The sequence below is a fragment of the Arctopsyche grandis genome, chromosome 7 (genome assembly GCF_051622035.1).
Source record: "Arctopsyche grandis isolate Sample6627 chromosome 7, ASM5162203v2, whole genome shotgun sequence".
Taxonomy (NCBI): Eukaryota; Metazoa; Arthropoda; class Insecta; order Trichoptera; family Hydropsychidae; genus Arctopsyche; species Arctopsyche grandis.
This window is the reverse complement of record NC_135361.1, coordinates 2,918,558-3,198,077: the sequence shown is the minus strand read 5'-3', so window position 1 is coordinate 3,198,077 and position 279,520 is coordinate 2,918,558. Positions and strand designations below refer to the sequence as shown.

At 34.5% G+C, this 279,520-nt stretch overlaps 11 protein-coding genes and 1 long non-coding RNA gene across 18 annotated transcripts; 5 read left to right on the top strand and 7 right to left on the bottom strand.

Annotated features, from left to right (window-relative positions):
- The first annotated feature begins 6,595 nt into the window (after window positions 1–6,595).
- On the top strand, window positions 6,596–11,193 carry LOC143914235 (uncharacterized). The gene is made up of 2 exons (XM_077434368.1): window positions 6,596–8,194; window positions 10,194–11,193. The coding sequence occupies exons 1-2, from the start codon at window positions 6,899–6,901 to the stop codon at window positions 10,317–10,319; spliced, it is 1,422 nt and encodes a 473-aa protein (XP_077290494.1). The 5' UTR covers window positions 6,596–6,898; the 3' UTR covers window positions 10,320–11,193.
- Atg7 (Autophagy-related 7) lies at window positions 10,769–15,657 on the bottom strand. Its single transcript, XM_077434367.1, has 10 exons — window positions 15,394–15,657; window positions 15,128–15,323; window positions 14,499–15,058; window positions 14,272–14,416; window positions 13,251–13,409; window positions 12,425–12,613; window positions 11,916–12,080; window positions 11,730–11,845; window positions 11,384–11,663; window positions 10,769–11,312 (listed from the first exon to the last, which is right to left on the bottom strand). The coding sequence occupies exons 1-10, from the start codon at window positions 15,579–15,581 to the stop codon at window positions 11,280–11,282; spliced, it is 2,031 nt and encodes a 676-aa protein (XP_077290493.1). The 5' UTR covers window positions 15,582–15,657; the 3' UTR covers window positions 10,769–11,279.
- Window positions 15,658–16,927: 1,270 nt separating this feature from the next.
- Ythdc1 (YTH domain containing 1) lies at window positions 16,928–20,289 on the bottom strand. The gene has a single exon (XM_077434611.1). It carries the CDS (start codon window positions 20,126–20,128, stop codon window positions 18,611–18,613), a length of 1,518 nt encoding a protein of 505 aa, XP_077290737.1. The 5' UTR covers window positions 20,129–20,289; the 3' UTR covers window positions 16,928–18,610.
- Window positions 20,290–24,747: 4,458 nt separating this feature from the next.
- Window positions 24,748–26,011, top strand: LOC143914416 (uncharacterized). Its single transcript, XR_013260814.1, has 3 exons — window positions 24,748–24,878; window positions 24,989–25,035; window positions 25,155–26,011. It is a non-coding gene; the product is annotated as an uncharacterized LOC143914416 (long non-coding RNA).
- Window positions 26,012–30,873: 4,862 nt separating this feature from the next.
- On the top strand, window positions 30,874–40,574 carry Uba2 (Ubiquitin-like activating enzyme 2). The gene is made up of 12 exons (XM_077435309.1): window positions 30,874–31,238; window positions 32,882–33,036; window positions 33,129–33,276; window positions 33,350–33,489; window positions 34,504–34,618; window positions 34,697–34,871; window positions 34,945–35,021; window positions 35,102–35,273; window positions 36,966–37,133; window positions 37,216–37,469; window positions 37,542–37,674; window positions 37,746–40,574. Exons 1-12 carry the CDS (start codon window positions 31,098–31,100, stop codon window positions 37,958–37,960), a joined length of 1,893 nt encoding a protein of 630 aa, XP_077291435.1. The 5' UTR covers window positions 30,874–31,097; the 3' UTR covers window positions 37,961–40,574.
- Window positions 40,575–41,397: 823 nt separating this feature from the next.
- Window positions 41,398–42,995, bottom strand: LOC143914335 (phosducin-like protein 1). Its single transcript, XM_077434524.1, has one exon. It carries the CDS (start codon window positions 42,831–42,833, stop codon window positions 41,970–41,972), a length of 864 nt encoding a protein of 287 aa, XP_077290650.1. The 5' UTR covers window positions 42,834–42,995; the 3' UTR covers window positions 41,398–41,969.
- A 3,748-nt stretch (window positions 42,996–46,743) lies between these two features.
- LOC143914260 (tubulin polymerization-promoting protein homolog) lies at window positions 46,744–74,659 on the top strand. The gene is made up of 4 exons (XM_077434411.1): window positions 46,744–46,901; window positions 67,800–68,218; window positions 72,561–72,724; window positions 74,463–74,659. The coding sequence occupies exons 2-4, from the start codon at window positions 67,802–67,804 to the stop codon at window positions 74,479–74,481; spliced, it is 600 nt and encodes a 199-aa protein (XP_077290537.1). The 5' UTR covers window positions 46,744–46,901; window positions 67,800–67,801; the 3' UTR covers window positions 74,482–74,659.
- Window positions 74,660–74,889: 230 nt separating this feature from the next.
- Window positions 74,890–76,842, bottom strand: LOC143914400 (uncharacterized). Its single transcript, XM_077434609.1, has 4 exons — window positions 76,749–76,842; window positions 76,530–76,682; window positions 76,314–76,467; window positions 74,890–75,821 (listed from the first exon to the last, which is right to left on the bottom strand). The coding sequence occupies exons 1-4, from the start codon at window positions 76,827–76,829 to the stop codon at window positions 75,409–75,411; spliced, it is 801 nt and encodes a 266-aa protein (XP_077290735.1). The 5' UTR covers window positions 76,830–76,842; the 3' UTR covers window positions 74,890–75,408.
- A 6,275-nt stretch (window positions 76,843–83,117) lies between these two features.
- On the bottom strand, window positions 83,118–94,036 carry LOC143914259 (protein FAM135B). Its single transcript, XM_077434410.1, has 15 exons — window positions 93,881–94,036; window positions 93,345–93,553; window positions 91,747–91,996; window positions 91,229–91,369; window positions 90,919–91,153; window positions 90,613–90,701; window positions 90,259–90,465; window positions 90,104–90,177; window positions 87,105–90,007; window positions 86,726–86,885; window positions 86,458–86,643; window positions 86,076–86,241; window positions 85,793–86,004; window positions 85,464–85,711; window positions 83,118–84,187 (listed from the first exon to the last, which is right to left on the bottom strand). The coding sequence occupies exons 1-15, from the start codon at window positions 93,955–93,957 to the stop codon at window positions 84,002–84,004; spliced, it is 5,343 nt and encodes a 1,780-aa protein (XP_077290536.1). The 5' UTR covers window positions 93,958–94,036; the 3' UTR covers window positions 83,118–84,001.
- Window positions 94,037–120,521: 26,485 nt separating this feature from the next.
- Window positions 120,522–238,441, bottom strand: tfc (Brevican core protein triforce). Of its 6 annotated transcripts, none has more exons than XM_077434121.1 (5): window positions 237,949–238,441; window positions 191,941–192,150; window positions 134,606–134,715; window positions 122,341–122,449; window positions 120,522–122,253 (listed from the first exon to the last, which is right to left on the bottom strand). In XM_077434121.1, exons 1-5 carry the CDS (start codon window positions 238,046–238,048, stop codon window positions 122,003–122,005), a joined length of 780 nt encoding a protein of 259 aa, XP_077290247.1. In that variant the 5' UTR covers window positions 238,049–238,441; the 3' UTR covers window positions 120,522–122,002. The 6 variants fall into 6 exon arrangements, with proteins under 6 accessions (XP_077290247.1, XP_077290246.1, XP_077290248.1 ...); XM_077434120.1 differs by having other exon boundaries at window positions 191,914–192,150; window positions 237,949–238,435; XM_077434122.1 differs by lacking the exon at window positions 237,949–238,441 and adding an exon at window positions 197,087–199,642 and having other exon boundaries at window positions 191,914–192,150.
- Window positions 238,442–245,379: 6,938 nt separating this feature from the next.
- LOC143914397 (regulation of nuclear pre-mRNA domain-containing protein 1B) lies at window positions 245,380–251,881 on the top strand. The gene is made up of 5 exons (XM_077434606.1): window positions 245,380–245,595; window positions 247,781–248,017; window positions 248,099–248,346; window positions 249,679–249,787; window positions 249,871–251,881. The coding sequence occupies exons 1-5, from the start codon at window positions 245,445–245,447 to the stop codon at window positions 250,206–250,208; spliced, it is 1,083 nt and encodes a 360-aa protein (XP_077290732.1). The 5' UTR covers window positions 245,380–245,444; the 3' UTR covers window positions 250,209–251,881.
- Window positions 251,882–257,189: 5,308 nt separating this feature from the next.
- Usp10 (ubiquitin specific protease 10) lies at window positions 257,190–268,263 on the bottom strand. 2 transcript variants are annotated; one of them, XM_077435307.1, is made up of 11 exons: window positions 267,994–268,263; window positions 264,291–264,453; window positions 264,033–264,089; window positions 260,807–262,771; window positions 260,161–260,359; window positions 259,800–260,088; window positions 259,626–259,724; window positions 258,676–258,852; window positions 258,353–258,587; window positions 257,980–258,161; window positions 257,190–257,905 (listed from the first exon to the last, which is right to left on the bottom strand). In XM_077435307.1, exons 1-11 carry the CDS (start codon window positions 268,153–268,155, stop codon window positions 257,816–257,818), a joined length of 3,618 nt encoding a protein of 1,205 aa, XP_077291433.1. In that variant the 5' UTR covers window positions 268,156–268,263; the 3' UTR covers window positions 257,190–257,815. The 2 variants fall into 2 exon arrangements, with proteins under 2 accessions (XP_077291433.1, XP_077291434.1); XM_077435308.1 differs by lacking the exon at window positions 264,033–264,089 and having other exon boundaries at window positions 267,994–268,254.
- Window positions 268,264–279,520: the final 11,257 nt, after the last annotated feature.

Genomic DNA, 279,520 nt, shown 5'->3' with positions numbered 1-279,520 from the left:
CACGAACTACGTCCAGGCGTATGAACCCATAAAACCACGCTCGCAGCATAACTAGGGCAGCGCGAGTACCAAGAACAAAAGATGTGCACACGACACACCTCAACCCAAAACGTTTATAAAGCAACGCAGCAACCTCCACCGGCAGAGTGAGCCTCTGGAGTTCAAACAGATCACTTCTCCGAAGAAACTTCTTCGTAGAAGAAACATACAATAACCATTGTACCAATTGAACGCAAATAAACGATCCTCTTTCAAACTCAACTGAATTTCCATAGGCCGGGAAACGGTCGAAACCTTTCACTCGACCACCTGTTCTATAGAGGTGTTCTTCACCACCAGTCCGCCATGTATTATAGACAGGTTCGTCTGTGTTTTAGTAGTTAATACTGCTATATGTATGGATAAAGTATTTATTTTGATATTGTTCGAGCCAAAAACCCTCATGGCCGTTGGTTGTCCTCTTACGGCTTCGGCTTTTGTTTTCTCTCTTTTACTCTGATCATCTGTCAGTCATGCTAGATTCTCTCGTGGGTGATCCTGGCGCGGACCGCCAGATGCAGCGTCCCTCGTAAAAGCCGGCCTCGAACTAAGGCAGGCTGGCCCCGTGATCCACCCAAGCGATCACGGCGAGCACTCATTGGCATCATAGAAGCCCTCCGAGGAGTATGGCTTCTTCCATAGTCGTGCCTCACCGACTATGTCTACCGACTATACTCGACCACGTGTTCGACCCAAGCCTCGAACACGGCGAGCTCTCAGACGCTCGTGAGACTCCGACCGAGAAGTTCTTGGCGTGGCTGGTCTACCCTTCCTGACCAGCCACAGCCTACTCAATCCACAGCCTCCGCCATAAAGGGGCACAGGCGCCGAGAAACTCCCCGGCGCGCCATCTATTCATCAATAAAAACGAGATCATAACCGTTACTCTTTTTTATAATTCCCCCACCCCGCACCGTTCCAGAGCAAGCTGATCGAGACCAAGTCACCCATACATATACACACATTACAGCTGCTGCAGCTATCGTTCAGGTATAACTATGTATACAAGTGTATAAGCATTAGTTTATATAAGTATGTTATTCAGGTGGTCTCTGGATATGGTAGAGTGTTGCTGGCTCGGCATTCGGCTATGTTCAGATGTCTCTGGATATGGTAGAGTGTTGCTGGCTTGGCATTCGGCTATGTTCAGAAGGTCTCTGGATATGGCAGTGTGTCGCTGGCTCGTTCGTTGGTTGATCCTCCAGGTCAGCGTAGTGTAGTAGTGGCTGTTCAGAAGCTGGATGTCGACTGGTCTGCTGCTGTGTGTTGACTGAAGTTGTTTGGGATGGACCTCCTTTTATATTGTTTTTGGGGATCCACGTGACTTGTGTTTGGCGATTGATTCTGAGAACCGCAGGTGGTGTTTACGTGTGCGAGTTATGCGAGGAATGTGGTTTGTTGTTTAGGGTGGAAGTTTCTCGAATATGTGGCGTCGTTCCACTCGATTTAGTTTTTATCGCTCTTTGTTCCAGTGAGTCTGAATGTTTGTTCAATGAGTTACAATGTAGTCGTTATTTGTGCACTTTAATGGGTGCAGGTGTTCTTTGACTTCGTGTCGTTCTGCTTGATTTGTTGGGGTGGAAGTTTCTAGACTATGTGGCGTTGAGATGACGTCAATGGTTGAGCGTGAGAAATGTATTCTCCGTCGCACTAGATGTTTCGATTGCGGTGACGAGATTCCTACACAGGCATGCAAACTTATTTCTTCTTCTTCACGTGCCATGTCCTCCCAGAACACGTCGGCAACTAGATGTCCCATTCGCAGTGGCGGACTGGCCATACAAGTGAGTGAGGTAACTACTCTGAACACAAGTCGAGTTGGTCCCCACTCGCAGGAAGGGGTTTGGTGCATCCGCTCTAAAATCGCCAGACAAACGAACGACAGATTAACACAACGGCAGCTTTAAACGTAATTCTCGTTTTCTCGAATGATACATTGCACATCAGATGACGAGTAACCTTTCGATGGGTACAGATGCAATTATTAAAATGGTAATCATTAAAATTGAGTTGGATCTTTCTGGCGAGTTTAATCGAATCTGGAACTTATCGAATCTTGCCTTATTAAACTCGCCTGAAAGATCCAACTCAATTTTAATAATTACGTTACCTAGTTTCGTATGGTAGAAGTCGTACTATATTCCTACACCTGTATAGGGCGGGTCTAAGGATGCCAGGGGTGCTCAGTCGAAAGCCCCCTGATGTCGGTTTGTGAGATAGCTCCTGGTAAGCGTGGGCGGGGCTGGTTTCCTCACGGTGCCTTCCTTCGTCGTCGGTGGTCTGGTCTCTGCTGATGATGGCTGCTCTGCTCTGTCTCCTTCTCTTTCGTAGTGTGCGTGGGATGCGTGATGTGGAAAAAAGGCGGGAGATTATATAATAACAACAGGTTGTAAGTCTGTATGGCGACTGTATTTTATATAAATTGTGGCGGCTCGCTTATACGACATGGTCGAGTTTGGTTGCCTTCCTGCGAGTGGGGACCAACCCGGCTGGGTTCGGAGAGCCACTACTCACTCTGTCTTCAGCTGTCATATAATAAACACGTGCATTAACATGCCAGTCGTCTCATTCGTTCATCCTCCATACTGGTGACCCCCGACATCGAGCCACGCAGCCTCGATCAATTTCAACATGCCGCTCATCCCTGCCTCGCCGAGCCAGGCGGGAAAGCTACCCGCCGCGCCCCATCGCCATCAACACAGCACGCCACGCCCCGCGGGTGACAATAAACGAGCAGACACGGCTACCTACCTACCTATCGACATGAGTCCAGCCACAACGTCGATGACAGGTGCAAAAATGGGGGAGCGAATGAGACGACGATCTTGACAGCTGGATGTGGAGTCATGCGCGATCCACTACACATAGAACGGTCATCCAGCACCACAAGACATACACCACCTCAGCACCATCATCGTCATCAAGGCCCCGTCCGTCCCCACGAGCGTCGTCACGCCGAGACGGGCGGTAGCGCTACAACACCTCCACGAGCCACAACGACTCACAGTCCAGCTCGGAGTATCATCAACCACATCGATGCCCCTGCCGCCCCCGCCGCCCCACCAACCGACATCAGCCTCGGAAGAGCGGCGCCGCCGCAGCATCGCATCGGCGCGACCATCGGACCAGCCACCGTCCTGCTCGCGACGTCACCGCCCTCGAATGTACCGACCATTCAGGGCGGTACACCTACACAGCGGATGACCCACGTCAACAATTTTTTTCTCCCCACTCAATAATTTTTTTTTTCTCTTTGTGTAACAATAATTTTTTTCTTTTGTAAAATTTGTTTCTTTGTAATTTTGGTATCGCTGATGCTGGGGGGGGGAGTGATGTGGCGGCTCGCTTATACGACATGGTCGAGTTTGGTTGCCTTCCTGCGAGTGGGGACCAACCCGGCTGGGTTCGGAGAGCCACTACTCACTCTGTCTTCAGCTGTCATATAATAAACACGTGCATTCAACATGCCAGTCGTCTCATTCGTTCATCTCCCATAAAATTATACAGAGATCAAGCAGGGGCAAAGGGGGGGAGAGTAAACAAAGAAACCACGCGTGCTTTTTGAGGTTAGCCACGCGTAGCTGAGTTGTCTGCCTTCTGGACGAAGACAGACCAGGCTTCCTCTGACGCACACCGGACGGATACTGGAGCTGGTCTCCAAGTATCGTCACAACCCCACCAATCTCGAGCTGGTGGTCGATGGCAAGAAGCGAAGGGCCACGTAAACACCTATGTTTACGCGCCCACCGTTGTCGAACTACTTTCAATGTGGGCTAGCCGCTGTCGATTTCTCGGCTCGATTCTTGGGATGCAGCTGGGACAGGGAGAGACTCGACCGTGTCCCTTGGAGAGCACGTCTTCTCGCGCGCTGAGATCTATGTCCGGGGAGTGGGGGGTCGATTAGTGCTATGGTGTCAACCTAACCTTTGGCATTTTTGTCAACTGAAGGGACGGTGAGGAAGACGTAGTGTGACAATATCCTTTTTTGTGTGTAGATGTACACATTCTGCAAAGGAAAACGCTCAACCCCTAAACATGTGCAAGAAGCGACCTATCCAGCGGACATTCGGACCGATATAAACTCCTCACAGTGAACTCAACAGGACAGTTCATCCAGCTACGCAACTATGAGCAGAGCAACTAAATCATACAGCTACGCCACCAGGAACGGAACACTTAGTTCCTTCTCCTCGTTAACATTGTGCAATATAAATATCTCTAAAATATATTAAAAATAAAAAGAAGCTTCCAAGAAACACAACATGTTTTTCGTTAGGCTGGGATACGGTAAATTTTTTGTTAAATTAAAGTAATAATGAATTGCATGTTTCTAACTTCGTTTTTAATTTGTAGTAACGTTATGTTGACTAATTTTTAATACTATTCCAGCTTCTTAATTAGCTTCCCTTTTCCATTTGCTTCCTTTCCCGGTAAGGTGTTGGCCTTTCACCTTCTCGTGGTCCTCACCGAACAATACTTTTAAATCTTCTTTAAAAGTACTGACAAAGAAGAGCCTTCCGGCAAGTAGCGTTTTCGACCTTAGAGTCATTTAACTAGAGTCGAAATTAATTATATAAAAATGCATGTATTGTAAAAATTGTACAAAAAATTTTGCAAAAAAATTGTGCAAAATCGAGCGTACCGGCACCTCAAAATTTAGCACTACACCATTGAGTATACCTGTATTAATCGAGCAATAAAGATCCTCTTCCAAACAATCACAACATGTGTTTCATTAGGCCGGGATAAGGTCAACCGGTCTCCCTCACGGGCCCGAAAGTGAAACGCCCAAAAACGCAAATATCGGAAGCCAAAATCGAAATTCGAAAGATCTTAAGTCGAAAGATAAAAAAAGGGTGCATGGTAAACGGTACATACTGACTTAATTTGCGCGAGCAGGATACAACAGGAACAAGAGAAACAGGCTTTTCCTCCCGTATTCTGCGCGCCCACATTAAACAAGGCTGTATAACAAAAAAAAAGAGAGATAATTTCACCACATGCTACTCGTATATATTATATACTAGCTGTATTACCCGGCTTCGCTCAGTATTTATAATATAAACCGCTTAAACATGACCATTTATCCTTAAACAGCCCCATGAGGCTGCGCCCCCCTGGGCCCTCTTCGGGGCCCCATGCGGCTGCGTCCCTTGTGGTGCCTCTGGTAGGGCCCCATGAGACTACATCCCTTGCGCCCCCGCGGGGGTGAATCCATTGAATCGAAAAAAAATCAAATCGGCGCCTATGAATCGAAAAATAAATAAATCGAATCATTTGTTCGATGACGGCTGTGCCCCCCTGGGCCCCCTTCGGGGCCCCATGGGACTGCGCTCCTTGTGGCGCCCCTGGTGGGTCCCCATGGAACTACACCCCTTGCGCCCCTGCGGGGGTGAATCCATTGAATCGAAAAAATTCAAATCGGCGCCTATGAATCGAAAAAAAAAAATCGAATCATGTATTCGATGACGTCACCGATCTACGGACGACGAACCAAGGATACATACATACATATATACAAAGTCTCTTTCCAAATTATATATTAGACGAACCAAGGATACATACATACATACATATATACAAAGTCTCTTTCCAAATTATATATTAGACGAACCAAAGATACATACATACATATATGGGGACTGTTCTAGTTGTGAAGGTGTTCTTCACCACCAGTCCGCCATGTATTATAGACGAGTTCGTCTGTGTTTTAGTAGTTATACTGCTTTGTTTGAATAAAGTTGTTTTATTGTTTGTCTAAATATTATACAAGTGTACTAGAATATTTGGGGAAGTTTTCTTGAAGCGGCTATTGGCTGTTGACTTGGTGTCGTGATGGCCGCTGGATCTGCAATGTGTCGTTGCTCTGGATCCGGCTATGTTCAGATGTCTCTGGATATGGCAATGTGTTGCTGGCTCGGCATTCGGCTATGTTCAGAAGGTCTCTGAATGCGGCAGTGTGTTGCTGGCTCGTTGTTCGGCTATGTTCAGAAGGTCTCTGGTCTGCTGCTGTGTGTCGACGCTTGCTGCTGTGGGTCGACTGGTGTTGTTTGGAGTGAACCTCCTTTTATATTGTTTTTGGGCATCACGTGACTCGTTGCAGCTGTTGTTTATGCGTATGCGAGGAATGTGTTTTTGTCGATGGGGTAGAATTTGCTAGAACGATTGGCATCGTTCCGCTCGATGTAGTTTAATGGCTGCAGGTGTGCTTCGACCGGTTTGGTTCCACTCGACTGGTAGGGGTGTTCCGCTCGATGTTGGTTTAATGGCTGCAGGTGTGCTTCGACCGGTTTTGTTCCACTCGACTGGTAGGGGTGGAGTTTGCTAGAACGTTTTGGGAAATGTATTCTGCGTCGCAGTAAATGTCTTGATGATGGTGACGAGATTCCTACACATATATACAAAGTCTTTTTTCAAATTATATATTAAAAGATAAGAAGATATACATAGTACCGTCTACCATGCACCCTTTTGTTTTTGATCTTTCGACTTAAGATCTTTCGATTTTAGATCTTTGCCTTCCGATATTTGCGTTTTCGGGCGTTTCACATTCGCGCCCGTGAGGTAGACCCACGGTCAACATACCTTCCCTGCCTACACTACTTTAGTAACGGATTGGCGACGAATCACCCTCAAAGAAGTTTACGAATAAAAAATCGGATCGAGGTAACGAACGAGCGGATTATGGCCAAAGCCGTCGTTGTATAGCGCGTGAGTTGTCAGTCGAGTGTCAGCTGTCAGTCGAGTGCAGGGTGTCGTTGCAAAGGCGTAGAGGCGAAGAGGAGCGGGGTGCAGTGTAGTGTCAAAGTGTCGAGCTGTCGCGGGCACATAGGGCGGGCGGCAGGAGGGGGTGGGCCGCATGGAGGGGGTGCCGGTGCGCGTGTCGGAGCGCTACCGAGTGGCGCCCGTAGAGCCTCTGCCCCCGCACGTGACGCGCCAACTCTCCTCGGCCAGGCAGCTCGCCAAAGACGCGCACTACGACTTCTCCCTCGAGGCCACGGTCCTGCGCCGGCTCGACCAATGGCGGCGCGCGCGCTCCCTCGACCGCGAGCACCGCGACGACCGCATTCGCCTGGCCGACGAGGCCAAGAACCGCGCCGCCGAGGCCGCCGCCACTCTGCAGCGACTCCACCTGGCCGAGGTCACCTATCCTAGCGCCGAAGACATCAACGACGAGCCCCCCACTCTCACTCCCACCCCCAACCCCTGCTCTCCCGTACCCGTACCCGCGACCGCAGAGGAGTCCCCGGAGCAGACGGTGGCGACCACCTCCGACGGCATCCTCCAGCCGACCCCCGTCAACACTCTCCCCTCCCGCATCAACCTACTGGACGACCTCGACCCCATCGCCAAGTACCACATCAAATCGAACCGATTCCACCACTTGAACGGCATTCGCAAAAACAACGTAGATAAGATGACCTTTTCCGACTTCGAAAACGACACGTCGAGTCCGTTCGACAATCTAGAACTCAAGTCGATCAACGATCTAGAACTCCTGGCGCAGGTGTTGAACACTCAACAACCGACCAACACCAACACCAACACCGCCAACACCGAAGAAAGTCAAACCACATACCCGACCACTAACAATACGTTCTCGCCCGTCTCGACGTACGGCTACAACCAAACGAATCCCTATTCGAACGTAATCAGTGACAATTACTACAATTACTACGCGTCTAATTACGCGTACGCGCCGAATGCGGCTTCGTACCAGCCGGTGCAGCAGAACAATTACGACGACGACCGTTATAAGTTTTACAATTATCCGACGACGTACGCTCCTCAGTACCCCCAAGTTGTTAGTGAGACGTCGAGCGTTCCGTTGAACTCGGACGAAGACGGCGGTCAGACTTTGCTCAAGTCGCGGTCTAAAAGTGTGCCCGATATCGTGAAGGAGTTGGACGACGAGGTGGCCGAGGCCAGGCTGAAGGCTCGGGAACGCTCCCACAACTGCAGTCCGGCCCCGTTGCGACAGGCCAAACAGGAGGCGTCCTCGTCGCAAGTGAACAACGCTTCGGAAAAGCTGTCGGATCCGTTCGACAGTCTCGCACCCAAGCTGCAGATGGTGTGTAAGTCTATCGGGGGCATGGGGTTCCCGCTGGACCGCGTGGCGCGCGCATGCGAGGATATCGGAGACGATGATAAGAAGGTTTGCCACGTTTGTAAGATTGTGCAACTATCGAGTCATAAGTGAGGAAAAAATTCGTACATAAATTTTGAAATGAAAATTTTTATATACAATTTAATATATGTAAAATTTGACATATGTACTCAGGGCCGCCGAGGACGATCCCAAACCCTGGAAAAATAATTCCATACAAACCAAAAGAAAAATCTTATAGATATATTTTTAATATGCGAAAAATCTATCAGAGCTATTAGAAAAATACCTACATGTTAAACGCTATTTTTGATGATATAACAGGTATGATTTCACATGAACGTTAAGAATGCGCGGATCGAAAAATAATAAACATCTACCACTAAAGAAATATATGTATTTTTATGTAGAATAATATAAAATATCAATATCGATCAGTCGAACGTCCCAACACAGAGCCTAACCAAGAAAAAGTCGCAAACTTCAGCTTCCCCCCCGCCCCCTCTAAGCAGCCCTGTATATACTATCTTAAGATACTTAGTAGGAAAGGAATAAAATTACTATGTGGTTTTATGCACGACTATTTAATATGACGGCCGGGAAGGAAGTCAAGTGGTAGCCACCAACATGGTTGAATTGGTCTCAACTTACAGGATGACGACCCAAATTCAACCATGTCATAGCTCTAATAGCTTATACATGATGCATTTTGGTAGGGGTCAGATTTCTATGGACATTTTTTTCGGCTTTCGTCCGCCTGAGCAATGCCTGGCATTGTCGGCTATTTGAAATAAAAATATGGTATTGCAAGGGCGTTATTAATCCTGGGTATGATATACAAGGGGATTCTTAAATACATGTATGAATATAAAAAATTGCAAATAAAATAAATTGAATATTCAAAGAAATGAAAAATTCTAAATGTATGAAGTGTTCGAAACACAGTTGTGCAACTATGATATACAAGGGTGTTCCATAATTCTGGGTAACAATTTATAGTTGGTTGCATATGTGTAGATGTACAAGTGCTTTCATACACGAATTTCATGGGATAAAATTTAAAAAAAAATGTGTTGACCTTTTGAATGCTGATCGATGTTTTGCCAACAAGTCCATGGGAATGAAAAACGACGATAGGCGTAGTATTTTGAGCATGTACAAAGTAAACAAGAATACTATCCGCTTTCCAGATAGCATTGAAAAAAAAATGCATTGAACATGGGTCATGTAATCCTTTTTTTTTCAACGTTTATAAAGACTGGTTTGTAACCATAGCAGAATAGATACAGAGATACACAGGAATTTCTGAATTTGTAACCATAGCAGAATTTTCCGATGGAAAAAACCTAACTGATGAGTATTTTAGATTGTGGCTTGGCATTTAGATTGTGAGCATTACATTTTAACAACAATGAAAAAGATGGAACTAGTTTTGGAAAATACATTCATTAATAGACTTGTTTTGTTTATTTTATATTGTTGCAAGATATATTAGAGAGTCTAAACACACCTTTACAAAACTCGAAATTCTCGGCGGTAGATATCTAGGGTTTGTTTGGATTAGCTACAATTTTTATACCTGCTTTCTATTGGATTTATAAATAATTCTAGCTGGAAGGTTTGGCGAAACTTTCAGCATGGCAGACTTTCAACAGAAAAGACGTCAGCACTCGAGGGGTTAATAAATTAAATGGAGTAGCGTTTTTTATAACGAAAATCAACTATGCGATAATAATACGAAACTTAATAAATATATCATTTACACAGATTTGCACAATTTACTCGGATACTTAAGTATTTAGAAAGGATCATTAACGTTGAAGCAAAACGAAGCTGAAACTATGGCACTTTAATTAGTCAAATTTTTCTATTCTGGATTACTTTATTTACTTTAGAAACATTTTCCAAAGGATCTCAGTATCATGTCAAATCATAAAAAAAGAAAATTCAATTTCAAAAGTTATCTATGAAGTGTATACTTTCACCGCTCATGACTCGACTTGTATTCGAAAATTTTCTTATACCTGTTTTTGTTTATTGTTTTCAGATCATAGAATATTTGCTACTTATGGGTCAGTTGATGGATTTGGGTTTCTCCGAGAGCAAGGTTGCCAAGGCTTTGCTTCAACACAACTGCAATAGGGATAAGGCGCTCGACGAGCTGATTTCATAGCTGTATCTCATTCCGTTATATGTATTTATATGCGTTGCCTGGTAGTGTTTAATCTGCCAAAGATTTCGTTTCTTAATATTTTAATTTTTTCAACCGATCTTGCCATCACGAAAAGGCATATTATTTTATATTATGTATATGATGATGATAAATGTAAACATACTATTTAAATGTAATACTTTTTTTATTTTTTAATTGCATATGTACTATTACGTTTTAATTTTTCGTGTAAGTATTGAAAGTGATTTAAAAACTATTTATTTGATAATTAATTGTGATCAAAATAGATTGTAGATTTGCTATATTCGAATTTGTAAATAAATATTTAAATATATTGCTACGCAATAAAAATAAATTAATTTACAGAATTTGCCGTCTCATTTTCATCGGAATTCGTTACTCACTCAATTCGTCGGATTAATAAATCAAACGATTTAAAACGCAGATAACCTATTGATTAGAAACACTGTCATTAACACACATTTATTGCAAAAGAATATATACAAATATTTTGATCGAACTTATATTACATATAGAATAATTTTTAGTTAAAGGTTAAAACACGCAAAATATTTAAAATATGAAGGAAGAAAGATCGTAACATTCATTAGTTAAAAACAGCAAATAGGACTGCAACCAAACAGCCAATTGATCATAAATTTCTATGTAATTTGTCAGTTATAAACGGAAATCAGATGGCAGTTTTAGTCTAATCCATCGCATGTTTTCTAAAGTGACTGTTTTTTAGCTGTCGATGTTAGCCTAACTTCAGCCTCATTTCATACAAATTTGTACTGCGCAAATAAATTCCTAGCTTTCTAGCATTTTAAAATGCAAATATACCACTTAATATATTATATAATCATATAAATCTTAAACTATGGCATTTTATTTTGTGCAAACTTTCATCGTGTAATTCAGTCCTGGACTAGAGATTCAACTTCCGACGTAAATATTCCATCAATCCTCATCAGACTCGCTCAAAGCCCACATCTATAACAGATTTAAGACAATTTAGAATCATTTAGTTGTTCAATTCAACTAACAACCGACACTATACTCACTTCAGACTCATCGGTAGCGGCGTGAAGATTTGTCAGACCGGTGAGATCCTCCAAATACTTGGCACTGTTAAACACCTCCATTAGAAAAGCGTTACTTCCCTTTCTATAAGCTTCGATGACGATCGAAGAACACGCTATGCACTGTTTAAATTTTCCGCTCGACGGCAAAACTTGCTGGAACGACGAGAGGAATCCTCGTATGGAGTGCGGCACGGCTCCGAGTATACCCTCGACATCGTTGGACTCACCGCTCACATTATACGGAGCCGGTGCATCAATTCTACAAAGATGATGAGTTGAATACAGACTCGAAAGATATTTCAAAGACTACTAATTCTATACAGACTTTCTTTTATGTTGCGTTATTGATATGGCGACTTCCGATGCGAGTGCACCGGCTATGTTGGCCACTCCTGGTCTGGTGACTGTGCACTGTTGATCCAGAGTCCTGTCCTTTTGAGACTGAAATGGACGTACATTTAAAATCTCAATATGTATAAGATGTATGAGGTATATTTAAAAAAAAAATTACATTTCCTGGTGCCGTAACGTCGTTGCAAAAATAGCAACCGAGCTGATGGCCAGGTATGAAATGTCTTTTGATTTCGTCTGAGTTTTCGCCGCTCGGCTCATCTTCGTATATTCCGTGCCTCATGATAAGGTAGCTGTCAAAGCCCAAGGCTGCGTTGACCACAAGCTGATGAAGAATAAGAATCTATTTAGTATATATATGTAAATATGTCTTATTAGAGCGATGATAGATAAGTCTAGAGGCTGTCAAGACAATTTGTCTCCAATGTTAGGTCTAATCCTAGTTGAAAATATAGTATAAATCGGATTCAAACTATCAACAGCTCTAAGATTGGTTACTGCATTGTTCAATGATCAGGTTTAGTAAATGTCTTGGGTTTATTGGAATCCAGATGCAAATTAATATCAGCCATAGGAATACGGAAAATCCTATTATGATTTGAACTCTGAACCTCGTAGTTACGAAACAGACAGTCTACCTAATTAAAAGATTTTCAGAACATGAATTACCTTTTTATAATGTGCAGCGATGATGGTAGGCAACCATCGAGCTTCTCTCGAGTCAAGCAATAGAAATACTACATCATGCGAAGAAATAAGTTGCGTTAGCGTCTCAATGTCCTTTTCAGTCTGTTCTTTTAGCGATTTGCCAACGGGATGTCCCGGCATTGGAATGTGCATCGTTACACCTTTTGAATTCTAAAATGTACAGAACAGAGTTCAGTGAGTAACATGGATTGTAAATTAAATCAATAAAATGTGTAGGAATATAACAACGTTTGCATCGAGGTCGATAATTTATTTCCCATAGAACAAAAGTCGCAAAAGTAAGCTCTATACGAGCATACAAAGTCCACCTGGCGATGTCGGCGTTAAGGCATTCGTTCACACAAGGATAGACACAATTGAATTTGCTCCACATAAACAAAATCGAGCCCATAGGAACCCCCGAAAGTATAATCTCATCATACGGCTACGCACTGAACAATCTCGAGCCCGTAGGAATCCTCGATAGCATGATCTCACCAGCCAAGCTACGCATTGCACAACCGACCCGGATATAAACCAGTCCCAGACGCCAGCGATTCTCTGGACTTCAGCCAGTCAACTCCTCCAAAGTCAAGCAACTACCTCCTTCGCCGTACATACAATGATACTGAACGTACTGATACTGAGACACAGTCGTAACATAAACCTTCCCTGCCTACAAAGGGATGCTTAACATTCTCATAAAGAGAATTCAGTTTATATTCCAACTTACGGGAGAAAAGTTTAATTTTTACCGTTACATTTATAAACATTCTAAATTAAAAAAATATTATAATTTTATACTAACTACTCCGGGGAAAATCTTTTTTAAATTTGCAGCAGCAGCTAAAGCCTTCAACTTTCCCCCGTTGAGGCAGTCTTCGTGTGTGAAAAGACTCTGACGAACTGGATTCGAAAACGAAACTTTGCCATTGTCGATAAATGTTATATCCCTGACACCCCATGCCTATAAAAATAGAATAAACATAGTTTTAACGAAATTGTTTAATTTATCTTACAAATTAACGTACGTAGTTTTGTATAAAAGATCCAAATCACATTATAAACATATAAAAAAAAAAAAATTATGCATTGAAATTTAAAGAACATATGTAAATTTTATTTATACTGTAGGAATATAGCACAGCTTGTAGAATCCTGAATCGAGGTCGATGATCTCATCTACATATTTCTTAATTAATCACAAGCCCCATGATAGCATTATGGCGTTCCTGTACGAGCATCTTCGCCTGAAATATCTTCGCTCATACAAAGGCAAAGACACAATCTGACTCGCTCTATAAAACCATCGCGAGTCCGCAGGAATCCTTGAAAAGGTGATCTCAGCACACAGCTACGCATTGCACAATGAACCAGGATATAAACTAGCGCAAGAGCCTCTAGAGTTCAGCCAGCTCACTCCTTCGAAGTCGAACAACTGCCTCCTTCACCATACATACAATACTTGTATACTGAACATAAATAAATATCCTCTTAAAAAAAACTCATCCGAGTATCCATAGGCCTGGAAACGGTCGAAATACACCTGCCTACAATACACTGCAAAATATAAATGCACTGTGCGCATGTGCATATGTATTGCGCAGTATACTCGCTCATATGAGCCAAAAGTTCATAAAACAAGCATTTTTTGTAATAATCTACAAAACTTAAACTGGGTAGGTCATCATATCCCAGGTGTCTTTCTAATCAATAAAAAAAAATCACATATTTTTCTGCCTTATGAAGTTACAATTATCAAAATATGTATCAAGTAGCTTGGATCTTTAATGTAAAACTATATTTAAATATAATAAAAAAAAGAGTACCAATAAATTCCTAGCAACCGAACATCCCAGAGTTCCAGCACCAAGAAGTAAGCATTTAGTATCTTTTATGCAATCCAGATCTATGTCGGGCAACAGTCGCCACTTCATCAGCTTCAAATTCAGATCTACGGACGATCCTGCCAACCTATTTTAATATTTATTTCAATAAAACATACTCAAAAACTGATAAAAATATCTAGCGTTAGCGTTTCAAAACTGATACTAACAACATGGGATCCATCGACGAAGCCATATTTGCGAACCTCGGTCCAAAGTTACCCTTGTCGTTACGCTCCCAACCTACCCAATTTTCGCCCCAATCACCAGTCAGATCCTTGGGTACGTTTATTTTGAACACCAAACTCTTGCTGAAGTCGTTGTTCCGTTTGAACCGAAGCGACACCACCTTCAAACTTTTACCGCAGAACCACTTGAAGTGGTACAGCAGCAGCGTGACGAAATTTCTCAACATCCAACCGGGATACTCGTTATCGCTAGGATCGATAAATCCGAAGCAGTATTGCTCAGAATTGGACTTCATGTGATTTTGAAAGTCTTCGTTGACGACGTTCGCCAGAGGAATTGCCTTCGCTTCGGCATCGCTGATGTTTACGATGAAGAATGACTTTTGATTGACGTCAAACGCCGCATGGCTATCTATCAATGATGATATCTGTGACGCGCTGAACACATTCTCAAGCGATGCTGCTTCCTCAGCGAGATAAACGAACGGATGGCTCGGGGCCGGAAATGCAAACCAATAAAAATATTGATACTTTTTCAAATCCTAAAACAATAAATTAAATAATTGTTATTGGAATTTTTGCTTCATATTGATTTTAATACGGCTACGTACTGCATACGATAAGACTAAGAATCTCGATAGTAATGACGGATTCTGAAAGCAATTTCCGTTCTGAATATCCTTCCAGAGTAGAGTGCCTTCAATCTTCAAAAGCTCGACCTTATCACAGTTTTTGAACTCTTCAACAGTATTCTTATTCAATAATACGCCGTGAGATAAACAATGAAATATTTGCACATCGGGAACGCTTAAATATTAACAAAAATAATTTAAATGTCTGTAGTCTTCATATCAAGGGGATTTCATTTGTCGCTTACGAGTTGAACGAAGTTGAATTGACCTCGAACAAATTGCCTACGTCACTTTGGTAACAATAAGTGCCCCAAATTGTCTTCCTCCTGTCTTCGAGTCCATCTACATCCAGCTTGATTTGAGTCAATTTATGCCAAAATCCAGGATCGACAAATGAAGATAGCGTACTATACTGCAAAATGTTCTCTTCCATTGTGAAGTACGTTTACCGGCTGTCGCTGAGAAGTGTCAATTCAGCTGTCACATGAGAACTGTCAAACATTTAATCTAACAAACTAAAGAACGGCCATACACCATTCGGATGGTTTTTACTTTTAAACGAAAACTCTTTTTAAAAACCATTCCTCCGTCTTATTTGTCCCCTTTAACTACGAGTAAATCAATAATCATTCTAAAACAAATGTTTTCAGCCCGCAAATCTACAGTTTCAGGATGCAAAACAATTTTCAGCCGAGATTGATCGGAATTCCCCAATACGATTCGATGATTACTGGTCACAAAGTCACTAAAATCTCTATAGCGGAACATCTGGCAGCCAAAAAGTCCATCATACTAACGAGAACTTGAGTGCCAAATATTGTGCATTCGCGATTTTCATGGAAAAAATTGTCTGTGACCACCGCAATGTGACGAATAGTCCAATTGCCGCCCAATACACATTAGTTATTCAGGGCTCGGAACCTTGGATCGTAGGGCTTCTACACAAAAACAACCAATCAATACCGAGTAGGTGTGTAATTTGGTCGTTTTCAATATATAACTGCATATGCATGCATGTGTAATTTTACGCGTGGTCATAACATCTTTTATTTTCTTTATTTATTTATTAATGTAAATCTCATTTCATATATGTATTTGGTTGATTCAGGTCCCTCAGACTGTATTTGTTGGGGGGTGGTGGCTTCATGTTGAGGGCTTTATTGGTCGACTTCACTGACCATTAAAGTTAAGGTGACCGTTCGTACTGATTTTACCAGGACAGTATTGGTTTTTTGGGTATCTGTCCTGGTAAGTCATGAAACAAAACCAGTACACTTTTTTATGTAATATAATTATTTTATCTAATAGATGAATAAATATACAAATTCTTCGACGAAAATGATGTCTCCTACAAACATATTGGCAAATTAGACATATGTTGTTTCCATTTATGAGGAACTGGTGCATCAGGCAAAGGATTTTTTAGCAATGCATAGTCCAGTGATAAAACGATCACTTTTTTTAAACCAGTCTTGTGTATAAATTTATAAGAGCATTCAAGAAAATTAATTAATTTTTTCATAAATGTACGTCCATGATTATTTAATCTTCGTTTTAAATAATTAAAGTACTTTGAAAAAAATGCCCTGGTTTTGAATTGGGAAAAATTGGTCACCTTTCATCAAAAGACCATTTCACGATACCCCGAAGAGATCCTAGATGGATTTTGGAAGGACTTTGTATGTACATACAAGGAATTGAAGTGCTCCTATGCAAAAGCGCTAATACCAGCGTTTTCGTATTTAAAAAATATGTTGAGTCGAAATTTATTTTCCATTGTAATATATTCTAACTGGCATTTTAGATCATTCATATTCGAATACAATTAAACTAGTAAATTATATTTCTACAAGCGAAAATACACTTTCAACAATGTGCGCCAGTTAAAGTACAACAGTTGAGTTTTAACAGCTTTGATGCTTTTTCGAATGCTTTAGAATTCAATAATACGTTAATATTTGCTAGATATATACGAATAAAGGTAATGAGTACCGTATTACGATAATCTAAGAATACGTTCAAAACATAAATGTGACTTTGCAACTCAATTTACTTTTTGAGTGTAGTTTTCACGAAAACCTAATCTTACCTGGTACCAACTTATATAGTTAGTCCACTGTAGGAAAACGTTTAAGAAAAACGTACATTCTATCCCTTTCACCACCTATCGAATAGCATTTTGTATAGACAATAGAACATTGTACGTACGAAATCCTATTGGTCGAGATGGTGTGAAAGCGACAGCATATACATTTTACCTTAGTGTCATCCTATAGCAGATGGATTTTAGTTGAATTGTATTTTTATTAGGATTGTAAATCTCCATATGAATCAACTTAGGTGAGTTAGACGGAATATATTACAACTAGTCAAAATAGACTATGATACTAATTATAGCAGTAGTTGGTACCAAGGAATATATTCCAACTATTCAAAATATATTATAGCTAGAAGATACACTTCAACTGTTACATATACATATATATATATATATATATTGTATCAAATTAAAATTTTGTCGAATTCAGCATTTTTTGCCATACAAATAATTGCTATGGTTAACAATTGGCAAATACTGTTACGATACCGAGATGTAATTGGAGATTATAAATATCAAATATATTATATGTAAACACTTTACAGTGAAAAACTGCAAAATATTTCAACATCGATTCGTATATATTTGTTGATATTTCAATAGAACATCTACTTATAAGTACATTTTATGCAACAACAAGAACAAAGAAGTGCATTTCACTTGCTTATTACGACAACAGTTGATATACAATTATATAATCAATTACAATATATAAACAAAAGATTTAATACATGTATGTTTTATATAGAGCACAGGTTAAGGGATTCGTTCAACAAAGAAATAATAACAAAAATCTAGGAATAATTTGTAAAGGTGTATCAAAAAAATGAAAGTAAAAGATAAAAATAAAAATCAACACCTCCGATGTAAGCATCGTAAGATGATCATCTTTATCAAATCACTCAAAAAATATTATCACAATGCAAATTTTCAATAGATACATTAAAAACTCTGCAAAGTATGTTCGCTACTTATAATACTGCACAATCACATTATTAGAATATATTTTCGTATACTGAAGTTTTTTCTTTCTTTTTGTAAACAGGTACACACATAGTACAACAATATAATAATATAAAAATATATGTACATAAAAATAGTACTTCACACTTTTATTCAAATGCATAGAGATCAATGTTTAAATAACGTTCCGAGACAAAAAACAATACAGTTCGAAATGAAACAAAACCAACCATTCGGAGATCACCGACAATATGTAGATATAGAAAAAGTCCAAAATGTCTGTAACACTTTATTGATTACAAATTACACGTAATGGATAGTTCAATATGTCGCACAGTTCATATTGTGTGATTAAAAAATTAAACTTAAAGAGTAGTCGCACGTAAAATGAAACCGCACACTCATCGTCGATCCCGGTAGCTGCGATGGTGAGCCCGATCTCGGTTCGGCGACCGAGCCCTCGACCGCTCCGAAGTCCTCCACAGGAACTCGTCGACGGATCGATCGTACGACCGCTTATCTATATACCCGCTCGGATACTCTGGAAGCGCCGGCCCCTCGTAATACCTCGGCGGAGGCGGCGGCAGCGGGTCGTAAGGCGACACCAACGAACTGGAGAATCCCGGAGGAGGAGCGTACGGCATCGGCGGCAACTGATGCTGCATCGTCCTGATATAGTCAGCCACGTAAGCCTCGGCGGCCGCGGCTCCCCCGTAGGAATGCTCCCTGGAGTGAAACCAAGAGGGGAGACGTTCCCGGGAGTACGGCGACGAGCCTCTGTGTTTGTACGACTCCCGTCCGCTGCCGATGCGAGACCGGCTCGAAGAATACATCTTGCGACGACCCCGAGTGTACGAATTGCCCCTCGGTCTGAACGTCTGTCCTCTCATCGCTATCGGAGTTCTAAACGTGCGGTGGCCGCCTAGGTTTCTCAGAGCCATCTTGCGGGACGACTCCTTTGACTTGCGCAAGATCGGAGTCATCTCTATAGCGTCGTCCTCTGGGAAGAGTCGGCACAGTTCCTCGGCGACTTTGGGCTCTATCTCTTGCCCGTCTCGGCCGATTTTGACCGGCTTGCCGTCGTTCCAAGGATTGTACAAGTGTAGTGTGCCGCTGAAGGGTAGCTCTTTGCGGCAGATCCAGTCCACTTTGAATATGCCTCCGAGAGCTTTCGCAGTTAGGCCGGGAGGCAGCACCCAAGATATGGCCGGGACGTCTCGGCGAGACTCGCCGTGGAGGCGGGCGAACCCGGCGAATCGGCCGCTCTCTTTGACGGAGAAGATCAGGATGACGTTGCGAGCCTCCCTGAACGCCTGGTTCAAGTTGGACTCGTTCTGCGGGAGAGTGGACCACACGCCTTTGGCTTTGGAGAGGATGACGTTCTCGGCGTTGTTGGACTTGATGACGAAGAAGCGGGTGTCCCTGAACAAGTAGTTGAGCTTGGTGGCGTAGTCGTACGTCTTGGAGACTCCCGAGGTGAGGGCGGGCGGGGGTGGCGGGGCGGGGGGCGAAGGCTGCCGGCGTTGTCTGCGGCGGCCGCGCGACGAGCCGTCCGAGTCGTCGGCGCTGATGGAGGGCGCTCCGGTGGAGGCCTGCGACTCGCTCGACGACTGCGACTGCGACTGCGACTCCTCGCCGTCGTCCGCCTCCTCCATGTCGACGTCGTCGTCGTCGTCGTTGTCGTTGTTCAGGTGCGAGTTGGAGTTGGGGTTGCCGTTGGCCGCGGACGCGTTGGAAGCGTTCGAAGTGTTGGAGAGCGAAGTGGAGGTGGAGTTGGAGTTGGAGTTGGAGGTGGAGGTGGAAGTGTGGGCATTGTTGGCGTTGTCGGCGAGCTGCTGCAGCTCTGCGATCTCGGCGTCGGCCTCTCCCACGCCGAGGTTCAGTCCATCTCCCGGCGGCTCCATCTTCACATCAGACATCACATGCACGAGACGAAGCGAGGAAACGGAACTGGACTGAACTGAAGTGAAGTGATGTGAAGTGATGTGAAGTGAACAGAAGAGAACAACACAACACAGCAGCGAGCGGCTGTCGCTGTCCGCTGGGCCGAGCGCACTGCTGCCAACCCTCGCACGGTCTACGCCTTACCCCACAGGTGCGACAGCATTGATTATATTTTCAATGTCAACGTCATTTTATCGTTAATCAGCACTAGATTCTGGAAGTGATTCAAATTTATGTACCTTATTTTTCCCCATTTCCCATTTAGCCAGCAGGATGGATCGATGGTTGTGTTGATACTATGGAGGACGAACGAATGAGACGACTGGCATGTTAATGCACGTGTTTATTATATGACAGCTAAAGCCAGAGTGAGTAGTGGCTCTCCGAACCCAGCCGAGTTGGTTTCCACTCGCAGGAAGGCAACCAAACTCGACCATGTCGTATAAGCGAGCCGCCACAATACTAAGAACTGAGAGGCGCCGGTTTCGATCCCGTGAGCTGACCTCGATTCAAAAGAATGGTAAACGGACTGTCCGAGCCAAAAACCCTCACGGCCGTTGGTTGTCCTCTTACGGCTTCGGCTTTTGTTTTCTCTCTTTTACTCTGATCATCTGTCAGTCGTGCTAGATTCTCCCGTGGGTCCGGCGCCCGGTGATCCCGGCGCGGACCGCCAGATGAAGCGTCCCTCGTAAAAGCCGGCCTCGAACTAAGCCCCGAACTCTGGCCCCGTGATCCGCCCAAGCGATCACGGCGAGCGCTCATTGGCATCATAGAAGCCCTCCGAGGAGTATGGCTTCTTCCATAGTCGTGCCTCACCGACTATGCTCGACCACGTGTTCGACCCAAGCCTCGAACACGGCGAGCTCTCAGACGCTCGTGAGACTCCGAACGAGAAGGTCTTGGCGTGGCTGGTCTACCCTTCCTGACCAGCCACAGCCTACTCGATCCACAGCCTCTGCCATAAAGGGGCACAGGCGCCGAGAAACTCCCCGGCGCGCCATCTACTCATCAATAAAAACGAGATCATAACCGTTACTCTTTTGTATAATTCCCCCACCCCGCACCGTTCCAGAGAAAGCTGATCGAGACGACGACACACACACACAGCCATTGGTCACCCATACATATACACACATTACAGCTGCTGAAGCTATCATTCACGGACTACTAGTCATATGTAAACCAGTCACAGGACAACCGGTCGCTCTAGATTGGTCACACGTGATCACTCGTCACACTAAAACTGGTCACGAGAAAACTGGTTGACCGATTTTAGGGTGTGACCAGTTTTCTCGTGAACAGTTTTAGTTTGACGGGTGATCACGTGTGACCGATTTAGAGCGACCGGTTGTCCTGTGACCGGTTCACATTTGACTAGTAATCACCGAACCGAAAAGAATTTATTCCGAGTATTTTACTTTATTATTTACATACCTCCTTTACGTTTCACATGGCTTTCGTGCTAGTGGTCATTTTTATCTCTTATCAGATCGTTTTCATACTTTGCCATATTGCTCATTTGGTCAATGATCAATGTAAGTGTTCCGACCAAGTCTTCATGGTCAGCTTTCGTGGCGTTACGACCAAAGGAGCCGTTTTGGAGGGAGATCGGCGCCGAGCGCGTGTCCCCGCCTCCTATTCGTTTTCCGCGTCGGTCGAGTGAACATCTCTGTTCGCTACCGAGTTGGTTCCCACCACCGAGTCCCGATCAGCTCAGCCTTAATCGGCAGACGATACTGGAAGTACAGCTTCAGTATACGTCCGGTGAGAAGTGAGGAATTCCTGGTCTCTCTTCGTCGAAGTCAGATCACGTAGCCACGTGGTTGAGTGAGGTTATCATAACCTCTTGAACACGTGCGCGCTAATTTCAAGTCGGACTCCCCCCCCTTTTTGCCCCCTGCTTGATCTCTGTGTATATATATATATATATATATATATATATATATATATATATATATATATATATATATAAAATACAGTCACCATACAAACAGAATTACAACCTGTTTTCATTATTATACAATTTCCCGCCTTTGTCCCGTATCACCCTCACTTACGCACACTGTACGAGAGAGAGAGATATACATCGAGCCGAGCCGACAGCAGCAGAGACCAGACCGCAGACGACGACCTGTAGATCCCTTGGAGGAAACCAGCCCCGCCCACGCTTACCACGAGCTTCTACGAAATCGACTTCCGGGTCCCTCGAGTTGAGGAGCCTTGGAGTCTGTACAGTAAGTAAATGGAGCCTCCGCCATTACGATGGTGCAAATATATCGTGTAAGACGCGTTTGTAATTTGCCCGCCGACATTCTATTTGACGGTTACGGTTGACTTTAAACATAGATGGCGATAGTAAAAAAAAATTATTGGTGTTTTTATTCAAAATAATAATTTTATATATAAATTATTTCATTATACATCAATTAATCTAGCACACTCGACTAACAGAATGCTCCAAAGTGACGAGTATGCTAAACAGATTAAGAATGGAAAAAAGTACATGAAAATACAAGTAAAAATACATAAATGGAAGAAAAGAAATAGAGAAAATTAAATAAACATGATATAGGGCGGATTAAAGGTTTGGACCGTTTCCCGGCCTATGGAAATTCAGTTGTATTTTGAAGAGGATTTTTATTATTCTATGTACAGCGTATACAGGTGTATTTCTATGTACAGCGAAGTAGGTATTGGATTCGCTGGAACGAACCAGGTCGAGTTCCTGAAGCTCACTGGCATCTGGGGACGATGCGTTGAATTATAAAGGTGTTGCTTAAGCAACGAGTATGAAGTATGAATGAATAATACAATTATATTTTTGAATTAATGAAACCAAATGATGTTGAAAAGATCCGAGATTCCGAATTCCGAAATCGTCGTAGTTGCCACTTGCAAACCGCGTATTTCGAACAAGCGATAATGGCTACATAATAGGTTATTTACGTAAAGCATCCAACTCAAACACAAACCGGACATTTACAGTACTACATGAAAACGTTTAGATTCATTCAAGTGTTGCATGTATCAATGACATTGGCTCATTGCGAGTATCTAAAAATGTGTCTATTTGGAAATCTGATTGATATACATTTTTTTTTCAATTTTCCCAAAATTGCCATCGTCCAAAGTTCCCGCTGGCACATCTCTAATCTGAACTAAATTTCGGTTCAGTGATTACTAGTCAAATGTGAACCGGTCACAGGACAACTGGTCGCTCTAAACCCGTCACATGATCACACTAAAACTGGTCATTGGAAAACTGGTCACACCCTAAAACTGATCACGAGAAAACTGGTCACACACGAAAATTGGTCACGAAAAAACTGGTCACACCCAAAAATTAAAAATTGGTCGAATTTTTGGGTGTGACCAGTTTTAGTGTGACGGGTGATCACGTGTGACCGATCTAGAGCGACCGGTTGTCCTGTGACTGGTTCACATATGACTAGTAGTCCGTTTACCTAAATTTCTGAACCTCTGAACCTCCAAATGACGTCCATGAATCAAATATATGAGCGCCAATTGACGATAATTTTCGCCAGACTTGTATAGAATTTTAAAAGAGCATTCGAGAAAATGAATTTATTTTTTATAATTGTGCGTGTATGATTATACAATGTTCCTTTTTAATAATTGAAATTGTAACGAACGGTTTTACGCGCGTTTATCTGATCTCGCGGTGGGAGGTCCAGAGGGCGGATACTTCGTTCTCGTTTGTAGGAATCAAACAATAAAACTTTATAAAACTAGCACAACAGTGTTTCGTTAGGCTGGGATACGGTCAACACATCGCTACCCCGCCTACATTGGTGACCCCGACGTGATTTTCGCAACCTTCTGATCATTCAACAGCGCTGTCAACACACATGTACCCCGCCTACACGTTCTTCCAGGAATAGCGTTATAGGGCAACGTGGACTAACCTGGGCTAGGTTTGTATATAGTCGGGGAGGTTCCTGACTGCAAACTCGTCTCGTTGAAGCACCGCTGGTCGGGTCACAGCAGCGGGGGGGGGGGGGGGAGGCAGGAGACAAACTCCGTCCTGCCTCGTGTGGACACAAGATGGCGATCTCTGGGCGTCTCTGAAAACGCTCGGCGGAGATGCTGGATAGGGAGGTCCTTCCCGGATGACGGTTGACGGTAGAGAGACTCGCTCTCGGTGCGCTCGAGAGGAGCATGATGTTGGCGCGGTAAAGTCACTGGTGCCACCCTAAATATTACTACCGCTACCAACTGATGGGACACTCGGGAGAACGTCGCGTTACAAAATATATAGAAAAAAATGTCCTGGTTTTGAATTTGAAAAGAAATGGTAATATATTCAATAGTACCGTCATAATATATTCAATAGTACCGTCGTAATATATTCAATAGTACTCAAGTAAATATTCAATGTTTAGCATCTATTCTACGTGTTCAATGGCCAACCACGGTAAATGTTTCTCCTCTTAAAATTAATTACTGAAAGTGTGAATGTTTGAATGAATTTGCCGTAAAGAGGCGTTTAACGCTATTGACTGCCCAGTGTAAATGCTTTTATTTTGTTAAGAAATTAAAAACATTTACATAACTCTAAAAGTACATGGCCGTTAACAACATTTGATTTAGGCGTTGATCAGTACGAGGCTTTGCCTTCATTGGTCACCGTTATGTTTTCGAAGTAACACTCTTTAAAAAACACTCTTTTAAAAGTCGTACTTTTATCGTCGCTTTAGTATTCTGGTAAGTCAGTCTAAGCTCTATTTCTAACCTATGTACATATATTGATTGCTTCATTATCAAATCGGCATCTAATTCACAAAAAATCGCATAACACGTTTTTTATTTTGTAGGTTAGGAGAGATGACATGCTGCCAGATCGAGTGGTTGGATATCAGAGGTAGATAAATCTTAGCATATGATTTCATATGGCAGATTGAGAGTGACGTTAATATGAATTGAATTTATATTCTGAAAATATTTATTTGTATTACAGCTAAATTTTGTTTGATTTTGCAGATTATGGCAAGAACGGTTACATGATATAACTTACATCACTATATAGCAGAGAAGAAACTATGGAAGATACTGAAATTTCATCAATTCAAATCTTAGATAAACCACACCAATGTTAAACCTGCTGAACACCGTATTAATGATAAATTCATAAAGTTTGTACATGTGTAGAAACTATATGTAAATGATTTTAAACAAATATCACATTTGTACGGTTTTTCCCCAGTGCTAGTCTTCTTATGTTCCACAAAGGAATATTTACGAGCAAATGAAATTTAAACATATTTCGAATCGTTGTAATTTTTAGGTAAAATCATGGCGGTGCGAAATATGTTTAAACTCGTTTACTTTTGAGTTGCTCCGTTGTGGAACATACGAAAACTCACACTGGGTAAAAACCGCACAGATGTGACATTTGTTTAAAATCATTTGCATTTTTTCCAACACTGTTTATCACACCTATTCAGACGAGCCACGCTTATGTAAAATCAGACTCAAGTTTTTTATTCTTAAATCTATCACTGTGATTTGACATACTGAGGAAAAACCATACTTAATGTTAAAAACCATTTATGTATTTGTAAATTTACCTTAAAAGCTTTTTTTAAAGAAAATTATATTTAAATACCATTAAATTTAAAACAGATTTTCTTATACCAAGGAAAGCATGAAAAATTAAACATTGATCTTAATTTTTTTAAAAGGTGTCAGAAACGTTTCAGTGTATTACATTACAAAAAAAGCACTGCTTGCAAATATAGAAAGACATTGTAACTTAATATTAATTAAATTTTTATATCCAGTGTACGGTTACATTTTCTGTTATTTTCAATAAAGTTGTATTTGAATTATCAATTTTTTTTCATTATTTACTTTATTCCTCCTGCTATATTTAATTTGGAAAATATTGAGTTCAAACATGAGTCACATGACAGTATACTATCATGTGACTCATATATGAATACTTAAAGTATTCGTATACTATCGATAGGACTTAATAGTATTCAAAGTACATGTTATTAGAAATGGAGGGAAGGTCAACATATTCGCGGAATGAAGGTGTAAGGGGGGAGGAAATGAAAAAATATAATGTAATTTTTCAACGTAGTCTCCTTTAATCTCCACACACACCGTTTTAATAACATTTCTAAACCATGAAAACAAAGTTGATAATTTTTTTTCCACGAAGGTCTTTTTTTAAATTTGGAAATAAAAAATAATCACTCGGGGCTAGACCTGGACTGTATGTTGGATGATTTATTTCTTAGAACCCGCATGATGTTATAGCAGCCACTGTTTTGTGAGCCTTGTGAACTAGAGCATTGTCATGCCAAAGGAGGACACTATTTGTCGATTTTCTTGAATGGCATATTTTAATCGATATAACACATTAATGTAATAGTCTGATGTTATATTCTCACCCTTTTCTTTAAAATCTATTAAAAGGTTTCCTTCGGGATCCCAAAAAACTGTAGCCATGATCTTCCTAGCTGATGTTGCCACTTTATATTTTTAGGAGGTAAGGTGCCCTTTTTATGCCATCGCATAGATTCTTGTTTTGATTCAGGATCCTATTAGTGGACCTAAGTTTCATCTCAGTCACAACAAGGTTAAGAATCACTGTCGACACGAAAGTTATCCGTGGCCGAAATACTTCATCCAGTTTACCCATAAAGGCGATTCGACTCGCTCTGGATACGCAATCACGAGTACATACACCAAGGAGTCAACTAACTACGCGTTAACCATAGAATACAAAGGAAGACCTCGACCCCGTCGAAATCTTCCAGAACGTGATCTCACCAGCCCAGCTACGCGTTGCTCAAGCAACACCTTTATAAACCAGTGCATCGTCCCCAGATGCCAGTGAGCTTCAGGAACTCGACCTAGCTCATTCCAGTGAATCCTCTACCTACTTTGCTGTACATACAAATACACCTGTATTAATCGAGTAATAAAGATCCTCTTCAAAATTCAACTGAATTTCCATAGGCCGGGAAACGGTCCAAAAACTTTCAACCGCACTATAGATCTTTCAACCTTTCGATGCCGCGATGGAGGCCCACTTTTGACATACCGATTTTGACATCTCGAATTTTCACAATATAATATCAAAAAACGAGAATCCAAATTTCTCGATCACAACCTCTAGCCATAACCCATGCGATGATATTTTATCGGGCACAACTCTGGTAATTTAAAAATGACTAAGATTAAAACGAATATTCGTGTTAAACTTCGCAGTCTTTTGTAATTTGAATAAACAACATTGGAATCAAAAATGAAAGTTTTAATTTATTTTATTTATTTATTTAATAGTTTTGGACCATTGTGGCATTACAGGAAGAACCTATTGCGCCACAATGACCTACATTTGAAAAAGATATAAAAACATGATATAAAAACAAGTAAACTGTAAATAAAGGAAAAAAGCAAAAGCAGAAAACATGGTAAAATAAAATAATAAAAAAAAGTAACAAAAGGAAAATAATACATCATTCAGAGAGAAAAAAAAAATAACAAAAGTGTAAAAATTAAAAATAAAATCCATAAATCCCATTATTTGTTTACACTGAACAAAATTAAAATAGTATATAAAAATGTACAAAGGAGAAAGAAAAAGTAAAACAAAATATGAATAAAAAATAAAATCACAGCGAGGCCCAAATGGAAGAGAGTAGATTAAGATTCCACTCATTCATCACATTCAAATTAAGAAAGTAATGATGAGCGCAGGTTACCAGATAAATATGTTATGATAATATCTGATAATCTACGCTCCCCAAGGTGGAAAATATCACATTCAGGGACAGCAGCAACGATTTCATTGAGAAGTCGAATAGCTCTTGGAATAGGAGCCATTCGAAAAAGAACTGTGCGAGCAGCAGGTACAACCATCAAATGATGATGTCTACCACGCACATAATTATTAGGGACATAAAGTCCCAACTGTTCCAGCAACAACGGGCATGACGTATTACCACGCAATAGCTGGAGAACGAAACGAATTAACGAGAAGTTTCTCCGAAGTTCAAGGGAATTATACCCAAGCATGCCCAAAAGGAAAGGAGTAGGATAGAGATATGGGTAGTACCCATACTCTTTCTTATAAAGAAAACGAAGAAATGCTTTTTGCACTTGTAGGAATCTCGTCATCGTCATCGAAACATTCGAGAATATTCCGCAACAACAAACTACATCGAGCGGAACGAAACCCAGACGACATACACCTGCAGTCATTATATTATGGAGGATGAACGAATGAGACGACTGGCATGTTAATGCACGTGTTTATTATATGACAGCTGAAGACAGAGTGAGTAGTAGCTCTCCGAACCCAGCCGAGTTGGTTCCCACTCGCAGGAAGGCAACCAAACTCGACCATGTCGTATAAGCGAGCCGCCACATCACTCCCCCCCCAGCATCAGCGATACCAAAATTACAAAGAAACAAATTTTACAATAGAAAAAAAATTATTGAGTGGGTAGAAAAATAATGTTGACGTGGGTCATCCGCTGTGTACATAGGTGTACCGCCCTGAATGGTCGGTAGATTCGAGGGCGGTGACGTCGCGAGCAGGACGGTGGGTGGTCCGATGGTCGCGCGATGCGATGCTGCGGCGGCGCCGCTCTTCCGAGGCTGATGTCGGTTGGTGGGGCGGCGGGGGCGGCAGGGGCGGCAGGGGCATCGATGTGGTTGATGATACTCCGAGCTGGACTGTGAATCGTTGTGGCTCGTGGAGGTGTTGTAGCGCTACCGCCCGTCTCGGCGTGACGACGCTCGTGGGGACGGACGGGGCCTTGATGATGATGATGATGATGATGGTGCTGAGGTGGTGTATGTCTTGTGGTGCTGGATGACCGTTCTATGTGTAGTGGATCGCGCATGACTCCACATCCAGCTGTCAAGATCGTCGTCTCATTCGCTCCCCCATTTTTTTAAGCACCTGTCATCGACGTTGTGGCTGGACGTCGGTAGGTAGGTAGGTAGGTAGGTAGCCGTGTCTGCTCGTTTATTGTCACCCGCGGGCCGCGGCGTGCTGTGTTGATGGCGATGGGGGCGCGGCGGGTAGCTTCCCCGCCTGGCTCGGCGAGGCAGGGATGAGCGACATGTTGAAATTGATCGAGGCTGCGTGGCTCGATGTCGGGGGTCACCAGTATGGAGGATGAACGAATGAGACGACTGGCATGTTAATGCACGTGTTTATTATATGACAGCTGAAGACAGAGTGAGTAGTAGCTCTCCGAACCCAGCCGAGTTGGTTCCCACTCGCAGGAAGGCAACCAAACTCGACCATGTCGTATAAGCGAGCCGCCACAATATTAAACTCAGGCGGAACGGCGCCAAATCCAACTCAAGCGGAACGATGCCAAAATCCTTCGAGAATGATCCACCCTTCACACTCGAGCGGAACGAAACCCAGACGACACACACCTGCAGTCATTATATTAAACTCAAGCGGAACGCCCCTACCAGTCGAGTGGAACCAAAACGGTCGAAACACGCCGCCACCATTAAAATACATCGAGCGGAACGGCACCAATCGTTCCAGAAAATTCTACCCCTCGACAAAAGAACATTCCTCGCTTACGCATCAACAAACCACCACCATGGGTCAGGCGATTCCAGAAACACTATAAAAGGAGGTACAACCCAAACAACGCCAGTCGACCCACAGCAGCAAGCGTCGACACACAGCACCAGGCCAGTCGACCCACAGCAGCAAGCGTCGACATACAGCTCCTGACCAGCCACCACTACACTACGCGGACTTGGAAGATCAACCAGCCGGACGAGCCAGCAACACACTGCCGTATCCAGAGACCTTCCGAACATAGCCGAACAACGAGCCAGCAACACACTGCCGCATCCAGAGACCTTCTGAACATAGCTGAATGCCGAGCCAGTGACACTCTACCATATCCAGAGACCGCTGAACGACATACTTTTACCAACAATTAACCATACTTGTGTATACGTGTTACTACCAAATAAATACCATATTCAACATATAGCTGTATTAATACCGAACACAGACGAACCTGTCTATAATACATGGCGGACTGGTGGTGAAGAAGACCTTCACAACAAGACTAGATCCCCAGACACTTTTTCTATAATAAGAGAGTAGTTTGCTTCATGCGGATTCCACACAATTGCATTATACTCTAGCTTACTTCTAACAAGCGAGTTGAAAAGCAAGCGAGAAGACAAGGGGTTGGAGAATAATCTAGCATATCTCAAGACAAATCTAAGTCGACGAAAGGAAACGTCAGCGATTGTCTTGTGATGTGATGTGGTTGTGAAAGGTGAATTGAGGATCAAAAGTGATACCCAAGTCGACCATTGATTCCACGCGCTTCAACAATACGGATCCAATGGAATATCCGTGACAATATAGCGAATTCGCGCGTCCATAACTCATAATGGCACGTTTACTAGTATTCAGTTCAAGCCCTTAACTAGAACTGAACTCTAAAACAGCGTTAATATCAGCTTGAAGGAGAGAGGCTTGCCTCTCATCCTTAACAGCAAAGAATAGTTTAACGTCGTCTGCAAACAAGAGACATGAAGCATTGCGTAGTACTTTAGGGAGGTTATTAATGACTATTGTAAATAGTAAAGGGCCTAAGGTGGACCCCTGAGTTACACCAGATCGCGTAAAAAATGAAGGAGATATATCGCGTAATAAAATCGTATATAAAGTTGGCAGCCCGATCTTAGTGTCAGACCGTTTAAGTTGGCACGAGTGCAGTAGCGCTAGCGTGGGGTTGGTTGCGAGTAGCGGTTGCTCGACAGCCGACAGCCGACAGCCGACATTTTCTGGACGAATCTCGTTTCGATCTTTGTAGACGTGTGCGGCCTCGGAAGGGTCGAGCGATTGCAGTGGCAGCAGCAGTGGCGGTGGCAGAGGCAGACGCAGAGGCAGAGACGCGATCGCTGAAAATGTCGGCTACCGAAAGGCTGTCCTCGGCAAAGCTGGGCAGTGCGGTGAGCGCTGCTCGGGTGCTGGTCGTCGGCGCCGGTGGAATTGGCTGCGAGATCCTCAAGAACCTCGTGCTGGCCGGCTTCACCAACATTCACATCGTCAGTACCCGCCTCCGCCTCCGCCCCCGCACCCGCACCCGCACCCGCACCCGCTCCACCCCCTCACCCACACCCACTTCTCGGACACATAACCTCAACTTTCTACCCCTACGCTACCATTGACTAACCCACCTGTCATATTTGGCGCCATTTTTTATGTTCATGTTTTTTGCGCGCATATCGATCGATCAATCTCTGAGCGTGTGCTTTTTTTTTTTGAAAAGGGGGGCGTTTCTCGAATTTTAAGCAGACATACAAAATGTTTCTAAAACTTATGTCGGCTGAGTTCAAAGTTCTATTGTATGATTTTTACTCTACCAGTTATTATATATATTTTTGTACAATACATACACTAACAATAAAATTTACTTTTTTTATATCAAACATTGCAATTGTCTTCAAAATTTATTTATTTTATCTTTAATTTATACCAGGAAGATGTAACAGGTAACCCCAATGCGCATTCCTGGCCAGAGACATTGTAAATTTTAATACAAATACTATTAGTATTATACAAAGTTCATAAATACATATCAATTAATATCCACGGAGGGGTTTACTGCAAATGATTGCAAACCACCCAGCTGCATGTTCATTTCGATTGCTTGAATTTCAGCATGTACGAAAGACGAGATATTCATGGGGTTGCGCAGATGACATTTCGATGTACATTGATGATTGGCAATTCTTTAAACTGAGTTGGATCTTTCTGGCAAGTTTAAAATGGCAAAAGCCGAGACAAAAGTATGAAATGAGCATGCGCCCGCTTGGTTTGCAGCGCAGGGCCACAGAGACATCTATGATCGAATTTTTACATTTACAGCATTTTATACAATTCAGCGAAATTCGATATGGCTGAAAACTCGAAATTTGCGAGAAGATGGGTAAGGTTGCCAATTTGTTGGAACCGTCTCAATGAAAATCAGATAAATTAGTAAACTCTTGATAGGAAATGATTTTTATTTCATATCCAACAAGTGTTGTAATTTTCAAAGTTAGATCAATTCAAATTTAAATCGATTCATATATTTGATTTAAAAATTCTGGCAGTAAAATTTGATCGCTCTTATTTTCTACTGTATGTACTTCCGAATGGGTCGTAAACATCTTTTTCCTAAGGAGAAACCTTCAATTAATTCATGAGCTTCTCTAGTAGCCTTGATACTGTTGTGTAGGGGAGAGTTCAGGATCCAAATGAAAACCCAAAGTCGCTTCACAGCATTTATTTAACGATTCGGGAGGTCCACACGAAACCGCGTGTACCTCCTTATAAAGGACAAGTTGCCCAGCACAGCTTCCCCGATCCATTAATGTGTCTATTGTCTAGGCATTTAAAGATTTACCCTGGCGAGTCTTATTGTTTGCGCACACACTCGCTCAAGTCTGTGAAAACTCCAGCGTATCCTTTTTTTGAGTCCCGTTAGCCTAATCCGGGGTCTCTATTGTTCACCCACGACTGCACTTAGACGATGGATCCTCTCTCTCTCATATTCCCACGTTACAATACCGAACATTCACGCCTATTCTAAGTTTCCATTAGTCCCATAAAATAATAGTTTGTAGTCGTGATCCATTCCATTGTTGCTTTTCGAGACATTCAATATCTATGATTCTTATATGTATGTTATTATTTTAATTTTCAGATCGATCTGGATACAATCGACGTGAGCAACTTGAATCGTCAGTTCCTATTTCACAAAGAACACGTAGGCAAATCCAAAGCTGAAGTGGCTCGAGAGACAGCCCTTAAATTTAATCCAAATGTCACAATCAAAGCTTACCATGACAGTATTACCACGTATGTTACATTTCTTCATACATCGATATATCGTTTTATGGAAATATTGAATGTATCCGTTATACATTATAATTTTTTTTTTTTTTATCTAGACATGAATATGGACTTAATTTCTTCGAGACATTCGCTCTCGTAATGAACGCGTTGGATAACAGAGCCGCGAGAAATCATGTAAATCGTATGTGCTTAGCTGCTGATGTTCCGCTGATCGAGAGCGGCACTGCCGGTTATGCAGGCCAGGTATTTAATACGTCGATACATGGAACTGATTAGGTCACTGGAACTTTTTTATATTGATTGTTTGCGTTTCCAGGTTGAATTAATTAAAAAAGAGATGACGGAATGCTACGAGTGTCAGCCGAAAGCGACTCAGAAGTCTTTCCCGGGATGTACGATTCGTAACACACCGTCTGAATTTATCCATTGTATCGTCTGGGCTAAACATTTGTTCAAGTGAGTTTCGCTGAGGTGTAGTTAGATTATTTTTAAGATGTTTGATTTGACTCGTTTTGCGATATATGTAGATATTCTCAAGTTTCATCATTCAAAGCGCTTTTCAGTCAGCAGAAACATGCAATATCATTTATTTATTTATTTATTTGGAAAATTTACAGTTTATTAAGTTACATAGATTGATAGTAAAAAAAATATAATTATGTTAAGTAAACCATTAATAATTTTCACATATAGGTAAAAAAAAAGAAAAGCTCAAACATTTAAAATAAGAAACAAAAATGATAATAGAGTAAGATAGTTAAAGAAAACAAAAAAAGAAAAAAAATAGAAATAACAGTATAATAAAAATATCAAAATAATAAGAATAATAATATGATAAAAATTATGAAATAATAAAAAAAATATAATATATAACAAAAAACAAAAAGACAAAATAAATACATCAAAATAAAAATTCATAATCACAATCGTAAATTTTCATTAAAATTAATCATCGAAAAACAAATCATGTTTTATTATCGCGAATAATGTGTCAATAGAATGTATGAATGATAACATATCACATGCAAATAAATGCAACGAGTTTGGAATGCTTTTATTTAAGGCTGGATATGAAATTGGACCGAGCCATCGGTAGTTCAGTTACATTCTCGAATTCAAGCTTTGCGGTCGTTTGACGTAATTCGTAATTATATTACTGAGGAATACAAAAATTCTGAACCTCGTATCTATTATATTTCATATCGATATTCCAATTATTAGAGTCGAGTTGTAGTAAATACATATCACAGGGGAGGAAAGGTTAAGTACAGTATATAGTACTTGGCATGTTCTACTTGCATTGTGCATAAGAACTTATACTATTGCGTGGATGTGAAGAGGGGTTTCCAGATTTTAAGTGAAAGATGTAGTGAGTAGTAGCGGTAGAAGTAGTTTGTTCACATCTTTGATAGTCAGCTTTAAATGACTGCTTGATGATTTTTATATTCAAAGCGTAATTTTTGATTACAGCCAATTATTCGGCGAAGAGGATCCTGATCAAGACGTATCTCCCGATACCAAAGACCCCGAAGCCGCTGGTAACGCAGCCCAACAAGCGCTCGGTGCAAGTTCAAGCAACGTAGAGGTGATTATACCTTCGCTATGATAATATGCACTTTGTTTGTCACCAGTGTTTATTTAGTGTACGGATTTTGTCAATTAGGGCAACGTGGAGCGGACGAGCACCAGAACTTGGGCGCACTCTTGCAACTACGATCCGACTAAACTATTCAACAAACTGTTCAAGGACGACATACAATACTTATTGTCTATGGATAACTTATGGAAAACTAGGCGACCACCGACACCGTTGGATATCAACAATCTGCCAGACGCCGGTACGTATCTCCGAATTGCTCGCTTTGGAGAGTTACCGCTGGTGTGTATTAATTGTGTATTTTTTTTATGTAGTCGTAGGCAGCAGCAGTTCGACCAACAATTCTGGGCTACCGGATCAACGCATGTTGAGCATAGCAGAGTGCGCTAAAGTGAGTGTTTTGTCTATTGAATTATAATAGCTTTTGTAGAGTTTTATCTCATGATTGTCGTGCTGTCGGATTTGTTATAGGTGTTCGCTGACAGTTGTTGTGCCCTTAAAGACTCCGTCGCTATGTTGAAAACTGGCGATCATTTGGTGTGGGACAAAGATGACAAGAGTGGTATGGATTTCGTATCAGGCTGTGCCAATATACGCGCTCATATATTTGGAATAGCTCAAAAATCACGGTTCGATATAAAATGTAAGTCCATTTACCACTTGAAAACGTGACATGGGAGTCGTTGACCTTTTCAACGTTGATGCAATAATGATAGGCATGCCCCGGTAAACGGTTTAATCTCACGTTTCATTTGTAGCCACTGTATATGTAATTAAAATCCTACCTTCTACAACATGGTTGATGCGTTCCGTGTTGTGAAAAATCGGCATATGATTATTTATATTTTATTTCAACAGACAACAGATGTGGAAATGCATAAAGATAAAGAATAAATGCAAGGAAATACCGAATAGATCAACGTAATCAACAGCTCCCCGTTGAACATACGATAAACACGCTGTAGATAGGAATATTTTAGGGAATTGGTTTTGAAAGGATTAAGTGAAAAGAGTGCAACGTGTCTAGTATACCTAACCGGGATCCTGAAACCAACCTTACTCAGTAAATCGGGACAATCAAGGAAACCATTTAGGAGCTTAAAAAGAAATGAAGCATCAGTGAGTGGTTGCCTGACTGAAAGATTGTTAAAGGATAGGAGTTTTAAAATATCGGAAACAGTAGTATGGGCGTAGATAGGTAAACGGTAGCATGAGCATTTGACAAATTTTAGTTGGACTTTTTCAATACAATTAATATGGGATATATAAAAAGGCGACCAGATCGTTGAGGAAAATTCAAGGTGAGGCCTGCCAAGGGAAAAATAAAATAATTTAAGTGCATGAGGATCATTAAAGGGTTTGGTTGAGCCGAGTAGGAATCCAAGAGATTTATATGCTTTATTGTTAATGAAGGAAATATGTTCAAAGTAATCGAGTTTGTTATTAAGATTCTTAATAGAAGAGGATGTATTTATAATTGAATGGTTTAAATGGTAATGATAAGAGATAATATATTTAGTGTCATTAGCATAAAGAAGTATAGAAGAGTGTTTAAATATATTATTGCGTAGGGGTGGGTGGAGGATCCAAGTAAAAGGCCAAAGTCGTGTCACAGCATTTATTGGTGATTGAGGAGATACACACACTGGCAGTGCTCCGTCCAGAATGTCTTGATATCGCCTAAGTACCGCTTTATAATGGATAGGTCGCTCAGGACATCTTCGACGTCCGGTTACTTCCCTATTGTTTAGGCATGTACCCGGATATGTATTCCCACGACACTCAGTCCCACGCTATCGGTCACTTCTGAGAAGGGACCAATAGCGGCCAATTCGGTGGCCATTGTTTAGCCTACTTGCACTCAGTCTGGAGATAATCCTTGAAACCAATTATAACGGTCACACAGTCTCGGGGATGCTACTCGGCCTAATCCGATTGCACTTACTCGGCGGCGTACGTAACAATATATTAAATATCATTAATATAGATTAAGAAAAATATGTATGTTTGCTTATTTGTTTTTTAGTATCTGGTATTTTCTTTTTTTCAGATCCTCATATATCAGTTTTTTTCTTCCTACTTCCTCTTACCCTTCGCGCCCAACCCCCTAAAATAAATACAAATTAGATTTGATACAATAAATAAGATATAGAAATTTGATTTGTGTAATATACGGGTAATAGAAAAACATGTTTTAGCTAAGCGTGTTATAAGGAGGGGGACTGTATGTCTTATCAGTTGTTGGTTTTAGTCCAATTTAATAGTGTCTAGAATTAGATCTACATATGTAGTATTGATTATGTAAAGTTCTAATATTATATTATTACAATTATAGCAATGGCTGGAAACATCATACCGGCGATAGCAACTACGAATGCAATCGTCGCCGGAATAGTCGTAATGCATGCCTTCAACGTCCTCATGAACCAGTTGGAAAAATGTCAATCGGTATACTTGAGATTGAAGCCCAACCACAGAGGACAACTCTTCGTGCCTGATCGAGGTATCAATTCGTCTTTTTCCTTTGAGTCATTCATATTATGTTGTCGTTGGTTAATTATTATTGTTTTTTTTTTTTTTAATAGGACTTCATCCACCGAATCCCAAGTGCTATGTTTGTGCGTTTAAGCCGTCGGTGTTGCTGATCTGCGACGTCCTAAAGCTGACTATTGGAGAGTTGAATTCGGAAATCCTTATAAGACAATTGAACATGATCTCGCCGGATGCTCTGCACGATGGTAGGGGTATCGTTTTGATATCATCGGAAAAGGGCGAAACCGATGCGAACATGGGAAAAACTCTACACAATCTCGGCATCGGAGATGGAAGCGTTTTAATTGTATGTTAATTATATTTTGTAATTTGTTGTATATGATGAAAGGCAGTTAGTTATACATGTTGTAATTTTTAGGTTGATGATTTCCATCAAGAATATGAGCTACGATTGTTCATTAAACATGATCCGCATGCTAAAGAGTGCGAAATTGTGGCCGATCGTCATAGTTTTAAGCCGAAAGAAAGCACTTCCAATGGAAACGGTGCAGGTATTTATTGTTTATTTTCGTTTTTTGTTTTTTGTATTTGTGTAGAATTTTCATGCAAGGTTTCGTTTTAGCTAATAAATTGTCGGAACCAAGTTCGTCCAGTAAAATGGCTGATAATGACAGCGACGACGATATGGAAATAGTGGAAGACGATCTGGAGGAAGAAGTTGAGGAAATGCCGAAGAAACAGAAGCAGTCCGAGGTCGACTTGCCCGATCAGCCGCCTTCCAAGAAAGCTAGAATGTCGGTGTCAAACGATGATAGCGACACTCCAATAATAGATTAATTAAATGAGAATACGTTTTTTCCTTTTTTTTTATTTACAATATTTTTTTTAATGTTAAGTAAATGTAATTTACGTAAGATATGTAAGTTAAGTAAAATAATTTAATTTTTATATTCATCGCTATGTGTGTGAATCATCAGAAAAAAAATTGCACATTCATTTGTGTATATTATCATCGATCTGGTATTAATTGTTTGTTTTTTTTTTGTCGATTTTATAATGTCTGTTTAGCCCCAATGTTGACTTTCTCCATATCAAGGTTATTCTTTCAATAAGTTTTTGTTCTAAATTACCGTAGTCTAAAATGTGAGTCAATACTCGAATTATTTGAAGAAATATCTAGTGTAAGATCTGATCCGTTTTATCATCAATGTATTCATAGTTGTCCTGAAAGAAATGTGTGAATCCTGAGTGGGTGTTTTTCACGGTTTATCCATTTTTCACTATTTGTATCATACAATCGATTTAAGAGTAAAGTTTCTTGTCTTACCAAAGTTACGTATTTGTTTGTTTGCCCTTAAAACTTGTTCATGTCGTACACATATATATATGGTCGTCAAGATCTGGGATCCACGTGGTATACTCGGTTAAATTGCAACACATTCCAAATGCCGTCAATAGATAATCGCTCGTCAATATATAAATGGCAGCTCACTTTAGAATAACTTGTTTTAGAAGTTATTTTTATATAATTTCTGGAAGTGCTTTCAAGTTGTTTTGTAAAGTATTAAAATATTAACCACAAATTCAGTGAAAGACGTATTCAATGTATGCTTTTAATCTGTTTGGTCGGTGATCATCGCTTAAAATAATCCAAACTCTTATTGAGAGACGATTCATAATACAATTATGGTTTTTTTATACGTCTAATGTGTATTGTTTATACATAGCATGGTGCATATATCAATTTTGACTTGTATTGTTCACATATGCCTCTGTGTGATTGTCCAATTTGGAATATTTGCATTGTTTTGTATTACCGTTTTGTCGCCATCTGCTTTTTTACATACATACCTCCTTTACGTTTCACTTATGATTACAATTCAGGAAAAAGTTTGCCTCTCATCCGATCGTTTTCATACTTTGCCATATTGCTCATTTTGGTCATCAATATAAGTAAATGGATCCTCCGCCATTACGATGGTGAAAAAAATATCGTGTAAGACGCGTTTGATATCTGCCCGGCGAGATAGTCGTTGACGTTTATCCATCGTTTGTTTATTAGTTGTAAACATAGATGGCGGTAGTAAAATAAAATTATTGTTTTTATTCAAAATAATAATTTTATATACCAATTATAGAAGAGGTATGTTTTTTGCTCAATTTTTAAGTGAAGTCACCACCGGTTGAAACTAGCATTCTGAGGATTTATACAATTTTATCTCTACTCGATTACTATAAGAGGTTTTTTTTTTGTTTGTTTATTTCAATGGTTACGTGAGAATTACATTTTGAAGCATTCAAATCTAAATCTGGTCACCCGTTCATATGAAAGTAACATAAAGCAATCCTTCATCTGAGTTGCTATTATAGCTAAAAAGATTTTCCTTCAGACGTGTCATGTTTGAATTTAACCCTTTGCCCGCGGCAATAAATATAGCGAACAGGCCCTGTATGCGGCACCTTTTTGGCGAATGCGCCAATCGAGTTTTCGCCTTTAAATACAGATTTTAATATTTACTCAAGTAACCAGATATGTTAATTAATACATAAAGTATTATTTTAAACAATAAAATACATAATACATCTCGTAGTTTAGGCTTAATTGTCAAATAATCATTCTTCATACAATTGAGACATATCGTCGCCATTGTTCAACAGACGTGACGTCACATAAACGAGGTTTCAGTATGGTTCCACAAAAAACTAATTTTGACTGGTATATATTAATTTTAAGCAAATTGAATAGATGGCATTCAACTCTCAGTAATATATTCAACCAATTTTGAACCTTAAAACAGTTGAAATAGGCGCATATAAGGCTCAAAATCCCGTGCAAAGTTCAGAAATTCTATGGAAGACGGCCGCGCTACAGACTTGTCGCGCAAAGCTTCCATAGAAGACGGCCGCGGGCAAACGGTTAAACTTACTTATTTATGACTGAAGTTTTGTAGGTGGATTTGAAATGGTCATTTCAGTTCCTTGTCAATTTATAACGTGGTCGCTTCATTTGTGAAAGTTTCCCTTCTAATTCAATAACTCGGATTATCTTTGTTGGGTACTTTTTGTAGTATCTGTAGCGTGATTTGTAAATGTGTATTTTAATTCGCCGTCTAAGTTGCCTCGGAATGATTTAAGTATTTAGTACATGCATTAAAACACTGCCAATTGATTGCCGCATTGGAGTTAAAACATGAAATCTAAATCCACGTGATTAGTGTTAATTAGGTGTATACTGGAAGTATCAATCAGTATACTGACTATTCGATGTTTAAATGTTATATTTTTGTGTATATAAAATGTTTTATTTTTGATTAATGATGAATGGTGCCAGATCGATCATCGAAAGGGTTTTTGTCTTGTATAATTTCTAATTAAGTGTAAATTATTTTGTATTTTTCCAGAAAAATATGTATTATTTCGATCGAAATATATTTGAGAATTTCTAAATGTGTAGGTTTTTTTATTTTCATATTTTTTTTATTGTATTTATAATATTTAACTTATGTTATAATATAATATGTCCTGAAATCATTGTAAAAACATAATGCCATCAGTAAGTGTAAGTTTATTATATAATATATATATATATATATATATATATATATATATATATATATATATATATATATATATATATATATATATATATATATATATATATATATATATATATATATATATATATATATATATATATATATATATATATATATATATATATATATATATATATATATATATATATATATATATATATATATATATATATATATATATATATATATATATATATATATATATATATATATATATATATATATATATATATATATATATATATATATATATATATATATATATATATATATATATATATATATATATATATATATATATATATATATATATATATATATATATATATATATATATATATATATATATATATATATATATATATATATATATATATATATATATATATATATATATATATATATATATATATATATATATATATATATATATATATATATATATATATATATATATATATATATATATATATATATATATATATATATATATATATATATATATATATATATATATATATATATATATATATATATATATATATATATATATATATATATATATATATATATATATATATATATGTATATATATATATATATATATATATATATATATATATATATATATATATATATATATGTATATATATCATGTAAACTATTTTTTTTCTAAACTTACTTTCTAGAACATTTAAAATTAAAAGAAATACATTTATATGTGATAATGATTGATGACTTTACACAGTAAGTTAATTAAATCTACGTAAGTTCGAATAAATCGGGCAGTAATCTTTAATAACGACGAAATTTACAGACGTCGGAAAAAAATGGACGGCAACATTTCTCAAACTTTTGTACTATTCAATGAAATTGTATTCGAGGAGCCGTTTCATTTTACATCATTTGAGCGAGTAATTTTGGCATACATTCTCAAACACGTTTCAATTTATTTCTAGTATTAAATAGCTCGGATCTCAGTTTTAGAAACGTCGCCGTAGAAAAATACTAGTACATCAAAAAGACAAATAAAATCTTACACAATAATGAATCTATAAAATTACTTAAGTTGGTCTTGTTAAGTATTAAATACTCATACAATAATAAATGACACTCGCGGACGTAACAAGTCAAATGTTCTTCAATCGGAATCCCAACTTGTCGCCGAGAACTTTAAAATGACTATTAAATTATACGTTCGAACTTCGAACGCCGTAATATTGCTCAGTATGAGTTTTGGACCGTTGAAATTAATCCAAGCTAACGTCGCTATCCTCGTCTTTATTCTGCGGAGACAGTACGATTTCCGGCACGAAGCTCTTGTCAGGCAGCAGTCCGTGTTCTATCAAGTAGCTCTCCACATCCGTGGCGAAGAAATCATCGCCCAATACATCAGTGATCCTCACAAAGTTTCCGATCATTTGGCCCGCTTTATATATGAGTAGAGCTGGAACTCCGCTGGCTTTGAACTTCTTGCTGACTCCGGCCAACGAGCTGGACATGCGGCAGAACTTGACGCAAGGGTAGTCTTGCGACAGGGCGACCAGACACCCGTTCATCACCTGACAGGCTTCGACTACATACTCGTATAGATGGATTATAACAGTCACCGACTTATTCTCTTTGTCGATGGCGTCCAGAAATGCATCACTCGACTTTAATTGGATGACTTTACCGAAGCGAGGTAGTCTGCCGGCTTGAGCTAGCATTTCGCGCATTCTTTGCTTTTGAAAGTTGAGTAGAATTTCATCGTTGAGCAGTTCGTCGAGTTCGTCGTCTAGTTCTTTCTGTTTCTTGTACTGGTCTTCTTCTTGAGAGGTCATGCATGTCAGGGTGAGTTTCTTCACGAGGTCCAAACGTTCGAGCTCTTGGTCCGCTCTGGATTCTGCTTCGAGTTGTTTGAAGCGTTGCCAGTCATGTAGGACACCTTTCGGTCCGGTGTTGGTGGCCGAGCCCCCCCATTCGTTTATGCTCTGTTCTGGGGGTGGGGCTGGGGCTGCAGGCGCTTTGCTCCTCCCTTCGGATCCCGATTTGTCATCGTCGTCTTCGTCCTCACTGCTGCTGCAGTAGTAGTGGGTTTTCTCGCCGAGGATTCTATCTTCTAGAGTAGCCATCGAAATTGTCGGAAATAATGTATGAAATACGTACTCTATTCAATTATGCGATCATCAATGAAGATGTGAATGTTTTTGAAATGATTTTGTGCTAAAATCAACGACTATTCAAACGTATTCGACACATGCGTTTGTACTGAGTTTATTGGATTTATTTTGACAGTACCTAATTTTGGTCGCAGATATACTTTTTTTGCGCATAGCCTCAATTTCATAAAATTTGTTGTTTAATTTATTTTTGTAATATTTAAATATAAAATGATTAACACGAGTAATATTTGTGATTATAAATATGTATAATCAATCATTTATTATATTTAAAAATTTAATTGACACTTATTTGTCTAAATACGTATTTTACATACTACGAGCATGTTTTCATTGGTAAACGGACTACTAGTCAAATGTGAACCGGTCACAGGATAACCGATCGCTTTAGATCGGTCACACGTGATCACTCGTCACACTAAAACTGGTCACACCCTAAAACTGATCACACCCTAAAATCGGTCACGAGAAAACTGGTTGACCGATTTTACGGTGTGACCAGTTTTAGTGTGACTGGTGATCACGTGTGACCGATCTAAAGCGACTGCTTCACATTTGATTAGTAATCACCGAACCGTTTTCATTAGAATCAGTTTCCATATTATTTAAATTTAATAGCATGTCTAATAGTTGCATTTGATGTATTATAAAAAATGAAATAGTGAATAAAAATTAAAAACATCAATAAAATTAAGACAATTAAAGGAAATGTATCTAATAAAGTAAAGGAAATGTATCTACATATACATAAAGAGGTGATTGGATTATTAGTCATATTCCGGTGGTCACAAAGACAATTTTTGCCATGAAAATCGCGAATACGCAATATTTGGCACTCAAGTTCTCGTTAGTATGATAGTTATCGTCAGTGCCGGTTTTAGGGGGGGGCTGGGTCGGGTCGCGTCCGAGGGCGCCGTTCGATGCGCCAAAGGCGCTTTAAATTTTAAAATTAGAGCGCTAAAAGCCTTACAAAATTTTAGATTAGAGCGCCAAAGGTGAATTTTTTTTCTAAGGGTGTTTAGAAAAAAATTGCCCCAGAGCGCCATTGGGTGTAAGGCCGGCACTGGTTATCGTTAGTATGATGGACTTTTCGACTGCCAGATGTTCCGTTATAGAGATTTTAGTGACTTTTGGACGAGTGCTTTGTGACCAATAATCACCGAACCCATAAAGATGATGAATTACTATTGATGAAATTCAACAATAGAAAAAATTGCTCATATGAAAAATAAAAGGGGAGAATTTTGGGCGATATTGTAAAACATATGTATACGGTTTGGTGATTATTCCACAAAAAGCGATCTCTTGCACGTCACTAAAATTTCGATCACGGAACATCTGGCATCCAAAAACTCCATCAATCGAAAGCTACCCATGTGAAATATTGTACTAACGAGAACTGGAGTGCCAGATATTCTGTGATTGAGATTTTAGTGACACACGCGAGATCGCTTTTTGGGGAATAATCCGTTTACTATGTAAACATACGTACTATGTAAATATCGTATACAGTTAAATTTGAAGTGTGATTTTTATGAGAAGTTAATTTTTGCAAAAAGTTTTATGAAAGTGTCTAGAATTAATCAATATAAGCAAATAACTAATATTATTTGCGCATAATCACATTTTCAAATCTTATTTCTGTCAAAATTAATTGTTAATATAATGACCATCTACAGCTAATTTTTTGATTTCAAAAACACTTAAAATATTTCTCAAAAGTGTCAAATTTTGCTTTGCGACACTCGCAGATGTAGTAAGTACATATTTATTTAAAGAAACAATAAAGATTCGTGACTTGATATTAGTAACTATTCTATTGATAGATTTCTCAACTTTACTTGCTCATTTGAAATTAATGATGAAGAAGAATGTAAAAATTGAAATATAATACGTACGCCATTGTTAAGAATTGTGGACTTGTACCAGCTTTTGAAAAACAGCTCGGAAGTTTCACTTCTACTATGCTCGATTTAAGATATATACACACACACACACACTCGATATCTAATGAAAAGTATAAATATTTGAAAGATCATATCAGAGCGATATTAATAAAAGGTGAAAATTATTTGAATCGTGCCTACCGCAATAACTACTTTCTAGAAAAATAGAGGTAGCCAACCAAGGTTTTCGACAATAGGTGGTCAAATTGTGGAAGTATAATATCAATATTATACATTATGTAAATGCAGACAATCAGAACGTGGTAAATTCAGAATTCAGCAGGGGCTGTTTTTTTTAGCCCCCTCCACCTTACGTAGGGCTGCCAGGCGTCCCGGTATTCCGGGATTGTCCCGGTTTCACGCCTCTGATACCGGGACATTTCTGGCCAAATGTCCCGGTTTTCGATAGCTGCTTATTGAACTTTCATTGTTCAGAAATACCGACCCCTCGCAGTTATGAAATTGCAAAAAATGCACGAATTTCAATCTTACCGTAGATGCACATCCATGGTTAAAAAACCAAGAAAAGCGAGATTGAGAAAATCTATTTTTTTTAATCTTCTTTGGCAATATGTAAATAATTTCATTTAGTATTAAAATAACTAAATAAACTGAAAAAAAGAAAGGAAATACTAGTTTATAAAAGGAAGGATCTTAAATGTAATTTGATAAGTTTACGCTTTTTACAAAGGTTCTTATCATTCTTGTAATATCTGTGCCTGGGGGATACAATTCAAATGTCCCAGTATGGATATTAATAAATCTGGCAGCCCTAACCTTACGGCACAAACTGTTGATGAAGACTCGAAAAATGATAAAACGACTCCAAGATTAGGAGTGGGGGTAGACGGTTTCATCGGTAATTGGATTATTAGTCACATTGCCGTGGTCACAAAGACAATTTTTGCCATTAAAATCGCGAATACGCAATATTTGGCACTCAAGTTCTCGTTAGTATGATAGTTATCGTTAATATGATGGACTTTTTGGCTGCCAAATGTTCCGTTATAGAGATTTTATTGATTTTGTGACCAGTGCTTTGTGACCAATAATCACCGAACCGGTTTCATCGGCTCCTCCCATGAATCTCACGCATACACGCGTACTTGTCCCGTATTGCCTTCCAGCTTGGGATATTCTCCTGGTAAGAGTTTATATTTCGAGTCTTAATCAACTATTTTTTTGCCGTAAGAACCACTGAGAATAAACATACTTCGAATATGAATGACCTAAAATGCCAGTTAGAATATATTACAACGGAAAATACACTTCGACTCTTAACATATAATAGCATTTTTTTTAAATACACATATGATTCAACTAGTAAATTGGTAATTGGATTATTAGTCACATTGCGGTGGTCACAAAGACAATTTTTGCCATTAAAATCGCGAATACGCAACATTTGGCACTCAAGTTCTCGTTAGTATGATAGTTATCGTTAGTATGATGGACTTTTCGGCTGCCAGATGTTCTGTTATAGAGATTTTATTGACTTTGTGACCAGTAATCACCGTACCGGCTTCATCGGCTCTTCCCATGAATCTCACGCATACACGCGTACTTGTCCCGTATTACCTTCCAGCTTGGGATGTTCTCCTGGTAAGAGTTCATTTTTCGAGTCTTAAGGGCCACCGAGAATAAACATACTTTAAAAATAATGAGAAAAGATCATCAATCACATTGCAACATAGGGGGAAACGCTCACAAAGGACTTCCATACATTCAGCATGAATATTTATAGAATTGGGGGAAGCGACAAGAACGGTTCCTTTCTAGGGAGCATTGCATTAGTGTGAGATTGGGTGCACGCCTGTTCCCTTCGGATCGATACCGGGAACCCCCAGCGCCCCTGGCGCACTTTCCTAGCGGCTCTGGCGGGGGGCGACCCTGCAGCATCACAACACTACTTATCCAGTGCCGCGCCGACTACGGAGACGGCCACTCGTGCATAGAGATAACCAACACACTCAATCAAAAAAAATAAAAAAAACATATACAATTTGGAACTATAAACCGCTATAGTTCTACAATTTTTAAAACAAAGAACCAACGCCGTTGAATTCTACTTCAAGTGAGTATCCCAACACACCCCCTTTGTTTATACGCACAGGTTTCAGACACGTTCAGACCCTTTGCCGAAATTAATACATCATATGAACACATGTCTAGTTAGGAGCTTCCGATTGTTCCACATCTCTCAATTAGTGCCCTATATTTATAGATCCAGTCCAGTTTGAGCATATACAATATTAATATGTACATAGGTATAAATCGTGCATTTGCGTTGGTTTTATCTTGGAGAATTTTCGATGATAAAGTAAATATTGTATCTTTATTTGCGATGACATAAACCTATTATTGACACCTGTTACTTACATGTGCATAATATTTGCAGAATTTTATGTATTTATTTAAGAAAACTCAAGGGAAACACTTCAGACATTATCTATGTATGTAGGTGCTCCTGTTCATTACTTACTGATGGTGATATATAAATTTGATCAAAGACTGTATACATCTTATAAGATTGTCGTCACGAGACAATTTAACCAGTTTAACAGCTAATTACGCTTTTGTATTCTTTGTCTGTTTCTTTCACACGCGTTTTGAGTCTATTGTGCGGGTTTTCATCCCTTGTTCGGAGTATTTAGCGATTTTCCAGCCGGGAAATTCACATCGGTTTAATCTGAATATACGAACGGAAGTACATGCATACATACATATATTTCATTTCCTTTTATCAGTCCGTGTTTCGCAAAGCGTCTGTGTGAAAATTATATGAATATGTGCGTAGAAAACTGGTCTTCCGTTTTCTTTTCCGGATAATCTCTCATTGTACACTAATTACTAATGCTACTAATTTTCTCACGTCTTGTTACTGATGTTACATTATTCCACTCTCTATATTCGTATTTCGCTTCTAATTTACCGCTCCATTGCGATGTCAATCGTATGGGCAATGTAGAATAGAATAGGAATTGTCGAGTAAAGAGACATTATTGTGGTTTGATGCTAAACTTAGCCTTCTGTTATTTGTAAAGCCTCGATTCTGTTGACTATATCAACAAGGATTTGTCGGTGTTTTCTTTCAATATTATTGTTTGATTAAAATAAGTGGTTTCTTGTACTATTTTCCTTAGACAGTTCTGAATTGTGTAATACCATTAATTTTTCTCACAATTAAATCAAGTAAATTTAAATCGATTCAAGCTATGTACTATAAGGCTGTTATATTCAATTCAATTTCCAAAATTTTCACAAAAATCACGTCGCATTTTCTTACATTTCTTCTGGTACGAAAATAGCCCATACGGGATACAATCTCTCAAGCGCAGTTATTAAAATTTTATCTGATTATAAAATCTGTAGATTTTCACTTATCGCTAAGTACGCAGCTTGATTTTTTGCATTTAATTTCGGAGACGTTTGGAAACCACCAGAGTAAATAGAAGTTTCCAAATTATTGCCATTGGACCGACAGTCATGTTTGCAAATATTACGTAACTCTCTGTACGTGAAAATCATGTATAAAAACATACGACTATCGCCATTTCAATCGGCTTCCCATTGAGCATTATTTTAAGAAGATTCCCTTATAAGGATATCCACTTTTCATTGTTCAATTGTGTGCATTTAAATTGTTCATTATAGAGAATTTTAATCTTCTGTGAATATATTTTAATTCTGTCTGTCATGAAATTGACAGGAATAAATTTTAGCTAGAGAGATATTATAATACATCCATATATGTAGAGTTGGTTTAAATTATTATCTACAGTGAAAATGATTTCTAAATAAAAGCAAACATTTTATATTGAAAGTTCGCTTATGGCCAAATCTAGTTTTCCACTTAAGCTATGATGGAACGAGTTTTTTTCAAATCGAAGAAAGTCACTTAAAACTTTTATTTTCAATGCATATCGAATTGCTCTCTTATAATGCGATGTTTTAACTTGATGTCTAATAATTTAAAACGCCATCTTTTCAATCAGATGATGTGTTTTAAGCTTTAAGAAATCAACCGAATGATAATTTTATAGTTTTTGTAGTAAACAACTGTCAATTCAACGAAAGTTTTGGTCTTAATAGCGAAATTATTGACACATACTACTGATAATAAATAAATGTTTTGATTTAAAATAATTACATATCTTCTATATTATATAAAATAAGAACAGGTCATGCTTTGAATAAATTTAACATGTTTTGCATTGAAAAAAATATTCCAACCATAATCTTGCAATTAATTATCGTATTTTAATTTTAGATTTTTTTTAGCAATGTTCGTATATTTATATTTAGCAACATAATTTAGTATATCTAAGCTGTATTATGCTTAAATTACAAATTTATATACATTTTTTTTTGTTATAACAAGAAGGGGGAAAATATTAATTTAAAAATTCGCATATAATTCAATAAGTATAATAAAATAATCAAGATCGAAATGGTTCTTATCAAAATACTTACACGTACGAATTTATTAAATTGCTTTGTTAATGTCTAAATTACAAGCTCATATAATTATTTTTTGCCAAGCGAGAAGGGGAAATTTTTTATGTAAATTTTGCAAATAATCCTATTGGCATAATAAAATAGGATTAAAAGTAAATGGTCTGTAGTTTAGCATACATACACATATGAATTTAGTAAAATACATACATATGCATTTAGATTTATACCCTCGCGTGCTAGAAAGGTCTAAACTACACGAACATGTTTTAGCACGCATGTTTATTTCTATGATTGGGTCATTCTATGCGTAATAATTATTTAGCAAAAGTGACAATTTTCCTGTTACAAAATCGGACTCGTCCAAACTAATGTAGACTCACTAAAAATAAAATATCAAACTAAACTCAGTCGTGACTTGAGAGTTTTGGAATTCGTCTGAACAAACGTGTAAAAAAAACTTGATATTCTTGTACAGAATCCACTGTCGCTTTCGATACTGCAATTGGAAGCGTGTCTATGTACACATCAGGAAAATGTCATTTCACGTAAAAGGACTACGAAAGTGACATTTAATGGCCATATTAGGACTCTGAATGCACCGCACCCTTTCACCATGCAATTATTTATATGCTTACGTGCATTTCATACACATAGTGATTTATATACTGTTGTGACCCACTTGACGACTATAAAACGCGCTAGCACGACTTCATGAAATCTAATGAAAACTTACCCATATCGAATCTATCCAATATACACAACATTAATATAGATGTATATATACATATATAGCTTTTAGCATAGTGTTTATTTCAGTTCGGTTCAAAGTAGACGTCGAGAGCATGTATTTATGATGAATAGTCGAAGGTTAGAAGTGGCAATACAATGGCAAGCGTTGAAAGAAATATTGACGTAAGCTGTCATCGGTAATTATGCAAACTCAAAATGCTCGGTGTTGTAAATTTTTACTGCCGATACGTTTCGATATGAATGATAAATGATATTAGATTAGATAAATGATAAGAAATTTACTGTACCTACATATGTATGTAGGTACATTTTTCCTGTGATAACGACAAAACCTTTCATAGTAAAAGGGTATATGATAGAATGTGTGACATCATGCATATTTCCTATGATGAAATACATATATACCAGTGGCGGGCGGTGACTTTTCAAACAAGGGATGCTGTCCCTTGTTTGAAAAAAAAAACCGACCAATTTATTTTTTAAAATTTAATTTTATTCTTCGTTCCTTTTTACAAAATTCATCGATAACCGCATCATAGAATTTTTTATTGTTTTTTAAATTTGACATTATTTTCTTTTCGATTGCAATTAAAGCAAGACCAGAGAGTCTTTCTTCACTTTGACTACTTCTGGTGAACGTTTTAATTCTTTTCATAGTCGAAAATTATCGTTCAGCCGATGCGCTCGTGGAAGGTATCGTACAAATTAATTGTATTAAACTAAATACTTGTTCCAAAACGTCTATTAGATCATCTTTCACAATTAATTCCTTTACGTCATTTATAGATTTCAAATGAAAATCTTGCGTTGAGTACATGTAAATTAATTCGCTTTTTAATTTCATAAAATCAAAGTATTTTCCATAAGTTAGGTGGAGTGATTTAAATAGGAAATCTGGAAAATTATTTTCATATTCTTTAAATTTTTTGACGTTAAAAAATTCGAGAAATTTTAAATTTTCGATATCTCGAAATCGATTGGTTGTATTTACTGAAAGAGTTTCTAAAATTTCAGAATAGTGAAGTTTATACGTTGTTTTCACATCTTCTTCACATTCAGCATATTTTCTTTTTCTATTAAAATTTTTAGTTATTACTTTGTTCCACAATGAATCAAAATCGTCTTTTTTGTTATCTAAATATTTTACAAATTTTTTAATTTCACTTACGCAATACGATATGTCAAAGGTTTTTTTTTGTAAAATTTCAAATAAAAAATCTGCCGAATTAAATATTGCAGAAAATAAATGCAAATTGAAATTGAATTCAAACTCTTTTAAATAACGATGAAGGACTTCAGCATTTATGACAGCATCAGTATCCCATTCGTCTTCGTCATTAATTATTTGATTAAATATTTCCATTAATTCTGTTTGATATTCTAATATCATATTTAAAATTTTGCTATTGTAGTTCCATCGTGTAGGGGCAGCAGTGGGAAATCGTTTTTTTATTTGACAATCGAGAAGGGAAATTCTTCTTGAAGACTTACAAAAAAAAGTTGAAAATGACAACATACGGCTGAAAAAACGTTTGCATCCGGATATATGTTTAACAGATTGCGACAAAACTAAATTCAATCTGTGAGCGTAACAATGGACAAATAAAGAATTAGGACAAATATCTCGAATTTTTCGTTGCACTCCATTATGCTCCCCGGACATTACAGCCGCTCCATCGTACGTTTGTGCAATTAATTTGTCCAAACAACCAAATTCTTCCAAGGTCTCACGTATGTGCTGAAAAAGAGCATTAGCTGTTCTATTGGGACTAACATCGACAAATCCAACAAATCTCTCCTGAATTTCATTATTTTCATCTACATATCTAAAAATAGTAGATAGCTGAGCTTTGCGACTGATATCTGTAGATTCGTCCACAATTATGGAAACAAATTTTGATGCACGTATTTCAGTTTTAATCTCATCTAGCAAGACTTTTGATATTGCGGATACCAAGTCATTTTGTATATGGTTCGATAGTCCAGTAAACACCGTAGAGTTATCTAAATGAGTTTTCAATTTTATGTCTGATTCACTCAACAGATACAGCAATTCAATATAATTCCCTATATTTTCCGATTCCTGGTGCTCAAAATGTCCTCGTAAAGGTTGTTCTTGTTTTGCTAAAAAACAGATCGCGCTTATTAATTTCGACAAAATGTATCTATTTGCAGTAACTTCTTTGTTGTGCATTTCAATATTTGCTTTAAATTGAGCACTTAAAAAATTTTCTATACGAGGTCCCTTTCCAAATTTTTTAAATTGAGCAGCAGAACATATGTGAGCTTGAGAACATTCATGTCTCTTGCGCGATTTACTTAAATTGTTTAGGTCAGAAAATCCAAATTTACTCCAGACATTCACTTCTTGAGAAAATAAAATACATGGCCAACAGAATAATTTCGTTAAGTGAGCACATCCACAAATCCATGAAATTTTTTCGTATGTTTCTGTGTTAAAATACCTTTTAAATGTTTTTGTTTTAGACTGAATATTTAATATTGGTGTGGGTTTGGGGCTCTTAACAATAATCTCCTTTTCATTAAATGGGAGAGAAGCAAATCTTCTTTTCAGCACATTTTCAATTAAACAATTGCAATTATTATTGATCTCGACGACAAGTCCACTCTCATTGTTATTTTCGATATCCATATTAAAGGCAATAATGAAAACTCGTAAGTAGTGGAACAGTAAACTAAAAATAAAGTTAGACGAAACTAATTTAAATGAAAACTTAATTCAAAAGTAAAAAATAACCAACTTACAGTATAAATGATTAACTTCGTCTAAAGAAATGAATCGGCTAGCTTTTTGATAAATAACTTGGGGCGTAGCGTGCGGAAATATCGATCAACAGCGGCTTCCAAGTGAAACTCAATAGATAAGCAAACAGAGAAACCGAATCCACCGTAGAGGTTAAACAAGTGTCAACGCGTCCGCGCGAATATGACAGCCTCATAGTGCGCATGCGCAAATGGGATCGGTCCGAACTCCGAATCCATGACGCGCGCGCACTTCACTCAGCGTCTACTCGCCAGCGTCACTCGCCTGTGGCCGGCCTATGCGAATGCGGCCTATGCGAATCCTTAATAAAAATTATCAAAAGATCCTATATAATGCATCATGTAACAAAAAACACGTGATATGTGAAATATATATCATATACTACATCATAATCACGTACATCACTAAGAATACATCGAAGCGAAATTCAAATATTTATTAAAAATACTCTTGGCTTTTTAAGGTTATAGGGGATGCGCCGCATCCACCGCATCCATGGACCGCACGCCACTGATATATACGTGTTACAGATAATTTTATAAATGTGAAAATGATTTAAATGATTTAGAAAGTTTGAGTTTTTCAATTCTGATGAATGTTTGTATGTTAAATTGAGTTTCTTTTTTGGATGATTTTTAAGTTTTTTTTAACATAACATTTATTTGTAACTTTCTATTTATATTAACACTTACTCTGAATTGAACATTGAATATGATTTGTAGATTTGTAGTTTTAAATAATTTTATTTCTTTAGTGGTTGACCTACATATTAGCTATTAAAAAGGCTAATTATTATCTACATATATTAAAAATCAATTGCTCGGTGTTCGGAATCAATTGCACAAATGTCACATTGCTCGAAATACAATTTGATCAAAGAAGCAAAAACAGTTATGAAATGGGCTTTAATTTATTTACTAGAAATATATTTTTAATAATAAATGTTAAATGGGTCATAAATTAAAAATAAATAGCAAATTCACAACTCGTTATTTTATTTTTGATTTTTAAATGCTTTTTATTATTACGAAATTATGTTCACAATACATCTTATATCTATTTTAATTAAATTTTGTTAGTAATCATTGTATTATATTATTCTAATGTTAATGTACAGCATTATAGGAAAAAGAGCTTTTTATTGAAAATTGTATTTCAAGCAATTTTAAACTTCGTGAGAGTAAATAATAAAAAAATAATAACAATAGCTTTTTTATTCCAGACGATAGGGAGAATAGTGCAATCCCCTTCGTCTATATAAAAAATATATAGATAATACAAATAATAATATAATTATTTAATTTAATAGTTTTGGACCATTGTGGCATTACAGGAAGAACCTAATGCGCCACAATGGCCTACATTTGAAAAATATATAAAAACATGATATAAAAACAAGTAAACTGTAAATAAAGGAAAAAAGCAAAAGCAGAAAACATGGTAAAATAAAATTACAAAAAAAGTAACAAAAGGAAAATAATACATCATTCAGAGAGAAAAAAAAAAAAAAATAACAAAAGTGTAAAAATTAAAAATAAAATCCATAAATCCCATTCTTTGTTTATACTGATCAAAATTAAAATAGTATATAAAAATGTACAAAAGAGAAAGAAAAAATAAAATAAAATAAAACAAAATATGAATAAAAAATAAAATCACAGCGAGGCCCAAATGGAAGAGAGTAGATTAAGATTCCACTCATTCATCACATTCAAATTAAGAAAGTAATGATGAGCGCAGGTTACCAGATAAATATGTTAAGATAATATCCGACAATCTACGCTCCCCAAGGTGGAAAATATCACATTCAGGGACAGCAGCAACGATTTCATTGAGAAGTCGAATAGCTCTTGGAATAGGAGCCATTCGAAAAAGAACTGTGCGAGCAGCAGGTACAACCATTAAATGATGATGTCTACCACGCACATAATTATTAGGGACATAAAGTCCCAACTGTTCCAGCAACAACGGGCATGACGTATTACCACGCAATAGCTGGAGAACGAAACGAATTAACGAGAAGTTTCTCCGAAGTTCAAGGGAATTATACCCAAGCATGCCCAAAAGGAAAGGAGTAGGATAGAGATATGGGTAGTACCCATACTCTTTCTTATAAAGAAAACGAAGAAATGCTTTTTGCACTTTTTCTATAATAAGAGAGTAGTTTGCTTCGTGCGGATTCCACACAATTGCATTATACTCTAGCTTACTTCTAACAAGCGAGTTGAAAAGCAAGCGAGAAGACAAGGGGTTGGAGAATAATCTAGCATATCTCAAGACAAATCCAAGTCGACGAAAGGAAACATCAGCGATTGTCTTGATGTGGTTGTGAAAGGTGAATTGAGGATCAAAAGTGATACCCAAGTCGACCATTGATTCCACGCGCTTCAACAATACGGATCCAATGGAATATCCGTGACAATAGAGCGAATTCGCACGTCCATAACTCATAATAGCACATTTACTAGTATTCAGTTCAAGCCCTAAACTGGAACTGAACTCTAAAACAGCGTTAATATCAGCTTGAAGGAGAGAGGCTTGCCTCTCATCCTTAACAGCAAAGAATAGTTTAACGTCGTCAGCAAACAAGAGACATGAAGCATTGCGTAGTACTTTTGGGAGGTTATTAATGACTATTGTAAATAGTAAAGGGCCTAAGGTGGACCCCTGAGTTACACCAGATCGCGTAAAAAATGAAGGAGATTCATAAATACCATATCTAACAAATTGCTTCCTATCACTAAGATAAGAAGCAAAGAGTTTAAGAAGACGTGGAGAAAAGCCCACTTCAGCTAATCTGATCATAAGAGCGTCATTGTTGACAAGATCAAATGCTTTTCGAAAGTCAAAGTAGGCTACATCAACTTGTTGTCCACGGTCAACTTTAGACATGGTATAATATGAAAAGCAGGCAAGATTAGTGGTAGTGGAACGACATGGTGAAAAACCATGCTGCTCATCACACAACAATCTTTTGAACTGCAAAAGAATCAAACGGTGAAGGATATTATCGAAAATTTTGGGAATAGCCGAGATGATAGCAATAGGTCTGTAATTTTCAACCTCATTTTTAGAGCCACTTTTATGAATGGGAATGACTCTAGATAATTTCCATTTATCAGGATAATTACCAGAATCCAGAATAAGGTTAAAAATAAACTGAAGAGGCTCTAAGAGCGAATTACAGCATGCCTTTAATACGTCAGGGGGCACACCGTCAGGCCCAACAGACCCTTTCAGCTTCAAAATTGCTATCCTAACATCTCCAAGCGAGACCCGCGGAATGTCTATAATAACACCTTCAGTACCAATTTGGGAAGCCAAATTAGCATCAAGGGATGGTGATCTCTGATCAAATACAGAGCTAAAAAAACTAGCAAAAGCTTTAGCGATCTCAGGACCGACACAACTTTTATTATTAAATGAGAACGAATGCTCAAGGCCATGTGAAATATGCTTACTCTTAATAAATCTGAAAAAGTGGTGAGGATTACTAGCGATAGCACTCTCCATCTCTTTGAGATAGAGGGTATAACGCTCACTCACACCACGTTTCACGATCTTCCTAAGAATCCGAAATTTCTCATAGTCACGAAATGATTGGCTACGTTTCCATCTTCTATGAGACAACCATTTTGCACGAACATCAGTTATAAGTTTGGACCCAAACCACGGTGGAAAAACCCGACGATGTAGTTCTAAATTAGGATAACTGATGAACCGAGGAACATAACTGTCAAAAATATTATATAGTGTGTTATACAAAAATTCAACAGCATCACCAGTATTCATGAGGTACATTTGGCGCCAGTCCATAGAACGAACCTCATTATAAACCAATTCAGAATCAACGCGAGCAAAATTCCACCGTGATGAAGGAATCCCAACAGATGAACAAGCTGAAACAGGTCTCACAGAAGACAAAAACAGAAGCTCAATTTGTAATGCATCATGATATAGGTCCTCAGGGATGATCGCAGTTCCTTTTGGGCATAGGATCATCGTTGCTGACACATTGGATTCATTCACCAACATAATATCAAGCTTACTTGGACTAATGGGTGAACCAACCTGTACTAGGTCGCAATAGGAAATAACAAAATTAAATTTATTGCGGACATGAATATTGGCACTAGGCATATTAAAATCACCCATTATTAATAATATGTCACGTTCATTTATGAAATCACGTACATTCATCATATTTGCAAACAATAACTCATATACATCGTCTTTCGCAGCGGGCGGAATGTAAACAACACAAATAAAAACTCTCGCAAATACAAAATCAACTCTCACCCATAAGTCCTCGCCAGAAGGAGTTTCAAAGTTCTTCAACCTGACAGACCGCAACCAGACACGAGAAGCAAATAAAACACCCCCACCACGTCGTTGCTCTCTGTCCCGACGATGCACTGTCCACGAAGAATCAAAGAACTCCGAATTAAAAAATGATGGCGTTAACCATGTTTCAGTTAACGCCACCATATCATCGACAATAGAATAAATCGCCGTATTAAACGCGGCCACCTTGGTCCTGAGACCGCGTACGTTTTGGTAGTAGATTGATATTTTTCGATCTCTCAGTCTGGCGCGTGAGTCTTTTTGGAACAAGAAATGACTGATTTGAAGTCGCAAGACTTGCCAGCGGAGATAAAACGGAAGAAGAAGAAGAAGGCAATACGGTCACTGTAGAATCACGACACTGAGGAACAGATGAAATAGTCGATGATGCGACAGTAGACATAGTTGTATCACCACTCTTAGCATTTGTAGTCGAAAGAGTATTAACAGTTGGTGTCATGCTCCCAGCAGCTCCGGAACAAACATCAGCAAACGTAACGTTTGGAGATACAGCAACCGATGGATTAATTATTATAAAATAATAATAATAATTAATCAATTTAATGTCTACATATTTATGATGGCCGGTGAAGTACATACATAGCTCCATCCACTGAACATACATAGATAAGCGGAAATGAGAAGACGCGGCAAAAAGCAAAATATTTGACGATATAAATATACGACGACGTAGGGAGGCCACTCTCATCCTGAGACTGGCCTCAAAGTGAGACACATGTCCTTCAACCCCTGCAACCCCTTGTTAGTAGAGAGTAGAGAGCCCTGTAGTAGTTGTATTGTCCTAATATCCTCTTCATTGTCTCCTGCTTGTATTTCGTCCGTAGTTCACCAGTATAGAGACTAGTACAAAAAAAAAATACACGTGTGAGATTGTAATGTTAATGGGTAGGACATGTGGCTAGAAGAAATGTGGACAGCAGAAGTATTAAAATGGTACCCAAGAGAGTTAAAGTATAGATGGGTGGACGAAGAAAGGAAAATACATTGCGAAACCTTTCAATACATTTATTACAATCATAATCAAATGAAACATCAGTCATCAGGCAAATGATATAAACTGGGCTCTACATATATCACACTCAATGTGTGAGCCCATAAGTCCCTACGCAATTTCTCACTGAAATTTATTAGCCTTTGTTTTTCGCACGGCCATTTTATTACAATACTAGTAAACAAGCACGATATAGTACATGGTGGAACCACACGAGGTCACAAGGTCACAGAAGGTCGACACCAATGGTGGATGGAAGTCCCACACCCAATAATACGTGATATCGTTTATATTTTTAGTCGCCGAGGTCGGAAGTGATCACCCACTTGGGGTCTAATATGTTCTAAGGTGATTTACGCGTGCGGTTTCATTCGGCACGCACACCCTCGGTTGGCGATCGCCGCCGTGTGGATTTTCGCACGCGAGGTTTTTCCCGACTTTGTCCAAGTCGAAGAGGGTTGCTAAAACGAGTGGCTTTATTTGGGTGTCGGTGTGTGTTGGTGTATAGTATTAAGTCAGTGCTTGATTATCAGATAAGGAAATTTCGTGGAAAACTTGGATTTTTCCGTATGCGGATATAGAAAATTTTGGTTATTTTACTTGTTTTTTCTTATTTAGAGTTCAAAATCGTGTATGGATTATTAAAAATTCAATATATATTGCCAATTAAGTGGGAAATTTGTTATTTTCAGTGATATTTGAAGGTCGATCGGAAAGTGTCAAAAATCAGAATTATTTTTATTTTATTTTATTTTACATATGTTTATCAGAGTTTGCCAATTTTATCTGATTATTGTTGAAACGGTTCCTCAAAATTGGCAAAAAATCATCTTTCCTGTTGTCACAAGTCTTCTGTATTTATTGTATGTAGAATTTGTAAACATTATCTACAAATCTAAAATGCATAGATGTCTCAATGGATTAATTATTTAATTAATTGTTATTTCGTGCTCTTCAGCTTCTGGAAATACAGTGATTTATGTAATAATAAAATGCTGCATTGTTTGTAATTAATTGTCCAGGAAGGCGCATTGGAGTCTTCCTGTCAAGCCTTCCTGGCAAGCCTAACAGACAGACCCCAATGCGCCTTCCTAGACAATTAATTGCAAATATTGCAGCATTTTTATTACGTAAATCACTGTATTTCGACAGGCTGAATAACACAAAATTAACGATTAATTAATTAATGAATTAATACATAGAGAAATCTATGGATTAAGACTTGAAGATAAAAATTTTACATATTGTACATAAATCAAATTCAGATATTTGTGATATAGCAGGTAGGATTATTTTTGCCAATTTAATGGAGGAAACGTTTCAACAATGAAATCAAATAAATTGGCAAACTCTGATAAGAAACGATCGACTTGGAGTCACAAATATCCAAGTTTATGTTTTTTTCATAAATTTCATATTTTATTCTTAAGCATATGTGAAAATATGTATGTTTTTGGTAGATATTATGTATATATTTTGACTTCTAGTAAATACATTTGTTGATTGAACCATTATGAAATATTTGAGGACTCTTTTATTCTGCATTATAAAAATTGTAAGTTCTATTCAAATTTTGAGTTGTTTATTTTACATTAATTTTATAAAAATAGTTTATATTAATTACTTTAAATTTGAACATAAGCCTTTGCAAAACTTTGACTTGTTGTGATGCAAATTCGCATATTTTATATTATACTATATGTATGTACATATATATAAAAAAAAATTCAATTGCGAACAATTTATTTCGTATTGATTATATTAAATATAATATGTATGTATTTAAAAAAAAAATATAATACTAACACATTCAATGCCACACAATTCTTCAATGACGAAATACATAATATGTTATATTGAGTCTGAATATTATATACACACGTGTTCATGACCTGTAAGTGAAAAAAGGCGTGGTACTTATTATAATATATGTATGTGTAGTATAATACATAATTGATCAAAATATGCTGTACGAAAGTGTATGTGGTGTTTTCATAATGTATTGCAATATAAATAATTATGAGTTTGAGCTTTCTGATGGTAGTATATTTTCTTCGCTAAAGTTTACTAGGTCACGAAACTAAATAGAACGTTCTAGTTTCCTACTTGCTTCGAATACATTATATAGAACTGAGAAAAAGAGGGTCAAATCTCAAATCACTTGATAGTGTGAAAACTATCCAGGTTTCCAATCTGATCTGGATTTGATTGATGAAGTTTTTCTTTAAATTTATAAAATTGTGAGGATAAACGATTAAAGGATCAGAATTGCTGAATTTTTGATCCAATGCGGGTTCAATTTCTTATATCTATATATCTTCGTAGACACGTAGACAAGAAATTCTCAAAAATGAAGTCCCTTGACATGCCTTAAGATCTATCGTAGCGTCTTCAACTACGACTATTGTCATGGCGAGATAACCTACAAATTTTTAGGTGGTCGGCCATTTTAACGTACGCCATTTTGAATGTTTGTTATTTAAATTGCTAGTGACTTGGTGCACGCAATCGTGTCGCTGAACATTTAGTCTTCTTTATTGACTTGAGTATGTATTTATAAATTATTACATATTGTACAGGTGTTGCCTGATATTGATTGAAAATAAACAAAGCGCGCAAAAATTCGTTACATGTGTCGGTTGAAGGGGCTGGAATGAGAAGGAAGGATGTTCAGTTAAAAATAAAAGGCATTTAGAGCGTTTTTCACATATCGATCGTACCTTCTATGGGAAAGTTAATATATGAACAATGACCAAGCCCAAAAAAGTAAATTACGTTACTTCCATGTGTTTTAGTGAAATGTGTGACGAACGAAATTCGTTGCGTGCAAATTATTATACTACATACAATGCGCAATAATAATCGCCTTAAAAAACATTGAATATTCATTTCCACTACAATTTTATTCAATTCGACTCTAATCTTTTCGATTACGACTCAACCCACACTCTCGTGCCGACAATTCGATAGGAAAAAAATAAATTGAGTCTATTCTAATCCAGATTATACTCAGAATAGAATAATTGATCCGAACAATTGATTGATTGATTGCAAAAAATAGTTCACACCCACACGTTTAAATTTCGCACACCATTTTTCGAATGTTCTTACTATATTAACTAACATACGGAAACAATATAAAGATTGCATGATTTTTTCTAAGAATTTTCACGAGTGAAAATCAAAATTTGATACCTACATACTTATGTACATATATTTATATAATCGAATATTTTTTCAACAACGATATTCCCAAGAGTTGTTGATTTTATTTCATTGTAACATTCATGGTTAAAATGCATTTAATTTCCGATTATCAGATAAAGCGAGATATTATATTAGATAATTTGGTGAACTGTTTGCTGATAAAACGTGTAACGTTTGTATAAATAGACATACGTATTTTCAGAAATATTATATCCACAGATGATACGTAGTTTGATATTGTAGAAATATTTAGGAATCGTTTCCAAGTTGCAGCATTAAATAATGAATCAAACAAAACAATATATTCGGTATGATAACATGTTTTCTTGAAAGTATTCATCGATGAGATCATGCTTAATTTTATTACCATATTTTTTCTTCATCATATCTATACAGTAAACGTGAGTGTGACGCAATTATAGTACAAAAAAAATACTAACATCACGTTTTCTAACATTCAAACGTTTCTATGCAATGTTCAAAATGTGAATTGTTTAATTAGAAGTGACCCAGTGAAGGTTTCAAAACAGGATGTACTGGTTATATATGTAGAACGAACGATGCGAAATAATTGTTGGCTTGTTTATTTTTATTTATACGGACACAATTCCAATAAAATTATGTTATTTATCATTATATTTAAATTGAAATGTTTTGGTGTTCCAAAATACATTGAAAAAATATGTGCGATTTGGTTTTTATAATGAAAGCGGCTGAAAAAAATTAGCTATGTATCTCAAGTTACAATCAAACGTTGTTTTTAATCCAATGAATACTTTTACATAACAATTTTCTCAAACACATCGAAGAAAGTTGTTATTTTCGTATAAATATATGCGTACTTCGAGCGTACGCGATTTTTCACTGTGCCGAAATGCAAATGCAGGTTCTTTCAGTTTTTATATCGAAAGTGTGAATAGAAAGCGGAATATAAGTTTCAAAATTTGATCAGTCATTGCTGTTGATTGAATTCATCTATATATGAAATCATTTTTATAAAAAATATCGTATACAAAAATTTATAGTGTTGACATACATACACTCATACATGAGTGTGAATATTTTTGAGTAATAGTAAGGATTTTTTGAATAATATAGGAACTTTTTATTTAATTTAAAATAATTTTATGTGAAAGTTATCAATAATTTAATTGACATGTATGATAAAGCACTTCGATTGTCAAATCTATAATAAAAGTACACTATCAGTTGAAGTGGAAAATATTTTATGGTACTTATTCAAGTATGTAAGTATACGATGCATTTTAAGGTCGACACGTACTATTTAAAAAAAAAACATCAACGACGAATTGATCAAAATTTAAAAGCAACAGACCGAAAATAACTATGACCGATAGCTACATATGTATATGTGTATACTATACATATATATACATACATATAATACTATACTACCGCTATGATCTCACATTAGTAACTAACTGCTCACCCACCTGATAGAGATTTAACAATTACTCTATTGCGACTCTTCAATGATAATCATCTCACAAAAAAATAAAAATAATCATCGCATGGTAAAAAAATAATGCGGCGAATGCATGCATCTAAGTACCTAAACTAATGAGATATTTTCTTAATGACAAATTTTAATAAGAAATGTTTCATGATGTTATAAGAAAATACAACTGGAAATTTATGAAATTTTAATAGATATAAAAGTATGAAAATATTGCTGTATTATGTAAATGATAAACAAATACGAAAAATTCGTATTTAAAAATGTGAATAATAGCGTAAGTTTAAACTGATACAAATTTGAATATTTTAAATTAAAATGACTAACAGTTTATCAAACGAATTCAACCAATTTTTTGTGTGGTTTTAAAATTAAACTCATCATACTCATCCAAATCTGCTATTGTACTTTCAAAAAATTGAAAAAAACATCTATTTGAACCTTGGAACAACATTCAAATTTAAATGCCACTTTAGTAGATAAATTCTATATGTATAATACCGATATAAAATAGCCCCAAGACAAAATATTCCGCATGCTATACGATCCTTACGATACAGTTATTCTTATTGAAGTTTTGCGTGAGATTGTTTTAAAAAATATTCTTTATGATTCTTAATATTACAGTGTTATATTATTCAAATGGCTATTCTGTCTAGACACTTATCTGTCTCATAAAGCTTTTATGTTTATCTTAATATCTTGAATAGGATTGCATCCATATCATGGTATAAGTACTAGGGCTTCCAAGCTTAAACCGAAACCGAAAAATCGGCTTTTATTTTCCCCCTCAAAACTAACAATTATGAGTTTCAAATTTCTATGAAAGATCAAAAAAAAAAGTGTAAATCAAAACTTTCTTAGGGAATAGGCAGTGGTGTCACCCTAATGGTTTCCATGGGTTTCCGGAAACTCGTTCTTAAAAATCAAAACTTTCTGGAAACTCGTTATTAAATCTAAAAATCATATAATTTTTGTCAAAATTTATACAAATCTTGAAAAAATTAATGAACTTTCATGTGACTTGGACGAAAAAAAATGTATATATGTACATATGTATGTACCTACATATTTTCAAAATAATTTTATTGAAAAAAAATTGGAAACCCGTTGTTCCAAAATTGAGGTGACACACTGGGAATACGCGTATATTTCTTTGAACAACAAAAAAAAGGTACAGCACTTAGCGGTGGCTTTGGGATTTAGTAATGGACGAAGACCAGGTCATAAACCAATAAACTATTATTGAAAGTAGTTTCAATAACCTACACAAGGCCTTTCAGAATTTCGGCAAATTGGCTTTCCATAATTTGTAGTTTATGCGCGTTCAGGTATAAAAGTATAGAAAACGATATCATAAGTTGTTAATATACGCGGGGAGCTTCCGCTTCATCCATTGAGAGAAGGCAAATTTATAACTAGAACAATTATCGCAAAATTTGGAACTTCATAACAACACAAAAGTAGCCGAACACTCGATGCTTTATGGAGTTTTTTTCCGATATAAAAATTCAAAACTTAATTTTCTGAAACCGATGAAAGCCAGTCAACCGGCTTTATATTTGTAAAAAAAGCCGAAAACCGGCTTTTTCTTTCGGGCGGTTGTTTTGTCAAATTGCCAAATCAAGTCATATCTAATCGATACAGACTCATATCTAATAGTCTAATCAATACAGACCCGTAAGATCCAATCTTCAAAATATAACATTAAATTTTCCACTGCTTCCATAAGCAGGACAATTTTGATTTTTTATTTTAATGTTTTTATGAGACTTACATATATTGCCTAATTGAATTGTCACACGTTCAACAACAAAGAGTCATATAATAATTGCGCATTAGTTTGATAGCCATCTACATAACATCCCCCCCCATAAGACTATACTATTGTATTACACAAAAACCAAACCGTTATGTTAGGAGTATAGTATGTATGTAGATATTTAGTTGCGTCACCGGTTGAGTTTTATCTGTTTTTAGCGGGTGATCTCAAACTGTGGCGCGCGTGACGCTAACTGCGGAAATGCTAATTGATTGCGCCATAGTGAAAATACACGCGAAACTGCTAAAAAATTCGACAGTGGACCCAATCGTTGTGCATTTTAATTAAATGAGTTTGGTCACTGATGATGAACTTGGCCACTTTCGGCCCCACCTTGTATAGATGCAACTGTAGATTTATCATTATATATGAAAAGTGTTTTATTTGTTACGCTACAAACAGCGCTATCGATTCATAAGATATGATATCAGATCGATATCTATTGAATCTCAAGATATGATATACATTAAATCAAGATATAATATATCTTTTCTATTGAAATGCCGGTCCATTAATGTTCATGTTAAACCATTTATCATGCATAAGATCAATGGTTGGTATGTAATGCTTTCAATTGTGTGTGTTCTATCTATTTATCTATGTTCTATCCCGTATGCTGTTGGCCAGACCTTGGGTATGTGACTCCAAGGTTGATCGTTTCCTATCCAATTTATTTTATTGAAACAGTTCCAAAAAATTGGCAACCCTTTCCTAAGCCTTTGGCAATAATTCGAGTTATTCAGCATCTCGATTTTCACCGATTAGAAAATGCTGCAAATATTTGTCCATAGATGTCTCAGTGGCTGTTAACCGTTTGACCAAAGATGTACTATTTAAATAATTAATAAATAATTCTTAATCCATACAGCACACTCGTTCCGTTGGAGCAATCTGTTAGACGAGTGTGCATGATTATTGATACAATACATAAAATAAAATAATGTTGAAATTCACTTTTTTGATGGTTAATCAATATGAAATATGATGGAATTTTTCATTACGAATACTTTATTATGCCTTTTTTCTGTTATGAGATTTAGATTGTGTTTGACCTTTGATATAAATATATTTTGCGATAATTTGTGGTTCATTTCTTAAAAATAGAAATTCCTTTTAACAAAAGTTCTAATCTATGTACATCAGCGTTAGTCAGTTATTCACTCTGAAATATGTATTGACAATCAGCTTATGGAATGAGCCCAATTTGAAATTGGACCTGATTATCAAGATTCTGTCAATGAAAAATGTATTATATATGGTTCGCTCAAGAAGAACTCACACAATATATGCAATTCCAGAACTAATAAAAATAACATAGGATAACATTTAGATACTCCTTGACGTTTTTTTGTGGAATTCTATTGCGTTAGTTCTTCTTGAGCACCTTTGAAAGTTTGGATGTCTCGAGAGTGCGGCACTCTTGGGTGCATTTATCCGATCACCAATAGGGCGAAATCACACAGAAAAGAACGCGGTACATGGTTTTTTAGATACTTTTAAACATGCGAAAAAAATGCGGCACGCCTAGTATATATTCAAGGCACACCATACCAAAACTACCCCCTGGAGTGTTTTCGGTGATATTTTGTCCTTGTATTGATATATGCTTGACAGTGATTGATAACAATATATACTTTAAACCCTTTAATGATCCTTATGTACTAAAATTACTTTATTTTTCCTTTGTAAGGTCTCACCTTGAATTTGCCTCAATTATCTGGTCACCTTTTTATTTATCCCATATTAATTGTATTGAGAAAGTTCAACTTAAATTTATTAAATCCTTACGCTACCTTTTTCCTACCTATACCCATTCTACTGTTTCCGACATTTTAAAAATCCTTTCTTTTAACAATCTTTCTGTCAGGCGTCGACATTCTGATGCTATATTCTTCTTTAAGCTCATAAATGGTTTCCTTGATTGTTCTGATTTACTGAATAAGGTTAATTTCAGAATCCCAGTTCGATACCCTAGACGCGTTACACTCTTTTCACTTGATCCTTTCAATACTAATTCCCAAAAATATTTTTATCTGCAGCGCGTTTATCGTATGTTTAACGGAGAGCTGAATGAGGTTGATCTGTTTGGTATTTCCCTACATCAATTCAGGTCTAACATCAAGAGAATCTTGACCGATTGATTCATTTTTTCTTCTATTCTATTTTTCCAATATTTCCATTATTTTTATACTTTAGTTTAGTTATGTAATGTGCTATTTAATCATATTATAGCTTTCATTCCTTTCCATTTCATTTGTTTATTTTGTATTTACCTTTTTCATTTGTTTTTTATATTTGTAAATTTCAATTTCTTCTTATATTCTATCTTATAACCTTTTCCAAATATTTTAATACTATAGTTTAATTATGCAATGTACTACATATTTTGTCATGCCTTTATTCTTTACTTTTTAATTTGTTTTCCTTATATTTATCTTTTTCATTTTTGTAAAAATCTATTATTGGACTCGGGTGTTACATATATTATTTATTTACTTTTTGTGTTTTTTATACCTATCTCTGTACATCCTGTCTGTTGATTTTTCAATTAATAAAATAAAAAATAAATAAATAAATAAATAAATAACAGCAAATCCCGTATTTGAAGAAATGTAGGAGAAACAATAAGATCCTTTCTTGACCGCGTTCAAGACCGAGTGCCGTTCCGTCCATCTCTGTGTTTCCGCCCTTATATACATATATGTATGTACCTAGTCGTTTCCATTTTTTCTACTAAAATTTAGTTTGGATGCTACTTCTTAATCAATTCTTAATCAAAATTCAATTATTTGTGTCACATTGAATTTTTTTAGTATTTTTAATTGAACATTTCTAAGTCATGTCATCAAACTGAGTATGTTATTAGTTAATGCTCACGAGCGGGCTATAAATTAATCACTAACTTTAGAATTTAATTTTTCTGTGATTTTATCAACAAGTCTTTCCATTTATAAAGGTCTATCCCCATTCCTCTAAAAAGGTACGCAGAAGTCACGATCCTAGCCTGCGCATATTTTCCACAGAGTGGGGGTAGGCCTCCACAAATGGAAAGGCTTCTACTAAGACTTATTTTATCCATTATATGGTTTTCACACGGAGCGTTTAATTTTATTCCAGACATGACGGACACAGAAGCCGCACCAGTCAAAGAGCTGTCAGAGCTGAAGATCGAAGCCAGCAACGGGGATGTCAAATCAGCATCCAATGGAGAAGCGTGTCCATCACCCACGCCGGCCGGGGGTTGCACCTTCAAAGAGACCTTCAAAACCTTCAGCAGGTTCGGTGAAGGCAAATCCGATGGCAAATTGATCACACTGTCACAGAGTGACAAGTGGATGAAGCAGGCTAAGGTCATTGATAAGAAGATCACCACGACGGACACAGGTATCTACTTCAAGAAGTTAAAGTCGCTCAAGGTTGGCATCGAGGACTATAAGAAGTTCCTCGACGACCTGGCCAAGAACAAGAAGATCGACGTCGAGGAGATCAAGACCAAGATGTCAAATTGCGGACCACCGGGACACACAGGAACTGGGGTAATTATAATTGGAAGTTCTTTAAAAAAATATTATTTTCTTTCCTTGCCTTATTGTTTTAGATAGTTTTGCGAATATGTTTTTTGCTAATTGACATTGGACTTTTTCGACATTGAAAAATGTCGATAGCTTCCGCTATCGTGTTGGTAAGGAGATAGCCACGGCATAGTGCACTGGTAGAGGTATTGCAACCAGTAGAGGTCGTGGGTTCAAATCTCGGCCAAATGCGCTGTTGCAAAATCTTGTGGTTATTAAAAAACACAGACCGACCATCTCCTGCTAGAATTTTCTGGTTTTTCTAGCTTAATTATTATGACGGATCCAATATATCGGTATTCTCCTCCTCAATTTCTCGTAAATTCGATTTATTAGCATTTCGAATTTGTTGAATATTTGCATTTCTCACAAATTTTTTGTGTATCAGATGTCTTTATTATATTCTATCCTGCTATGTTTAAAAAATTGTTAATACTTGATCCGTCGGCCTGTCGGCTCTAAATGAGGCAAGGACCGAAACCGCCCAATATTTATACCCAGCGGCTACTCTCATTGGTCGATGGGTCGGGAGACCTTATTGGCTGTTATCAGTGGCGGCTCGTCTATATGGGCTGCGGGGCTACAGAACTCCCAGTATAGTACAAATGCATGCTATTTTCCATCCATATGGGCTGCAGCGCTCCCAGTATAGTATATATATGCATGCTATTTTTCCATATGGCCTGCAGCCCTCCCAGTATAGTATATATGCATGCACTTTTTGTCTGCATTTGATAACCGGTATGGTTGACAAGCTACTACAGCCCCCTCTATGAATTGGTATATAACAGCCACTGACTGTTATATACGTCTGACTGTTATATACGTCGAGGGCTTTTTGGTGCGAACGCGAAATCAGGTGCACAGCTATAGTGGTTCGGTGATAACTGGTCACAAATTACTCGTCACAAAGTCACTAAAATCTCTATAACGGAACATCTGACAGCTGAAAAGTTCATCATACTAACGATAACTATCATAGTAACGAGAACTTGAGTGCCAAATATTGAGTATTCGCGATTTTCATGGCAAAAATTGTCTTTGTGACCACCCCAATGTGACGAATAGTCCAATTACCAGCTATAGTAAGCCAGTATTCAAAGAGCACCAATCATCAAATATAGTATTTGCGGGCAAAAAATAATCTAACCAAATGTATCGCCTTGGGCTAATCCCTGGCACATATGCAATAAAAATATACGTGAAGTATACTAGTAAGACATTAGTCCCATATTTGTACGTACTCGGGCACTCAGACCAATTCGGCCCGGTCGACCCCTACGGAAATTTCACAACGTGAAATCCTCGATGCTATCTGACGCGTCCATATCAATTGATTTGTTTTTTAAACTATTAAATGCCACTCATTGCAACAAAATCCAATTTCCACGCAATCAGCGATGACTTCATACTGGACACAGTCGATATCGCAATAACGATTGCGCAATAGATACGTGCATATATATTATATTTGAATAGGCAGTTAAACAGTCAGGCACACACGGTAATATTTGATTCGATGATGACTCCGGGGCGTATCATACGCTTGATATGACAATTAAAAATCAAATCTGCGACTGATTGTGTTTTATAAATCACATATGATAATGGCGGTCTCATCGTTTGTATGCGAAATTGGTGTGCCGGTAATAGATTCACGCGGAGAACGTAATTGCGATAAGTGGCATTGTCGTTAACATGCTGTATGCCGCACGCGATTTATATTTGTTTTATTTATTATTGTCTGTCACCTGTTGGAGGACGTTCTTGAAACCTGAATTTTTGTGCTATAAATTGAACGGAAGATCCAAATCTTGCTAATTAATTGTAGTTGTTTGTTATTTACGACTACTGTTTGTTTAGCGCTCGTTTCGGTGCTTAAATGCCTATATCTCTTATTTTGTGTATACATACATATAATATATATGCATGGATTTTGTTTTAAAATCCAGAAGAGGGCATATGTAAATGATTAAGTTGGCACGGCTGGGTCTAGTGAATGTTTAATTTGGTATGCTGCATAATCAGCAGCATAGATCATGGGGCCTTCGACACAGTCAATATTACTTACAATATCATCCGTATTTAGGTCCCATATTGATGAAATTGCAACTAATATTGACTGTGTCGAAGGCCCTAATAGTTAGCATGTAATGCTTTAAATTGTGTGATCACGGGTTCTAACCCGTATGCTGCTGGCCAGATCTTGGATATTTGACTCCATGGTTGATCATTTCCTATCACAGTTTGCCAATTGATCTGCTTTCATTGAAACGGTTACAACAAATTGGCAACCCTGTTCTAATCCTTTCGCAAAAATTCAAGCTATTCACCATCTCGATTTTCACTGATTAAAAATGCTGCATAAATTTGTCCATAGATATCGCTGTGACAGGTGGCTGTAAATCGTTTGACCATAGATGTCGCGTTTAATAAAATGTGTGTACCGGTACCTTAATCTGTGTGCATGGTTGATTAAATAAATAAATAAAATACAATGAAACACCACAATCAAACAAACTAATAATACGGAAAACTGATTATTTCGCACATTGCGATAACGTACACGTCAATCGTTGCCACGAAAATCGCGAATACGGAATATCTGGTACTCGAGTTCTCGTTAGTATGATAGTTTGCGTCAGTAGCTCTCTATGGATGGAATTTTCGGGTGCCAGATAATCCGTGATCGGGATTTTAGTGACATGTGCGAAATCACTTTTTGCGGAATAATCACCGAACTAATAATACATGTCTATACTTCCGCCTTCATAGTTTTATTATATACATATGTACATATTCCTATATACCAGGAAGGCCTAGTAGGTAAAACTCAATGCGCCCTTCCTGGCCAATTACAAACAATGCAGCATTTTTAGTCGCTGAATTACAAGACAATGAAAACTCGAAATTAACGAGACATCTATGAATTTTAACTTGTACATGAATCATACTCAGATAGTGGTGACATAGTAGGTAGGAAGGTTTTTATCCAATTTAATTCAGGAACCTTTTCAATAATGAAATCAGAAAAATTGACAAACTCTGATAGGGAACGATCGACCTGGAATCACAAAAATCTGACCAGCAGCATTCTAAGTCCGCTGTAAAGGTCAAGGAATTTGGCCCTTAAAGCCCTCAACTTGAGGCCACCACCCCCCCAACGAATATAATCTAAGAGACCCTTTCGTCGGAGAACGAGACGGTTGTTCATGAATATCGCACAAGAACAACCGCACATCACTGTTCTAATAAAAAAACCACACTGTACATAACCAAGTACAAAATAAACAACAACGCATGAACACATAAAGGTCTGTTCATACCTAGTCAGCACGTACCGACTTCAGCAGGTATCCGACCGTACGAAAAGTATTCTTTGGTACATTTTGTATGGGTATATTCATACCAACCGTCACGTTTACGCCACGGCAGGCTTACAGCAGTACCCGACATTTCCTGTTCATACCTTACAGCAACATCCGTCAACGTATCGTATCCGTTTTTTTGGCCATCGCGGAAATATACACGCGAATTACGTGCCATGAGTCTGCCGTTTTGCTATTTTGGACCAATTATCGATAGTGACAGTTGACAGCTGTTCAATTTTTCGACATGGTTTTGGCGCAAATATTTAAAAAGTATTTAAATTTTTTTTTAATTTTTTACGGAAATATTTTAAAAAAAATTGTCCATCATCCACAAGCTTCTTATACAGTGTCCAAAACTCTCCTTCGGTTTTTCTATTTTTTAACATGGGATGCACATCAAAACGCCTCCGTGCTTTTTTATTGCTTCTTCTTCCAACAACAGCACGATTATCCATAATTTTTCGTTCGATAAACGTCAAAATATTTTTGCTGACTTGTATTCTGACGCGTAGCTACGAATGCACGTGTATGCATTCATATTGTAAATACTCGACAATACGACGTAAGCAATATTGCGCCGTATCGTCATGGCCTCTAATGTATAAGTAAGCCGATTTTGCCTTGCACTCGGCCAAATTGCTGTAAACGTGACGTGACCGCGATGTGTAGGTAGATATCAATAGAAATGTAATAAAATGACATATTTGAAACGGAGTCGTGCAGTACTGAAGCCGTGCAGTGCTGTTAAGTATGAACAGACCTTAAAGCGCGCATGCGTTAGGAAATAATACCTAAAATGTGCCGTGCGAATGCACGCACACCTCAAGTAAACATTACAGATATACTGTCGATGCTAGGCAAAAGCCCAGCCACCGAGCCATGCTGCTGGCTAAATGAAACATTTCTGAAGTAATTTTATTATTATTTTTCGGCAGGTCGTCAAATCTCCAGCAGCCGTCGAGCGACTAACGGACACTTCCAAATACACTGGATCTCACAAGCAGCGATTCGACGAAACCGGAAAGGGCAAGGGCATAGCCGGTCGAAAGGATCTTGCAGACACGTCAGGATACGTCACGGGATACCAACATAAGAACACGTACGACAAAACGCATTAATTATCCCGCACACTATAATCATCCTTCCACCACTCTTCTCATACTCATAACATACATATGTGTTCAGCGTGCTTAAATTGGTTGACTTCCAAACCCTAGTGCTTAATTCGACAATTACTTTGTATAAAGGTCTGACCGCACTATGCGACAACTGAAAGATCCGACACTTCCCAACAGTACGCGACAAAATATTGTTTGTATGAAATTGTATGAGACATAGCGCACTGCGCGACAGTCGCATGACGTAGAACGACACCGTGCGTCAAAGTTGACTTTCCGACCAACTTTGACGCAAGGTGTCGTTCGCGACGTGACGCAAGTGTCGTTGAGTGGGGGTTGCCTTGCAACAATTACTCTCCTTCTTCATATCGTGACTTTGAAATAGCATGTAGCCATAATCTTTTGGTTTTTCTCGACTGTTTTTCTTCCTCGCATATCAAAGATACTATAATAGCGTCCGTTTTGTCCATATTCCTCAGAGGTACCGAACGAATGACATAATTTACTGCGTAGTGTCGCATCGTTGTCGTTCAAGTGCGGTTTAACTAATATTGTCGCACACTGTTGTGAAGTGTCGGATCGTTCGTTTGACGCATGGTGCGGTCAGATCTTAATTTCTTCCAATGTGACCAATGCTTGAAATGCTTTTTCTGTAAACTAACATCTTTAGCTTGTGCACTGCAGAGCGAGATGCACTTATTTTCATATTGCCAAGGTCGTCAACCTATTAAGTGCCCGCCAAACGAACGTACAATTTTTATTTAATTTATACGTGCCTATTCATTATTAGTACAATAAAAACCCTCCCAGTACAAGTTTCGTCAACATTTTAAGTGTGAGAAAGATATATTTATATTATTATTTTTTTTTGTATTTTTAAAAGTGATAATAAAATAAGTGTCTTTACATAATTAAATTCGGCTTCCTATATATATATATATATATATATATATATATATATATATATTTAATAAAAAATAATAATATATTTATTTTTTTGCCATATTATAATCATATTACATATATTAAGTTTAATTTTTATTATTTGTATAGATTCAAAAATCAGAACATATAACATATTCATAAACTCCTTACTTTTTTTATTTTTGTAATTTTAAGATTTAAAAAATTGTAAATAGCATTAATAATTTATATAAAATTAATTGAAAACTTCTTCCATTCGACAATTTATTTTGTATTTTAATTCGGAAAAAATATATAGACCACTCAATTTAACATATAAGAAATCGTATCGATATTAATATGCATATATTTTATATTTATGTATACACACATTTTTAAATATTAATATAGGCGTTTTTATTATGTTTTTGTGTCGTTCAAAGCAACCTGAACCGATTGTGTTGACGTGACCGAGAATCGCTCTCCCATTGGTTGACGCTTTAGCGACTGAATCAAACGACCAATGAAAGAGCGGCGTTCGAAACACGAGCACCAATCGCGCATGCCTTGGTCTGTACGATCTGAACGAGCCCAATAAATGTTGCTTGCCTTCAGTTTTCACGTTTAGATATGAATATCTTCAGCATGTCGAATTATTTCCTACAACCCCAACGCTTTCTATCGAATTCTGGCTTTTGTAATTAACTCTACATTATATAAATAAAATGCAACAATTTATTTTATACCTTGATATATTATACATATTATAATGTAAGACTGTTTAATATTTTAAAATTGTTTTGTTTTTGTTCGCAGTATAACAGAAAAATTGTAATTTTACAAGCAGTAACGTTATAGTCAGTAGATTTTTCGTCATTACATACTATTATTATTATTAAATTAAATGTGACTTTACTTTTACATATACGTATATATTATATATTGTATGTATTTAAATATACATGAATATGATTGAATTTTTTAAATTATATATTAAATGTTACATCATCACAATCAATGTGTTTTATTTCGTTTTAATAATATCTACAAGTATGCGCACTACATATGTACATGTATCCATGTATTATGAAATCGACTACAACGTATTATATATAATATTATATAATCATAATATGATTAAATATGTATATATAACTAGTTGTTTACCCGGCTTCGCTCAGTATTTGTAATATAAACAGCGTAAACATGGCGAATCTAATAGTAAATATTCATTTGTTTTTTTTATTAAATTTATTTGAATCGAAAGAAAAAAATCGACTCGTCGTCATTGAAATAATTTTGACTTGTTCACGAAATTCCCAACCAAAGATACATACATATATACTTACATTCAAAGTCTTTTTCGAAATTATATATTAGATATACCTCAATTTTATCAAATTTCTATATATGTATGTTCATAAGTTTCATGGAATTTCAAAAACTTCGTCTTTCTTCAAATTCAGATTCCAGGAAACATAAAACTATTAAATTACATTACATTATTATATCTAAAGTATTGTATTTTTCTCTTTAAATTTAGCTTGGAATTGATAATTTTGAGATAATATTTTATTAGAATCTTCATTTACGTGAATATTTTCATTCAATATTGTTTTTTTTTTTTAATTTAATCTACGTCTTCAAGAGTGTCCCTTTCATAGTCATGTAATTTTTCTTGATTTTCATCAATTTCATTGTTTTCAAAAATTTCTAGGATTTCCAATAGTTTTTCTTGACTTTCCACTTTTATCTGTCGTAGTTACACATCATTTTCCCGACTTACTGTCTCATTTTTTTCATCCTCCTTTTCAATGCCTTGAATTTCTATTCCATTAATTCCACTTGCTATATCGATTGCTTCTCGTTCTTCCAAACTTTTTAATCCAATTTGCTGTGAATTTGTTTCAACTGGATTTTTCTGACTCTCCACTACAATCTGTTGAGATACAACTTCATTTTCTTCTGATTCCTTCTGAATTTCTTTACCTTCCACAAAAATCTCACCGATTTCTACCCCACCAACACTACTTTCCACTTGACTTTTTTGAACCAAACTTTCCTCATTCACATTAGCTCCCAGGATATCCTCTAAAAGCGGAACAAACTTAGTAGCCGCTGTAATATTATCCGACAAAGTCGGAGTAAAGTCAAACGGAGCAGGCCAACATTTTTCTAAAACAAATAAATCAGAATTAATGCAAAAATTAAATACCAAAATCAAGTTCAATTTGACCGAAAAGGAAAAAAAACACGTAGGCGACAAAGTCAAGTGCTCGTTAAACAACGAATAGGTAAATCACCACAAGTGTCACTTGATTATGACACATCATACTCTATGTATATAACACAATCACTGATTTAATAACGTCAAAAAATAGCCTTGAACAAACTAATTAATAATTCAGAAACAGGAGAACCTAGTTAAAAAAGAAAACTAATTACGCCAAGCAAACAACGAGCCCTTTTGCCGTAACGCGGTGGCTCTCAATTTTTTTCGATTCAAGTAACCCGTGATTTTTCACTTCCAAAAATTGTACCCCTCATATAAAAAAAACGTTTGTTATCTATTAACGTTATAAGTTTCTGATCATCTATTGATTCATTAGAGGAGTAGGCATATAGGAACCGTTTTCACGTAATGTTTGGCAAAATAGATTTACTCACCGAAAGAGTACGAATAGTCAGGCAGCGTATGATACGCACCGAAGTACCGATTTAGGTCCATTACGAAGGCCGAAGATATTATCGATCTGATCGTGGAACATTCCGGAAGAGCCTGCGTCTTCATATCGTTCGACAAATCTTCAGACAGTGCGCCCTAAAAGCTCAAACAAATGTATTATTCGAAAATTTCACACACATTAAACCGTAAAATTTTACCTTGTCATAAACCATCGACGTGAACGTGTGCAATTTTTCCACACAATACGATAACATTTGACGTATTTCTTCGGTTGAATTCTTATCGGCAAAGTCGACGAATCGCTCCGAAGGCGGGTCGATGTAAAATGTACGCCAATTTGAAAAGAAACGCTGCAAAAGTCGGTTTTTAATTTAAATTTAAATCAAATTTAAAGCGATTCGTTAAAAATATGTTACCTCTTTCACATTGTGATAGACCGCTAAAAGTTTCAAACTCCCAAATTTTCGCAAGTCGACTATCGATTCTATGTGTCTCATTATCGTATCTTCCGAGCCCTGTTTAGATATAAATAAAAGTATTTAATGATAACCATTGGAGATTATTACGACTAAAATCAATATGCCAAGAAATGCCTCTAGGATTGACAGCCACTGTACGATAAAACAGTCTCAAAATAATTCCATCAAAAATGACTTAATCGCTCAAATATCCGGCCTGGCAATAAAAGCTTTTATTAGATAGGTATATTACTAGTGTTGAAAAATCATCAATTTTCAGTAAAAATGTATTATCTTTCATTTTATCATTTTTGAGATGGTTTACAATCGTCACCACGGCAAATAAACCTGTTTGTAGATGTGTCAGATTGAAAGTCATACCTATAGGAAAACTGCATCATATATTGTATAATTTATCGTGCTGTCTGAGTATATGTAAAATGAAAATCAAATATACATACATGTATAGGTATGATCTAATCAGATGGGACACGTGGTAGGGGCAATATGTAGCGTACCAACTTAAGCTTATGTACACTCGAGTCAACCATGCCAACTTAATCATTTAAACATACATGCACTCTTCTGTACAATTTACCATATGACTTTCGTTTGGTAAGAGGTCTAACGACTCAATATGCCTTTTACATACTTCCTTTACGTTTCACTTACGATTACAATTCAGGAAAAAGTTTGCCTCTTATTCGTTCGTTTTCATACTTTGCCATATTGCTCATTTTGGTCATCAATATAAGTAAATGGATCCTCCGCCATTACGATGGTGCAAAAATATCGTGTAAGACGCGTTTGAAATCTGCCCGGCGAGATAGTCGTTGACGTTTATCCATCGTTTGTTTATTAGTTTTAAACATAGATAGCGGTAGTAAAATAAAATTATTGGTATTTTTATTCAAAATAATAATTCTCTAAAAGGCAACGAGAAACCGACAGAGAAAACACCCTTATTTAGAGACTGCATATATAAAATATTTTATTATAGTGAAATGGTAACATTTGTTGCAGTGAAAAAAATCGATCATGATATTATTTTTAGCTAGTGTTGTACCCGATGAAATATCATCGCATGGGTGTTGGTATTTTAAGTTATTAAATAAAACAAAATTAAAAGAAATGTGTCAGTCCTGTTTTCGATCAGCATTCGGTCGAATTTTTTCAAATACCTACATATATTTAAATATATTTATATTTAACTAGCTGAACCCGGCATGCGTTGCAATGCTAGAATAAGGCATGCAATTCCCATTCTCGTTTTAAGTGATGGTTGGAGCTCAACAACGTCTCTTCAACGCCGTGTCGTCATAAACCAACTGGTAACGTGGTTATGGTGCTTCAAACTTTCGCGTCGGTAAAATCGTAATCACGAATATTATTATTAACACACCTTTAGCGGGCGAATTTTATTTTGCGGCGACTAGCGATAGTGGGCAAAATCACAAGGCTGCGCGAATAAATACAATAGATTATAAAAATCGCTCAAAATTCAACCTCATATAAAAAAAATCATATGAAACGTAGAAAAAAGGTCATATGAAACGTAGTACTACGTCACCCGCTTAAGGTGTGTTAAGAGGTTTTTTCCCGTTTTTTTTCACAGTAAGCTTCCCGGACATGCATACAATAAATCCTGAAAGTTCCATTGTAATCGGTTGAGTGGTTTTGGAGCCTATACGAGACAGATAAACAGACAGACAAAAAGACATTCAATTTTATATACATATATAGATTGTTTCATATGAAAAAAAAAACCATAAAAACTATCTAACTACCTACATATTAACAATATAAAACACCAATAGAAAAATTAATTAAATAGTTCATTAATTAAATAAATTTTCAATGGATGGCGCTAAATGCTCAGAGACTAATTTGCCTAGAGGAAACATTGGTAGCAAACGGTATATATAGAAGTTTTTTTCTTTTGTTATTATATTGTATACGTTTTGGCAGTGGTTTAACTGCATATGTATGTCGAATCGAAACGACTATTATATTATGGCGAGCGTTATCGCAGATACATATATACACACACACTCAGACACACAGAATAGCGATATTATATATACATATGTATGATTGGACATTTCATATCTATATATTTTCTAACCTCAATAACAACAGCAAAGTAATTTTGATAGACGATTACAAATCCATACAAATACACGTCACAATATCCAGAATTGATCTTTTTGATCAACTCTTGATAGAAGGCACCCAAAGATTCGTCTTCAACCGGTTCGAAAGTGTGCTCTCCAACATATAAGACGCGCAGCACGAAAGATTTCTAAAAAACAACGAAAAAGCTGAAAATCACCCGACCATCTGAATATAACTTCATAAATAATCAATCGTATGCAAATTTACCGCATTTATAGTGTCCAAGTGTCTCTCTATAACGTCCAGAACGGTTTGACGAGAGCTGTCCATGATTATGGAGCATGTATTGGATTTCCTCCCCCAGTTGTTTATTATCCATGGTTACTATTTTATGTGTGTATGTATTCGAATGTGTGAAAATTCGTTCCTCGTGCTAAATTCGGGAGGGTGTGTTCCGGTGACTCACTTTTGTGGGAATTCCTTTCTTCTCACCCCCCAATCCCTGGGGGGTGATGTCACTGGTGACGTCACTTCATCTTCTGTGCACACAACTTCGTATGATATAACTCCGTGACTCATTTCTAAGGAACGGATATTAAAATGCTTGGTTCTCTATGACGTGATATTATGAGGGTTGAAATATTCATCTCTATCATGTATGTATCTGGCTGAAGTGCCCAGCATTGCTCGGGTGAATGAAAGTGGAAAAAAAGTCTACAGTCAGTTACAGTAAGTAGCTACCGTGAGATATAATGGTTTTGAATACATATTTAGTTTGTATTATGTACAAACATTCGCCTTTATAAATAGGCTGTGGCTATTTGCAGGTACTATATCTGGGACTGGCGCAAAGCCTTCTGCGCATGCGCGTGAATAATCCGATTATAATTTCTTACGTTTAATGTATGCTATAAATATCGTTCATTATAAATGAGGCAAATAAATTTCGCACGTTATTATAATAGATTTATATCATTTAGCTAGTTCGCGGCTTGTACTTGTATGCAGGTATTATACGTTGTATGTGATAATAATTTTCTAACAATTAATAATATTAACTAATTTGGATTATATTTTTTACTCTACGTCACTTTACGAGTTCGAACTAAATTTTTAGAAGTTTAAAACAAAATTTTAACAGTAAACACGCTGACAGTTACAGTTCACGCGCATGCGCAGAAGGCTTTGCGCCTGTCGCAGATATAGTACCTGCAAATAGCCAATAATTTGCATATATAGTACCTGCAAATAGCCACAACCTTATAAATATACATAAGTAGAAGAAGAAGACTTGTTAAATTGCCTGGCGTTGAAAAAATTGTAGCCTATAGTCTAAGTAAGAATACCATATGTACAGTATAATAAATTTACGATGCGGTGCAAACGATCGACAAGCGCCAGACAAACTGAACCACAGATTAACTGTACGTGTACCTTATTCGTGCGCATTGCTCGCACTTACACTAAGCGAAATCTACCCGAAGTCCCGACATACCTACCCTGTATACGTTCTGTGCTTCTGATACTTTAGTTCCGAATTTTGCCTTATTAAACTCGCCAGAAAGATCCAACTCAATTATAATAATTGCATCTGTGCACATCGAAAGGTCACTCGTCATCTGACGTGCAATCTATCATTCGTGAAGTTGAGAATTGGGTTTAAAGCAGCCATCCAGTTAATCTGTGGTTCAGTCTGTCTGGCGCTTGTCGATCGTTTGCACCAAACCCCAAATTTATTATGAGATTTAATTTTAATAACCTCTGCAGTAAATATTCAAAAAGTTTTATGATAAAACCGCACAAAATGCTAAACTTGTATGTATCTATGTAGTAAAAAGTACACTTTGCAATTTTGTGCGCATTTTTCTAATTTTTTCAATCAAAATATGGAAGAGATGCATTCTATTTATTTTTGAAGAGTTTGTGTCGACCGGAAATGTGGAGGAACAGAGAGGAATTGGTATTTTTATTAAAGATAAAAGTTTTTGATAGTTTAGGCATATTTATTTTATAATTTGAATGTACAAAAGAAAAAAAAATCTAATATTTTTTCTCTAAATTGAAAATGAATATATATACAATAATAATTATATCACTAATAATAATAATAATAATAATAATTACATACACAATGCACAATCATTCTTATTCACAATTTTTTATTTACCTTTTTTTAATGAGCAATTTGTGAGGTATATTTCATTCAATACACACGTAAACATACATGTAAACATTCGATACAATATTATATTATATAATATATAATAATAATAATATACACATTTTTATTTAAGTTAATAATCAAAGATTCAATAATTTTTTGGACAGAGTTTAAGTTCATACAGCTCCAGTATTCCCACGGAAAATTGCTATAATAATAATATTATATAATATTGTTTAAATATATTTATCAGTCACATAAAATAATAATAAATATATATATATATATATATATATATATATATATATATATATATATATATATATATATATATATATATATATATACATATATTTTTTACTAAAGAACATTCAGATACTAAGTTTTATAAGACATAATTCAGTCTAACGTTCAATATACCTCTCTCAGACAATGCTAATTATATACGACTAAAGTTTTTTTTAAATTTTCAATTATTTACTATATAAGATAAGCGTTCCATATATAGATAAATAGATTTTTGTACAATTTATATAATATGAAATCAGCAATAACATCTATTTGTCATCTATTTGTATGTATATGTAAAGAAAACTCCTTTCAAATACTTTTATAAAACGGACAAATAAATGTCAATTCTATATTATCATTATAAAAATTGTACAAATGCCGATAAATCACATCTACATTCTTTAAAAAAAATCATACAATTATTGTATAAAACGACAATATGTAGTTACCATTCAAGAGAGAACTTCATTCAATTTTGACTTACTTATGATGTTTATGTTTTTTTTTTAACAATTTAACTATAATTACAATAATATTCAAACTAAGTTAAAGCCGAGATTGTGCAATCTCCCCTCTCGGTTTGAATATTATAACATTCAAATAATAGTACACATGTATGTATGTTTTTAAAACATTTCACAGCGATTATCTGAATACAGACATGTACGATTTAAATTATACGGCTAATCGCAGTCGTTGAAAGACAATCTCAAATACCGTAGTGCTAAATTTAACTTTATATTAATGTAATATATTATGTTTTTCTACTCAAACGTAGGCCAGTGTTTTCATAATGATTTTTTTTATTTATGGACATACTTTCATTGATTTTATATTATGGCCGTCTTCGCTATATATATGTATATTAAATAATTAACAAAAACATTTTATTTTCTTTTATAATAAAAACAATAAGATATAATAATTTCAAATATTTGTATAAAATATTATTGCATATTATAACAACGTAATATAAAAAATTATAGTACATATGTAGAACAAAGTGCGTTTATTTTTTTATACAAATTTCATAATAAAAAAAAAGCTTCACTACGTTACACTATAAGCTCTGAATTATCAATGTATTACAACATTGGATTCTAATTTAATAATTTGAACAAATAATACGGTGTTTTTATCATTATATTTAACTAGAAAAGGTTAAAATATAATTCAAAACGTGGGAAACTGACATAAAACTAAATATAAGTAGATTGTATGAAAAATGAAATATAATTTTTTAACATTTTAAGTTTTTTTTATATATATATGTATAATATAAACAATTGGTGCATATCAATAATCACATTTTGTAATTACAATAAACGAAAACGTTGAGAAAATGCTAGTTACATTGTAAATGCTTAGTCATATGTATCTACAGATCGGTGTAAATTTTTTTAATAATAAAAAGACAATAATTATGTAAGTACTGTAAGTCTGAAACGATTACAATTTATTATTGCTAATACAAAATAATACATAATAAACATTTGACTAGTAAAATATTGTATGCACATACAACTATATGTATGTACTCGATGCAAATATAGTCTAATGAAAGATCCACACACGACTTTTTACCCTTTCGACAATAATAACCTACAGTTTGGTTTTATTCATTTATTTATTTATTCATTAGTCGATTTATTACTCGGTACAACATAAGAACAGCACCGTTTCTTATATTTAATAAATTCTTAATAAACTTTATACACATATGAATATTGACTTTTTGTATTTTTTTTTTGTTTGTTTTTAAACCAATTGATAGTATAATAATAATAGTTATAATAGTAATCACGACTCGTGAACACATACAACGCATTTACTTCAGATAGGATTAGGTTAAGATATTTGTGACATTCATATGCCGAATCAAGTTCTCAATCTCAAGAACAAGATACTCGTACGACCACAATGTGGAAGTTTTGGCAGTGATCAAAAAATCATTTTAAAGGGTGTAATGATTTTGTATAGTCGCTAAGAATTTAAGCTGAAAGCTCGTTTTTATTTGTGTGGGATATTTTAAAAAACAATTTTACATTTATGTAGTATATTTTAACAGAAACAAAAAGTTTCAGTCAGTTGGATAGACTTTAGGTCCCGAAGAGTGAATAAAAGTCTCGAACGACTGAATTGAATAACGAGTGATCTATCAAATAGTTTGGATACATTTGAATCAAGCCACAGAATGACAGTTAAGGCAGACTTGCATTTAGACTTATTGCCAATTACATACATATTCTTATCAAATGATCTTTGATATGATACTCGCGTGTAAATGTATCACAATCAACCGTATTGAAGATGAACTGTCATTCCACGACGATGGCCTCAAATCAATTAATATACAAACATGTCGACTACAAAAGTAAATTGCAATCAAATCTCACTATTATTTGCACTTATAGACAACACTTAATATAATTTTGATTTTAACAAATCAACAATTGGGAGATTAATATTTAATATGATTTTTTCAATATAACAATAAATGTTTAAGTACCAAAAACTATATGTATATATTTCTTTACAACGTTGTTACAAAGAAAACAATAAATTGACATTTCCATACACTTTCACTATCAAACATACAAATGTTCAAATTTATAAATTCCACAGCTAGCCGAAAGAAAAGTGGCTATCGAAAATATTTCAACGCAGACACCAACAGAAACTTTTCAATGAAGAGGTCCGAGTCCAGAGCAGCTATGTGGGCTGCTCGGCCGATCAAAGCGTTGGCCGTATGAGGCAGAGCATGTTGAGCATCGTAGCGAGCCACAGTTACAGTTCCTCTGACGACGAGGGGTGAAACCATATTAGAAACCTACAAGAATAATAAAATCATATCAAATATCTAAGGGCAAAAGTACAAAGGACATTTTCAAAGTAAGAATTGTATTGTCATAAACTGATAAAACTTTATTATAACTTAAAATCCTTGCATTTACAATAGTCCTAATTGAACATTGAACATTCCCTAATAGTCTATGGGGTCTTTTATGAGTCATAGAAAGCCGTAAGTGTCTTATGCCTTATTAATCGTTGATAGTTCGGTAGACGGCATCAAAAGTCTTTTAAAAATCTTTTATCTTTGTGAAGAGATGAACTAGATCCAGATTTATATGGAGGATGATCCAATATCTTCCTTTCAAAACCTTTGCCGTCAAATTTTCGAATGTTCTGCGACATTTTGAGCAGGATTGACGATAGATGTAGTGCATGAAATGCACCAGTGGCGACTCGTGAGAATTCCCAGTGAATAAATCGGGCTGTAGTAGCTCGTTGACCATTCCGGTGACCAAATGCAAACATAAATAGCATGTATACGTATTATACTAGGAGGGCTGCAGCCCCGCAGCCCATATGGATGACAAAAATACTATGCATATATTTACTATACTCGAAGGATTGCAGCCCCGAAGACCATATATTTTTTTTACATATATAACAGGAAGGCCTTACAGGTAAACCCCAATGCACCTTCCTGGCCAATTACAATGCAGCATTTTTATATAAGTCACTGAATTACGAGACACTGAAAAACTCGCAAATCAATGAGACATCTATCAAATTGTACACAAACTTATTTATTACACATTAATCAATCACAAATTATAGGTGACATATTGTATAGGAAGGATTTTAGCCAATTTTTTCCGGGAACCGTTTCAACAATGAAATCAGAGAAAATTGGCAAACTCTGATAGGAAACGATCAACCTGGAGTCACAAATCCAGGTCTGACCAACAGCGTACTTTGAAAAATTCATTTTCACTCGAGGCCCGGCCCTGGGATCGAAGCCGGCGCCTCTCAACGCTAAGCAGAAGCTTAACAACCGAGCTATGCTGCTGGCATATGGAGAGGAGCCGCCACTGAAATGCACCACCATAATCGTGGTACTGAAAAAAATCTGAGCCATTGAAGAGCTAGAAGTTAATTGACTGCTTTACTGACAAATTCTTAATCAGGTTGTATTCTGAAGTATCAACTTATGCAAACGATTCTTAATTAAAAATGACTACATTACACATTCCTATTACAATTTTGTGTTGTGATATTTAATATTTTGTATGATATATATATGTATATGTAAGACGTACCATTTCACGGTAAGCTATGCCTAAATTACTGTGATCTCTAATGGCTGCTTTACAAAGTTCTAGACGTGCCGAATGCATCGGCACGTATCGATCCTGTCCGCTGCCACACAGCAGCACGTGTCGAAAGTGATGCAGTGTGGATCTTTGCGCCAGACGATATAAAAAACTTTGACGAGGATCTGGAGCGTCTCGCAGCGACAGTTGAAGAAGTGACCCGGAGCGTTTCCATTTTTGCATGAACCACATCCCTACAAAAAACAAATGTACATTGTATATTGAGAGTGTTAAATCATGCACATGTCGTATTTTGATACGGGAAGATGTGTTACCGGCGTTGACAAGACCGCTCGAGTTGTACAACGTGCCGAGATGAGGTCCGCTGAGCGAAAGGAAGGTGTGAAGCATAGGAAGAAGCGGACGTAATTGAGGACGGGATAGAGCCGATCTTATAATGATGGTTCCTAAAGAATGTCCGACGAAGCTTATTCGAGCTGGCTCGGTTCTCAATGATTCTATGTGGTGTAAAATTTCTTGGACAAGTCTGAAATGAGGGTGTATACATTAAAAAATATGGTTTGATGAATATTTTGATAGATTGGTTATGAGTGTTACCTATCAGTCATTGTGTCGAAATCGGAGAAAGTATCCCCTTGATTCCTTTCTGACATTAAAAAATCTAAATGTGCTCCCGGAAGTCCGAGCTCCAAATAAGTTTTGACCAGTCTGAGATCGGCCGAGTTGCCATCCAATCCATGAACACATACTATCAAATGAAGACCTGAAATAATACATCAATATGTTTTTTTCAATGAAATATTAACGGATTGAAAATCTGGAATGAAGAAATTTTAAACTATTTTCAAGACGGATGAGAATTATATTTTTAGAAATTTATTACCCATGTCTATTTTTAAGATTGTAAATAAATTTTCAGCAAATTTAGGTACAGATATATTAAATCCTACATATATATAATAAATTTATGTTTTATTACCTTCAGGATTAAACATTCTGTATTCATCGCTGATATGAAAATAAGGCATAGAAGACTCACACGGCGGAAAATCAGAATATAAATTTCCCGAATACTTTACACTTCTACGGAACTCTTCGCGGCATTTAATAAACAATTGCTCAGATTCGGCAAGTCCGACTAAGTTCGACAAACTATTTTCTCTATCTGCAAATAAATTCAATATGTGCATGAGAAAATATACATATGTACATAGTATATTAAAATATGGCTGAATTTAAAACAATACCATTATCTTTATTGTGCTTCGCAAGCTCGCCGGTACTCTGCGACTTTGTCATGCCGTTGGAGCTGATGGAACCTGTTCGTCTTTGTCTACGTTCACGTGCCCCTTCGTAGACGTGATACAGTGGATTATCCAATTGTAATGGCATCACATTTGGTGGATCCTAAAATATAACATTGGCATAAATAAGGCATACAAGAGAATGCTTATATGTCTAGTACTGTCAATTTAAGGCATTAGGCGTTTTCATTATTGATATCTGGTGTTCTTCAATGGATTCATGCTAATATACATATGTAAATGAGGTACCAGTGTGGCTTTCACACACGCTAGATATCATTTATAAAACCACCAAATGATGCTCGTGAAGATTTAGCTTTACCTTAAATTCATCAGGTGGCGGAGGTATATCTCTAAATTGCTGTGGAGGAGGAAGTCTCAGATCCTCATATGGCGAATTCATGATCAAGTGTGACAGGTCAACTTCAGATTTGCACTTTGTATTCTTGGCACTCCTTTGAGGAGTCGAAACTCCACTGCTCGTCATCTGATTGCGCCTCGACTGCTTACCTTTGCATATTCTATCTATTGTCAAACTTCTTATTTCAGCTGCTAACAACTTGTCGGTGTATTCTATTCGTTCTTTAAGATTGACTTTTTCTCCAGGCGGTGGATTCTTAGCCGATGTCTGGTTGCGCGTTGGCACTTTTGGAGGTAGCTCTTTGCGGATGTACGGGTGAAGTCCGTCTGCCGGAACGCTTCCTTCTTTGACCATTCCATTGATATAGCACGGATTTTGTTTGGAATTCAATGATTCTACAGTGTTAAAAGAGTTGTGTCTGGTTGTCAGTTGGGACTTGTGAGGAACTGTGCGAAACTGATTGTTCGTTTTGTTGTTTTCACCGTGAGCACTCGGCGACTTGGCGACTGAAAAATTATTCCCATTGGTCAAGAAATTACCGATTGAAATGTTATTGCAAAATATGCACGATTCATAAGCAGGTTCTTGGTTGCAGTCACAACAGCATTCATAATTGTCTTTCATATTACTTCTGGCAACCTTAACGGCTAACTTTAACAGCCTTTCTCTCAACTGTTCACCATTTAGAACTGTTCGTTTAACTTCAGCTGGATTTTTATCTTGGGTCGACTTAGATTGAAGTGTGTTAGTATGAAGTCCATCTGTGTTAGGCTTAGACGACTTGCGAGCCGAGCTCGACGATGAAGATTTCCTCATTTGGGCCACATCAGGACTTGACGGATCCGAGCTGCGTCTACTTGAAACCCATCCACTCTGTTCGCTCAGACTAGAGGTTGAACCACTATCTCTTTTGGCTTCCAAATCCTCTTCGTTTTTGAACGTATCAGGCGGAAGAATTTTAAAATCTTCATCAGTTATATCGAGCAGAGGTGAGTCAAAAGCAGGCGGTGGAGCAAGATTAGGCAAAGATTCAGAAAAAAGATTACTGTTCATATTAGCTTCATCTAAAACGGAAGCAGCACTTCTACAATGTCTCAGCCCTTCTTGACTGTGATCCAACTTATACGGAACACTAGCCGATGACTCTAAACGCTTGGATGCCTGCGGCAAGCTCTCGTTGCTTGAACTCGTACTGGCTTCAGATATTTGTTGGCTCATTTTTTCAGAAGCTCGATGTCTCGTCGTGCTTGAAGAGCGTTTTTCAGTCTTGGGAGTAGAAGCTTTAGATTCTTTCGACCGACTTGAGTGATGGCTGCTCAACGAGTCTTTACTGGAATTGACACGGGTCAGGTCTTTTGCGCTGTGATGCAATTTCGTTTGGTCTTTAGACTTGTTCTTTTTATGCTTAGACGTGGATTGTGCCGATTGAGTTGCTGGTGGAGATTTACCAGTGTAATTGTTAGTCATCACAGGTGGCTTTTCAATATGTTTGATTAGACCGCTTATATCAATGTCGTTCGGTATGGAATACTTAGTACCATTCTGACACAGTATAGTACAATCATTGTAACTGTGATTGTATGGTATGTTAGATTGAATGAAATCGATGGATCTCATCTGCTGATGATTATGATGATCGACATCGGTATACGGTCGTTGGTGGAAAGCGTGTGTCGAATTGGACCGATGAATATTTTTATTCGCAAACATTACATGATCTATCGGCTGTTGGTTTTTATTATTAACTGGTGGGTAAGAATTCCTAGGAGGCAACATAGGACGTGGTAAAGTCATGTTGTAGCCACGTTGAAATTCTAATGGGTTATGAATGAAGTTGTCAATGTGCTTTGGAAGCACTTCATTATTGTAAGCATAGTAAAATGGATGTGTATTTATTATACAATTTCCAATTAAATCGTTCGGTTTAATTTCTATGGGTTTCATATTGTTTATATCTACGTTACTGCTACGATTGTTCATGTCGGAACCGCACGGGTTTTTATACTTTTCTCGAAATTCGTTTATATTTCGACGATATTCTTCTCCCTTTGTGCTGTAATTTGGAGTTACAGTTTGGCTGCGGGATCTACCATGCATTTCATTCCTGAAGGTGGGAACAAAGTCATTATTTCTTGGATTGTGCAAAGAGGAACTTGTTAAGTTCCTTGGCAGTGTGGTCGGTTTTTGTGGTATGTAAGAATTTGGACACTGATTTGGTCCAGCTAGTCGACTCGCTTGAACTTGGGGAGTGTATTGTTGTCCTAGTGCCATCGATAGTGGTGAAACTTTCAACTGATCCAAAGATTTGCTATGCCGAGCTGGAAGAGTACTGACGGCTCGAACTTCATTCCTATTCATATTTGAAAATCCATTAGTTTTCGGTTTGGGTATTTGCTTTTGACTCAATCTGTTCAAATCGTCGAACAAAGTTGATGCAGAATATCTAGGAACATTTTTTGCACCGTCTTGACCATTTTCTATGACGAACGAGTCAGCCTTCTTTGGTATAGGATTTGGCATTTGAATTTCATTGATTTGGTTGTTGTGGACTATAAATCTACTAAAACCGGTGAGTTTCGCCGGCTCTTCTTTGAGCTTCTTGACTGCAGTCTCTTTCACGGTTTGCTTTATTACAGTCGGCCGTTTTGGTGATCCATTCAACGACTTCTGTGTTGCTAGACTTAATTTTGCCTGTACGACGTTTTGATGTTGACTATTGATTTGAGGATCTATGACATCTGTTATGGGTTTTGGTAAGGATAAGGATACTTTTGATGCTTCAGATGATGGTCGGCGAGAATCGAGCAGAGGGACCACTCCACATGAACAATCATCAGATACCGATTCAGTGCATAACAATGGTTCTGAAATAGTAAATACATACGTGTACATTATAAACAATGAAATTTATAAAATACAGTATTTGTTTGTGTATTAAAAAAATAAAACTATTATATTACCACTTCCAGATTTAGCTGAACTAGAACTTAATACTCCAGATCTTCTCCTCGCAAATTCAGCGGCATCTTGATATCTTAAAAAATTATTAAAAAGATGTTACTATATACTGTTTACTCATACCAACATCTTATGCGACAAAAATAAATAGTTCTACCTATCCTCAAATATAATAGGCATTATGTGTGGATCACCATCTAAAGCTATACAATGCACAGGCAACGGTGGCAAAAGTGCAAGATAACGCGACCTTCTAGTCAGCTCGCTTATAGACTGATATGATTGATAATTGGCATCATAGCATCCGGCTAACGAGTGACGAGGATTGTCCAGGACGAAAAAGCATTCTGAGAATCGCTTAATCCTAAAACGTAAAATATATATAAAACAATACAAATTCAATAATAGTTTGTCAGCTGGAATTTAAGCTCTTAGTATACATAGTACGTTAATAAATAATAAAAGAGTTTAAGCTCCCTATGAAATAACTCTATAATTATATAAAACAAACCGAAGAGCGTGATGAATCACCGCTAGTGCATGATGAGCATGAGGTCTACCAGATACAGCTCTAAGTAAACTTGCCCACTGAAGTGTAACCTAAAACAATATAAATATTGTAAATATTAAAGGCAATTAGCACATGGATGTACATACATAATTCTACAAAAAGGAGCCAATATTTTTATAACTGCAATGTAAAGATATGAGAATACAAATTACTTGTGCGAGTAAGCTTATATTTACGGAACTATGTAAGTAAATAAGTAGCAAACATCCCGTTCAATTTTTCGTATGTAAATAAAATGGTATTTACTTCAGCACATAGTCTAGCTATATCTTGAGCGGCACTGCAAGCAAACTCTTCTTCGCTATCACCGCATTTGGCCAGATCACTAAGCTCGTTCATCCGCTGGGCTACTTCGCCAATGAGAGTGTTCGAATTGCTATTATTCGAAAGGGTCGTTCCTGTCGAACCGCACAATGTGAGGGCATTCTGTAAACCTTCCAACGATCCCAACAAGAATCCACATACTTCAGCGTGCACTTGTCTGAAACATTGCCAAGTCGATTCTGATGACTTCACGTATTAACGATATCAGAGATTGAATCGATTGAATGTTTACCGAGCGTGAGCTATCCTAGTGGATGTACTACCTCCGCCGCATTTGGCCGAGGATCCTCCGAAGAGGACATTCTCTAATGCACCACCAGAGTTACCACCGCTTCGGACAAGTTTTCCCCATTGCTTGCTCGATCTGGGTGTGCTGCAACAGTTGAATTTTACAGAACTGTATTTGGATTTAAATAATTTTTATTAAAGTTGAGGTTATGTCGTAACGGAGAGATCGGTTAAAGTGGAAATCAGTATATGAGAATTTGATCATCCCTATTAAATATAGCATAGCTTCTACGTGTTAATAATAACTTTTTTTTCATTTATTCAATAACTTTCCCATATTAAGCACTAGTTTTCCATTAAAACTGATCGTCCGTTTCATCGTCGCACATATACTCACCAACTTTGCACATAATGCAATATACTTTTCCTGATGCAATACAGATAAAGAATACATGGACACATGTTAAATTGTATGTAAATTTATATTTTCATTGACAATATTGAATGGTTGTCGGCGCTTACTTCATGTATGGCTGATGCAGTGCGACCAGAGCGGCATGAATGGTGATGGACACCGTGGCCAGGTGAAAGTAGTCGAAAAGGACAGGCAGGTGATAATGCAGTCCTTGCGAAGGTTGGAAGTTCAATCGGAGAACTCGGCATGATACGGGTGCTAGAGTGTTGTTGGTCGGAGTACCTTCGCCACACCAAAGTTCTACACCCAAACTCCATTCGGCTCGTTCTAGGCTATCTTTCAAATTCTTGCTGTCCACTAAATTGCATAGAATAATAATTAATTACATAATAGTTTATTTTACTTATGTACATATGTATATCTCAATTGAGTTGATTAACACTTTTCAGTAACTTCTCTTATTTAAAATCAATTATTTTATTTAACATGATTAAAATATTAAGATGTTTTCCTTGGCTATTTCAAGTACAACTTGTGCATAATAGCTTACTTAGCAACAACTATTAAAAGATGAGTATTTGTTTTTCTATTATGGAAATCTACTGTTTTCAATATAGAACCGGCAAATTTGGTATACCATCATATGGTACTTAGACCATAGATTGTTTTTGAAGGGGTGAGAGTCCTTGGAAGGGTGTAAAGCCCAGAATTTGTCAGTTATTTTACACATCATACACAGAGTTGCCAGATTTACAAAATTACAGATCGGGACATTCATTATTTCGAACGATCAAAAAAAAAGAAGTTTAAGAATTTATGAAGAAATTAAGAAAAAATATTTTTAATTAAATTATAATGTATGTAAATAAGTATATACATATGTATATATGTATGTAGAAGAGAACATATAAAAATAGTCACTTAATAATTCACAGCTATTAAAATATAATGGATACAATTACAGAAATTATATTTGGTTTAAATGCAAAAAATTATGCAATCATAATAGTTTTTTTCCTAGATTTTAACTTGTTTCAAAATATGTTTGCCAGATTTGCTTGATAAAATTTTTCTTAAGTCATTACAATTGCATTAATTCAGCTTCTACGGTTTCTAAGAATAGTTTGTTTCTCTCCTTTCTCCAGGTTGCACTCATTAGACTAAATATTCCTTCGCAAATTGAAATGGAATGTAGAATTGAAAGGATGTGGGCTACAATTTTATACACATCATTGCAAGTGGAATGATCTTTAAATAACATTGCCCATTTCTAAATATATTTTATTCTCATTTGCTTCAGTAAAAATTTGTTTGAAAAACAGACATCTTCATATAGAAGGTCAACATTGCAAATGATATCAAATAATTTTGTTGATTCTTCAATTGAATAAAATTTGATTTTCATGTTTGGTTTGAAGACTTTAGTGTATTTAAATTTGTTACTTTTGAAGTGAAACATTTTCTATTTATGTACATTTTTGTAAATCAGGATTTTCAGAGCAATGCGGAACTCAGGATTTGTCTGTTGAACTCGGGACAGTCCCGCTCAAATAGGGACGTCTGGTAACCCTGATAATACATGATTATTTATTTAATATGACACCATATGGATGATTTTATTTTGTGATCTACACATAAACATATATAATATACATAAGAGGAACGTTATGAAATGTGCCAGTTTGTCTAAATTTGATGTTCTTACCCAAAAGGTGGGCTCTAAATTGTATAATATCGCGTAGAGTAACTTCCTCATTTCTGTACAGTATTTGGAAGGGCCTGGAAGCGCCGAGACCACCGACGAGAGTGGCTGTGTTGGTTCCGGAGCCTCTGGAGCCAGGTCCGCCCACCATCGCCTCAATTTGTACCGGGACTTTTGGGGAAACACGAAGCCCCACCCGCACCTGATACAACCTGCAATAATTCACCAGTATATAATATATTTTTATTTTGTTATTACATTACAGCTTATAACCCATAGTCCGAGTAGGATCATGTAACCGTTTTAATGCGACTATAACTCAAATGGAATTACAACTAATGAAAAAGCATGACAAACAAAATATTCCCTTTAGGAATTGTATATGGATATGTACAAATGTTTGTATATTAGTTGAAATTTATAGTCGGCCTTGTTGTATGATCCATTACTACGAGTTGCATTATCTTTTTGTTACAAGTTATAAAAGGGTGAAAATTTTAAATGTTGTTTGTGTGTGAATGATTATTGTTGAATCTTACCCTCTTTGGAATAGATCGACATTGTAGAATTTGTAGAGTTCAACAGAAAACTCGAATGTCGCTTGCAAATCACTCATATTGCATAGTTGCCAGGTAAACTAGGAAGAGACCGCCTCGGACGGCGCTCCTCTTCGCTCTAACATCCTGAAAATAATCACCAGTATTAGGAAAAATCATCATCTTGTTCGCCTCCGTCTGTCGGACGTTCAAGCATCATTAGCGTCCATTTATCAAGTATTTGTGTCACACGTCCAATACTCTCTCTACGGTTAAACTGATTTGCATGTTAAAACGTAGCTTCAAAATACAAGCATTGATACAAATCATTTGAAAGAGGGACATATCGATGGGTAAACATGAAAATTTTAAAGGAAAACAATTAAAATTTTGATTTTATGTATTCAAGCGAATACAGAATAAATGGCTGAATTATATTTGTTTTATTTCCCACTTAGACGAATACGTACATTAAATGATTTATTTACATAGGTCAGAATTTATCGAAATGTTTGATTTGGAACGATGCAAAGTTCGCCGAGGGGTATTTTCATTGTTTAACAATAATTGGAATCGTACCAAATCGCCCATTTGCAACGTTTCATCTTCCATTTGGTATTTTTAAGTTCATATACAATTAAATGTCGATTCTTATTATTTGATTTTTATATAAAAAAAAGTAAATTTGTAGAAAAATTTACATATACCCCTTTTGCGTGTTGTATTAATTGCTGTTTTTGATAAGATACGGTAAGTGGCTCTCAAATTACTATCTATAGACCATTAATGGCCTCTCTCTGATGATGTATCATAATTTATTTTTGTTTTTACTCTATCTATATGTGAAGTATTGATAGATGAAGCTTTGTGACCGTGAAAAAAATTCTACCTCGAGTTTTCGACTGGTTTGTACTCAGTGTCTATCACTGATCATATATTTATGCATGGCTTGATTCTATTAGAATGAAACTTTGGATTGATTATTGAATTGCCGATTGTTGGGTTGTTTTATTTTATAATTTTGGACCATTGTGGCATTACAGAAAGAAACCAATGCGCCACAATGGCCTAAATAAGAAAACAAGAAAAATGAAATTAAAAAATATGATATAAAAATAAACATAAGAAAAATAATATATAAATAAACCTTGCAATGAACACAAGGAAAAATATATGTAGTAAAAAAAGTAAAATAACAATACATAATAAGGAATGTATTGCATCTACAGCCAGCACCAATATATGTACGTATAAGCAGTGGCGTCTCGTGGATAATATATCTGGGGGTGCTGGGGTTGAATAAAAATGTTTATTTAGATTACGTTTTTCTATGAACATCAAAATTATTAAAATTAAACATTAAATGTATTTTTATTCCATTATAAAATTGATTCTTCTGTCTTTTTTCTTTGAAAAAAGGTCAATCACCTTTTCGTTAAATTTTTCATTATTCATAATCATTTTGTTTTCAATTGACAACATAGTCAATCTTTCTTGAACCATTGTGTTTCTTATAATTATTTATAGTTAGTTAGTTTTGGACCATTGTGTCATTACAGGAAGAACCTAATGCGCCACAATGGACTTTATATGTCTTTATTCTTTTTATTAACAAAAAACACAGCTTGCAGAAATACATTTTAACAACGTTAATAAATCATTAAAGCTATCCAATTCAAAAAAGGTGTATCACCTTTTCGTTAATTTTTCATTGTTCATGATCATTTTTTTACTTCGTCTTATGTACGTAGTTTTCAATTGACAGCATATACAAAGCCGTCAATCTTTCCTGAACAATCAATCCGAGCCGTCAATCGTTTCTTATGTATATATATGTCTGTATTCTTTTTATTGACAAAAAACACCGTTCGGGCTCAGCGGTAGTCATTGGAGTTGTAAACAGAATTTGAATTAGTTTTCTTATTTCCTCAAGAACTTTGCATAAATTGTTTGCAGAAATAAATTTTAACTATGTTCATAAATCATTAGTTCTTTCCTTGAGTAAAACACTTTTAATTAATTCTGAAGCTTTTCTTTATCTAGAGTTGGATATGATTCAATGGTTAGTAGTAGATCTTCCATTGGCATTTTCTATCTGTACTTTGAAAGCAGAAGGAATAAGAAAAAGTGACAGGTGCCGGGCGTGCGCATACGACGCAACACGAAATACTGTCGGGAGTGGCAGTACGAGACCAAGCTTCTGGCTGCGAGCGCCCTCCCCGCGCCCCTCCTTCGCCCACTCGAGCATATTCCATCGAAAACCGTACTGCCCAAAATCATAAACGATGCCTCACTTTCTAATATTAGTACCGCGGTGTATGATCATTATTGGATGTATCGGTGTGCGGGCGAGCTTAATACACGCTTAAATTGTATTGATATTTTCATATAATATACATAAATTTATGTATATTATGATATTACATTTTTCTCAATTTGCTTGGCGGTGCTGCAGTTCCGCAGTGCGTATGGGCGAGCCGCGACTGCTTATATATTAACTAAATATATTTAAGCCAAGTCACAGGCTTAATATATATACATATGTAGTGTAGCAAACGACTATGCTCGACTTTAGACGTGCAGGATGGATTAGAACGGCACCGTGCCTGCGCCGGTTACTAGGTGCTGTGTTGTATGGGTGGGTATGCAATGTTTTAGACGGGCCGGATGACTCCACCGGTTAGGGTTCATCCGGCCCGTCTGAAACATTGCATACCCATCCATACAACACAACGCTTAGTACCCGGCGCAGGCACGGTGCCGGTCTAATCCACCCTGCTCGTGTAAAGCCGGGCTATAGCTATTCCCCGACTTAAAAAAGTTCTGATATTCTTTGGTGGGATAGATGAGAAGGACGAAGCTTATAGAAAATACTCGACCACATATATAACCTTTGAATGCTGATCAACGCCGATCGGCGTTTTGCCAACAAGTCACCGATAGGAGTATATAAAAAATAAACAAGAATACTACACGCTAAGCCTTTCCAGGTAGCATTGAAAAAAATGCATTGAACATGGGTTGTGTAATCCGTGTCAATGTGTATAAAGACTGGTTTACACCGGAATTTCTGAATTTATAACCATAGTAGAATTTCTCGATGGGAATCCCTAACTGTTGAGTATTTTAGATTGTGGCTTTGCATTTAAATTGTGAGCATTACATTTTAACAACAATGAAGAATATGGAACTAGTTTTGGAAAAATACATTCATTAATGACTTTTTTTGTTTATTTTATATTGTTGCAAGATATATTAGAGAGTCGAAACACACCTTTACAAAACTCGAAATCTTCGGCGGTGGTGATCTAAGTTTTGTTTGGATTAGCTTCAATTTTTATAACTGTTTTCTATTGGATTTTTAAATACATAATTCTAGTTGAAAATGTTGGCGAAATTTTCAGCGTGGCGGGCTTTCAACAGAAAAGACGTCAGCACTCAAAGGATTAATGAAAAATTGTGATAATGTGGTTTAATTGTACACTATGAAATATGTATCTAGGTCGGTTATGATCGCGTTACGACCTAGCGATAAAATAACATGACAGTTGGTGCATCGTCGTATTGCCAATGGCGGAACATTCAATCGTCCGGCCGTACGTTTGATCGATGTAACGGTCGGGGGCGTTCGGACAGGGGGGCGCAGGCCCTCCCACCGGTCTGGGGCTACTTTTTACGCCGACCCCTGACATTTCAAGGGGGAGGGGAATGGTGTGGGGGGGCTTAGCGAACGCACATACTAATTTACGTGTCGGATCCCTTTGATACGCCGCATAATCGATAGCCCATGCAGAAGATGCTGACGTCACGCATGTCGAATGCAACTCTTTTTTAGAGAAGATTACATTAGAAGAGGAAGAAGAAGAAGAAGATGATGACCCGAAATGGTTATTGCCGTACTTCAAAGATCCAATCGTGAGATTGTGATTTTTTGGGAAAGTGCCGCAATAACCCTTGAATGGGCGTGTATTATTCATCCACATCTACATATGAATAATGTAAGATTTGTCAGATTGGAGGTTTATCGTCGACCCGAAGTCGTTTCGGGGCTTGCGTGACGTCATTCGAATGCATATTTCCGCATCCCCTAAATCAGAGATGGGGAATGTGTGGCACGCGTGCTTAAATGCAAACAGGCACGCGATCGTGGAAGAAAGAATACGCATACATGTTCTGAAATGGTGGCTTTTCAACTTCTTGCCTCCAAGAAAGCACATACATATAATATGTACTCGGAGATTTATTGCAGGCGTCAAAACTCCGACAAAACAAGCATAAAAGTGGCAAATGATTTAGTCTCCAGTTCCGTTAGGGGTTCGGTTCTCAGATTACAGACAGGACTAACTGAGACTAATCAAGTTGAGTAATGCCAAGGATGGATATACATATATAAGGCTTTTTGAGTTATTGTTGTACTGACGTCTTGAAAAGAACGCGCCGCGGGTGAAAATCTGGTATATGAGCGAAAGTCACATGCATATAAAGGCGCGGACACAAGAGGAAAAACAAAAACACTATCGCAATCCAGGTCAAAACTAGCTCCCCGCAGTGTTTTCGATGATATTTTATCCTTGTATTGACATAGGTTTGACAGTTGGAACAATCACGGTGATTTCCATATTTGAAGAAATGTAGAAAAAAGATCTATGAATGACATGAAGACACGCCCATTCACAGCTGGAGTCTACCTAGGTATGTCGTGTCGTACGATTCAGTGTATCTGCTTAAGGGCGAAATCACACAGCATGGGAATGTTGTACGTGGTTTTTTTAGATAGTTTTAAACATATAGAAAAACTGTGACATACGTGGTACCATAACTGGTACAAACGAAACATTTGAGCTGTTTCTTTGAAATGTGTAGTAGTGTTTATCCTTTCTCGACAGTGATGTATACCAAGATACACCGTTATCGATCACTGTCAAGCAAGGATCAAATTTTACCGAAAATGGTCCATAGGGTCGTTTTGGTATATATCACTGTCAAGAAAGGATAAACACTACTACACATTTCAACGAATCAGCTCAAATGTTTCGTTTAAACCAGGTATGGTACCACATATGCCACAGTTTTTCTATATGTTTAAAACTATCTAAAAAAAACCACGTCCCACATCCCACGCTGTGTGATTTCGCCCTAAGAAATGATAAGTTACGTGAGCGTCATCATATATGGATATGAATCGGTAAATTGTACATTAAAGTTCGTTAATAAATACTTATTTCGAGATCTTGAAAGAAGCCACTACGTTTGGGAATTGAATGATATAATATAGATAGATAAGAATTTTATAACTCATGATTTCAACTACAGTCAACAAAACTTGCAGTTTTATTTAAATATTAGCTCACAAATTAAACTAAATTATGGGAACACTTTTTTTTTTTAATTTCACTCCGGAATCATAGGAAAATGAGGTGGACAAGGGAAGGCCTCAAGTATAATGAGTGGAAGAAACTAGAAAAATGTAAGAGGGGAGATGGATGAGTTGGTTGCGCAAATGTGTTCGGCATTGGGACTATGTTTTTGGCACAAAAAATGGTTCACTATTGTCAATTACTATTGCTTTTTAGAGGACTATTGTTATTTGACGAGTGATGTGCGGTTGTTCTTATGCGATATTCATGAACAACCGTCTCGTTCTCCGACAAAAGGGTCTCTAAGACTGTATTCGTTGGGGGGGGGGGGGGGGGGTGACTTCATGTTGAGGGCTTTAAGGTTCGAATTCCTTGACTTTTAAAGCGGGCTTAGTATTTGACGAGCAGCCAGCCAACGTCGAAGACTAGTGATGACGATTTTAGCGCCCACAGATTTTGAAGCCCGGGACTGTCGCTCCCTTCGCACAGTTTTGTGTATACCATCATACATATAGTTAGCTCTGGGGACTCGCATTCGACTCCTAATTCGCACTTATTCATGCTACTAACATATTTCATCCTCACATTTACTTGTTTTTCTTTGGATTTATCTGACTAATTAGTGACAAACTGACTGCTAAATAGAATACCAGGACAAGTGACGTAGACAACAAATTTCAACGAGAAACAAATCGTGTTGATCGATCTCCCAGTAGAAAGCTTTTTTTGTGTACTAACATATGTATATCGAGTACTGATATTAAGTACACAAACATAGCTGTCTATCGGGTTTAATTTATTTATTTATAAGTATGTTAAATAAATAAATATTAAAAGTTTTCGATCCATCTGATAATGATGTAAGAAAAATAGTGGAGCCAAATTGTCGACAGGTGCGGAAATTCAAATCTACATATGTCAGGCACATTTATATTGCTTTACAATATGTAAATATAATATGTAAGAAATTCTTCGGAATAAATATATATATTTATTTTATTTACGTGCGCTACATTTTTGGTTTGTTTTATTTTATTTTACGTAGTATAAAATATGAATTGTAATAAAATTGATATTTTCCGCAAATAAAAGGAAAAAGCATCAAAAATGACGCAATTTAAGCACTCGAGTTTAAATATCCGGCCCACGACGACGGAAAAAGGGGGTGCAAAAAAAGGGAAAAATAACAAAATAAAATACAACATCACCCGGTGAAAAACACGGATCGGATAAACGGAAATTAAAAGGAAATGTCTTAATCCTACCGGTATTTACCGGTTTCGCTTTTAAGACCGTCGTTTATCGCGCTTTAAGTTGCAAATTTATGATATTTTTTTATTATTATTATTTTATTTTGTAATTTAAATCGGAAAAGTCGTGTCAACAAACCGGCCATTTGGATCGCTTGTTATTTTTTGTATTTTTCGGCAAATACGTCTCGAACGTTTTTCCGTGACTAATCAGCGTCGTTAAACATGACGAATGAATTTGAAGCATTTACACTCTTTTCCACGATGACGGATATCTTTAAATACTGTTAAATATCTGTTTTTTTTGTCCATTAATTGATGACGTTTTCGTTGCATCAGAATTCAAAAGTGTGCGCAACTCCATGTCATGAATTAAAAGTTCAAAACGAATCGTCGAGCGAAATCTGTTACGATTTCTTATCTAATCGCTGAAACTAATTGACAAGACTCGCTCGAAAAAAATGTGACGTGGCCAATGTTGAAGATTTGCGCGAGAAAACCGTGCCAAAATGTAACTTAAATCTCATGTATACAAAATTTTTTTATTATTTTCGAAAACACGGTCGAGAGTTGGCAAAATGTGTAATCGAACTATTAAAAGTGTGATACAAGAAAAAATTTGTAAACATACATAAGTGTTTTGGGTTGCCTATTCAAGGATCCATTGAATAATACAATATCTGAAAGGTTAAGAATTATCTTTCTTGTTTTAACACGCAGACAGTTTATTTTACGTACGCAATTGAATAATTTAGTCGAAATGTTGAATTATTTTTTAGATCTATGTATTTACCGCTAAATAACCTTTTAATGGACAAATATACAAATGAAAATGCTACACAAAGCGACGAAATTCCAGTGGGGATTTTATTCACACATGTTACATATATAGTTTGTATGTTAGCGCCAATTAACAATTTTAATATCCAGAAATATTTGGATATTAAATGGAAACGTTTTTTCAAACAATACCAACTAGAATAGTGAAAACTTCGGTTTCTGGGGCCCGAAGTAGTGTCGGTTCAACACATGGTAACTTTACATTCATGACTAGAAATTGGATGTTCATTGGGTCTCTTTCATTCAACACTGTTGGAACGTGTATTACTATTTTCCATTGCCTTAATAATCATCTGATGTCTAGTCATGACCAGAGATAGGCGCGGAAGCGTGCTTTTTCCAGGAAACAGGGCGTTTTGGGTCTATTTTCCAGGAAAAAGAGCAAAATACAAAGCTAGAGAGCAAAAAAAAGGTTCACCATAAAAATCAACAATGCACGGCAATAAATGAACAATGAACGGCGCAAAGTCGCGCCGGCCTATAGTCATGACTAGACTGCGGATAGAGACAGTGCTTTTTCCCGGAATCGGGGCGGTTTGGCTCTATTTACAAAGCTGGAGTACAAAAAAAGGGTTGGGCGAACCTTTTACAACAATTGAACAATAGCATTTACAACAATTGAACAATAAACGGCGCGCTATGGATCCGGCCACTAGTCATGACTAGACTACGGATACAGACCGTGCTTTTTTAAAGAAATCGCGGCGGTTTGGCTCTATTTACAAAGCTAGAGTGCAAAAAAAGGTTCGACGAACCTTTAACAAAGCATTTACAATAATTGAACAATGGACGGCGCGCTGTGGGTCCGGTGTTTAGTCATGACAAGTCTTGGGCGTTGGATGGCTGTTCGTTAAATAGCAATAGACCGCTATAAAGCAAGAGAGCAAAAAGAATAGTTGACAATAGTAATTGAAAATAGTGAATCATATTTTGTGCCAGAAGCATCGTCCCAACGCCGATCTTTGGTCATGACCCGAGACCGGCGGACAAGATGCTCGACGGCTAAAAAAACTATTGTCAGCCATTTTTTTGTTCTCCTGCTTTCTCAGACAGAGAGGTCTATTGTTATTTTATGGCGGCAAGTCTACCGCTGATCTCTGGTCATTATTAGTATTCGTCGATCGACGCATTCTTTTGGTACAAAAAAGCGTCGCTCCTGTTAATTTCTTAGAAAAACTATGTTTTTTTACTCTTTTGATATGAACATGAATCAAAAGGTTTATTGTTATTTGAAAAAGCAACTACGATCAGAGGTAGGCGTTTGGTCCATGCTTTTCGCACAAAAATGGTTCACTATTGTCAACCATGCTTTTTTGCTCTCTTGCTTTGAACAATCATGGAGCTATTGTTATTTGAAAAGCACCCAGCCAACGCCGAAGACTAGTCATGATTAGAGCCTGGATAACCAAGGTGCAAAGCGTTTTTTGTTCAAATGTTGTAAATGCATTGTTAAAGGTTTGCCGAACCTTTTTTACAAAGCATTTACAACAATTGAAAAATAAGCGGCACCTTGGCTATCCGTACTCTAGTCATGATTATCATTGGTATATCCATTTATTTTTTAAATAACTTTAATTTTATAAACTACTAGTGGTTTTATCCGGCTTCGCTCGGTATTTGTAACATAAACATCTTAATAAACATGGCTAATCAAATAGTAAACATTCATTTGTTTTTTTTTTATTAAATTTATTTGAATCGAAAAAAAATATATATTCAACCAATCGAATCGTCGTCATAGAAAATTTTACTTGTTTTCGACGTTCCCAACCAAAAATACTTACATACAAAGTGTATACAAAGTCTCTTTCGAAATTACATATTAGATATGATCATTTCTTGAAAAATATAAAGTAATTGCCCAGTTCAGCATTTGAAGTAACCATTTTTTCATCCATGACCTAATTACCATCCGATCCTCAGTCATGAGCCAATTTTCTGTTTTTTTTTCACTATTTGTTTGAAAGTTTGGATTGTAGTGAAAAATTACCGAGAATTTGATCATATTTTGGCCAATTCTCGATTCTAAACATCGACACATATATACGACATAAGAATTCGTGTCAAACACTAGATTTTCTATTTTATTTAAGAAAGCGACCTAAAAAAAAAAATACAAAATCCTTGAACCACTTTCGACGGTCGACTCTCTCGAAGCGTCCTTAAAGACTTCACTCTTCCAAGTGTTGCAAATGCACTATTATGAATTTTGCATGAAGATAGACACACAAACTGACACCAAAGTCCTTCATGCGAAAAGTCGCATCACATTACAACCGTTCTGAATAACGACACTGGCGCTAATTCACACACAGATTAACTTTCAATCAGTGAATGGTCTACGATTTGTCGGATAAGATCTACGCACAATTCGTTTAGGGAACGTTTGATTATTCAAAAACGTCACTTATGCCATTAGGGCGAGCCCTTACTGTTAAATATCGTTCCGATCATGCGATACGATCGTTACGAAACTGGATATAGGCGAATTGTTTGGTACAACATGGCTGTTGGATTTAATAACATGTAATCTGATAATCTCGAGTGTGATGTTGTTCTCACATAGTCGCGAGCCACATCCAAACACATCGATAACCGATCCGTTAACATTAATAATGATAGGATGGCAGCTTTCGGATGATGTATACATTTTGGGAATTTGTTTAAGCTTTTTAAAAACTTGCTACTGTTTCAACATATCGTAGTTGTAATAAAACGGCGAACAACATATTCTTCTGTATGTTTGCTTGAAACGTGTCAATTTTTAGTAAAAATATAATTTGCTAGACTGCTTCTGGTTAATCTACATATATTAATATTTTGATGTCAATCGTGTATTCAATATTAAAATTGAAAATTATGCGATTGATAATTTTATCAAATCGGCTCGGAAAATCTAATGCTGAGAAACAATATTTAAATATTCACAGAATTTTTTTTTTCAATTGTTTTTTTGATGTTTGAAAGTTCACATTCATTGTAAATATGGCTTTTAAAATAGGTTTTTTATTTTTATTCGAAGAAAGATTCCTTTAAGACAAAATATAATGTGAAAAAGATGAAGTTATAGGCGTTTAAACAATTAAAATCTTTCAAAACGATTGGGGGGCGGAAAGTCAAACAAAAAAGGCTACTGCCTATTGACAATGGGTTGGTTGTCACCGTTTCCACAATTTTCGAGTTTAAAACATGTTTACGGCGGTTAAATTTAACTATCAACTTAGTGGAAACAATTGAAATCTCTATCGGGGGCCAGACCTTGCAAAATGGCAAAGTTTCAAAGCGATCGGAAGTATTTAAGAAGTTTTTCCATACTATTGGGTAAAGTGAAACTAATAAAAACCTTTTAAAAAATAGTGTCAGACCAAAAGGCGAAGTAAAACTAAAAAGATCCTCGTAAAAAAGAAAATTTTGAGGGGTATAAAATGGCAGAGTTTATCAAAATCTTTTCTCATTTTGTTATTCCCCGATACTCATTTTGAATGGGGTCGTATTTTATAGTTTTGGAGAGATTTTTATTTGGTACTAAATTTGTTTTAAATTTTATTTTTATTTTTATTTTATTTAAATAGGCACACATACAGAATAAAATATAAAAAGAAAGTTGTATAATGAGACAAAAAATAATAATAAACATAAATAAAAATATAATATTCCATTTACAGTGAGCACCACATGGTGATATAAAAAAGTAAAATTACAAAAACATCAAGATTTAAAAAAAAAGAAAAGAAACAGATAAACTAAAAAAGAAAAAGAAAGACTATAAGGGTGAAGAAGCAAATCAACCACATATTATTTTCTTCACCTTTGTCCTAAAAATACTAAAAGAGTCACTTAAGAGGTCAGGACAATCATCTAAGCTATCGTAAATACGGCATATACGAACGATTGCACTATTGAAAGAGGTGTTGCTTTGACAAATAGGTGGATAAAAAAGATTTGTGCATCTGGTGAATCGGGCATTAACGTAAATAAATTAAATAAATCGAATTACGAAAAAACAATTCATGTTGTAGTACAAGCAGTGGTGTCATCCCAATTTTGGAACAACGGGTTTCCAATTTTTTTTCGTCCAAGGCACTATTATATGAAATATTCAAGATTTGACAAAATATTCAAGATTTGACAAAATCTTGAATATTTCTGACAAAATTATATGAAATTTAGATTAAATAACGGGTTTCCGGAAACTTATGATTTTTAATAACGAGTTTCCGGAAACCCAATTGCACAGCACTTAGTATAGACATGAAGAGGATTTTTTTAGCACAATATATCAAGTTATTACAATTCGTTTAATATTCATATCAACTTTTTAGATCTGTAGATATTTTCCGTAGAGCAAAAAGTGGCGGCATTGATTTTATTTAATAAATTTAATATCTATCAAAACCAACGGGAACAGTATGAACGGCGCTTTTGTACAGGAACTTTCGATCAACAGAAAATTTCACAGTAAAACATTGAAATTAATCATGCGTAATGTCAGTCGGTAATAAACGAGCGTGAGATTAGCACGTCCGGATAAATCAGGATTAATCGGACACATTTCAATTTACATTGAAATTTAAATCGGTCCCTCGACGCTCGTAATAAAACAACCGAGTTTGCCGAATACGCACACGTTCCACTACTACTCTTCAAATCCCATTCCCGACTGACACATTTGATAACGAAACACATATACTCGAGTGAAATTATATTTAACGCGATTGTTCCGTTTATTTATAAAATGTATGCCAGTGTCGTAAGTGTGTGCACGAGAGTGGCGCTACAGAAATAAACCCGAAACTGCACACACACACACACGCGTCACATTAATTAATTTGAAAAATTAATTCAAACTCGTATTATATATTTCGCACTCATTTGTTTTACGTGGGTAGATGGTAGCACACGCGGTTTCGATGTCGCGTTGGTAACACTGACGGATTTGACGTTTCACGCGCGCTCGTTTTTTGGTCGTAAGACGATTTGGATCGCACCATTGACACTTTTGTTTTTGTGTGTTTTTGAGGGATGCCGGGGGAGTTGGGGGTCGCGGGTGGGGGGAGGGGTGGGTCTGACCTGGGGGCGCTTGGGGCGTGTGCGGGTGCGAGTGCAGTTGGCGGGTCTGAGGGGCGCGTGTGGCGTCGCGGCCGACGTCGGCGGCGCCATTGATCGTGGCCGCCGGCTCGCCGGCCACCATGTTGCCAGGGCGCCCGCCGCGCATGCGCTCGCCTCTCGACAGGGGTACGTTACCCCTAAATATTCCTTGTCTTTTTTTTTGTCCTCCTGTAAAAACGGCAGACCTACATAGTCAACCCCCCCCCAATTTAGATTACAGACGGGACTAAATTCGAATTTCTCATTTAACAACTTTTATCGAAGTACGATTTGACTCTAAAATCAGGGCTGTGGAGTCGAAGTCTTAAAAAATGGTGACACGACAACTCGTTCACAGATTACGAATCTGTTCACCGGTAACAGACGGTCTGTGAAAGAGATGGCTGCATACGTAATGGCATAGTAAACGAGATCTTGGTGAACAGACGGGGTGAGAAAGAGATGGCCGTATACGTAATGCCTGGAGCGCATCCTCGGTTTACAGAAAATCTGTCAACGAGTTGTCAGGTAACCTTAAAAAATCAACCGATTCAGACTCCTTTTTATTACTAACTATTGGTTTTACCCGGCTTCGCTCGGAATTTATAATATAAACCGTTTAAACATGACTAATCTAATATTAAGCCCGCTTTCAAGGTCAAGGAATTTGACCCTTAAAGCCCTCAACATGAGGCCACCACCCCCCCCCCCCCAACTAATACATGACATCTAATAGTGTAATATTTGAATAGTTTAATTGGGTATACGTGACGAGCCAGAATGTTAAATTACAGAAAACACAAATATCGGAAGGCAAAGATCAAAAATCGAAAGATCTTAAGTCGAAAGATAAAAAAGGGTGCATGGCAAACGGTACATACTCACTTAATTTGCGCGAGCAGGGTACAACAGGAACAAGAGGAACAGGCTTTTCCTCCCGTATTAATGTGCGCGTGCAGAATACGGGAGGAAAAGCCTGTTCCTCTTGTTCCTGTTGTACCCTGCTCGCGTAAATTAAGTGAGTATGTACCGTTTACCATGCACCCTTTTTTTTTTGATCTTTCGACTTAAGATCTTTCGATTTTCGATCTTTGCCTTCCGATATTTGCGTTTTCTGTAATTTAACATTCTGGCTCGTCACGGAGACCGGTATTTCATATACTACCGTAAACAGACTAAAAATCGCGAAAAAATTTCGATCTTTCGACTTTCGATGCAGTGATGGCCACCGGACCCCAATGCGCCTTCCTAGACAATTATTCACAAAAATTGCAGCATTTTTTTATTACATAAATCACTGTATTTCGAGAGGCTGAAGAACACGAAATTAACAATTAATTAATTAATCAATCCATTGAGACTTGTTCATATTTTTTTAACATAATGTCTAAAAATCAAATTCAGATATTTGTGATAGCAGATAGGATGATTTTTGCCAATTTGAGGAACTGTTTCAATGAAAATCAGATAAATTGGCAAACTCCGATAAGAAACGATCCACTCCGAGTCTCAAATATCCAAATCCAACCAGCAGTATTAAAGATTAGCACGGGATCGAACCCGGAACCTCTCGGTGCTAAACATAAACGCAACCACCGAGCCATACAGCTGGCTATATATACAAAAGTATATTGTGAGGTAATTTATGGGCGCGCTCACTTATTGATAATAAAATTTTGAGTGTAAGCATTACACGCTCGCCGATCCAACCCGTTCACCCGTTCGAAATGATGAATGAACGCGTGTGCTCCCATTCTTAAGCGCATCTGACACTGTTCAAGTTGGATTTTGAGTCGAAATATAAAATAAAGCCGGAGTCGGAGCCGGTAAATTTTGATACGACGCCACAGCCCTGTTTTAAACGTTAACGAAAAGTATATACACGCTAATTATGTACTTCTGAACGCTCTTTCTATTTTGTGGCTGTTTTCTATGGTCGCCATTCGAAATGTGCATCTTGCTTTCACACGCAATCACGCAGCTTTCAAACATGCGAATAGCTCTTGGAATAGGAGCCGTCCGATAAAGAACTGTGCGGGCGGGAGGTACAACCATCAAATTATGATGTTTCCACGCACATACATATTTAATAAGGTCTCAACTGTTCCAGCAACGTCGGGCATGACGTATCACCTCGTAAATTGTTTATTCATACATTGTTGTTCTAGTTAGTATCTATATTTTATCTTTCCTGGATTCGCTAGATAGATAGAGATAGACAGATAATACTCACTTATTATTTTATTAAATCTTAAATTCATATAATACATTTTATTGCTATTGTAATTATTCTTTTGTTTTTGAAATTTTCTTCAACGCCACCATATTGGACAGTTCGTTGTTGTTCAGTTTCGAGTTCAGTTCATCGAGTTTGATAACAAGCTTGGGGTGAGTGATTTTTTAATTCAAATTAGCACCAAGGCCACTAGTTTCTTATTTATGACGTATCACATATTTTACATATCTTTCAATTCACGGAGGCATATTTTCACATAAGTTTCTGATAGAGAAGGTATACGATTGTCTGGTTAAATACGTAAAAACTTATATTATTACTAGCTTCATAACTGTGTGACTGAGTAATTTAAAAAATAAATTTTCAATGTATATTTGTTTCATATAAATTCATAAATAATTACAAATATGACAATTAAATTAAAATTCTAACTGGAAATGTTGAATTTGTGAACAAGGGATGTTACTGCAATAACATTCAATTACTATTGCCTATTGAATTAACAAACAGCCTTTCTTCACATTATTTCTTTGATTGAAACATAAAATTTCATCATAATGCATTTGGCTGCTTTTTGTAGAAAATTCTGTAGTCCTTCAAAAGTTTTTATAACATCCATATTTCTTACAAGATTTTTTTATCATGGGATTTACATATGATGTAACATAAGCGTATACATTCCTCTTTTTTTTTTTGATACTTTTTTGCATCTAAATATATATATATGTAAAAAAAAAAAAAATACGAACTTGCTTGCATGGTATTATATTAACATAACGTGTACCTAGATTTTGAACCTTAAATCTTATTTTATCCTCATTTCAACCTTCATATTTACATCTGTTGCACTTAGAGTACGGATAGCCAAGGTACCGCTCATTGTTTAATTGTTGTAAATGATTTGTAAAAAAGGTTCGGCAAACCTTTGACAATGCATTTACAACATTTGAACAATGAACGGCACCTTGGTTATCCGGGCTTTAGTTGCACTATAAGGGCGAAAATACACTGAATAGTACGGAACGTCACGCCCTTGACTCCACGCTGTGACAGTGGGTGTTCCCCAAATCGAATTCGGGTGTAGTTGCACGTGCAGAGTACATATTTTTCTCCAAAATTTCTTCAAACGTGGAATTCATTGTTATCGAGCATTGTCAAGCAAGGATAAATACAAGGATAAAATATCACCGAAAACACTCCAGGGGGTGATTTTTGAGACTGTGTATATGTATGGGCTAAGAGTGTTGCGTTTTAGCGTTCCTGAAGCACGTTCACACTTAGCAAAAACGTACCTTTGACATATCTAACTTAGCTAACTTGATTAACCCTTTGAGTGCTGACGTTTTTCCTGTCGAAAGCTCGCCACGCTGAAAATTTCGCCAACATTTCCAATTAGAATTATTTAGAAATCCAATAGAAAGCAGGTATAAAATTTGTAGGTAATCCAAAGTCGGGGAATAGCTATAGCCCGGCTTTACACGAGCAGGGTGGATTAGACCGGCGCCGTTCTTGCGCCGGGTACTAGGCGCTGTGTTGTATGGATGGGTATGCAATGTTTCAGACGTATATAACGCCGATGCGGTGCAAACGATCGAAAAGCGCCAGACAGACTGAACCACAGATTAACGACACATGTACCTTATGCGTGCGCACTGCTCGCACTTACACTAAGCGAAATATACCCGAAGTCCCGACATGCCTACACTGATACTTCTGATAGTTCCGAATTTTTCCTTATTAAATTATTAAAAACTCGCCAGAAAGATCCAACTCAATTTTAATAATTACCATTTTAATAATTGCATCTGTGCACATCGAAAGGTTACTCGTCATCTGATGTGCAATTTTTCATTCGTGAAGTCGAGAATTGCGTTTAAAGCAGCCATCCAGTTAATCTGTGGTTCAATCTGTCTGGCGCTTTTCGATCGTTTGCACCAAACCCATATAACGCCTATTCAGACAAAATTCTTGTTTATTTTTTATATACAATTTATATACAAAAGACAACGCCTATCGTCGGATTTCAGGCTCATGGACCTGTTGGCAAAACGCCGATCGGCGTTGTTCAGCATTCAAAGGATTCACAGATAATTTATTTGACTAAGGCTCAACCCCACTCCATGGGAAAGATGCGCAGTGAAGAATTATGTATTGCCTGTTGCTTCTGCGCACCTTTTTTGAAGAGTAGGGGCGGGTCTATAGTACCCAATAATAGTTTAAACGCTTATAACACTCCAATTGTTTATTCATATTTTTTATATATATATATATATATATATATATATATATATATATATATATATATATATACGTACAGAAATAAATTTTCCCCCTGAAAACATTACTCCACACGCTTTCCATAAACACGGCTTCCCATCGATGATAAACGGAGAACAAATGAAGCACGGGATTAAGTTCAGATGGGAGTGTTGAGCGAATGGCGTCTATAAATCACCGGCTAAATACCGAAGTGACGTTTAACGTAACCGAAACACTTGCACTTCGTCCGGTTCCAAAGTCAGAACGTCATATGTGCGTGATGCACGACGATAAACCGAAATAGACCAGCTCCCGGGAATGTGACAGGACTAATAATATAAACCCATACTTATGTGATGTTTTTTTTTTGTCTTCGCTGAAATTATTAATCGATGAGAAACGGTTGACGACCCACGACGCGTCGCGCGTACTACTCCGCGCAGGGGTCATCAATTATTTTTCTTTCTTTGATGATTTGGGCACATTTTCGTTACTTTGCTCTCTCGACACAAACGCTTCCGAAATAGAACGGGAGACGAGAGAGAGAGAGAGAGGGAGAGGAGGGAAAAATGATAATAAACCGGTGAATCGTAAACATTTACATTTGAGATTTAATCGAATCGCATTATTTTCGTACTCTCCTTTAACCAGTGAACGTCGATTCAATTTACATGTTTTATTAATTTTTTTTTTGTGCTTGTATAATAGATTCCGTGGCTCGTTAATATAAGGGATGATGTTAAATTTTACATACACAGATTCTGTTATATTTGGGGTCGTTATTATAAATAAATAATGTTAGTTGAATGGGATAGCACGTTGTATGAAATAAGTACATATGTACTTATGAAATCACCTGTACACGTGTTGCTATCCAGAATTATGATCCCCTTTGTATGTGCATATGTACATATGTATAACTGTCTGGAGACTATAATTGTTTCTCTCAAAAGTCTCATGTAATGCGTGTTTATAAAATACGCTAACTGAATTTCCCGAGCGGATGAAATTCGAAAAAAAATAGCAATAGTTTGAACTTTTTCAGAAGATTTAGTAATTTATGATCTCAGTAGTAGTACTGTAATACAAAATCTTATATATAAAACCGAAACGGTTTCTGATTTGTCGGTGGTTAAATAATATATTTTATTTCGATTCAAATAGATTTAATAAAAAAACAAATGAAGATGTTTTTCATGGTTCGCATGAAAAATGATGCATGGTTTTGCATTCCCATTTCAAGTTATTTTTATTATATCCGTGCTAAAACGGAAGACATCGTCAAAAGTGGAACCGAGCAAAGCCGGGTAGCACCACTAGTTACATATAGATACATATGTAAGTTACTTTGAGACCGAGAAAATGCACATAAGAGTGCTACGTGCTACTGCACTCTCGAGACATCCAAACTTTCAGATGTGCTCAAGAAGAACTCACCCAATAGAATTATGGGTCAGCAATTTGCTGGTTCTAAATCGAAAAACGTAGATTTGCATAGCGAACAAAAAAATAAACTTTCATCTTATCATGTATCATAAATTTTATACTTTGTGACCTTTGACAACAGTGACGTAGGGGCGACCTACATTGTATGTATTGTCAATACGGGCAATACAAGTTACAGTACAATTTGATATAGTATACAAAATTTGCTGGTTTTACATTGAAAACTGTAAATTTGGACAATGGATAAACAGACAGATAAACGTTAATTTTTATGCAATATTTTTCGATTTGATTTATATTTAACTCCAACACGCTTCCAGTCGTTTCTGTTTTGTGCAACTCTCATCCATCTTAATCCACACATTTTCCTAATTTCGTGCACCCATCTGCCCTGCGGTCTTCTTTTACCTTTTTGCATTCTCTCGGGTACCATATCAGCATTTCTTTTGTCTATCATTCTTCTAGCCACATGGTCTGCCCATTGCCATTTAAATCTTTTCACTCTATCCACTATATCCACAACCCTTGTCATACTTCTCACCCACGTATTCCGTTTCCTGTCCTTTCTCGTTATGCCAAGCATACAACGCTCCATACTTCTTTGAGTACATTGGACTTTGTGCTGAAACTTGGCGATCAATGTCCAAGTTTCACATCCATACGTCATAACTTGCAAAGCACATTAATCGAAGATCTTTTTCTTCAAGCCAAGTGGCATTTTTGAATTAAAAACTGCATTAGTTCGTCCAAATGCACTTCACCCTAATTTCAACATATGAGCCGAACACTTTTGTATCCATATATGTATGTAAGTACTATAAAACCTTTCTGTATATTATACTTTATTAGTATTAAAATTAGTCACGGTGGCTAAATTAGTGTGAATCAAAATTTGGAATCGAATATATATGTATGTATATGATTTAATTTTATATAAAAATAATTTCGAAAAGGTTTCTAATTAAACAAATATTATCTTTAGTTTTAAGTGGAATAATTCTCCCTTTGTTTGGAGGGTTTTTGGGTGAGCGCCGTCTTCTCTAATCCCTGTCTTACTCGACCAATAAGCGCTCACGCATTTTACTATTGAATGCCAGCTCAACGTCGAGGAAATGGAGAGAATGTTTTGAATCGTAATATCCCAGTTATCAAAAATATATTAAATGTGAATAAAAAATAAATCAATTAAATTATTACACGCTGGGAAAGGATATTCGTTGGAAAGCGTATGGAACATTGGTCTTTGATAATAATTATCGGATACGAATATTGAGTACGTTTCATCTCCGATTTCCTGTAAAATTATCCACGCGTATACAATCGACCTAATTGTCTGTTTAGGTGTGATTCCGCAAATTTGAAATTTATCATTTTCGTTACGAAAATATGAGACCTACTTTTTATAGATTAGATTACAATACTATAATAGTTTTGGATATAATATTTCTGATAAATGTACATTATCAATGAATGACTAATATATTAAAAAAATGTTATTTCTTGTTTTTTAACCCTATTATACGGTTGGTAAATATATGTACGATATATAATATTTTCTTGTGTAGTTTTGCATCTCAGTGATACTCTGGAGAAAAATTGTCATTTTTATATGGAAAAATTGTAATAATTGAAATAAAAAATTTTCCAGATAAAAAGGTTATACAATGCCGAAAAATACAATAGTTTTAAAATCATTTCTTAATAGAAAATCGAAAATGTACACTTGCATTTACAGATCGCTCCAAAGGGACGAGTGTACTAATACAGATACGATACAATAATACAAGCATTTTTATATAATGCAAATTTATACAAACATCCACAGTGACATCTATGGAGAAATTTTTGCAGAATTTTATGATGGGAAATTGGCGAACCTCAAGACGCTGAATAACTTGAGATTTGCAAGAGAGATTGGAAAGGCAATGCCAATTAACAGGAACCGTTTCAATGAAGATCAGAAGAATTGGCAAACTCTAAAAGGAAACGATCGACCTAGAGTCACAAGTTAAGGTCTGGCCAACAGTTAAAAGTGGGAATCGAACCGTGACCACTCCGCTCGAAAGCATAATAGTGGTAACCACTATTCCACACTGCTGGTTATGTATGTATATCTTCATACGAATTTCATTGGTAAATCTTCTTTTATTAAATACTAGTTGTTTTACTCGGCTTCGCTCAGTATTTGTAATACATATAAACAGCTTAAACATGGCGAATCTAAAAGTAATTATTCATTTTTTTTTTTTACTAAATTTATTTGAATCCAAAAAAAATATATATCGAATCGAAACCATGTCGAATCGTTGTCATAGAAATTTTGATTTGTTTTCGATTTTACCAACCAACATTACATACTCACATACATAGTTACAAAGTCTCTTTCGAAATTATATATTAGATGTTTAGTTTATTTGATCGAATACATTTCTTAGTACATTTTGCTTCGAAACATCTGCATGATCTTTAAGAGGCGAGTGAAAAAAAATGTCATAGCCTAGATATGGGTTAATATAATTAATTAATTAATATAATTAAGGGATAATATAGGGTTGAGTGTCAAAATAATATCATAAGGGGTTAGAAAATAAATACACCGAAAAACATATGTACGTATGTATGTATTTTCCCTCCGCCAAGTTTTCCCATGTGAATGTTGCAAATGTTTCTATGCACACATTACGCACAAACAAGTAGGTACTATACCCATAATATTTTATATACATATACACGGGAGATCGCGCAAGTGTACAAAAGAAAAGCCTCCATTTCCACTCTCTCTCTCCGTTTTGATCCTGCCCTAAGTACACACATATACACTCTCGACGTCCCATTCTCCAAAGGGACAAACTTTGCCATAATCAAAGTACCGATTTATATATCCGAGTGTATACAATGTGGACTTAGACATGTTTTATACCGATGTACGTACATACATATATACATATCGCGTCTTTAGAGCACAAAGGTGCTATCAAATGAACAATTTTTGGCTAAGGAACATCTCATAGTAGCCTAACTTACACTCTACATAGATATATTTTGGACAGCCTGTAATTGAAGGACTCGCATACAAAAACGCCTGATTAGTACTGGGCAAGTGTGTTTGTTTGCTATGTGATTCCAGAATTTTTAATACCCATATGTACGTAGATATGACAGCTATCTTACGGTATATTAGCTTAAACTGTAGATGGGTTTTGAAAGGGATCGAAGGCCTCCAATACTATATTATTATGATATTCGGTCCCCCCCGATTTATATATTTAAAACGTCGCTGTGTACAATACAATTTTGTAGAGTTATTATCTCTGTGCTTTAAAGACGCTCTATATATGTATTTGTAGGCATTATGGATAAAATTCGGCGATAGTTCGACAGGTAACGGCTCGTTTAACATTTTCCAACCCATGCTAGAAAATGTCAAACGGCAATGCTAAAAACTTCACCTTGATTTTTATTTGATAAGAAAATGTATTACAAAGGTACTAGTGTATGTAGTGTACATAGATATGTTTAATTTTACTATGTATGATCTCGGTTATAGTACAAATGTTAGGATGAAATGTTCTGGTAGCAAATATTGTCATACTAACTAGTGTGACAATATTATATACTAGTGTTTTTACCCGGCTTCGCTCGGTATTTGTAATATAAACCGCTTAAACATGGCCAATCTAATGGTAAAAATTTTATTAAATTTATTTGAATAGTTTTATTCTATTTAAATTTGTTTGAATATTCATTTGTTTTTCTACGAACCAGCAATAGTTACATACAAAGTCTCTTTCGAAATTTTACATATATTAGACTAGTGTTATGCCCGTAGATTTCAACGGGTGGTTTCGGAAAGGAATGCACAATATACACGAATTAAAATAAAGTTATGTACATATGTTATATAATATATAAATATAATGTAAGGTCATTTATAGGCACGCGCACGTATTAATAGAAAAAAATTGAGTGCGCGCATTACCCCCTGCTCGCCGATCCAACTCGTTCACCCGTTCGAAATGATGAATGAATGTGTGTACGTTTTCGCACAGCGCATCTGACGCTGACGTCACCCGTTCCAGGTCAGGTGCTCAATATCAGGAGCACATGTCAGACGCTCCACATCTCTCCCACTTCTCCACTACCCCGCTTCCCCGCGTCTCCTCGACACGATTGGTCGTCACCCCAGATCGCTATAACGGATGCTGAAATTGCACCCATTGGTCAGAATGTATCGTCGTTCCTGTAATTGTTGAAACGTTTTAGTCCTCGTGGACCACTTCACGCTGATTGGTCGTGCGCCTCGTTCGCGTGTATTTATTTTATTAAATACTAGTGTTTTTACCCGGCTTCGATCAGTATTTGTAATAATAGTAAACATTAATTTGTTTTTTTATTAAATTTATTTGAATAGAAAAAAAAATGTAATGATATCATATCGTCGGCATGGAAACTTTGATTGGTTCAATGACGTCACGGATTCTATGAACCAAACAAACATACAAAGTCTCTTTCGAAATTATATATTAGATCACTAGGCACAACATATGTATACTCCTGGCATTCTAAAAGTTGTTTTTTTTTAAATCTCTATACTGGTCGACGCGTCCGCCACATACCCACATACATACATCGCGTACATTTGCATATATATATATATATATATATATATATATATATATATGTATATATATTATTACTAGTGGTGCTACCCGGCTTCGCTCGGTTCCACTTTTGTAGATATCTTCCGTTTTAGCACGAATATAATAAAAGTAACTTGTAATGAAAATGCAGTCTAATAGTGAGAATACTGTCGAATCATGAAAAAATCTTCATTTGTTTTGTTTATTAAATTTATTTGAATCGAAAAAAAAAAAAATTATTTTACGACCGGCCAATTACAAACTTCTTTGTCCAATCCAGTCAATCAGAAACAACTTTGACGACAGCCAATCAGAAACGAATTACAGACCCAACAATAAAGTGTCTTATTAATTGTGTTATATTATTATTGAAATTTCATATTTCATATTGAGCTTATTGGATATCATATGTATATGTAAGCTTGATAACATTTTTCACATTCGTATGCCTTATATGACGACATACCCAAGCGCTTAGCATGCGTCGCATATAAGATTCGATGTGATACATCAATATTGGAAACGTTTCGACACATTATTCATTCGACGAACGAAATATATATATATATATATATGTCTGTTATACATAAATTTCCAAAGAAATATATGTACATATGTACATATATATATATATATATATATATATATATATATATATATATATATATATATATATATATATATATATATATATATTAGAAAACGTTTGAAGGGAGTTTTCCACGCCTTATTTTTTCCTCGCGCCGGAAAATCTCTGGGAGAAGTTCGAATTGAAGGAAACCCATTTTCCGGCATCTTTGCATTTTTCATTCGGCGTTTTTGGACCCCTACTTAGCGAGTCATAACCGCCAAATTTTTTCGCGCACTTTTCCCCCCTTTTTTCCCATCTAGCCTCCGACGATTTGAGCAAGGGCTGAAAATCCGATAGGAGCTTTCGCACATTCGTTTAGCGGGCTTAGCTTTCCGGAAAAGGTTAGTGGGACGATTATTTCGATAGCCGGGTCCACTGGGCTGAAAATAAACACGTGGAATTTCAGCACGCGCACGCTACAAACGCTGAAAAAAATAAATTCAGAAATGCGCCAGGTGATTAGCGATAGCTGAAAATATAATTGCAGATGTTGTCAGTCGATTTTGAGAATGTCTGGAAAATATTTCAAGATTCGGCCGAAGTGCACTCGATGCACTTTTCGGTGCCAGGTCTATCAGTTGTTGTTGGTTGTGATGTTGGATCTTCGATTGGATTTTCCTCTTAAGTTCTGTTCAGTCTGATGGTGGACCAAGTTTGTAGTGATTAAAAATTGTTGATTTTTTTTTTGGCAACATTCATGGTCAAGTTCTTTGTCATATTTATATGTGCGAGCCTTTGGAGCTTTGTGAAAATAGATCACAGTGTGACTCAAATAGAAATGATCTCATTGTTTTGGTTTAGTTTTATAAGGACTCGAGTGTTTTAAAAGCGGGGGTTTAAAATTTTTTAATGAAAGTTTACATTCAAAACATAGCAATAGCAAGTAGCTTGAGCTCCTGTGACGTTTCCATCTATAATACTAGAAACATTTATTTATAAGTCAACATTTATGAAATATTTAAAAATGATTTAACCAGCAGAATAGACTAGTGGTTAGCATATAAATCTCATATAAACCTGCTGGCTAGACCTTGGATTTATGACTCCAAGTCGATCGTTTCCTATCAGAGTTTGCCAATTTATCTAATTTTCATTGAAACGGTTCCAAAAAATTGGCAAAATTACCCACTTCCTCGCAAAATCTCGAGTTTTCAGCGATCTCAAATTTCGCTGAATTGTAAAATGTTGCAAATTTACAAATTTGACAATAAATATCTCTATGGATGTTAATTGATACGTATTTACTGAATTTTTTAAATGCTGTAAATTTGACCATAGATGTCTCTATGGATATTAATTCATAATATTAATAATATTTGTATCAAATGTACAATGTTTCCGGACAGGATGGCAGCAATGAGGCTACTCGTTTGGCTTTCCTGGTTAAAATTAAAGATAAAATAAAATAAATAAATTACATTTATTAAGTGTGATTGATTTCAGTCATAGTTTTGGGCCTATTAGGAGTCAGCTAGTTTTCAGAATAGTATTCGTAGTCAAAATTAGAGCCGTAGTCAGTATCGACGCCTTAGTGTAAGTCGAATTTACAAATGTAATACTACTACTATCTCGTCATAACTTAAATCTTAGATGGGCTTTGAAAGGGTTGGAGTCCAGGATTGAAGGACTCTCATACAAAAACGTTGTATGAGAGTTGAATTAGCATCGGCAGTCTAAATTGTGACCATATTTGAAGTTATAACTGTAATCAGAATAAGATTTTTACTTTGGAGTATTTTTGGTAGATTAGGAATAGGAGTCAGAGTATGAAAGATTTCAAAGCCATGTACATATTATATTTTATTGTGATATACTGGAAAAGTGATTGAAAAAAAGAGGAAGAAGTAATATGAAATAAATTGGAACTTATTATAATAAATATTTTTGTAATATTAACTTAAAATACTGACATCGAATGGTGATTTCATTAATGTTTATTTTGGTAATTTTTGTTTTCATATAGGAAATTTGACTTTTAAGTGACTTAAATTTTGCATTAAACTATTGAGAAAGAATTGCTAACTTTTATAATACATGTCGTTTCTGTAAATTATATTAAAAAGAAAACTTGGTTCGCTTTTTCGCTCAAGTCCATAGGTCAAAGGTTAGCTTAACTTCAGACTTCAACAATGTTTGACTAACGCTATGTCTACGTAAATAATTTAAATGCAATTTGATGTCTGGTTTGTTGTTGTGGGGTAAACGGTAGACACACCGGAAAATGCATTTTTCATTCGCAATGAAATTTTCACGTTAACCTTTTCAAATGCGACGACATACCATCGAATATCTTTTTTCATCGTATGGAATAAATAAATAAAAAAGCTGTCAGATTATTTACAAAAAATATTTTATTCTAAACGATAAAATTGATTTATTACATATAAAACATCAGTACACGAAATAATAATAATAATAATAATATACAATAAAATTATTTCTCTAAAAAGTATACATTTTATTTTTTGTAGGGTAAATAATGCCAACGAAGACAAGTCTTAAATTATTTTTCAGGTCTTTTTTTGGACGGATCACTTTTTATATGTTTCGAAAATTATAATATAAATTCTAATAAATATGTGTATAAAAATATTAATACTATTTAAGCAATTCATAAACGACTCAAATTCGAGTCATCCGTTAATGATTCGTTTGTATTATTTGTATGTATATGTAGCAGTACTGAAAGTGTTATTATTATTATTATAATTAATTTTTTTTCAAAAAATACTCATTACAACTACTTAAAGTGATAATTTTGGTGTTTTCATTACAATAAAAAAATCAATATTATGAAAAACACAATGAACATATTCTACTATGCTCATCTCAGACAGCTTAATTCGACGTTGTTGGTCGAACATTTAAAAATTAAACACTGATACGTGTGGTTTTAGTTTTTTTTAATTGTATGTTTTTATTATTATTGAACCACCGCACCGCACCGCCGCTGCGTTATATAATATATATTTTATAATAATTTATTCCTAGTAAATTATTACAAAATATATTACGCAACGGTCGGTGAAATTTTTTCGACGCGTATATATGAATATAAAAATATAATTAAATTACACAAAAACATGTAATCGTTTATATACATTCATATGTACATACATACATTTAGGCTCTGTGACATATTTAAGTCTAAGTTGTTTTTGAAAGGCACTACAGTCGGATAGAATAGTGCCATGTTTACACCGGCTATACAAACACGATGGAGGCTATGTATATTTTCGATGTAAACAGCACGTTAGATCGATCCATTGAGACTTGGGTAATTTGAAAATATCGTCCTTCGAGGCGGATCTGAATCTATTACGACTTTTTTTATTTTATTAGACAAATATGTAATTTAGTCGGTGTTCGTCAAAGTCAACTATTTAAGCGTATAAGCCTTATGTGTATACGTTGTAGGCTTTGACGGAAAGTGATCTAAATGCTAACACGATATATGTATGTACGGTCCTTTGAGACGGATTCAAAGCATTTGAAATTTGCGGGACCATTTGTAAGGTCTGCTTTATCGGGGGCTTTTTTGTTTGATAACTTGAAAATTATTACGATTTTGACTTAAAAGCTGGTTTTCAAGTCTTTTAGCTTTCATATACTATTTTTGAAGTGGAAACTTTTTCGCGCGCGAATCATTGAAAGAACGTTAAGGAAAATGCTATGATGTTTTTCTAAAAAAATTTTGTTTCCATTGAAATGGATAGAATTTGCATATTTGTACACTTTGATCAATTCCATCTCTGAAACCTTCTTGTTTCCTTCATTTACATACGTTCCTACAAATTAGTAGTTTCACTTTTGCACTATGAGCACTTTTTTATTCAAGAAATGTTGACATGCAACATATTATTAACCTGGAATGCTACACTTAAACTGAAATAACGATCTACTTTTTTATTTTTGTCTTACTTTTGATAGAAAAATATACTAAACGAACACTATTCTGGTTGGATTTAAATCTATAACCGGCAAAAGCCTATTTAAAAGGCTTGTACTTTGAACCATCTTATGGTCCTTCTTGACTTTTATCCTTCACTGATATTATACATATGTTGTATACCCCAAAGGCAACCGTGACGAACAGTGAAATATGATCCTTCAACGCCTGAAGTCTAAATTTTGACCTAGTCTCAATCAGGATCAGCTTATCTATTTTTTGCTCCAAATAGTGATGAAATCGTGCACACATTTGCCAATAACAAAAGTGGCATATTATCAAAAAATATGTATTTCATCACTATTTGGAACGAAGCAGGTATACTTCTACTTAAAGATAGCTATGTTAAACTATATATAGGTATATATACACATTGGCAACGCTTTTGAAAGTCATTTTCACACTGAACCACTAATAAAATAGCACTTTTCAATCGTTCCTCACTTCGCATACGAAGAACGTTTCGAACGAGCAAGGAGAGTCGTTCCACTTGAGTCCTTTGCCGTCCCTGTTCCACAACTCCAAACAGTTCTCCTCCTCTCCGTTTTCGTACCGGAAGTTATTGGGTTCACCGGCGTTCCAGTTCGTGAACGTTATTGGCCTTCCAGAGGACATCCAGAAGAAGTTGCCCTCCTCGGCTAAATCAGTACCCGACGTCCAAAAGTGCTCATTGCCGTAGCCTTAAAGTAAAAAAAAATAAATAAAATAAGTGAAAAAAAAGAGATGCATTGTTGAAATATTGAAGCAGGACTCGGTAGGTCACTCACCGGAGTCTCGCACGTATTTTTCCAACTTGTCGTTTTCCTCTTGGGAGGATATGGAGGCCAGGTGCATACCGTGGAAACGGCAGTACTGTGCCGCTTTGAACCAGTTGGCCTGAAAAAAGAAAAAAATATGCATACAGTTGTAGACAAAGGAGCTATAGAGTTTTTTCCGCAACAATGTCGGAGTAGGACAATGTGCATCAATATTTGGATTGGGTGCAGCGCTGCATAGTGCAAGGTGCAGCGCTTTCGAAATGTTCGTTTGCATATGTGTATAGTTAGTAAAAATTTAAAAAAAGTGGTTGTCAAGGAATGGGTAGTAATTTTGTTGGTTGGTTGAATGTTTTATGGTGCCAAGTTTGATGTCAACTTGGATCTAATCTAGCCTAAAATATAGTATTGATTTTTTCAACTGTAGAAAGTCACCAGTTTTAATTATAATATAACGATAATTGCTAAATAAGGAACACCAACACGCCTTCCTAGCCAATTAGAAACATTGATTAGTACAAAAATCGCTGAAGCTAAAGAACACGAAACTATTAATTAATTAATCCATAGAGACATCTATGGATTTAGACTTGTACATAAATTTTATATATTGTACATAAATCAAATCCAGATATTGGTGACATACATTTTGCCAATTTGATGGAGGAAGCGTATTAACAATGAAATCAGATAAATTGCCAAATTCTTATAGGAAACGATCTACTTGGAAACGAACGATCACAAATATCCAAGTCTGGCCAGCAGCATTAAAGATTAGCATGGGATCGAACCCAGCAACCTTTCGGTGCTTAGCATAAACGCAAACCACCGAGCCATACTGCTAACTGAATATGCATGCATATATAATTGTAAATAGGCTTTTGAGCTTTTTTTTATTTTATGTTGTATACACTAGCATTAGGCAATAGACAATACATAAATACTAACAAGAGAAATAATTGGTTAAATTGATTACAGTCATTAAGTCAGTAGGTACTTAGAATAGACCTTAGATGTATTGTGATTGTGAACATAATCTATGAAAAACAAAAAGCATTAAAAAATCTAAACCAAAACATATTTCCAGTCCTTTCGGAGAGATATAATTGTATATATATAATTATAATTAGATATTTTGAAAGAGTGAAGAACACAACTAGGATCACTTAATCGATTTCATTGTGCTGTGAATAAAAACCATATTGCTATTAAAAGACAAATTGCTACAGATTTATGAATTAAAAAAAATATTCTGATAAGGGGTATGAATGAATTACATGTGGCTGCCAAAGAGGTCCATAGTTACACACGGTCCATAATTGCATATGACTGTTTTAAAAACATTTTATGTATTGATATATATGTATATGTATTTTGCACAAAATTGTCAGGCCTATTTTGTATTGGGCTATTTAGAGTCACTCAATATGTATTGGGGAACATTCTAATTAAGACTGTGTGCAAAATTGAAATTGTCGGCACTTATAAAAGCGATCCAATACCAAATGAAAAATATTTTCAACACATCTTGTCTAATTGCACACTGTACAGATATGATGTTCTTTCGTCATTTCGGCAAAGATTTGACCCTGATCGATCAGGTTATTGCGAATATGTCGTGCAACGCATTCGACCGTTACGATTTTTATAGTTGCATTTATCTGTATATTTAACCATTCGAGTGCTTATGTTTTTATTATATTTTTATTATAAATTGGCGTTCCGAATCTTCAAAAACGGACACGTCCTTGCGAAATTGTACGTTCTTCAGTTGCGAAACTTTGGTAACAATATGTGTGTGTGTTACGGTTCTCACGGTTCAATATACTTTCGCACGTATTTTCCGACCCGTAACGAGATCATGGACCATGATGAACAATTAAAAAAAAATAATAGCAGTTTATTGTCTGCATTTTGCATTTTAAAAAGATCCATGTTTGTATTTTGAGTATACCTTTGTTTAATATGATTATGTAAAGGAACTGATTGTAAACGATATGCAATTCAGACTTGAAGCATATTAATCTATGAAGATTTTTGGTTGCTTAATTAGGCATTAGGTTTCAAATTTGGTTAATTGATCTATGATCTAAAAATATGACTGTAAGGGTGCACATGCATAATATAAGTGATTTGTCTGTCGTAGAGATTAGTATCATAACTAGTGATTTAATTATGTCAAATCTGTTTTTATTGTTTGAATCAAGGATCTCCAATATTTTAAGGACAAGGTGTACATATGTATCTTTAGCTTCAAAATATATACATATGTATAGTAAGCCGATGTAAATCATTACTTTATAATTTTTTTTTTTTAAATATAAATGAAACTAATAAAATGTACGCATTTAGTGTAATGAATTTGAGAAATATCAATACTTTCCTTAATTTGACCTACATATGAGAAAAAGACAAATATAGAAACACTATGATTCGGATTATATCGTCGGTATAATGGTAGAAAGCTTTAGGTCAAAATTTCAGTGAGTTTTTTCGAAAATCAAGAAGTTTGAAGCTGTTTATTTTGTGACCTAAATCAGTATTAATGTTTTGACTTTTATAAATTCTATAACAAATTTAAGGCTTTTAATTTTTTACTTAACATTTTCTGCTAGTATAACGACGATATTTATATTGAGGTGAGGTGAGTCACATATGTACATTATTATTAAGTTAAAAAATAATTGCATACATTTAAAAAATGATTATTAAGTTCAAAAATAAATGCAATATTGTAGTCGGATTTGTTCGAATTTTTTAACGACCACAGCTTAGGACAAAAAGGCTAGCCTTGACATTTACCATAGTTTTTGTAGAAATTATCGCAATTTCCTTGCCGGTCGTAGTTTCAGGAACTTTGGGGTAAATTATATTTCAAATTTAAAAAATACTAGCAGATTATATTAAAGCATTTGATTTGAAATACGTAATAAGTAGTTTGTTGCTACGATAAGCATCGTGATATTCACTGTGAAAATTGGCCAACTGTTTGGTCCACATATGTATGTACATACGAATATGTAAAATTAATTCAACTTAGTTCACCAATTGATAGGCGATCATATGGTAATCGTTTTAATAATTAATGTCGCAATGCATTGGCATTTTACTAAGTAAAAAAAAAAATTTTATAGTTAAAATTCAAATTGATTAAAAATCAGCTGATAAAATATAACTGTATCAATTTATCAGCGAATTTTCCGGCCTGCCAATTAAATCGCATCATTACGAAATGAAACGTTAAATTTTAAGTCGTTAATTAAGTACTCAAACATCATACAATACGCATATATGTATGTAGGATAGAACACATTCGAGATGGAAAGATAATCTGTGGAAATCCAATAAATAAAAAGATCATTAATTACCATTGTTTAATGGATGGCACGCCTCGAACCATATATATATATATATATATATACGAAGTCTATAAATTCGGTGTCATAAAATCACACACACAGTCATAATAATTTATTACGAACGAATCGATACGAGCACATTTCACTTTTTTAAAAGGCAGATGATTTTTATCGACCGGTCACGTTTATTGGTCAACATATGTATGTACGTATATATATTATAGTTCATATAATAAATGGGTCGATCGATTTTACAGCATCCGGAAAAATGTGCAATCTTAACACTCTCCAATCGGAAAAATTAATTTCAAAATTTTGGACTGGAAGCGGTTATTCCGAGAGAAAAAAAACAAATTCGGCAATAGGATCTGTCACATTTTAATCGCATGATTAATTCGCCCACCAGGTGAAAATATTTCAAGTATTTCGCCTGGTCAATGTCATTTCGCAATTATGTTTATTAATTTGTGCGTTGGACATTCGCTGATATGTCAGGCTTCGATGCAGGTGCGCCCAACCAGCGCGATATTAAATATTAAATTGATATCGTGTTGTTAAATATTAAAAGTGTTTCGAGGTGAATTGATACGTACAATTTGTATTAAGCAGTTATTATTTATGAAGGGGTTATTGTATCCAAAAATATATAATCTGTTTCGGAATTGATGGAAAGGGGTCGGAATGTGCGGAATTATTTATGTTTGTTGAATTTTGGATGTATTTAGTTGGACTGATTGGACAAATGTATTTGAAAACTGCAATTGTAATATAAACTAGTAACGAACAAAAAAAGGTTTATTAATGAAATAAAATTTAAATAAATACTTGAATTTCTTATATGAAATAAAATATGATTTTTTTTCCCGAAACGTATTAACATCGCCAATGGCGAAAAACTGCTAATTGACCGATTTTGCATCCCCCTTCGACCCCTTTTTTTCTTTTCAACTTGGGTCACTACCTGAACCCTAACTAGCATATTAAATCTTAAATTTTTCTTCATTTTTGCATTCAGTAGCCTGTTTTAATATTAACCTTAGTGGTTCATCCATTGTGTCACAGCTCTGTAGTGATGGAAGAACCGTTTCAACAATGAAATTAGATAAATTGGCAAACTCTGATAGAAAACGATCGAATTGGAGTCACAAATATCACAAATTGACCAGCAGCACTACATATTATAATCGGAATAAATTATTTTCAATTGAGGTCAACCCACCGGATCGAACCCGGCAAAATCTTGGTGGTTAGCATAAATGCAATCACAATGTATTTATCCAACACCACTTAGTTTGGTTTTTAGCGTATAATGGTAACAAAAAAGGGGTCACAGGTTTGAGCCCTGTACTAGCGGTGTCACTGGCTAGATCTTGAATATACATATGTATGTGATTCCAGGTTGATCGTTTCCTATCAAAGTTTGCTAATTTATCTGATTTCATTATTGAAACGGTTCTTCAAAAAATTGAAACGGTTCGTCAACAAAATCTATAGTACATATATAACCAGCAGCGTGGACTAGTAGCTGTTTGCCAGACCTGCTACCAGTCCACGCTTCCTGCTACTGCTACTCCAGGTCGATCGTTTCTTTTTTTGCCAATTTTACCAATAAATTTACAATTCCTTTCCAATCTCTCTTGTAAATCTCAAATTATTCAGCGTCTTTAGGTTCGCCAATTTCTATAATGAAATGCGAATTCATACAAATATTCTCCACGGATGTTATTGTGGATGATATTTGTATGAATTCGCATTGTATAAAAACGCCTGTATTAATTGGATTATTGTATTGTATCTGTATTAGTATACTCGTCGCTTTGAGCGATCTATAAACGAGAATGTACATGTTCAATTGAAATAAAATAAAATAAAATATACAAATATGGCCGTAGGTGTCTCTTTGGAGAAACCTGTAATGACACCATGGTAAATATAAAAAAAAATGCATGCAGTGGATAGGAGAATATACATCTGTGTATATAGAAAGCCTCACCAAATTATAATACCTTATTCATGATTGGTGTATCGGATTAAGTAAATAATTTTGACGGGTTGAAAGTATTAAGGAAAATTTTGACGATCTATCAGACATTCAAATTAAAGTTGCGACATGACTACATGGTTCATAAAATTGGTAATATAATCCGTCACGAATGACACGATGAATTTAAATTCATCAATCGAATAATACGGATTTACATTTATGTATATATAGAGAGAGGTTGAATGAAAAAAAAATTGAGGAAATCTCCCACAGACAAAAATAAAAAGTAAAAACACAACCTTGATCGATCAGTCGAAATGAAATTTCCAATTGATTATTGACGGTGGTACATTGATTAAATGGTTTGCGACACCTGTTTCGAGCGGAGCCGCTCAAATGTTATTCAGGTTATGATGAAACATATCACTATATCGCAACTGAGATTTCCATCTTAAGATTAAGCGTTCCTCATATTCGCACAATGGCTTGTTTTTCAATTGACGTTTCTACCGCATACTATAGATTTTTCCATTAGAGTTCGAAATATATTAAAAAAAAATTAAGCTCTGTTTATTGAAGAATTAGTGATTCCGTTGGGTAAAAAGGCACATTCCTATGATTTACATATATCTCTGATGACACTATATATGTATAGTGTAATTAACATTAGCTCAGATTCCATTAAGCGTACTTTAATTTGTTATTATTTTAAATATTTATTAAAATTCTCGACTGCATTTAAAGTGAGTTGATACAATATTCATTTAATTATATATGTATATTGATCTCATTGAGTTTCATTAAAATATGTCACTCAAGGTTGAATATACATATATATGTATAATATTATTCACCACAATCAACTTGATTCTATAAACGTAGATTGATTTTAATATAATTCTTGTCAATGAAGGTTAATTTTATAATATTATCGAATAAAAAAAGCATTCGAACTCAATATACACATCTATGTATATTACTGGTTATATGTACATATTAAAAAAAAGAACACTATATATAAGAATATATATTTTCACCAATTCAAGCAGTCAAAATGTATCAAACAATGAATTTACAACGTTTAAATCAATAAATTTAACCCTGACAACCCAATCTTAAATGAATAGGGCCAACCCTTACTTAACCTAACCTATCCTAACCCTTAAATAATACCAACCCTAACAATCTAATATTAAATGAATAAAATCAACCCTGAAAATGTAACTGGTTATGATTTCACTGAAAATATATTTTCACTGACACATACATAAATATGAACAATGTAGTATATTGATTACATAAAGTTTAATTCTATTTAAATTCTATTGATAACTGGCTTACCTCGATAAAATAAACGAATATGATTTTTTTATGAATATGATAGTCGAAATATGATTTTTCGTGGTGTAATTTTATTTCATTCTCATATAAAGACAATTTAATATATGTATTATCCCTATTAATTCAATTCAGATTCGTGTAAATACGAGTAAATAATAGTACTTGTTTTTAGCTCGCAATTTTACCGATTTAAAATTCAGCACACTTCCAATTAACCCCTTTAAACGAAAACAAAAAAAACAGTGTGGCCAAGAACACTATTCCAATAAACATTTTTCAATAGAAAATACTCAATATAAAATAGTATTAACAGTGGGAAAAAATCCCAAGTGAAAATACGTACTTTTGACTGTTTGTCATTTGAACTGGACGACTATTTAGAGAGATTTGAAAGCTGAAAATTACTACAAATGAAAGATAAAATACACGACTATAGATTCCAATATTCATTTTGAGCAGGAAACTGAAAGATTTTGAGACATCTACCGAACAACACCAAGATATAGAAAAATAGCGCGATTTATAAACACATCTATGTATGTATATCTCCGAATCTCAAGCCAATCAACATTTTTTATTACCAGATTCGTGTTCACTAGGCATAGATCTATAAGAAAAGTCATATCTCGTCTTTGAACTAAAAAAAAGTCATTTGTCGAACAGTGTTACATTAAATTTGGACACTAATTTGACAATAATAGTTTGTCATACATTGAATCCCTTTTTCTGATATACTCGAATTAATCAACATATATTGTATTCAAAGCTTAATGCGATCGATACTTTTGATGGAACTAAAATCTTTGAGCCATAAAAGTGCATACAAATTGCTTCAGAAATTTTTCATTCGAATCTTTACAGTGGCGTCCGCCTACATAGTTAAATAGTATATGTATATAGTTTAATATATTACAAATGGTATTCCAGGGAAAGACACATGAGCATGAAAGCTCCTAATGAGCGTTCAAACGATTCAGTCTGCCTATGCAGCAAGTATGCACCGAATGCATGTCCGCATTCGTGACACGGCTCATTAGTTGAGAAACGGTGGAATCGGCACGATCTGGATTATCCGCCACTCAACCTTGCCTTTTGCATTTTGAAATATGCATCCGCGAAATGCAATCGAAAAATTTTGGTTCCGCAACACCGGAAATGCACTCGACCGGAAAAGTCGCTCGCCCAATATTGAAGGTCAACGTCACGAGCCGTCAATGGATCGTTGCAAATATCGACGATTTTCACGCGTAATTACACACCATTATTGCATCGTGAACGATTAAAAATTAATTAATTAGAAAATGTAGTGTAAAGGTCACGCGTCTTTATGGCTTCCACATGACTTAATTTGCACGGTAAAGTTTACCAGACTTTATTTTGTTTGAAATTTGTACCAGATTTTATTTTGTGTTTACATTTTTACATGCCAGCAGCATAGCTCGGTCGTTAAGAGGGCTGGACAGCAGCGCCTTGTCCATACAAACGTACTATACTTCTCCCTTCCTCAATTATGGTACTAGAGAAATTATTTTTTAATATGCTATGGATATCCACCATAGGCATGTTTCTACCTTTTTATTTTTTTGATTATTACTTTTATAGGAGCTAGGAGCCACCAAACATTAACAAATCGCCTCGTTTTTACACCCACGAAAAGAGTCCAGCGTGCTAATTTAACGGTTGATTTTTAAAAAAATACGAAGACACAAACATAGAAATTATCTTTTTGATACCGATGATGAAATTTTTTTTTAAATTGGCCCAGTTTCGGAGGAGAAAACTGGAGAATACGAAACCTCGATTTTGTCGATTTAAAATAGGTTTTATCTGGTCGACGCGCAACTGTCGCATTCACTAAATATATACATTCTCTCAATATATGTATATATTGAAGAAAGGAACGGCAACAAAATTAAGGTTTCGGGAATTTAGCCCTCTTAAGCTTCTGCCTAACACCGATAGGCGCCGGGTTCGATCCCATGAGCTGACCTCGATTGAAAAGAAATTCTCTGAGTATATCTGGAGTGCTGCTGGTCAGACCTGGATATTTGTGACTCCAGGTCGATCGTTTCCTACCAGAGTTTGCTAATTTTTTCTGATTTCGTTGTTGAAACGTTAATTTGCGAGTTTTCAGTGTCTCGTAATTCAGCGACTTGTATAATAAAAATGGTGTATTGTTTGTAATTAGCCAGGAAGACGCATTGGAGCTTACCAGTAAGGCCTATCCTGGTATAAAATGTAATAATAACAAAAAAATAAAATAAAAATACATACATAGGTATATACCAAGAAGGCAATTACTAATTAATTACAATTAATAATTAATTACAAACAATGCAGCATTTTTATTGCATAAATCACTGTATTTCGAGAGGCTAAATAACCCGAATTTATTTAACAATTAATTAATTTATTAATGAATTAATCTATTGATACATCTATGGATTTAGAATTTATAATAATAAAATGATAAAACTCACTGTTAAACAAATGTTTTAACTATAATATCCGATCTGTTGTATAATTTATTTTTACATACATAGATATATATACCAAGAAGGCCTAGCAGGTAAAACGCCAACACACTTTCCTAGCCAATTACAAACATTGCTTAGTACATAAATCGCTGAAGCTACGTAAAGAACACAAAACTGAATTGTACACAAATCAAATTCAGATATTGACGACATAGTGGGTAGGATGGTTTTTGCCAATTTGATGGAGGAAACGTTTCAACAATGAAATCAGATAAGTTAGCAAACTTTGAGTTACAAATAACCAAGTTTAACCAGCAGTATTAAATATTAGCCCGGGATCGAACCCAATAATCAAGTGCTAAACATAAACGCACTGAGCCATACTGCTGGCTAATACTGATCTAATATATGTATATGTATGTATATATTAGATCGGTGTAATTGGGCTGAAATAAACCCGATAGCTAAGGCATCGTTCAGTGGATTTTTCGCCTATAACTTTATAGGCACATCCAACATAGTATTTAAATCTGAAGAAATATTTATCTACATATGTATTCATATATTATGTGTTGATTATATAAATAACTAGCTGCGGCATTGCTTAGTAAAGTCGGGCACTTCCGGGTTTCGCCTGGCGTTTCTCGGGCGGATGAAAGTTGTTAAAAAATACCTTCAAAAACGATTGGTAGTTTTATATTAAAAATTGTGCAAACAAACACATGCTCGGCGTTGAAAGCTACAAAGAAGATAGACAAAGGCTTTTATAAGGGTTAAAATTAAATCTAAATCCAGTTTATGGACAAACATTCACCTTGATTATAATAATGTAACCAGATTGACTGGATAAATTTCATAAAATTAAATGACCAGTATTGTATTGTATATACAAATAGTTTCCGACCACTTTGACTAGTCATAGTCCATAGTCACTTTGACAGTCCATAAAGTGACTTGGTATAGGAAGCCGTCCCATCAAATGTTTGGCAAAATTAATCAATCGGTGCAGAAAGTTTTGATCTTTCAAAGTATCTGTATCATTTCTGAAACTTCTTTTACCCACGACAGAGTGAATATTTCTTAATAAAAAATAAAACAATATCCTTATTCAATATGTTCAATTAAAAAAAAAGAATGCGCCACAGGCGGAAAGTTTTTTTTTATGTTTGAGAAAGCTTGGTGTTGAATATGAGCTTAATGGGCCACTGTTCGAAGAAGAGTATCTTCAAAAGTCGTCATATGTAAATATGTATATATACATATATATTTCATTTTTAATTCGCTAATAAGTGAAATATGCGATCAGATTTACGCAAAGGTCGCTCGGTGAATCATTCTGTATATAGGTGTGACAATAGTCGCGTAATTCGATTATTATTTATATGGAAGTGGACTGGTTCTATTCGAATGTTGGGAAATACACAGTGACAATGTCTGAAAGGAGGAAAAAAAAAATTGGAATATAATAACAAACGTGTGTGGGATGCAGAACTCGTTCATGTCTGTGAAAAAATTCAAAAAAGGAATTACGAGTCGCGTTAAATTATGGTGCAATGTCACATTGCGTTCGTACGATTGTGTAATCGTTTTTTTTTTATTTGCAGGTATTGTGTCGAAGAATTTTCGGCATTGCAAGGGTTAAATGTTCAATTCATTCGGAAGGTCAGATATGAGTATGTAAAATACGTTGCTCAATGATTTCGTATGATTGTACATATGTACTCGTTGGGTATTCAATTGGGATTAAGTTATGTTGTGGTTTTTAATAATAAATTGTATGATTACGAATGTATGTAATTTAATAAAGTTTATGTGCGTGTCCGTCATTTTTGACGGGTGTACGTAAGTCTTTATCGTTTTTATTGAATTTGACGCGTGCTTTTGATTATATACACATGTATCTACTCGGTTTGTTTATACGCTTGATTTATATTATGCATGCAAACAGTGAAATTGAATGTTAAATTAAAATGTTATTCCGTCAATTTTAACGGACTACTAATTATGTAAAAATTCGGTCAGTAATATTATTACCGCACGGTCATTGCGCAATTCGAGCGCGACTAATACGAAACAATATGCAAATTTTACATCTGATATGTAACTTTTTCACACAGACGGCAAGGTCGTTAAACGTTTCGGTGCCAGTAGTAATTATCGTGGATCGCTATTAAATAATAATATAATATAATTAACAGTTTTTCCCAAGCGATTATTAAAAATTAAAAGTCACGGTCGTGTATTAATGCTGCGTGAAATTTCTGTAACGCTTCATTGTTTCAATTTCACAAATTCATCTACATACATATTTACATACATACATACATACATGCATATACGACTATAATATATGTATTGAGGTAAAAATTTTTTTAGGTTTGTTTGTTTTAAAAATCTACAGTTTTCAATTAAACTCATGGTATTAGTATTACAAATCTAGAATATAAATTTCATATAACCCTAACATATGTACATATACCGTAGTGTTGAAAGGGCTCGGAGTCCTAAATCGATGGGCTCTCATACAAAAACGACCGGGCAATACTGGGCAAGTATTTTCGTTCGTTGATAATAATAAAAAGCATTTAAAAATCAAATAAAAAAAAATCAAGTATTTTCGTTCGGAATGCAATACCACAGTTATCGGTATGTAGAACAGTCTTATTTGATCTTATGGTTTCATTACTTATGTATATAGTAGACGGGTTTTGGAAGGACTCAGAGCCCGGTATATACATACAAGTATAAATACAAGCATAAAATATCATTGAAAACACTCAGGGGGGTGATTTTTGGGACTGTGTACCATGTACATATATATGTAAACTAGGTGTGCTGCGTATTTTTCGCATGTTAAAATGTATCTAAAAAAACACGTACCACGTACCACTCAGTGTGTTTTCGCCCTTAGATTCAATTTTTGTATGGCACACTAAAAATACTTGAATAGTCTAATACGGGTTGAATGCGATATTAATGAATTAGAATTGAGACATTACGTCGACATAACTTTTTTTTTATTCATTTTTTTAAGGCCCGAAATGAGATACTTGAGTATTAGTATTAATTATTAAGAAATAATAAATTATGTATAGAATAAATAACCACACGCTCACCTTGAAGAAAATACCAAGATAATAGCGCTTTTCTCCGAGTTTCAGAAGAGGCATTGTCCATCTGTTGATACCCAAAGTGGTAGCCGCTTCGTCTTCACAATGAGGACAATCTGCAAAAATTAAAAATAAAAAAATCAATCAAACCAACTGTCCCAATTTGGTTTCGGATGATTTATTACCGTGCAAAAGGCCATGGAATGTATTTGGTTAAAATTCGCACTTGGGATGATAATATGCATCATAATATGAGATGCTTGCATGGCGTGCGGATTAATTAATAATATGTATGTTTTTTTTTTTTTTTTTAGTGAGTAATAAATATTTTTGCGACCTTCTAAATTGTCCAATGTGACACTTCCGTGACGGAAAATTCGCACGCGGTCGAGAACGGGTTAGAAAAAATGCAATTCTTTTTACTGTCGACGCAAAAACGACCAATAAAAGACAATTAAATGTGCGTTTTAATAACTTAAATTTGAGTTTCTCGCTTGTAAGGTGAAAGTACTCGCGGGTAAAAGTACATTTATAGTTTGCGTTTGATTTTATTTGTTTATTTTTTGATACAAAAATAATCAATTTATTTATTTATCCATTTATATTGGATATTGTCGGTTTTTTGATGTTTTTATTGCAGTTGTTTATACGCCAATAAAGTAGGTAGTAAAAATGTATATTTATAATTTTTTTAAATTTATTTCTCAACGAACTCATGAGTCAAAAATTGGCTATTATTAAAATATTTAACAAATATATTTTATTTAAAGTTTTTTTGTGATAAAACATCGTTTTGATGTGACTTTAAAATTTGAATTAAATATTTATTTATTTATTTTATTTAAATATAACTACACTAAGCAAATATAAGAAAAATACAAACGTAGAAAAAAAGGAAAATTATGCTTTTAATATGAAAGAAAAATGTCATCATGCTTAAATATAACACTTTTATGTTATAAATTTATATTTGTAATTATTATTACACTTCAAAAAATAACTGTTTGATTATTAATTTTTAAGTTAATAATCTAGTTTGTTTTTTTTTTATACAAGTACCTATAATTTTAACAGCAATAAAATAATATACGGTACAAAAACATTGTTCAAATGTGAAAACTACGTATGTGCATATGTATGTACATACAGTGTCAACGTTTACATAATAATATACAAAAGTTTGAGCACCACTGGCCTGTTATGTAAAAGATACGACGAGCCATTCAAGTTTTAGTTCAAATTACCAGTTATTTTACACCGCATGCCATTCAACAATCAACACCAATAAATTAATACGTGCAATAGATTTACAATATCACTTTCATTACATGCATACATACATGTACCTATATTATATTCAAAATAAACAGATAATATTTTGCGGAAAATACGGGTCATTATCAAAATCAAAAATATGTATGTTCATAACATTATACGATAGAAAACGCACGTTACAAAACCGATTCTTGTAACACATTTCGCAATGAGACACTTTCATCTCGAAATAAAGCGTGTCAATGTTAATCGCCGATAAATTAAATTTCTCCCGATTATCGCTGGAATCTTAAGATAGGCAAACAAATCTTTGGCAATCTATCTATTTGACTTTTCGACAATGGTTTTTCGTTTTAGTTCAACACAATCGGTCGGGTGATTTGTGTCCGTTCCTGTATTTTAAGGATAAAAATATTATTATTAAACAAAGGACCGGATATTATAATACAATTTTTTTAATGCTGATCTTTAAAATGTGGTTTTTATATATTTAAGTAGGTTAATGATGGTCTCAAACTCCGATGTATGTATGTATGTATGTTGTAACCAGAGACCCTACGACAGATCTGACTGCAGAAAAACATCTACATCCATATGTATGTATGTAGGTCAATAGGCATCTTTAAGCTGTACGCTAGCAATGATAATATAATCGAAAGGTGATTGCAAGCGTTTATTTCATGCAATTTTGGTATGTGGACTGTTAATCAAAGGACGATTCATACAAGTTCATCAAGAAAAGAAGAGTGTTCATCATATAAGTATGTGTTAAAAATGGTAATACGTCATGGTTGACGCTTAAACACTAACATATTCAATTTTTTTGATGAACTGTTCCTTTGATGAACGGTTTCCGATGAACAGTCCAAGATTTATGTTTTGACCTAGCGTGTTAGACAATCGGGTTAGTATTTGGGTTAGGTTCAAATATTGTTTGCAAGCTTTTTCCCTGTTAATTGGGCCATATTCCTTATGTGATTTGTGTTTTGCCTGAATTATGTTTTAATTAAATTATTTCCCCCATCCAATTTTTTGTTTGTTTTCTACTAACCGAAGTCATCCTGTTCACTGGGGCTAATATTTTTTCGCAATAGCGCGTCGCGATAATTTTGGGAATAAATAGACCACAGTTTTTTCAACGATGCTAGTTGATCTGAAGGTGCTGAAAAATTGGGAAACCATGGTCGTTAAATGCATACATGGGATGGGGATTATTTACTATACATACATATATATATGTCTGCGACGTCTAACGTGTTAAAAATCGAGTGAAAATTTCGAACGTCTTCAGATCAAATCGCCATTTTGTTTTCGTATGGAGAAATCCCTCGATGGATCGTTTATCATCTCACATTCATATGAAGTATACTACAATACAATAAAAAATAATTCCCGTTAAAGATTAATAGCAGTGTTCGAATGATGTAACTCGATCTAATCGAAGCTTGAGTGATATTGTGCAATGGAATGTATGTAGAGATTATGACACATCTTTGAAAAGTGTTTTGAGTGCGAGAAGTAACATCTATCTCTGGATGAATAAATACATACATACGTCTGGTTGTTTGAATATCAATTTACGTAAATGTAATTTTTTGTTGTCTTTATTCTGGTAAAAGTCAAGGTTTTGCGAATCATCCGTGTCGAATTTTAACGACGTCGTTTAAATTATTCGGCGCGTTTATGCAATGCTATTATTATTTTTTGGATTAATCAATAGTTTAACGGCCGGAAGAGTTATTTTGAAGATTAATCGCTTTGATATAAATAAATGGGTTATCAATTACATACAATTACATTCAAGTACATATTTTTTTCCTAATGAAACTTTTTCACTTGATACCTTTTTGAATCTTTTTTGTAAGTATTCTAAACAATAATATGCGCTGATTGATTGTTAACATTCGTGACTGTTTTTTATGGCAGTATGCTCTAGCTTTTTGGGCATGCATTTCATTATCGTGGAACGTTTTGTATTTTGTCATTGCTATTGAAAAGTTTTTGAACCAAGTCATGAATTCCGACCATCAATCTGTACGAGATGAACTCGTTTCCGTTTTATATTTGCGCATAGGCGGGATGAAATTTGAAAATATGAATATAAATTGTGAATGAAATTTAGTACGTTTTTAGTCAAGAGAAGGATGGGAAGTATAGATGAAATTTTTGAAGTAAAACTTATTTACGGACGGTATACTATACCGGTATATCATCTTCAATAATAAGATGATTTAAACGGCACGATCGACAGTGGCTATTATATATTGTGACGGTTCTTATCAACCCCTCTCTCGCAAATTCAGCTAGTCTGAATTTGTTGATTGTTGTAAGCATTAAATGGTTGTGGTTTGTTATAAAATATTTGTGAATCTACATATATTGGAATAAGTGTCCTGTTACGGTACTATGGCATAAATAAAATGTTGAGTAGTGTTGTGCCCGTTGATATTTCAATGGGTGGTTTTAGAAAGACACACTCGAGGCTATTGTCACTAGCCGTTTTAACATGCACGGATTTCCTGCATTCTTATGAAGTTCTGATTGACCAGCAAAATAGACGAGTGGTTAGCATATAATGCTTTGAATATAGTGGTCACGGGTTTAAATCCCACTGGTTTCTGCTGACTAGACCTGGATTTGTGAATCCAGGTCGATCGTTTCCTATTAGAGTTTGCCAATTTATTTGATTTTCATTGAAACGGTTCCAACAAATTGGCAACCTACCCCACTTTCTCGCAATATCTCGAGTTGTCAGTAATCTCGAATTTCGATGAATTATATAAAGTGCTGCAAATTAACAAATTAGACCATAGATGACTCTGTGGATATTAATTGATATGTATTTATATACTTTGTATAATACTAATAATATTTGTATCAAATGTACAATATTTCTGGCCAGTTGGGCGCATTGGGGTTACCTGTTAGGCCTCCTGGTATAAATTAAAGATAAAATAAAAATTGTAATATGTATTTTTTGAAATCTCTATACTTGTTCATGCAAAAAACATACATACATACTTTCCATTTTTATTTATTTAATTAAGCATGTACACTCGTCTTTACAGATCGCTCCAAAGCGACGATTGTATTTATACAGATACAATATAATCAATCAATAGAGTCAATATATGTATGTATGTATATAAGCATCTAAACAATGCGAATTCATACAAACATCCACAGTGACATCTATGGAGAAATTTTTATAATCAAACTGGAGAACCTCAAGACGCCAAATAACTTGATATAAGAAAGAAGATGCCAATTTTAGAGTAACCGTTTCAATGAAAATCAGAAAAATTGGCAAACTTTGATAAGAAACGGTCGACCTGGCGTTAAAAACTAAGGTCTGGCCAGCACCGGGACTCTAGTGGGACTCGAACCCGTGACCACTCTGCTCGAAAGCAAAATATGCTAACCACTATTCCACGCCTCTGTTTATATACATATGTATGTACATATATTATAGGATTTTTTTTAGAATTATTCACATTGCAGATATCTCCAACGCGTTAAAAAAAATATCAATTCTACGAGTGGAAAATTATATTCGACGTTGCAAATTGGAATCGTCAAAATGCGCAGGGCCGTGCCGTCGCAATTATTCAATTTTCAGTAGTCCAGTGTCGCCGACGGCCATTTTTGTCCCCCCAAACACGCCCCAAACACCCCCACGACCCCTCTCGCCTAATTCGATCCACTTCGAAGGGGATGAAAAGTGATTAAGGGCGGTGAAACGCGACGGCCAGCATCTTTTGCGCAAATTAATTTCAATCCAGACTCGTTCGGTTCGCGTACAGGATGTTTATTTGTCACTTGCGAAACGCAAATGCTAAATATCATATTGTACACATATGTACATATGTATGTGTCTACAGTAGATAAGTGTTTTCTGTTTAATTGAATATCGGAACGGGTTCGTTGATGTGTAATCTCTGGTCCGTTATGCCCTTGTTGGTAAAGCGAACGCGTCGATTACGCACATGTCTTCTATTTATTGTGTATATTTAATTTCGAATATAATTTTCAACGCGATATTGCTGCGAAACCGACTGTATTGTTGCGCAAATTTAACTGTTTAAGTCGTGGCATTAATTGTTGAATTTAGTACCTTGCGTACAATAGATTCTCTCCTCTGATCTAATACAATGCATTAACTAGTATTTGACGACAATAGTGTTTGCGTTAAATTATTGAATTGCTCGTTGACAATCAACTAGCAGTTAAATTTTACATACATAAGTTATTTTTACTATTATGTGTTGAATGATTTCGTTTCGAATGACGTTTATTCATATACATTATGTAATCGTTAATAGTTCCGGTTAATTGTAATATACGTACTTAGATACGAAATTACGTGATTGTATCAAAATAATTTTGGTTGCTTTAAATCTACTGTAGATTCCGTTAAATTAATTAAACGATTATGAAGTGTTCGAAATATTATATGTTCCAAATACTGTGACTAATCAACATAGTCCAAGACATATTTCATTTTCTTTTTAAATTTACTTATCTATGTATGTATATTAGGGCTATTTTGGTTTATCAGGGCTGTTATATTATTTTTTTTACATAGATGTACCAGGAAGGCCTAACAGGTAAACTCCAATGCGCCTTAGTAGCCAATTACAAATATTGCAGCATTTTTTAGTACATAAATTGCTGAATTTCGAAATACTAAATAACACGTCATATTATCATATCACTATTAATTAATTAATTAATTATTCCATAGAGACATCTACGTATTTAGACTTCAAGAATAAATCAAATTCAGATATTGGTGACATAGTGGGTGGGATTTTTTTTGCCAATTTGATGGAGGAACCGTTTCAACAATGAAATCAAATAAACTGGTAAACTCTGATAAGAAACGACCGACTTGGATTCACAAATATCCAAGTTTATGTTTTTTTCATGAGTTTTTATTGACATTTGATCTATTTTTTCATAAATTTCATATTTTATTCTGAGGTATATGTGTAAATATGTAGGTTTTTGGTAGATATTATGTATATATTTTGACTTTTAGTAAATACATTTGTTGATTGAACCATTATGAAGTATTTGATGACTCTTTCAAATTGGCAAACTCTGATGGGAAACCATCGACTTGAATTCACAAATATCCAAGTCTGACTAGCAGCATTAAAGTAACCTCTCGGTGCTTATTATTTGGTGAATATTCCGCCAGAATTTATTATCTTGGGCTGTTTTGTCGAAGTATTTTCAATCAAAAAACTACGAGTTTAAGTATACTTTTTTAATCTTCGTCAACTTAAATAACCAAAAATATAGGTTTTAATATACTGTGAGAGAAGAAAAAATTCACTTCAATATACATATGTATATATTTCAGACAAACATATAAAAAAAAATCTTCAACGAATCAGCCTTATTTTAAACAGAAAAAGATGAACTATTTTTGTGTGCCATAATTAGAAAAATTTTAATTAGCTTTTAGAAATTCATATAAAAGGAATTTTTAATATAAGTTATTTACTATTTTAAATATAACCGGTAAAATACAAAGTAAGCCTTGTATTATGGATTCAAAAGTACCAATACATACATATATAATACAATCGTATAAATTTTATGTATGAAAATCGTAAATTACGTAAATTACAAATTACCTGAGTCACTGTCATAATATCGAACGACCAATACAACTGCACAGATCTTAAATTATGACCTCATTCTTGCCCAAGGACCCGATTAATCAAGAATCTTGTTTATATAATCCGTTTCGATGTTTACGTGGTCCATATAATCGGTCTTGAGGTCGACCAGTTTCAATTCAGAGACACCGATATTCGACAAATTTGTATATCGATTCGAAAACAGCTGATAAACATTATAATAATAAAATTGAAACTAGGTCGTACCTGTATCTGGACCGCATTCCGTGCCAGTGTCATCGATTATTTACTGCCTAAAGTTATACATCTAGTACGTTTTACTCGTATATATGTACATATAATGTAATTTAGTATAAATTATGGATGGTGTATCTAATTTCATTTTTAGTTAGGACGATTTTAATATGCTTTTCTTTACTTTTATTTCCTATAAAATGTTAATGAAACTCTTGACTATATTGAAAGTTTGATCTTGAATTTTCAGTTCAGCCATTTTTTCTATATTATGAGAATATTAATTTAAAATGTTCAAAAGCTTCTAAAGTTTTATTTACGCAGAAAAATCTTAGATGTCCTAAAAGCAAACTGTCTCTATATGTATCGGCACCCCGACTTCTGCGCGCCAGTCAAAAGCACCCCGACATAACGGCCCCGATATACCGCGCGGCGACAAAACCGCGCCAGAATATATGTACATATGAAAAAAATTAAATATCAAATTCGACTTCGATAACTTGATCTATTTTTACTAAGAGATAGTCGCCTACATTGATTCCATAGATTTTTTTCGTTAAATTTAAACTGTGATCTCAATAAAAATAAATATTTTTGTGTTACACACTTTGAAATTTATAAGATCATTCATAATAAAGGATCAAGTGTATTTATATATATGTATGTATGCATTGTATTTCTACAATACCACTTTAAGTCAAAGTTTGAGAGATAAAAACAAATATGGTTTTGGTAAATGTCGAAATCGATGTCAAAGTTGATATTTGAATGTTTTAATATGTTCATATTTGTATATCATATTATTTTTTTGGAGTATTAAAGTGAGAATTGACAACCCTTCGATTTTATTGAATTTAAATTTTCGGCGCCTGAATGTGGTAGAGCTTTGCTTCATCATTTAATTTTCCAACCTATTCCTGTGAAAACGTCAGCTTTCAATAACTCGTCTCTTGTAAAGGCTTTCCGGTTCCTTAATGTGATAGATGAACATTTGGACCTTTTCAATTGTCATGTTGATGAGCTGGTCAGTTTCATGAGATTCAAAACAAATCTATTTGAATGAGATGAATGATTGTTAATTTTTATTGTTCTTTTTTTTTTGAAAGACTGGTGTGACACTTTGGGGCAACCTGTCAGGTCACATTGGTCATATTATTGTTGTTATTATTATAAAAATAATAAATAAATATATTCTGGCGCGGTTTTGTCACCGAGCGGTTTTGAATGGACACTATTTGTATTATCTATTTGAATTTACATATATTACTCTATCAATTTTTTATATATTTCGGGTTTTTTTTTATGTACAGATACATATATTTACACCCATAAATATGTAAAATTTGTAGGATATGTATAATATGTATATCTATTTCTGTTTGTCATTCGTCAATTATTAATATCTTGAAACCTAATTGATTATATTTAAAAAATATACTGTAAGAAAATGGAAATCTACTCTAAGACACTATTTTCACGTTACAAATCTACCTTTTTAGTTCAAAAAACCGTAAAAAGTACATAGAACTAAGCATTCCCACTATCGAGATGCAATGTTTACTATATATACATGCATACATAGGTATGTATATGTATATATAGTAAAAGTATGTATGTATGTGTGTATACTATTTATCTTATAAACTTTTCGTATATTGTATTATATGTACATCCTGTATAAATGTAATACGAAAATATTTATTTTAAAAATTTAAATACATAGTTTTAGCATTGATTAATGTTGGTGATGTGTAGAGATCGTTTTATATGTAAAAAAAATATTTTTCACTTTTTTATGACGCATTTTGAACTTTAATAATACATTTAGTAAAGGACAATGTATCAACTTAGGAGTCAAGGCTGTGACTTCAACATTTACACTTTTACATATATTACAATTAAATATCCTTGTTTCTAAGCTAAAAGTTGTTTGCTTATCATTTTTTTAATCACTTCTAACGGCCCTAAAATAAATGTTGCATCAAATTGCAACAAGCTTCGGTAACTTTCAATTACCAAAACACTTTTTAATGTTTCCAAACATTTCCATTATTGAGTTCAATTATAATAGAAACTGGTAATTCGGCCAATTTCGCACGGGCAACGCCGAGCACTCAGACGGCTTATTTATATTTAATTTCACAATCGGTCAATTATTTGCGAACTTTCGAGTGATTTTGCCGCCGTCAAAACGATTGCGTCACCGATTTTCAAAACAGCCGTCAAAATTGATGGAGAACATGCCGCGCATCTCTCGTCAGGAGAAAAGTGCAAAATTATACGAAACCTTGAGCTGTCTTTGATTTGACTAATGTAGCTTTGTTTCAAATACCACTTGTCTGACCCGATGTGCAGAAATTTCGGATTGAGATTGGCAAATGTCAAATTTTGTCAAAGGGTTAATCGATTTTCGAATGATATTGCAGATGATTGACAGTCTTCGTGATTCGTGACGTTTGATTGCGTTAAATTTATGATAAGTGAACAGGTTTCTCGCACAATCAACAATGCGTAATTATTTTATTAAGACACACAATTAACTTTTCAGTATTCTTTTATTGAAATATTTTAATTCTCTTTGTGGTTATTGTGATCACTGGTGTGTGAAGTTGATATAATTGTCTTGGGTAATCAAAAGAGTCATTGTTTAGTTTTAGATGCATTAAAAATGACTGTTAAACACACAAACGACGATTGACTGTACAATTACGTACAATCTTAAATGAAATGCGTAACAAAAGACTTCACATTGAGGGGGGCGAAGCAGGTTAAAGCCGCCTACTGATTGTCTACTGGTGTGAATTCAAGTTCGGTTCAAGGTTTGTAGTGTGAAATAAAGTGAATGGACAGAAGGGGGGAGGGGGGAGGGTCTAATCTGAAAAAAGCTTATATAAAGTTATGATATTTAATTCTAAAAGGCCTAATGTCAAATGATATGATGTAGAAAATATAATTTTAATTTAATGTGATCAAAACATTTTAAATTAAACATCACATGTAATCTAAATGATGCGATAATTTAAAGATTAATGTAATCAGACTACTATGTATAAGTTAAATGTGATTAAATTTTAATTAAATCAATGATTTATATGATCAAATGTGTATTTACATACAAATACTAAGTGTGATCAAAATTTAATGTAGTCATGCTAGACATAGCAAAGATTTTATCATACGATCAAAGTTTGATGTAATCATATGTTAACCGTAAAGAAAGTTTAATCTATTTAATATGATCAATGCTAAATATGATCGCAATCAAACATAATGTAAATGATTGACATTTAAAGTCACTTTTGTAAGTGATCAAAATTCGATACGTTTATATTGACAAGTATAAATGTAATCAATATAATATGATATGCTTAAACTTTAAATGAAATATATTTACTATAATTAATAATACGTAACACATTCGATGTCCGATCAAATAGTGATTGCCTAAAAGCAAACACCGTCCAAATTGTAATTACTCAAAACAGCCAGCTGTCAAAATAAATTTTCACATTTAACCCAAACCCATCAAAAAGCATTTATTAACCATTCGACAAACCAAACCCAATTCGACACTACCTCTAGGCAACCAGTACATATGTATGTACTACTTATACACCCAAATCTAGCACGCGAAAGCTTAAAAACACACTAGAAGTCGGAAAAAAAAAAACAAACACTTGATGGATGACCGAAACAACGACGTTCCCAATCGACACTAATACGACTAGAAAAAAAATGACTCGTACATTTCATTTTCAATTCAACTCCTCATCATCCTCGATTGTGGCACACAGACACCGACAGCCTTAAACGTGTTTACACAGACGAGTGCGTATATTACATGAGCGTCGGAGAAAGTGATAAATACCCGTAGCACCGGTATTACAAATATGTACGTATAAGTATGTTAAACGTAACTTTTCGTTTTCGATGGGATATGCATGTAAGTTATAATAATAGTCAAAAAAAGTGCCGATGTGTTAATTGTGAACTGCTGAAAGAAAAGCGTGAAGTGCCATTAGATGCTGTATATACATATGTATATAATATACATTATGATAAATGTGCGAAATTTGTATAGTGCGTGTTTGTTAGGCACGAGAAGATGAAAGTGCTGTGCAAAAATGTATAGGAAGATCCAATTAGTTTGTTATCTTATATGTATGTTTTGTTCTTTTGTTGGTTTTTCTATTGTGTTGTACAAATGTTGCAATTTGCTGTGTATATAATTTAGAAAATGTAACTTGTAATTATCTGTAGATCGTTTACATTGATCAAGTATAAACAGGTGATTTTTATGCTATACAGTATTGAAGGATAAAGATTTTGTATTGAAATTAAATGTTTTAATTTTTGAACTATTGAAGTAGCTTAGTATGAAAATATTAAAAAGTTAGTCAATTTAATGAATGACTTGTATTTAATTGGCCAGTAATTTGAATGCTCAGTTACTAACTGTTCTGTCAAGAAATGTTAAACGAAAATACCGATTTACTTACTTTTTATTATTATTTTAAAATATGTATAAACATTCGTACAAGTTACTAGCCATTTACATATTAAATGAAATGCATCAAAATGATTTGTAAATTAGCGACGTCTAATGATTTTCAATTCGTATAATATGATTATAATACTTGTAAATTCTACGATATTATTGGATTAGGATTATTTTATTTTATATATTAATAAATGATCTATTCCGTTGAAAGTACATATATATTACCGTATTTCTCCGAAAATAAGACTCTTATATTAATTTTACATTCAAAAACTGCACTAGGGCTTATTTACCTTCTTCCCTTTAGGTATATACCTATACACTGATTTCTCATAATACCTATAAATAGTTTTTTTCCGGGGTAGGTCGTATTTTCAGGAAAAGACGGTATATAAAATGACTGTTCTCAAGTATTGTATACTTATTTTTAACTATGTCGGACAATTCCAAAATTTTTGATATGGAAAATGGTTATTAAAATTGTAAGTTTATACTTTAAATATAAATAAAGCTCATTGATTTAAATAATATTTGTAAAATTATAAAAATAATTCAATGTAAACGACCTATGATATCCAAGTAATTTTCCTTTGAAGAAATTCATTAACGATTGAAACTATGCATCGATGATGATTGAGTTGAATAGCACAATCAATTTTCAAGGCTATGTGCAAATGATATTGCATATTCATGCTGGATACGCCTTTAAAGTCGGCTTCAAAGCACAATGAAATCTAATCATTATAATCATCATGTCTTGACCACTGTATTAATATCTTGACTTTTGAGCATCCTTTTCGAGCCCGTTCGGTCGATTTCGAAAAGTTGACTCATCGTTGAAACGTGTTTTCGATTATTATTTAACACCGCTTGAGTAACGAGGCGAAAAAGCGTAACAGTTTAATAAAAAAATATATAAAAGTTTGAGCAACATGCCGTTTAACACATTTATCAAGATGAATTTCACACGCGCGCCTAAATTCGACGTCGATTTTCATTGAATACGATTTAGAATTATTAAATTTTCACACGTTAGTTAGACGAGGCAGACATTTGAGAACATATAACATTTAAAATAAGCAGAAGAAAAAGAAACACAGACACGTATGCAATTAAAATCTTAAAACAAACCTGATTTGGCGACAGTGTTCGGTATGCTGTTCGACAAAGCGACAGTTACCATCAACCAGCTGAACAACACAATTAAATTGTTGAAATTCGTCATTTTCGTATTGCGGTGAGTGGAAAATTCACTCGTTTAAATAACACCGAGTTCCCTGTTACGCGCACGTGCCGGAAAACTTTGACGCATGTGAAGTAGGCAGTTTTCCGGGGAAATTTTCGAACCGCGCGCGCGCGTTCTTCGTTGCGTTGTTTAAACTTTTACGTAACTCGTTGCATTATATGTATATATGCGTGATATTTGCATATAAAATAGGTGGCGGTTGTCGTTTTTATTTCGACTCGTTTAATTTTATGCAAATGGTCGTTTTATATATTTATTTTATATGTTTGTAAAAGGTATTGCTATAGCCGTCCGCATGCGCAAAAAGCGAACGGCAAACTGACGGCTGAGCTCCGGACAAAATTTGAATTTGAAACGGGGGTTCGCGCGCATACGAGGTCAGCAGCTCTAAACCGGTGGCACGGGGGCTACGTGGAAAAACGAGAAAGGTTTTGCCGCCTCTCAAGTGTGGGACATGTGAAATGTCGCGAGGAAATCATTCGCAAAATCACACAATTTTCCGGTTTTTTTTTGATGATAAAGATGACGGTTTATGATGAAAAGGAAAAAAAATCATCATCTTATCATCTGGGATAATGATTCATAAATAATATATTATTCATACATAAAGATTTTTAAAATTTATTTCTAAACGCATCCAAAAAGCGTGCCCTAGCCGGCTTAATTGGAACTTTTCAATTAAAAGGCTGAATAGCTTGATAAATTATAATAATTTATTTTAAATATTACGCATTGAATTATAATTGATCTTAATTTACTTGGTTTGGTATTTACTTACGGATGAATTAAATCGGGGTTGAGAAACGAATATTGGCAAAGCAAATGATTAGAAATGATAAAGGAAATTTCAGAATGTCACAAATTTCGTTTGCTATTTTGACATGTATTTTTGGTTTGAATACATACTTAAAAATTGTGCTAAAAACAGTTAAACTTTTCTTAAGATGAAGTTTTATAATATAACATTCCAGTGTTTAATTTGATATTAAAAAAGTACACAAACATACACACACACACTGAAATGTTTTGCATAAACCATTGAAATGAGATCAGGAATCGATATTGAGTACAAATTTATTTAATTTTAATTTTATGTACATATATAAATTATGATATTGGGGTAGCCTGTGAAGACATTGTCGTATATGTGTATTAAAATAAAAATCAGTTAAAATATTGAGGATGAATTTACTCATGGTTAAAAAACTTCATCTAAACTTCGTATGTTAAAAAAGTAAAAATCCATTTGAAATGCTAATAAAATTAAGTCAATAAAACAGTAAGAGTTCATCCAAGGTTTTTACATAAGAATAAAATTAATTAATTCAATGTAAAACATTTTGCATCCAAAATTTGAGTTTAAGTCCTTGAAGTATTTATTTGAATAAAATTTTTGCATTATAACCCACTTCACATACGTCAAAGTTCAAACTACTATTTTAAAACAAACTTTACTACTTGTCAAAATATTGATTCGTGATATCAAATGTCAAATATATATAAAGACAATAATAAGTAGTCTATAATAAAATTTAACATTGTTAACATTAACATTAAATTTAATAATGTTGTTTTCATTTTGTAATTTTATTATTTAGCGTATGTATGTTGGTTTTATCTTTATTTATATATGTATGCTATTTTTTATTTTTATATATATGAGTAATTTATCTTTATTTATGTGTATTTATGTGTTTATGTGTATATGCATGTATAATGTTTGTATGTTTATGGATGTATGTAATGTATGTGTATGTGTATGTGTATATGTATATGTATATGTGTATGTATGTATATGTGAATATATATATGTGTAGGTGTGTATGTATGTATATGTATATATGTGTATTTTTATATTTATGTATGTATGTATGTGTATTTGTGTATACGTGTAAGTATTTGTGTATATATGGATGGTGTACATATATGTTTATATAATTGTCTTTGGCCAGGAAGGCGCATTGGGTTTACCTGTTAGGCCTTCTTGGTGTAAATTAAATAAAAAATAAAAAATAAAAAATAAAAAATAAAAAATAAAAAATAAAAAATAAAATAAAATAAACATATCTAAAATTACAGAAAGAACTTTTCAACAAATCCACAGGCTTACTTTCATTCAACAGATTCTTCTCGCGGATCAAACAAGTTAACCAAATAAACGACCCATAGAAAGTGAGAACGATTCGCGACCATTTTTATTTGCGCAATTTTAACACCTCAGACGGAAGTGTAACTTTTTTTAGAATCTTATTAAAACGAAATCATGCGTCACACACGTCGACACACATAGATTCAATTATTCGCTAAATATCGATTTCGAAACGAAATAATTGCGCAACGGAATACGCGCCGATCCTTTCTCCGGCAACAAGTTGGTCAGGTGAGATTCACATTCAAAGGGACGACACTCGCTTAAGTCATCTATATAAGCCCACTTTAGAGATGAGTGAAGTCAACCAATAAAGCCCTCTACATGAGGCCACCACCCTCCCAATCATAAGTCATCTATAATCAACGTTACGAATCTTTACATGTCCGAATTCGATGTATTGCAGTCGGCTTCGCGAACATCTTCGGCCGCACCCAACATCTGGACCGGTCCGAAAGGTTGAAATTTCTAGATATGGTGCGACCTTCGTGCAAAAGCTATAAATATATAAATTATATCCGTGGTTTTGCCGGTGCGAAGAACAAAACCAAAGCAGACTGAATAGACCAACTGATGGGGCAGATTCCTCAACCGGTCGACCTTCCCGGCTCGACTTCACTATTGACCAACGCGAGCGTGGGTAAAAGTTTACAAGTTTACATCGAGAACATCGCATTGCATACACACAATCTCTTCCAGTGCTTGTCAACATGCTGATTGTGGCGTTTTGGGGTCATTTGACTTTCTTTGGAGTGGTGTTTGACGGTTAGATTCGAAGTTGTGGGACTACATTAGTGGCCCCATTCATAGACGATGTAACTAACTCTATGGGAGACAAACCTGTCAACACCGTTTTGAAGAGGCTTTTGTTGAACAAAATAAGCTTTTGTCGAATGAACATGTTGATAAAACTTACTAGTGACATAAAGACGTTAAGTCAACTATTTTAAAATTTTAATTTTGGGATCTTAAATGACAGTTCATACTTTTGTGAACAAAAACGTTAGTAGATAAGTTTTTCATTGATACAAGATACAAGAAATGGGTAAATTTTTCATAGTGAGAACATGACTGAATAGTTATTTGAATATGTTTGAATTGATGAATAAGTAAAGTCTTTATGAGATGGTCTATAAATAAAATATACTAGTGTTTTTACCCGGCTTCGTTCAGTATTTATAATATAAACCGCTTAAACATGGCCAATCTAATAGTAAACATTTTTTTAAATTTATTTGAATAGTTTTATTTTATTTAAATTCATTTCAATATTCATTTGTTTTTTTTTAATTTAATTTAACGTCACGGATTCTCCCACCCAAACCTTACATACAAAGTCTCTTTTGAAATTATATATTAGATAAAAGAGAAGTACTTTAAGATAAGTAGAAAACTTTGATAAGAAGAGAAGAGAAATAAACAATTATATTTAACGAATAGAAACAAAGTTATTCAACTTGGATTCTGCAAAATATATTGATGGATTCCTAAAAATGCCTTCTCAATCTGTAAGTACATACTTATCTACATATGTCAGATATAGAAATACATAAAAATATTGCTTAAAAGTTGAAAAAAAAAGTTTCAAACCTGAATTGGTTGGTGCATTTAATGATATGGATTGTATTTCAAAAATCTTATTTAGAACTAGGGTTTTATAAAAAGGCTGTGGAATATTTAAGATCACTGATCTAATGCACTCATAAAAGTATGAATTGTTTTTTGTTCCGTATAACGACGAGATATAGAAAGCAAAATGTAAATATGAGTTATGGATATGATTTAAGTAGCTGACATAGTGAAGCGGGCGAATATATTGAAATGGTTAATATAATCGACGAAACATGGATAAGAGAAGAGCTCAAAAAGTACCTAAAAGCATGCAAAAGAAGCCGTAGTTAGTGCTGCTTAGAATCCACTATAAAGTAGAAAGATTAGAAATACAGTACATACATCAAATCAAGAAAATGGTAAAATTAAGGCCATCATCGATAGCAAAATCTTATCTCTAATTGCAAACGTTAATCGGCCGGAGTCTCATTAGAAAGGATCATGCATCAAAATCATTCGAAATATTCTATGAAACGTTTTCCCATCAATTTTGGGTTATTTTCAAAGCTCTAAAAAACTTGAAAGTCAGTCAGCTCACAATTGTACTGTACATATGTACACTAACATCATATGTATATAATAAAAGTCCCTAAGTGGCAATAGATTTGAATTAATATTTATATAATAAGCCGTATCAGTTATTTTTAAGTTGGGGATGTAGAGCAAAGCAAAAATTAAGTTTTTGAAAAATTAGATACATTTTTAAAAATAGATTAAACAATAACCCGTTCCATTCTTGAACGAAGGTACGAATGTATTATATTCACGTTTGCCGTTGTAACCGTTCCTCAAATGGTCATATGAGCTGGTATATATGTACATATGTAAGCATAATAGTAGTATACGTACATATGTTGGTATATATGTAATGAATAAAGCACATGTAATACGTAGTCTTGTGCAGACGTGGTTCATGAATAGGTATCAATGAAAGAGGCGGTAGAGGGTGTAAAGAAAAATTTGGGGCAAAAACGAGATACATTTTTCCAAGTTGTTGCCCCGTCTCTCCTCCCCCTCCCCTTCTCTCCCACCCTCTATCCTCCTCATCGCTCCAGTTGTAAATGGAGTATTACGCAATCGTTGTGCAATGTTGGGAGTGAAATATTATCTACCCCGTTTATGTTTTATCATAGCATTTCCGGGAAAATTGATGTTACCTCATTCGGGAGCATTTTTTACGAAACTCATCCCCCGCCACTCTCCTCTCTTCTCATCTTCTTGAAAAGTTTTCGCATATTTTAACTCCATGTTTTTATGTACAGGTACTTTTGATTTGAATTCATGAAAAAAAAATTTTGGACCAATTTTTTTTTTTGGTTTTTTATCGCTTAGTTTGTGAAAATCACTGGCAAGGCTTTACACAGATTACCTAAACACAATCTGCTTTAGGTCGTCGACTTTGGAGAGTCTTTAGTTAATATTATGTATAATATTTATTATGAGAATTTATTAGAATTGTAATTAGGTTTTTGAGCTCTTTTTGCTATTATGCTGTATGAGTTAAAAATCAAATAAAATTGTAAAATAGAAAATGATCACTAGATCAGTAGCTAGTAAAATGAATATAAGATGCATTGTGAACATAATTTAGTAATAATAAAAAGCATTTAAAAATCAAAAATTAGTAGAATTTATTTAAAGTGCTTCTGAAAGTCTTACTTGAAATTAGATGTACATATGTACATATATTATACGTATAGTCATACAAGTCGATTCATACAAATGTAAAATAAGTTTATGCAAAAACCTGAATGTATTCCAGATGCTGAAATGTTAAAGAAAATACTATAGAATTAATACATTTACTCTAAAAAGGCGCAATTACTATATACGCAATGTATAAAATATGTAAATCAACCAGTAAGTATATGCATTTACTAAATTTTAGGATTTTGCTGTGAAAAAAATCAGTAAAATTCGGTGGATCTAAAAAGAAAAAAAAATTGGTTTATTTACGATGTTTGATTAATTTTACAACAAAAAAAATCAATTCAACATATTACAAGCTCAAAATAAAACAGCAATTTAATATATTCAAAGCTTCGCCACGTTAACGTCATCTCTACAACTATTCATTTTTTTAGAAGCACTAATAAACCAATAAGATTTTATTGAACCACAAACGAATAAATATACGAGCAAGGGTTTCCTGCAATTATTTTTTTTTGCTCCGATCTACATTCGCAGCATATATTATGCCGGACAAAGAATCCACCGTAATTATTTATGTGCAATAAAAAACCAAAACGATAAGATAAGGTGTACACGTACGACGTTGGTTTTTTTTTATTTTACTTTATTTCTTCTTGTCTTTCGTACGTATAATAGGTATTGAGGTTGTTTGGTATTCGGTCGGCTAGAGATCGTATCGAAATAACCTATCTGGCGATCTGGCACGCAAAAGGAAAATTTCAGGTCTCATTATCCTCGACCGGTCATCCTTGGAAGCCTCCAAGTTCAGATGCTGGGGCGACTTTTTCATAATAAATAATTCATGGCGAGCGGTTTGCTTTACCGTGATTTATATTATACATTGTGCGAACATGCTGCGAAGATATACGAATAATATCATATTATATATACGTTTCAAAACATGTTGGAGATTATTAGATTATAGAATTTTTAATACATATATTTGTTTAATATTTTTAAATGTTTGTATGCGTGGATATTATTCGAGTATTCAATGTATTGACATTGTACGATTGTGCCACGCGCAAAAGGTTAATGGCGCGCGTAGATTTGTTATTGCTTCATTAGGAAGGCGTGTGAACGTTTAGTGCGAACGATTGGGAAAATTCGGAAAATTTTATTGAAAATTGATCAAAAATTATCAAGACGAAACCTTTTTTTTATAAAATTTTGTTTATAAAATTTTATATTTTCATAGAAAAAGATGAACCTTTACGTCTCTTCGTCTTTTTATAAATCTTTGTTTTTTACCCTCCTTTTAAACCTACCCTTCAACCTTCTTCAATCGTTTATTAAAAATTGATTTTTTTTCATACATTTTCAAAAATGAGGTTTCGTAGTTAGCGAAAGCACACGGCATTTCCCATCCCTCTTCTCCTCAATTTATATCTCTCCCTTTTGCCATCAAATTTCAATTTGTTCAATTCAATGCTTCTCAAAATTCGCTCGTTATATTATATAATATTTAGTTTTATGAGTTGGTGACCAACGTTACAAGGCATTTTCCGAGCCCAGCGCTCTTCTTCGAAGGGTTTCAACCCCTTTCAAAACACGATGGTGCTTCTATGTACATTGATATGTATTTTGAAAACTGTAGAGTTGAATAGAATAAAATCACAATTGCCCGGCGTTGCCTGGTGTTAAAATTAAAGGGAAAAAAACCATAAAATTTTGTGGTCTTAAGTATGTAGATTTGAATTGACGTAGGCTTCTATTTATTTTGTTTGAAATTTAATTTGGTCAGTAAATAGATGATCAGCAAGTTATATATATATATATACGTATTATCGGTCACTGACTGCTTCACTATTGTATGTAGGATAGTCAATCATTTTTTTTTTAAATATGCGGTTTAATGACCGTTAATTTTTATCTACATCTATATATGTATATGTATATATATTGTAAATTACTATCACTAAACTTTTTTACAATTTACTGAACATTTATTGAAAAAAACTGACCATTTAATTTGTTGCCATAATGGTGGGGAGACATACATACATATGTTCAAACATGTATAAAATGTTGGAAGTCCCAACATTATATAAAAATAGCCCGCCTATAAAATTTATATAACCATATATGTATGTATATATATAAGAGTCAACTGAAAAATATACTTAAAATAATTGTACTACATATTTAAACTAGGGAATTTTTAAAACTGGGCCATTCGTCAAATTTGAACGTTCGGGCTATTTAGTGAGGGTTTCGAAAAGTTTTAACAAGGAAAATCATCCGATACGCATTAATCGACATATACATTTGTATGTACAGTAAAATATTAAAGAGAAGGGAACATAATCATTGACATGAATAGCCGTGAATTTTTAATTAATTTTTTACGGCTCAGGTTTACATAGGCGAAAAATTTTGTAAAACAAATTTTCGTTAAAGATTTCCGTTGTGTTTTTTTTTTTAGTTCAAGTGCCATTTTGTAACTGAAAGCGTGCATTAAAAATGTAAGCGTAAAAATTACCATTGCGGCAATCGAAAAGTAAACACGAGCGTTTCTCAAACGTAAAAGTGCACTGTTAAATTAAATTTAAAAACATTTCGATGTTATAACAAATTATTAATTCCAAATATTGTATCACAAAATGGGTGCGACTCGAAACGGAGAGAAAGTTATTGCGCGATTCAATTAATTTCGTATTGATCGTTCACTCTGCGACTTCTGTTGAGGCTTCGACGGTTTTTTTTTCAACTGGACCACAAGAAAAAATACATTAAGGTCCAGTCGAGATACCGTGGGATGCTTTCAGTGTATAGCTTTGACCGGACAGGTGATAAGGGCAAGCGAATGCCTCTGACATTTGAACTTAAAGGTGCTCTTATCACATTGACAATAACGTGCCATTGCGAAATTATACACTTGCGATTTATTTTCGCAGAATTTAATTCAAATTATTTTTTTCCCAGCCGCATTCGGTTCGTATAAACAACATAAAAAAAAATCCTAAACAAAAACAAGTTGGGTATCAATGACACGTATACACAGATGTCGTTCAACAACAAAAAAATAATTGGAAATTAAATATAGCTGTGTTATTCTGTTTATATTTCTATTGCTGATGATGATAATGATTATCACTATTACGCTATCGATACAATTAAAATGGTTATTACGCGTTGGGTAATTTGTATTCGATCATATGATATTAATGTGTGCCTGCAGGTTATTAAAATGTTCCATTTCTTTAAAATTACATTAAATTTCAAAATTGCAGCATCTCGATTGGGCATTTTACGTCATAGCAAATACTGGAAAGAATAATATATTTTTTTGCGATTTGTAATGCAATTTACAAATCGCCCCAATAAGTCACTACATATTTAAAATAAGTATGCACAGTGAAAATATAATGATATTGAGCTTTTAGAATGACAAAAAAGGTTGCATAGAGATACATAATACATCTGATCAATAAAAGAAAGTTTCATGTAAAGGAAAGGAACATTATATTGTTTTGTAATAGCCCGGTATAAATTATGCACAGTTGAATTGTACGTGCGGGCTATTTTATGTGCGAACATTTTTGTATCGGGCTATTTTATGAGGGTACCACTCAATGCATCCGAGTATTGATTGACGAATATAAATTCTGATTTCTACAAGAACGAGATTCTAAAGTTTAAACGCAGTCTAATTAATGGACAGGTTACGTGACTGGGCTATACAAGTAGCCAGTTTTTATTTGAAGTTATACCGACTTTACTTCGTAAAGTTATATGTATATTCAACATTGCTGAATTTTAATGCGATACCTGTGGGCCATTTTGACAGACATTGAGTGTATGTAGATCGACTCATATATTATACATAGCTCGTTTATGCATATAAATTAATTCAAACTACAGTATAGCTCGATGGTTATCGTGTGTTCTTGTTGACTGACAGATTCCGAGTTGACTTCAATTGAATCATACAATGTATGAAGTATTTAAGATATATCTGTAAGGTATCTGATTTAATTGTCAAAACATAAATTCTGACTATTGTCATCTCATCATGATTTCAATTGATATATTTATTTATTTATATAGCAAACTGCTAATGAATATATCACAAAATAACAACTAAAATTATAACTACAAAATAATACAATTAACAAAAAAAACTTAAACAAAGTTCTTCCACAAAGGTATCCATTAACACCCTTCAAGAAAGAACCAATGTTATTAACACTTCTAATGCTCTCAGGAAGGGCATTATAGATTTGAACACCTCTGTGAAAAACACCTCCTGCAGTTCTTGCTTTATTAATTCTGCCTATAATTAATTTATTCCTATTTCTAGTTTTATAATTATGTAAGTCTCTATTCCTAACTATGTAATTATTAAAATATTTGGGTAATAGATTCTTATCTAGCTTATATATAAATTTTAAAGTGCTTAATTTAAGACTATTTGTAATATCCAACCATTTCAATTCATCTAACATACTTCTTACATTCTTACGTTTCCTCACATTCAAAATTGCACGCATTGCTCTATTCTGCACTTTCTGCAGTTTATGAATACACAATCCACTAAATAGATTGAGCACTATAGTGAAATATACAGTATGAGGCCGTACAATACAATTGTTTTATATCATATATATGTATAGCGCAATATACATATATGATATAATAAAAATACATGTTTGGATATATATGCATATATATTTTCAATTTGGAAAACTATTGTATTATTACAAAACATATAAATATTTACTTTTCAGACTTTACTTCAATATATACGAAAAGCACACGCTATTTAAAATCCCTTATTACTACTTTCCACACAACAAACAGTCATAAAAAAAATACTAGCGTATTGAAATCACATCTAGTTTTCCCCCTGCGTAATATTGCAGCTTACGATGCATTCGCGGAAAATCCTCGCGATAAACACACAGAGCTTTCGGCGAAAGCTCGGGCCTTTATGCGAAAGCCCGAATAAGGAAAGAAACGAGACTTTCCCTCGTCTTTAGGTATATTCCGTGAATTTTTCATTCGCCAAAGCGAAATCGAACCGCGGGGAAAATTATTCGCATTACCTCAGCTTAACGAAAGCTTCGGTACGCGAGCCAGATACTAATTTGTTCCGTGTTTGTCGTAACTTGACTTGGGTATATTGAGGTCGTTTTCCCGTGGGTGAAATTCCTAGTTAAGTTACCTACAATATCGTTCAACTACAATATTGACCCTGGAATACATGTATACGTATATTGTAGGTAAGCCGATACGGCATCGGTAACGTTTGACCCAATTTCCGTCGGTGGAAAACAGGCGCATGTATCTTCTCGAATTATTATACTTTTATTGTCTCCATGCAAATTCAACGGTGTGGCTTATCGTCAGTGTCGATCTTAATGACAATTGCCTGTCGCATTAGTGTCGTCGTAAATCTTGGCCGGGAACGTTTATTAATTGCGTTTGTGATGATAATTTGACGGATGATTACCAGCTGATGGATTGATCTTGAGCAGCATTGTCTTAGACGACGTATGAAATTCAATGGAATATTTACGTATGAAAAATGTTGCGTGGATGTAATATTCAGATATGTAGATATTAAAATATGTCCTTTTGGTGGTTTGAATAAGATAACACTTTTGATTTGTGTTTGGGGGAGATTGCGACGGTTTACGAGCTGATCATTTTTTATTTTCTAAAAAAAAGGCGAACTAAAATGATTTTTAAAGTAAAGAAATTGGGTAATCAATATAATTTTCTTGCTATGACTTAAAAAGTAAATGCCAAAATATTAAAAAAATATGATTTTGTATGACAGGAAATGAAGCGCACGGATGAAAGGTACGACTAAAGTAATTGACATACTGGATTGATTATTATTGTATTAAATGGTAATGACATGTCGATATGAGTACAAGAAAAGTGGTACCCATGAGAGTACACAAAAGTCACAATATACATATGTACATAGGCAGAGAAGTAGACGAGTATTGCTCATAATAGAGAAGAATTTATAAATGGGATAATGAATTATTATTTTATCGATCCATTAGTGGAGTTACCCGGAGTTCCTTGAGCGTACTTACTCGTAAGTTTAAAAAAAAATGACGGGTTTATATTGAAATCAGTGGATTGGATTCAAGTTTTTTTATGGGAACTCTTTAATTCAGGGCACGAAACTCTTCCAAAGTTCTCGTAGGTTCTATGTAATTTGGGGAGGTCCATTAAAATGTGTCGAATTGCATATCAAACTGCGTTGCTCGGATGTTTCTAGTTTGTAAAGCTTCAAAGATGCTGGGTTTCGTTTTAGGCAATGATCACAATTTCAATAATTTAAGAGTTTTGCGTCTTCTTTATAACGCATTGGTCCGAAGCATTTTGGAATCTGATGCCATTATATGGAGTCCCAGTGAATTAACTCACTCTCTAAAAATTGAAAGAGTTCAAAGGAAGTTCCTCCGCTATCTATATATGAGGGAGTTTGGATACTACCCTCAACTGTTTCCTAGTGCTTTTGTACAAGGTTCTGTTGGGTATAGTTCCCTATCTCATCGGCGGGATATGCATATTGTGTGTCATTTCTTCAAATTATTAAGAGGTGATATTTACAACCCAACTATATTGGAAGAAATGAAATTTTGGGTTCCATCTCGCCTCATTGATTATCGATTGCGTCCATTGTTCCAAACAATTAAAGCAAGAACTAATGTTCTTGCTTTTTCACCAATCGCTCGAGTCTTACGCTGCTTGAATTTGGTCAGCAATCACATTGATATTTTCAATATTTCACCGGATAATCTATCCGTATTTTTACTGTTTTTTACTTTTAATTCAATTTAAACTATTTATATATGTGTTTTTTTTTGTTTATTATTTTCAATTTGTAATTTTTAATTTTTTTTTTAATTTTTGATTTTTCAATTTATTAATTCTCAATTTTTCAATTTTTAATTTTTATGTACAATTTTTTAAATGTTTTATTTTATTTGTTTTTCTATTATTGTTGTTTTATTTTTTCTTATGTATTTGATCTTTTATGTATTGTCTGGCCACAGTGTCATATTGGGGTGACCTGTAAAGACTCTGTGGTATACTTGTATATTAAAATAAATAAATAAATAAATTAGAGATTTTCGATCCCAGGCTCTGAGCTCTTCTAAAACTCATCTTCAGTCTATGTATGAACGTTAATTTAACACGAGATAGAATACCTGGTATGTATATTAAAATTGATGGTCCTAAATTGAAAACTGAGGCTGGGTATGGTGGAAAACCACCACCGGCGTCACACAAGTGATAAACCTTGACTGTGACTGATATACATATAATACATATGTACATACGTACAGATAAATATTTTATAATACTTATAATTAGCTAAGAGGACGGTGAACTATGTACATATATATCTATAAAATGAGTCACAATCATAGAGAGAAAAACTATCCACAATGATGAGCGAATGGGCTTTAAATACATACATACATACATAAAAATGTATATTTATGCTTTATATTTATTTATTTATTTATTTTTATATATATGAAGATATGTATATACCAGGAAGGCTTTACAGGTAAACCCCAATGCGCCTTCCTGGCCAATTACAAACATCTATGTATATAATTTTTAGAATAATTTTAACAAAGCATCATAGATACATTTTTTGATAAACTTTAGATTTCCGGAGCATTTTTTCTTATATATAAATAATCAAATTTCGAGATGCTCGAAATTTAAGAGACATGTGTACATATATGGACAAATTTGCAACATTTTTATACGAATCAGTGAAATTCAAGATGCTGAAAACTCGGAAATTGCTAGAAATGGGTAATGGTTGCCAATTTGTTGGAACTATTTCAATGAAAATCAGATAAATTGGCAAACTTTGATAGGAAATGATCGACCTGGAGTCACAAATCAAGGTTTGGCCAGCAGCAACCAGTGGAACTTGAACTCCAATATGTTCAAAAGCATATATGTTAACTAATAGTCCACGCTGCTGGTTAATATAGAGATGAAAGTATTCAATTAATTAAACTTTAAAGCTCATTAGTATATTGAAATAAGGTAAATGTTTATAAATATATGTATGTACTATTCAATGATACAATATATTGTATGTAAATGTTAATTATTTGAAAATAAACATATTATATTTAGTATCAATTAATCCCGATGTCCCTCGTGTGTTTTATATGACGACAAGATTCGGATATTATATGTATGGCAAGTGACAAATTGTTTCAGTGCGAGAAACGCTCCGAATGCCGTAATCAAGAGAATTTTCCGCGTGGAGGAAAAGCGAACACGGGGTACGACAAAAAAGGGGGAAAGCCGAAGAGGTGTGCAATAACTTATATCAAAACGTTGAAAGCCATTCGCGCGGAAGAATAGGGTGATTTATGCCGAGAGTCGAAAGTTTGTAAAGAGATATAGAGTACATGCACACGAACAGGAAAAAATAATGATAATAAAAAAGAAAAATCGCTTCCGCACGAGCAGGCGCTCGGAAAATTTGCCGGAAAATTCCAGAGTGCGCCGAAACTTTCGCACTGTCGGAGAAAATCAAGTCCCCCTTTCGATCTTCGCGATAATCATGATTGATTCCGAAATGCAAATTGATGTACCCTCAGGTACTTTTCAACCACTTCTAAATACTAGAAGTGGTTGAGCTAGATTGCGACACATTAATAATATTTATTTTTATTTTTATTCTATTTTATTTCATAGAAAATTAATGAACACTTGCCTTTACAGATCGCTTCGAAGCGACGAGTGCACTTACATATACAGATACAATTCAATCAATATTTTATACCATGCGAATGCATACGAACATCCACAGTGACATATATGGAGACATTTTTGCAGCATTTTATAATCAAATTGGCGAACCTCAAGACGCTGAATAGCTTGAGATTATCAAGAGAGATGGGAAAAGATATGTGTTTCAATGAAAATCAGAAAAATTGGCAAACTTTGATAAGAAACGATCCACCTGGAGTCATAAACCAAGGTCTGACCAGCAGCGGGACTGTAGTGCGACTCAAATCCGTGACCACTCTGCTCGAAATCATAATATGCTAAGCACTAGTCCATGCCGCTGGTTATGATCCAAGAGCTATTCAACTTCTCAATAAATTACTACAACTGCTCATTATTTTCATGATTGTATGTGATGTATGTATGTACATATGAATGGAATTTTGATCTTCTCTTTTCCATTTAAGCCTCGCAGGGATGTTTTGTATTTGCGACTGGTTCTTATATATTGGTGCTGGATATATGTATGTAGGTGCAAGACATTCCCTATTTTGTATTTTATTTTTTGATATTATTACTTTATCTGCTTTTATTATAATGCTATTGTTTTTTTATGATTATGTATAAACTAGTGTTGTACCCGATGACATATCATCGCATGGGTGTTGGCATATTAAGTTATTAAATAAATTAAAAATTAAAATAAATGTGTCGTCGGTCATGTGTTCGATCTCCACGCGGTCGAATATTTTTCAAATACCTTTTAGATATAATTAATCAAATATTTATATATTTTATTGTTTAATATGAAAAAAAATGTAAAAACAACCTACCTACCTACATGTAAATAATATAAAACACCAATAGAAAAATTAATTAATTAATTAAATAAAAGTTCAATAGATGGCGGTATATTCTCTGCTAAGAGGAAACATTGGTAGCAAATAGTATACATATAAGTTTTTTTTCATTGATGATAAAAACATAACGTATATTCGAATACATTGGATTTACGAATACATTGTATTCGTATATACGTTTTGGCAGTGGTTTAGCTATGATGTGTATACGTATATGTATTTACATATGTCGGATCGAAACGACTAATTACACTGTTCGACAAATGACGACTTTTAAAATGTTTCAGAGACGAGATATGACTTTTCTTATAGATCAATGCCCAGTGAACACGAATCTGGTAATAAAAAGTGTTGATTGGCTCGAGATTCGGAGATATATGTGTTTTTTAAATCGCGCGATTTTTCTATATCTTGGTGTTGTTCGGTAGATTTCTCAAAATCTGTTAATTTCCTGTTCAAAATGAATATTGGAATCTACAGTCGGGTGTTTTATCTTTTATTTGTAGTACTTTTCAGCTTTCAAATCTCTCTAAGTAGTCGTCCAGTTCAAATCAAAAGTCAAAATTACGTATTTTCACTTGGGATTTTTTCCCACTGTTAATACTATATTATATTGAGTATTTTCTATTGAAACATGTTTATTAGGATAGTGTTCTGGCCACACTATTTTTTGATTTCGTTTAAAAGGGTTAATTGGATGTGTGGTGAACTTTAAATCGGTAAATTTTCGAACAAAAAGCTCTTACTAGTGTTTACTCGTATTTACACGAATCTGAATTGAATTAATAGGGATAATATATTAAATTACCTTTATATGAGAATTAAATAGAATTCCACTTAGGAAAATCATATTTCGACTATTCTTGTGGATTAATAACAAAAATTATATTGATAACTGGCTTACCTCGATAAAATAAACGAATTTTTGTTATTAATCCACAAGAATAGTCGAAATATGATTTTTCTAAGTGGAATTTTATTTAATTCTCATATAAAGATAGTTTAATATATTATCCCTATTAATTCAATTCGGATTCGTGTAAATACGAGTAAACACTAGTAAGAGCTTTTTGTTCGAAATTTTACCGATTTAAAGTTCACCACACATCCAATTAACCCTTTTAAACGAAATCAAAAAATAGTGTGGCCAGAACACTATCCTAATAAACATGTTTCAATAGAAAATACTCAATATAATATAGTATTAACAGTGGGAAAAAATCCCAAGTGAAAATACGTAATTTTGACTTTTGATTTGAACTGGACGACTACTTAGAGAGATTTGAAAGCTGAAAAGTACTACAAATGAAAGATAAAACACCCGACTGTAGATTCCAATATTCATTTTGAACAGGAAATTAGCAGATTTTGATAAATCGACCAAACAACACCAAGATATAGAAAAATCGCGCGATTTAAAAAACACATATATCTCCGAATCTCAAGCCAATCAACACTTTTTATTACCAGATTCGTGTTCACTGGGCATTGATCTATAAGAAAAGTCATATCTCGTCTCTGAAACATTTTTCGTGTCGAACAGTGTTATAGTACGGCGAGCGTTATCTCAGACATATAAACAGTCAGACAGACAGACACTCAGAATAACGTGTTTGTGTATATGTATGTACAAATATATATTTTTTTCTCATCTCTCTGTATTTTTTGGACCATTATGGCGCATTAGGGACTCCTGTAATGCCACAATGGTTCAAACTTAAACTTAAATAAATGATATCGCCAAAGATAATACCATCTAAATTTAAAGTCAATATGTTTGTATTATGTAGAGAATGAAAATATCTTTGACGTGGGCTCTTTTGAAACCGAGCCACGAATTTACCATTCATATTTATATACAAGCACATACATAAGAGTGATAATTTCACATTGAGACCGTGCAAAGTTAAAATATTCAATCGGATTACGCCGATATTGTATGCATAATACAATATGCGGCACGTACGAGAGGCGTCATCGTAAAATACGATAATAAAATCGTGGGCAGTGGGTTAAACGGGCGTAGGAGAGGAACGGGTTAAATATTGATCGGGACGTGCAATTCGTATCGAGATAAAAATACCTAGATCTATTTTCGGGTTTGCCCACGTGCTCCAGTGATTTACGATGACGCACGTGTCACGTGACCGGAGAAGGGGGCGTGTACGCCGCACGTGTTTTCTACCCCTAAACTACCCCCTGCCACCCCTATTTTCTTTGTTCCGAAACGAATCGACACGACTAGGGAGAAAATTCAGTCGTTTTAAATGAAAAATCAGTAGAGCTTTGTATACATTTATGTACATACATATATAATGTTTTTCAACGCATATGACAAATTGCATACCATTACATGAGCACTACTGGTATACATTGCATATTTAATAATGGCATATATAAATAATGCAACTATAGTGATTCCAATTGAATTATAAGTGGTTTAATTTTTATCTATATATACATATACATATATGTATATATATATATATATATATATATATATATATATATATATATATATATATATATATATATATATATATATAAATAATGATCTTTTTATTAATCTAGAAAAATGCTCTATTTTAAATTTCACTAGAAATAAGTCAATTATTACTAATCAATATCAATTAAATCATTCAATCCTTAACACGTCATCTTCTATTAAGGATCTTGGTGTAATACTCAATAATAAACTAGATTTCTCTGAACATATTTCTTTTATTACCAACAAAGCATTTAAATCTCTTGGATTCCTACTCCGCTCAACAAAACCCTTTAATGATCCTTATGTACTAAAATTACTTTATTTTTCCTTTGTAAGGTCTCACCTTGAATTTGCCTCAATTATCTGGTCACCTTTTTATTTATCCCATATTAATTGTATTGAGAAAGTTCAACTTAAATTTATTAAATCCTTACGCTACCTTTTTCCTACCTATACCCATTCTACTGTTTCCGACATTTTAAAAATCCTTTCTTTTAACAATCTTTCTGTCAGGCGACGACATTCTGATGCTATATTCTTCTTTAAGCTCATAAATGGTTTTCTTGATTGTTCTGATTTACTGAATAAGGTTAATTTCAGAATCCCAGTTCGATACTCTAGACGCGTTGCACTCTTTTCACTTGATCCTTTCAATACTAATTCCCAAAAATATTTTTATCTGCAGCGCGTTTATCGTATGTTTAACGGAGAGCTGAATGAGGTTGATCTGTTTGGTATTTCCCTACATCAATTCAGGTCTAACATCAAGAGAATCTTGACCGATTGATTCATTTTTTCTCCTATTCTATTTTTTCAATATTTCCATTATTTTTATACTTTAGTTTAGTTATGTAATGTGCTATTTAATCATATTATAGCTTTCATTCTTTTCCTTTTCATTTGTTTATTTTGTATTTACCTTTTTCATTTGTTTTTTATATTTGTAAATTTCAATTTCTTCTTATATTCTATCTTATAACCTTTTCCAAATATTTTAATACTATAGTTTAATTATGCAATGTACTACATATTTTGTCATGCCTTTATTCTTTACTTTTTAATTTGTTTTCCTTATATTTATCTTTTTCATTTTTGTAAAAATCTATTATTGGACTCGGATGTTACATATATTATTTATTTACTTTTTGTTTTTTTTATACCTATCTCTGTACATCCTGTCTGTTGATTTTTCAATTAATAAAATAAATAAATAAATAAATAAATATATATATATATATATATATCAACTGGGGGGTCATGAGTTAAATCCCTGACCCTGGCGTTGCTGGTCAGACCTTGGATATATGTTTGATCGTTTCCTATCAGATTTTGCCTATATATTTTTTGCCTATAGATTTTGTATATATATATATATATATATATATATATATATATTTGGTTTGGTTTTGCCCGGCTTCGCTCGGTATTTGTAATATAAGCCGCTTAAACATGACTAATCTAATAGTAAACATTTTATTAAATTTATTTGAATACTCATTTGTTTTTTTTTTTTTATAAAATTGACTCTCACGACCAAACAAACATATGTATACGTACACTCTTTCGAAATTATATGTATACCAGAATCTGAAGACAAATCGGGTAGGGCTTCGTCCCCTAGGTCTTCGCTCCCTGGGACTTCGAATCTTTGGGATAGAAAAAAAATCGAATCGAAAAATAAATAAATCGAATGTGTTGTTCCCACCCAACCAACGAATTTTACATACATTCAAAGTCTCTTTCGAAATTATATTATATATTAGATAAAAAGTCTGTTTGTCTGTCTGTCTCGTATAGGCTCCTAAACCACTCAATCGATTACAATGGAACTTTCAAGATTTGTTGTATGCATGTCCGGGAAGCTTACTGTGAAAAATAAAACGGGAAAAAACCTCATAATAATAATATTCGTAATTACGATTTAACAGACGCGAAAGATTGAAGCGCCATTGTGTAGTCAATAAAATGTGTTCGTTGGTAACCACGTTACCAGTTGGTTTATGACGACACAGCTTTGAAGACATGTTAGTAGAGCAGATCAGATCAATTGGCAAAATCTGATAGGAAACGATCAAACATATATCCAAGTTCTGACCAGCAACGCCAGGGTCAGGGATTTAACTCATGACCCCCCAGTTGATAGCATTACACGCTTGAGCTTTATTGTATATGTACATTGAATATTAAAAAATGGCAGGTTTGGAACAACTGGCTAGCATATTAACTATGCAACTACTAATTTATGTATACATACATACATATATATGTACATATAATAATTTAAATCAGATTTAAAATATACATTATCGCCTGTATTTTTATGGGTCTTCTACATGTACTATGGATGATTAATGGGTATTGTTGTTGCGATAAATTGCCCAACTGATTGCTCTTATGATTTTTTTTTTCAAGGCTATAAAATTTGCAGTTATTATAATATTTTCCGAATAAATTTAAAAACAGTAAAACAATTATCGTTAATTCTAAACGAAAACTTCCAAATACAAAAAAAAGTATCATCACGCATTTTTTTTTCGTACCATGGAATTCAACCACGAAGCGAATCAACAAATACGTATAAGCAACGCAATCAACGACTTACAAAAACTAGTCTCAATTAATAAAATTTATATTATATTAATTACACACCGTAAATAAATATGCGGATTTTTTGCAACATAGCACGTAGTAATGTATGAAAAATATACGTATATACATATACATAAGCAGATAATAATAACGAGCACTTGAACTTTCGCGAAATACATATTTTGTGGCGCGTTAACCTTTACCGCGCCGATGGGGGTGTTATTAAGACGGGGAGATACGCTATTATATTTATTAACAGTTTGCCGTCCGTCGCCTTGAGAGGAGCGAAATGTCGAAACGGATAAAAGGCGTGTCCTTACGATTATATTATTTATACGTGTGTTCGGATCCTTTGAGTCCTGTAAGGTTTCGGTTGACGTTTGACATTATCTGTATTATTATTACAATCGTACATACATTATGTTGTAAAACGGATTTGGGTGTGTCGTTGTATGAATTAAATTCGAGAATAATGTTCTCAGGCATTTTTCATGTAATTAAATATATACATATATATAAATACATAAAAAATACGTGTTAAAATAGCCCCTAAAACTAGGGCTTCCAAGCCGGCTTAAACCGAAACCAAAAAAAAACAGTTTTTTGACCATTTTTCATAATACCAAAAACCGGCTTTTTAAGGTTTTCGATTTTATTGTTTTTTTTGCTCAAAACTAACAATTATGAATTTAAAATTTCTATGAAATATCAAAAAAAATGTGTATCTGCAAACTTTCTTAGGGAATTGGCGTATATTTCTTTAAACAACAAAAAAAGGTACAGCACTTAGCGGTGATTTTGAGATTTAGTAATCGACGCATACCAAGTCAAAAATCAATAAAATATTATTGAAAGTAGTTTCAATAACCTATGTACATACGAAAGGTCTTTCAGAATTTCGGCAAATTGGGTTTTCCACAGTTTGTAGTTTTTGCGCATTTAGGTGTAAAAGTATAGAAATCGTTATCGTGAGTTGTTATGAATTCGTTTCCGAAAATATTAATTGTTCGATAAGCTTTTGCTGTTTTAAGCTAAAGCAATATTTTATAGTTCATTAAGTTTTCGAACACAAATTCATATCAGCAGTGTCATTTTGGGTTCCGCGACAACTGGCTAACGGACCAACGTCGTTTCACTCAACGACGTTAGGCGCACAAAATTTCACTCACGCGACAACTGGCTTACAACAGTTATTTTGACAAGTCTGCAGATTTTAAAATGCATTTATTTAGTTTGTAGTACCGATAGTTCCAAAGAATTATTTTCCGTCAAATACCAATACCACCTACCAGTACTTCGGTAATGCCCGTGAGCCAGTTGTCGCGTGAGTGAAATTTTGTGCGCGTAATGCCGTTGAGTGACAGGTTCGTTAGCCAGTTGTTGTGACACCGTTTTTTTGGAACCCCTACCCTAAAACTCACGTCAGCAAAAACTTTTATTTATAAAATCAAAAATTCGAATGCATTCGATCGTTGAACCAATATTCAATAGTATCAGTTTTTAATAATAGCACATATGATATATATATATAATATCAATATACAAGTCTGATATATATTAGGTATTCGTGTTATTTGTACGGGGACAACTCTCCTGGACACGCCTATACCTGTCCAAAATCTCACATACAGTATGTCCGCATTGTCGCACATACTATCATGCATACATACATACATATATCGCATATATCTCGTAATTGCTTGCAATTTGTTAAATGCCATGAAAATATCGAAACTTGTTTCTCTCGTTTCGGTTTTTCGCGGTGTGACTAAAATGTCAAACGATTAAGTATGCGAAATTCGACTCGATCAATGTAAATCTATATTTATATAAACTAGGATCTTCACAATTTAATAATAAAGATTCCGTTTTGATTCGTATGCTTTAATGGAAAAAAATAATATAATGGCGAGAGGCTTCTATACATATAAAGGTCACATCATAAATCACACTCTAATCGAAAAAGTAAAAAAAAAAATCGTATGAATAATTGCTCATTTATTTAAAATTTTTGTATGAAAATTTTCTCACGTACAGGTGTTTATTATATTGAAGCTCACTTTTGAACCTTTCGATGGTTATAATTTAGATTAAATCATGCAAAGAGGTAGATAATCAAATCTTTTCAATCGACGACTCTTATCTCAAATCTAAAACAATTAAAGATTGCAACCGTGTAGTTCAGTTCAATTCAGGTCAAAAAATGATTCCGATTTTGAATTCTAATATACGTAAGTCGAAATACATACATACATATTTAATTGATTTTCAACACGATTTTGAATGATCGTATGACGAATATGCACATATATTAAGATTATATGTAAATTATAATGATGTAATTCAACTACTGAGAAAGTACTAATGAAATACTGGCAAAATACTAGCTATATACATATAAAATATATGATGTATAAGTACTAAAATATTAAAAATATTACAGTATAAAAATTATAATCCCGGTTTAAATGATAATCTTACATATGTATGTACAGTAATTTCTTTATATGAATCAATAATAATATGTACATAAACTAGATGATTAACGTAAAAGATTATTGTAATTAAATATATAACTTCATATATAAATATATAATATGTATGTATATATATGTATGTATAAATACGTTCCTAGAGATGTACCCGACGACAGAATTATGAAAATTTTGATAGAAGACTTCGGAACTGACGTCTCTAATAACATTAAATTCAGTCACCTAGCGGGTTCTCGGGAAGGGCCCACCTGCCACAGAGTGTATTCCACTTCGCCAGCACTCCGAAAAAAACTTGTAAACCAAGGAAGATGCTTCATAGACTGGAATTCGTGCAGGATCGATGACTACATTATCGTGCTTAAATGCTCACGCTGCTGCAACTTCGGGCACTCTATAAAATATTGCAAAGAGGAAAAACCAAATTGTTCTCACTGTGCTTCTTCTGGTCATCTAGTTTCAAATTGTCCATCTACATCGAACCCGCCCAAATGCTTCAATTGTACTATAACTAACAAACCCAGCAATCATATGACAAGAATCAACCAGTGCCCTGAACTTAAAAACCAGCTCACCATTATGATCAATAAAACGGATTATGGCTACTAACATCAATAGAAATAACTTCTACATTAATGCTTATCTTGAAATTAAAATTATGTATACGAATATCTCCTCAATAATTCCCAAATTCAGTGAGTTTCAACTTTACATAATTAATAACAATCCCGATATAATATTAATAAGTGAATCGTGGCTAAATAATAACATACCTGACAGTGTCGTAGAAATTCCTAATTTTGCTATTTATAGATCCGATAGGGAAGATAGAAGAGGAGGAGGTGTTTGCATTTATGTAAAAATTTCTTCTTATAATCCATGTATTGTGGTTGAAAGATTTTTACCATCCAATATCTCAATATCAGGCATCGAACACTTGTGGTTAAAGGTTTGTTTTAACTGCTGCGAATTTATCTTAGCGTGTATTTATAGACCTCCCACTTCCACATTTGAGGAAGACATCAAACTTTTCAACGTCATCGCCAATGAAGGATGTAAAAGCTGTCCAACGCTGATTTTTGGAGACTTCAACTTTCCTACCATTAACTGGAAGTTTCTCAGCCCAGTTGGTCTTTCCGGCTCTGCAGCTGAGTTTCTTGATTGCATCGCAAATTCAGGACTAAATCAACTGGTAGACTTCCCTACTCGTTTTCGAGGATGTAATCGACCATCGACATTGGACCTAGTTTTCTCAAACTCCCACAATTTCTTATCATCGATTCTCTCTGACTCCCCAATTGGTCTAAGTGATCATATTATAATTAACTCTCTGATTCAATGGTGTGATCGATCCCAATGTAAACCTCAAACTGATCCTTTCTTAAAGCGTAACTTTAAATTAGCCGACTATGAGAAATTGAATGATTTTTTTATAGACAGCGATTGGTCATTTTTAGAACTCGAAATTAATATTCATTCTAAGTGGGATTCTTTTTATCATATTATAAATGCTGGCATACAAAAATTTGTTCCTTTCCTTAAACCATTCAAATCCAAATGTAAACCGTGGATCAATAAACCTATATTGATTCTGATTAAAGAAAAACGGAAACTTTGGAACATTTATGCTAAACATAAAACCCATGAGGGTTATGCTAATTATAGAAAACTTAATAATGAAGTCACTAAACAAATAAGAAACTCAAAGCGTGACTTTGAACTTTCAATCGCTTCTGGCGATTGCAAAGTTTTCTTTAAATACTTAAACTCTAACCTAAAATCTAAAATTGTAGTTTCCACAATCATGAATGAAAAAAAGGAGCTTATTACGGATCCCCTCTTAATAGCCAACACTTTTGCTAAGGCCTTTAGCAACTCATTCATCAAAGAAGACTCTACAAATCTGCCGATGCTTCCTAACTTGTCCCGAAATTCAACAGTAATTAATAATATAATGTTTTCCGAAAAAGTCGTTTCAGAGGTTTTACACAACCTTGGAGACAACTCCGCCCCTGGTAATGATAACTTACCTTCACTTTTTTTTAAAAAAACTGCTCTATCCATATCTCGTCCCCTCTTTAAACTCTTCAATCATTCCTTTATATCTTCCTTTATACCCAACGAATGGAAAACTTCTAACATTATTCCTATCTACAAAAAGGGAAACAAATTAGAAGCCACTAATTATCGTCCTATCAGTCTTTCACCCATTTTGCTAAAATGTTTTGAAAAAATCATCGCCTCTCAACTGACTAAATTTCTTGAGTCTTGTAACCTTTTATCTAAATACCAGCATGGTTTTATAAAAGGCCGATCAGTACTGAGTAACCTTTTAACCGTGCACAATGATTGGTCTCTCCTTCTTAATAATAATATACCCGTAGATGTCGTCTATCTTGACTTCGAAAAAGCCTTTGATAGAGTTCCTATCGATCGGCTTTTACTAAAAATCGAGCATATAGGTGTGAGAGGAAGGCTACTTGACTGGATCAGAGTGTTTTTAAAGTCTAGATACTTCTCGGTGAGGATTGGATCCTGCTCTTCAGAATCTCATCCCGTCCTTAGTGGTGTTCCCCAAGGCTCTGTTTTAGGGCCAATTCTTTTTTTAATTTTTATTAATGATATAGCAAATGACCTCACTTGTAAATATTCTATTTTCGCTGACGACATTAAACTTTATTGTCCTGCCAACTCAGATGGCAGAAATTCCCTTCAAAGCGATTTGGACACAATTGTCACGTGGTCTAAAACTTGGCTTTTAACTTTAAATGTTAAGAAATGCTCTGTTCTCCACCTAGGAAATAATAACCCAAATCTTTCCTACAAAATAAACAGCCTTTTCCTGAATTGCGTCCAATACCAATTAGACCTAGGTATCATCACCACTTGCGACCTAAAATGGTCCGCTCATATAAATCATATTGTCAACAAAACTTACTCATTTTTGTATGTTATAAAGCGGGTATTCAATTTTCTAAATTTAACTATTTTAACAAAAATATATAAAACTTTCATCAGACCTAGACTTGAATACGCTTTTTGCATATGGAATCCTCATTTTAAAAAGGATATTACATGTATTGAAAGGGTTCAAAGGAGAATTTCAAAGATTCCTTCTGAACTCAAATCACTTTCTTATAATGAAAGATTGAAAATAATGAATCTCACTACATTGGAGACGAGAAGATCTAGAGGTGACTTAATCGAAGTCTATAAAATTCTTAATAATCACTATAATTGTCATATGTCTAATGTTATTTCATTCAACATAAACACTCACCTCAGAGGTCACACGCTTAGACTCCAAAAAGATAAATCTAATAAATTGATCAGAGATACATTCTTTTCTAACAGAGTGGTTTCAGTTTGGAATAGTCTTCCCAACGATTTAGTAACCTCTATTAATATTAATATTTTTAAGAATAAACTTGATACTTTTTTTAAAACCAAAGGATTTTTGTGATTCTTCTTTCCCATAATCATATTTCTGTATTTTTATCTTTTTTTGTTTATTTATTTTATATATTTTTTTTTCTTCTCTTATTTTATTTTATTTTAATATTGTTTTTTTTTAATGTATTTTAATTTTTCTCATTGTTTTATTGCATATATGTATAATTTGTAAAATTATGTTTATTCAAACCCCTTGGGCCTATCGGCTTTGCCGCCTCCCCCAAGTATATTAAATAAATAAATAAAAAAAATGTATGTATGCTACAGGATTAATATTAATGTAATTATAGGTAAATATATTACTTAAAACCTTGGGTCGCCGAAGATTGATATGATATAAAGGTGACACAAGACTCTTTCCAAAAACTGTTTATGATCTGTTTAAGTAAGATTATCATAATGTTGGTGATTCCAAAATACAAACAGCTTAAATATTCATATTTATACAGTAAATGACAATTGTAAATAGGTTTTTAAGCTTTTTTTTTTTTTATGCTGTACATTAACATTAGAATAATATAATACTATGATTACTAACAAAATTAAATTAAAATTGTAAAATAGAAAATGATCAGTAGATCAGTAGTTATTAAAATAGATTTAAAATGTATTGTGAACATAATTTAGTAATAATAAAAACATTTAAAAATCAAATATAGTAGATGGCGAAACAAATATAATCTCCATTGACATCTACATCTAATATTTTACGGAAAAGTACATTCAACCCATTGATTGACCACTTTTCGAATAATATAATAAATACGAAAATCGTGACTCATTATATTACACACCACTTTTTAAAATCATTAATGGATTAACAGTGTAATTGAATTAACAGTGTGACTCAACGCTTAAAGTGCATCGATTTTCCTTGAAAATTTTCAACTTCTCATTATTTTAATTGAATATATTATCTCCTCAAAAAAAAAAAAAAAGAAAAAGAGCGATGTCAACGCCGAGACACGAACACGTTCTGGTGTCTTAAGGATGCTGTGGATGCTTTTCAGGCACTTTGATGGATGACGTGCTTATCTGAAGCTTCTCGTTAATGGCGACGACCTTCCGCGGGAATTTTTCCACCTTGGAGTTTCAGACTTTGCCGCTCTGAACGATCCGATCCAAATACCAACGACCGGCAAAGGGTTAAAACGAGTGTGGGCAAGTAAAATATGTGTGTGTGCTTCTTCTCGACCTTCGCTGGACACTTCTAGACCGGTCGACCTCATAAGGATATATGCATGTATGTATCTTCAGGATGCTATCGACTTGCGAGATGAAGATGGAGTAAAAAAAAAGTTGAGATAGTTCAAATGAGTTCATATGGATACTATACATACATATATAAGATATTATATTATATCGCAAATGTGTTCAAATTTTGTCGTTGATACAAAAGGATATTGTTGGCTTTAATATAATATGATATTTTATTTGCCGGCGTATCGTTGATGTTGACGTACGGATCGTTTTTTTATTATAATAAGACATTGTATTTATAAAAGATATGTACATATGATAAATATAAGAATAGGCTTATATTATACGAACATATGTACATATGTATGTATGAATATATTTAAATACGTATACCTACATGCGGAAAAATATTAGAAAATATCATATGAAATTTGTGATAATTTTTCTATTATACTTATTTGCATTGCATGTATCTGCTTATACTTTTTTTTATATTGCATGTAAAAAAGTGTCGGCTAAATTTGTTGAGCGGGTTAGGAGATAATTTAATCCAAAAATTTTGTTTTGTTTTTATTTACTATTAACTTTCTGTGTACGACGAGAACACAGTGTGAGCATTTATTGTGTGAGTTATAATCATAGAACCATTTCTGAGACGAAAAGATTGTTTTTCAAGTTTATATGCAAAAGATTACATTATAATTATAGCCCACAAAAAAAGTATATCTGCATTTACCGTAATTTGAAAGTGGACACTTTTTTATTGACCGCTACGGAAGCATTTTTTATCATAAAAATAAAATATTGTAAATTCAGATTTGTTTTTTATTTAATTTGATTGATTTATATGTATATAGGAAATTATGAGAATGTAATTAGATAAAATTGGAATTGCAAAATTTTCGACAAATTGTTAAAACTTCCCTAGGCATGATATTATATCATGTTTTATTTTTTATTTAACACACATATATACCAGGAAGGCCTAACAGGTATCCCATTGCGCCTTCCTGGCCAGAAACATTTTACATTTGAAATTAGTATTATACAAAGTAAATACATATCAATTAACATTCACAGAGACATTTATGGTTAAATTTGTATATTTGCATCATTTTACACAATTCAGCAAAATTCAAGATTGCTGAAAACTCGAGATTTGCGAGAAAATGGGTAGGATTGCCTATTTGTTGGAACCGTTTCAATGAAAATCAGATAAATTGGCAAAGTCTGATAGACATTGAGTCACAAATCCAAGCCAGCAAAAACCAGTGGTATTTGAACCCGTGACCACTTTGTTCAAAGAATTATATGCTAACCACTAGTCTATGCTGCTGAAATTAATTAATGCGTTACATTTCAATGATACTTAATAAATTAAACATAAAATTTAAATTTTTGTTTTGAACATATTCTTAGAGTTTACATATAGAGAACATATTCGTACCGTATCACAATACGGTACGAATTATCTTTATTCGTAATACCTAGCAAATATTAACGCATTATTGAATTATAAAGCATTCGTAAAAACATCAAAGCTATCAAAACTCAACTGTATATATTACAACTGGCGCATATTGTTGAAAAGGATTGTAAATAGGTTTTTGAGCTCTTTTTCCTATTATGCTTTAGATTAACATTAGAATAATATAATACTGTGATTACTAACCAAATTAAATTAAATTGTAAAATAGAAAATGATCAGTAGATCAGTAGCTATTAAATTAGATATAAGATGTATTGTGAACATAATTTCGTAATAATAAAAAGCATTTAAAAATCAAAAAATATTGTTGAAAGTATATTTGCGTTTGTAGAGATATACATAATTTACTAGTTGAATTGTATTCGAATGTGAAAGACCTAAACCGCCATTTGGAATATATTACAATTGAAAATACACTTCGATTGTAGCATATACAATAATATGTATGTGAATAACTTAAGATATAATGATATAGAATCGTATGTGTGTATATTCATTGATCAAATAAACATTCATCAACACATTTTTTATTATTATTTTGAAGCGCCAACTTTTAATTCACTTAAATGTTTTTATTCACTGATGATAATCACTCGGAATAAGCCGTAATTTAATTTTCATTTATAAAAATAGAACAAAATTGAATCGGCGTATAATATAAATAATTGGACGAGTAAATCACGCATTACAAATTACCAAGCCGCGTTTAACCTGAATACTTTCTGGATCTTCGTAATACAGAAGACCATAAATACTTATGCACTTGAAGGTCGCGTCATGACCACGTTTCGAATAGATAATAATAATAAATAATAAAAAAATTACACAAATATTAATTGTGTCGACCTTCACGTATGACCACGTTCGACAAGTGAGATATCTAAAAAGCCTCAATCTGATCTAAGGCCGAGTTGCGAAATATCGTAGTTTTGCATGACCGATGAGGGTCCGCAATGGGAAATCATCACTTCTTACGCATTATCGTCTACTTTGTATTTAATGAACAACATTGAAACGTTACTTTTCAATCATCGTCGAGGAAATGAGGTTATATGGGTACTTGCACGTAATGAAACGTCAATTTGTTTTATTTTTTCGGCCGCAAATACGTATCGTATTACGCGCATGACATCATCGATGAGTTTTTAAAGGAAATTACTTCTTTTTTTACGGTACGTTAAAGGTTAATTAAGTTTTCCGGCAATGTAAATGCAATGATCTTTTATTGTGACCGTAGTGCGACCGTTCTGAGATAATTTGATTCGATTTAATTTAATTGGTTAGGTTAGGTTGTGGTTTTGTTTTTATATCGCTATATACATACCTATACATATTACTATTTGGGCGAAATCTCACAACGTGGGACGTGCTTTTATTTTTAGATAGTTTTAAACATATAGAAAAACTGTGACATACGTGGTACCATACCTGGTACAAACGAAACATTTGAGCTGTTTCGTTGACATGTGTTTATCCTTGCTTGACAGTGATATTATATTTTATTTTATTTTATTATACATCAATTAATCAACTCGTCTCACAGATCGCTCCGAAGCAACGAGTGTGCTAAAAAGATTAAGAAAGGACAGAAGGAAAAAACTACATGAAAAACAAGTAAAAATACATAAATAAAGAAAAGAAAAATAAATAAACATGACATAAAAATTCTTAACTGATCAAACTAACTCAACCGTTCTAATTGGTCGCGACTTCCGTAACTTAGGAAGTGGTGCAGAAAATGACGAGAGATGTGACAAATGTCAATGGCACCATCCAGTAAATTTAAAAAACGGTGGCCACGAGGAATTGGAGAATAACTATAAGCCACAGTTCTAGCCAGAGGAGTGTGAAAAATGGGACGATGGTGAGTCCATATCACAGTCTCCGGAGCATGAAGGTCATACTCAGCCAGGATAGACGGACAGGAGATAAATCGTATAAATATGGAAAACAAGAACTTCATGAGGGCAACACTCCTCCTGTGTTCAATAAAAGTGTATCCGACCATACCCATGACGAATTGTGAAGGAAATAAATATGCGTAAATCCTATATTGCTCCTTTTGCAGTTGAAGAAAGCGTCTTTGGATAAGTTCAAGTTTGATAGATAGAGATTTAGTGAAAGGATTCCAGATTATAGAGGCGTATTCCAAGATACTCCTAACTGTACAGCAACCTCAAAACAGTGGGATTATGGAAGTGTCGAGAATTACGAAAGACAAACCCAAGCATTCGTGGGGCAGAGCAACACACAGAGTCAATATGATCAGAGAAATTTAGGTCACTCTGAAATACAACCCCAAGATCAACAGTAGAATCGATCCAGTTCAATAAAGAGTTACCAGTAAGATAAGGAAAGTTACGATCGGAGATAGATCTAGATCTGGAGTAACACATAACCTTGCACTTGGAGACATTAAGAGGCAAACGGTTGGTTAACGACCAATCATGAACAGCATTAAGATCCTCTTGTAAAAGCTAACAAGAGTGTTCAGAATCGAAACTTAAATAGAGCTTTATATCATCAGCGTATAGTGAGAAACGAAAATTGACCAATATATATACCAAAACGTATGGAATGCTTTCAGTAAAAATTTATCCTTACTTGACAGTGATCGATAACGGTGTATCGACAAGTTCTTCAAATATGGGATACACCGCTATCGATCACTGCTAACCAAGCAAGGCTAAACAATTTATGAAAATGGTCCATAGGGCCGTTTTGGTACATATCACTATCAAGAAAGGATAAACACTAATACACATTTCAACGAATCAGCTCAAATATTTCGTTTGTACCAGGTATGGTACCACGTATGCCACGTTTTTCAATATGTTTAAAACTATCTGAAAAAAAACCACGTCCCACATCCCACGCTGTGTGATTTCGCCCTTAATGAGAGGCTCTATATTGAAGTGAATTGAAGACTTATGGATTGGTAGTTACTATATTTTGATTTGATTTGATGAAATGAATATGTAATTATGTTCTTTTTTTATATTGTAGTATTATTTTTGGAATATAGAAACAAACATGTATACGATATATTTGATGACAATAAAATCAACTGTATTTTACATTACACTACACTAGTCAAACTTCTGATAAGAAAAATGTTAGGTTTGTGAGGAAATTTACTGCAAAATATAGACGCTGCCAACATATTTCTGTCAGCCACATGAGGAGAAAACAAATTACGATTCTTCACACCCTGAAATTACTAGATGTATAAAACTTCATTAAGAACCTGAGGATTGTATACTAACCCATTTAACAGCTTAAAAAATATTTCCCAGAAACATAGCACGATGTGACTCCAATGAGTTGAAGCCTAACACCCCTAATAGGAAAGCACTAGGATATAACCAAGGATAATAACCCTACAATTACATAAATATATCTGAGAAACCGTTTTTGGATTCTCTCAATCTTCAATGAATGAGTCACACGAGTAGGACTCCATATAATGGAAGAAAATACTAGAATATATTAATATATACATATGTGTATTAAAGTTGGTCCGCTGTAGGAAGAGACTTATGTACATGCTATCTCTTACACCAACTTTGGACCAATAGCATTTCGTGCAGACAGTAGAGCATGCTATTGGTCGAAATGGGATGTAAAGGAAAGCATGTGCGTTTTACCTAAGTGTCAAAATATCATAAATTACGATATTAAATCATTTAATTTTGAAGCATTTCTTAAAAAAATGACTATCAATCGTTAGCAGTCCCGTTTTCATACAACTTTTACACGTTTTCATCAATATGCATATGTATATGTATATATTTTTAAGCACATACGGTTTTATCGCAAACTCTAACATTATATTATACAATATATATTATATATCGTATGAATAAACCATATTCTATGTTTAGCATAGTCCCATATTATCCAACTACGTCAGCAAAGTGTATTCGCGCTGAAAATATGCTTTTGCCACCGAAGGCAAAAAAACGTATAGAAATATATAATAAAAAGTCCGTAAATAATATTTTGCAAAATAAAATTTACCCATCGATTCGTTTTATATTCCCGAGCGGAAAATACGAGCGTGCCAATCCTTTAATTGTCTGCACAGAGCGAACGAACGATAAAAATAATAATCGCCCTATTCAATGGCTCGAAGGACCGGTTTTGGCATATATGCTTTTTTTCACACTATTTTTTCTATTCACTTATTATTGTATTAATCTAAAAATAGTGCTCTGCATGTTTGGGTATTCTAAAGGTATATTGTTTTCGATACCTAAACCAGTTGTGCGTTTGATCGGCATTTTTGTAGACATTGGGGTCATTCTGAAGTTCGACCAGCCTTGGATGCCAAGGTTGTTGACCACTGACCAGCATCTATTTGACGTGCAAGCTCGATAAACAATACGACAAATGGCTTTTGCATACAAAAACGTCGAGCATTCGCAACAACGAAAATCTCGATAAAAGCAAATAAAGAGTTAATTATGTGCGTGTTCTTTGCATTTACAACTGTATCATGAAATCGATTTGCATATTGAAAATTCGCGAGCGTTTCAAAAGTTCACTTTACATGTATATCTATCGGAACATTTATTCAAGTACTTGATTCGTACAAACATTTGCAAAGACGAAGCATATGTACATATGTGGACAATATTTTTTTACTAGTGTTGGACCCGTTGATTTCAACGGGTGGTTTCGAAAAGGAATTGAAACTCGAATAAAAATAAAGTTAAAGATATTGAATCGACTGGTTTCGGAAAGAAATTGATGCACGAATTACGAAGTGATTACGAATTACGAACTACGTTTTGTGCATCGCCGACCTCCTGACGCCTTTGCCCCCGATGCCTCCGTCGCTCCGGGGCCTTCGGTCCCAGCGCCGCCGGCGCCTCCGGCGCCCCCGACGCCTTCGGCACCCCGGGGGCTTCGCCCCCAGCGCCGCCGACGCCTCCGGCGCCCCCAGCACCCCCGATGCCTTCGGCACCCCGGGGGCTTCGCCCCCAGCGCCGCCGACGCCTCCGGCGCCCCCAGCCCCCCCGATGCCTTCGGCACCCCGGGGGCTTCGCCCCCAGCGTCCCCGATGCCTTCGGCACCCCGGGGGCTTCGCCCCCAGCGCCCCCGATGCCTTCGGCATCCCGGGGGCTTCGCCCCCAGCGCCCCGATGCCTTCGGCACCCCGGGGGCTTCGCCCCCAGCGCCGCCGACGCCTCCGGCGCCCCCAGCGCCCCCGATGCCTTCGGCACCCCGGGGGCTTCGCCCCCAGCGCCGCCGACGCCTCCGGCGCCCCCAGCACCCCGGATGCCTTCGGCACCCTGGGGGCTTCGCCCCCAGCGCCCCCGATGCCTTCGGCATCCCGAGGGCTTCGCCCCCAGCGCCCCGATGCAAAAATGAAAAAAATGAAAAAACTGAAAAAATGAAAAAAATGAAAAAACTGAAAAAATGAAAAAAATGAAAAAACTGAAAAAATGAAAAAAATGAAAAAACTGAAAAAATGAAAAAACTGAAAAAATGAAAAAAATGAAAAAATGAAAAAAATGAAAAAAATGAAAAAACTGAAAAAATAAAAAAAATGAAAAAACTGAAAAAATGAAAAAACTGAAAAAATGAAAAAAATGAAAAAAATGAAAAAACTGAAAAACTGAAAAAAATGAAAAAACTGAAAAAATGAAAAAAATGAAAAAACTGAAAAAATGAAAAAAATGAAAAATATGAAAAAAATGAAAAATATGAAAAAAAAAAATTTTGTTCCCCATACTGGTTGATGGTTGATCGTCCGTCACATACAAATATACAAATATACAAATATACAAATATACAAATATACAAATATACAAATATACAAATATATTTAGCGACAGTCCGTTTTTATATATAGTATTGAATATAATCGAGGCTGTTTTTTTACGACTTGCGTGCTCTTGGGGCCATTTCGGGCCAAAGTATATATTTTGTTGTGTCGTATCAAAATATTTTATGAAACAATTGCACAAAAGATGTGAGCTGTTTTTAGTGCTTTATTATATTTGTAAGTAAGGGCTATTTTGTTGGATTTGTATATGCATTATTTGTATTATATATGAAGGCTATTTGTTGGGGCTCTTTTATCTTGAACTGTAATAAGTGTGGGCTATTTTGTCATGGTTGTTTTGATGGGTTTAGTTTAGGGCTTACTTAAATTACAGGAATTCCTACCTAAATTTATTCTACTGATGGTAAATGCAATTATAATATTTGTACATATATAAAAAAGGACGCGATGTATGTAATAAGTTTGTGCCGAACGAGTCAAAAAGTATGGAGATATCAAAAAAACAAATTTGAGAACGCCAGGATGTATTATTAATTATTATTATATATCCATTTCGAATGCGATTTCAATTTTGATTTCGATTCATTTTTCAGTTCCGTATCCGGATTCCTTTTACATTTTCAGTTCCGGATTTCTTTTTTAAGTTCCAGATTAAGATTCTTTTAGAATATAATAAACAGAATTTATCCCCGTTGATGTTCATAATATTTATATTTGACCCTCGTTCTAAAATGTTTTGAGACCTATTTTTTAATGCATATTAAATTATGTTATTTAATATTATAGATTGAGCACTGACTGACGTACAAACTTCTTCGGGGCTATTTCATCTTGGAATATTGTACTCGGGATATTTTATCAGGGCTGTTTTGTATTTACTATTAATCGTCAAAGTATCATGATTAAGCCAAGGCATATTCAATACATAAATAATTGTATATTCAATCATTATAAATCAATAATGTAAACGAATCTTTTTCATCGATTGAGTTTGTAATAGTTCAAAAATATAAAAATAAATAAAATTAATTTTGTAAATTAGTAGAAAAGGGTAAAACAAAGATAAGGCTTACGTAGTTATCGACCGATGTAGTCTAGAAGATACGACACAATTTATTAAGTCAGTTTCAAACGGAAAGTCTACAATCTATGTGCATACTTTTGTATGCACTTGTCTATCTGCAGTGCAAGTGCAATTTCAGATAGTAAGTTTTCACCGGCGTTGCAGCAATACGTACATGCATACGTTCGAATACACTGCAGTCGGCTGCATAATGCACTTGTATCGACTGAAAGCACGAAGCGGTACACGTGTACATACACGTGACAAACTCTAAAATCCATCGATACGCATCAAATTACAAATAGTAAATATATACATATGTAGGGCATTGAAAAAGGTCTCAAGAGAGTGGTTATTATTTATAAACAGAAAATGAATTATATTTATTATCAATTGATCATGAAAGTGCTGAACGATTTTTACTTGTAGTGATGTCAGTTTGAAATTATCCTTACACCTTTTCGAGTACATGCTAAATTCATCGTTAAATTGGATACGAAAAATGTTGATATTATATTATTAAAATGTTGATTTATAGAGGCAATGCAATATATAAACCACTCGAGAACATCAAAGAAGATGGTCGCCATGGGGACTTTCAACTTGAGATTCTGAAGAAAATATCGACTATAAGTAGAGACTCGTCAGAAGTTATGATTAAATAACAGTATATTTACATAGATGAAAGCTCGTACTTTACATAAGTATATCTGAAGAACAGTGGCGTGCCGTCCATAGATGCAGTGGATGCTGCGCACCCCTTAAAAATTACGTCAAAAATATTTTCATACCGTTTGTTTTCTGAATTTTTTAGTTTTATTTATCTTTCATTTATTTTTGTGATTATGACATATACGATCTTATGTCTGTTCCAAAATTGACATAAATGAGCATCCCCATTGAAAGGCCGTAGCCGTCTGCGCGACCGGCGCTTGTTTCCCATCAATCTCGTATTACCATGGATGCTGAAGTTCTCTACAAATCTTTTGCGCATGCGCACAAGTGAGCTGTCACTCTTGCGTATGCGCATGAATGAGACGAATCGACAGTCGTATTGATCGCGCAACACTTGCGAAGCAAAATCTCTGGAAGCAAAATCTCATTTTGCGTATGTATGGATTTGATTCATTTATGTATGGACTTTCGCTTCATTTGTTGATTGATATTTCGTACGTCACGTCTAAAGTTATTTAATTTTGTTATTTTATTGTAATTTATTACGTCCTAAATTATTATTTATTATGTCCATAAATATAAATAGCCAAAGTAACAATGCAAGTGAATTTATCGCCGTTGTTAATAATAATTGCAATTGTTTAATTAAAAATGCACTATAAATGACATTGCTTCTCTACCATATAATGAAAAAGAGAGAATTGTAAAGAGCCCAAAACCCACACCAATTTTGAATATTCAATCAAAAACGAAAACATATCAAAGACATTTTAATAAATATATATATATATATATATATATATATATATATATATATATTTATTAAAATGTCTTTGATATGTTTTCGTTTTTGAATGAATATTCAAAATTGGTATATATATATATATATATATATATATATATATATATATATATATTTTAGCACACTCGTCGCTTTGGAGCAATCTGTTAGACGAGTGTGCTTGATTAATTGATTTTTGTAAAATAAAATAAAATTATATATATGACAATGTTTGGAAGAATAAAATAAAAAAAAAAAAAAAACTAATCGTGTTTTGGACAGCATCCTCTGGTTGAAAAGTTACCGCACGCCACTGCTTTAGAACTATGTATTTACATATGTAGAGAAGATTTCATAACAATGGAAGTCGTTGTGTGAAAGTACATATAACGTTTAGTATTACAATCGTTAAAATAGTGATTTCTACTATTTTATATATATATATATATATATATATATATATATATATATATATATATATATATATATATGTACATATTTATTTTTGTAGAAGGGCTTAGAAGAGAGAGAATTTCAGACTTCAATATATTGAAAAATAAAACAATGAAATCGGGTTGCTGTTTTTTTTTCAATTGCATAGTTTTTAATTTGATCTGTACCGAATGTGAGGGGGATGGGATGTTTGAAATTACACGACGACTGTAAGCGCTTTTCCCCATTGTGTCCTCATCTGCAAAGCCTCCAGTGTAGAGACGAGGGGATGAAAATGCATTGAAAATGGAACAATGGAAACGGTGGGAGTGAAAAAAAACTTTTGTGCGACATAAAACCGACTGGGCGCATTGGAACACGAATATCAGTAACGCACACTCTTCATAATGTGAACATTTTGATTTAATGCGGATCTGTATACAGTTAGAAATCGATTCAGTTGAATATTTAAATTGGGGACAATTTAAATGCGCATTTGTTGTAAGAATTTCATAAAATTTCTGTGAATTCAAAAAAAATCAACATAATTTCTCATACATAAAAAACCAGCAATAGAAAAACATTAGAACAATTACATTTAATAAAATAACAAATCCGTTGTTGTAACTAGGTCAAAATTTTAATATCAAATTCAGGAATTTTATGACATACTTTCACAACAGAAAAAATATTGAGCAACCTAAAATGAATTAAATGCGCATTAACATAACTAGCAGAATAGATTAATGGTTAGCATATAATGCTTTGAACAAAGTGGTAACGGGTTCAAATCCCACTGGTTTCTGCTGGCCAGACCTTGAATTTGTTACTCAGAAATGATCTCAGTGGTTTGGTTTAGTTTTATAAAGACTCAAGTGTTTAAAAGCAGAGGTTTAAATTTTTTAAATGAAAGTTTGCATTCAAAAATTAGTTTGAGTCAAAAACCCAATCTATTCTTCTTAACAGTAGAATAGATTGGGGTTAGCATATAATGCTTTGAACAAAGTGGTCACGGGTTCAAATCCCACTGGTTTCTGCTGGCCACACCTTGGATTTGTGACTCCAGGTCGATTGTTTCTTACCAAAGTTTGCTAATTTATCTGATTTTCATTGAAACGGTTCCAATAAATTGGAAACCTTCTCCATTTTCTCGCAAATCTTGAGTTTCAGCAATCTCGAATTTCGCTGAATTGTATAAAATGCTGCAAATTTACGAATTTGATCATTGATATTTCTGAGGGTGTCAATGGATATGTATTTACTTTGTATAATACTAATAATACTTGTATCAAATATACAATGTTTCTGGCCAGGAATCTGGTCAGGTTTTATGTAGTTAAAATCATAGGAGTTTTTCAATTCTACCTTTAACTGTACACTTTTAATTTTTGAATAATCGAAACTTTTTTTTATTATTTAATACTACCAAAAATTATATATTGCAAAAGGTAACATTTTTTATTTAACAGAAATATGTATATATTTTATATGCACAATTTATTTTATTCTAATGCACAAATGATTCGTTCGAAGGAGCAAAGTTATTTTTAAATGGTACCCATTTAAATTCAACAAAATTCAAAATTTTACGTTCATATACATACATAAGTAAGTAGAACTTTTATAAAACTAGTCGCTATAAATAAGTCTGATTTTGTGATGTATCTAATTATTAAATGGAATAGAGCAGGGAGTCTTCAATGTTCAACTTCAGTTCTGTGCAACATTTCAATGTTTGTTGTATTTATTATTTACATAAAGATAATCGATTGAATCTTTCGAGAGGGTCTTACATATATATTTTTAACTTAATTTTAATATTTGAGCACACATGTATGCACTTATACATATGTATAAATATGTTAGAGGTCGAGCAAACGCGCAAACAAACGATGGGTTAATTGCGATTTTGTTTCCAATATTGGATGCTTTATTTGCATTGGGTAAATGAAAAACCACGGACACGAACAGTTCAAACTTGGAGTGTAAAATTCGCGAAACATCACGATATCTCTCGCACATGTATAATACATACATATGTACTTAAGATACCTATCCATTTTTTACATATATTTGTATAGAATTTGAGCATGTATACCTTTGATCATGTTCTGATATGTATTTATGTATCAGCACGCGATTCCTATTTTCATATGATGAGAAAGCTTTTCGACCAATAATGAATTTTCCGACTTCAAAGACTGTTGGAACGAAGCATAGAGAAAGTGAATTTATTCAAGTTTAAGTTAATGATGCGATTAAAAGTAAAGCGGGAGTTGACGTCAGTGTACGCGAATTTTCGTGTCGTATTTGACCTCAGCGACTGGTGTGACGTCACATGTCTGCTAAAAATTCCTCAATGCATTTCGGTGTCCTTAACCTAGACTCGAATGAAATTTCCCAATTGAATGGCGGAGTTTGGAGTTTGTGCAACTCGTATTTCGGATGAGATGCGACGAAATCGATATTAATGGACGTGTCATGCGACTTTTTTTTTGTAAAATCTAACCTGCTTATCGAAATTATAATTCATGCCCACCTTCAATTCCATAAGACAACGCAAAACCATTTTAGATAAGAGATTTTCCCAATACAACTTTATTACATCGCAAATATTTATGATTTTAAATTTTCATATGCTTATTATACATAAGACTTTGTTAAAAAAAGATATTTATATATTGAAGAAAAATAAATTAAAATTTTCGTGAGGATCGTTCCAAATGCGATTTTTCGTAATGTGGTTTTTCAAACTTTAAAAATTGTAGGTTTGTTTATGAGCATTGCAGTCTAAATAAATTGGTAAGTGGTAAGTGGTAACTTCAGAAGTAGGAAATCAATGAAGAGTGAGATAGTCACTTATTTTCTAAAATTTGTATATATTTTTTTAATAAAATTATAATTATACTAGTGGTTTTGCCCGTTTTCGTTCGGTATTTGTAATATAAACCGCTTAAACATGGCAAATCTAATAGTAAACGTTTATTTGTTTTTTTATTAAATTTATTTGAATCTGGAACTGAAACAGGAATTCGGATCTGGAACTGAAGAAGGAATCCTGATCCGGAACTGAAAAAAGAATCGGGATCCAGAACTCAAACAGGAATCCGGAATAGGAATTGAAAGAGGAATCCGGATTTGGAACTGAAAAAATTATTCGGAACCGGAACTGAAAAAGGAATCCTGAATCGGAATTGAAAAAGGAATCTGGATCCGGAACTGAAAACGGAATCGAAATCAAAATCGAAAACGGAATCGATGTCGTCGTCATAGAAAGTTAAATTTTTTCGTTAACATCACGGATTCTACGAACCAAAGCTTACATACATATGTATGTACATACAAAGTCTCTTTCGAAATTATATATAAGATTTCAATTCGGCATAAAATGAGTTTTTATTCATTTATTTGACAAAGAAAAACGGGTCTACCTCGTTCTTCCAACTTGCAATATCTCAAGACTCGTTTTCCCAACTTTTTCGGTGTATTTCGTCGTCAAGTTTGTATATACATATACAGAACACATATACGAAAATGTTTTACATAGTGAAATACTTATTTTACGAGATAAACATTAACTATTATAACAAAAAAATAGTAAGAATTGATTGAGAAATCATTTTCGTATACAATACACAAGCTCATGTTTAAGCAGACGAAAAATTAAGAAAACTAGTCTCGAGATAAATGAAATGCACCGAGAAAAAAAACTACATTAACAAAAATTAAACATATCAACGTTTTTATAAAAGATTTAACATCAACTGCCAGCAACTCAAATTATTTATTAAGTTAAATTTTAGTCCCAAATCAGTAACATTTTATTCAAGTTGTGCTTACACAACATTTCTCCCACCAAAGTATACGCATATCATGATCAATTCCACAATAGTTTGTCAAGCGCCTCTACATTAGTAACGGTCTCCAAAATCACGGTCACATTAGAAATCATTCGAAATTTCAAATGCATACATATCTAAACCTTATTTCGATTCCGTCAACGTTTTAAATCCTACAAAAGCAAACATTTAGCAATCGAACACCTCACAAAACACACATGCATTTAATTTCAAAACGCTTTATTGATCTTCGGCTAGGTTGATTAAGGCAAGCGAATTAATCAATCATTCGAGAAGATCGTGCAATAGGTCAAGAATCTCTACCGTGTGACCTTTCATTTCGCATATGCAATGTTTATTGACATCGTACATATATCTATTAGGAAAACCCTCGGATGAGTTTAGGGTGTGCTAAACGACAGATGTTTGCTCACCGCAAGTGATAACCGGAAAACACGCAATCGTCATATAAACGTTTATTTGTTGCAATTATATCGATCGGTTAATTACGCCCGGTTTGCGTAACTTCGTAATTTTCAACCGCTAATCGAGACATTGCGTTTGCGTCACGTTACGCACGTAAATAAATACTTTTCGTTGAATTTTTGCGCTTCGAACCGGAAAACAATCGGGCTTTTTAAACCGCACAGTCGTTATCGTCATTACGGCGAGGCATTACGTTCGTCTTTCCCTTTTGGGATTGAATTGAATTTATATCACTTTTTGGCGATACGCGTTTCGCCGTGAAACTGACTATAAACGGACAAGTACAGTTATAAAACTTGAGTACTATTATATAAACAAGCATGGAATTATTTTGTTCGTAAAAATATAATAGAGTTTTGAAAAATAATAATGGTACTAAAGAGCACCGATGCTGACGTCTATCTTACAGTAAAAATAAATAATCAATTAACGATATTGATTTATAATATTAAAAATGATCAATTATTGCTGATCTAGTAGGCTATAATAGAACTTTCTAATATATGTATATTTGTACTTTATTTTTCCTTTGTAAGGTTTCACATTAAATTTACCTCAATTATCTGGTCACCTTTTTATTTATACCATATATATTGAAAAAGTTCAACTTAAATTTATTAAATCCTACCGTTTTCCTATCTTCGCTCATTCCCGATGTTTTAATAAGTATAAAAGAGGTATGTAAAGTCCTATCCTTTAACAATCTTTCTGTCAGGCGACGACTCACTGATGCTACATTCCTTTTTAAGCTCCTAAATGGTTTCCTTGATTGTTCTGATTTCCTGAGTAAGGTTGGTTTCAGGATCCCAGTTAGGTATTCTAGACACGTTGCACTCTCTTCACTTAATCTTTTCAAAACCAATTCCCTAAAATATTCCTATCTACAGCGTGTTTATCGTATGCTTAATAGGGAGCTGAATGAGGTTGATCTGTTCGGTATTTCATTACTAGAATATTGACCGATTGATCCATTTCTTCTTCTATTATACATATAACCTTTTTCCAAAATTTTAACACTTTAAGTTTAGTTATGCAATGTTCTATTTAGTCATGTTATAGTTTTTATTCTTTTCTTTTTCATTTGTTTATCTCTATGCACCATTTTATGTAACTTGTAAAAATCTGTAATTGGACACGGATATGTTACTTTGTTATATTTACTCTTTATTTTTATGTATTTCTACATCTTGTTGTCTGTTGATTTTTCAATAAATAAAAAATAAAATACAAAAGTAATAACGGTGATTCTGTATTGATAATGATAATTGATAAAACATACTACATAGTTTGAATTTAAATGAATTAATAGGCATGGATAATATCAAATATTAACATTAAGTTTAGATATTGGATAGGCAATGCTGATTACTCTAGTGATAACGGAAACTTAATGCTAGTTTAGCACTATTAAGAAGTGGGCTATTTTATATTAATTCCATATAATCAGTCAATAATGATAATGGTCAGTATTCATTGCTATTATACATATATAATGGGCATCCAATATTGATGATGGTCAGGCAATACTGATAACATTTAGGTAGAATTAATATCGGACGGTAAGTGCATAAACTTAATACTATTAAAAAGTGGATTATTTGATTTTCACTACAATTAGTCAATAATAATAATGGCCGTAATACTATTATATAATAGGCATCTAATATGTACATATATTGGTTAGGAAATGCTGATAAAGTTAAGCCAGAATTAATTTCGGACAGTAAGTGCTTAAACTTAATACTATTAAAAAGTGGATTATTTGATATTATCTGGAACTAGTCAATAATGATAATGGTCAGAATACTGTGCTATTATTATATAATAGGCATCTAAATACATATGTATATTGGTCAGGCAATGCTGATAACGTTTAGCAGAATTAATATCGGACAGTAAGTGCTTAATCTTAATACTATTAAAAAGTGGATTATTTTTCATATTCACTACAACTAGTCAACAATGGTCAGAATATTGTGCTATTATATAATAGTTATCCAATATTGATATTGGTCAGCCAATGCTAATAACGTTTAGACATAATTGATATGTTCAATGCTAATAGTATATAATGTATTCAATAATGATAATGGTCAACAGTATTATACATATAATCGATATTGATATTGTTTTGGATAATTTAGTGACAATTTCCAATTTGGGCGATTTAAGTTATATCGAAAATAAATTCGTTAATAATATTGATATATTAAATAACGAATTATATGTAAGTTATATTGATAATTTAGTATCGATGAGGCATAGCCAATGTGATTAACGTTTAGTCAGCATTTATAATATTTGGTTTATAAAATTGTAGTTGAGTAATTAAAAATGAATAATATTATCAAAACAATCTTAGTAAAAAAGTTAATACATACAATGTCATGCAATATTATATCGATAATACACATTTAGTTAGCGAGAACTTTCAGCGTGGACATGACGTCATAGCTACGCTTAAAATTCATTGTATACATATATCTAGTATTAGATTGGGGTGAGCTTTCATTATTAATCGATAAGTAGTATAATATAAAGTGATAGTTGGTTAGGAAGTTAGATAATATTGTTGGTACCCAAATAAAGATGTGAATGTGACGTGCCTTCTTGGTACACGGAGCTGACTTGCTCACTCTCGACACTCTGCAGACTCTCTCCTTCGGGATCTTCGGGCCCTCTGGACGCGGGCTGAGGCAGGATATCCTCTAAGGAAGGAGGCCTCGTCCTGGCCAGTTGTGGGAACAGTCTTTTCTGGAGGTAGTGCTCCAGAATCTCTTGGGTTATTCGGTTCTGTCTCGCCAGCTCCATGCGTTCTGCACCAACAAACGTCGCTCATATCATCAACCGTTTCAGTTCGACCCTTACAAAGCCAGTGCCTCTCAAAATCTTTCGGTCGACATGTTGACAAATCATTAAGTATGCGAAAAGCGACGACGTTGAATCCGTTGAACGAGCGTATGAGAGATATTAAAATTGTTATTTTGTAGAAGCACTGGCTTAAAAGGTCGTCGAAATTGTATTAATAAATATATGTATAACAGTATAAAAATAATAAATATTAGGCCTTAATAAATTCTGATTGCAAAAAATCAACCTTTTAAAAGAGTGATCTAAATTTATAATTTTAATATCTCTAATATTTACTTGATTTGTTTGAATTATTTTCGCAATCTACGTAAGTGCATATATTAAGTTAAAATTTAGTTTTTTTTGATGCATCGAATTTGTAGGGAATGTAGGGATTGCAATTTATCGTCAAATTTCATAAACCGATAAACGGCAAATGAATTATCCTAATACCGATTTACCGGTTTTTACAGGTAAATGAAAAAAGTTTTTTTTCCTGGATTAGATAACGATGTGTGGTTGCTTTTTCTGAAAACTCTAGCCAAGATTGAATCATAAATAATTAATAACAAATCTTAGGTGAATAATGTCATATTCGTAATGAGAAATAAATTTTATTTTATTATTTTTAATTTTGACCAATAATATTTATTTATTTAAAGTTTGGACCATTTGAAAGCTTCGATCATAATTGAAACAACCGTCTGATAACATTTAATACGATTTTGTTGCCAGTGAATTTATCAATTTGAAATAGCCACATTTAATACTAAATATAAACAAATTCCAGACAACCTAATCCACATTACGTCATTTCCATCGACATTTAATGTAATATTATGCTATTAAATGCCTGTTTATGTACTTAATTCGCGATAAAATAGATTCTGGCAATTCCCGGTAAATTAAAAAAATTACCGGTATTTTGGAATACCGGTATTGCAATTCCTAATCAGATGTACGTTTAATACTGTTTGCTACTGTTTACTATTGGCCGCATTAAAAGCACACAATACGTATTTTTTCAAAATAACTACTATTAAAAATACGCATAATACTAAAGTACTATCAAAAGCAACCAAAAATAAAATAAAAAAAAACCACAAACACTAATACAAATTCCAAACACACCACGAATCAATCTAATTAATTCAATGTCACGTTTTAGATCACAGCATGCCCGATAAATTAAATTCGCACACGAACCAAACGCACAAAATAATGCTAATTTTAATTAAATGGACGCCATTTTAAATATGTATCCTCATAAATACACTGCTATGTGGGTCAATCAATTCTCATTGTCAGACAATGTCACCGAATCACTATTGAGACAAAATGGCCGGTATCGAATTCGGCCATCTTGAATCCATAGAAAGCATACAGGTAATTGCACAATGGTGCAATAATTTAAGTATGCACAAAAGTAGGCGTGCCCTTACCGGTAACTGTAACTAGAACTGTTCCGGTTTAACCTATAACTTCACTTTCCGTTTTACCTGCTTTCTATTACATTAGGGAAAGTAACGATGTCGGTACGTAATTGAAGATTGGCACTTATTTCACTACAATGGCTTTGTTAAAACTGGACTGATGATGATGACGTTGATTATGATGACGATTGTTTCGAAATAGAATCGACGAAATCTGGGGACCGAGAAATTGATATGAATATTGGAAGCTGTCGCCCGATTGAACATTTCCGGTTCGTTGGGCATAATTCGCTGTCCACTCACCCAGACGTTCAACTGATATCGAATTTGATCACTCGACAATATGTAAAATCTTGTGTGTATGTATGTATATAAATAGTAGCTAAAGCATGTATACGTGTATGTACAAATAGTGTTTTTAAATCAGTGTAAAGGTCACCAACTTCTTTCTTATAAAACAAACGATGGATTTATGGTTAAAAAAATTTTGCTCCCCAATGTGACATCTTTGGTTCAGCCCATGGAGCAAGGTATTATATAATCATAGGAACGTCTCTATCGTCAAAGTCTTCTAAAAACTCTTGTTGAGGAAGATGACAAGCTGATTAATTTCTGGAAAAAAATGACGATATTGGATGCTAAGTAAAGCCAGTAACACTTGTTCGATCATGGAGAAAGATTCTTCCTGGCATGCAAACAGATTTAGTGGATTCTGAAGAGATTGAAGCAAATGTGAATATCTTAATTACATATGTGGATTAAGTGGATAATTTAAAATGTTTTGAAAACGTTGATAAGGAAAACATCGGGGGGTGGCTTAATCATCATTTAAGTGATCCAGGTTTTAAACGCATGGATGATGCAGATTTCGTTTCTTTTGTTTCTCAGAGGAAGAAAATGAGAGTGACACTACAAGTGAAGAAGATAACAGTGGTTTCGTTAGTCATAAAACGGCACAACACTAGTACTACATACATAACTACTAACGAACACGTATCTGATTAACTATGAGTGTTTTTCTTAATAAATAATCTAAACAAAAATTTGTGCTGTAAATATGATATTACATATATTCGAAACCAAGTAAAAATTTGATGATTCAGATTATCCGTGTTTTCAACTATCCCTCCCCAGCATTAGTCCGGATAATTGAGAGTGTACTGTATTTAGAAAAGTAACTTTGGCAGTACTCGAAGCCTTGGGTTCAAGGGTTGCCATATGAAAGTGCAGACTTGGGACTACCAATTTTTGTATTATATATTATAGCATGGATATGTCAATAAGACCGTAGCCAGTTTCAGGAAAGGGTTGGAATCCGTTGTCAAGATGCCCCTACACAAGTTTTCCACCACCAGAGCAACGCCGGGTAATTTATCTAGTGGCAAAGAAGGGCGGAAACACATAGCAAGGAAGGTCCAATGATATAAGATCCAACGACAAAGGTTCCACGAAAGAAGATCCACCAGATAGAATGTCCACCTGATAAGTGATCCAGACGATAAAAAACCCATATGATAAAACGTCCGACCGATAAATCAGCCAACCGGTTAAAGGTCCAGCCACAAAAAATCCGAAAACAATTAAATATAAATATTAATTAAATATATTTAAAACGTATTTAATCAAACTCGGAACCCACATATTTATTTTAATTTTTTTTTAATTAATAGCTTAATAAGCCATAACCCATGCAAAGATATTTTATCGGGCACAACACTAGTTACATATAATTGCACTTATTCAATATATCAGTAGGTATGCAATCAAATTCAGATTACATTCAAATTTAAAATGAAACATTCTGAAATGTAGTTACATACATATATATTATATAAATGATGCAAGGCCATTTGTAAGCTAATTAGCACCTTACATTGATAACCACTGATAAAACCGGCTTCGACGCACTTCCGACCCGGTTCCGGTTTCCGGCAACGATATCGATACTTACATATAAAGACAATTCAAAAGCTACGTTTAATGAAGCAACGTAATCTAATTCATAATAGTAGCCCAACAGGTAAATACTTCAGAATATTACTAGGAAGATATTTCAATTATAAAAAAAACCGGAAAGGTGAATGGATAGAATGCTAGGTATAAAGATGATTCAAATATTAAGATTTCGAATTTGTATGGGAAAACCAGAGTCGATTTCGTTGAAAATCGACAACAGGACTTGTGTTAGTGTGTTTGCCAGCTAGCCGATTAGGCATTGTAGATAATTTATATTTGTTTTACCGATCGGCGACTTGAAGAAAAGTGCACTGAGCTAATTTCGGCGCTAATTGTGAAATTCGCAAATAAAAAGTTTGGTCGTCGACTGTCGCCATTGTCGCACCCGTGTGCTAATTGCGAAACTCGCAAAACGACATTCTGTTAGACGTACGCTATTCGGATCATAATGCGAATAAATTATTATAATTTTATTTGGTTTGTGTTTTTTTTTTTGGTGCTTGTTTGATTCAATTCGACTATCGACGTTTGATGCATAATAAGCAAGCCAGACAAGTCTATCGTCGTGCTTCTGTTACTGAACAACGTTTGCTAATGGAAAATTAGTGTCGTAGAAGGTGAAATTTGCAACTGCGAATCTGTTTGGATTTATATTCAAATTCTCTTGATCAGTTTGTGGGAGAAATCTATCGACGGTACAAAGTTGAAGTGAATTCAATTTAATGATTAAGTGTTCATACTTTTTCTCTTTTAGATACATATTCAAATTTGGAACTGATCCATATGTTGGGTTAGATTTAGGAATTGCAATACTGGTATATTGGTTTTCCGATAAAACTACAAAATTTCGCCATCGATACCGATGTACAAAATAACAAAACCGAATAATACGGTAAAATATTTTATCGCAATTTGAGTACACACACAGGCATATTATTGCACAATATTACATGAAATGGCGTATTGTGGATTATTTTTATTTTATTTATTTATTTATTTATATATATTTTAGCTATCAAGCTAATTAGATTGTCTGGAATTTATTTATTTTCAGTATTTAGGTAAATAGTCAACACAGACTAATCAAATCGTAATAAATTCGATCAAACGGTAATTTTAATTATTATTGAAACTTTCAAATGGTTCAAACTTTAAATAAACAAACATGACTGGTTAGAAAATTAAATTTATTCATTATTACGAATTTGCTTTCATTCATTTATATTTATGTCATAATTTATTTGTAATTATTAACGATTCAATCTAGATTAACATTTTTAGGAAAAGTAAACACATACAGTTATCTATTCCACGAAAACGATTATTTTTCATTTACCGGTAAATACCGGTATACTAATGGTAATCATGTACCGTTTTCCGGTTTATGAATTTTGACGGTAAATTGCAATCGCTAGTTAGAATGCGATGATCAAATTTATCCAAACAAAATCAATAGAAAACTGATTGACTAAACTTTTAATATTAGATTACGCAAAAACTACACATTTATAACCTGTAAGGTTTAATTATGTAAACAGTCGAAAATCAGATCGATTCTGTTGTATTATAATCAGCAAGAATCCGAATAAGAATTTAAGTGGAAAATGTTTAACATTATTCGTTTACATATGTACATCGACAGGTTTAAGTTTGAAGGATGGTTCAGTAAAAAAAGAAAAGGATTTGTACTGAAGCTTTGCTGTTTAAAATAGTGGAGAATAAAAGGATGAAGAATTGAGGTTATCGTTTTGTTTACAATATAAAAGGGAAAAGGTTTGTGGGTTAGTCCAAACTTGACAAAATAGATTTATGATCTTATGGGTTAATATTCTGGAAAGTGGAGAACTGAAGACGAGAAGAGGTGTTGTAAAGAAAACCCAAGTAGATTAAAGGGCCACAGTAGTAAAACTTGTCCAATCAAATTAGCAGATAGTTTTGGAGGATAGTCTGTAGTCAGATCAACAATTACCAAAACTAACCAGTATGTACATACATAAGATGACAAATGCATAGATAGTGGATAGTTATAATCGAAATCCACAAATACAACTCATCACTCATGAAGGATATGACTTGGAAGAAGGCTAAGGTAATTGCTTCTAAGCATGTGATCATTAAAACAAAGCAGAGTGTAAACCACCCACACGACCGAGCTTAAAAGTGGAAAGGACATTACAATCGCACCCACACACTATAGAAAAGCACGAGAAGATAAATCTAAAACGAAACCATATCGGCTACCTTAAATCAGGACTAAGCCCATACTTTCATCCTCGACTCATGCAAAAAGACAAAAACGTCGTGGGATAGTGGGCAATTTTTCAATTGCTCAATCCCATTACGTTACATAGAGTTGCGAAGCTCCACAAGTGTACGCCTCCAAGTGTGGTCGACAATTCGCCAAACAACAAAATTCAAACAACAAAACACAAAAGTAACCGTCGATGATGAATGACTTTCTAAATTCGCACAATCGGATATGGTCCGAGACACGACAAGAGACGATCGAACAAATGCTCACCGGACACGCCTCTTACATTAAAAAATTCGAATGACTCACAAGTGTATACAAATAAAAGTGTCTGTGTGTAATAATTATTACATAAATATATGTAACGAATGCGGAGCTCGTTTGTATTGGCAAAATTGCGATTTCGGGTCTTGCGAATCTTCTTCGCCCGGAGGCTTGCCGTAGCGTGGGTGAGCTTTCGTCTCGTGTTACTTCAATTTGTCACGAGTTTTGATCCGTTTCGTTCGTATGGTATGTTCTTCGTGACGATTCGTCATGATTAAGTCATCCCTTGTTCTTCTTCTTCGTTTTCCATTTCATATCGTTGCTAAAGTTGTGTCTCGATTATGATCTCGTGCTGTGTCGACGCAGTGATGTTCAATCTTGATAAGTTCGTCATAAACGGTTGCGAGTAATTCAATACAATAATTGGGTTTAGAATATATGTATAACTTTAATCAGAACGGATCATCTAAAAAAAATAGCCCCCGCAAATAAAACAGTCCTCATATAGCCCGGGCTAAATTTGATTAATTTTGTGAGAAATCACTGGAGAAATAATGTTCTACAGTACTTTAAATAAAACTATACTCAAAATCGTTTAACCCTTTGAATGCTGACTAAGTCCATGGGTCTGAAAAACGCCGATAAGCGTTGTATTTTGAGCATGTACAAAGTAAACAAGAATACTACCCGCCAAGCCTTTGCATTGAACTTGGGTCGTGTAATCCGTGTCATTCATTTGTCAACGTTTATAAAGACTGGTTGATACCAAAATTTCTGAATTTATAACCATAGCCGAATTTCTCTATGTACATAAGTCCCTAACTGCTTAGTATTTTAGATTGTGGCTTGGCATTTACATAGATTGTAAGCATTACATTTTAACAACAATGAAGAAGATGGAACTAGTTTTGTTAATTAATTAATAGGCTTATTTTATGTTGTTGCAAGATATATACAAGAGAGTCTAAACACACCTTTACAAAACTCGAAATTCTCGGCCGTAGTTATCTACATAGGGTAGTGACTCAAAGGGTTAACCCTTTGAGTCACTACTTAATCGCCGATGGGCGTTAGTCAGCATTCAAAGGGTTAAAATATAAAGGCGGATACATAAACTATATTTTGAAATATTTTATAGTTTGTGAAATGAAATTCGATGAGAAAAAAGTTGGATGAGTCAATTCAAGGTTAGTGAGGATATACATATATGTATATAAATTTCATTTCTTTGAAAAAACTGATGAAATATCAAGAAGAGCAAACATTTCAATTAAATTGCCCATTTACATAAATGCTCGATACGTATTTGTTCAAATACTAGAGAAATTCTTTGAAAACGCACTCATATTGACATTGATTTCAAACACCTAGTCTTTGATTAAACAACTTAATATTTCAGAAGGCAAATATTTAAATTTCAAAAATGATAAAATGTTTTCAAAAAGGCCAAACTTATTAAACAGATTATTAAATACAAATAAAATTAACATTGAACTATAATGCATTTGGGAGCAAATAAATATTGAGAAATTCAATAAGATTTCGTAAAAAGCCATACTTAATTAATTACATGAAGGAGTCTTCTAAAATTCGTCGTAAGCAAAACAAAAAACAATATTGATTTACAAATAAAGCAAGCCCTAACTGCTGAAAATCTACACACATTCAACAGGCCAAATATCTAAAAAGCTTATGATTTACATGGTTGGTTATCACTGCTTTGATCTTCCATTATACATATCAATATACATACATACATACATACATCCATATGTACATACAAACCTCGTATATTACGTAAAACGTGGCCGTATATTCATTTGCGCCCGTCGAAAAGGGTCACTTTCTATTGTGCCGATACCGTACGTATGCGAGGGCTGAATATATATGGAGAGAGAGGTTGGGAGGTGGGGAAGAGGGGGTGGTTCTTGGAAAAATTCGCCGATTTTCACAGAAAATATACCGAGCACATTTTCGCGGAAGTGTTTGGCGTAAATTGTTGGCTTTTTCCCGGTCTTTTGGGAGTTCGGGATTTATGGCGCGCTATGTAGTGGCGGGACGGCGGGATCCCGGGAAAACTTCCCGTCGAAAAGGCGCGCCTATATTTTACGTGTGTGTCGTCGTGGGGATGACCGCACGGCCAAATAATAATATAAATATGTATAGGTACCCTACATACATATCGACTGTTATATCGTGGCGAGCGGCCAATGTTGAATAATCCCACTTCTGACACTTTTTAAATGCTCTTTTTTATAAATATGCAACTTTATTATACGATAAATGACAAATAATCCCACTTCTGCCACTAGTTAAGTACAAAATACCCATGCAGGTAAAGATCGATCGTTATATCATTCCCCAATAATTTAATTAAATTTTGAAAACATACAAAAGTTGTAAATTAATGATGGAGGGAGGTTAAATCATCCCACTTCTGCCACTTTTTAAATGCGTTTTTTTATAAATATGCAACTTTATAATTCAATAAATGACAAATGTCGGATAATCCCACTTTTGCCACTCGTAAAGTATAAAATACCTATGCAGGTATAAATCGATCGTTAAATAATTGCCCAATAATCCCATTTCTTAAGCTTTCCATTTTTGATTATATAAAAAAGTTGTAAGATGATTGAGAGAGGTTGAATCATCCCACTTCTGCCATGTGTCATTTTTTTTAAATAATTTTCACTTAATCTTGTTTCAATAATGAATAAATCTTATACAAATTTCATTTGAGATAACGATTTGACACACGAATATAAAGGTGTAAAGTAAACATTATTTTGTATTTAACTTTTTGCGAAACAGTTCTTTGGCAAAAAATCCTTTTATTATGACACAAAATTGTTTCCAAGAATATTTTCAATGAAAGCATGAAGGTGAAATCCGATTCAGCAAATTCCATCATCTCATTTAACACGCTTTAATACGCGTTTAACCTTTTTAATAGAAATTGAGGGTTAAATAAATACGAGTACACTTCATGCCTGTTAAAAATTCTCATCAAATTTTCATTAAAGAAATTGAGTTCACATTCGATTCAAATGTCAGGGCTTAAGATGCTATTATTTAAAGGATTATTGGGTAATTAAATCTACATGAAGGAGTTCAAAGTTCCCCGAAAAAAGTCAGTTTTTAAAGGCAAAAAATTGTTTCTAAATCTTTTAATGAAAGCATGAAGGCTAAATTTCCTCCAACGCGCATTAAAAGTCGTTTCATTTTTAAAATACAAACATTCAATGAATAAATATATCATACTTACGTATATTTCACGCACTTTGAAATTCGTTTTCAAAACAAATAAACATTTCAATAACTGAAGGAATCTCATCAAAATTTCATTAGAGATAACGAGTTCACACTCCACGCAAATGTCAAGGTTTACAGTATTATTATATTGTTGGCTATTCATTGTGATAAGGTTTGTCGGTAAAAAATGTCCCTTTCTAATGGCATAACATTGATTGATGAGCTACATATTTTAGCGTTTTTCTCACTTGCAGTCAAGAAAAAATAGCCACGTTTGGAAAAAATCAATCATCAATATTTTGACAACATACCTGAGTTTACAGTCATTAAGGAGGTACATATGTAGCTTCAATTGAAAAATGATGGTAATGAATTTTCCGTATACAATAATCATTAATTAATTAACTAAATTAAGAAAAAAAAATAACAATCGCAATTCTATGGGGCACGCCCCATAGAATTGCGATTGCTATTAATTAATTAATATCAATTAATCACCCGGGCGATTCGATAATAATCAACAATTAATTAGTTTTAATATTTTATATTTATTTACATACAATCGTATTTTAATTATTTATGATTATTTTACATACCCAAAAGAACCAAATATGACTATCACTAATACATTTGTATGTAGTTATTGGAAAATAAAGCATAAAACTTCTCCAATGTACAGTCGCGGACACACAAACCGGAACGCTATAGAAAAATATGCTTTTGCATAATATTAAGGGATCTTAAACAAAACCAACAAAAGTCAGTAAAATTATAAGTTATAATTTAATTCTTTATTTTAACAAAAAAATATATAAAAAATTCTATACTTAAATGGATACTATTTTAAGCATTCCAATTCATGTGTTCGCGACTATACATATGATAATTTATATGTATTTATGCCTGCTATGTAAATCTACAGTTTTCGATTTAAGACCAACAAAATATTAAAAACTATTTCTTTGGTGGATTTTGGAAAGAGTCGGAACCTTTTGAAGGTTTTCTTCGTGATTAAATTTAATCAACCCGAACAACGTCTATTTTTCTAACGAAAATTGTCAATTTAAATATTGATTTCTTAAATTTTCTATTTTATATGTACAATATGTTCTGAGCATGAATCTATAATGTAGGTATGTTAAAAAAACGATCGGATAAGATATATAAAGTCCTCTGAATTGTTATAGTAAGTGAAACGTAAGGGAGGCTTGTAAAAAAAGTAAGGATGTTCTGTCAAATAGAATTATACAAAATTGAAATACTATTTTTAATCACAGCCGACATTCTTATAAGTATTTAAATTGAAAACACCATATATTAACTCTTTAAAACCGAAACAAAAAAAAAAACTCCCACGATCGACACCACGCAATACAACACGACAATTCATCAATCAACATCAACATACCCCACAAACAAAATTCAAAGCACGCGCACAATTTACAACTTCGAAGGGTTAAAAAAAATAAAAATTCAAATTCAAACGTAAAACAGGCGCATAATTACACACATCTCAATCAAAATTCACAAAACGAAACCGAAAAAAGGAGAAAAAAAAGATTGAAAAGGTCAAGAGCGAAACACTTCGTCAGGAAATTCCGCACGCCACTGACTGACTGCGCGATTTTCCAAATTCACGGTCAGTATAAGGCGTGCTCTCATAGGATGTGTCAGGTGGTTTTTAAAACCCACACACACACATACATATATATCATAAAGAAGTTGCATCTGATATTGAATGTTCTCAGAATCTACATTCCTTTCTAGCATCAAATGTGAAGGTGACCGGGTATCGTCTCTGGACAGGGAGTGCAAGATGTTCTATGACAGCTAACATATTGTATACATTTGATATTCACATGGTCATAATCGACCCAATGACCTATAATCTTATGGATCGAGTTGCATCTGCAATATTGCAAGCCTTAATTTAGAACACTTATACATATATGTACATCTGTAAACTTGTATGCAATTTATTTCAAAAGTTGTCATTTCGTTTTTACACAGACTAAAGTTTTGACCTCTTGAAATTTATATGGAAGGGGCTACCCTATTATAGTACTTCCATTTGGGTATTTAATTTGTTATATGCAAAGAAATAAATTATATCATAGTAAGAATAGTAAGTGGGTTTAAATAATCGGTGAAAAGACATTAAAACTTGGGACATTTATGTTGGGTACCATTTATCAGTCCGGCAAATAAAAATAATGCCCCTTTCTAAAATATCTCGCACGATAGATTCGGTTTCCGCCCGTCAAATGGGTTGCCAGTAACAAAAATAAATGCTGTATAATGCAAAAATAAACCAAATCTTAAATGAATAGGGCCAACCCTAACATAACCTAACCTAACCTAATAAATAAATAAGTGTTGGCTGCTAAGATATTACGATTACCCAGTGAAAATGCAACTGGTTATGATTTCACTGAAACGTCAAATTTTATTCTTGTCAACCCCGTTTGACGTTTGATTTGTCGGGCGAACGCCGATTCTGTCGTGCGAGCTATTTTAGAGATGTTGATTTAGCCGTGCCCAAAAATATTATTCCATTTATATATTTATATAAAGCCAGCAGTATGGCTTAATGGTAACGTGTATGTTTAGCACCAAGTGATCAGTGGGTTCGATCCGCCATACTGCTGGTTACATTTGGGGGTATTTGTGACTCCAAATCGATCGTTTCTTATCAGAGTTTGCCAATTTTATCTGATCGTTGTTGAAACGGTTTCTCAAAATTGGAAAAAAATCATGCTGTCACAAATCTTCTGTATTTATTGTGTGTATAATTTGTAAAAATTATGTACAAAAATCTAATTCCATATATGTCTTAATGGATTAATTCTGTACTTAATTAATTAATTAATTAATTTTATTTTGTGTTCTTCAGCTTCTGGAAATACATTGATTTATGTAATAATAAAATGCTGCATTGTTTGTAATTAAATTGTTTGTAATCTATATAAAATAAAATAAAATAAAATATGTAAAAGTGTTCATAGCAAAATTTGTATAGTCTACATTTTTATTTCTTTTATATACTATATATAATACATAAAGTATAATAATCTGATACTTTTCAAGTATGTAGTTATTTAATGTATATACTTTATATACTGAAAGTATTCTCAGAACAGCTTCAGATATTTCATAATAACCATGGATATTCATGGCATCTCAAGACCGGTTAAGGTTAATAAAAAATGATGCGTATGCCTTTCATATGTCCTAAAAGTAATTTTACTTTTTTATTTAAAATAAAATACAATCTTTATTACACAATTTGAATGGAGCGAAAGATTCAATTGATTTTGCAGGTGACTTAATTCGATATCAGTTTCATAATATGTAAAAACATTTATGAAAAGGATACATGTATGAATTGACCAATTTGTTATCAAATTTACAACGCAATTTAAGATAAACTAAAAACCCACCAGGATCAATTTTAAATTAAAGAAAATAAGTGTTGATTTCATTAACGTAATTGGTAGCGTTCAAGTAAGGAAAAGTTGTTTTTATACGAATTTTTCCCTTTTTGATTCAAGGTGATTCAATGATTTGATTCACTTTTTTGTTTGTTTGAATTATTAGTTAGGATTGTAATCAATTGGCGCAATTTCAATACGCATATTAACATTACAGACAATAATTAAGTAAATAATCCAAACCATTATTTTCGCAACATCAAAAACGAATCCGAATTTATAAATAAACCCGACAACAAAACAATACAAACACACCGAAGAAAGTTTCGATGATGTTACGTAGGTACTTGTTTATATTTAAAAAAAAAAAGTGGGCCAAGTCGAGTATAATATAACACGCAGTGTGTGTGGTATTTATACTGGCGTAAAAGAGTATTATATAATTGCGTGAAGATCATAAGATGAATCCTCGTTTGATTTAACACGTTAAGTGCCGACGAAAACGTACGTATATATTAAATTTAATGGGTTCGTGACCGTTTGAACAACGAAAAATATTAATTTCGTCCAATTTCGGGCCAAGATCAAACTTCGACGTATATATATGTATGTATGTATATGGCCCCAAGTGTTTTAATTACACACACTGGTACAAAAATTTCAAGGTATGCTTAATTATATTTTACTGCATCCGAAAATAATCTTATGTATTTACATACTTGTGTGGAGGGGAATATGTTTGTTTATTTGCTTAGAAATTTTGTTGAATTTTGAAGAAACGTCAATATACATATTGATGCTGGAAATAATAGGGCTGCTAATAAAAAGCTCACTTTTGTACATAATAGCTCCGTCTAAAAAGCTTTTTTTTAATAGCCCCTTTTAAAAAGCTTATTTGAAAAATAGTTCTGATATAATTGGCTGAATTTTTTTTTAAATAATCGGATGTATGCCAATGTCCAAGCTGTAATTACGTGCGGGCTATTTTATTGGGGCTATTTTGTCTATGTTGGTATGTTGGACCGATTCAATTGTTAATTTTTGTAATAGGTTAAGTAAATTGATGTTTTTCGCACAAAAAATGATTCACTATTGTCAATTTCTTGCTTTTGAGTGGTCTATTGTTATTTCATAAGCATCTTTCCAACGCCGGTCTTTGATTATATAATACTGTTACGTACGCCGCGGATTAAGCGAATAGAATCCCAGAGACTATGTGACCGTTCAAGGGTTATCTGTTATCGGACTAAGTGCTTGCACTTAGACCAACGGATATCTGTTATCGGATTAAAGTGCTTTCACTTACTTCTAGGATTATATCTGGAAGATTATATTTTTGACCATTGTGGCGCTTTAGGAATTCCTGTTATGCCACAATGGTCTGTTTAGAATAAAATAAATAAATAAATATCTGGACTCTAAGTGCATTTAGGCTAAACAATGACCGTTATTAGGCTTTTCTCAGAATCGGTACGGGGAAACCCAATGTCGTGGAAATACATATCCAAATACGTGACTATACAACAGGTAAACAGATTAGACGTCCTGAGAGATCGACCCTTTATATACCCGGTACGTAGGCGATATCATGTCATTCTGGACTGAGCACTGCCAGTGCGTGTATCTCCTTAATCATCAATAAATGCTGTGAGACGACTGTTGCCCTTTTACTTGGATCCTCCACCCACCCCTACGCAACAATACAATGGCAGAATTGTAAATTGGTTTTTGAGTTCTTTTTCCTATTATGCTGTACATTAACATTAGAATAATATAATAATATGATTACTAACCAAATTAAATTAAATTGTAAAATAGAAAATGATCAGTAGATCAGTAGTTATTAAAATTGAGATAAGATGTATTGTGAACATAATTTCGTAATAATAAAAAGCATTTAAAATCAAATATAATACAATGGGGATGGCGACTAACTGGACCTGAATATTTAGTCTATGCCTTACAAGATTTTTATTAGCTTCATTCTGTTATTTATTGTATTTTCTTATACATATGTACTTTATAGTTTAGTTTTAGTTTAGTTAATGTTTCAATTGTATTTGTATTTATGCATGTTTTTTTCTCTTTGTATTCTTAATAATATGTATAGCACGCACACTCGTCGCGTTGGAGCAATCTGTTAAACGAGTGTGTATGATTGATCGATATTAAAGAAACAAAGCTTAAATGTCTACATTTTCAGTTTTATGTGAAGTCCATCTTGACTTATTGATCTGAAGATATTCAAGTGGACATTTTATGAAATGTATTTATGCAATTTGTATATTCATACAATAACCAGCAGAATAGACTAGTGATTAGCATATAATGCTTTGAACAAAGTGGTCAAGGGTTCAAATCCCAAATCCGTGCTATTCCGTTATTTCTCCGAATTATAGTTCGGGTGTGTTACTTACAACCTGCAACAGCCATCCACAAGAATACAACAAGATGTTCTTCGTATCTTGTTTCGTATTTTTTAAGGAATATAATTTTTTCAACTATCATATCTCTTGTCCGCCTGTGTGGGTTGCACACATCTGTACATGTGGTAGGCGCGGTCCTGCACTTAAGTAAAACTTAAAACCAGCAGCAGCGTGAATTAGTGGTAAGCATTTATGCTTTCAAACATAGTGGTCACGGGTTCGAGCTCCACTGGTTGCTGCTGGCCACACCTTGGTTTGTGACTCCAGGTCGATCGTTTCCTATCGGAGTTTGCCAATTTATCTGATTTTTATTGAAAAGGTTCCAACAAAACGGCAACTTCACCCATTTTCTATGTAAAATCTCGAGTTTTCAGCTTTTAATTTCGCTGAACTGTGTAAAATGCTGTAAATTTACAAATTTGGCCATAAATGTCTCTGTGGATGTTAATTGATATGTATTTACTTTGTATAATAAATGTACAATGTTTCTGGCCAGGAAGGCGCATTTGGGTTATCTGTTAGGCCTTCCTTATATAGATATATGTATGTATATATGTTGTTGAAGAAAGTGGACGATAAGCCCAACCAGCCTTGTCTTGTGCAAATTTGGTCCGCGGCCAGTACAATTTATTTATTTAATATTAAATAAATAATACGTGTATCAAATTGTAACGTATACTAAACAGAGCCGCCGAGTAATGGCGATCGGATTAGGCCAGGCAGCGTCCTGAGAGACCGTGAAACCGGTGTAAGTGGTTTTAAGAATTAGCGACAAGCTAAGTGCATGAAATCTAAATAGTGATTGGACTTATCATACCGTGGGAATACATATCCGAATACGTGACTATACAGTAGGTAAACAGATTAGACGTCCTGAGAGATCTATCCCTTATAAGGCGATACTTAGGCGATATCAGGTCATTCTGGACTGAATACTGGCAATACGTGTATCTCCTTAATCATCAATAAATGCTGTGAGACGACTTTTGGCCTTTTACTTGGATCCTCCACCCACCCCTACGCAACAAAATGTTCAATGTTTCTGGCAAGGAAGGCGCATTGGGGTTACCTGTTAGGCCTTCTTGGTATAAATTAAAAACAAATAAAATATGTGTTGATTACGAAATATATCTATATGACAAAATATTGAAATGCAGGAATTCCAGACTAACGAAAGGTGGAAAATTCTGAGTTTGTAGGGAATGTCGGGGCTGTTCGGACTACTGTGTGTCCGAACACTCGGCGACCTGCCTTTTAAAGAATGGACACAAAAGGTGGATTGAAAGAGTCGAACGAACGTATAATAAATGCTCTGAAGCGACATTGGATCATTTAGATCCCTAAGCCCACTCCTACGCAACAATATCAGTACATTAAAAGGCAACTACGATGAATTTGACAAGGATGTGAAAAATAAAACAAAAGGATCTGATCGGTTGCTGATCGTTACAACTCAAAAATACAATTCTTTTACATATTGTCACAATTGAAAACCGGTTACACAACATAGGATCTATTAACAAAATTTCCACGAAAGAAGATCCAGCCGATAGAATGTCCACCTGATAAATGCAATTAATTTAACTAAGCATAATTATTTTTGATAATCGGAAAGTAATTTAAACAATTCGAATCTTGACTCGATATCCGATTTAAAATTCTGACTATATATCCGTTTTAAATATAGAGCGTTTAATCAAACATTATTACTTTTAATATTTGTTTTCGGATCTTTTGTGGCCACACCTTTAACCGAATGGAAGATTTATCGGTCGGAGGTTTTATCACATGGATTATTTATCAGGTGGACATTCTATCGGCTGGATCTTCTTTCGTGGAACTTTTGTCGTTGGATATTATATATTTGGATCTTATGTCGTGATACGTTGAAAACCCGGTCAAAAATAGCACGGATTAGGGCAAAATCACACAGCGCGGGATGTGGTATGTGGAACGTCGACAAGTTCTCCTACATTTCTTAAAACCGTTATCAATCACTGTCAAGCAAGGATAACATTTTATCGAACACACCCATGGGGTCTTTTTTTGAAAGGACTATACCTTGTACGCATCCCATGAACGCGACATTTTTTCTATATTTTTAAAACTATCAAAAACTTTACATCCCACTTTCACCACTGTGTGATTTCATCCTTAAACCAGAAAAAAATTATAATAATAGAAGTGGCTTTATGCGTTATATTGTCAAGTGTCGATTGTCCACAGACATTCCTAAATAATTTTAGCATCAGTCGTATTTGATGCTTGGTGCTCGACGTATATCCGATAAAAACTTCTCTGTTTGTTTATATTACTCGCAGAATAGGCAAGTGCATCGTTAAAAATTGCACAATGCATTCAAAAACACACAATAAACAACATGGGATACATTTTTATACGTAAATTGATCTGATTGTATTCAGTGCGTTGAAGCGTAGTTATGGAGACGTGCCGCGTAATATTGACACAATTTATTTATTCGTAAGGGCCCTTCTATTATTATAGCATTTGAAAAGGATGCGGAAAAATACTATATTGACTACAGTAAATAGAGGCAATTGAGATTTGCGTTTACCCGAATCGAAAACAGGTTCCCATTGGGATCGGGAAATATTCCCATGTGCATTTTCACATTACGAAATCGACTATAACAACCTGTGAATCACGCGAATAAATCCGCATGAAATATTCATCGAATAGCGACTGCGCGAAATTGACACGAAGATTTATGTGACTTTCAAACACACATATGTAAAATACATAGCTTGACCATCATACGACTTGCAAACCATACTCAAATATAATTTTAAAACCGGAACTGCAACACCATCTAACGACAAACGACGCAAATTAATGTCGCAGACAGTGCAACGCGTAAAAAATAAATAAACAAAACTTTCATAGACCTTGACTGGAATTTTTGAATTTTAAATACAAAATGCGAAACTTGATTTTTCGAAATCGCACATACATATGAACATACATACTTCAAAACCGAAACGACGCAACACCACTTTTTACGCGTGTTTGATAAAAATTTACACAGATTGATTGACGACCCGATTTTCGTTCGTAGTATCAGTGGCTTGCAATCTTTTTCCAAATTATACGTCGACTGCATATAATACAATCTCTGATTAGGTACTTTTGCGATTGTTCCAAATAATAACTTAAATTATCATTACGTTTTTGAGTTGATGTTGTATTTGGAATAAATATCCGCTCTCTTTAGAAAGTGTGTCGTTTAAATTTACGCCATTTTACGTTCGTCGTAATTTAATTGCCATTTTTCAGCCCAGATCAATATGCGTTTCGATCTCGATAAATCTGCTTAGAAAGTAACCATTGCATACATACATATATAATGATATATGTAATATAATAGATAATATTCTAGAAATGGAACCGGGACATTATTACTACAATAAAAGCATACTATCACGTTTTATATTGACAGTTATTATTATCTAATTATTTTTGCTGAAAATTGCGGTCGTACGATGGCGGAATTCTAATCAAATTTAAGACTCGGTTCTAAAAAGTCAGATGTTGTTTTATATAATACGAAAAATAAAATTTAGTTTACTAAAATCAAATTATTAAATCGTATAACTATTATAATATACCTAAAAATATTATATATCGACGACTTTCATTATTTATTTGAACAATACAGAATCAAATGCACATACATATTAATATTTGTTATTTTATTTATTATTAATACTATATTTATTGATTGAGTCAATAAATTTCTATTAAGCCTACTCTGGATAATATAAATATATTTTTTAATGAAAAAAATATATATACAAGCCTAATGGTAGTGATATTTGTAAATCAAAACCTTAATTAATACGGTACGTATTCATTTCACTCAATTAAATCTTTACATTCAATAAAGTTTTAATTGCATCAAATAAATAGGTACTTTATTAATTAAGGGTTTGATTTACAAAGATTTTCATAAGCACACAGCAGCGTGGCTCGGTGGTTGCTTTGATACTAAACACCGAGAGGCCGCCGGGTTCAATCCCATGAGCTAACCTCCATTGAAAAGAATTTATTCTGCGTATAATCATTAATGCTGCTGGTCCGACTTGTATATTTGTGACTGCAAGTCGATGGTTTCCTATCAGAGTTTGGCAATTTATCTGATGTTATCGTTGAAGCGGTTCCACATCGAATTGGCAAAAACCATCCCACCCACTGTGTCACCACTATTTATATACATATATATATATATATATATATATATATATATATATATATATATATATATATATATATATATATATATATATGATTTCAAAAATTTATCTAATATATAATTTGGAAAGAGACTTTGTATATATGTATATATGTATGTATGTATCCTTCGTTCGTAGAAATCCGTGACGTCATCGAACAAATAATTCGCTTTTTTCTGATTCAAAGGATTCGAAGTTCCCGGGGACGTAGGTGCCGAGAGCGAAGCCCTAGGGGGCGCAGATGGAGCTGAGGAGCCAAGTCCTAGGGCTCCACCTCCTAGGGGGCGCAGACTCCGAAGGCGGAGCCCTAGGGCGCGCAGACGCCATTGGCGAACATATAATTTTTTATAAGAGACTTACTATATATGTTTGTTTGTTCGTGACAGTCGATTAAATAAAAAAAACAAATGAGTATTCAAATAAATTTAGATAAAATAAAACTATTCAAATAAATTTAATAAAATGTTTACTATTAGATTAGTCATGTTTAAGCGGTTTATATTACAAATACTGAGCGAAGCCGGGTAATACAGCTACATATGTAGTTATCTATAACATAGATGTCTCGCTAATTCTTATATATAGTATTTGTATAACGCTTATATGTCTTAATTTTTATATATAATATTTGTAATATGCTTATATGTCTGGTCACAGAGACGCGTTAGAGTATTTTGTAATGTCACTGTGGTAAAAATTTGTAAATAAATATGCATATAAAGAGTGTACTTATGACCCAATAGACATGCTCAAAATTGGTATGTGGACTGTCCATCAAAAAGTGATTTATACATGGACAGTTCATCAAATACCGTAATAAATCATAAAAAATAATAAAACGTAAAATATGTTATTGCTGAAATGTCAACCATGACGTAGTCACGCTCTTTTTTGTTATATTCAGCACTTATGACTTTGTAAATCTGAATATTCTCATGAAATGTATTATATACGTATTATGCCGAGCTAAATCATTGTCCCGTACTAGCAAACACGAAGTTTTAAAATGAATTTGACAACGAAATTTCTTCATACGTGTCTCCATAAGCGCGTCATGTCTTCGTGCGCACCTCGTGTCTCCGTGCGCATTCGATGCAACACGCGTTGAATTAAAAGGTTCGACGCCACTGCCAAAGATGCCGAATATATAAATTATGCAAGACACTTTACAGTCTACCTTGTCGGACTCGTTTCGAAACTTCTGCCCGTATGCATATTTTGTGCATTTTTTTAGCACGATCATCGATCAGACTGTGTCTGTGCAACAAGTGCTTGTGATTTGTGTGTCCGCATTATAAACCGCTCTTTGTTTTCTTCGAAGCTAAAGCTTTAATTAGATCACTGCAAAGTCAACCAGTCAATCAACGACAGACGAACCTGCCAATTAAATCGCCACACGTCAACGCTGAATTTTTAAGTAAAAGGATTGAGAAATCGTAGTCCTAATCGAGAGCAGCGCGTTCAAATGATATAACTTTCACTCGTTTGAAATATGCACATGCAATTTTGCTCTCCGGTAGTATGTACGTGAAAGCTCAATGGCTAATAATTTCATTTCGAATCCATTACTGCTCTGTGCATTTTTTTTTCATTCATTGAATCAAACATGTGCGTACCTTACGCCATACGATCTGATCTACCTGTCGTGCTAAATAACTTGTTTCGTTTGCATAATTTTGCACCGGAGCTAAATGCACTTTTTACGAACTTAATTATCGACTCCTCCCATTTCGTAATTTATAGGTAATTATTAGCGATCTTAATCACTTTGAAGGTCTAATCGAATACACTATAGGTATTGTGTCTTGAGATATGTAGATACGTTCGAACAAGGATGTTTAATTGGGTCGTTGAGAATGTTAGAAATTGTATACTGTTGTATGTAGGTAAATATGTGTTTGATCTTGTCAATACTATTCTATATTTAATTTAATTTAATAATATATTATAATAGCGCTATTATGTGTGTCTGTGTGTCTGCGATAACGCTCGCCGTAGTATAAAAGTCGTTTCGTGTAAAAGTATGTACGTCACAGTTAAAACATTGCCAACGCAATGTAAGAATATAATAACGAATCAAGAAAAATCCTGTATACATATATGTATACTGTTTGCTACCAATATTTACTCTAGGAAAATAATATCATGAGCATTTTGCGCCATATATTGATAATTAATTTAATTAATTAATTAATTTTTCTATTGGTAGGTAGGTAGTTTTTACTTATAATACACCCGGAAATTTTCACCTAGTCAGTCACTATATTACAGGTCTGTTACCGAGAGTTGGCGCGATCTCATACTCACGCACATATGCTCAAAAGAGACAGACCGTCTTTTTATTATTTAATGAAGTATGACAGCATGATATGCACCTATAAAATATGCTATGCACCAACTCTCGGTAACAGACCTATGTATACTAGAAATTGCTTACGTTACGACATATAAAAAAAAATACATAACGGTCGTTTGCTTCAGCGAAGCTTTGAACCATTTTTTTTCATATAAACATAAATATGAAATTAAATATACATATTTAATTATATATAAATATAAATATTAAACGAATTATATTTTAAAGATTTTACAAAAAATACGACCACGATGCGAATCGAATTACATGACTGACATATTTATTTGATTTTTTTTTATTAAATAACAATATGGTATAACCCAGGCCTGGGCAAGCTGCAGCCCGATTCTAATTTTTGTGCGGCCCGCCAAGTTTTTGGTTATTAGGGGATCACTTATTTTTTTTTGTCGAAATTCTTTTTCACGACAGAAAATAATGTATGTATGTATATCTATAAATAGTATTTTACTTGCGGCCCGCCGTTTTTAATCATTTTTAATTCCGAATGTGGCCCTTCATTCGAACAGTTTGCCCAGACCTGCTATAACCCATACGATGATATTTCATCGGGTTTATATAATATTTTGATAACAATATTTCTAAGTAATAGATTTATTTATTTTTTATTATTAATAGCAAATTGCTAATGAATTATTTCACAATTAAAAATTTTAAACGAATACTAATAACTATAATATAACATTTTATTAAACTTAGATATGTATATAATTGCGTCATCTACCACAAAGGTATCCATTAACACCCCTCAAGAAAGCACCAATGTTACTAGCACCTCTAATGCTTTCAGGAAGGGCATTGTATATTTGAACACCTCTGTGGAAAACACCTCCTGCAGTTTTTGCTTTTTTACCTCTTCCTAAATAGATATGACTAAAAATTTACAGAATTGCTGTCATATTAGAATTGCGATGTCATATAACTTTATTTTAATAACTGAATCAATTCCATTTCCAAAACCAATCATTGAAATATCAACGGGCACAACGCTAGTATTTAATAATCGGTAATCGCATGATCGTACCTAATTAGCCATTTGAATTTTAAAACTATTGTGTAAGTGTAATATACAGTTAGCGATTCGTAATAAATAATGAAAATATACACAGTAAACATAATGTTCTAACTTCTTTAAAATCTTAATGCTCATTCTGAATTCTTATTACAAAACAGAACATAACTTAAAATTATTGATATCCAATTCAAAGTCATAACTCATCGCTAACGGCTCTATAATACCCACTCATTAGGTCAAAACAACACCGATCGCTTTACAATTTAATAACAAGCATATAATTACAGTCGAATCCATTGTTGAGAAAAACAATGGAACGTATTTTACACCTTTCGATGAATGCATCTTCCTGGATTTGCATTGTTTCCAACAAAGAGAAAACCTTGACCAAAATGTTTTCGCACAGAAAGTGATTTGTCTACAACTTGCCAATTCGGCTTACAAGCCCATCAATGAGATCAAGGATTGTATCCACAACCATTTTTGGAACTGCAATCTATTACTACTCGAATTAAGAATAATTTAATTAGTATACGTACATATATTGAGTGCCAGACCGCAGAGTGTTAACTCGATCGATCAGATGCAGACTCTTCTCAAACTTTCCCTCCGATATAACACACATTTCGAACCCCATCGCGAATTTTGACGATGAATAATGATCCGATGGCGAATTTTCAGTTTGCGGCGGATAAATATAATCAGCTGCTGCAAAAATTCCTAGCGACCACTTTCACTGCGTTAAAAAAATGTCGTTTTGTAAAAAAGTAATGTAACGTCTCGCCGAGAACAGGTTTTCGATATTGGAATCCTTGAATATCATTGACACTTTAATGGTGCAATTTAAATCGAAGAAATTTTTCGGTGCATTCCTTGCGAGTTCATATGAATTGATTGCCCAATTCCGTGACTCGATTCTATTATACATATGTTGTAAAAAGGGTCAAAGTCATTTTTTTTTCTTTGGAATTAAGTCGTCTGTATAATATGTATACTCTCGTGTATTAAAATATCAATGTCACGTACTTATTTAAATTTTAATATACACCTTAAGTTTAAAAAATATTTTTGCACGATTATATATTTTGAAATCGACCTTTTATATAAGTATATATGTAGGTAGACACAATTTAATATTATGTTAAACATACGTAGTACATTAAAATCCAAATATTTATATATTTTTCAGTTGAAATGTATCTTCCAGTTTTAATATATTATATCTAACCTGGTACCATTACATTACTACCATTACAGTTGAAGTGTATTTGCAGTTGTAATATATTTTAACTAGTTGGATTACTTTCCGTCTAACTTACAGAAGTTGATTCACATGGATAATTACATTCCGACTGGTCAAAATATATTACAATTGAAAATACATATCAACTATATGTAAGTTAATAACAGGCTAAAAGGAAAGGTTAGGTTTTCATGAAAACGTCATTCGACTAGTAAATTGAGTTGGAAAGTCACATTTTTGTTTGAACACATTCTTAGAGTTATCGTAATACGGTTTTTATTACCTTTAATTGCAATACCTAGCAAATATTAACGAATTATTGAATTCTAAAGCAATCGTAAAACATCAGACGAAAGTGTATTTCCGCTTGTAGATATATAATTTAATCACTATGTGCGTGGTAGACATCATCATTTGCTGGCTGTACCTCCTGCCCGCACAGTCCTTTTTCGAATGGCTCCTATTCCAAGAGCTATCCGACTTCTTAATGAAATCGTTGCTGCCGAGACTGAATGTGATATTTTCCACCTTAGTGAGCGTAAATTGTCGGAAATTACTCTAACCCATTTATCTGGTAGTCTGCGCTCATCATTGTTTTCATGATTGATTGTGATTTATGAGTGAAATTTTGATTAACTCTCTTCCATTTGGGCCTTACAGGGATGTTTTGTATTTGTAGTTGTTTCTTACATATTTATTGAAACTGGCTGTAGGTGCAAGGCATTCCTTATGCTATATTTTATTTGATATTTTTACTTTATCTGTTATTATTAAATGCTATTTTTTATGTATGTATGGATGTATTTATGTTTATGTTTAATTGTTATTTTGTTTTTTTTCTTTTTTGTGTTATATTTTTTGACCATTGTGGCGCTTTAGGAATTCCTGTTATGCCACAATGGTCTGTTTAAAATAAATAAATAAATAAATAAATATAATTTACTAGTTGAATTGTATTCGAATATGAATGACCTAAAATGCCAGTTGGAATATATTACAACTGAAAATACACTTCGACTGTAAAATATACATGATATAATATCTACTTATGTATAATGCATAGGAAAATATGTCTTGCATCGCCTTGATAATTCAATTAAAATAGAGTAAAGTGCCTGTTGTTTAAATAGAAAATTGAATTCGAGAGCTAAAAATATACATAGGTTCTTTAATATGCAATACACATCTTAGTTATGGTGACCTAACAAAATAGCACAAAAGAGCTATTTTATCATGCGATTTTTTTCGGGGCTATTTCGTTGGGTGATGTTTATTCACATAGAAATATATACATATATGCATTTAAAATGAGTTAGGTAGAGATCAAACTAAGCAAGAAATCAATGATAAGGATTAATATATGAAACTCTAAAATTTCAAAATTAATTTCGTTTATTCTTTAACCCAAATTTTTCACTAACAAACATTTTCAACATCGGCCATTTTGAGAACTGTTGAACAATGTTGACAGTAAAAATAATCAAACTATTTGTGTCACATTTCATAACACAAAAAACCCTTACCAATTATTCTCAAGTGTGCTAATTCAATTCACAACACTTTTATTCCACCAAAAACAGACGAGTCAAAGTGCCGCTTTAGCGTACTAAAAACAGAAGAAAAAATAAATAGAAAAGTTGCTTTTAAAATCAATATTTCTAATCACCGGATGTACATAAATACAATTCTATGTATAAAACATATCTGTCACTTATGTACATACATATTGCATTCGCGATTGCAACATATCGAATGCACTTAAAGAAATAATAGGGTATGTAATAAAATTTCTAAGCGACACACATTAAACGTACATTATGTATGTACATACAAATAAAGTATGTCGAACATTTGTTTGCTTGTTTTTTTTTTAATAATATTCACCGTAAAATTTTCAGTTTGTATATTGCGTAATTTATTCGGACGCCAAAGAAGATATTAATAAAAATCGCATATTTCATTTATAAAACGTTTTGTGATATAATAAATCATTTATGAGAGAGAGAATGAGACTCGTAGAATATGCGCATTTTGCGAAAATAATATAATAGGCGCCTATTTAGCTTTCGGTAATTTAACGGCTCGCGTATTTTCCATTTCAAAAGCGCTCAATTAGCATTTGTTCTCATTTGAAGAAAAAAAAAAACCATAAAACAATAATCAAACGTTCGTAATATTATTACGTACGAGTGAATTATGTTAAGGTGAGCTTTTTGCGAGTAGAAGGGCTAAATCAGGATATTTGCATGTACATATGTACATATATTACTAGACATCATATATAATAATAATTATAATTACAATATGTAGTATTAGTTAGTCCTCAAAAAATATTTTAATTTCAAATTCAATTATTAGTTTTGAGTTGTACTTACTTACAATACCACGGAAAATGCTGATAAAACATCCCAAGACGAAATAGACCAACATTAAAAAGCTCTGGCATAATAGCCCAATATAATTCAACATCAAAAAACTTTTCAATAAAACAATATTTTATCCTTATAAACTTTCACAAAGGTGTAGTACTCAATAGAAAACCAATAAAATAAAATAAATTTATATTTAAAAATATATGTATTACGTCAGTGAATGTTAGAAAGCACAGTTTGAGATCAGCTGGGAAGCATCACCGCACAAAGCTTGTGCACTTCCTAATAGCCTTGTAGCAAATAAAAGGTAGTTTCTGAATGGCGTGCCTTGATTCTATGACCGCTAATAGACCCACATCAATGCTGAATCATCTCATTAAATTGCACATCACCATTACTACTATTTTTTTCATCTGCAACTATTCAACTACTATTTGGAGATGTGCCTTTTAAAAACAGATAATCGTTCGAACATAACCTTAGAGTGCCACTTCCTTGGCGAGCTACGATTCTCAAAAATAGCACATAAATATTTTATCTTTCAAATATTCATAGTCTTTTATATTCGCAGTTTCAATGGGATTGTATTAATTATGATGTTTGCACTGTCGTATTATGGGAGTAGAGCGGGAGTCCCACAGGGAAGCTTGCTAGGTCCACCCTTATTTGACATACTCGTTTAAAAAAAAACATCAATATGCATACAATCCGCTTTTTATTATATGTACATATATACGCCCTCGTAAAAAGATTGCACGTTATTAAAGCGTATGCAAGCAGGAAGGAACGGGAAGTGTCGAAACGTCCCAGAGCACTGTTCCACGATATTTCAAAACAGTGGTATGGCAAGCTCACGTTTCCGGTTTTGAAGAAGTGTGTTTGTTACGTGTTGCTAGAAAATGGCTACCACACATAATCACAACGTATCTAGACATCTATTATGCTACAATATTATTATTATTGTGTATGGTATTATAGGCTTATTACGTACTATTTTGTTATCGCCATTGGAATTTCGATCTGGACACACTTACCGTAATAATGTATGCGTAACTTTCACCTTCTAAAATACATATGTATGTATTTTATACGGAACAAGTGGCTCGTGACCGACATCATCTCGGACCAATGCCAAAATTTGGGCAATTTTTACCAGTGTTCCTAATTAGGTGTGTGATGTAATCACCCTGAACTGGAAAAAATGTAGATGTAAAAGTACATTCGTATACATTGGAAATACGTACATATGCTCTATTATATGAATCAATAGTATCCATATATACATAAGTTGTTTTGTCTATTTTAGGTCATTTAACTTTTGAGATACATATTTCTTTAGTACTACAAGTACATAATTGGCTCATGAGTAGGATTTTTCTATTGGTTTGAGCATACATATACTGAAATCGTATACCAACATAATATTAATGAATGTGTTAAGTTTAGGATAGATTTAATGAATTTGGTTGGGGATAAAACCTACAGAAAAAAGCTACATATAGAAAAAAATTTCGTGTGCTGTTTTATCCGATCGCCAATAATAATCAATCCGTTACTTAAAAAGCTTTAAGCAACGCTTTCTAGAATCATATTATATGATACTATGATGAATTTTAATTGTTTGCACAGATTGTTATTTGTAAAATTAATTATCCTTGAATATAACCCACTATGAATTGAGAAAGCTCATCGTAAAAGCTCACATAATTTGCAATAACCACACATTAAAAAGTCGTTAAGTAATTTTCTCTGCTTGTAAAATTACTCACATTACACCGAGCAAGAGATTTAAAATGCAAATTGCTTAAATGTGCAATCGTTGCATTGACAATGACGCGGAATGCATTTTTGAATGAATAATACATAGCGCACAGAACAAAACAACTAACAACATCATTTACCAACGTATTAATACAACGTATAATTAATTCGATTTTTATTTTATTTATTGCATAAACAGTTTAATCTCGATAATAATACCCCGGCAATTTTATAAATAGTTTTTATTTTTATTCAAGGTCAAAGTTTAATTATTTAAGATTAGTTTAATTAATGACCAGATTTAAGAGACGCCATAAAATATTCGGTAAAAAATTAGAAAAATTCTATCCGTTACGAATAAAATTTGTATAAAATTTTCAATTGTTTTATGACATTTTTTATAATAACTATTGCTTAAATGTAATAAAATCTTCATAATCTAACCAACGACGAGTAATTCGATTAGCGTACTAAAATTCGAGATATATAAATCAGGCATTTTAATATCCTTGTAAATCAAGGCGGGGTTCAACGAATTATAATAATAAAAAACAAATAATACAATTTTTAGATGTAATAAAGAATGCTTCTCTGAATGACTTAAAAGCTTTAAGTTGACCTTTAAGAGCTTTTCATAAAATAAAATTAAAATTGACAAAACGCATTTGCATAATTTGGATTTAAAAACGAAAATACATAAAAATTTGTAAATATACAAATTTACTTATGTATGTATATCCCCTACCCCTATAATACGGAAAAAATATTTATATTCATACTTTTTCTACTTAAAAAAAATTTAAATCCATTAATATAAATACTATCCATAACTAAATGTATAAATAGAAACATTTCTCTATAAAATATCATATGTATTACAAAGTTTACGAGTAATAATGATTTTTTGAAATATTATGTCAAATACAAACATACACATGATGTCATTTATGACCCATTTCCCGTCCCGAAGGCTACATTATAACATCATAAACTTATATTTATGTACCAATTAAACGAAACATTTTCACTCTCAAACAAATACATAATTGCCAACTTCAAACATAACCTTCTCCGATAAATTACAGCATTGTTATTTAACACTGCAAAAATAAAACATTTGCAAACATTCATAAGATTACCAGCATAATAAATAATATCACAAACTTCCAAACGTTTTACAACCAACCTTCAGCATCAATCTACAAAGAAGAGATAGTTACACCACATTTTTTCAACAATAAAAGGTCATTACCTACATTACATATGTACATACTTATAATACAAATCAGTTTCTCAATCGTTTTACATGATTATAAACAATGCATTTTTACACACCTCATTATGTGGCACACGTGCAACGATTACAAAATTGCACACATGTGACATATAATATATATTTCTATAAAATTGAACGCTTTTTCAGACCTCTAGGCAGTGAAAGGGTTGAAACACATTTTCCTATCAATCAAAAGACCATTCACTTTACATATATGTACATTTATAACATAATAATAATTTTTCAGACTGAAATACATAGCTTACAGCGACAACTGTAAATCAAATACAACAAACTGGATTTTTTTTTAAAATAAAATACATATTTTATTCATGGACATTTGACGTCTTTGTTGTATTTGAAAGTTTGATTTTACCATCACAAATTCGTTTACAGACCTAAATTGAATGAAATATATATTAACCACTTCATCGCCACAAGACCACCGGTGCGCGCTCCTTCGTATTTAGGGCTATGACCGAAATTAATTTTGGTTTCTTCAAACTGACATCTAAAAATATCCTGTGATACTAATGAAATTGAAATAAAAATTCAATATTTTTCGTTAGTTTGTGATATATTCAAGAGGTAGTGTCAAGGATTGGCACTAAACACATATTTATAATAAAATAATTGAATCGGTTTCTACAATCGCGCGGTGATTAAGTGCTTTAACCCTCTCTCACCAAAGTGAGGTATGCAAGTGCCCCAATTTTTACGTTTTTCGTAATAACCATGTGGCTTTTCAAAGCTATACACCATATATTTCTTGTATTCCTAGAATGAACTACAAGAAATTTATTTTTATAGAACTTTTTTATGATTTAGAAAAGGGGTACATCGTAAAAAAATACATTTATACATTTCTACGTTCCAAAGTATGTTTTAAAGGCGGTAGCGATAGGTAAGTTATGTTTTTGACTGTTCGCTTGCATATTCTTGTTGATCGATGAATCAATGCGAGAGAAAGAGACAGCTATATTTTCGTAAGCTATTTTTTTCGTCGCTTTTGGCGCTTGGCTATTGAGTCATGCAGTCGCCTGTTGGCCTTACCTATGTCGATGGTTGTCGTTATTTTTTAATACAAAAATAGTCAAAAACATGCTATAGAACTAAAACTTTTTTATGTTGATGTATAAAATGATTAATAAGATATATATTGAACCCATTTGTATTGAGAAAAGCTGTATTTTGATTTAAAAATACTGGGGTCTTACTCGACCCCGGTTTGGGACACTCGTTCGATCTCGACGCTCCGTCCTTCGAAGGTTAAAACAGCTTTGGTTTCAATAAGACGACGTCACATCCCATACAAGTCATCAAAAAATCACTTTATTGTTTTCGAAATTGAAACTGTGGTCGTCATGTATAAACAAAACTTTCAAATACAATAAAGATTTCCAATATTCATTCATAAAATACGTATTTTATTTGAGAAACACTTTAGCATATCCGTTAAATCACACATTATAATGTACATATATCAAATTGATAGCCATTTATAGCCACATGTGGGTTAAGTGTCGAAACCTACTACACTGTACTGTAGTATGTAAATTGACTGTGTACTGCATATATCTCTCCTTGTCTAAAATGCGACGCACTGTTGCACAAAGTGCACCGGTTGCATTATTTATTAGTACGAAACAATTCGCAGATGAAATCTCACAGTGCTAACGATCCGTTCGTGACTTTCAACGCATACCTGTATAAAATGTTAACGTACTTTTGACCGGTCGTGTGTGTGTGTTTTTAAAAGATGTCCTCTAGATATCGAGCCTTAAAAATAAATCAATTCAAAAAATATAGCACAATCTATTATTATACATAATATCATCACGATTTGAATAATTGTAAGCACGTATTGAAAGATCACGTTTTATTAATTGAAAATTTTTATTAAATCACAACGACAATCTAGCCGCTGACAGAGTTATTAATTATGATTCTATTAAGCGGTCGATTACATTATTATTTGCATTAGATACAATTGATTAATGTTTAAGTGCAGATAGGAAACTATTTATCTACTATATATGGACAATGTGTCACTTTATTTAAATAAGATCAATTTTATGTATTATTTTAAATAAATTGTTTCGAATTGCAATTGCAATATGAGTCGCCCGTAGCTCTATCATACGCTTTTCTGAGCACATAAAAATTCAGTTAAATCCATAAACTTTGTGATTCAAAATAAAATAAATACAAAAACCCGTAGGGGGTACTTTTATAAAAATATAAAAATTTTCATTTGAAAATTTATGTTTGGTTTTTTGTGGTAAATAAATCAACTTGATTAGATTATGTATGGTTACAATTGAATCGCCCCTAGCGTAAAATATGCCATTCTAAATAAATTAAATACGCATTTAACGAATTTCATTATTGAAAGCTTGTTCGTATGTATTAAATTTTAGGAAAAAAATTTACCACATTTAATCTATCATGTTACAATAAATAGATTGGAACATTACTTACTTATTAGTTGCAATTAGAGTATATATGGTTGCAACTGAACGCCCCTAGCGTATCATATGTATTTAAATCTTAGAAAGTTGTAACTGAGAGTTAGTATATTATGTATGTACTGTATCTTGTGTATAAAATAGGAAAAATCTTTACGATATCTTAGTGAAATATAACATATTATAATATTTTATAAATTTTATACAGTACTAGTGTTGTGCCCGTTGATATTGCAACGAGTGGTTTTGGAAAGGAATTGATACATGAACTCAACTATTGTACAAGAGGCTATTGTCGATACGGTTTCAGATATTGTTCAATTTGCATATTGTATCGACACTCATATTGTATTTATTCCTGCATTATTTTATTTTATTTTATTTAATAATACTTAGGAGAGGCGGCATAGCCAATGTTTTATGATAATAATAAAATTTATTTTTTGAAATGTCCATGTAAAAAAAACACATATACATACATATATCCCTTCCGTTTTATGTAACTTATTAATTAGATTGAAAATAAAAATAAACAAAGATCCAATTATATTCAAAAAGTTGTTCCAAAAGTCTATTCCACTAAATTAATACGAATCTTATAAATTTTTTATAACAAAAACGACACGAAACGAAACTTTTGAGACATGACAAAAAAGTCACCTTCGTAGGTTTCTCTGTGGAATAAATTGGCAAATACTGACTTATAATTGCAAAAAGACAAATAGGATCCCTAGCATATCACATATCATTCCAAGTATACATATTCGAATGGAATCCTTTTAAATTTTTATTTTACAAAAAAAAAATCCCCAATACCCTTAATAAAGTATTATGTTTTATGCTTGTTTTTCATTTAAAATTTACGCATATAAATTTGTACGTCATTGGAATCCTTTTCGTTTATTTTATTATTTACAAAAACAGGTTCCACATTAGACTTGGTCCACTTTATCAAATGCAATACATTTTTATGAATTTACGATCGGTTGGATTTTCAACACTTGAGTCATACTTCGGTTATAAATCAATATGTTTTTATCGTATTTTTCTCAACAGGATCTCACGCATTTACGACCTATCATAAATGCATTTTATGCACATAATTACTTAAAAATTTACATATAACGAAAAAATTAATTGTCCCAAACATAAAAAAAATGAAACAATAAAAACCTAAGTGTCTTCTGAAAATGTCACCTGACGATAATTAACAATACTTTCCATTGTTTACGATCGGTTTAAAAATGGCATACATTTCGAAAGATATAAAAAACACACCCCCTCTTGACACTCGTTAAGTCGTAAAGGCCATACGGCACATTTTTGGTCGGATAAAAAACCAAACAGCACACACACGAATAAAAAAAAATAATATAGAAATATAAAGCTATCAAAATCGTGACGCGTAAATCATACAGCGGAATCCAATCAACCAGTTCTAATATGACCCAGGCGATTTATAGGTGAAATTCTCGGCGAGAGTGAAAGTGAATTTAAATTTCGACGTCGTATTTTGTGACACTGTGCGGTAAATTGACGTCAAAATGACGTTCAAAAGCAAGTATTTTGAATTGGCTCTAAATTCGAACGCAATACAATGCCTACCTATGATGACAAACGAACGACTTTCCAAATTCCGATTTCAATTGCTATTTTTGGACTCAGATTAGACCGATGATAATTCAAGTATGCAATCTGATAGTATAAGTATTGTGCTTCGTTTCTAAATAAGTGTATGTGAAATAATGGACGATTAATCGACTATATATTAACTACAAGATAGATCTCTTTTGACTCATTCTAAGAATGCCTGAAGAAAAGTTACCGAAGAGATAATTGAAGATTTTCAAGATTGAAAGTAATAAAGAACTCAAACTGAGCAGGTTCTAATAGTAGCAGAATATATAGGCTTTTCTGGCAAAGACTAATAAAAATATTGAAACTAATTTTGAGTAAGAAGATAGAAGAAGGTTACTTTAAATTGGTAGAACTAATCATTGACGATTTCGTGCTTTTTTTTTCTTTATAATACAGAAAACCTAATACAAATGTTGAAACACCGAACCGCCTGTGGATAAGCATTTTTATTCTTAAGAAGAAAGCTTACAAAAAATGATCGTTGGTTTTATTCTATATTTGTTGATGATTTCAATAGTTTTTTCTTCAAATCAAATAAATGTTTGAATTCAAGTTTGATGAAACTATTAAGTACATACGTAGTTCATGTCAAAGTTTATTTTCAATTCAATTTACAAGCCTCCATCAAATATTGAAACTACGAAACTTTTATAATAGAAGAAGCGTCACATTTTCATTTCCATGTCCCAATTTAAATTGAACGACGAAAGTTTTAAAATGTTCGTACACATGTATTTTTTACCGCATACGAGCAAAAGTGCGACATACTAGTACTCCTAAAAGTTACCGCATTGCATTTCGTAACATTTCCAATGAAAGAAAAATATTTTGCGGTTTTATACGACGATGTTGATGACGATAAATAAATAATCGTAAAAAAAACGGCACAACAATACGTAGTGAATTTTTTTTTCCGATTTTAAATACAATACACAAGCAGTTACGTAAAATGCGTTAGTATAGGAAACTTTCATTATCATTCGATGCGGCGCAGTTGAATAATACTAAACGAATATTATTATAATTACTAGAAATTTGAACTTTTGACCTTTTTTCGATTTTCAAATCCGGAAAAACGGTAGGAAACTCGCTGGTTGGGCGACAAAAATTTGACCCACTGTGCTCGTCGGATGCAGGTCAACCGATTGACAAAAGCGGAAGATGATCTTATACAATACTATAAATTTAATTTGAATTCCCGTGCGTAAAATCATCAGGTGTGATTTAAAGGCATGTTTGGATTCGATTCGCATTAATTTCGAATTAATCTCATGTTACGTAGAAACTTTAAAAGAAAGCAGTACCAGTATTCGTATAGACAATAGACCGAAAAAAATTCCGTGAAGTATTTCAATACATTCAGAACTATCATTTATATTATTTATTATTTTTTAATACGTCTATCTAATATATACATAATTTCGAAAGAGATTTTGTATGTATGTATGTTTGTTTGGGCCGTAGATTTCGTGACGTTCAATTTAATAAAAAAAATGAATGAATATTCAAATAAATTTAAATAAAATGTTTACTATTAGATATGCCATGTTTAAGCGGTTTATATTACAAATACCGAGCGAAGCCGGGTAAAAACACTAGTAATATATAATTTCGAAAGAGACTTTGTATGTAAGGTTTGCGATGTTAATTTTGATTCAGTTTTCGATTTCGATTCCTTTTTCAGTTCGGGTTCCGAAATATATTTTCATTTTCGGATCAGGATGCCTTTTTAATTTTCGATTCTGGATTTTTTTATCATTTCTGGTTCCGGATTCTCTTTTCAGTTCCAGTTCCGGATTCCTTTTTCAGTTCCGTTTCCGGATTCCTTTTTCATTTCCGGTTCCCGATTCCTTTTTAAGTTCCGGATCTGGATACATTTTTAATTTCCGATTCCAGATTCCTTTTACATTTCTAATATCTGTTTCAGTTCCGCATTCCGAACTGGAAGAGTTCCGAATCAGGATTATTTTTTCAATTCCAGTGCCTTATATCTGTATTTTCGGATTGGCGTGTGTAATTTATGATTGGATTCAAATAAATTTAATAAAAAAACAAATTAATGTTTACTATTAAATTAGCCATTTTTAAGCGGTTTATATTACAAATACCGAGCGAAGCCGGGTAAAACCACTAGTACATGATATAATTTTATTACAATACAATCTTAGTATTTATTTTATTAAAATTTAAAATGAAAACAACGATTAATACTTGTTTAAACTCAACTGTATCAATGTATGAATAGAACTCGAAAGTATTTTTTTCATTATTAATTTTATTTTTATTATACATATGTATATATATATATATATATATATATATATATATATATATATATATATATATATATATATATATATATATATATATATATATATTTTATTTAAATTATTAACAATATATATATGAAACTATAATGTATATATGTATATATTAAATAAAAATGGTTTTTCTATAAAAAAATAATTATAATTCCCAAAAAAAAAATACATGTATAAATGCTTAAAATCAATTTTATTTTTACAAAAATATGGGGGATGACATATAGAGTTAATTTTTTCATCGAAGGGCATGCTGAAAATTAACATTAATAAAAATATGCAAAATATTGAAAATTACTGTACAATTTTTTTTTTAAATTGCATGAAAGCAATTAAGTGCGTAATATAAAATTTGCTCACATTCAAACCATTTTTTTTTCAATAGTAACCGAATTAATTACGTCAAACAAAATTTTATAAAAGAAATCATACATTAATCTTTAGATTAATTCAGATTTTTAATCATAAATTTTATTACAAACCGCCCAATTAAAACTTAAACGCAAATCAATCCATCCACAGTTGCGTGCCCAAGTCAAATCGTACGGCCATAACCATTTCCATACCAATTATTATTTTCACGATAATTATTATTTATAATCATAACTCCAATCCTTAACTTCACATTTCATCACCAAAAAACCAAAAAAAAAACAACAGCACTAATCACCCACCATTAAGACAAAGTCAACACGAACCGTTCACACGCCATCGGCTTTTCTCGATCGACATCCTTCCAAAGCGGGAAAATCCAAATTGCAAAATAGAAGGGGAGCCAACGTGACGACGGCCAAGCACAAAAGCCTCGCTCTGAGTTACGACACTGTCCGGGAAATCTGCCCCGAGAATCGCTACGGCCATTAGAGAGGTCTGACAATTCCGCAGCACGAAGTGTCCATCTTTTCCTTCGTCCTTACAATAAATACTACCTATCTAGCTTAAGTACCCAGTGACCGAATCGTGTCCGGTACTTGTCTACTAGATTACATGTACTCATGTACCTAGAACTACACACATAATATATATTATAGTATATGGTAGGTCGTAAATCGCGACCCGGTTGTATGTGAGGCGAGCGTGCAATTCTATCCGTGTGATCTATTGATCTAATCTATCCGCTTTTATACGTATGTAGTATGTCTAATCTAAAGATCTAATCTAGTTTTAATAGGTTTTATTGTGCAGCTAATTTACTGTTATTGCGTTTTAACGTGATGCTTAATGAACGGTTCCGTAATGGTAGGGCTAGAGTCGTGGGTTGTAAGTCATCGCATCGATGAGAGTGTAATAAGATTGAGAACTGATTTTGTAATCCAATTCTGAGATACTGATTTAATAATAATGTATCGAGAATACCAGGCTTTGCTCGGTAAAGATGTTTTATTTGCAATATACAAGTATGACAAAGTTAGTGGATAGAGATTGACATGGTAACAGGCGGGCCACTTGGCTAGAAGAAGGGACGAAAGGTGGATAAAAGAAGTACTAGAATGGTACCCAAGAGAATGCAAAAGGGTAAAAGGATGACTGCAGCGAAGATGTGTAGATGAAATAAGGAAAATGTGTGGGGTCAGATGGATGAGAATTATGCAAAACCAAGTCGAGTGGAGGCGTGTTGGAGAGGCCTTCATCCAACAGTGGATGGTGAATGACTGTACATATGTAGATGATGATGACGATGATACATGCATATATACCAGTGGCATGCCGCTGCTATTAAAACAAGGGAGTAAGTTTTGTGCTAACAGAAATATATTAAGCAGCTTGCTTTTCTTACTGACATCTTGTTTGTCTAATAAATTTAATCTTCTGAATGATTTGTCGAACAATCGATCGAGAATGTAACATTTAAAGCAGCGGTTTCCAAACTTTATGCTACTACGCCTCCCTAAAAAAAAAATTTTTTTCCGCGCCTCCCTACCTTTAATTTTTTAATAGATATAATAATATAGACACGTTTTGAATAATAAACCTTTATTTTAAAAAAATACTGAACACTACAATAGACAGAATAATAAAAAGGTTTTGCTATAACATAAATTTATACGATCACCTTTATTTATTTTTATATTAAATTAATAATTTAACTACGTCTAACACATCAAAATTTAGTGCGAAGGATGTTGTTGTTTATTGGCACAAAGTTTATCAAATCTTGGGGGGGGGGCAATATGGAGAGTGCCACTCGTAACTCCTTTTCAACTATTAACCTGGCTCGATATTTGGTTTTCATTGCAGCTAGTGCCGAAAAGCCCGTTTCGAATAAATAAGACATTACAAACGGTAGAAGCACTTGCATTGCTTTGCAATACAAAGATTCATACTATCCACTAAGATTCATCCAAAATTTAATTATGGTTTAATTCTGAAACTTTTGTTTTAGTGAGCTATAGCATGATAATTCTATCAATTTTTCTTTTTCTATGGTTGTCAGCTCGAATTCGTCTTATTCATTATAGTTAAATGGATTCTGTATCCACAAAAATTTTGAGAAATCAAGGTCTTTGAAATAATTGGAAAAATGCAGCACTAAACCATCCAAGTGGTCAGTAAAAAGATTTTTACTTTCTTCAATATTGACTGTGGCCCAGAAATCTTTGGAAAGTGAAAACATATCCAACTCATTCTTTTGTAAATTTGATTTCCATAACTTCAACTTTTTAATGAAAGCTTTTACTTTGTCTTTTTGAACAAGTGGATGTATTTGTGATCCCTGCATTGCTTTATTTAAACCGCTCAATTTTCGAAAAATTTCAACCAAATAGGCAAGTTCATGTCTCTTCATGTTGGTTTTCTTCGAGAAAAGTTGCTAATTAAATGTGTATATAAAAATGAAAGAAAAATAAAAATAAACATTCATGCATTGAATTTTTACTGTTAAGCTACGATATTAAGTTTTATTTATTTGTAGATATTATGGTATGAAAATTATTTTTTTATTAAAAAGTTTTGGCGCCTCCCCTGGCAATAGTCCGCGCCTCCCCAGGGAGGCGCGCCTCCCAGCTTGGAAACCGCTGATTTAAAGGCTTCGTGATTTGTTCCGAAGGAATCGTTTCGCGAGCCGAGTCCCTTGACATATTTGAACTCAAAAAAATTCTGAGTAAGTATGTGTTATTTTAATTAAAAAAACAGTTTAGAATGATGTTTGATAGACATAAATCAGAATATTCTTAGTGAAAATTCCATAAATGCTTGAAGAGATAAGTGAATTAAAAAATATTTTGTCTTCTATGGAAAGCCTTTACATAAAATATCCCCAGTACCGCAAAGGGAACAGAATTGAGACGGCGAGTCCGTGCAAGCGAACGACGCGACTGACCATACCATGACAATCCACTCTGGCTACCACTACCTAAATTAGTGCCGATTCCGGTTTCTAAACTTCACTAATCCGAGTGAACAATATGGACAACGATTTGAATGTATTGTAATTGAATTGTTGATATCTTAAGGGAATTGCCTAGTCGGCCTAATATGCGTGGCTTTCATATTGCATACTGCCCGTACTTACACACAGCCCCGTTTGTAGTTAAGTGATACCGAAATTTCACCAGCTACAAAAGTAATTCATCCCCTAAAATGATTTTTCCCAAGATTGAAACCCATTCCACTGTGATTTCTAGGCTAGAATTAGGAGATGTGAAAATATATGGCAAAATCGTTATTTAAATTTTGGAGAAAATTGACAAATACTAATAAATACTAATCTACATAGCATATTTAATAGTATGGTAAATTTGAGAAATATTAAAAAAAGTAGGTACAAATATTCTTCGGAAGACAATGGAAATTTTTATACTGCGGTAAGAAGAATAGCCTGCATACAAAATAATAAAAAAAGAACCCTATGTTGTAAAACTTGAACAAGATTTCGCAAAATTGCATGCTAATAGATTTTAAACAATGCAGCTAAAAATCGTTGCACAAAAATGACACAAATTAACTGCACCGATGTATACGAAATCATATCGGAATCCGTTATAAGGTAGACGCTTTCTAGAGTGGAAAACGCAAGACAATGTGACCAAAACCGTCATCAAATAAAAATGCAATTCAAATGACATGCAAGCGGAACTGAATGCAGTAAGACACACACATATTGTGTCTCCGTGCGCGCCTTGTGTCCTAATTTGGACACAAGGCGCATCAAAATTATCAACATACACATTTTATTTCAATCGAACATGTACACTCGCCAGACACAATACATAATACAAACAATACAAGCATTTTATACAATGCGAATTCATACAGACATCATCAACAGTGACATCAATGGATACATTTTTGTAGCATTGTATTACATATATAGAAATTGGTGAACCTCAAGACGCTGAAGAACTTAAGATTTGTAAGAGAGATTTTAAAAGAGATGCGAATTTTCAGAAACCGTTTCAATGAAAATCAGAAAAATTGGCAAACTCTGATAGAAAAAGATCGACTTGGAATCCCAAACCAAGGTCTGACCAGCAGCAACCAGTGGGGACTCGAACCCGTTACCACTATGTTTGAAAGCTAACTACTAGTCCACGCTGCTGGTTTTTCGTTTAACCTAAGTGCAGAGTCGCGCCTACAATATGTACAAATGTGTGCAACGCACACAGGCGACCAAAATATAAAGGCGGCCGAAAGAAATGAGAGTCGAAAAAATTATATTCCTTAAAAAATACGAAAAATCGAACTTTTTTAAATTCATTTGGCTTGTCTTGTTGTATACTTGTGGATTGCTGTTGCAAGTTGTAACACACCCGAACTATAATTCGGGGAAATAACGGGATAGCAGGTATAGCTTCAGTCCGCATATAGTCACAGGTATTTTATATTCTATTATCTTTGCGACTGCCAGACGTATTTCTTCAAGGACGTTGATTATTGGTTGTTCATCGAAAGAACAATGTCCTAGATATGGGATTGGGAGTTAAAACAATATATTTTTATGAATGAACTTGAAACCGTCCAGTCTCTCTTGTCGTCTAGTCCTGTTCAGAACTAAACCTATTGGTTTTCTGTCTATTTTCTTGTGATTAAAATTATCAACACAATATCTATTACAAGGTGAGATTTTGCACTACTCGCATGTACTATATAAAATTGAATGTCGGTTTGTCTATTTGTTTGTCTATCTCGTAAACCACTAAACTACTCAACCGATTACGATAGAACTTTCAGGATTTGTTGTATGCACGTCCGGGAAGCTTAATGGGAAAAAAACCTCTTAATAATAATATTCGTAATTACGATTTTACCGACGCGAAAGTTTGAAGCGCCATTGTGTAGTCAAGGAAATGTGTTCGTTGGTAACTACGTTACCAGTTGGTTTATGACGATACGGCGTTGAAGAGACGTTGTTGAGTTCCAACCATCACTTGAAACGGGAACGGGAATTGCATGCTTTATTCTGGCATTGCAACGCATGCCGAGTTAAGCTAGTGATTTATATTATACAAATGCTGATAAAATTAATGAGCGGCCGATTTAAGTAGTAAGGCCGTAGGCGCGGCCCAGCCGGGCTATTTATTTATTTTTTCTAAACAGACCATTGTGGCATAACAGGAATTCCTAAAGCGCCACAATGGTCAAAAAATATAACACAAAAAAAAAAAAAAACAATTAAACATAAACATAAATACATCCATACATAAACATAAAAAATAGCATTTAATAATAACAGATAAAGTAAAAATATCAAATAAAATATAGCATAAGGAATGCCTTGCACGTACAGCCAGTTTCAATAAATATGTAAGAAACAACTACAAATACAAAACATCCCTGTAAGGCCCAAATGGAAGAGAGTTAATCAAAATTTCACTCATAAATCACAATCAATCATGAAAACAATGATGAGCGCAGACTACCAGATAAATGGGTTAGAGTAATTTCCGACAATTTACGCTCACTAAGGTGGAAAATATCACATTCAGTCTCGGCAGCAACGATTTCATTAAGAAGTCGAATAGCTCTTGGAATAGGAGCCATTCGAAAAAGGACTGTGCGGACAGGAGGTACAGCCAGCAAATGATGATGTCTACCACGCACATAGTGATTAGGGACATAAAGTCCCAACTGCTCCAGCAACAACGGGCATGACGTATTACCACGTAAGAGCAGGAGAACGAAACGAATTAATGAGAAGTTTCTCCGAAGTTCAAGGGAATTATACCCAAGCATGCCCAAAAGGAAAGGAGTGGGGTAGCGATATGGGTAATACCCATATTCTTTCCTATATAGGAAACGAAGAAATGCTTTTTGCACTTTCTCAATCATCAGAGAGTAATTTGCTTCATGCGGATTCCACACAATCGCATTATACTCTAGCTTACTTCTCACAAGCGAATTGAAAAGCAAGCGAGAAGACAAAGGATTGGAGAATAATCTTGCATATCTCAAAACAAATCCAAGTCGACGAAAGGAAACGTCAGCGACTTTCTTGATATGGTTGTGAAAGGTGAGCTGAGGATCAAAAGTGATACCCAAATCGACAATAGATTCCACACGCTTCAACAAGACGGATCTAATGGAATATCCGTGACAATAGAGCGAATGTGCACGTCCATAGCTCCTAATTGCACATTTGTTTAAACGTAAACTATAAACGTAGGCATCGCAAGCGCAACAGAGTGTGGAAGCGCAACCGAGTGTGGAAGCACCCCAGCCGCAGATAATCGACAAAAATGCACGCGAACCCAACCTTCATGCTCCCAATCACAATCACACCGATACATTAGTGTAATTGTACGCACAGAGGCAGCGTAACAGGATCGTTACGTTGCGTCTCGCTCGTTGCGTAACATACGAAAAGCGCCGACTCTTGACCTACTGAAAACCGTCACGAGTGGCACACGTCGCGTTGTGACACTGGCGAGGCAGGTGCGTAACAACACACAACCGCGTTCATCTCCTAAGGTCGCCGCCCAACCAGTAAACTTTCTTTTTCGAGATGGTACCCAGTACCCAAGAGAGATACCAGTCCAACCGGTAGGTGGGTGCTTCTCGCCGACCCAATTTTCTCCGCTGCGCTTTTGTGCAATCGCATTTAAATTTTCGCACTGCCAAAAAAACCGCTGTGTATCCTCTTCGCAATTTATCTGATGCCAACATGTGAAAAAGAAAGTGGTGGAGTAATTCACTTTCGCATCGAGTCGCCAATCTTACTCGTTTTCTTTTTTTTTCCTTGCCAATGTACATACGTACTTTTTGACCCCGGAGGTGTTTGGTTATGGTTATTAAAATTTATTGGATTTTTTTTTACAAATAGTGTTGGGTAAGTTCGGTCTTGTTACAAAACGGAGGTTAACTAAACTATGCACATACATAGTCTACACCGATGCGTCAGACAAGAATGTGAGAAGTTACATAGAACTAATTGGATTTGATCTAAAGTATTGACAGTTGAATGTGCATAGAAGACAGATTACACTGAGCAACAAAAAATCATGTTTTTGAATTACCAGAGCGGAGACTAATCAATCTTTACTAAGTTTAACCCACTAAATTCGAATATGATAACGATTTTTGTTGGTTCGCTGTCGTTTACGAGAAATGGGCGTTTAAAAAAATGCGCAATTTTTACAGTTTATTGCTGTGTTCAAAATGAGTATTGGAATCAATAGTCAGATGTTTTTCCTATTGATTGTGATATTGCATTGCTTTAAAATACTTATAATTAATTATCTAACGAATTTTAAAAGTCAAAAATATTTTTCATGCTATTATTTGGTCAGTTTTTTATTTCACCACGTTTATAAGGATTGATTTTCTATCCCAATATTTGTTTTATCTAAACGTACTAACTCGAGCGGTAATTGCGTTAGAAAGGCTTTCGTTGGTGGCCGTGAGCGTACACATTTGTGACGCAGATAGCGTTGGTGCAAGCGAGATGGAAAGTAGTAAGCGATCGGATCATTATCATATTCGAATTCAGTGGTTCAAACTTAGTAAAGATTGATGTCTCTGCTCTGGTAATTTTTTTTCTTGCTCAGTGGTTACTGACTCTACTACATTTGATCAGTTCCCGTTTTTCAGACTCTCAAAATCTCAAAGGAGACACTGCTGGAAAAAAACCGAGCTCTTTGGAGTGCACATGTAATTTAAGTTAATTAGAGCAAAATCACACAGGGAAGAACGGCACGTCGTGTGCTTGGCTCCCCACTGTGGGAGTTCTCCTACATTTCTACAAATATGGGATACATCTTTATGGATCACTTTCAAGCAAGGATAAATATGTAAAAGGATAAAATTTTACCGAAAGCACTCCAGGGTGTGATTTTGAGACGGTGTGTGCAGGGCGTGCCACATTTATTTCGCATGTTTAAAATTATCTAAAAAAAAAACATGTGCCGCGTTCCTTCCTGTGTGATTTCGCCCTTAAAGTATTCGGTTCCTTTCGATATTCTGAAAGTCAAATCAAATCAGGTGCACCAGATTTTAATTATGGTTTGTATAAGATTGATTGGAAAAGTCCAAGATATTTGAAACACCTCCAAGTCGGAATTCTAAAGAAGCATTCAAACTTAAAAGCACTTTGAAATGTTTTGTCTGTGGGAGTAAATTGTGCTATGCAGTGGCGGCTCGTGCTTTGTACTACAAAAATTACATTTACAACTTGTATTTAGATATTTAACATAATCATCAATAATGAAGTATGTTATAAATATATCTAATTATTTTGATTATATTCACAAGTTGTAAATGCAATTTCGTAATTTTTCTGGGGGTACTGCAGCGTCGCAGCTCCTATGCACGAGCTGCCACTGAATATACATATGTATGTATGTAGTATGATCGACCCTCTTATAACGCGCTTGATAGGTTTAGCAAAAAGGTGTAGGAAAATAAAAGAAAATTGAAAAATGAGTCAAAATATAGGTAAGTGTTCTATCCTGCGTTTTCTTTTTCTTTTCATATTTTTGCGCTTTCTTACGGAATAGATAGTAAAGGGTGTTATAGGAGAGTTGACTGTATTAAAGTGAATGAATTCGGTTGTGATCAGATTTAAGTAAGTTTTTGAGTCAATCGTAAAGTGTAAGCTTAAGTTGGATCACAAAGAAATGTTTTCAATTTAAAAATATTAATAAAACCAGAAAATTTCTAAAATAAAGTAAAACTCCGGATAGCCAAATAATCATACAGATTAACTAGCACTTTGAACCGTGTAAAATTAGCATACAGGATGTTAGTTGAAAAGTATAAAATATTAATTGTACGTGTAAATTTTGAAATATTGATTTATTTGAAACCTTGAAAAAAGTGGCACAGTAATTTCGTAGCATGTTATGATGCCTTTTAAAATTATTTATATTTGTCAGTTTCATTACTATGACAACCAACTTTCTTCTCAAATGCTTAGAGCAATATCTGAGATATTTTTAATTTAATTTGTTTTTCACTCATTCAAACATTGTTTTAAAAAGTACGTGCTATTATATTATTCTTTTACATTTTAAACATTTATAAATTCAATGCATACATCATTGTTGCATTCATCATCAAAGACAAGGTCAAAATATGAACCATCTGTATTCGGAATAATGCAATCATCTTGTGAGTCTTTACAAATATACTTGAACAATGCTAAATAATAAAAAAAAAGAAAATTCATCTTATGTACATACATATATGAAAGCACTTTAAATGAAATTCTACTTAAATAAGTTTATATTATGGAACTTTTTCAGACGGCTAGACGTAGCTATACACTTCAATAATAAGAAAAATTCGTAATAATATGAAATTTGTAGTTTTTTGCTCGGAAAAATTCAAGTTTTTCGCGAAATTTTCCGACTAGTTTCGTTTTGCAAACAAATCAAACCTAAATGTGATTGTAAAGCACTATGTTTATACAAGAGAAAAATCGTGACTCAATAATAAAACATTTTTTTTGTCATCAATATTAAAGCAAATAAAAGTCATAACAAACGAAAGCGATAAATCTAAAGCGTACCGCATATTTTACAAACAGCATATTTGGCCATAAGAATTTATTACACATGCAAAAAAAAATAATAAAATAAAGAATGGCGTAACTCACCGGCTTCTTTGGTGTGGGTCGTCCTTTGCGCCGAAGCCAACAAAACGAGGGACGCCATCAGCAAACTGGGCAAATTTACAAAATTACTTTTTCGCACCATTTTATCCCACTAATTTGGCCGTAACAATTCAAACTGCAACCGTCAACTCGTCAAAAGGGTATAACTTTGCCGACACTTTTTCAAGCCTCGGATACGACACATAACATATATAAGACGCAAAATCACAAATTACATGTAATTAGTTAGAGGTTATGTCGCGCACTCCTGTCAAACGGAGACCGTTACCGGGAACGAAATTCGAATTGGCCGAAACGGCGTCCGGGTCGAGTCTTCGCCAGTGACACGCACGCGTCTCCCCTTTCACCCTTTCTTCCACACTTTTTAACCAATCGAACGGGTCGTTTCGTTTGTTTACGTCGTGTTTAACACTTGCCGGTCGTTTTTACGCATGCGAGAATGTATTGTTGCGCGGTTAGCGTCGAGAGAGCATCTGTCCGATGTCGGTACGGCGAACCGAGAGACCCGGTTCGAGCCCTCACCACACACTCAGCTCCCATCCGACGACCGGAATTCTAGGCGCGCATTCGAGCATTTGCATTCGAGCCTGCGTTATACAATCATAATATTATGATAATGTGCGCTAATGAATAGTGTTGATTTCCCCTTTGCTAATTTTAATTTTAATTAATATATTATGTATTTGTGTGTGTGTAATTATGATGTTACGCTATTTTAGGAGGATGCGTAACGTACGACTCGGCTCCGAATCGTCAGTATTGTCAGAAGTCTTTCAATGAAAAGTCAAATTTTATAATAAATTTAGTTTATTTTACAACGCGCCCAAAATCTGACATTGACTGTATGGTGAACCTTTTTGAGCTCACATCCACTCACTTAATCCAAAATATCTCTACAAACTTAACATAATCCAACTCTTTTGAACAAGGGATAGTTTTGAAATATGAGAATTAGGGCCGCGCCTAGGAATTTGGCCGCCTGTGTGCAAACTTAAATCGGCCGCTCTTTAATTTTATCAGCATTTGTATAAATCATATAAATAAATAAAAAATTAAGTGCATGCGAGCTCTGCAAAAATCTTACCTCGTGAAAATATATATAGTGTTAAAAACAGACCGGAAAAAAAGTTCAATTCTGAATAGTACCAGACGACAAGTGAGACTGGACGTTTTCAAGTTTATTAGTTTCAATCAGAGAAATGTTATATTAATAGAAGTGGCTTTAGGCGTCATATTGTTGTCAAGTGACGATTGTCCACAGACAATCCTAAATAATTTTAGCATCAGTCATATTTGATGCTTGGTGGTCGACGTATGTCCGATAAAAACTTCTGTTTGTTTATATTACTCGAAAGATGGGCAAGCATTGGTGAAAATTGCACAATGCATTCAAAAACACACATAAAACAACATGGGATACATTTTTATAAGTAAATTGATCCGATTGTATTCCGTGCGTTGTAGTGTATTTATAGAGACGTACCGCGTTATATTGACAACTATTATTTTTTCGTAAGGGCCCTTCTATTATTATTACATTTCTCTGGTTTTAACTCTCAATCCCTCACATAGAGCATTGTTCTTTCGATGACTAACCAATACTCAACATCCTTGAAGAAATACGTTTGGCAAAGTTGCAAAAATAATAGAACATAAGACAAAGACCTATGCGGACTGAAGCTATCTATCCTTTTATTTCTTCGAATTATAGTTCGGGTGTATTAGAAGTTTTAACTTGCAACAGCAATCCACAAGTATACAACAAGGCAACCTGATTAAATTTTAAAAAGTACAATGTTTTTTTAAGGAATATAATTTTTTTGACTCTCATTTCTTTCATCCGACTTTATATTTACCTAATAATTATATGCGTGGTAGACATCATCATTTGATGGCTGTACCTCCTGCTCGCACAGTTCTTTTTCGAATGGCTCCTATACCAAGAGCTATTCGACTTCTCAATGAAATCGTTGCTGCCGTCCCTGAATGCGATATTTTCCACCTTGGTGAGCGTAGATTATCGGATATTATTTTAACATATTTATCTGGTAACCTGCGCTCATCATTACTTTCTTCATTTGAATGTGATGTATGAGTGGAATCTTAATCTACTCTCTTCCATTTGGGCCTCAGAAGGATGTTTTGTATCTTGTTCTTATTTATTGGAACAGGCTGCAGGTGCAAGAAATTCCTGTATTTGTATTTTTTCTTCAATATTGAAATATGAGAATGTGCCCAGGGTTTCATACATTTTTCAAAAAAATAATGTTTCTTATCAACTCCCACCCTCTCTCGTTTTCTGACAGTTGATTTTCTTTAAATAATTTTCGTGTACTGAATTTTTATATTAAAACCATGGCATGTCAATGAATTTCTTCCAGGTGCCATTTAGGTACGTGTGCCAAAGATTCACCGCTGCTGCTCTATTAGAACCAAAATACTGACACATTGAACCAACTAATATTATATAAACAATTCGACAAGCAATTGAGTACAAATATAATCATAGACCGAGCGTCCTCGCTCTGATATTCGGTTCGGAAATGAACAAAATATATAGACGCCATTTTATATATCACAACTTGAAATCTCTCCGCACATTTTTAATCTCAGTTCCGACGTGAAATCATAACACGGACAAGGACGTTTTAATTCATTTTGATGATTGATGATACTACTAAATTCACATTGGCATATTCTTGGACTGCAATAAAAAATCATCAAGAGTCCAATTTTTGCTGAGAACACTTCTTACGGGAACTGCATTCAATTAATTTGTCACACATCTTCTCAAATACTTATTCGTTGAGGGTGGTTATAATATGATATCATATCCAGGAAATTGTCCAAATATTTGACCTTTGAGCTAAAGTAAGTGCTATGTTTGGCAACACTAGTGCAAGTGATTCTCAGATGTAATACAGGTGATCCAACTTTTCACTGTGCAAAAACTTCAAGTACCAATATATTACATGTGTAATGGTACCCAAACAAGTTTCATCGATGATGAAGTGGTTTTGATCATCTCCCCATCCTCTTTGGCGAATATCAATCGGCCGATGGGTTTTTGCTGATTACTAATGCAAATCAACATGCTAATAAACGAGCCAGTGAACTCTGTAATTTATGCGTTTGATGCGCTATAAATGAGACAATGAACCTTCTCCCCTCGTAAACGAAAAAATATTAGGGAAATACCGATTATATTTGACATTACAAATCGATTAATTGATGACACATATTAGTAATTAGCTATCGTAGATGTGGACGTGCAGATTGGTGGCCAATTTATGGGCTTTGTACTTTGATGTCTGAATTGGTTTAATTAGATATTTTATTATCGTCTCTATAGGAATATGAAAAAGGTCTTTAAATCAGCTTTCGGTTCAAATGTGCCGTTTTATAAATTATTTGTTTTTGAAAAAATTTAGAAAATTTTCTAAAGATGTCTCTATATATTATTTAAATATTTTATTTGAAATTGTATATCGTGTATTTATGTACATATAAAATACAATATTTATGTATATTTGTGGGAAATATTATTATAAAACTATTATTTAGTAGCTAACAGGAACATCACCAATGGCACTAAAGGTTCTCAGTTCTATCGCGAAAGGAACACATTATAAAATTAAACTGTAAATTTTAATATCTAAGCCTTAATCGCTTGCATTCGATTTTTTCTTGAAGTGATTGATTATTTCTAGGCGCATAAAATATTCTCAAATATTTTTTTTATAACATTCCACACGAATGAAAACAAATCTATCAAGTCGAATGAAAGCATCGATAACGTTGCTCGTCGACGTATTTCAATAATTTATTCGGTTGAATTAATTTTAACAAAAAAAACTTGTGTGCGCGTCGAATCATCCGTGTTTATTCAAATATGAAAATGCTACTAATGAATAATTTATACAAAAACAATACTAATATTAATATTTAACACGGGTTAATTGCTATATAATATGTATATGTAGTCGTCTGATGAAATCGCAATTATTTTTCTTCATAATGTCAAACATTAGAGCCATGACTTTATATCAATTTTCATAAACCCTTTATAAGTATTAAAAAATCCATCAAATTTGGATAAAGTTAAAAAAGACAAATGCGAGAAAAATACAAAAATAGAAACACTGCATACCAGTGGCATGCCGTGGAAATCTCCCTGTTTTCATCGCACAGCTTTACTTACGTGTGCGCGAGCAGGATACACAGGCTCGGTATGACAACTAACGCCAGTGAGCTTTGGGTGCTCGTCCATGGTTCACTCCGCGAAGCAACTACATTACATGTATACTTCGTCTTACATACGAATACAAATGTATTAATCGAGCAATAAAGATCTTCTTACAAACAAACACAACATGTGTTTCCTTAGGGCGGGATACGGTCAACATACCTTCCCTGCTTTTACAATACAAAATATCTAATATTGATACACGCACGCTCATTGGCAACACTGGTATTTATTTAATTCATTTTTTTTTTCAATATATTCAGTAAGGAATGAAGAACTTAAATATTTCTGCGAGTCTAATGAAGTCACATATATTATAATAACATGCTATCCGATTCAAGAAGAAGGTGGTTATCGCTCCTTCCAGGAACTGAAAGAATACTACGGATGTGGGAGCCGTTGAAATATTTTTTCTTAGAAGAAGAAAATTTTCCAAAAGCGATTTTTTTACAAATCCACTATCAGAACTTTATACCTTGTTTGTACACAGCCAAATGTTTTTGATTGAAAAGCAAATAAAAAAGCTTGAAAAATCTATCATATGTAACTGTTATGGGGGATGAACGAATGAGACGACTGGCATGTTGATGCACGTATTTTATTTATGATAGCTGAAGGCAGAGTGAGTAGCCGCTCTCCGAACCCAGCCAAGTTGGTCCCCACTCGCAGGAAGGTGACCAAACTCGACCATGTCGTATAGCGAGCCGCCACACTGTCATTGAAGTGAAAAATATTAATAAGTAAAAAAATATATAAGATTAGGTAGAAAATACATAGGTATTCAAGCAAACTAGACATACAATAAACTAAGAAAATTACGATGACACAAGTAGAAGCATTTGAAAAAGATGTCGAGAATTTTTTCAACGTTGGAATTATGTAATTACACTGAGCAACAAAATAATTACCAGAGCGGAGATTAATCAATCTTTACTAAGTTTGACCCACTGAATTAATTCGAATATGATAATGATTTTTGTTGGTTCATGATCGTTTACGAGATATGAGCGTTTAAATAAATGCGCAACGTTTTACAGTTTTTTGGTTTTTGCGGTCTTTGGGAAAATGGTGGAAACAATATGTTTTTTCATGGATGCTTCTCTATGAAGTACCCGAGTGGGAACAGGTTGAAAAAACTATTGCATATTTAAATGAAACAGGTATATTGTTTACGGATTTAATTTATGAGGAAGTTATTATATATACAATTATTACCTCATATACAATCAATGTATCATCATCATCATCATTTACAGCCATTCACCATCCACTGCTGGATGAAGGCCTCTCCAACACGCTTCCACTCGTCTCTGTTTTGCGCAACTCTCATCCATCTCACCCCGCACATTTTCCTAATTTCGTCCACCCATCTTCCCTGCGGTCTTCCTTTTACCCTTTTGCATTCTCTCGGGTACCATTCAAGCACTTCTTTTGTCCATCTTTTGTCCATTCTTCTAGCCACGTGGCCCGCCCATTACCATTACAACACTCTATCCACTATGTCCACTACCCTTGTCATGCTTCTCACCCACGTGTTCCACTTCCTGTCTTTCCTCATTATGCCAAACATAGGTTCTATTTATTTTTTTTAAATTGAATCGCCCATTAATCTATTACTGTAACGTAACGTCCTTCCAAACGTCCCGTCAGTTGGCAGTTGGCAGTTGGCAGCTGTTGGCAGCAATTTTTCGAATGGCAGCCCCAGAGTCCTAGTGCGGGAGCGCGGACGGGAGTCACCCACTAACACTCCGACCATTAAGAGGCACAGTGTGCCCCCCCCCCCCTATCTCTCCCGAGCCGTCTCAATCGCAGACGCGCCCAGAAATCGTCATCCATCTTTGTTGTTGAACCATGGGACGGTTGAGTTTATCACCACTCTCTCCCCCGAGTTCCAACCAGTTCGTCTCCTGTATCTTCCACACAGCTTCTAACCCACGTGCGGGTTAAACTTTCCGTGGTAGCCGCCGGCTCCGGAAAGCCCTAGGAGCATCAGTCGCTGGAAGACAGACCAGGTGACCTGATAGCCAGCTTCACAACAGCCACATAGACGACGAGGAGCGCTAACAAATACACAACAGCCCAGGTCAGTCAATCTGTTCCCTTTGACCCCCATCACGGAACGAACGCACCTGGAAGGACGATAAACGTGTGCTATACGCAATCTGACTCTCTCGACGAGAGAGTTGTATACCCGCGTAAACACGTTCGTTACATTATATATTATTTTATTTTAGATTTGGTACAGACGCATCGAGTATGGTCAAGTTTGGTCACCTTCCTGCGAGTGGGGACCAACTCGATTGTGTTCGGAGCTAGCTACTCTTCTTCTTCTTGTTAATGCCTTGTCCGCATCCGGACGTTGACGACCACCTCGTCGATTATTTGAATATATCCGCATCGGTCTTCAGCGGCTCAGAACAGCTCTTCGGCGCTCATATCGGTCCACATGCGTATGTTTCGAAGCCAAGATAACTTTTTCCTGCCAATCCATTTTTTTCCTTCTATTTTCCCCATGGTTATCAAACGGAGAAATTCGTATTTTGGACCCCGTATCATGTGTCCGAGGTACTCCATCTTTCTCCGCTTGATGACAGAAACAAGTTCCCTGCCTCTCCCCATCATGCCGAGGACAGCTTCGTTTGATATCTTTTTGGTCCATGGAATCTTCAGCATACGCCTATAGACCCACATCTCAAAAGCTTCAATGCGGCTGATCATCTTGGTTTTCAGAGTCCACGTCTCACATCCGTGTAGTAATACTGTCCAGACGTAGCTCTTCGCGAATCTCAACCGCGTATGAAGATTGAGATGCTTGTTTGTAAGCGCCGCCTTCATTTTTACAAATGCTGTTCTAGCCATCTCGATGCGGATTCTTAGATCTTCATCTGGGTCACTCACTCTGCCATAAATAAAACACGTGCATTAACACGCCAGTCGTCTCAATCGTTCATCTCCCATAAGTAAAAAAAATTGCGCAATTTTTGAGCCGACAATTATGGCGGCCCTAGTCTAGATCGTTTTGATTGCACAGTCTTGCGTGAAGCCAAAATTGAAAGATCGAACGTGTCGACAACAACATTTGTGACATGGCAACTCTGAAGGGATATCGAGGGGTGGCGAGCAGGTGAGTTGTCGCTGGTCCCCTGTCAGTTAGTGGCGCAACTGTCACTCGGATTAGTAGCGTCGAGTGTCGATCGCCGGCTACGAGATTGCGAACCCTCAGGAGACACCGATGTCGGGCTTCACGGAGACCGCGCTGGTGAAGAAGCTGCACGACCTCAACTGCAGCCAGCAGAGCATCCAGACGCTCTCCTTCTGGCTCATCCACCACCGCAAACACCACGCCACCGTCGTCAGCATTTGGTTCAGAGAACTCCTGACCGGTAAGTCTACCCTCACACCACACCACACCACCCCACACACCCACACTCCAAACCCTCTCCACCGTGAGCACATCACACTCTGCCAGTTGGCCTCCGAACGCCCCACAAGCGTGTCGCATTTTGAGGTTAGAATAACAACTATTCATAAACAAGCGTCCATACTTACCACACTTATAACATACAGTTCAATTGAATGCACCGTTTCTAACGTGAACCCCGAAAAAACCTGAGCATTCGAAATGTGGATCTACTGGTTATGCATAAGCCGGACTGATAAGGTCTCGAATGACATAGTCGTATCTTGTATGAATAAAACTATAGAGAGATGCATCAACTCGTACATCTTATTACTCAATGAAAGATCTGCAGCAGGACCTAAGGCCTTTGAAGAAGGACGTACTTACCCAAGTTTAATCATAGTACCGCTATCGCACTAAAAGAATATCGTTGCTATGATACAGTTGTGAGGTTTCGTATGTAAACATTATGTACTATCAGAGTTGTGTTTTTTTTTTATAATGACTCCACATTCCTGATTATAATATGTTGCTAACTGATTTTGCTTTGGAGGACGACATTGTGTCTGCTAATTGTTATTGTCGAGTAATAAACAATCACATTTGTTATCTAGTGCGATAGAATGTTGATTGTTCAGACTATATATACATATACATTATATATATATATATATATATATATATATATATATATATATATATATATATATATATATATATATATATATATATATATATATATATATATATATATATATATATATATATATATATATATATATATATATATATATATATATATATATATATATATATATATATATATATATATATATATATATATATATATATATATATATATATATATATATATATATATATATATATATATATATATATATATATATATATATATATATATATATATATATATATATATATATATATATATATATATATATATATATATATATATATATATATATATATATATATATATATATATATATATATATATATATATATATATATATATATATATATATATATATATATATATATATATATATATATATATATATATATATAATATATATATATATATATATATATATATATATATATATATATATATATATATATATATATATATATATATATATATATATATATATATATATATATATATATATATATATATATATATATATATATATATATATATATATATATATATATATATATATATATATATATATATATATATATATATATATATATATATATATATATATATATATATATATATATATATATATATATATATATATATATATATATATATATATATATATATATATATATATATATATATATATATATATATATATATATATATATATATATATATATATATATATATATATATATATATATATATATATATATATATATATATATATATATATATATATATATATATATATATATATATATATATATATATATATATATATATATATATATATATATATATATATATATATATATATATATATATATATATATATATATATATATATATATATATATATATATATATATATATATATATATATATATATATATATATATATATATATATATATATATATATATATATATATATATATATATATATATATATATATATATATATATATATATATATATATATATATATATATATATATATATATATATATATATATATATATATATATATATATATATATATATATATATATATATATATATATATATATATATATATATATATATATATATATATATATATATATATATATATATATATATATATATATATATATATATATATATATATATATATATATATATATATATATATATATATATATATATATATATATATATATATATATATATATATATATATATATATATATATATATATATATATATATATATATATATATATATATATATATATATATATATATATATATATATATATATATATATATATATATATATATATATATATATATATATATATATATATATATATATATATATATATATATATATATGACGGTACATTGATCCATGTAGGTCTTGAATTTAATATTTTAAATTATATTTTTCAGTGAAAGATGGCAGACAGTTGACCTTTATGTACCTCGCCAATGATGTGATACAAAACAGTAAAAAGAAAGGGCCAGAGTACGGACGGGAGTTTGGCGAGGTGTTGAAGAAGTCGTTTGAATTCATGCGCACCACCGGCATCGATGAGAAGACGAAGAATAGTCTCATGAGGATATTAAACATTTGGGAAGAGCGGGGAGTGTACGATGCGAAACAAGTTCAAGACTTCAAAGAGACAAGTATATACATATACTTACGTCTTTCTTAGCTACGTACTTTCATATAGTTGTAGTTTGATGTTGAACGTGTTTATTTTGCAGTCGATCCCAACGAAGCGGTCAAAGGGAAGAAACGCAAGTCTTCCGAAACATCAGTAGCCGAGCCGAAAGCGAAGGAACCTGTAGAAAAGAAATCCAGGAATGGAACTAGCGTGGTGGCAACCGTCGATAGAAGAGAACGGAAAAAGAGTGAGACGTATTTAGAAGTCGACGGCCTTATAGAGACTCATGTTACGCTTAGTCCTAAAACTCCCCCTGGTGATCCTCCAGAACCTGAAGAATTAATCAAGGTATATTATTGATTGATTAATCCATTCATAAGAGTGGCTTTCTACGAAATAATCAAATTTGTGGTTTATTTTTATCTTTGATTTATACCAGGAAGGCTTAACAGGTACCCCAATTGGCCAGAAACATTGCATATTTGATACAAATATTATTAGTATTATACAAAGTACATAAATACATATCAATTAATATGCACAGAGACATCTATGGTCAAATTTGTACATTTGCAGCATTTTAAACAATTCAGCGAAATTCAGTAGACATAACGATTAACATCCACGGAGACATTTATGGTCAAATTTGTGAATTTGCAGCATTTTATACAATTCAGCGAAATTCGAGATTGCTGAAAACTCGAGATTTTGCGAGAAAATGGGTAAGGTTGCCAATTTGTTGGAACCGTTTCAATGAAAATCAGATAAATTGGCAAACTCTGATAGGAAATGATCGACCTGGAGTCACAAATCCAAGGTCTGGCCAGCAGAAACCGGTGAAATTTGCATAAAATTTATAAAAGTAATAGACAATTTAGAAGGGTCTTCCTATCCCTTTGTCCATTTATGTGAAAAAATTGAAAGGATAAAACAGAGCTTGCAGTTTACCATAGATGGTGTTTTTCCTGTCGAAACCAAGCAACTGATTTTGTCTACTACTGTAAACAAAAGAAGACAGTTGGAGCTGTGTATCCAAAAGGCTGCTCAAAAAAGCGTCTTAAAACTAGACTCGCACTCAAGACTAAATGAGACAAATCTATTCCTCCAAACATCGAGTAAACTATTCAGTCCATCTGTGACAGGTACAAAATCTAATATTAATGTTAAAGAAACAGTTTTGTTTTTTAGAAACCTGCCATTGTTTAATGTATTAACAGAGGCTCAATGTTTGGAAGGATATCAGCACTTTTTTAGACAATTAATAGAGAATATAAAAAGTGAATACACGCCGGATATATTGCTATTATTGAAGGCAACAAAAATTAAATATGAAGAGTTTGGTTGTGCAGCTCTAAAATCTATTTAGTGTCCCGTCAATAGTGTGGATGCTGAAAGGTATTTCAGTAAATACAATATAATTGTTACCGATCGTCACACGAATCTCAAAAAAGAATTTATTATATTTAAAAAGGTATTATATTTTGTCTTTGTATTTTTATATTCATGTTTTTTTCATTGTAATTTTAATTCCAAAACATTTTTAATGCCCTAAAACGCTAGAATGCAGAATGAAAATGCTAAAATTGACAAAAATAGATGCCCAAAACACGTGTCCCTAATTATAGCTTTTGTATGATGTTTGTTTGTAAAAGAAATTAATTGAAACGTTTTTATTTGCAGGCTTTATTAGAATTAGAAAATAGCGCTTCAAGCGATGCAGCCGTTAGAGAAAGAATAGCATCTTTACCGCCTGAGGTCTCGGAAGTTTCACTTTTAACAAAATTAGACAGTAAGCTTCGATGTTAACATATTCTCCTATATGCAAGTATCTTATCGTTTTGATGGTAAACACCAATTTGAATCTAATTGCAGATAGAGAAGCAGCATTTAGATTATCGGAATTAGTAAGCGCGGCCGTGCAATTGTTAGTTGATTATAATGCGAGGCTCACGAATGAGCTGGAGCGGAGACGCAAAACGGCAGCCGCCCTGAGAGACTTTGCTCAGGCGCAGAAAGACCTCACCAAGCAAGCCGAAGAAAGACTCGAGGAGTATAATGAGAAGCTGCAGAAAGTCTATGCCGTTCGCGGCGAGATCAAATCCCACCTAGAGAGTCTGCCCGACGTCAAGCAGCTTCCGGACGTGACCCGAGGGTTGGCTCCGTTGCCGTCCGCTGGCGATCTATTCAGCATGCCGACTCTTCCCAATTGAATACCAAGACTGTTATATATTAAATATATTTTAATATATTAATATGACTCGCATATAAGGCTATCGTTTATATTGTAATTTTTTTTTTCCTCTCGTTTGTTCTTGCAAATTATTATTTTCGATAAGTATTTTTAACTATTACTTAGGTGTATAAGAGATTTACATTAAACGATTAGACTAGTCACTGTTGAAATCTCGCAATAACTAATTACGTAGGACAAATATGATACAAATTTAACAGATTCTAAGTAATTTTAATGATGATACAAAATATATTTGCTCAGCATAACTATAATATTTATACAAATTATGAAAGCCTTACATTTTTATCACAGCCGACTATGATAATGTATTTACTAATTAATATAAGTTATATATTAACTTTTTTCATATCACGCAGCGTGTATTTCGATGTCTGTTTTGTACCCATAATAATTCTTGTAAAATTGTACTCTGGTAGATTTTTACATATGTACGCTTATGTAATATGAAATGTGGGCCCAAGTCTATACCAAAACCAGTGACGGACCAGACTCGGAAACTAGTGGGCCCGTGTTTTAGCTATTACGAGTTGTTGAGAGTTCTCACTTTCTATTATTATTATTATGTATTTGTTACGCTGCACGATGTTCTTGTTGTTTTACATCTGGCTGATGTTTGTTTGTGTACTTTTTTGGTAGTAAAGTTTGCAGCCCACTCTATTGTACGATACTGTATATATTGAAATTGATAGGTGAAAAAATAAAATGAATTTGTTTATATAATAAAAATGTTTTTATTTGATATACATTCCACTTGACACCTCGTAACTTATATATAAAGAATAACGAATTAAAAGTTTCTTTTTCTTGATTTAAAGATGTGACAAAAAGGATGGACCACTTTTTTAGAAATAATACAAATGAAAATTTACATGTTTTGGTTTATAGCAGCTATTATTTTACTAGGCATATTTTCTATACAGGTATCGATCATTTCATTTATCTGTTGAATTACCTGAGCCATGGTAAAATTTCAATGTTCATTGTTTCCAGGTAATTCCTCACAGATCTAGCAGTGTGACATGGACTCTACCTGGCATAAATAGGTCGCCCCTATGTAATCCTTTTTTGACAAAAATATGTATAGTTATCTGGATTCATCGCATTTTAATGTTATCAAGGACTTTCTTTGCTTTGCTTGTATTTCAAATTTATCGTGGTATTTGGAATACTTAGCAGCGTAGTCCGTGAGTGTTATATTATCTAGCGATTGCAGCCTATTTATAATAATATTTTTAGAATAAATATCTACAGAATCTGAATCTAGTTTTAATAAGTCTTTGTTCGGCTTTAGCATACGAACACAATCTGTAAACGGACTTGTATTTATGAAAACACTCTGCCTACTCATTTTGGACAAAGGCAACGGTAAAACATGGTAGGCGGCTTCTCGGGTAGACATTAAATTATTATTTATAAAGACAAGCGATTTTCCTTAAGTAGTGTTTCCATTGTTATCAGATCTCTCAATAATTTTGATAGTCCTGATTCTACTTTTGCAATATAATTAATTATATACGAAGCAAAGCATTATTAGTAGTGTTTCCATTGTTGTCAGATCTCTCAATAATTTTGAAAGTCATGATTCTACTTTTGCAATATAATTAATTATATATGAAGCTAAGCATTATTCTTCCATAAAGTATATGAAAATTAAACATAAAAAAAATCGAAAGTGAAGTAAGAAGAGGCTAGTAACAATTAATACCATGTAAAAAAAAAGTTTTCTAAAAACATACCTCTTCTATAATTTATATATAAAATTATTATTTTGAATAAAAATACCAATTATTTTATTTTACTACCATCAATGAATGTTTAAAACTAAAAACTGGATAGACGTCGGGCACTTTTCAGAAATTCAAATTGCAAACGCGTCTTACACAACATTTTTGCACCATTGTAAATGGCGGAGGATCCATTTACTTTTATATTTAGGGCCATCTTTTAACCATAAAAATATGTGCTCGTGGGGAGATCCCCTCATTTGGAATTCTACTCGATTAAAACTATCTATTACTTTATTTTCATCAAAAATACTATTATTGGATTATTATTTTAACTAGTATTATTGAAAATATCGAGCACATGTTACTGGATCATTTCGAATTAACTTATTTTTTTCAAATTTATTTAAATTGTACGCTTCTAATGTTATACTCGGGTCGTTATTTAATTTATTTAAACATTGCAATAATTCAGGCCATATGGTCTCACCAGCAAAAAGGGTTAAAAATTAAATGGAAGATAATCAACAATGAAACAATAAGCATCTAAAAAAATCCTGACTGATCTGGACATTGTGGGCAAGAAAAGAAAATTATTTCTTTTTCTCCGGTAATATTGGCATTGTTTTGTTTTGCCGTGATCATCTTTTTGATAAAATTTCGAAAGATGTGTTTTCTCAGTAGACTTCTACGATTTGCAGTCTCTGTTGTCCAGTGATGTAGTGCTAAATTTTACATTATGCAAGAAATGCATCGAGTGTATCCTCAAAACAATCTTCGAGCGATGAGTGTATCCTTCAGTTCATGACACAAAGCCGTTTGTTTGTTCGTCACAGCCCCCAAGAATGCTACCTACCCTCATGTATCGATAGCACAATTAAACATCCACCCTAGACAATGGTTTGGGCCGTCATAAGCGCAAAAAAGGTCCAGGGCCCATTTATTTCGTTAATGGGTCCATGAATAGGGACCAATATTTAAATGTGCTAGACGCATCTGGTGCCCCACATAAAGCCTGGTGGTATCCTTGATCCTCACAGCATTTTTATGCATGACAGCGCTCCTTGTCATCGAGCTTGGGTGAAAAATATTGCAAGTGGTAAAACTTTTCGACAAAATTTAAGTTTTATAGTGTTTTGATTTTCTAAATTTTTATACCGGGTTGCGTACCGGTGCCGATGAAAGGTGGCGGGGCGCCGTACCGGCTATTGTCTATCCATCAAATTCCGATGACATCTTTCTATTTACGGGACCTTCAATACTTATGGATGTTTGTTTTTTCTATACATCTTTACTTGTATCTTTCTTCTCGGAACGAATCAGTGGGAGTCAAGCAACTTCAGCTCTTTAGCTGGTCACTTCGGTGAGGTGTCGGATTGGTTGCAAAGTTCCTGATAACCATCCCAATTATCATAGATGAGAGTTCAGAATACAAAATCTCTTAATATACACAGGATAACCGTTCGTTTGTTTTCGGATCTGTAGGAAGCTCAGCTTCTGCATTTGACGAGTCAACTGTTCACCTGCTATTGTCTCCATCACGTTCAGACCTATCTTGATCCGTTCGTTCAGGTGTCAAATACTAGTCCAGACATAACATACAATATTTTTAATTTTTAGATCCTTGTTGCTAAAAATGATGCAAAAAAAAAAATCAATTACAAACAAAAATAATCAAAATTTTATTAATAAAATATATAGATTAATAGTTACCTTTTGCCAGTCATCATATAATTCTGATGCATTTTAAACCACTGCATCCTTTTGCATAAGAAACTTCTAAACGAAGTTTCTATTCGATATATTGATATCAGAAACTACTTGATATTTCAAGAGTTTTTGATTTTAGAGTACAGAACTGCATAGCTTGAAATAAAAATAAAACAGCTATTTATTTGTGATAAAATAAAAAAAAATACGAAGTTTCAAAAACAAAAATAGCTCAGATATTAGCTTCGACATATGAATTGATTCAGAGACGAAAAATAATAATGCATCATTGAAAATTTCAATACAAATCAACTTATGTATATAAAATATACTAACCGCTTCAATGGCGAATTTCAAGCACTTCACATTACGATCAATCTATAAGAAAAAATAAAGAAACGTGTTACTTTCATTTGTAAGAATGAAAAATTAATTGTAATTTGAACTTAATACTCAGATATTTTTTATCTACAATGTAAATATATTATTTCAGAGACGAAAAATAATAAGACATCATTGCAAATTAAACTATATATTGTATTTCAACTATGTGCATATTATACTGACCTATTGTGCAGTGACGTTCAAATCTGGCGCCTGAAAAGAAATAAAATATATAAATCATCTGATAAAAATACAATTATATCATTATTGAGAATTACTCACCTTATTAACAGCTTTTATCAGCGAAAATGAAGAAAAAAAAAAAATGCAATAACAGTATCAATTATTTATTCACAGGAAGAAACACAGTTTTGTATACATCGGACAAACGGAGAGACACAAGAAATTATTTTGGCACTAAAAATTGTGTTTTGTGCAATACAAAAAAAAAAAAAAACACTTTACAATATATTAAATATATAATAAAATTTTGCATACGTTAGTGTAGCATAGTAGTTAAATCGATACCATAACTTAAACATACACATCTGCATATCAAGCATAAAAAAAATACATTTTACATGACAAAAAGTTCCTTCCTGTACAATTTCCAACACTTCAACCCTCAACACACCACATTATTCTTTCTCTAACAACTATAGTATTTTTTTAAAGCAGTAAGTGCACTTTTTTAAAAAATAATATTTTTTTACTTAAAAATACACAAACAAAAAAAAAAGAAACATCGTACAGTATAAACATGCCAAGTGGTTTTGCGATAGTATTATTTTTTTTTTTAGTATTCAAGCCTTTTCAAAACTACGCAGCCTCGTCGATGATGATTCATTTTAAATCGAAAACGTCAAGCTGGACTTGCTCTAGAAGTGTGAACGCACAAAAAAGCTAGACTACGAATGGAAAATGCTGAGATTTTTCCATTTATTTCTTTTGAGACTAGAAAATATTCCAGATGCATATTCCGAACATCACAATTGGCAAAAAAAAACCAACGTGTACAACGTTGCAAATTTAACAAATACGCACTAACTGCAATAATAATAAAAAAAAGCACTAAGTGAGCGCAGAACTTTCACCGAAAACAAACAAAAAGAAAATTACTACTCACTCAAAAAGGAACATGTTTCGTTGTATCGCTAATAATAATTAATTACAAAAAAATAAAAAATAAGATAAACACAGGACGCCGATGGTGAGTTAATTAATATCCAAGAAAAAATTAATGTTGACCAAATCCCATTGTCCAAAGCTATTGTGTGTTTATTATTACGTAAATGTGTTAAATTTTTTTATACACATAGGCAGCATAAAGCCGGTACTAAAAATAATAAAACACTGATTAAATTTAAAAACAACCCTTAAACTAATTCAAATTACAAAAAACGCGTAAATACGCGGCCGTATTTAAGCAATTTAAAACCTAACAAACGCATAATAATATCGACCAGCCCCGAACGTGCCATCTATAGTGTAACCGACTACGATAAATGCCGCAAACCTTCAACTCGGAAGCCTAACATTCCAAAACAATACCCGACTTCAGACATCTTAACGTATACATATATGCAAGTTAAAACTAAACTTTACAAATACAAAAGTGTTAAACATACGTACACACATGTAATTTTTTTATTATCATTTTAATTATAAAGATTTTTCACTAATATATATTATAATAATAATAAAAAATAATGCAATGAGGCCATTAATGTTGAATCATGGCTGGCGTTTAACTTAAAAATATACAAATTCGATTGTTAATCTTTTTTTTTTGTTGTTGATATCATCGGAACGTTCTAGAAATGTGCGAATTTTTTTTAACACATCAATACAAGCATATGTATATATATATATATAGAAAAAACAGCATTCTAATACGTACTTATACATGAAAACCTGTGTAGATTATAAATACATATGCATGTCACTATCTAAAGACAAGTTAAACTAAAACAGTACACAATTCAATGAAAAAAATTACATTAGAAAAATAATTATCCCTGTTCATTTCATAATAATAATAAATATACACACTATAACTAAAATAATTAAAGACTACGAATTAAAAGCATCAATCGACTCACTATGTATGTATATCCTCAAGTTACGCAATGGGTTTCCTTAAAATATATTAATGTTATGCACAATTATTTCATTTGCTCAATGATTTGTGCTCCAGATAATAGAATACATATGAAAAATTCAAAGGCAAACGAAAAAAAACCGTGAAAATGCGCAAACTAAATTATAATAATATAATATACACAATTATTGTAATTACAGCACGTTGTATAAAAAAAAAAACACTACCACTTCGCAAAGATACGGATCCAACGAGACCTTTAATAAATTTACGCATTAAAAAAATACATAGGTTGAGAAAAATTAAGCACCCCGGTAATATACTCCGTATTAATTCTAATTAATTAATTTAACACAAGTTAGAAAAACTCACAAGTACATTCATATATGCATACAAATAGGAAACTTTTTTAGATCTAAAACAAAAAATAAAAAAAAGTAAACCTATATATATGTATATAAATTACATCAATTGTACACTTGACGGCTTTTTTTTGTTTATTTTTATGTCCTTTGCAAGATGTATTTATAATATGTACAAATATATATATATTATATATATATATAATTAATACAAAACAGCAACCATTTAACAATCATAGATAAAATTTTCAAATGACAAATATTATTTTTTTTTTATTTTCGTAGTATTTGTTTAACTATTCGAAATCTTATTAATAATAAAAAAATCATGGATTTCGTGTGTGCACATGTTATATTAAATACAAAATAATTCAAAGACACAAAAAATTGAAAAACACATCAAAAAACCATGCAATTATTATTCAAGTCAAATTACAGAAACGATAAAAAAAATTTGGGCAAAATCTTATCGACTATGCTGCACTGCACACACAAAAGAAAAAAACAGCAAATGAAAAAAAATTGGTCTTATCATTATATATACGTAATATAATTACAATTTAACATTTATAAATATATAGATATATATATATTTTATATCACACATAATATTCACAGAATATCAGAGTACATACACCTCATAACATGAATATTTTGGAATATTTTAATGGAAAGTTCTTTCCATCGAATCGAAAATCAAAAATTTAACGTCAATATCTTTTTTTTTGTGTAACAAAGCTTCTTTAGAAATCATATCTGAATTCTCGCGCCACTTCAAAATATTTCCGCAGACAGGGCAGAAAGCACGCATGCTAGAAATGAGCCTTTAGCGATTAAAACCATTGCATCTCATAAAACCAATTATATCTACTCATTATCACACCACAATTTATTTTACCGATTCAGTCTTCCATTTGAGAATTTCCAGATTTTCTAAAAGTTTTAAGTTTTATATGTGTCAATCAAACACTCATTATTATTTACAAAATACTGTGTTCTATTTTATTATATTAAACCTATACACTATTTACAATTTCAATATTTACTCTCTATACATTATATACTTAAATTTACATCTCATTTTTGAAAACAAGGAATAATTTTGAATATACAAGAAACCGTTATAGAAATAGATATATCATATCTGACGAAATTTAGAGGATGGCTTCGGTTATTTTTTTTCAATTAAAAAATTAGAAAATTTATGAGATATTCAGTCTGCTGTGGAGAGGCCTAAGAATTATCGAAAGATAATCTTTTCTTTTTAAATATGATTCTTGATTCAAGGTTGAGGATGGCGAGGAATTTGCATGGTGTCTTGTCTGCGGTACAACAACAGATACGGTGTCCTGGGCGAGCGCGGATGTAAAACCTTAAAATTGCATAAAACACATAAATACAAGTTCAAACCAATCACAACTATTTCTACGTAACGCAAAAACCAACCTGTTGTTCGGTAACGGACGACACAATGGAATCGTCATACCGTAACCAACCCCCGCAGCCAACATGATAAGCATCAGTCAAATAATGCCCCTTTTCAGCCTCGGATCCTTCATGATAAACGACGGCAAACAACTTGTACGACCTTTGTTTAATTCCATACTTCATTTTGGGAGAGATAATTTCTGGAACATCAAACAAAATTATCATTAGTAAACACTCAAAAATATACAAAACATTACACACTCTATCAAATTTCATTACTCAGATTTAAGTATCAACATTATTTATTATGGTGACGAAAAATAAAATATAGCATCATTGTAAATACAGCAGTGTAAGTTTGTACAATAAAAAAAATTAATAAATCACTAACTCGGATCAATCTTCAGGTCTACGGGATAGTCGATACTTTTGACTATTTTGACGGTTGCGCCATCTTCAGGACGACAATGGAAGCATTTAAGATGCAGCAGAAGAACGACAGGCAATCGGTCCAAGAGAACCTGTTGCCAAGCCTCGACTGGTCGCCCTCGAGAAGGACATGTCACTCCTTCGAGCTTGTCTTTAAGAGCGACCCGTTCTAAAGCTTCTCGTACGGAATTGGAACGCTGCAATACATGGACACACATACGATAGAATATTTATTTTATATCATAACACATACAAGTGTATAGAATATATCGTATAAGTTTTCACCTCAATGTCTAGTGGCAATGTGAAGAAAGGTTGAACGCAGTGAGTGGTGTCAGACATGGCAGTGTCAGTAGCTCTTTGAAGCCTGCTACGAAGTTGTCCTCTGAAGATGTCACTCAATGGAGTACGTCCAGCCAAGCATCGTCGTTCTATAGAGCCTTTGTTCTTCGGACCCATCACCTATGAATAGAAATATTGATTAGTTTCTAAATGATAGTGTTACACAATAATTTCATGCTTAGCATAATCAGAATGTACAATTTTCATTCAAATATCAGATCGTAACTACTACATTGAGTAGACGAAGAAAGCAACAGATGTAGACTGTCAATAAATACCGAGATAACAAATTATGGTTATTGAAAATCGTGTTTCAACAAATCTCTTGGATATGAAAAGAGTAATAAGATGGTGTATTTGAAAAGTACCAAAGAGGTTAAAAGAAGAAAAGATGGACCATATCCTGCTTGGCAGGATCAATGTGAAATTACTGCAGAATCTTAAAAAAAATCCTCTCAGTTCTATCTGTAGTCTTATCAGTATGCATTCATGGTAGAGAAACACAGATCCTCAAAGAGAGAAAGAAAACGAATTGAATCATTGGTGTCGGAAAAGACTATTGAGAACATTGTGGACTGAACAAACATTGTAATTCTAACAATAAGAGCTGGACATAGAGGAAAGACTCTTCGGTTTGCTTGGGTATACAATGTGGAAAGGACTAGAAATCATGAATAAATATGTAAAAACTCTTAAAAAATTAATAGTTCTGGGCAACGTATCAAGAAAACGCAGCTGGGGACGTTTTACAATGTGGTGACCGATCAAGTGTGAGCTGACTGAGATCGGCCGTAAGCTTGGCAGAGGACGGTGAGCAGTTCTTCATTTCCGACACCACTACAACAGATATGAGGATATAAAATAGTTTAAAAATCAATACAAGCAAATCTTACCTTCCATTCCTCATCATCGTCAGAATCTTGACAGGTGTCGTTTCCGTTAACAGCTACTGGCGAATCCTTAGAATCATCAGGTTCATATAATTTAATAAGCTGCAATTAATACGGTACAGTTAAAAAATATGAATTTAAAAAAAATTTTATCATTGAAAACACTTTTGAACTTACCTCGAGCATTTCGTCATTTAATGCGTTTAACAAGCAACCAAGAAACTCCTCTGCGTCCTCCTGCCTACCTTCGATGCGGAAACTATCGCCATTGTTCATATCGCGTAGCATGTGCAAAACGGTGGAGGGTTCGAAGGGAGCACCAACATTGACAGGCGGAGAGACGGGAGTGGCAGCATTATCGGAAGAGTCTCCGGCAGCTGCTGTGGGACCGTTCCTGGCCGCACGCTCTGGGCGAGTGATTCTAGCTCCAGGCGGCAACGGTACAAACTCTCCACACAATTCCACCCTAAAATAAAGATAAAATCAATAACGAAAACTAGCAAAAAAAAAAAATTCAATCACCGAAAGGTATACTAACATAGCATCGATAATCGGAGTGCTGGACTTTCCGCGTTTGGAGTAGGTGGATGGCAGACTTTTCAGCATGTTGTAGAATGGAGGACATGCGATGAGAGCTTGCAGGATGGCGTTGATGTAACAGTAGTTGGATCGGTTGCAAAGACCACGAGGTTGCAGGGAGACGGTGTGGTGATTCAATTGATAAACGGACAAGAATTCTGAAATCAATACAGCGATGATGTTATTTTTTTGGTCAATTGTTAAGTGACGATGAGTTGGCAGACACATTTCAAAACACTTTGTGCAAAATTAATCGAGTCATTAAATCTCCGCCACACACACAAAGGTCAAACTGTCAAAACAGGAAACACATCAGTATACTGTTGGTGATAAACGCTGTTCCAAGGTATATATTCCGTTTTTATTTTAAATTTCATTTTTACCATAGTGCCATTACATAAACAGGTCGAAGAATTTCTGAGAAATCGACAGTTGAATAAGATAAATTGGCAAACTCAATATAGAAAACGATCGACTTCTAATTGAATTAAATCTGACCAGCATATCGGGTCTAACCAAGGTTAGATAAATATAAATAATATATGCATTTGTGATTTTAAAATGTGTCAACCAGCTTTACAATATCAATCATCAAATTAACTCACCCCCCCTGGCATAAGCGAGAGGATCGTTGATATGAGCTGGCATAGAGTTTTGAGAACTATCTGCCGATTCGGATCCATCCTTCTTCAGCGGCTTCTGATTCGTGGATGCCTTCTCACCCGATTTATCGTTGGAGTTGTCCTGCGAGAGTGAAGCATCAAACGGACCCACTTTGGCCACTGGCTTTAGAACAGACGCTGGGTTGATGGTGGCCGAAGCTTTAGCAGCACCCGCAGTCTGGACAGACGCGGAATCGTCGGTTTGTGGTGAAGCAGGAGCAGCCGGCTGCACGAACAGACTAGCCCAAGTCCTGCTGCTAGATGGAGTCGTCACAACTGGAACTGGAGCCGGGGCGCTCTGATTGGAATCGACGACCGAACGGCGTGGAGCGGGAGGTGGTGGAAAATCGGACGCTTTGGGAGGAGTTGGTGTGATCGGAGTGGTGACGGTTTCGACGGAGGATACAGATGGTTTTCTAGCGTGACTGAAAGGCGCCTTGTTCGTTATCGGTGCGGTGGTTTGATTGTGTACCGTGATGGCAACTGGGGCTGGTTTAACTAATTTGGGTTCCGGAGCCGGTGTGGTTGCCGACGCTGGTTCCGTGCTAAGTTCGGCGGTTTCTTTCTTGTGCTTGTTGGCGAACGGAGCCTTACTCGGCAGGCCTTGTTGAGGCATTATTACCCCTGCTAGCTGTTGGGGCGGGCCTGTTTTGACGAAGGTCTTATTTGTGAACGGTGGTACGTTGGTTTTGGTCACTTTGGCGCTCGGGACGAGTGTGTTGGCTGGCACGGGTACTGAGCTCTTCGTAACAGTAGCTGTGGTGGTGGGTGTTGTTGTGACGACTTGAGCGGAAACGGTGACGGGGAGTATCGTCTTGGCTACGTCTGGTTTGTTGGCGTTCCAAGCCGTTTTCACAGTTTCCGTCGCAGGTTTTGGTACTACTTTATCGGAGCCGATTTGAGGTGGGTTTTTAATTAAGGGTTGCGAAGTATTTTGGGTCGGAGCTATGTTCTTACTATCCAGCTGTTTAACACTGACGCCTTGTTTGTGTGCAATTTTAAGATCTTTCATGGGCAACGTGTCGACTGCGTTGTGATTGTCTTGTACTTTGATCGATTCAGGCTGTGGATTGATGTAGCTTTTGTGATCGCTCTGTCTGACGAAGCTCTTGGCGTGAACGTTGTACTGATGTGCCTGCGGTGCCGGTGGAGGTGGCATCGCGTAGAAAGTCGGATAGCCTTCCAAAGAGCATGCACCGTCGAGGGGACGATTCGGATCGTACACAGCCGAGGGGGGTAAGCAAGCCGGATGCTGGGAATAGAACATTTCATGCGGAACATGCTCTTGTTCTATCATCATTTCGGGGGGGTACTCTTCAGGTCCTTTCTCGATCTGATTCGGATCCTCCATGATACCGTAATCCATATAAGGCATGTACGGATAACCAGCAGCTACATAGCCCATGGAAGGGTAGACGGGTACGTGATACAACGGAGCACCTTGCGCCGTCTGAGGAGGTTGATAATAATGGGGATAGTAAATGTACGGCTGGGGTGGGGATTGGACTCGTTTGATTCCGCCGCCTCGCCGACCCTTGCCTCGGTCGCGGCCGTCTCTTCCGCGTGGCTCTTGCGGCACGTGTGGGACATATTGCGGTTGATAGTATTGGCCCATGTAACCGTGTACGTTTACGTTGGCCGTCACTTGACTGACGTAAACGCTGGGTGGGAGTAAATGAGGTGTGGTCCAGTGGTGGTTGGCCGGGGGTCCGGGGTTGTAGAGAGGTGGCGGCGGTTGAGTATAGGCGAGCGGCGGTTGATGGGGCACAGGCTGGTTGGAAGCGGCCGGAGCCGGAGCACTGCGTTGGGGACTGTGTGGTGCCATTTCGCGTTCTGTCGTCGTCAGACTATCCAGGCTGCTCGACGTTGTCGGAGGGCCTGGTGTTCCAGACGAACACGATGATAAATCTGTTAAACAAAAAACGGCCTCATATATTGTTTCACACAATGACTATTGTAGGTACAAAATTTTTTCTTAATATCTATTTCAGTCAAGAATTAATTTCAATTTGATTCGAAATACTTTAAACTGAAACAGACATTGACAATGTCAAAGGAAAAGCAGTGTGTTATAGCAATAGTTAAAATTGTTAGAAACGTAAAATATAGTGTGATTTTGAAGGTGGCGAATTTCGATTTTGAAAAGATTGATGGTTGAAATGTGCATTCTATAAATTTTATAAGATCTAAAGGTAAATGCATACTTAAATTTGTCTCTTTCTACCAGCTGAGTGCCAAACATATGGTAGTTAAAACTGAGAAGCATAAGTCAATTGCAGTCGAATGGTTGACAATATTAGTGCAATCAGCATGTTGAAAGATATTGATTCATCGTCTATTCAACGATAGAACCTGGTTAATATATGTATGATACACAATGGATATTTTTAGCACAAAGCAATGTTCAAAATAAGTTTATTAACTAATTAGTTTGAATTAGCCATGTTAGATCGAGTGTAGGGAGAGATGAATATTGAATTTAATAGATAAATGACCTCAAAGAGTCAACCTTATATTCACATAAGGATATCGCACTTCATGACAAAATTGACACCTAAGTCAGTATCTGTAAAACCAAAAATTTAAACTGTACTGTGTTTTAGAGTATTTTTTATTCATCAATATGCAAATAATAAACTTATTCAGCAAACACAATCCGGAAATCATTTAATACTGCTGAAATTCTCTTCATATAGATGGAAAATAATTCTCAAGACGGCAAGTTTACAACATTATGCAGTTAAAAGTGATGAGAATTACCGACAATAATGTCACCGATTAAAAAAATTCTTTGACAATGAAAGATCGTCAATTCATTTGAAAAATAATGAGTAACCAAGCAAATATACAAATGATTCACAAATAAAAAGGTACAAAAGAACAACGTTCATTATCAATATTAACATTCATCAAAAGCTATATTTAATTTTTGATAATTAAAATCAATATTCCAAGTAAACAGAACGCATTTTAGAATATCAGTGCAAAAATAAACACACGCACACATCAGTGCCAAATTCGGAATAAAAAGAACCGCCAGAAAAGAAAATCCGGTCGGTAGAAAAACGGGCATAGAATAAATTTTGTTAATTGTTAAATTGTATTTTATGATATGTATAATAATAAAAAAAACCCCACACAAAATACATTATTATAAAAATATATTTACCGACAGAATGCGAATGCACCACATACATGGTGGTCATATTAACCGCATCGTTAACAACTGAAATAGATAAAACATACACCTTTCAAATGCCGCACACTTTAAAATGAGATTGTGTCGACGTTATCTAACAGTCGTTGACAAAAAAAAACGTAAGATACAAATATAATAATAATAAAATACTTGTGAATAGCGAATAGCTCTAAAAAAGAAAACAAATAGTGAGCATCACAATGTACATCACACATTGTGCACAATTACCGTAATTTGGGTCGGTCCAGGTGACTTGGGAGTCTGTTTTGTCACCAGACGACCAATTTTCGGATGCGGCAGGTGCGTGAGCGGGAGCCGAAGCAAACAGAGCACTAGTCAAGCTGCTGCGCTCCTCTTCGTCGATGTCAGTTAAATCAAGAAATCCATATTCCTATTGTCGGACAAAAAAATAAATAACATTACAAATTGTACGATCATAGCATGTGATTAATCCAAGACAAATAAACCGGTGATTTGAATCGGAACAAAGCTTCAAATGTTATGCATATCAGTTTTTTATCGACGAACGCCAGTCGATTGAATCCGACAATATAAATTTACAAATGTTCGGAGTTGCAAGTTGACTAGCGTCGGAGTAAATCGAGGGTCAAGTGTACTCGCGGTAATTATATAACGTTTGATGAATTGATTACTGGTAGTGTGCGTATGTGTTTTGCATATGTGGCGAAAATATGGATGTTTATTTTCGGATTGAAGAATTTCCACTGGTTGATAAATAAATGTTTGTGATATTGCGATGACTTGAAGTGGTTCCACTATGACGTCGTTGAAAGCCAAGTTTCAGTTTGTTTGGAAATTTAAATGCACGTGTGTTTATATTCTAATTTGTAAGCCATTTGTATATTATATTTAAACGAAAAAATACACATATGCAAGGCTTGAAAATAAAATCAAGAATTTATTTTAAATAATATTTCATGACAACATATCCCAAAGCCTGATTATATAACATTAAATAATCCCTAAAAGAAGAATATGACTTCTAATCTCAAGGAAGTGGTGAAAGAAAAAAAGAGAATGAACCATATATGTATGTACGTATATGAGATGTTCGTAACGAAATTGTTGACCTTTTAATTGAGAGGCTAAAAGTGAGCCGTGTACAGTTCATAGCAATATAATATATATATCATGTGAGACACTCGACAGTGTCCAGAAGATGCGACTTCAAATTAAAGTCATGCTACAAGGGCGAGGATTCTAGAAGTAGCATATACAGTTCGAAATAAAGCTGGACGATTTGACGAAAGTCAGACGATGAATCTATGATGAGTTTGGAAAAGCTCATCATGGAGGGCCAGATTGTGCAGTTAATCAGGATAAGGTTGTAAAAGGTTCTATGACAGAAATTCCATGGAATTTGATTTGATTGAGTGTTGTATGTTCATGACAAAAGATCTAACCGACTCATTTCAATAGCCAGTCAAATCAAATTTAACCCTTTGAATGCTGACCAACGCCGATCGGCGTTTTGCCAACAAGTCGATAAAATACTGTGTTGTTTTTTGAGTATGTAAAGAGTCTATAAAGACTGGTTTTACACCGGAATTTTTGAACTGATAACCATAGCAGAAATTAATCTATGGAAATCCGTAACTGCAGAGTATTTTAGTTTGTGAGCATTACATTTATAACAACAACAACAACATAGCAACAATGAAGAAGATGGAACTAGTTTTGGAAGAATACATTCATTAATAGACTTGTTTTGTTTATTTTATATTGTTGCAAGATATATATATTAGAGTTTAAATACAACTTTACAAAACTCGAAATCCTCTGCGGTAGTTATCTGGGGGTTTGTTTAGATTAGCAACAATTTCTATACCCGCTTTCTATTGGATTTCTAAATAATTCTAGTTGGAAATATTAGTGAAATTTTCAGCGTGGCGGGAGACTCATGTTGAGGACTTTAAGGGTAAATTCCTTGACCTTTAACCCTTTGCCCGCGTCACCAAATTTAGCGAACATACCCTGTACGCGGCTGCTTTTTTTGCAGATTTTGTTATCGCGTTTTCGACTATAAATATAGGTTGTAATATTTTATAAATTATTTTAGCCTATATTGAATTTTTTTTGACTACTGCCATCTATTGAATTTGGTAAAGTGTACATATAGTAATATTTTCAACCAAGATATAAAATTTTAACACAATAGACGGCTCTTGTACAGGTTGGAACTTCCAAGACATCTATGCGTGTCTCACGCGCTTAGGGCATGTTCGCTAGGACATGTATAGTAGTCGTACGCGGTGGAAAGGTTAACGTGAGCTTTCAACAGAAATGACGTCAGCACTCAAAAGGTTAACCATGAAGTGCAGATTCTATTGAGTTTTGAATTCTTTAAATTGAATAAGAACATCATAATAATCCAAAAAACATATACAAAGCTAAAAAAAACACAATAAAAGTTTCGGTGCAATTTGATCATTTGAAATGATTATTGCCATTGTTATTTCAGCAGTGCGTTAATTACAAATGCTTTCGAAATATGATAGAATTATACATGTGTGTTATCTATTCAACACTTTTTTTTTTTTTTTATATAATGTAATGTCTTCGGATCAATAGTCGGGCCGAATCTTTTGCCATGGATGGTATATAGTCGTCGGGAACAAAAGTATGCGGACCTTTTGTCGCAGAACAGGCGTGGAGGTCTGCAAAGGTCAAATAACACTCTATAAAATTTACCATATGTTAGCATCGGTTCGCAAATAACCTTATAGAGGTGCAGAACAGTGATGGATATATTTAAAGCAGTATCCGTTTGAATTTTTAAGCTCCTATGGTTTATTCATACAAACGTTTGAATAATTCAAGTGAAAAACAACAAACAACTCGGTCAACACTACACTGATTTTATCACCCCCACCTCCACTCCGTAAGCCTCCTTATTGGTGGATAATCGATCTCCATACGAGTCGAATCAATAGGTTACAATATTGTGTTCTGGAAAAATCTATTTAAGGTGTAGTCACTTTAAGTACATACGAAAACGCGGTGGGGGGGGGGGAGCAGATCGTTAACAGCTTATTGTAAAGAAAAACGGTTATTTATAGATGACCTAAACGTAATACGTATGCATAGAAGTATGTATGTAGATTGCAGTATCACAAACGATAAGCTATATTTAGCGAGAGACACAGAGAGAGAGAAAAAAATGTGCACGTTTGAATGAAATTTTATTCCCGTTCAAAAATGTAGACTGGGGACGCGCGCGCGCGCCACCATATTGAAACGAGAAACGTTCAAGGCGAAAATTTCTTCCCATACAAAATATTATATAGGCCAGTGTTGCCATATTGAAAAAACACACTGAAATAAAATGGTGGATCCGCACATCCGCACTTTTAGGTTATGTTCGCACTTTGATCTTCGACACGGGCGAGCGGGGCGGGGCGGGGTGGGGAAGGGCGAGCGGGCGAGAACGAGACGCAAGACGCGCCGCGATGGAGGAGAGAGGAGAGACGAGCGAGAGGGAACAACGAAGCGGAGACGTCAAAATGGATGACGCGCAAAATATCACATCGGGTCAAACAATAATACATAATTGATCACAGTTGAAACATATCGCGAGAGATGTTGACATGCCGGGGACGAAAAGCGGGAGCGAAAGAGACGCAACGATCGACAGAGGGGGGTGGGGTGGGGTAGATCGGAGAAGGGGGGGGGGGAAAGCAGCTGAAAGTCGGGCAACATGGCGGGACGGGAGCGGGGTGCGGGGAGCACAGCGCCCTCTAGACTGTCTGCGGTCACGTGTCGACGCGGCGGGGGGTGGGGTGGGATGGGGTGGAGCGGGGGCGCAGCGCTAGACGTGACGTATGCACGAGGCGCGGCGCGTGCGTGAGGTAAGATGGCGCAACACGTGCCGTGCCGGCCGGCCGGCGTTTATTTTAGGTGTGGTATTTACCGAGGTGGCGGGTGCGGGTGCGGGTGCCGGTGTGGGTGCGGGGGCGGAGGTCGCAATGGCGGGGCTCTTGGTCGCTGGTGCGAGTGCGGTTGCGGTTGCGTTCGCTGCGTCGTCTCTGTCGCTGCAGTCGCTCGCGGTGGCGCTCTTGCTAGTGCAGTCCATCTCCTGGCCGCCGCAGCACCATCACGTCGGGCGGCGCAGCCTCACTGTGCGGCCGCCCCGCTGACACTGCCCGTCCCGTCCCTTCCCTTCCCTCCTCTCCCCACCACCGCCATCGCCACCACCACTCTCGCACGCCACTGCTGCCAACAACGCTCTTGCGTAACACGTGCTCGCGTCGCCCGTCTTCTTTTTCGCGATGATTTCTCATTTTTTTTTTTGTGTTCGTTCCTCTTTATCGCCGAAAGTTATGGTATACTCTCGCAATCTCTTAGTATGCAACAACATGGTTTTCAGAAAGGACGCTCAGTTACAACAAATTTACTACTATTTAATGATTTCGTTACTAATACCATGAACGATCGGTCTCAGGTTGATACTATATATACAGATTATAGTAAGGCATTTGACAGGATTGATCACGATATTCTCCTTGAAAAACTTTTACAGATCGGTATTCATGGTGATCTATATAGATGGTTCACCTCATACATTACACGTCGATCACAGGCTGTCTTAATAAATGGATTTATATCGAGATGGATGAATATTCCTTCTGGTGTTCCGCAAGACTCCCTATTGGGACCTCTATTATTCAATATTGTTGCGTAGGGGTGGGTGGAGGATCCAAGTAAAAGGCCAACAGTCGTTTCACAGCATTTATTGATGATTAAGGAGATACACGCAGTGTCACGGCTAAGTTCAGAATGAATTATATCGCCTACGTACCGCCTTATAAAGGGTAGATCTCTCAGGACGCCTAATCTGTTTACCTGTTGTATAGTCACGTATTCGGATATGTATTTCCAAGACATTGGGTTGTAGAATTCGTAGTAACGGGGGCGTTGAAATAATAGAGCGTGCTTGGAGCGTGTGTTGTTTATTGGGTTGTCGTACACCGAGTGGGGCGCTTCTGTCAGACCCGCCGAACCGCGCGCGTCCCGGTGCTGCCAACCTGCATAAACGCCGGTGTGGCAACCCCCAAGACCGCTGGCTCGGCAAGCCTCCACAGGGTCTTCCCGTACCGATTCTGAGAAATAACTAATAACGGTCATTGTTTAGCCTAAATGCACTTAGAGTCCAGATATAATCTTTGGAAGTACATAAGTGCAAGCACTTACATAGTTAATCCGATAACAGATAACCCTTGAACGGTCACATAGTCTCTGGGATTCTATTCGCTTAATCCGCGGCGTACGTAAGAATATCTTCATCTTCGATATTGAAAAATGTTTTCAGAATTCAAGTGTACTATTATTTGCTGATGATATGAAGATTTTTCAAGAGAATAGACAACCGAAATGATGCTTTGGCCCTACAAGATGATTTGTTCAGGCTAGAGGTTTATTGCAGCATAAATAAGTTGGAAATTAATATAGCAAAATGCTCCTGCATAACCTTCACCAGAAAACTATGTCCAGTTGACTTTCCTCATTCAATCAACGGACATAGACTCACAAGGGTATCGGAAATTAGGGATTTCGGAGTCTTTTTAAACTCTGATCTATCCTTTAGTAAACATATTGACAATGTTGTAGCTCGAGCGTCGAAGGCCCTCGGGTTCGTCATCCGGTCCTCCAAATGCTTTACTTCTATTAAATCATACAAAATACTATATTGTGCATACGTAAGAAGTATTGTTGAGTTTGCATCCCAAGTTTGGAACCCAGAGTACTCTGGTGCAAGAGACAGATTGGAGCGCATTCAGAAGAGATTCTTGAGGTACATCAGTAGCCTATACTTCCTATGAAGATGCTTGTAGGTGTCAGCATCTACTTCCACTTGTCAAAAGAAGGGAGATAGCTGACATCTCAACAATTTTGAACATCCTTAACGGCTCGATCGACTGTCCTCAATTATTGAGCAGACTATCATTGCGTGTGCCAAATTGAATGACTAGATGTAATGAGCTCCTTTACATACCTAATACTTTTTCTAATTATGGAAGAAGCTCATTCATCTGGCGTGCAAGCTCCACCGTCAACACACTAATTTTAACAATTTCTATGTTTGACTTATTTAATATTAATGCTATACAAGCTAGAGTGATTATTGCAAATTTGTTTTTCGATGATTTATTTTATTGAAAATTTACGATTGTGATTATGAATTTTTATTTTGATGTATTTATTTTGTCTTTTTGTTTTTTGTTATATATTATATTATTTTTATTATTTCATAATTTTTATCATATTATTATTCTTATTATTTTGATATTTTATTATACTGTTATTTCTATTTTTTTCTTTTGTTTTCTCTAACTATCTTACTCTTTTATCATTTTTGTTTCTTATTTTAAATGTTTGAGCTTTTCTTTTTTTTACCTATATGTGAAAATTATTAATGGTTTACTTAACATAATTATGTTTTTTTTACTATCAATCTATGTAACTTAATAAACTGTAAATTTTCCAAATAAATAAACGGAGACTACATTGTACGACAGGAGATCCACGTGAGTGATTTTCGTAGTGACGGTTATCCTGTTAACGATTCACATTTGGGATGTCATCACCGAACCGAACTAATCATGGCAATTTTGATTTATATTCGACTTCATTCGAACGAATGTAATTTTCTCCCCGTGAGATATTCCTGAACGCAGATTCTGAGATTTTATATTTACGATTCGATAAAACTACCGTTTGCAACCGGACACTGTCCATATTTTACTACAAATTTACCTCACTTCGTAAGTGTATCTAAGGCAGCGTTAACACTAGAGGTATCTACCGCAGTATTTGATAGATCTGTAGGAATCTCGTCACCGCAAATCGAAACTATCGAAATCTATTGCGACGGAGAATACATTTCTCACGCTCAACCATTGACGTCATCTCAAGTCGAAGAATACCTGCATCCATTAAGCTAAATCGAGTGGAACGACGCCAAACATTCGAGCATATTCCACCCCAACAAACCAAGCAGAACGACACGAAGAACACCTGCATCCATTAAACTAAATCGAGTGGAACGACGCCAAACATTCGAGAAACGTCCACCCTAAACAACAAACCACATTCCTCGCATAACTTGCACACGTAAACACCACGTGCACCACGTGCACGTGAATTTCCATAGGCCGGGAAACGGTCCAAAACCTTCAACCCCCCTATAATGGAAAAAATTAAAATCGATTCGTCGACTTTTCTTTAACGTAGATTGAAATTATCTATCTCTTCCATCGTAATGTAACCCTGGCACGGGTCTACGGGACTTGACAGAATGATAAATGACAGAAAACGCAAATATCGAAAATCGAAAGATCTTAAGTCGAAAGATCAAAAAAAAATGGTGCATGGTAAACGGTAGATACTCACTTAATTTTCGCGAGCAGGATACAACAGGAACAAGAGGAACATGCTTTTCCTCCCGTATTCTGCGCGCGCACATTAATACGGGACGAAAAGCCTGTTCCTCTTGTTCCTGTTGTATCCTGCTCGCGCAAATTAAGTGAGTATGTACCGTTTACCATGCACCATTTTTTTTGGATCTTTCGACTTAAGATCTTTCGATTTTCGATCTTTGCCTTCCGATATTTGCGTTTTATGTCATTTAACATTCTGTTAAATCACGGAGACCGCCCTGGCACATGGTAAAGATCTTTCAAATCTCTAACCTCAACCTACGCTATCGAGTCGACGAATCGATTTTAATTTTTTCCATCTTTCGACTTTCCATCAAGTCACTTTCGTTGCAGTGACGGCCACCGTGTTTTAACATGTTGTTTTAAACGACACATCTTTTATAATAATATTTTAATGCGTGTTTGTATACACCATGTCCCATCTCTCAAAGAGACGGAGATTGGTGAGTGTTTACAAAGTACTCAATCACCATGCTCCGTGTCTCTTTCTCCCCTTGTGATCGTATATCGTGGAAAGAGACGTGGCATACTATTTCGTTCACGTGATAGGCCAACAAAACGAAAAGATTTCTTTCAAAAAAATTATTTAAATTTAAAATTATTAATTCCGTTGATCTGAATAGCAATATTTTACCGAGTGCACAATTATATGCACACAGGCTACTAGTAGGCAATACTTTTTTACGGGCCACTAAAATGCTAGGATTCTTACTACGAGTTAGTAAACTTTCGAGATTGCGTTGGTGCTTAAAATTATTTGTGAATCTCTAAATTTTTCTTTCGTTATATGGAGTCCTACTCGTACAACTCATTCATTGAAGACAGAGAGAATCCAAAAATGGTTTCTCAGATATCATTATTATTATCCCTGGCTATATCCTAGTGCTTTTCTATTAGGGACGTTAGGGTTTAACTCATTGGAATCACGTTGTGTTTCTGGGTAATTTTTTTTTCATGTTGTGTTTCTGCGACTTTTCGGCTGCCAGATGTTCTGTTATAGAGATTCTAGTGACTTTTGGGCAAGCGCTTTGTGGGCGACAACCACCGAACCATTACCCCTCCCGTTTCAGTCTTTTCACTCCGTTGGCACACCCAGAATTCTTAGGGCAGGGAACTAGTCAAACCGATAAAACTTTCTTTTCAAATTCGTCAAACGATTATATATGTACAATTATTTAAAAATAAAATCTTACTTGTAACGTAACGTTCTCCCAATCGTCCCTTCAGTTGGCTGCAGTTGCTAGTTTTTGCGAATGGCAATACAGGCCGATAGTTTTTACCGCGAAAAGCAGGAGACGAGAGCCTCTCTCAAGCATTCGCGTTTCGACAGTACCAGGGCACATGCGAGCCCCCCCCCGATCTCTCCCGTGCTGTCTCCATCGCAGACGCGCCCAGAGATCCGCCATCTTGTTGAAGAACCGCAGGACGGTTGAGTTTATCATAGCTCCCTCCCTGAGTTCCAACGAGTTCGTCACCTGTATCTCCACGCAGCTTCCTACCCCCGTGCGGGTTAACCTTTCCGTGGTAGCCAAACACTCCGGAAAGCCCAAGAAGCATCAGCCGCTGGAAGACAGACCAGGTGACACGAGAGCCAGCTTCACAACAGCTGTGCTGCATCTATAGATGAAATGAGGATTCTAATCAGGAACCTTCACGACAAATACAAGACATCCCAGGCTAGTCAATTCGTTCCCTTTGACCCCCACCACGGAACGAACGCACCTGGAAGAACGAATAACGTATTCCTTTCCGCCACCTGCTCTCCCAACGCTAGATCAGTGTAAGCGCGCGTAAATACGTTTGTTACATACTTAAGTTTTTATTATGAATCTCTCGGATCACTTTGTTCGTAACAAAGAAACAAAATTAAAACGATATATGAAATCTAAACAGTAAGTAACACCCCCCATAAGGTACATCTGCCTTGTACCACCCATTATGTCGACTATTCTTCCCATGGGCATATCTCTCACCCGTGTATTTAAATTTACATCTCTTCTCATTATGCCCGATGACGACGTTCCACAACTTTTGACATTCGTTTCCATACATCGCTACTTACAAAATATGTACATCGATTATGCTAAACATTTTTCAACCGAAGCGACATTTTTACTTTATCTACGTACGTAGTAACAAATTTACAATAGATGAAGTTTTGTGATTATGCGAAAATTCTAATTCGAGTTTCGAACTCAGAATCGATCACTTATCACTTTTTCATGGTCAAATTTAATTTGCATGTTAGTATGTGTGGTGATTTTTTTAACATCGTGTCCTATTGAACTAAAACTTAGTATCGGTTAGTGAAATGATTATCGATATGACGTAATTTTTTTATCAAATTAAGTTGACTGGAAATGACTTCTCTTAATTACCTCCCCTTATAGGCGTACTCTTTTTTTTTTAAGTTTTTGGATTCAATTATCTCCCAAACCGATCAACAGATCAGATTGATTTTTACTGTATCTATGTACGTAGTAACAATAGATGAAGTTTTGTGATCATGCGAAAATTCGAACTCGAAATTTTGACTGATTCGAACTCAGAATCGATCACTGATCACGTTTTCATGATCTATAAAAAATGCGTGTGTGTGTGTGTGTGTCTGTGTGTGTGTGTCTGTGTGTGTGTCTGTGTGGGTGTGTATTTTGGGAATATTTTTAACACCGTTAGTCCTATCGAACTGAAACTTAGTATCGGTTTCTGAAATTCTTATCGACACGACGTAAATTTTTTTCAAATTTTTAAGTTGACCGGAAATGGTACCTCGCCTTATACATAGGTGTCCTCTTTTTTTAAGTTTTTGAATTCAATTATCTCCCAAGCCACTAACTGAATCGGACTGAATTTTTTTTAAATATGATACAAATAATAATTTTTATAACCTCATATTTTTTAAATATTTCTATCTGAACCGGAAGTAGTACTTTTACTCTAGAGAATCGAAGTTTTTTATGTTTTTTTCAGAAACCTTTTGGTTTATTGAACTGAAATTTCATATCTAGAAGTTTAAGTTTAATACCAAGTTAATTATAAAATTTAGTTAGCATCCGTCAACCGGAAGTAGCAGTTTACTCTTGCTCGATTTTTCTTCCACTATATTTTTCCGACCCTTTAAATATGTGTGCTCTTTACGAGAAAATTCAAGTATGAAAATAAAAAAAATGTGATTTTTTTCCTATATGAAAAATCAAAAATGTTGTAATCACACGACTTTTTCCACACAACTGAAAATTTCAAGCTGAAAATTTATATTTGTATTATTTATGTACTAACTTAAAGTTAGTAAAGTTTTGGCTAGAATTTGTAAGCCAATAATAATAACAATAAAACCTTCCCTGAGTGCGTCAGGTCTTCTAAGACCGTGGATGTATTCTTGCGAGGTGCGAGGAGACACCTCTGTGAAGGACAGTGCATACAAATTAATACATAAAATTTTAGAGTTAAGTAATTAAGAATGTATTTTTTAAATTAGCTAGATAGCTAAAATTATATAAATTAATAAATATTTCAGTATTTTATTTTGACCTTTTAAATCATTTCTATCTTCTTGATATTTTATGTTTATAATACTTGTAGTGATGGTAAGTAATAAAAAAACTTTTGAACAATATCTGACAACCGAAAGTAGAACTTTTGTCTTGTATAAGTTTCCCTACATTTGCGCTCAATTTGTATCGAAAATGCTCTCATAGTCGGTATGTGTGAACGTGTATGTATGTATGTACATACATGTTTCATTATCAAATTTTGTTTTTTATACTTTTCATATTCCTGAAATACACAGACAAAGTCATGAGTAAAGAGCAGACCAAGTTTGCGCCGTTCTTTGTTCATTGTTCGCCGTGCATTGTTCATTTTTATGATGAACCTTTTTTTTTGCACTCTAACTTTGTAGACACAAAACGCCCTGTTTCCTGGAAAAAACAAGCTTCCGGTCCTACGTCTAGCCACGAGTTAGTCACATTGAAATTTAAAAAAAAAGTGTTTTTTTTTCATCCATTTAAATTCGTTACTTGATCTTTTCCCTGTTTCCGGCCATATTAATAAACGTCACACAGACATAAACAAATATCAACTATTCATATATTCAAACTACCTGAAACGCCATTTACTCACTGACAACCTTGACCGAATTCAAATAGTCCATACTCCATACGTTAACTAGAACTACTTTGTAAAATCAGAGGTTTCAATCGAACTCGAATGATGACTGCCGACATAATATTTGGTGTATTAATAGGTAAGTGGATGTTCAGCATTTGACGTCACTATATTAAAACTACATATTTTAAGAGTTCGATACTGCTAAATAATGAATATACGTATTATATAATACACCTAAGTACCGTCACTGACTATGATACGTTAAGGCGATGTATTATCATACATATCATCATCATCATCGTTTACAGCTCGTACCAGCTTGGTTCTCGTCGAGGATATTCTTCAGCCTTTCTGTAATAACCTTTGTGAAGAGCTTGTAGACCGCTGAAAGTAAACTAATGGGTCGGTAGTTCTTAATATCGCTTTTATCGCTTTTTTGTGTATTAAAATGATAGTTGCGTTATTCCATCCTTCTGGTATAGCTTGGTTCTGGATGCATTTGCTGAAAAGCCTAGCTAAGATATTAATTAGGGGGGAGCCGCCACATTTTAGTAAGTCAATGGGAATATTATCTTCCCCTGGGGTTTTACCGTTCTTTGCAGTTTTTAGCGCGGCCTCTACTTCACTGAGCAATACTGCAGGAACCCTTTGGCCGTGTGTCGATTCCGGAGCGGGAAATTGACCTTTGTTGTTCTCGTATAGTTTTGCATAGAACGTGTAAACTCTGTCTATGATCTCTTCTCTATTCCTAATTATTACTCCGCTCTCTGATCTGATTGCAATCATTTGGTTTTTGCCTAAGAAAATATCTTGTTTGCATTTTTTCAGGCTACGGTTATTCTTAATGGTATTTTCTATTAGCTTGCTGTTAAAATCCCTGACATCCCTGACTATTATATTTTTAATTTCCTTATTTACTAGATTGTATTCTTGCTTATTATTATCCCTATCTAAATTCCTTTTATGCTTAATTAGGTTTTTTGTTTCCGCTGAATCCACCTAATTTCTTACCTGTTGAGGTTAGAACCGAACTAATTGCAGTGTTCAATTCCTCGATGTCTGCTTCTGGGTTTAATTTCTCGTATCTATTTCCAAGTTCGAGTTCGAATTCCTTTTTCCTAGACCTTAGTTGAGCGAAATTTGGAGAGTTATTGCATCCTTTTATTAATTTCCTACGTTCGCAATTTATATTAATGGCCATCCTGGCACGGACTAATCTGTGATCGCTACCTACATATATCTACTTTACTTAAAACACTAACGTCTTTAACGGAGTGCAGGGCATTTGTTAGGATGAAATCGATTTCGTTTCTGTCTCCTTTAGGACTCTCACAAGTCCACTTATTGTTTCCACTAATGAGGCGATCGCCTCTTTCGTTTCTTTGGCCGGTACCAAAATTTCCTATTGCTCTCTCTGTTTTTGTCTTTGTCTCTTGTCCTATAAGTCGCCCATGATTATTTTAAGGTGGTGGTGGCTTTTATCGTATGCGCCCTGCAGCTTTTCGTAGAAGTCTTCTATTTCCTCGTCTGGGTGGCTAGATGTGGGGGCGTACACTTGGAAGATTTGACAAGTGTACCTGCTCGAGATTCTTAATACTACATAGCATATATGTACGTTCCGATATGTCGCTTATTTCTATAATACTTTTTTCTATTTTCTTTTTGATAAGAAACCCTACCCCTCCTATTCTACCATTTGGTAGCCCTCTCCAGTAGAGACAGATACCACTTTTTGGGATTATTTGATTTTGCTGTTTCCGTCTTACTTCACTAAGTCCTACTATGTCCCATTTGATATTTTCTAATTCATTCTCTAATGCAAGCACACTTCCTTCACTCGATAACGTTCTTACATTGTACATCATACATATATTGTACATAATATGTTTTTGACATGTTGACATACCCGCTGACAAATTTTGAAGACCGTCGAAATGGCTTTGTAAAATTTCTTAGCACTACAAATAAAATAAAAATTATACATTGCTATCGATCAGTGGCGAACAACAGTACCGTTGTGAGCTAAAAATATTTCAATTTCCCTGTAATGTTAATATTTAAATTTGACATAATATGTCTGTAGTCGACCAAAAGCGAATATTTAAGAACGTCTCTGAAAATATTGTGATATTTTTTCAATTAGTCAGCATAAAAAATATCATCTCGTACGATGACTTTTTAATGTTAAAAAATATAATGCTCATTTCACGCATGAAAAGTTTTTTGCGAAAATTAATTTCCACATTAAATACAACGTCGCTATGAAACAGTAAAATTAGCTATTATATTTCTTCAAATAATTCTTTGTATTTAAAAATACATGCATATGTTTTCGTATATTATTATATGTATACTAGTGTTGTACCCGATGAAATATCATCGCATGAGTGTTGGCATATTAAGTTATTTAATAAAAAATAAATAAAAGAAATGTGTCGGTCCTGTATTCGATCCGCACGCGGTTGAATTTTTTTCAAATACCTTTTAAATATATTTTATTTAATATTATATTTAATTTAATATGAAAAAAATGGTACCTACCTACCTACCAATAGAAAAATTAATTAATTAATGAAATAAATTTTCAGTAGATGGCGCTAATTGCACAGAGACTAATTTGCCTAGAGGAAACATTAGTACCAAACAGTATATATACAACTTTTTTGTTGATGTGTTATTATGTTCGTATTATATTCGTACGTTTTGCTAGCAGTGTTTTAACTGTGACGTACATATGTATGTCGAATTGAACGACTATTACATATAGAACGGCGAGCGTTATCTTACACATAAATAGAAATACACACATAGACACACAGAATAGCGGTATTTTATAAGTATATGATAACTAAAGCGAGGCGCGTGGATGCGCCGGCTCGAATTAGATGGGTTTATTTTGTCAATTTCTATTGATAACCTTAGAAATTGACAAAAGGATCCCGTTTTGGAACATTCGTCCGCCGAAGACTTATGACAACTTACGTACTGAATATTGAAAATATTTCGATTATTATTAAAATTAAGGTCAAAAGCAAACATAATTTTTCAAATACATATATGTAGCTCGATAAAAATTAATAAAAACAGAACAGATGTCAATTAGAGATTTATTTATTAAATTAAATTTGTTAATTCATTTTAACTGGAAAAATTTCAACAAAACCTATAAATGAAGTTGTAATATTGTATTATTTATTTATTTATTTAATAGTTTTGGACCATTGTGGCATTACAGGAAGAACCTAATGCGCCACAATGGCCTACATTTGAAAAAGATATAAAAACATGACAAGTAAAATTTAAATAAAGGAAAAAAGCAAAAGCAGAAAACATGGTAAAATAAAATAATTAAAATAAGTAACAAAAGGAAAATAATACATCATTCAGAGAGAAAAAAAAAATAACAAAAGTGTAAAAATTAAAAATAAAATCCATAAATCCCATTCTTTGTTTACACTGAACAAAATTAAAATTATATATTTATAGCGTGCAATTCCCATTCCCGTTCCCGTTCTCGTTCCCGTTCTCGTTCCCGTTCCCGTTCCCGATCCCGTTCCCGTTCCCATTTGTCGGAAAAACGCAGGCAGCGAACACATTTGAAATTATTGGGTTGCAATGACACTCATTCCCATTTTTGGGCAATTTTTTTTTCACAGTAATCTTCCCGGACACGCATACAACAAATCCTGAAAGTTCCATCGTAATCGATGAAACTTTCGATGGAACGATGGAAAGTGGTTTAGGACCCTATACGAGACACAGACAGACATTCAATTTTATATATGTACATATATAGAAGATGTAGATTATTTAAAAATTTTAAATGTAACATTTCAGCGTGCTAAATTGGGCCAATCGAAACGAGTGACAGATGTGTAAATCATCCGCTTC

Coding starts and splice junctions, on each gene's coding strand:
- LOC143914235 (XM_077434368.1), top strand. CDS start 6,899: ATGGAGGGGGTGCCGGTGCGCGTGTCGGAGCGCTACCGAGTGGCGCCC. Junction 8,195..10,193: donor TCGGAGACGATGATAAGAAG/GTTTGCCACGTT, acceptor TATTGTTTTCAG/ATCATAGAATATTTGCTACT.
- Atg7 (XM_077434367.1), bottom strand. CDS start 15,581: ATGGAAGAGAACATTTTGCAGTATAGTACGCTATCTTCATTTGTCGAT. Junction 14,417..14,498: donor TCGTCGATGGATCCCATGTT/GTTAGTATCAGT, acceptor ATATTAAAATAG/GTTGGCAGGATCGTCCGTAG. Junction 13,410..14,271: donor CGGTTGCTAGGAATTTATTG/GTACTCTTTTTT, acceptor CTATTTTTATAG/GCATGGGGTGTCAGGGATAT.
- Ythdc1 (XM_077434611.1), bottom strand. CDS start 20,128: ATGTCTGATGTGAAGATGGAGCCGCCGGGAGATGGACTGAACCTCGGC.
- Uba2 (XM_077435309.1), top strand. CDS start 31,098: ATGTCGGCTACCGAAAGGCTGTCCTCGGCAAAGCTGGGCAGTGCGGTG. Junction 33,277..33,349: donor CTGCCGGTTATGCAGGCCAG/GTATTTAATACG, acceptor TTGCGTTTCCAG/GTTGAATTAATTAAAAAAGA. Junction 34,872..34,944: donor CAACAATCTGCCAGACGCCG/GTACGTATCTCC, acceptor TTTTTTATGTAG/TCGTAGGCAGCAGCAGTTCG.
- LOC143914335 (XM_077434524.1), bottom strand. CDS start 42,833: ATGGCTACTCTAGAAGATAGAATCCTCGGCGAGAAAACCCACTACTAC.
- LOC143914260 (XM_077434411.1), top strand. CDS start 67,802: ATGACGGACACAGAAGCCGCACCAGTCAAAGAGCTGTCAGAGCTGAAG. Junction 68,219..72,560: donor CGGGACACACAGGAACTGGG/GTAATTATAATT, acceptor ATTTTTCGGCAG/GTCGTCAAATCTCCAGCAGC.
- LOC143914400 (XM_077434609.1), bottom strand. CDS start 76,829: ATGAGACACATAGAATCGATAGTCGACTTGCGAAAATTTGGGAGTTTG. Junction 76,468..76,529: donor CGTCGATGGTTTATGACAAG/GTAAAATTTTAC, acceptor TTGAGCTTTTAG/GGCGCACTGTCTGAAGATTT. Junction 75,822..76,313: donor TGACTATTCGTACTCTTTCG/GTGAGTAAATCT, acceptor TATTTGTTTTAG/AAAAATGTTGGCCTGCTCCG.
- LOC143914259 (XM_077434410.1), bottom strand. CDS start 93,957: ATGAGTGATTTGCAAGCGACATTCGAGTTTTCTGTTGAACTCTACAAA. Junction 91,370..91,746: donor CTGCATCAGCCATACATGAA/GTAAGCGCCGAC, acceptor CAACTGTTGCAG/CACACCCAGATCGAGCAAGC. Junction 85,712..85,792: donor GAGCGGTCTTGTCAACGCCG/GTAACACATCTT, acceptor TGTTTTTTGTAG/GGATGTGGTTCATGCAAAAA.
- tfc (XM_077434120.1), bottom strand. CDS start 238,048: ATGGTGCGAAAAAGTAATTTTGTAAATTTGCCCAGTTTGCTGATGGCG. Junction 134,716..191,913: donor ACATTCACATCTTTATTTGG/GTACCAACAATA, acceptor TAATTTTTGCAG/ATTGTCCTCATTGTGAAGAC. Junction 122,254..122,340: donor AAAATACGTGCGAGACTCCG/GTGAGTGACCTA, acceptor TTTTACTTTAAG/GCTACGGCAATGAGCACTTT.
- LOC143914397 (XM_077434606.1), top strand. CDS start 245,445: ATGTCGGGCTTCACGGAGACCGCGCTGGTGAAGAAGCTGCACGACCTC. Junction 245,596..247,780: donor GTTCAGAGAACTCCTGACCG/GTAAGTCTACCC, acceptor TATATTTTTCAG/TGAAAGATGGCAGACAGTTG. Junction 248,347..249,678: donor AACCTGAAGAATTAATCAAG/GTATATTATTGA, acceptor TTTTATTTGCAG/GCTTTATTAGAATTAGAAAA.
- Usp10 (XM_077435307.1), bottom strand. CDS start 268,155: ATGGACTGCACTAGCAAGAGCGCCACCGCGAGCGACTGCAGCGACAGA. Junction 260,089..260,160: donor ACTCCGATTATCGATGCTAT/GTTAGTATACCT, acceptor TCTTTATTTTAG/GGTGGAATTGTGTGGAGAGT. Junction 258,588..258,675: donor CATTGCCACTAGACATTGAG/GTGAAAACTTAT, acceptor CATGTATTGCAG/CGTTCCAATTCCGTACGAGA.